The sequence below is a fragment of the Ochlerotatus camptorhynchus genome, unplaced genomic scaffold (assembly GCF_037179485.1).
Source record: "Ochlerotatus camptorhynchus isolate MF236.1 unplaced genomic scaffold, CSIRO-AGI_Acam_v1.1 ptg000443l, whole genome shotgun sequence".
NCBI lineage: Eukaryota > Metazoa > Arthropoda > Insecta > Diptera > Culicidae > Ochlerotatus > Ochlerotatus camptorhynchus.
In genome coordinates this window covers 6,330,812-6,619,169 of record NW_027040929.1, presented here as the reverse complement: position 1 = coordinate 6,619,169, position 288,358 = coordinate 6,330,812, and the positions used below count along the sequence as shown (strand labels likewise).

General features: G+C 39.2%; 4 protein-coding genes and 1 pseudogene across 6 annotated transcripts; all 5 read right to left on the bottom strand.

Moving 5' to 3' along the window:
- Positions 1 to 13,461: 13,461 nt before the first annotated feature.
- Positions 13,462 to 41,109, bottom strand: Noc3 (Nucleolar complex protein 3). The gene is made up of 7 exons (XM_065234859.1): positions 40,987 to 41,109; positions 40,072 to 40,924; positions 15,209 to 15,543; positions 14,612 to 14,982; positions 14,336 to 14,544; positions 13,792 to 14,203; positions 13,462 to 13,730 (listed from the first exon to the last, which is right to left on the bottom strand). The coding sequence occupies exons 1-7, from the start codon at positions 40,993 to 40,995 to the stop codon at positions 13,529 to 13,531; spliced, it is 2,391 nt and encodes a 796-aa protein (XP_065090931.1). The 5' UTR covers positions 40,996 to 41,109; the 3' UTR covers positions 13,462 to 13,528.
- A 3,188-nt stretch (positions 41,110 to 44,297) lies between these two features.
- LOC135711797 (uncharacterized) lies at positions 44,298 to 46,377 on the bottom strand. Its single transcript, XM_065234754.1, has 5 exons — positions 46,311 to 46,377; positions 44,972 to 45,012; positions 44,790 to 44,904; positions 44,598 to 44,722; positions 44,298 to 44,540 (listed from the first exon to the last, which is right to left on the bottom strand). Exons 1-5 carry the CDS (start codon positions 46,375 to 46,377, stop codon positions 44,298 to 44,300), a joined length of 591 nt encoding a protein of 196 aa, XP_065090826.1.
- Positions 46,378 to 61,447: 15,070 nt separating this feature from the next.
- On the bottom strand, positions 61,448 to 62,611 carry LOC135711923 (DNA topoisomerase 1-like; annotated as a pseudogene).
- Positions 62,612 to 76,140: 13,529 nt separating this feature from the next.
- RpL13A (ribosomal protein L13A) lies at positions 76,141 to 93,889 on the bottom strand. The gene is made up of 4 exons (XM_065234858.1): positions 93,801 to 93,889; positions 93,209 to 93,595; positions 93,014 to 93,136; positions 76,141 to 76,384 (listed from the first exon to the last, which is right to left on the bottom strand). Exons 1-4 carry the CDS (start codon positions 93,819 to 93,821, stop codon positions 76,202 to 76,204), a joined length of 714 nt encoding a protein of 237 aa, XP_065090930.1. The 5' UTR covers positions 93,822 to 93,889; the 3' UTR covers positions 76,141 to 76,201.
- Positions 93,890 to 126,391: 32,502 nt separating this feature from the next.
- Mhcl (Myosin heavy chain-like) lies at positions 126,392 to 264,841 on the bottom strand. Of its 3 annotated transcripts, XM_065234855.1 has the most exons (17): positions 264,684 to 264,841; positions 259,122 to 259,343; positions 254,983 to 255,471; positions 254,779 to 254,919; positions 215,909 to 216,283; positions 215,528 to 215,714; positions 213,805 to 215,468; positions 213,545 to 213,733; positions 189,258 to 189,392; positions 188,847 to 189,074; positions 160,517 to 160,879; positions 156,859 to 157,041; positions 156,699 to 156,794; positions 148,452 to 148,637; positions 126,979 to 128,132; positions 126,754 to 126,906; positions 126,395 to 126,587 (listed from the first exon to the last, which is right to left on the bottom strand). In XM_065234855.1, exons 1-17 carry the CDS (start codon positions 264,705 to 264,707, stop codon positions 126,479 to 126,481), a joined length of 5,898 nt encoding a protein of 1,965 aa, XP_065090927.1. In that variant the 5' UTR covers positions 264,708 to 264,841; the 3' UTR covers positions 126,395 to 126,478. The 3 variants fall into 3 exon arrangements, with proteins under 3 accessions (XP_065090929.1, XP_065090927.1, XP_065090928.1); XM_065234856.1 differs by lacking the exon at positions 259,122 to 259,343; XM_065234857.1 differs by lacking the exons at positions 188,847 to 189,074; positions 189,258 to 189,392; positions 213,545 to 213,733; ... (5 more) ...; positions 259,122 to 259,343; positions 264,684 to 264,841 and adding an exon at positions 167,794 to 170,461 and having other exon boundaries at positions 126,392 to 126,587.
- Between the last annotated feature and the right edge of the window lie 23,517 nt (positions 264,842 to 288,358).

Sequence of the window (288,358 nt, the reverse complement as noted above, 5' to 3'; positions counted from 1 at the left end):
TTATCCGTAAGGAATCAATGAAATCGACCAATTGTCTATCATTCATTGGGTTTAATATAACAAAGTCTGTACAAGTTCGGAATAAATTACCTCATTTTTTTATTTTCCACAGATTTTTAAACTTTTACCTAACCGCAATTCAAAAACCCAACAAGCTTACTGACTGGATTACTGTACTGGTGGTGAACTGAACTTTTTTTTATATGTATGTTCAAATTTCCTCTAATACCCCGTAATATATATGTAACATAGGCTGTCTTGCAATGAGCACTCATATATCTAGTTTTCACTGGAAATCCTATGTATGAGTGCTCATCGCAAGACAGCCTATATTACATTATATAAGCCATAGTCTGCACGGGGTATAAAGCGCCGTGAGCGTGACAAGTACATATATCTAATATGTATGGTATGTCTAATTTTGCTGAAATCGTCATCTAGCTCTATACTTACTTACTTACTTAAGGGTTGTGCACCACCAGCGGTGCAAAGGACCAACGTGAAAGACTTACATCCTGGGCGGCTGCTCGCTTTTGCCTTGAGCTGGGCCCAGGTCAGATTCCTATCGACTTGCTTAATTTCCTTTTTGAGGCTCCGCCGCCATGAGCCCCTGGTCTGCCTCTGCTGCGATGTCCTGCCGGATTCCAATCCAGCGCTTGCTTGCAGATTTTGTTTCCGCCCAGTCGAAGTGTGTGGCCGACCCACCTCCACTTTCGCTCTCGAATTTCTGTTGCTATCGGCTTCTGATGACATCGACGATGGAGCTCGGCATTCGAGATCCAGTTGTGAGGCCACCAGGCACGAATTATATACCGTAGGTATCGGTTGATGAAGAACTGCAGCTTTTGAGTGTTCTCCGCTGATACACACCACGTCTCGCTGGCGTATAACGACAGAGATTTCGCGTTCGAGTTGAAAATTCGGATTTTAGTGCGTTGACTTATCTGGTTGGGTCTCCATACGTTTCGTAAACTCGCAAAGGCAGCCCTAGCCATCTTGGTTCGTTTATTCAATCTCCACTTGGTGAATGGTGGTGTGATCCGGTACAAAACGTAAGGCTCCCTGAAAGCTGCTAGCGATCAAGGCTGACCTCAACCGCTGATCGGATTCAGTTCCAATTATCGTGTGTGGTGATTTCCGGTCGTCGGCATCAGCAGCAGCAGCAGTGCTTTCGGCACGTGCCGTTGAACATTGATCTCCAGTACACAACGAAAAGCTGCCTGCTAGCAGCGAGCTGCAGCCCACATGCTCATCCATAGACGGAAGAAAAAGACGCACCGCTATTGATCAGAATCAATAGCTCTTCATGAGTTTCTGTGGTCCACCTATGTCAAGCGCATCATACTAAAGAGTATAAACAGAGATAACCCCGCTCAAATTCCTATTCCTACACAAAACACAAGCTCCTACTGTTACAGTTAACAAATAAGATTTATTATATAAGACAACGTAGTCCTACCATAGAGGTAACTCTAAGACTAGTAGGTCCCAAAGAAACGTGCTCAACTTTTTGGCTCAGCTCTGGTACTATCTTCGGTCCCAAGCTAATCGATTAACCCCTCGAAACATCGGAAAATCTACTAACCCCTCATTTTATCTGTCAAACTTTCACAGCGAATCAAAACAAACATAGTGTAGTACTAGAATTTTGATTAGAATGGGGTACGTTAATCGATTTGCTTGGGACCAATAGGCTAGTCAAGTAGTGAGTCAATTTAAATCGTTAGTTTCGTATTGATTGTTGGTCCTACCATAGAGGTAACTTTAAGACCAGAAGGTCCCGAAGAAACAAGCTCAACTTTTTGGCTCAGCTCTGGTACTATCTTCGGTCCCAAGCTAATCGATGCACCCCTCGAAACATTGTAAAATCCACAAACCCCTCATATTATCTGTCAAACTTTCATAACGAATCAAAACAAACATAGTGTAGTACTGGAATTTATACTAGAACGGGATACTTTAATTGATTTGCTTGGAACCAATAGAGATTAGTGACGTTTAACGCACGCACACCAACAATCAATACGAAACTAACGATTTTAAATTGGCTCACCACTTTAGTAGCCTATTGGTCCCAAGCAAACGATTAACGTACCCTATTCTAGTCGAAATTCTAGTACTACGAAATGTTTGTTTTGATTCGCTATGAAAGTTTGACAGATAAAATGAGGGGTTATTGGTTTTTCCTATGTTTCGAGGGGTGAATCGATTAGCTTGGGACCGAAGAGAGTACCAGAGCTGAGCCAAAAAGTTGAGCACGTTATTTCGGGACCCTCTAGTCTTAGAGTTACCTCTATGCGCACACTACGGGTGGATCGCTGTGTAAAGTTGTTTATTTTTTTCCTCTTGCTAACCTAAAAAATGTATGAAATTAGATCTTTGTTGAAAATGAGTTTGACAGCGATTTGTTATGTATTTTCCTCGGATATTCACTAACACGCTCTCATATATCGTACCAATCCAACTGGACGTGAAAATATCTATAGCAAAGAAAGGAACAGCAGCTTCATGCAAACGCTGATCCAGAAAGTATTTATTCTGACGATTGAAAAATCAACATCGATTTTTTCTTCCTCTAATCATTTTATATTTAACGTGCTCGTTTATGCCAGTTCAATTTGGTATAAAATGGTACTACGTTTTGAAATGACCGTTAGCTTAACAGTTCATCCTGTTTAATACGAACTGTTGTTTTAAAGTGCACAAAAATTAGTACAAACAAGTTTTTTGTGTTTATGCATATACTGGACATATCTAGATTAACAGTTCAATAGGTCCTATCTGCATTTATCTATTACTTCCAGGATTCATTCGATATTCTAATCGAGTAATGTTTTTTTAATTTTTTTATTAAAGAGATTTTTAGCCTATGCACAGAAAAAAAAAAGTTGTTGAATATTACATCCAGGTCAATCCATCGGTTGTGTAATATAACCACAAACGAAGTGACAGACGGTGGTGTTGCCATGTGGTACACTGAAAAATTGCTATAGCAGGTGCGTCACCAAAGTTTTCGAGCCGCTCCGTCTGTATGTACCTCGATTTTGCGAACAAAATTACATCCATTGATATAATATTGTATCTGTTCTTTGCTATTACATCATTATTTCATATGTAACTCTACCATAGAGGTAACTCTAAGACTAGAAGGTCCCGAAATAACGTGCTCAACTTTTTGGCTCAGCTCTGGTACTCTCTTCGGTCCCAAGCTAATCGATGCACCCCTCGAAACATAGGAAAATCCACTAACCCCTCATTTTATCTGTCAAACTTTCATAGCGAATCAAAACAAACATTGCGTAGTACTAGAATTTCGACTAGAATGGGGTACGTTAATCGTTTGCTTGGGACCAATAGGCTAGTCAAGTAGTGAGCCAATTTAAAATCGTTACTTTGTATTGATTGTTGACTCTACTGTCTGTATCCCGGTAAAAACGCTCAGTAACAAGAAACCTCTCGAGATGTGAGCTGTGTCTCAAGGTCGGCTTACTACCAACAATCAATACGAAACTAACGATTTTAAATTGGCTCACCACTTTAGTAGCCTATTGGTCCCAAGCAAACGATTAACGTACCCTATTCTAGTTGAAATTCTATTACTACACTATGTTTGTTTTGATTCGCTATGAAAGTTTGACAGATAACATGAGGGGTGTGTGGATTCATGCAGAACATGCAGGGGTGAGTAAAATAGCTTGGGACTGCTTGGGACCGTTGTTCTGGTACTGAGTGAGCCAAAAATAATAATGATTTTCTTCGGGACCCAGTGGTCTTAGAGTTACCTCTATGTTACTACTGGGTAATCTGGAGGGGCTTCGCGATCCTAATGTGCAGTACTGTCACCTGACTAAAAGATATGGAAAGTGACACAGTAATCAAAGGGTGTATACTAATTATTTATTAATAAAAGCTATAGCAGATGTGGATTGGATTTCTAATAGTAGTTCTATTGAATTGTATGGGTGTACAGTGGGTTTTTACTATGGGGGATTGACGTACCGGTACTGAACTGTTGCCGTTGATTCTGCTCCGCCGAAGACTACTCTGCCGATGTGCGAGCGCTCGCCGATGATCCTACGTACGACGAGCTTGACGTCGGGCGAATCAAGCATGACAGGGTGGTGATGTTTGAACAACAGATCGACTTAACTTGATGGCGATCTGCGGTCTCCTGGCGTCTACCCTCGTTGACGAGAATCACCAGAGTCCAGGCAAGGCCGGAGTGATTCTGCTGAGAGGGGTCCTCTTTTGCTTTTAGAGCCGCCTTGGCCCGAGGAATGCTGCGATTTTGACCTTGCAATGCCAAATCGAAATGATGTCCTTTACTGTTAGGATTAATAGCCACTAAGGACCAATAATCCGACTCGTGTGCTTCCTGACCGACTTAGTCGGTTGGTTCACAAAATGGCGCTGTACCGAATGGTACCACAAAAAGGTCCTGATTGAACAGATAGGTATTCCCGCGATTCACCACTCACTTTTATTACTTTAAGGACACTTGGTTTTAACGATCCGAAGCACACGAACGCCAGATACTGATTGAGGAATGGCGGTTTTCCTTCGCGCTTTTCCCATCCCATCGCTCTTCTCGTGAGACATTATTTTCCACCCATTTTGAAATCATAATTTCGCCCGAATGTTGTTGTACCCACTGATAGAATACTCATACCCACTGTACTGTTGTACGGTTTTATACAATTTTCAAATTTAAAAACAATTAATCCTACTAACAAATTAACAATTTTATACAACGACTACTAACCCTACTAATCCAACACCAAATAACTTTAAGAGACGTGACGGTACATTTAACAACTATGCACAAATTAAAAATCTAATATGTTTTGTAACAAACGGTTACACATACATCAGCTTGAATTACATTGATCGATATTACATTTTTTTTTTTTTTGCTGTGTGGTTAGTTCATCTCTGGATAAAATTGAGCAATGGTATAAAGAAAAAAAAAAATCTTCTTCTTTTTCTTCTATGGCTATTATGCCCCAACTAGAACTTTATGCTTGTTCTTAACAGAGGGGATTAGAGGCAAAGGGGTGTAAGTGGTTGATTGATTCTCTTCGTAGACTTTGCCTTTCGTTAATAAGCCAGCGGCAAATCAGTCCGCATCGTGCCTCTTGCCGTGCGGATCTATTTGCTTTTGCTGAAGGAAGTGTTACTACTACCTAAAGCTACAACAAATTTAAACAGCACTTTTCAGTGCTCAACCTGTAAAAATTTTCTACCTTGTTCAACTCTTATTCCTCTTCGATCCTTGTTTGGACCCTACCCGAGGTAATCCTTCTTGGATATCGATTTGGAAAATTCCTCTTCGATCCTTCAGATTCTTATAGTAATCTGCTTGGAAGTCGATTTGGTTAAAAATTTACTGCCGCCATGGCACCTAAATGCAAAAGAAAGGGGCAAACTCTTGACCCCCTTCTGATGGAATTAATTTGATTTGCTCACGGATGATGAGAATGATCCATCATCCAAGAAAAATTATAGTAAACTTTCCCGGCTTAATGCCAAGAAGGAAAAGATTCCCCCTATTGTGATAACCACTACCGATTTCCATGCTCTTCGCATGGAACTTTTGAATTTCGTGAAAGTTAAGTTTTCACTACAAATTGGACGTCGGGGTGAATGCCGTGTATTGGCTGAAACCTTGGACGGATTTAAGTATCTTACTGAGAAGCATCACAAATGTTTTACTTACGACACCAAAACTGAACGTGTGTTCAAGGTTGTCATGAAAGGACTGCCCAGTGGTGAATCCCTGGATCAGATCAAAGATGAACTGGCAAAATTACTTGGAGTTGTGCCACTCCAAGTAATCAAAATGACAATGAAATTCCGTCCTGGTGATTCGCGCAACGGGATTTCTAATGATTTTTATTTAGTTCACTTCAAGTCTAGTGAACTAAACAACCTTAAGGCCTTAGAAAAAGCCAGCCTTATGCTCCATGTCCGAGTGAAGTGGGAACACCTCAGGAAGACTGGAGGAAATTTCCAAAACCTCACTCAGTGCCGCAAGTGCCAGGGATGGGGTCACGGAACTGTGGTGATTCCTCTCACGCAAAGGACGACTGTCCTGTGAAGGAAGATCCTAAGAAATTTAAATGTTCAAATTGTGGTGAAAACCACAAATCCAATTTTTGGGAATGTAAGACTCGCAAAGCGATCCTACAATCTCGTTCTAAGCGACAGGTAGGAAACGCTCCACGTTTCCGACTAGGTACAAATTCCTCTGCTGTTAACAACGGTCAGCGAGGAACAAATTCTACATTCATACCCGTAGGTACAAATATAAACCCTGCTTCAAATTTTTCATATCTACCTACTCCCCTCGCTGCAAACAATGTTCAGCGAGTTAATGGAGCTACCTATGCTGCTATTGCAACGGGTAGAAATCAAAATAGGGGAATTTACGTATTCTCGGCAACCTAAGCAGCGACCTTCTTTCTATAGCCTTTTTCTCTATGGAACGCACACATATGCAGTATTGGTTTGTTTACAATCTTTTGCTGCCAGCTTCTCTAACGATTCCAGTCGAAAGAATTGTCAAAAACTGTTTTGAAACGCTTTTACAAAGCTCCAATCTTCTCTAGTGAGAGCGAGTATTGTCGGCAACCAGTTTTTCTTCGGCAACCGTTCCATTTGAACTGCATGTAAATCTGCTGTTCTATTATCGGCAACTTGAAATCAGCTACAATTTGTAGTGCGTGTGTTTCATTTCAAGAAAACCCTGCTAGATTGCTTTTTCTCAGTGGTAAAAATATAGTCAAATTGAAGCTGAAAGCATAAAGAATCGTTTGCATGCATTCAGCGAAGTGTTTTCGTAAGAAAATCCAGTGAAAATAGTGTTTCAATTTGGGTTGCCGAAAATAGTCTGTCATGCCGAAGCCGTCATTTCCCCTACTAACCAACGTAATTCTAACGGAAGTTTTGAAAATTTTGAATTAGGAAGCTTTTTGAAAAGATAATTATGAATAGAATGATGCTTCACATCAATACGAACTCAATTTTTGCAGATGAGCAGTTTGGATTTCGCCATGGGCATTCAACTACTCATCAACTCTTAAAGGTCCACGCACATTAGATCCGGATCGGACGCGTTGCGGCAAAGTGACAGCTAAATCTATTGTCTAACTGTCAAATTTACGTCAACGCAACGCAAACGGATCTAATGTGGGTGGCCCTTAAGAGTTACCAATTTAATTCGTTCAAACAAATCTGAAGGCCACTCAACTGGAGTTGCTCTTCTAGACATAGAAACAGCAATCGACAGTGTTTGGCATGAAGGTTTGATTGCTAAATTGAAAAAGTTTAATTTTCCACTTTATATTATGAAATTAGTTCAAAATTATTTAACTGACAGAACTCTGCAGGTAAATTATCAAAATTCCAAATCTAATCGACTACCTGTTAGAGCAGGAGTTCCTCAGGGTAGCATTCTTGGGCCTATATTATATAACATTTTCACTTCAGACCTCCCTGATTTGCCTCAGGGTTGCCACAAATCTTTGTTCGCTGATGACACAGGCATTTCCGCTAAAGGAAGAAGTCTTCGTGTTATTTGCAGCAGACTGCAGAAAAGTTTAGACATTTTCTCTTCTTATTTACAAAAGTGGAAGATTTCTCCCAACGCTTCCAAAACTCAACCTATAATATTTCCACATAAGCCTAGAGCTTCGTTTTTGAAACCTAGTAGTAGTCACATAGTCACTATGAACGGAGTTTTAATTTCCTGGTCAAACCAAGTGAAATATCTTGGATTAATACTTGACCATAAATTAACTTTTAAATATCACATTGAGGGCATTCAAGCCAAATGTAACAAATATATAAAATGTTTGTATCCTCTTATAAACAGGAAATCCAAACTTTGCCTGACGAATAAACTTCTAATATTTAAACAAATTTTTAGACCGGCCATGCTTTACGCTGTGCCAATATGGTCTTGTTGTTGCACTACCAGGAAAAAAGCACTTCAAAGGATTCAGAACAAAGTTCTGAAAATGATTTTAAAGTTGCCTCCCTGGTACAGTACTACCGAATTACATAGAATTTCGAATGTTGAGACTTTGGAACAAATGTCCAACAAAATAATTAATAATTTCAGGTAAAAATCCCTTTATACTTAGATAAGATTTAGTTTTAGTTTTTAGTTTTAAGATATCAAGTGTTATACTGACATGCAGGTTTAAAAAAAAACCTGTTTAAAATACTGAATTGCCAACCCGCATAAATCACAACCATACGATTACCACATTAAAAATGGTTTATCTTCCTCTGAAAACCATAATGAGAAAGGTTCAGTCAACTTTAATCAAACCATACCTAGATAAAGTTTTGACCATATTGATTAAGGTTTTCGAAGACCCAACCATATGAACAATGGGTGGTTAAGAACGTTCACCATACGAAATCTCGCTTTTTCTCATACATTTTTAGCAAAACAACTATAGCCTTACCACATCAGAAAAGGTTCTAGTTGGATATGTGAAACTATTTCCATTAACTTTCGAATAAGGTAGTACGGTTTAGAACCAACCATTGTTGTTAACTTCATGATATACTATGAAATGGTATAAATTACTATACTTATTGACGTTATAATAAATACTGCCGTAGCTTATCCGGAATACAGCCATCATGGGTTGTTCTTTAATTTTAATGTGATTTACAAGATCTTCCATTTAATTCCACTTAATTAATTTTGGTATCCATGACAGATACGTATTTCGACTACAATGTGCAGTCTTCATCAGTGTCATTCCCACTGAAGAACTTATCAAAATCTAACCCCCTTAAGTACTCATCCCCTAGGTATAAAAGTCAAGATCGCAGGTATATAAATGAAACTACAATGTGTTGAATCGGAACCTACCTAACTAATTAAAACCAAAGATTTAAGTAAGCTAAAGGAGAAAAATCTATTCAACTCTCTAATAAGGAAAATCCCAAAGGCTTGGTGGCCATCATAATGAAGTAATGAAATTGGGTTGTTAGCGGAATGCTTTAATAAAACAGCAAAAAAAGGTTATCTTCCATTTAATTCCACTTAATTAATTTTGGTATCCATGACAGATACGTATTTCGACTACAATGTGCAGTCTTCATCAGTGTCATTCCCACTGAAGAACTTATCAAAATCTAACCCCCTTAAGTACTCATCCCCTAGGTATAAAAGTCAAGATCGCAGGTATATAAATGAAACTACAATGTGTTGAATCGGAACCTACCTAACTAATTAAAACCAAAGATTTAAGTATGTTCTGTGTTGATCTTGATAGTAACATAACAATGATAAAGAAATTGATAACTGACAACTCAAGCTGACGACTTCTCACTTGACGTTGTCCGGTGACGTTATCATTTAACCGTTAGTTCTACAGGGTATCGTCAGCGTTTGCTGTTGACGGGGGGTCAGCATGGCCTAAATTTTAGCTGTGCTCCTTTATCCACAAATCTAAGATACCATTAGATTTTTGGAACAAATCAGTGCCAACATTTCAAAGGGGCGTAATTGTATTTGTAATTCAAAGGGGCGTAATTGTATTTGTAATTCAAAGGGGCGTAATTGTATTTGTAAACAATGACTTTCGTCGTCGATTTCTCGCGAATGAAAGCTCACTCATGGAAATGAACGACACCAGCAGGTAGAGGAATGTTTCCTCCAGGAAACTAGTGGTCTTCTCCAGGATACTAGTGGCTTTGGAACATACGGCTTTTGCGAATATGTATCGAAAGGGGAGGATTCCAGCCTCGACACACGTGGATGCTGTGGGAGTGCAAGGAAGAAGACCGGACACACAACGGATGCATCGGTTGAAAGTTGGTGCGAGTTTATCGGTTACATTATCGAAATTTCTACACAGTAGCTCGGCACCGTAGAGCAGTTTGCTACAAATGAGTACCTTCGTGATACGCAGCCCAACGTCACGGTTGTTGTTGGTGTGCTTGCTGGCGATAATTCGTAACAGGTTCAATCGACTTTCGCATTGCTTTTTTATCCGGTCGCAGTGAAACTGAAAACTCATATGACGGTCTAGATATACTCCGAGAACGCGGATCGTGGCCTCGAAAGTTATTACTTCTCCGTCGATTTCGGGGGGATTCTTTTTCGCGCGGTGTTTTCCTAGGCATAGGTTGGAGAATTGACTTTTGAATGGCGATAGTTCGAATCCGACGGATGATGCCCAATCATGCACTGCTTCGATAGCGCTTTGGAGTTTCCTGCGGATCAGGATGGGTCTATGCCCTGTTGTGAGAATGACGATGTCATCCGCAAACACAAAAATGAAGACACCTTTTGGTAAGCATTCGAAGACTCCGTTCATGGCGATGAGTAAGAGGGTTACCGCCAGCCCGGAGCCTTGGGGAGCGCCAGTTTTCTCCGGAAAAGAGTTTGATTTTGTATTTCCGATGCACACGTGTTCGTGAGGAAGTTGCGAATGAAGATGCCCCAGCTGGCCAGTGTTGTTAAAACCCCCGGAGTCCAAGTGCGGTTGTACGCCTTCGAAAGGTCCAGCGTGGCCAAGTCCACGTGGAGGCCAATTTCGAGGGCGTCATCCAGAACTTGTCCGAGTGGCGAAATAAGTACTTGTGCCACATCCTTGGCGAAAAGCATGTTGAGGGTGTTCGAGGAGGTCGTTGTCCCGGATGAATTGCGTTAGTCTTCGATTGACCATCCGTTCCATGACCTTGCTGCAGCAGCTGTTCAGGGATATGGGACGATATCCACTCGGTTCCGTTCGCACGGAGTCTTTCTTAGGAATAGGGATAACAAGACTATGTCGCCACTGAGCAGGAAGGTTCGGTCTGTCCAAATTCGGTTGTAGTTTTTCAGCAGGATCCTTCTGCCGATAGGTGGAAGGTGGCGAAGGAATGGGTACCCGACTTCATCAGAACCAGCTGATTTTCCTTTTCCACTGGCTAGTGCGAAGGACAATTCGGCTTGAGAGAAAGGTCTGTCCGATTCGATTGTTACTGAAAATGCATCGAGCCGAGTGAAATCGTGGCTGTAATCACTCCGAGCGTTGAGTTTAGTGAAGAAACCGCCAAAGATGTTTGTAATTTCCTTCGGGTCCCAGTGATGCCAAATGTTGATGGCGATGCCGTTGGTCTTGCGTTTCCCTTGCAAGGCGTTTATGCTTTGTCACAGTTCGGAAGTTGTGCTGTCGCTGCTTATTCCGTTCAGGAAGTAGTCCCACGTTTTACGCTTGGCGGAACGGATTGTGTCCCGACAAACATTGCGTTTTAACCTGTACTCTGTAGCTACAGCCTCGGCGTCAGGTTGGTTTCTCGGGGTTCGTTTAAATTTTCTCAGGGCTTTTCTCCTCGATTTTATGGCGGCCTTGGTTTCAGGTGTCCACCACCGGAACGCCCGACGCCCAGCGTTTGGACTTGTTTTCGGAATAGCTTCTGAAGCTGCGGCAAGGATGGTGTTGATGAAATCGTCGAGCGGCGTATCGTCTTCTATGGAGCTGACTTCAATAATATGCTCGAAGGGTTTCCAGTCGGCTAGCTCATATTGCCATCGGGGTCGTCTGGTTGTTTTTGGAGCGGTGAAACTGCAGTGGATTGATATGGGGTGGTGATCGCTACCCAAAGGGTCGTCAGCAATCGACCACTGGAGGCGGCCGACAAGCTGCTCACTGGCAAAGGATACATCTATAGTGGAACTGATTTGCGGTCGCGAGAAGGTGGTAGGACCTGAGATCATCACGCCACGCCTCCTCTACGGAATTGGTCTAGTCAGCAGAGGAGGATACATGGTTAAAATATTATCCTCAACCTACAACCGGATGGTCAGACTCGCATCCGGAGTATTCGTCACCAGCCCCACGCTCGCTATCATGGCCGAGGCTTGCGTGTTACCTTTCGATTTGCTAGTCCTACAGTCGTTAGCACGACTATCTATTCGCCTTCTGGAGAAAACTAGCGTTGCTTCCGAGCTTCCAGTCGTACAAAGAACAGCAGAGCTTTTCACCGAAGAAACCAATGCAACTATCACCCAAATCTGCCAACGTCATAGGAACACAGACCGCGAATGGAATGTTCCAAAACCAACGATCATCTGGGATGTCAAAAAGTTTACTAGGGCTGGGGACCCCCCAGAAAAAGTCCGTCCTATAGTACAAGAGGTAACCGAGCGACTTTTTCAAGGACGTACCCTGCTATACACTGACGGATCCAAAGGCGACGATACAGTCGGCGCAGGCCTTTTCGGAATAGGCCTCACCAAATCCAACGCCCTGCCAAGATGCTGCAGCGTTTTCTCAGTATAAGCCTACGCCCTCAACCTAGCACTCAACACTTCACGCAAGACACAAATAACCATTCTAACGAAATCTGCGCTGGAGACGGGTAGATCCAAACACATGGATCCAAAGTATCGAGGCGGCAATCCAATCCAAAAACGTCCAATTCTGCTGGATCCCCGGCCATGCAGGCATCCAAGGAAATATTCTAGCTTGCTGGTGAAGCTAGAAACAACGTTCCACTTGATATCCAAATACCAGCCATGGACGCGATAAGGGAAGTCAAACGTGCTATACAACAACAATGGGACCATCTTTGGCATACATCACGGAATGTTAAGCTCCGTGAGATAAAATTTACCACTAATCCATGGAATGACACCAAAAATCCAGTAGACCAACGGATCCTAACCCGGTTAAGGATCGGACATACCAGACTTACCCACGAGTGCCTGATCAAAAGAACAGACCCACCCGTATGTGAATGCTGCGGCACCGTCGTCATCGTTCGTGATATTTTGCTGAACTGCAGGAAATATCATGATGCTCGTGCAAAATACAACATTGACCGTTCTTGTCTGCAAACAGTACTTCGTAACGAGGAGGAAGAAGAGAAAAAACTAATAGCCTTCCTTAAAGGTACGAATTTGTACAATACATTGTAGTTACTTGTTTCGAGACATGAATGCACCATTAGATGTAAAGTGTCTATAATAAAAAAAATACACCCACAAAGTTGTATTAGGATATGAGAGTTGACGTGAAATTCATACTTTGCAGCTCATGTTTTTGGTATTCCTTTTTGATCACTAGCATCCAGGCCAGTGACAAGGCCTATACCAACAGCAGCGTTTGACAGTAGGCAGCATGTCCCGGGCTTAAATCATTTATTTTGCTGTGCTGGGCCCGCTGTCATTGTATAACATTAAAGAGCCTGAATTTATAAAGAGACGATATGTCAAAATTGGAACAATCAATTATCTGTCAAAGTCATAGGAAAAGTTATTCCAATCGAGCAGAAGACCTGTCAAATGGATAAGGTGTCGCCTCTTTACCCAATTCAGTATCTTTATATAACATGTTTCCTACGCGCCTGCCACTGGGCTGCTAGCATCCCCTTGTTTCTAACTCCTTCAATTCACTGTTGAAGGGATGCTTTTTAGAATTTATAGAAGATATCAACTATGCCACTATGTTTACACTGTGTTTGAAATATTTCCAAATTTTTATTTTTATTTTAACTTATCTAAAAATAAAAGTAACTATAGAAAATTAAACTGAACCTCGCCGAGTTCGCTGCAGTGCATACTTTGCGCTCGATTACACATCTCTTCTAATTCATAGTCAACAAAAAGATGTCTTCCTGTTCCATCAAAGACTGTTCCTTTTTGTTTTTGAACAGGAATGGAGGGGTTGAATGCCAGTTTAGAACTATCGTATCGAGTATACAACTCGCTAGGGGTTCTGAAAATATAGAAACAGATAATGAAACCCTCTCGTGATCAATTCAATTGTAAATACATACAGCTTTCCTATATCCGGTGGTAGCATTCCGGGACCAGAGCTAGGTACACCATTTGCAATATTATTTGCAAATTTCCTCACTGTCGGATGGTAGTGTCTATACAATGCCGTTAGCTCATACAGGCTCGTACAGTTCGCATTACTGAATTCAGGTTCTTCCACTTTTGGGTCGTATACTCCTGATCCAACAACTGAATCTATGTCCAACAGAATATCCAACGATGTATTAAGAAGCATTCCGGTCCTCATAACGCCAAGACAGCCCAATGCTCCGTTGTGTAACAATTGCAACGACATCATGGATAGTCGTTTGACGAATGCTAAATACCGATGATAGGTAATATTGTTACGACGCTTTAGTAATACACTGTCCAACGTTGCAAGTATTGATTCCAAATCTTCATGATTTTTACCTTTAAAATTCAAAAGACAATAGTTAGGTAGGTACAATAAACAGTCGCTACATACAAGTAAGCAAAAGTGTCAGTTGATACCAATAGGCTTCCTAAGCATATAATATTATTAAGCATACATATATCACTCACCGGCGTGAACACTGAGTAAATTCTTGTAAAAGTGTGTGTAGAATCGTGCAGGATCGATGTTAAGAACTTCACCTTGGCCCTTGAGAATGGTGAAAACAGTTTGTATACAATGCAATTGCTCTCGATGACCGAGATTTGCATGAACCAATAGATTATTCAGCACTTCGATTAAATCGGAGAAAAACTCAATATTGATTGTGTGCGCGAACCTATCAATGATCAAATAATATGATTTAACAATAATTAATCTTAAACCTTCAAGCACATGAAACTTACTTAGAAAGACCTTCGAGTGTAACGCTTAGTAGCTTAGAGTTCGGAGCCGTTTTCAATATACGGAAAAATATTGTGAACACAAGCTTCGTTATGTCGGTTAGTTTTTTTAATTGGACCTGTTTACTTTCTTCAGCTTTGGTCTCAAATAGCTCTTTCTCTAGTTCAGCTAGCTTCTTTTTCCGTTTCCGTTCCTGTCTCGACATGTTGATAACCCGTGATTTGTGCGCTTCGAGCCTTTTCAATTTTAGCTCCTTCTCTTTCTCAGCGTTAATGTTGACATCTTTGATTTGCAAATATTTTAAACATGAAACCGTTTCCGGATGCACCCCGTGATCCTTTTTTTTAACAAGCTGGTTGATGTGCCGAACAATCTGAAAATAACAGCATCATACGACAAGTTTCACGTTACGATGATATCTAGATATTATCGATACAGCTGAAAACCGCAATAACCCACCAGCGACAATCGATTTTACTCTCTTTATACTTTACAGTGTCGGCCGACACTACAGAATGAGAGTAACATCGAATGTCGCTAGTGGGTTATTCCGCTTTTCAGCTGTACAAACAATATTTTATTTATTTTGCAATACTTACGTGTTTGCACATATCGAACCGGCTATCCGTCTTGAAAATTGTAACAAAACAAGAATGCACAAGCTTTCGAACATTCTCTTGATCGCTATTCAGCATCGTTACCAACATTTGACCAATGTTCATGCTGTAGTTGAAGTACGGATGCGCCATCAGTAGATCGCACATGCATTGGACAGCCACCACAGCGATGCTTTGCTTCTCTTCAATGTCTTGCTTGTTCAGTTTACGACTACGCCTCAATTGCTGCGTGAAGCCCTCGCAGTGGATGAGAAACTTTTTGTACTGCAATAGCAACTCGTTTTCATAGCTCACGCGAGCCAAAGTCGTTTTCTTCACTGTGGAGATTAAACACATAAATAGATTATTGTAGAACAAGAAATAACAATACAGTCAACTCAAAATAGCAACATACAATACAGTCAACCGTCTATATTGTAGGGACCATCGAGTTATAGAATTATCGATTTATAGAACACAAAAAAAAACTCCCGAATTATTTTATCTACACTGAACTTAAATCACATGTAATCTCCATTGGCAAAATCCGTTAAATTTCATTGGATGTCCAATGAACGGTTGTGCTACATTAGACCGAATGTAATTTCCCCGAATGTCCCATAACCACGAATCCAATTAAAACCTATGCCCCATTTGCCATTTCCCCGAACGTTGCCATATTTAACAAGAAAAAATCTTAAAAGTTCCGGTACATAAGTGATGGTAATCTGGGGGTAATAGAATCCCGATTAGATTAGATTTTGACAGATGGTTTTATATGTTGCCTATCAATAATTTTACCTTCTTTCAAATATGAGCTGTTTTTTCTGTTTGTGTTTTTTTACTCTTTATTCGTTCCAAATTCAAAATAAATTACATTTCAATTTAAACTAGGTGCTCTTACCAGCCTTAATTGTTATGATATATATCTAAGTGTTTTAACATTATTTTTGCCTTGGCAATTCAGTATTTTAAACAGGTTTTTTTTTTTAATGTATGTCAGTATAACAATTTACATCTTAAAACTAAAAACTAACACTAAATCTTATCTAAGTATAAAGGGAATTCATTGCAATTGCGGATTGCAACGATTTTTGCCTGAAATTATTAATTATTTTGTTGGGCATTTGTTCTAAAGTCTCAACATTCGAAATTATATGTAAAGGGTGATACGGTCAAAATTTGGTCAAGGGAAAACGCGTGTAAATTGGTGAAATCGTTTATTTAATAAATCAAATTAAGTTTCTTTTTCAAGTTCAATTAGTATAAAATTCAGGAAAAATATTAAGTTAGGCTTCCGCTTTTCCAAATCCGAATTGCCGGGCCTTACGCTTGACCCCTGCCATCAGATTTTGTACAGCCACCTTGTCCACCTTCTTCGCCGCAGAAAGCCAGTTTGCCTTGAACTGCTGCTCGCCCTTAGCAGTTTTTTTGGTCTTCTTTAGGTTCCGCTTGACAATAGCCCAGTATTTCTCAATTGGGCGGAGCTCTGGCGTGTTGGGAGGGTTCTTGTCCTTGGGAACCACCTGCACGTTGTTGGCGGCGTACCACTCCATGGCCTTTTTACCGTAATGGCAAGATACCAAATCCGGCCAAAACAGTACGGAACAACCGTGTTTCTTCAGGAAAGGCAGCAGACGTTTATTCAAACACTCTTTCACGTAAATTTCTTGGTTGACAGTCCCGGAAGCTATGAAAATGCTGCTTTTCAAGCCACAGGTACAGATGGCTTGCCAAACCAGATATTTCTTTGCGAACTTTGACAGTTTCATGTGCTTGAAAACATCTGCTACCTTTCCCCTTCCTTTTGCCGTATAAAACTCCTGTCCCGGAAACTGCTTGTAGTCGGCTTTGACGTAGGTTTCGTCGTCCATTACCACGCAGTCAAACTTCGTCAGCATCGTCGTGTACAGCCTCCGGGATCGCGCTTTGGCCGTCGTATTTTGTTTATCATCGCGATTTGGAGTCACTACCTTCTTGTAAGTCGATAGTCCGGCTCGTTTTTTGGCTCGATGCACGGTTGTAGACGATACACCCAGCTTATTTGCGGCATCTCGAAGAGAGAGGTTAGGGTTTCGCTTGAAACTACCGGCAACTCTCTTTGTCGTCTCAGCGGCTTCCGGTTTCCGATTTCCCCCCGATCCAGACTTCCTGGCTGTCGACAAACGTTCCCCAAACACTTTAATTACATTTGTAACGGTTGATTTGGCAACTTTTAGCGATTTTGCCAACTTTGCGTGCGAGTAGCTCGGATTTTCGCGATGCGCGAGCAAAATTTTGATATGCTGCTCTTCTTGCTTGGACGGCATTTTGACAACTGAAGAGTGAATTCCAAAATCAAAATAGGAGCAACATTCTACACACACACACCTTCAAAATGAGGGGTGTTCAGGTTTTTTAAATGCAAAATTGAAAGAAATACGTCAAGTTGATATTGACCAAATTTTGAACGTATCACCCTTTACCTCAGTAGTACCAGGGCGGCAACTTCAAAATCATCGTCAGAACTTTGTTCTGAATCCTATCCTTTGAAGTACTTTTTTCCTGGTCGTTCAAAAACTAGACTATATTGGCATAGCGTAAAGCATGCTTGGTCTAAAAATGTGTTTAAATATTAGAAGTTTATTCGTCGCGCAAAGTTTAGATTTCCTGTTTATAACAGGATACAAACATTTTATATATTTGTTACATTTGGCTTAAATGCCCTCAAAAGTTAATTTTTGGTCAAGTACTAATCCAAGATATTTCACTTGGTTTGACCAGGAAATTGGTACCCCGTTCTAAGTGACTATGTGACTACTACTAGGTTTCAAAAAGGAAGCTCTAGGCTTTTGTGGAAATATCATAAGTTGAGTTTTGGAAGCGTTGGGAAAAATCTTCCATTTTTGTAAATAAGAAGAGAAAATGTCTAAACTTTTCTGCAGTCTGCTGCAAATAACACGAAGACTTCTTCCTTTAGCGGAAATGCCTGTGTCATCAGCGAATAAAAATTTGTGGCAACCCTGAGGCAAATCAGGAAGAGTCGCGCACGGAACCCATTTGGATACGGTTGTGTTGGTTCTCTGTTTTGTGCGTGCGTTCGCTTTCATAGTTTCGGTTGCATTTGCGGGCTTAGCGCTAACACTCTGCCTCCCGGACGGCTATACGTGTGTGATTGGTGGTGTTCTCGCTTTCTGGGAAGTTTTAGAATCGAGAAAGAAAACGTGAATTATCATGTTTGCAAGCATCAGAAGATTTGGCACTTCCTGCGTTGTTTGATTTTTTTTCTCTCGGACCAGATATTTGTGGCATCGCGAGTGATAATGTTTCATTTCAGTTTATGTAGCGCGCAAGGTGTGTGAAAGAGCTTGGCACGATCGGTGTTGATGTTGGTTCACTTGCAACTATTTTTGCAAAAAAAAAAAAATTAAGTTTTTTCGAAAGAAATTGATATCGAAAGTGTACCAAAAGTGCTTCTGAACGTGTTTCGCAGTTAGATGGTGAAATTCGCGGTTGTTTTCAGTGAAAATTCCGTATCACAAATTTTCTCACCGAGTTCCCTTTTTTTGCCGTTTGACGACATCGGGAATGCGCTCCCGGATATATTGATTTGGTGAGTACGTTCCAGTTGAGGATTGTTCTTGTACATTTCTCGATTGCATTTTCGAGGGGACGTGTCTGCTTTTGTAGGCAGTGCGTTTGATGGTCGGTTTGGTAGTATCCTTTTAAATATAATGTCTCATGTCCAAAGAACCTCGATTTTCGGTCTATTGATTCAATACTTTAGTATTCTATTTTCAAAACATACAATGATGCATTATGTCATTTCATGGCACATAAAACAAAAAGTGTGTGTATAGGACCCAATAATCTAGGTTATTTGTATTTTGTAAAACATCTTTATTTTTTATTATATTTTTCATTTTACTACATATACATTATATATTACATGATTATGTATAAATTCATAATGTAAATTACAATAAATACTGGGACGGGAGGGAGCATCAGGGCATCATTGAAGTTGTAACTGGACAATGGAGTGGAGTGCCAACCGGAGTCTAGGAGGGAATGTGTACTGTCATTTTAGATAGTTACATTCCACTCCAACAGTTGCAATGAATTTGACGCGCTTTTCTTAAACAAACCATCCCGTGGAAAGCTTAACATCCTTTTTGGCCCTTCATACAGCAGTATGTTGAATTCAGAATGATGACGGAATTTGATCTTGCTGTTGAGTGGAGCCGCATGCAGGGCAAGACCCAAGCTAGGATGGTGGCTACATACATACATACATACATACATACCCTGAGGCAAATCAGGAAGGTCCGAAGTGAAAATTTTATACAATATAGGCCCAAGAATGCTACCCTGAGGAACTCCTGCTCTAACAGTTAGTTGTTCAGATTTGGAATTTTGATAATTTACCTGTAGAGTTCTGTCAGTTAAATAATATTGAACTAATTTCATAATATAGAGTGGAAAATTAAACTTTTTCAATTTAGCAATCAAACATTCATGCCAAACACTGTCGAATGCTTTTTCTATGTCTAGAAGAGTAACTCCAGTTGAGCAGCCTTCAAATTTGTTTGAACGAATTAAATTGGTAACTCTTAAGAGTTGATGAGTAGTTGATAGTGTTCTGGTATTGGTAATGGCGAACGTTATAGTTTATTTCGCAGTGCTGTGATATATATTCAATTAATTAAGTGTTAAATTGTGCTTATGCCGCGGTAGAATTGATCCTACGCGTGCCCCGTAGTGATAATTTATTGGATAAGTAGGAGAACAGTTGCTGCTGCCGCTGGTTCTCGTTCAATTTTTGTGTTTTCCTTCGCCCGGCAAGCTATTTGGTACCCTTTTAGTAAGCTACGGCATTGTAAATTTTTGCTTTCGTTCGTTTTTACTTGTGTCTCTGTAGTGTTGCACGTAAAGTTTATGTGTATTATAGGTGATATATATGGCTGAGTGTGCAATATGTAATTTGGGGATTTTGGTAAGTGATTTGCCGGTTATCTGTGTGGGTAAGTGTGCTCGTGTATTTCATTGCAAGTGCACTACACTCACGCGGACTCAGGCAAAGCTTATCACAGATAATGCAAATGTTCTATTCAAGTGTAGTAATTGTCTGTCAGATCAGATTTGTGACGAGCAGAATGTATCGGTTTCGGATACCAAAATGCTGGGGGAAGCAATGAAGCAATTGTCTTCTGTTGCTGACTCTATCACTGGTATACGAAACGACGTTGCTGCTCAGATAGACAACGCGTTGAGAATTGGCATGGAAAAAATGCAACAAAATTTGAACGATTCATTAAGTTGCTTTGAAAAATTAATTAGTGAAAAATGGAATACGATGACTAGTTCATGTTTTGAAATTAGTACGGAAAAAAATTTAGCTGCAACGAATGGCGCATCTAGGACGGTTCATTCTGAATCGGACCGAAATCCCAGACGCAAAAAACGTAAATTTCAAAATAGTGACAACGATTCGACTGATGATTTTTTTCAAGAAAATGCGAGTTTTGCGGATGTTGTAAAAAGATCTAGTCATGCAAGTAAAAGTAAAAATATAAGTAACAGTAACATTAACAGTAACAGTAACATTAACAGTAACAGTAACAAACAGAGTAATCGTAAGACTCGTCAAACCAAAAGAGTCCAAACAAGCTTGCGAAGATACTCGTAAGTTTTTGAAAACTCAGTTGGATCAAAAAACACACAAAATCAGTAATTTTAGGAATGGTAAAGATGGCTCTATTATTGTTGAGTGTGAAACAGGAGCTAATCTAAATGATGTAAAAACTGGTATTGAAAGCAATCTGGGTGAAAAATATAGTGCTGTTGTTCCCACTTCGGTGCCAAGATTGAAAATAGTGGGCATGAGCGATCAGTATTCCTCCGATGTCTTCATTGACTACTTAAAAAGTCAAAATGAAGACATCGCTATAAATGATGTTAAAGTAGTGAACATGTTTGAAAATCCACGCTTCACTTATAACAAGTTAAGTGTTGTAATTGAAGTCGATGTCGATACTTATAAATGTTTGTTATGTGCGAAAAAAGTAAATGTAGGGTTTGATCGGTGCTCGATAGTTCCCGCGATTAATGTGTTGAGATGCTTCAAATGTGGAGAATTTGGGCACAAGAGCATGGATTGCAAAAATTGTGATAGATGCTCTAGGTGCAGCCAACAACACAAAACGTCAGAGTGTACGTCAACTGTATTGAAATGTCTTAATTGTTTGAAAACGAATAAAGAACGAAAAATGAACTTGGACGTCAACCATACCGCATTTAGCTCGGAATATTTGCTCTATAAAAGACTTTTTGATCAGAAGAAAAGCAGCTTGCGTTTCAATAAATAGCAGCCAAGTTCCAGGAATGTGAATCAATTCGATTTTTTATACTTGAATATTGCGGGGTTGTCAACAAACTACGTAGCATTACGTCAGATTGTTGAGGAAAAACGTCCTCTTTTAGTTTTATTATCTGAAACTCATATTGTAGAAACTGAAGCTTTTGATCAGTATAGTATTCCGGGATATATTGTTGCTGCTTGTTTATCACATTCTAGACACACTGGCGGTGTTGCTATTTATGTCAAAGAATTAGTTCAATTCAACCTTCGTACCAACGAAGTTATTGATGGCAACTGGTTCTTGGGCATTACAGTTGTATGTGGCATGAAGATGGGTAATTATGGTGTTTTGTATCATTCTCCCAGTTCTAGTGACCAGCGTTTTGTTGAAGTTTTAGAGAACTGGCTCGAGACGTTCCTTGATTCTAGTAAATTAAATATATTGGCTGGTGATTTTAATATTAATTGGCGTGATAACCATAATGTTATTTATTATGTATATTAATGACTTGCGACGTGTTTTACGATTTTGCGACATTAATCTTTTTGCAGATGATAGGGAAGAGCGCTACTTCGTCGTAATCACCCATTTCCGTTCTATCAAGCAGAAATCATCAATAATATCAATGATTTCACCATGCACAAAACAATAATACGTTTGTTCCGATGCGTTAGTTCATTAGCTACGACATAAATCCTATTAGAGCGCATTATATTTACGCTCATTGTTCTCAAAACAAAAGAAGCGCTTCTAGCGCATCCCCTTTTTCTCCGTTTATCCGTAGGACGAAGAAAATCTAATGGCGTTTCAATGCGTTTGGGCGGAATTGAAACGCGTAGGACGAATTTAGAAGCAAGAAGCAGTGTTAGATTTTTAATAATATCTCAACATTGTTTGACTCTTTATCAAATCCAACGGTACGTATGGAAAGGTGGATAAATTTAGAAGTTATCTTTGATGAAAACATTCCATGTTTTGTTCAAACGCTTTCCAAAAAGCGTGGTAAAGTGCGGGATGTTCTTAGTAGGACGGAAATTAGATCAAAAACCCTACTGTGTTATTCATTGCAGCTAAGGATTTAGATGATGCCGTTTTACACTTGAATGAAGATTTGCGTTCTCTAAGTAGATGGTTGAAGTATAAGCAGTTATAATTGAATACAAGTAAAACTAAATTTATGGTAATTTCGCGGAATCGAGTAAATGAGAATGTCTCTGTTGTAATTGATGATTAGACGTTCGGGAGATTAAATATCTTGGCGTGATTATTGATGACACACTTAAGTTCAACTCTCACATTGACAATGTCATCAAGTATGGAATTCTATGTCGACTGAAAAACGATTTAACTATTGCCAGTAAAATATAGCTATACAAATCAATCATCTCTACTCATCTTGACTTTTGCCCTTCCATTTTATTTCTGGCCAATGCAACACAGATATCGAGATTACAGCGCTTGCAGAATAAAATAATGCGTTTGATTGTGAGATGTAATAGATTCACTTCCTCAACTTTGATGCTAGACGCCTTACAATGGTTGTCGGTGAAGCAAAGAATTGTATATTTGACTATGGTGTTCATTTTTAAAGTAGTTAACGGTTTGCTGCCTCGATATTTGTGTGATCGAATTGAAAGAGGAAGTGACTTTCATAGATATAATACTAGAAATGCGGTTGAAATAAGAACACCACATTTCTTGACTTGTGCTTCACAAAATTCATTATATTATAAAGGAATAAATGTTTTCAATTCGATGCCTAGACATATCAAACGTTTAGCAACACTTACAGAATTTAAAAGACACTGCATTTCACACGTTAAAACTGTCTTTTGAACAGTTATCCAGTGATTTTTTTTATGAATTGACAAATTATGTATCTTGACGAAGTTATCTCTAACGGATTATTTTATATGGATAGCTGTCATAACGACTTTTTAATAATTATTGTAGCACTGCAAAACCTATTTCTGTTCGCCACGAGGGTGATGATGGATTTTTAATATTTGATTTAATAGTAGATTAATTTAAAAAAAAAGTAGTCTACAAAGGTTTGAGCCTCGCGCGCGTATTACGGATATAGAGGACTGAATTTAACATTTGATAAAAAAAAATGCAATTTTAAAGCTTATTTGAAAGATACCTTGAGTTAGTAGTAAGTTTTCTGGTAAATGTTAGGGGTTCGTGAGCATTCCTGACATTGCTGAAAATTATGATAGCATCAGATTGCGGGGTTGCTAGTGTAATAGGATGCTTTGTTGATTGTTCATTAACTCTTGATTGCTTGTAATACTTATGAATATTTTAGGTGGACAAAAAGGTGAACTAGGTGGACGCCTGAGCTTTTCCACATTTATATCGCTGTGAAGCAACTGTAAACTCTAGAGGGAATTTATATCTGTAACTAAAACCAGTTCGATTTTGTTTGCCAACCTGGTAAAATGTTATATATAGTTATCTTAAAGATAATTCGTCCAGCTCAAACCTTTGTAGGGGTAAGAGGTGGGACCATCATCATCATCATCATGAATGCCCATGGCGAAATCTAAACTGTTCATCTGCAAAAATTGAGTTCGTATTGATTGTGAAGCATCATTCTATTTAAAATTATCTTTTCAAAAAGTGATACTTATTGGACGATAGCTAGAAGCTTCAGCTGAATTTTTATCCGGCTCCAAAATTGGAACAACTTTTGTATTTTTCCATTTATCAGGAAAGTATGCTAAATGGAAACATCTGTTAAATAATTTTACCAAGAAAGATAAGGTACTCCCTGGGAGTTTTTTGATGAGGATGTAGAAAATTCCATCACCACCTGGAGCTTTAATATTATGAAACTTTTTAGTTATAGACCTTACTTCGTCCAAATCAGTCCCCCAGGATTCAGTCCGCATCGTGCTCTCTTGCCGTGCGGATCTATTTGCTTTTTGCTGAAGGAAGTGTTACTACTACCTAAAGCTACAACAAATTTAAACAGCACTTTTCAGTGCTCAACCTGTAAAAATTTTCTACCTTGTTCAACTCCTCTTATTCCTCTTCGATCCTTGTTTGGACCCTACCCGAGGTAATCCTTCTTGGATATCGATTTGGAAAATTCCTCTTCGATCCTTCAGATTCTTATAGTAATCTGCTTCGAAGTCGATTTGGATAAAAATTTACTGCCGCCATGGCGCCTAAACGCAAAAGAAAGGGGCAAACTCTTGACCCCCCTTCTGATGAAATTAATTTGAGTAATCAATTTGATTTGCTCACGGATGATGAGAATGATCCATCATCCAAGAAAAATTCTAGTAAACTTTCCCGGCTTAATGCCAAGAAGGAAAAGATTCCCCCTATTGTGATAACCACTACCGATTTCCATGCTCTTCGCATGGAACTTTTGAATTTCGTGAAAGTTAAGTTTTCACTACAAATTGGACGTCGGGGTGAATGCCGTGTATTGGCTGAAACCTTGGACGGATTTAAATGTCTTCTCAAGTATCTTACTGAGAAGAAGCACAAATTTTTTACTTACGACACCAAAACTGAACGTGTGTTCAAGGTTGTCATGAAAGGACTGCCCAGTGGTGAATCTCTGGATCAGATCAAAGATGAACTGGCAAAATTACTTGGAGTTGTGCCACTCCAAGTAATCAAAATGAAAATGAAATCCCGTCCTGGCGATTCGCGCAACGGGATTTCTAATGATTTTTATTTAGTTCACTTCAAGTCTAGTGAACTAAACAACCTTAAGGCCTTAGAAAAAGCTAGCCTTATGCTCCATGTCCGAGTGAAGTGGGAACACTTCAGGAAGACTGGAGGAAATTTCCAAAACCTCACCCAGTGCCGTAAGTGCCAGGGATGGGGTCACGGAACTAAAAATTGCTACATGCCAGCTAAATGCATGAATTGTGGTGATTCCTCTCACGCAAAGGACGACTGTCCTGTGAAGGAAGATCCTAAGAAATTTAAATGTTCAAATTGTGGTGAAAACCACAAATCCAATTTTTGGGAATGTAAGACTCGCAAAGCGATCCTACAATCTCGTTCTAACCGTCAGGTAGGAAACGCTCCACGTTTCCGACCAGGTACAAATTCCTCTGCTGTTAACAACGGTCAGCGAGGAACAAATTCTACATTCGTACCCGTAGGTACAAATATCTCCCCTGCTTCAAATGTTTCATCTGTACCTACTCCCCTCGCTGCTAACAATGTTCAGCGAGTTAATGGAGCTACCTACGCTGCTATTGCAGCGGGTAGAAATCAAAATACTAACCAACGTTCTAACGGAAATTTTGACAATTTTGACTTAGGAAGCATTACTGCCCCCAAAATGGAATTTTTACAGAATTCATTAATTGACATGATTTCTGATATGCTTAAATCTAACTCCATGTTTGATGCTATTCAAACTGGAGTAAAATTTGCAAATAATATTGTCATGACTTTAAAATTCAGTAATGGATTTTAAAGCATTAAATATTGTAAATTGGAATGCTCGATCTCTTAAAGATAATGAAGACGAGCTATTTAATTTTTTGAGAGTTCATAACGTGCATATTGCCGTTATAACTGAAACGTTCCTTAAACCTGGCCATAAGGTTAAGAAGGACTCAAATTATTTAATTTATAGAAATGATCGTCTTGATGGACCCTGTGGTGGCGTTGCCATCATTATTCATAGACGAATCAAGCATAAAATTCTTTCTTCATTTGAAACCAAAGTTTTTGAAACTTTGGGAGTTTCTGTTGAAACAAAATTTGGACAACTTACGTTTATAGCTGCCTATTTGCCATTCCAATGCGTAGGCCAGAAAAAGAATTTTCTCAAGGGTGACCTCCAGAAACTTACCCGTCATAGGTCTAAATTCTTCATTATTGGTGATTTTAATGCAAAACACCGCTCATGGAATAATGCTCAAAGCAATTCCAATGGTAATATTCTGTTTGATGATTGTTCTGCAGGTTATTACACTATTCAATATCCAAACAGTTCAACATGCTTTTCTTCTGCAAGAAATCCCTCAACTATTGATTTGGTCTTAACTGATTCATGTCAACTTTGTAGCCAATTGGTTACCCATGCTGACTTCGGTTCTGATCACCTTCCAGTAACTTTTGAAATATCTCAAGAAATAATTTCTAATCCCAACAGCTCTACTTTCAATTACCATAGGGCTGATTGGGAGCAATATCGAACATTTATGGAATATAACTTCGATCCAAACATTCCTTTGCAAACCAAAGATGAAATTAATTATGCTCTTGAATCTCTGACTACTTCTATAGTTGAAGCAAGAGCTGCCTCAGTACCAAAATGCGAGGTTAAATTCGATTCAATTATAATAGACGATGATCTTCAGCTCTTGATCCGTCTTAAAAATGTCCGTAGGAGACAATATCAAAGAACACGCGATCCTGCCATGAAAGTTATCTGGCGGGATTTGCAAAAACAAATTAAAAAGCGATTCTCTGCCCTGAGGAACAAAACTTTTGAAAATAATATTTCTAAATTAGACCCGAGTTCCAAACCCTTTTGGAAACTCACAAAAATTTTGAAAAAACCTCAAAAGCCTATTCCAGCGCTTAAAGAAGGTGGTAAAATTTTGATCACAAATTTGGAAAAAGCTCAGAAACTTGCTAAGCAATTCGAGAGTTCCCATAATTTCAGTTTGGGTCTTACTAGTCCTATTGAGAATCAGGTTGCTCGGGATTTTCTGAATATTTTCTCTCGGGAAAATATTTTTGATGATTCCTGGGGGACTGATTTGGACGAAGTAAGGTCTATAACTAAAAAATTTCAAAATATGAAAGCTCCAGGTGATGATGGAATTTTCTATATCCTCATCAAAAAACTCCCAGAGAGTACCTTGTCTTTCTTGGTAAAATTATTTAACAGATGTTTCCATTTGGCATACTTTCCTGATAAATGGAAAAATGCAAAAGTTGTTCCAATTTTGAAGCCGGATAAAAATCCAGCTGAAGCTTCTAGCTACCGTCCAATAAGTTTGCTTTCTTCAATAAGTAAACTTTTTGAAAAGATAATTTTGAATAGAATGATGCTTCACATCAATACGAACTCAATTTTTGCAGATGAGCAGTTTGGATTTCGCCATGGGCATTCAACTACTCATCAACTCTTAAGAGTTAACAATTTAATTCGTTCAAACAAATCTGAAGGCCACTCAACTGGAGTTGCTCTTCTAGACATAGAAAAAGCATTCGACAGTGTTTGGCATGAAGGTTTGATTGCTAAATTGAAAAAGTTTAATTTTCCACTTTATATTATGAAATTAGTTCAAAATTATTTAACTGACAGAACTCTTCAAGTAAATTATCAAAATTCCAAATCTAATCGACTACCTGTTAGGGCAGGAGTTCCTCAGGGTAGCATTCTTGGGCCTATATTGTATAACATTTTCACTTCGGACCTCCCTGATTTGCCTCAGGGTTGCCACAAATCTTTGTTCGCTGATGACACAGGCATTTCCGCTAAAGGAAGAAGTCTTCGTGTTATTTGCAGCAGACTGCAAAAAAGTTTAGATATTTTCTCTTCTTATTTACAAAAATGGAAGATTTCTCCCAACGCTTCCAAAACTCAACTTATAATATTTCCACATAAGCCTAGAGCTTCATTTTTGAAACCTAGTAGTAGTCACATAGTCACTATGAACGGAGTTCCAATTTCCTGGTCAAACCAAGTGAAATATCTTGGATTAATACTTGACCAAAAATTAACTTTTAAAGATCACATTGAGGGCATTCAAGCCAAATGTAACAAATATATAAAATGTTTGTATCCTCTTATAAACAGGAAATCCAAACTTTGCCTGACGAATAAACTTCTAATATTTAAACAAGTTTTTAGACCGGCCATGCTTTACGCTGTGCCAATATGGTCTAGTTGCTGCACTACCAGGAAAAAAGCACTTCAAAGGATTCAGAACAAAATTCTGAAAATGATTTTGAAGTTGCCTCCCTGGTACAGTACAACCGAAGTACATAGAATTTCGAATGTTGAGACTTTAGCACAAATGTCCAACAAAATAATTAATAATTTCAGGCAAAAATCGTTGCAATCCTCAATTGCAACGATTAATTCCCTTTATACTTAGATAAGATTTAGTTTTAGTTTTTAGTTTTAAGATATCAATTGTTATACTGACATGCAGGTTAAAAAACCTGTTTAAAATACTGAATTGCCAAGACATGAACAATGTAAATAACTTAGATATATATCATAACAATTAAGGCTGGTACGTTACTGCAGTAACTGGAGCACCTAGGTTAAAATGAAATGTAATTTATTTTGAATTTGGAACAAATAAAGAGTTAAAAAAAAAAAAAAAAAAAAAGTCCCCCAGGATTAATCAAAAATATTTTCCCGAGAGAAAATATTCAGATAATCCCGAGCAACCTGATTCTCAATAGGACTAGTAAGACCCAAACTGAAATTATGGGAACTCTCGAATTGTGCTTGGCAAGTTTATGAGCTTTTTCCAAATTTGTGATCAAAATTTTACCACCTTCTTTAGCGCTGGAATAGGTTTTTGAGGTTTTGTCAACATTTTTGTGAGTTTCCAAAAAGGTTAGGAACTCGGGTCTAATTTAGCAACATTATTTCAAACGTTTTGTTCCTCATTGCAGAGAATTGCTTTTAAAATTGGTTTTTGCAAATCCCGCCAGATAACTTTCAGGATAACAGGATCGTGTGTTCTTTGATATTGCCTCCTACGGACATTTTTAAGACGGATCAAGAGCTGAAGATCGTCGTCTATTATAATTGAATCGAATTTAACCTCGTATTTTGGTACTGAGGCAGCTCTTGCTTCAACTATAGAAGTAGTCAGAGATTCAAGAGCATAATTAACATCATCTTTGGTTTGCAAACGAATGTTTGGATCGAAGCTATATTCCATAAATGTTCGATATTGCTCCCAATCAGCTCTATGGTAATTAAAAGTAGAGCTGTTGGGATTACAAATTATATCATGGGATATTTCAAAAGTTACTGAAAGGTGATTAGAACCGAAGTCAGCATGGGTAATCAATTGGCTACAAAGTTGACATGAATCAGTTAAGACCAAATCAAATCCTTTAGAATTATGTTGGCTAGTATTTTGATTTCTAGTCGCTGCAATAGCAGCATAGATTGCCCCATTAACTCGCTGAACATTGTTAGCAGCGAGGGGAGCAGGTATAGATGAAGAATTTGAAGCAGGGGTGATATTTGGAATGTTGAATTTGTTCCTCGCTGACCGTTGTTAACAGCAGAGAAATTGGTACCTGTTTGGACACGTGGAGCATTTCCTGTCACTTAGAACGAGATTGTAGGTTCACTTTGCGAGTCTTACATTCCCAAAAATTGGATTTGTGGTTTTCACCACAATTTGAACATTTGAATGTATTAGGCTCTTCCTTCACAGTCGTCCTTTGCGTGAGAGGAATCACCACAATTCATGCATTTAGCTGACATGTAGCAATTTTTTGTTCCGTGACCCATCCCTAGCACATACGGCACCGGGTCAGGTTCTGGAAATTTCCTCCAGTCTTCCTGAAGTTTTCCCACTTCACTCGGACATGGAGCATAAGGCTAGCTTTTTCTAAGGCCTTAAGGTTGTTTAGTTCACTATACTTGAAGTGATATAAATAAAAATCATTAGAAATCCCGTTGCGCGAATCGCCAGGGCGGGATTTCATTTTCATTATGATTACTTGGACTGGCACAACTCCAAGTAATTTTGCCAGTTCATCTATTGATCTGGGCAGTCCTTTCATGACAACCTTGAACACACGTTCAGTTTTGGTGTCGTAAGTAAAAAAATGCTGCTTCTCAGTAAGATACTCCGTCCAAGGTTTCAGGCAATACACGACATTCACCCCAACGGCCAATTTGCAGTGAAAACTTAAATTGCGCGAAGTTGCGGACAAGTATTGTGCCTTTCAAGAAAAAATATACACTGTAATTTTTTTTGTTACAAAAAAAATTAAAATTACTCAAATTTCATATTTTTTTAAAATTATTTTTTTTATATTTATTTTGTAGCTTAAGTAAAGCATTACCAACTGACACTTCTGCTGGGCAAATCATAAACAAAAAAGTTATGAATTATTGAAAAAATATTTTTTTTTCCAAAATACTACCGATAGTTATCGAATACCTCGGTTTTCTTTGTTCTGGATACCGCAAAAGCAACCGATGAAGTTATTGTGTTTGGTGACTTCAATCTCCCGGGGATTTCATGGAAAAAAAAACTCGCAACGGCTTCCTCTATCCTGACATGGATCACTCTGTCATCCATTCCTACGCTTCGCTCCTTCTGGACAATTACAGCTCAGCCACTCTTTCTCAAATCAACCATGTTATTAACCAGAACAACCGCAGTTTGGATCTTTGTTTTGTAAGCGCCCAGGACATGGCTCCGTTCTTATGCGAGGCGCCCACTCCTCTGGTGAGACTGGATCGTCACCACCCGCCGCTATTGGTGACGTTAAGTACTAAGCTGATGCATGATTTTAATATTTCACCTGCCACCGTTTCCTACGATTTTCGCAACGCCGACCATGGTAGTATCGCCGAGTTACTCTCCAATTTAGATTGGGACGACTTATTGGACACCGTTGACATTGAGTCCGCCGCTCAAACTATTTCCAGGGGTTGAAACTGTTGACGTTTTTTACTACACTCGCTTCGTTGTCATGCGCGACAGTCTGTTTTTATTCCTACACTCATGCTCTACCGACGTCTCTCTCACACAACACAACCGGTAGAATAACATTCGAGAGAAAAGAAAATGATCAAATAACTTTCATATGAAATGAGTAATTTCGTTCTAATTTCTCAATTTGGTGTAAATTAAACCATTTCTGATCAGAAATGTTATTCCTATGACATCATTGCTTGCTATTTGCAGAATTCACACAGGCACAACATCAGCAGCTCATATTATGAGAAAAACTAAAATACATACATTCGTGACGGTCTTCGGCGACAGTTTCATATGACAGAGCCTGTCGTATGACATTTGAGTTTGGTACTGTACTATGATAGCTTGTTTTCCAAGTGTCGGAGGCAAAAGCAGTCGATTATCACAGAAAATGTGTCGACTACCGTGACCGCTTACAAGACTTACTATTTCCAATGTCTTGGCATATATCATTGACAACGAAAAAGATTCATCATCATACGACCCATCCACCATGGCATACGAGCGAATTTCGTCGACTGAAATCCAGAAAGAGAGCCGCTCTTAGAAAGTTCACCAAGCACCGCACACTATCCCTTCAACGTCACTATGTCAGGATCAATCACGCATACAAACGAGTTGCGAAACGGTGCTTTCTTCAATATCGACGTGGATTGCAGAGAAAGCTTAAGTCACGTCCTAAGCAGTTTTGGAAGTTTGTCAACGAACAACGTCATGAAGCTGGTATGCCGTCGTCTATGACACATAATGGTAACGTGGCCTCATGTACGCAAGATATCTGTCAGCTGTTCTCTGAAAAATTTGCTAGTGTCTTCACGGACGAGAGACTGAAGGCCGGCGCACAATAGATACCTTTTCAGGTTTTTTGACAGTTAGCCCATGCATTATCTGTCAAAAAACCCGAAAACGTATCTATTGTGCGCCGGCCTTGAGTGACGACCATGCCCGACTGGCTACCAGTTACGTACCACTCTCTGGCCAAACCATGAGCAGAATTGACATCAATCCCGAGATGTTTTTCAGGGCTTCCTCGAAACTCAAGTCGTCGTACAATCCGGGTCTTGACGGAATTCCATCGGCGTTCCTCAAAACACACTTGGACAATTTGTTGTCTCCACTGCTGCACGTTTTTCAACGGTCTGTGGACGTCGGAGTTTTCCCATCCTGTTGGAAGCTAGCGAACATGTTTCCAGTACATAAAAAAAAAACAACAAACAGGACGTTGGCAACTACCGTGGCATTACTTCGCTTAGCGCTGTTGCTAAATTGTTCGAACTCGTTGTTATGGAACCGTTACTCGCTCACTGTAAGCCGTATATTAGCATGGTTTCATGGCTGGTCGCTCCACTGCCACTAACTTGCTGTGCCTTACTTCCTACATCTCTAACAGTATGTCGGATCGTGCTCAGACGGATGTCATTTATACTGACTTATCTGCTGTCTTCGATAAATTGAATCACCGCATATCAATCGCTAAACTGGACAGGCTTGGTATCCACAGCTGCCTTTTGCAATGGTTTCAGTCGTACCTCACCGATCGCTATCTTACTGTTGTCATTGGTGATCACCAGTCCCGTACGTTCGCTGCCACATCCGGCATACCCCAGGGTAGTCACCTGGGACCGCTGATTTTCCTGATTTATTTCAACGACTTGAATCTGGTAATTGAGAGACCACGATTATCTTACGCAGATGACCTTAAACTCTACCTCCGAATTCACTCAATTGAAGACTGTTGCTTCCTTCAACGTCAGCTGAATGCTTTTGCTGATTGGTGTATTCTGAATCGTATGGAGGTTAACCCGTCCAAATGCTCGGTTATCTCTTTTTCGCGCAAGAAGGAGACTATTAAAATAACTCTCTTTCAAGCAGCGCATCTCGCACGCCGTCGACAAAGCTTTCAGAATTCTAGGGTTTTTCTTCAGGATTGACAAAGACTTCACGGATATCTACTGCCTTAAATCGTTGTACTGCTCCTTGTCTCGCTCCATATTAGAATACTGCTCGGTTGTCTGGACTCCTCACTACAACAACGGTGTCGAAAGAGTTGAGTCTGTTCAGCGACGGTTCCTGAGATATGCGCTACGTAAACTGCCGTGGACGGATCCCTTCCGATTGCCTAGCTACGAAAGTCGTTTGCAACTGATCCATCTGGAGCGCCTGTCGGTCCGAAGAGATACAGCAAGGGCATTGCTAATTGCGGATATTTTGCAAGGACGCACCGATTGCCCTGTCCTCCTTGAGAAAATTGACATCAATGTTCAACCCCAAGCCCTACGGAATAATTCAATGCTGCGCCTGCCCAAACAGCGAACTAATTATAGCATGTTCGGTGCAATCGGTGGTTTACAGAGACTCTTCAATAGGGTCTCCGCACTGTTTGATTTTGACCTGACTCGCCAGTTGCTTCGCCGGAGGTTAAGTTCGTTTTTTTCTAGATCAGTTTAGTTTGCTTAGTAATGTTCTTTTTTTTACGAGATGACTATCTATGTACTTATTGATATTTTGTTTTGGTACTTTTCATGTTTAGTTTAAGTTACATCATTGGGGCAAATAACGCCTGTTGATGTTCAGTCATATAAATAAATAAATACCTTTGAAATGGTGTTAATATTAAAACACATTAAATTTACAACAAAAAAGCTCATAATGCATAAATTGCCCAAAGTCGTTATTTTCGAGATACTCGTAGGTTAAAATTCACTTATCGCATAATTTGAGTAATTTTCGCTCTTTTGAGATGTTATTCGTGAGTGTTCAATCTTGAAAGTATTTTTAACAAAAAGCCCAATTAATTTCCTTAAACTTTGCTGTTCACAGTTTTTTAATCATACGCATGAGTTAAGATATAATTAATTATGAGTAAGAGACCGTATGGGAAAAGTGTATTTTTCTGTTTGGCCCCATAGTCCTCTCCAGGTGGGTTCGTATTGGTGCTATTTGCGTGTGTTAGTGAGATGAAATTTTTTGTTAGCTGTAAGAACTGTCATTCTAAAGTAAAAATAAACAACAAAACGAAAACAAACCCTACGCTTGCACGGTAACAGTCAAATACCCTTTTATGAGTAAAATTTAAGCCATTTTTAATAAAAGTGGCTTTACTCATTAATGAGTAAATTATTTTAACAACAATGAGTTTCTGCTAACAGTAGCTAACAGCTACTACTTAATTGGCATAATAAATTACTCATTAATTAGTAGTGCCACTTTTATTGACAATGGGTTCACCTTTACTCATAAATGGAAGTTTGATTCTTACCGTGCACGTGACAGTATACGCTAGTGTGTGTAAAATTATATTGTTAGTGTAGTGTTAGTGAGATCCTGCTTGGAGAACTCAATATACGGGTAGCTAGTTTAGCTAATTAATTATATCTTAACTCATTTGCTGTGGTTAGCGCACGCTTAGTAGATAGAAAGAAGATTGATGACTATTCTGAAGATTTCCTGCAAAAAGATGATGCGCGAGGCAAGTGATGCGAAAAATGATAGAAGATTTTTCGAAGATTCGTTCGCTAATGTGATAATTTTCGAGCGTCTAGAATTGAGATTTAGGCTGTGAACCATTTGCCGAGTTAAATTTAACTCGTAGTTAAAAATGACATTTCGAAAGTTATTTCTTATGTTCGAAAATCCCCGTGCTGTCGATCGACCGGTTTTCGAGCCACGGTCGTCAAAATTTAACTTTTTGTCTGTCAGAAATAACCACGCTCGGATAGCAGGGTTAATCGATAACTTTCCATCTGTCAAATTTTAACCAAAAGTTAAAATAATCCACCAAATGGTTCAGAGCCTTAGATGTGTTGCCCCCTCGGCAAAATGAACAAAATGTTGATGTAAAAAGGTAAAGTTATTTGAAAAATTAAAAATGTGGCTTACATTAACTACATCCAACTATTGATAAAATGATTTGAGATAAGCTTGATCATTTTTAATATTGATGGACTGCAATACCCACACGGACAAAAGTTTTCATGTAGTTTCCATTGGGAATGCACATAATATTTTTCCATTAACAATGATATTTCACATAACATTCATGATTTCACATAACATTCATGTGATAACATGAGTTCTATATGATAATTTGACACATAAGGTTCATGTGATTTTGTGGTGCAATTCCCAATTATATTCTGAAAACAAAACAAACAATTCGACATACACAGCAAAAAAAGTTGTTGAATATTACATCGAAACTGCTGCAACCAGGTCAATCCATCGGTTGTGTAATATCACATTGTACGATGTACATCGATTTTGTGAACAAAATTACATCCATTGATGTAATATTGTATCTGCTTTTTGCTATTACATCATTATTTCATACATCAGCTTGAATTACGTTGATCGATATTACATTTTTTTTTGCTGTGTACCTACAGGATATGTTGCTTCATGCGACAAGGATATGTTGTGAATCTTTTCGACTATCTACAACAACGTCTCCAGACCCAGCCAAGAGCACGCGTGTTCATTCATTATTCCTCGACACACTACCTTAATGAGGATTAGTATACTCATCACAGGGACCATCAGCTGGAACCAATTTCTTTTGATGACTTAACTTAAGCAGCTCTAAGAAGACATTAATTTTTCTACATACTGTTCAATAATCGAAATGTGTAAGCTTACTTCATTTTCTATGTGTTAATTCTTAAAGAATGTTTTTTTCCCCTGTCGCGATAAAGTGTTCATTCACCAGGATTACGTTTGACTAAATAAATTACTATTACAATTACTATCAAATAGTGATGTAGTGGTAAGCGTTATTGCATCTCACCCCAAAGGGCCTGGGTTCAATCCCAATCGGCGCCGCCGAGATTTTCTGAGGCATAAAATCTCTGATCACACCTTCTTTTGGAAGGGAAGTAAAGCCGTTGGTCCTCGGTCCATAAGTTGATTGGTCGATAGGTAGGGTCCATGTGTAGGGGCTGCCTACCTGACGTCGATAGCATTGGTACTTAGGCTCTGAACCATTTGGTGGATTCTTTTAACTTTTGGTTAAAATTTGACAGATGGAAAGTTATCGATTAACCCTGCTATCCGAACATGGTTATTTCTGACAGACCATAAGTTAGATTTTGACAACCATGGCTGAGTTTTACTCAAAAATTGGTCGATCGAAAACACAGGGATTTTCGAACAAGGACAATCACTTTCGAAATGTTACTTTTAACCACGAGTTAAATTTAACTCGACAATTGATTCACAGCCTTAGTACGGAAAACAAGATCGACGGGAAACAAATGAAGAAAAAAAAATACAATCAAACTATTGGATTGTTTGTTTTATTTACTAAAGGATGCTCAATTTTTCGCATAAATTGCTCATTTGTTAATAGGTACCTAACTCTGCCATCACTTAATTATATCCTTCTCATGGTAGCACAGCCCACATAAAAATGTTATGGTTAATTTTCTTAACGACGTGTTCGGGGTATCATCCAAACTATTTGTAGAATAGTTCGATAATTATTGTTATCGTTTGTTTATGGTATTTTTTTATTAGGGAAGTGATCCACAACTTTTCGGTCCATCTCATGTTTGTCAATCTACCATTAAATAGTCAGTACTTATGTAAGCTTCTCAGTGTGCTCATATGTTCTCGTAGATATATGTTTAATTGACCACTTTGTCAAGCAGTTTTGGCTTGACTTTCTACCAGCGATTTCACAAAACTGGACCAACTAATTTCTATTTTTTTATGAAACACACAAATGTTGGTTACTTTTCTCGAGGTTCTAGAAGAAAAAATCTCAAAATAATGTTTTATTTAAAAGTTCGAGTGGTAGTTAATGTCATTTTAACTGCTCGAATGAAGTGGTTAATTTAGCAACTTTAAGGCCGTTCGCAATGCTGAGTTTCAAAATTGTTTTAAACTACTCGTCAATTCTATAATTTGAAACTGTCAAAAATAAAACTGCAACACGATCAGCGCAACGCACAGTTCTAAAACATGTTTGTAATCATCAAGTTCCATAAACTTTACTGTTCTCTATGAAGTTCTCCGTTTTTTATTTGTGGAGCTCTTCGAAACATCTTCAACACATCCAAAGAAATTTGAAACAGAGTTCCATTCGTGTTTCAAACTCGCTCAGAAATAAAACAGAATAGTCGAGCAGTTGCAAATCTGGTGCAAAATAGTGCTCGAATAATGAAACTGCAACTCAGCATTGCGAGAGGTGCGTTTCTGTTCTAGTTTCAAATTGAAACAGTCCTTATAAAATACAACAGCATTGCGAACGGCCTAATTTAACCGAGCAACTATTTAAAAGCAATTAAAATACTTTTGTTTTTTTTTAAAAGAAACCGTTTTTTATGGATTCGATGATTTTTAGGCTGTGGAGAAATATTTTTGTTCTGACACTTTTTTTCAAAAACTCATACAATTTGCATATCAAGGAACTGAGTTTCGAACCCTTTCGGATTATAGTCGCTATATTCGGAAACCAATTGAGCTGTCAAATAGCGGAACCAATCGAGCAAATCACGGCCAACAACAGAAAAGAGCACATCAGCTATTGCGAACAAAACTGCAACCCCTTTTCTCGAGACTCAAGGCTCGTTTACGTAAACTAACACCATCTTTGGGTTGGGGAAAGTTTCCTCTATCCGATGATGCTGGTAATTTGCGTTCGATTGGCGAGGAAAGAATAATCAATGTTTTGTTTATAAAATGTTACCTTTTCAATTGTTGGTCTACAATATTTTGAATTGGTTCCGCTTTTTGATAGATCGAAATTCTATCCGCCAGACTTTTTAAATATATACTTTCATTGTGAGCGATTTGAGCCCGGGACATACTGCCTACTGTCAAACGCTGCTGTTGGTATAGGCCTTGTCACTGGCCTGGTTTTTACTGAGAACATACACGGTAACCGCAAAATACCCAATAATGACTACAAAGTAAGCATTTTCGAGGGAAACTGGGACTACCCACTAAATGAGTAAAAATTTACACATTTATGAGTAATTACAACTACAAAAACAAGTAGTAAGTATTCATTTTTGAGTAACAAATACTCATAAATAGGTAATATATTTACTCATTGAATGGGTAGTCCCAGTCTCCCTCGAAAATGCTTACTTTGTAGTCATTATTGGGTATTTTGCGATTACCGTGTAAAGCAAAGTTGCGTTGTCATGACAGCAACGACAAAAGCTCTGATGCTTTTCTGCTCGATTATCAAATCTCGCGTAACATTTGAAAGGGGGCTATCCTCGTTGATCGATTCTCGACTTTCTCTTTGGTTTACCACGGAAACATAAACGAATTTCTCACTAAGCTCGCAGTACAGTTCGACAGAAGATGCTGTTAGCTTGCGCCTGAAACAACACACTCAATGGGAAATTCATTTGCAGTCGGGTAATTCGCGAAAGAGAAAATCGATGAAGAGAATCGATCAACATTTATAGGCCCTTTTCTCGTGCCATAACCATTACCATTAAAGTTCTAATATAGTTTTATTTCCGAAAATGTTTCTCCATGATAATTTTGAATGGTAATTGTTCTTAACCCATTGTTTGTAAGGTTCACTTCCAAAAAAACATAATATATAAGGTTAAAACTTTATCACACTTCATGTAAAGTTCCATAACCATTTCAGTTTAAGTTTAGCAAGGATAATAAACATTTTTAACCATTTTCGGTAAGGTCAAGTAATGGTTAGCGTTTATGCGGGAGGGCCTAGCTTTGGTTCGAAAATGTTCAATCAATCAATTTTTCTGCGTCACTAAGCTTATCAATGAATAAAAAAAATCTTTGATCGGCCGCTTTGAAAATCGAGCTATTTTTAATGATTTTTTATCGATTATGCGGAACTTTCCTACACGATTAGTAGCTATCAAGCGGTGCTATAGAATGGTATCAAAACCCGATTTGTTTACGTTTTGGACATAGGCCCATTTCAAATGTTACTCAAGAATTAAGAAATAGAGTTAGAATATTATTTTTGATTCCAAAAACTAGTTGAAATTAAGATGTACACGTAAAATAAAGGCGATTTAATTTCTATTCGATTGCAATTTTACTCTCAATTTGAATCTAGTATGAATAAGAATTCATCAGTTCATTTGGCTCAAAACATTCTCTCCGCTAATCTCTCCCTCTGAGTATTTCTAGTACAGACTATAGTTAAGAAAGCTTCTCAGTTGAAATTAACCACTTCATTCGAGCAGATAAAATGACGTTTACTACCACTCGAACTTTGAAATGAAACATTATTTTAAGGCCGTTCGCAATGCTGAGTTTCAAAATTGTTTTAAACGACTGGACAATTCTATAATTTGAAACTGTCAAAAATAAAACTGCAACACGATCAGCGCAACGGACACTTCTAAAAGATGTTTGTAATCATCAAGTTCCATAAACTTTACTGTTCTCTATGAAGTTTATAGAGTTTTTTTTTTGTGAAGCTCTTCGAAACATCTTTAAATACATACAGAAATTTGAAACAGAGTTCCATTCGTGTTTCAAACTCGCTCAGAAATAAAACAGAATAGTCGAGCAGTTGCAAATCTGGTGCAAAATAGTGCTCGAATAATGAAACTGCAACTCAGCATTGCGAGAGGTGCGTTTCTGTTCTAGTTTCAAATTGAAACAGTCCTTATAAAATACAACAGCATTGCGAACGGCCTAAGATTTTTTCTTCTAGAACCTCGAGAAAAGTAGCCAACATTTGTGCGTTTCACAAAAAAATAGAAATTAGTTGGTCCAGTTTTGTGAAATCGCTGGTAGAAAGTCACGCAAAAACTGCTTGACAAAGTGGTCAATTGTCTAAAGGTATTCCATAAACTTGAAGGAAGGAAAGGATTACCTCAGAATGTTCATTACTTACATTTCTGTGCTGCCGTGTCGATTATTCCAAGTCTGTACTCGGGAACGACGTCCTTGAAAACTTCCACAAGTGAAATCATTGCCAGCTTCCGGATAATGTACATGTTTGTTTTTCCACTTTGGGACGTCTCCGGTATAAGATCTACCAGCATAGCCAGGTTCTTAATTTTCGTCTCTGGATTTTCCAAAATTGAAGCACAAGTAACTCCGATCAAAAACTTTTGACGCTCAATTTCATCTTCCCGCTCCGACAACAAATCAGTGGTCCTGATTTCATTCTTCGGTGCAGCCTGAGTGATCTGCACTTCTGACTCTGGGACTTCGTCTTCTTCCACCGGTATTTTTATATCAACTTGGCCAGGTTTAATTTCTGCGCTGCGACTCACGATTCCACCTTTTTTTGTTTTGATAGGAAGTAGTTCCTTCGTTTCGCCATCGTAGTTGACCTGGCCGCTTATCTGTATCTGATATTCGTCTTCGAGTCTTTCCGTAGCATTTCTCACGTCTTCGTTTTCGTCATCTTCCAGTGCAGAATCATCGGAACCTTGTTCGGCAACAGGGTTTTCACTCATTTCGCTTGAATTGAAATCATTAGAGCCCTCCGAACATTCACTTACGCTATCCATCATGTCGGAAATATCTTCAACGGATGGCTCGAGTGATGTAGTATTCTGCTTGTTTCCGAACGGTTTCTTGACTGGACCATTTGAAGCTTTTTTAATTGCATTTTTCACTTTGAAAATATTGCTACTCAGTTGTTTTTCCTTATGAAGCGTCTTCTTCGTTTTAGCGAAATTTTTCTTGTGTTTCTCATGGTGACCACGTTTAGCAGAGCTAATTTTAATCTTTTTATGCTGTAAATATGATAGTGACAATAACATACAAAGTAACATTCAATCTTAATTAATCCACTTACTAGAGGCATTTTATTTAGATATTTTTCCTGATCCGAGATTTCTAGCCCCTAAACATTTTTTGTCCAACTTTGATCACGCTATTTTGGTTTAGGCCACGGAGAACTATAATCGAATCAGTACCAACACGAATAACAGCAAACATAACCTCACTTTTTCTCATGTCTTGTGTCATAATGACTACACACGGTAACCGCAAAAAACTCAATAAATACTATAAAGTACGCATTTTCGAGGGAAACTAGGACTACCCAATAAATGAGTAAATCGTATTTACTTATTAATGCGTATACTTCCCGACCAACCGTTCGTGAAACTTCTTCAAAGTTCTTAATATAGAAATAAAGGTTTATGTCGGCAATTCTTTACTTTAAATTTTTTATGATTTCGATGTACACATTTAAAAATCTTTATTGATCGATACTTACATTTAAGATTATTTCTTCATCGGTCATATGATAGTAATCTATAAAGGTGCCTTTAGTATGGCACTTTTAATTTCGATATGTCACATAGACTTTAGTATTCTTTACAAATATTCATCAATAAATATTTAAATACTGATGTCATCATAACTTTGAACTTTGACAAAGAACAGCAAAGATTGCCATCGATGCACATTTATAATCTCCTTGTTATCGATTTGCATCGCTGGTTAAAGAGAGTTCGAGACACACCAGGTGACAGATGGCAATGTTTATATTATTTATCGACATATCCGGAGAACTTCAAGATTAGGGCGTAATTGCTTTTGTAAACAAACACTTCATTTGACGATTTCTCGCGAATTTAATCTCAATCTCTAAAACTAACAACACAAACAGGTAGATGAATGGTTCCTCTATCATTTGGTATAGTTTGTTCACGAGATTATTCTTTTATTCGCGAGAAATCAGCGATTGACATGTTTGTTTACAAAAGCAATTACGCCCAAATCTCAAAGTTCTCCGGATATTCGGCATTTCATCGGAAGAAGCAATCTACCGGTAAATGAACGAGAAGACCGATAGCCACGATGCAGCAAATGTTTATCATTGTAGTTCTTCAAGTTTATGTCTATATATATATTTAATAACCCGTGATCCCGCATAAACGCGAACCATAAATTGACCTTACCTAAAATGGTTAAAAATTGTTTATAATCCCTGCTTAAATTTAACTGAAATGGTTATGGAACTTTACATGAACGTTTAATGATAAAGTTTCAACCTTATGTATTATGGTTTTTTGGAACTGGACCTTACAAATAATGGGTTGTTAAGAACCATTACCGTTCCAAATTCTTGTTTTCTCCATACATTTTCGGAAAGAGAACTATATTAGAACCTTTTAACTTATGGTTTGAGAACATTAATGGTAATGGTTATGGTAGTCAGTAAGGTCCACGAATGGTTTTGTAACATCGATCAACTTTATGTGGAATATATCGCGAATTGGTTGCCTGTAATTTACTGATTACCAATTCACGATATATTCCACGTAAAGTTGAGCGATAATACAAAACCATTTATGGACCTTACTGACTACCATAACCATTACCATTAATGTTCTCAAATCATAAGTAAAAACGTTCTTATATAGTTCTCTTTCTGAAAATGTATGGAGAAAACAAGAATTTGGAATGGTAATGGTTCTTAACAACCCATTATTTGTAAGGTCCAGTTCCAAAAAACCATAATACATAAGGTTGAAACTTTATCATTAAACGTTCATGTAAAGTTCCATAACCATTTCAGTTAAAGTTTAGCAGGGATTATAAATAATTTTTAACCATTTTAGGTAAGGTCAATTTATGGTTCGCGTTTATGCGGGATAGCATGCGTGGTGGGATTCTCGGCATTTGGAACCCAATGAGGAAAATTGATACCTTTTTGACCTCTATTACACCTGTATGGCTGACTGGTTGATGGTTATGACAAATAAATATTGAGTTCATGTATGAAAAGATTTACAGAAATTTCAATACATCACATACTAGAGTGTGTTTGCCTGTCGTTGATAAGCTCATCAGCAGCAGTCGTGGACCCAAGGATTAGCAACCAACAACGAAAGCAGTACACCCCATATGGCATTGGATCGAAACTAGAAATTATGCAGTTAAAAAAACCACAAATAAAATCAGCAGTTGTGTATCGATATTTTGATTTTACAACAGAAATCGATATTTTGATCTGGCAACACAATCGATATTTTAACATTGGTAACGATTGGTAGCAATATTTTGAGAAAGATCTTTATAAACGATTCACGATTAGACTTTTAGCATCTTTACAATTATTCATGAAATGGTGACGATCGCTATCGATTTTTATTATGAATGGCTTTGAAGATCGATGTATAGAAAATTAAAGAAAATTAACGAAATGGTTGGTCGGGTTGTTATACGTCAAAATATGCGTACTTTTTACTCCCCAAATAAACTCCCGAATGGAGTAAAATTTACGCATTTTTTGAAAAATATGTGGATGGGGTTCCTCTGTTTATTTGAATTATTTACACGGAACAATTTTAGAAATAAAACTTCGAATAAATCAAGTTTAAATTGCATACTTTACATAAAGATTCATATGTCATATTATAATCAATACATTTATTGATTTTTAATAAAATTATTCGTCAATCGCAGTTGGCATTCATCGATTCAATCATTTTTGCACACAACACATTAACGGACTGTCTAGAGCTGTTTTGTTTTACTTTATAACTAATTATTTCAATTATGTCGTTTTCGTTTTTGCGGTGTAGCTACACCGGTGCTACACTGCCGAACACCGAAAAAAATTAGGGTGTAGCTATCGGTTGCACCTTTGTTTACAAAGAAGTGATGATGAACTGTCAATGACTCGCACTTATTGCTGCTTACACTACACCTGTGTAGTGTAGTAAAAACGAAAACGACATTAGTTCCACGAGCTTAACCAAAGAACTTGCCCGTAAAAAAAAAGAACGATACAGGTACAATGAAATGTATTGTAACCATACAATAGAATTTATTGTACTTAAAATACATTGTATTGTCAGTAACGATAAAGAAACCATAGAATTTATAGTTTCCACAATAAAATCTATGGTAAATGTGGATATCTACAATAGAACAAGGGGGTTGTTATGTATCTTAACCGTACAGAAAATCACTTTTTCCCGAATAAACTTGAGTCATTTACCATTAATTTTATTGTTTTTCTATTGTTGAAAATTCATGCTCTATGAAACGTATTGTAGATCTATTGTAATAACAATATTTTAAATTTACTTGTATGATATACATACAATAGGATCGATTGTTGGCAATAGATTGTGTTGTGATTTTATATTATTTTATGGTTATTGTATGGTTATTTTTTTCCGGGGGCACCTTATAATTGAAAACATTAAAAAATTTAACAAATGTATCAATCGCTTGAACCAAACATGTACCAAGCAAAATAATCTGTCCCTCTGCATAAATCATAAACGATTCTCCTTGGTTAATCAAGTGGGGGGGTACCTTCTGGAAGTTTTCAATGTCGTAGGCAGCATATCTGGCTAGCTGTTCAGCCAAAGCCGAAGGTGAGTCCTAGATAGAATAAAAATATCCCAAGCTTAGATAACACAAACTTAAATTACTTCTTACAGGAATGAAACGAATCAATGGGGAAGCCAACTCTTCCTCTACTTCTAATGACATGACTACAGGTAGTTTCTTAACGCCTTTTCTGGAAAGTCGTCCCATTATTCGCAAACATCCACGAACGTGTTCTGCATAAAAAAGAATTATTCGATATAATAACTAATTTCAAAAATTCCAGGCTTGTTTCTTGCTCACCATCTTGAACCACAGTGAACGTCTGATTTTCAAGGATCAGCCCTAACGAAAACACCTTCTTCACATTAGCTTCCCTATAGTAACGCGGATTCATACGTTCGTACGCTTGGCGAATCTAAATAAGAAGATAGAAACATAAATATGTTGACGTATTTTACGCAAGTTTACACAAATATACGTACCATAGCACCATTATATGATCTGAAATTAGGCAGCACCTGAACTAAAGGGTGATACGGTCAAAATTTGGTCAATATCAACTTGACGTATTTCTTTCAATTTTGCATTTAAAAAACCTGAACACCCCTCATTTTGAAGGTGTGTGTGTATAGAATGTTGCTCCTATTTTGATTTTGGAATTCACTCTTCAGTTGTCAAAATGCCGTCGAAGCAAGAAGAGCAGCGTATCAAAATTTTGCTCGCGCATCGCGAAAATCCGAGCTACTCGCACGCAAAGTTGGCAAAATCGCTAAAAGTTGCCAAATCAACCGTTACAAATGTAATTAAAGTGTTTGGGGAACGTTTGTCGACAGCCAGGAAGTCTGGATCGGGGGGAAATCGAAAACCGGAAGCCGTTGAGACGACAAAGAGAGTTGCCGGTAGTTTCAAGCGAAACCCTAACCTCTCTCTCCGAGATGCCGCAAATAAGCTGGGTGTATCGTCTACAACCGTGCATCGAGCCAAAAAACGAGCCGGACTATCGAATTACAAGAAGGTAGTGACTCCAAATCGCAATGATAAACAAAATACAACGGCCAAAGCGCGATCCCGGAGGCTGTACACGACGATGCTGACGAAGTTTGACTGCGTGGTAATGGACGACGAAACCTACGTCAAAGCCGACTACAAGCAGCTTCCGGGACAGGAGTTTTATACGGCAAAAGGAAGGGGAAAGGTAGCAGATGTTTTCAAGCACATGAAACTGTCAAAGTTCGCAAAGAAATATCTGGTTTGGCAAGCCATCTGTACCTGTAGCTTGAAAAGCAGCATTTTCATAGCTTCCGGGACTGTCAACCAAGAAATTTACGTGAAAGAGTGTTTGAATAAACGTCTGCTGCCTTTCCTGAAGAAACACGGTTGTTCCGTACTGTTTTGGCCGGATTTGGCATCTTGCCATTACGGTAAAAAGACCATGGAGTGGTACGCCGCCAACAACGTGCAGGTGGTTCCCAAGGACAAGAACCCTCCCAACACGCCAGAGCTCCGCCCAATTGAGAAATACTTGGCTATTGTCAAGCGGAACCTAAAGAAGACCAAAAAACTGCTAAGGGCGAGCAGCAGTTCAAGGCAAACTGGCTTTCTGCGGCGAAGAAGGTGGACAAGGTGGCTGTACAAAATCTGATGGCAGGGGTCAACCGTAAGGCCCGGCAATTCGGATTTGGAAAAGCGGAAGCCTAACTGAATATTTTTCCTGAATTTTATACTAATTGAACTTGAAAAAGAAATTTAATTAGATTTTTTAAATAAACGATTTCACCGATTTACACGCGTTTTCCCTTGACCAAATTTTGACCGTATCACCCTTTATAGCAGGTACTCCTTTTTTGCTGTTGATTAGCATGTTGTGTAGTGGTTGTATTTCAATCATCATTTTCGCAAAATTGATGAAATTGGCCGATGTTGCCTCGTCTTGAGCACACTGTTCAGATAAAGCAACGATTTCTGACGAAATGCTAGCTATGTCGATCTTCTTTGCCCGATGCATGAATTTCCGTTTGGTTGGTGAAAGGTTCTTGCAGGCATTCCGTAGGTGTGAGTAAATCAATCCTGAGTGTGCATTTCCAGGCCCTTTTCCGGAATTCTTCCAAAAGAAAAATGACTAAAAGAGAAATTATGATTAAAATTGTAAATAAAAAATTAAATGCCATCACTCACACAGTCAGGCGCGTTCTCAGTAACTTTCGTCAACCGTAGCACAGGAAATGCAGATAGTATGTCACATGCAAGTTTTCTCTTGTCGTCGGTTGATGGGTATCTGAAATCATAAATTCATATGTAATTATTTCAATATTATTTGTCACCAATATGGAATCTTTTTGAAAGTACGACGGATGTAAACCCGCATAAACGCGAACCATAAATTGACCTTACCAAAAATGGTTAAAAATTGTTTATAATCCCTGCTAAACTTCAACTGAAATGGTTATGGAACTTTACAAGAACGTTTAATGATAAAGTTTTAACCTTATGTATTATGGTTTTTTGGAAGCGGACCTTACAAATAATGAGTTGTTAAGAACCATTACCATTCAAAATTCTTGTTTTCTCCATATATTTTCGGGAGGAGGACTATATTAGAACCTTTTAACTTATGGTTTGATATACTCCACGTAAAGTTGAGCGATAATACAAAACCATTAATGGACCTTACTGACTATCATAACCATAACCATTAATGTTCTCAAACCATAAGTAAAAACGTTCTAATATAGTTCTCTTTTCGAAAATGTATGGAGAAAACAAGAATTTTGAATGGTAATGGTTCTTAACAACGCATTATTTGTGAGGTCCGCTTTCAAAAAACAATAATACATAAGGTTAAAACTTTATCACACAAACGTTCATGTAAAGTTCCATAATCATTTCAATTAAAGTTTAGGAGGGATTATAAACAATTTATAATTATTATCGGTAAGGTCAAGTTATGGTTCGCGTTTATGCGGGAATAATAAGAAAAAAATATCCATATCTAAGTGGATTTTGGATGGTAAATTGCTGCACATATTGAGATGGACCACAAAGTAATATGTAATAATCCTTTTTTTTTTTGCTCGCCTAGAATTATTGGCTAAAATTAAACCTTTTGCATTACTCTCAATTTCAGTACGTTCCTTGGAAACTTTTAGAAACGTCAAAGAATGCAAAACAACGAAAATAACGAAACAGATCCGACGACGAGAAACCAGCAACTATTAAGGAAGTTGAATTAATCCTACTACAACCTACATTTTAAGAAACAAAAAAATATTATTTAGGTACTTACATTTTCTCATTCAACATCCTGGACACCATATCGTTGCAGAGAATGCGTACCATCAGTAGCAGTTCTGTGTGGATAGGAACCACATCCAAATCCGGAACTTGGCGTTATTTACTAACACTTCACGAATCTACAACGAAGAGTTTGACTAAATAACTAACAATTCAGTGCCAACATTTCAAAGGGGCGTAATTGCTTTTGTAAACAATGACTTTAGCCGTCAATTTCTCGCGAATGAAATCTTACCTCTCCAAAATTACAATGCTAGCTGGTAGAGGAAACATTCTTCTACCTTCTGGTGTCATTATTTTTCATGAGTGAGCTTTTATTCGCGAGAAATCTCTGGCTAAAGCCATTGTTTACAATTGCAATTACGCCCCTTTGAAATGTTGGCACTGAATTATTGTTCTTTAAAGTGTTTAATGGTATTATATTCTTTACCTGCTTTGTGATGGGTGCTGATTTTTGCTGATGATTTTCGGTTTCTTGTCTCTGGCTAGACGTCGAAGCTCCAGCACTCAAGCCAGCCATCTTGACTGAGTTCTCCCGGTTCCGGGTCTCTGAACGATGCTTCCTTCAATCTATTAACAATTGATAGGATTATGAACCGAGGTCCCATTTGAGTGATTCCAATGGATATCAGATCTTTCTCTTCAAGAAACATCAGAGATTGGTCTGTGAATTTTTGGGCTAGGAAGAAGATATTTTTAATTAGCAACGAATCTATAACGATACTCAAAGTAGAGGAGAAAGTTTAATTTTTTTTTTTGATTAATTGCAATGAGGTTCTTACTTTTCTAGTGTAAGAATCGTAAGAACTGTACTGTGATATTATATATCAAAGAAAACATATTTTGCGTTAGTTTGAAAAAAATAATTTATTGAGATCAACAATCTCCTTACTCTAATCTTCATATTTCAAGCTTATGAAAAGCGAATTATCCATGTTGTGGCATTTCCAAAAACTATACGTTTTTCTAGTACATACAATACTGACTGGAACTCTTACTACTTTTTCAGTCATCTTTACTTCTGTTATAAAATTCACAGAATCTTATTATCTCTAGAACATAAATTATGTATGTATAGTCATTGTTATTTTCGATAATTGCCTTCAAGACCCCATATGATTCAGAGCCACATGACTTGTATTTGACTACTAAGTCAGGTCGCAACGAAGTTCCATTAATTTTTGCATGCTTTATGCATCTGATGTATTCAGGAAGATCAAACAAAATTAAATGAAAATCAAAATAAGCTTTTTTAACGACCACTGAAGGCACAATTGTAATCTTGTCGATTTCATATCTGTGTTGAAGGATTGCATTGATTTGCTTAAGATTAGTTCTGTTTGTCAAGCTTAGTGTAATATTTTTGAAGTTACCACAAGTTTTTGTCTGTGATTTGCAGTTCTTGAAATTGGCTTCAAACTGAAGGCAGCTCATTTTCGCAATCGGTCCATTATCCTCAATGATTTTAGGATAGTGTGTGACGTGATGTACTTTGTTTGTAGGCTTGGTTAAAGGAAAGCAAATTTTAAAGTTTGTTTGAAAATTGTTGATGGTGTTTTTAAAATCTTCGATCATATCAGTTGTTAGTGTGTTCGAGAAGGAATAGAACGTTATTTTCAGAATATCACGTATGATGTTCATGAAATGTACATTTTTAGATAACAAATCAGTAAAAAGGAAAGGAGTCGCTCGAAGAAAGAACCACATCTGTGAGGCAGATTGACAGATTGACCAGTAGTTTTCAAGCTCTTGGCTGAAAAATTGGCACTTGGCTTATCTTTACTCTCCGCTGTACCGTAATCGAAATTGGAGATTCTCGAGTTTAACTCAATTTCAGTAAGAGATTTGGAAATGTTGACAAAATCATTAAGGATTTTCTTGATATCTAGAGGGATTATCCCCTCTAACACATCATGCATGGGATCGAATGACATATTTTGTGCAATGTGAAAATATTTCAAAGAATTGAAAACATTTTCTCGAATTACTCCACATTGAGCCGGAGACAAGGAACCATTGTTAACAGCTGCTAGATCTAGTTCATAACTTTCACTAGTTCTTAGTGTGTGTTCATTTCCGAATCTACCGTTGTGTAGGTCTTTTCGTGTTATGTAACATGCTCTACAGAAAATGTTTGATTGCGGAGGCATTAATTCCAAAAGCTCATGAATGGCAGCGGTGTCACCAAGAATGTGAACCAAAGTAGCTCGAACTGTAAAACTCTTACCATTCATTTGTATAGTGATCCCCTGATCAGACTGTAGCGTGATTAAATCTTTGATTAAAGGTTCAACGATTTGTTTGATTCCGTATTTTTTAACCGTTTTACATTTCACCACTAGGCAAACATAAACACTGTCGACTGTTGAATGGATTTTATCTTGCGATATTTTGCAACTTGAATGAAAAAATTGTCAATTTTTGTTTGGTTTTTCGTGAACCGAGAGGATTGCAAGTTTCTACGTCATCTACATGAAGTGAGATTCGTAGAGCGAATGGGTATTTTTGAAGAAACTCGTTAGTTCTGAATAGAGCACCGTCCTTAAAACTATTTAGCACTTTACAATGCCCTTGCTCGTCGCTCCTAATCTCTCTCGCAACCATTTCTCTTGCGCAAGAATTTTTCATTATCAAGGAAATAGTATCCTTAATAGGAATGTAGTGCATGGTATCCTTAACCGTGTTGTTTTTCTTAATAACTCGAATCACCTTCCTGGTCTTTCTACTGCTTTCTCGTTGATAGCGAATAGTTCGTAATACCTTTCGCGTGCCTAGCACAACTTCTACTGTTTCCGGTACACTACAAAGTGCTGTTCCAGAAAGATACGACATATTACTGTTCGGATTCCTAACGTCGGTGTACACATCAGATATCGACATTTCGTTGATCAGCTTGATCATATCGTTGTCAGTGGTATCCAGATTTTTTGAAGTTAGCAAGTTTTTCACAAGACCCAAAACGAACAGTTGATAGTTATCCAAGATGTTGTTAGAATGTTCCATGAACATTTTGATTTTGGTTTCTGTTAAAGAAACATCACAACGCAACGTTGTAATAAAAGACGAAGCGATCCCATGTAACTCTTCGCGTGAGACCGAACCCGTAAAATAATTAGGATTCGTGATTCCTTCGTCATTCATGAAACCAATTTCGTCCTCGACTTCCATTGGTTCCTGCGGATCAGAAGGATTTTCACACTCCGATCTTGGCTTTGTGTGGGGCTTGTAATGCCCTAATATGTGGTCCTTAATTCGCTTGAAGCACGTAAAAATGGTGCCGCAGTTAGCACATCGTACAGGCACTGAATTCCTCAAGCTCGTATTAAGTTTATGAATTTGCTTGATGTGTGTTTTCAACTATTCGACATAACCTGGTATGAACGAAGTGCATCCGGTCACGGGGCAATGGAGACCTTTTATGAGTTTTTAACAATGTTAAACAGCACAAACTGATATTAATTAAAAAAAAAACTTACCAGCAAGCTTCTCAAAAGTTTCTTTATCCAGAATTTTCGATAATTGGTCCATTTTCTACGAGTTTCACGAAACAAAAACGCAACGATGCTTAAAACAAACCGCCAGCAAAGAACTTTCAAGCAAATGCAAAATGGAGAAAGCAGAGAAACCTGAAAATGGTCCTTTCTGAATAGTTACTACTTTTAACGCATTTTTGATTTGTTGATGAATTTATGAAAATGCATATTTATTACTCCCTATTGTGAACTTAAAATTACTCATCTTTTGACGTATACGTTGTATACTGAAAAATACGTAAAATATACTCATAAAATGAGTATTCCAGATTGACCGTGCACGGTAATCGCAAAAAACTCTTTTATGACTATCCAGTTTTCCATGCTCGGTAATGGCGGCCTGTTTGATGAATAAATGTATCCTTCACTGTACTTTTTGACACTATCTGGATGTTCGGGTTTTGACCCCTCCCTTTCCCTCTCCCAGGAACAGAAGAAAATGGAACAACATACGCCCTCCAGTTAGTGTCAAAAAGCACAGTGAAGGATACATTTATTCATACAAACAGGCCGCCATTACCTAGGCCATTACCGAGCATGGAAAGTTGGATAGTCGCTATATTTATAGTCTAGCGGAAATAATCTCGGGAACCAATTGACCACATTGTCAAGCAATTTTGGCTTGACTTTCTACCAGCGATTTCACAAAACTGGACCAACTAATTTCTATTTTTTATGAAACGCACAAATATTGGCCACTTTTCTCGAGAAGAAAAAATCTCAAATTGATGTTTTATTTCAAAGTTCGAGTGGTAGTAAACGTCATTTTAACTGCTCGAATAAAGTAGTTAATTGAACTGTTATAGCGGAACCAATCGAGCAAATCACGACCAACAACAGAAAAGAGCACATCAGCTATTGCGAACAAATCTTAGGAAGCCCTTTTCTCGTGACTCAAGGCTCGTCTACGCAAACTAACACCATCTTTGGGTTGCGGAAGTTTCCCTTATCCGATGATACTGGTAATTTGCGTTTGATTGGCGAAGAAAGAATAATCACAGACAAACAGACATAACACTCGCAAGTTGTTCATCGAACAAGCATTTAACGGTCAATTTAAAAGTATCGTAGTTGGTAGTACCATAGAGGTAACTCTAAGACTAGTAGGTCCCGAAGAAAATCATTATTATTTTTGGCTCACTCAGTACCAGAACAACGGTCCCAAGCAGTCCCAAGCTATTTCACTCACCCCTGCATGTTCTGCATGAATCCACACACCCCTGATGTTATCTGTCAAACTTTCATAGCGAATCAAAACAAACATAGTGTAGTAATAGAATTTCAACTAGAATAGGGTACGTTAATCGTTTGCTTGGGACCAATAGGCTACTAAAGTGGTGAGCCAATTTAAAATCGTTAGTTTCGTATTGATTGTTGGTAGTACCGCCACCTGTGGCACGCATAGTCAATTCCCTTGCGTTTGGCGTTTACACACTACCGCCATCTGTTCAGTGTACTACCCACCACAGTGTACTCAATAGATGGCGGTAATGTTTTTGCGACGATGTTTTACAGTGAGAAATATTCAATGTGTTATGTCTGTTTGTCTGTGGAATAATCATCGTTTTATTTATAAAAGTTGATAGTACCTTTTCAATTGTTGGTCTAAAATATATTGAATAATTTACAACTTTGTGAAGCAGTTTTGGCGTGACTTTCTACCAGCGATTTCACAAAACTGGACCAACTAATTTCTATTTTTTTATGAAACGCACAAATTTTGGCTACTTTTCTTGTGGTTCTAGAAGAAAAATTCTCAAAATAATGTTTCATTTCAAAATTCGAGTGGTAGTAAACGTCATTTTAACTGCTCGAATGAAGTGGTTCATTGGTTCCGCTTTTTGGGCTTTTTGATAGATCGAAATTCTATCCGCCAGACGCCAGACTATGAATATAGCGACTATAATGACGTCCAACACTGTACCAAAACATCCGCAATACACTCAAAAGATTTTCAAATCTAAATAGATTAAAAGTTGCACTAAATCACAACTCATCTCCTGACCGACGCATACACAGCAAAAAAAAGTTGTTGAATATTACATCGAAACTGTTGCAACCACACAGCAAAAAAAAATGTAATATCGATCAACGTAATTCAAGCTGATGTATGAAATAATGATGTAATAGCAAAAAGAAGATACAATATTACATCAATTAATGTAATTTTGTTCGCAAAATCGATGTACATCGTACAACGTAATATTACACAACCGACGGAATGATCTCTGTGCAGCTGTTTGGATGTAATATTCAACAACTTTTTTTCTGTGCAGGTAAATCCATCGGTTGTGTAATATCACATTGTACGATATACATCGATTTTGCGAACAAAATTAAATCCATTGATGTAATATATTGTATCTGCTTTTTGCTATTACATCATTATTTCGTGCATCAGCTTGAATTACGTTGATCGATATTACATTTTTTTTGCTGTGTAGCTTGGAATAAAGACAGAGAATACACACTTACACGAAAGGAAAATCACTTATTTAATTCATGTGTTTCACTTATACATTTTTAGCCGGCGCCGGTGGTGTAGTGGTAAGCGTGACTGCTTTTTAACACCCCGATGGGTCTGGGTTCAATCCCAGCCGAGGTCGGTGGGATTTTTCTGAGGCATAAAAATCTCTGGTCACGTCTTCTTTCGGAAGGGAAGTAAAGCCGTTGGTCCCGGCCCATGTGTGTTTGAATGGGTACGATATCCTACGCAGGTGTAGAAGCTGCCTTCCTGCACATTCGATTGCCGTCAATGGATGGCAATCGATGTCCGTCGGTGATTGGCACTAGATTGCGGAACAGAGACCGACGTTAAATAAAGGAAAGAAGAACTTATACATTTTCGCCAAAGCATCAGCCTTATACATTCCATAAGACAAACCACATAGGTCCTATTAGAATGCTTAAAAGGTATGTGTGACCTCGTGTGTGACCGCTTATACATTTCATTTGATACATGATCTTTATCGAGATCTTTATTAACTTTTTGCAAGGCGTCTGCTTATTAGTTGACTTATACAATTTATGAATAATCAGCAATGGAAATTTGCCAAAAGGTACAAGCGAGGGGACGAAAGTCCCAGATTTATTAAAATTTTATCCAAAAATACATTTTAGTTTGATGAATTGTTTTGAATCCATGCAAATTTATTTTATCCGAAATAATCGGGTTCAAATCTTTAAAATGAATAATAGAAATGCTCAGAGATAGGCGGAGAAAACAAAATACAATTCGGCAGCAGGGATTTGTTCCTAAATTATCTTACAACCCTTGCTAGAAGCTAACATTTCACATGACTTGTATTTTTGATTCGATTTAGGTGCAAAATAATAATTGATTGCATCGCAATATTTTGCACATTTCTTGGTGCCATTCGTTAACCGGCGAAGATCAATTAATCAATAGAGTTAGAATATTGTTTTTGATTCCAAAAACTAGTTGAATTTGCGAAGCACACAAAACATAAAGGTGATTGAATTTCTGTTCGATTGCAATACTCTCAAATTTATTCTAGTAAGAATAAGAAAAAAATCTAATTGGAATGTTGGATTGGCTCAGATTATGACAGTTCATTTGGCTCAAAACATTCTCTCCGCCCATCTCTCCCTCTGAGTATTTCTAATGAATAATATCGGTTCTTTGGAGTTGGTTGGAAATGCTAACATGAAGCTTTAGTGTGATGATTTATTAGCTAGAGAATGATCTTTAGAAGAGGGGAGGTGGATAGTTCCGTTAGAGTACGGCAGTATGAAAATTGAATAGAAGTTGAAAATGAGCGAAGGGCCATAAATGCGTCAGTTTTTCAAGATAGACGCACATTTTTGCCTAACCCTCATAACCTTTGCTCATAAACTGACTGCGGCTGTGGAATAGTTCTAGCGACGTTTTCATCACTACCTAAAGCCCCACGTTTGCACGTAGAGGGACGCACATTTTTGCCTGTGGACTTGGAGACATACTTCAAGTCCCCGCGTACATCGTACGGGTTAGGCAAAAATGTGCGTCTATCTTGAAAAACTGACGCATTAATGGCCCTTCGCTCATTTTCAACTTCTATTCAATTTTCATACTGCCGTACTCTAACGGAACTATCCACCTCCCCTCTTCTAAAGATCATTCTCTAGCTAATAAATCATCACACTAAAGCTTCATGTTAGCATTTCCAACCAACTCTGAAAATCGTTAACTTCGCGTATGAAGTAAGGGGTCGTCCATTAATTATGTCACACTTTTAGGGGGGAGGGGGGGTTTTGGAAACTGTGACGAGTCATACAAAAAAAAATTAAGTTCCATACAAAATATGTGACAAAGGGGGGAGGGGGGGTTGAAAATGGACTAAATTTGCGTGACATAATTAATGGACCTTCCCTAACATAAAAAACACTTTGAATCGGTTCTTTATCGATCACATCTCTAATATATCGGGTCACATCTCTATCTATCACACATGACAAATTAGTTATCATTACAACCTAAGAGCAACCGTACCAGTCGTTGCCATTTGCGGCACTATTTTACTTACGCACAGCGTTTCCATTTTGGCTTGATCACTCCTCTCCACACCGGTCGTTGCTATCAGAGTCATAATTTAAGTTACCGTTTTCCACACCGGCAAAACAAACTTTTGACGTTTATTCAAAATAGCAACCGTCTGATGCGTTGCTACCGGGTTGCTAAATTTATGAACTCACTACTTCCCTAGGTGCGGATTGCTATTTCCCCCACCTGAATAGCAACCTCCGGTACGCAAGTAGCGTTATGGTAGAGGTTGGTAAATGTGCCTTATTTACTCATTGGTACGGTTGCTCTAAGAGAATAGGAAACAATAGAGCTTTTTGACGTTTAATCGGCGCACACTACTGCACCATTTAAATCGAACGAGTGCGATCAAGAGGGAAGCAGATTAGTGGGAAAACAAACCGTTCATTCATCCATGAGTGCTAGATAGAGAAAGACGATTAAACGCCAAAAAGGTCTATACGGGGGCGAAAAGAAACCACTTTTCTGTCAAACGCGAACCAGCTCGTTATTGGCTGATTTGTAGTGCGTAAGATAGAGATAGAGATAGATAGAGATAGATAGAGATAAAAGAGTAAGAAGCCAGTTGTCTCCTCTTTCTCTTAAACGCTGTACAGACTGGAGAGTTATAACATGTTAAAACGGTTGTCAAATAATTGCAACACAGAAACCACCATCAAGATAGGCTATCTTGATGGTGGTTTCTGTGTTGCAATTATTTGACAACCGTTATAACATGTTATAACTCTCCAGTCTGGACAGCGTTTTACAAATAACAACTCTCTGCTGCTTTTGCATAAGGGCCAATGTCGCAAACGTAAACAATGACTTCTTCCGCGAATTTCTCAAAGATAAAAACTCGCTCAAGTAAAGTATCACCGTATCACAATGATTGTGTAGAGGAAGAGCCCCCCTATCCGATACACTGAACCAATTTGACATATTCCTGTTATGTGGAAGTCTAATAATTTTGCGCTATAAGATAATCCATTGAAAATGATATGATTGAAAATGTGTCAGGTAAATTCTATATGAATATCTAATACATTGACAATGCTGATAATTTGATAACTTTTATATGATCGTCATATGATAAATGAAAATTGGTAAAATTATAATAATTAACTGAAATTGATTTAAAACCCATAAGCATAAGCTTTACTTTTCACCACAATATAATATATGTGCCATAAATCAATCGAAGTAAAGTTTATGTGAAAATCACATGAAATTTACTTCTTCTTTTGACACATATATTTAATCGATTTCTAAAAATAAATCGAAAAATAAACACCAGCTTTCACAGTTGTGTCTTTTTTTATTGTAGCTGATTTGGGATTCGATCCAGAACTGTTGAGCTGTGATGCTTTTCGTGTCTGAGCTCGATTCCATTGGGCCACGGCTGACTTCAATATTGAGCTCGTTCAATTAGCATGAAGTAATAACAGCTCTCCCGACATGGAACATAGAGCAACGTTATGCTCGTTTTGCTAGAGTGAAGAAAAATAGCACTGACAAATATATGCTCCGTTTCAGTGGTGTCGTGTATTCAAATCATTCTTAATGCTCCTGTGTGTAATAAAACAACGACTACATTATATGAGTTCATGGAACTGGTTTATGAAGTTCGAGTACTAGTGCTGGAATCTGAATTAGCCGTCTAGAAGGCTTACAATTAGAATCTTATCAAAGCTAGTATTGCAGTAGAATATTTTTTTTTCAATCTCAAAACATTCTTTTCCGGAACCCCTTATCTCATGGAACAATAACAAAGATTATTTATTACAGTATCATTGTTGTTAGCAATATTTAGTTCGACTAATCATTCTAATGAGTGTACGATAACATCGTTGAAAATTGTTTCAATAATTTATAAAGAACAATCATGCAAGATGTATTTTATTGGGAGTGATGTTCATCCCAGAAAAACATGCCAAAACAAATGTTTGCTGTTGGATTTCTTAAAAGGCAAATCTATATGGCTATTTAATGATTGGGATAGATCTTTTTACAATCTTCAAACCTCAAAAATTAAAGGAAGCTATTCCAATGAGATATACATGTTTTCCTATACTGCAAAGTTAAATGACAGTCCAAAAGTTTCTACATGTCTGTTTACACGCGACATATCAACAAACGTCAACAATCGTTAAAAGCAACTCCAATAAAATATACATGATTATCTTATATGATATATCTTTTAGTGAGCAATATTCATCATGAAAACAGGTATATTTTACTGGATTTGCTCATAGTGCAAACTTATATGATTTTCCATTAGTTTCTAGATGTCTGTTCCCACCCATGACATATCAACAGTTTTTCACCATGAAATATATCAGACAATATTCATATACATCTTACCTATCGCTAACCACGTTCGAAGCAAATTATTATCAAGTACTAAGTATGTGAAATTACGATGGAAATCATTCCATATCGCAGTCATAGTTTTTAAGTGAAAATCCATTGGAATCTATCAATCATCACATAGAATGAATAAATCTCCTGACATTGCTATGTTATAGGATGGATCCAATAAACGGTACATGTCGATTTGTTTCAGTGTAGAGTTAGTGGATTGCATGGATAGACTTTGAATTATGGAATTTTAACAGAGAAGCCATTGTTTAGGCCGTTCGCAATGCTGAGTTTCAAAATTGTTTTAAACTACTCGTCAATTCTATAATTTGAAACTGTCAAAAATAAAACTGCAACATGATCAGCGCAACGCACAGTTCTAAAAGATGTTTGTAATCATCAAGTTCCATAAACTTTACTGTTCTCTATGAAGTTCTCCGTTTTTTGTTTGTGGAGCTCTACGAAACATCTTCAACACATCCAAAGAAATTTGAAACAGAGTTCCATTCGTGTTTCAAACTCGCTCAGAAATAAAACAGAATAGTCGAGCAGTTGCAAATCTGGTGCAAAATAGTGCTCGAATAATGAAACTGCAACTCAGCATTGCGAGAGGTGCGTTTCTGTTCTAGTTTCAAATTGAAACAGTCCTTATAAAATACAACAGCATTGCGAACGGCCTTACGTTTACAATATTGGCTCTTATGAACGCTCAGTGTCGAGATGTTGAGGTGGATTTCGTCAGAGTTCGATGAGGAATGTGGGTGCTTCGAGTTCACGAATCGCAACCTGGATAACGGGTTCTGTCCAAATAGGCGTAACCGACGTCTGACCGAGCAGCACCAGGTTTGCTTGGATACTTGCATGGCTGATAAACATGAGGAGGGAGGCTGAGGTGGTTGTAAGACCCTTGGTAAGACCAAACGAGTTTTGGTTGACGGCTGGATTTTGGGAGTACTCGGTGAGGGGTTGTATCGACTTTGAGAGAGAGGTTATTGGTTGGGAGCGGTATAGGCGGAGTGCTGAAATTAAGCTTCTTCTTCTGGTGCTGATAGGTTGCAAACCGGGGAGTGTTTAGGGGATTTGCGAGGCGTTGTCACTGATATTTAGGTAGATTAGCGCAATCGGAATCTATGGGTCAGAGAATGGGACGGTAGTCATGGAGCAGAGACAGAGAACGGAGAGAATGAGTATTAAGCCGGATACTCTTTGAAGTGCAGATTGGCTAACTTGACCCCGGGGTGGACGCTAGTCCTGTCCTCGATGAGTTCTTTCAGATGTTGGAATTCAATTTAGAGAAGCGCATCTACTGGATCCTTTTCCGGCCATATTTCCAGTATCAGATCGTCTGCCACTGCTTGGGGTCCAAGACTGCATCAATTAAACGGAACTGTTTTGCTGAACGGAAGATTGGCAGGTAAGGGTGGTTTTTGTTGTTATTTCGGGGAAGATGCGATTTTTTCGAGATTGACCGAATGCGTGATAGTAAACATAAACACACTTAAACATATTACAGTAAACAGATAGATCCATGATTATCGAAGAATAGTGAATGAAATCGGATGATATCGGCAGGCGCGTGTTATTATTCATTATTAATCAAGTTTATCCAAAAAATCTGAATTATTTTGCAAATTTTAGTTAAATCTGTTAAATGAAATGTAGAATGGATTACTTTCGTCCCCCTCGGGTTAATCTGTATCTGCAGTGAGCTAATCAATGAGCATTGACTTGTAGTTTTCCCATTTCCCGCTGCGCCTTGTTAATCTTCAGCGCTGCACCGAAATCCTCCCGTTATCTTTTTCACTCCCACACTTTGTATCATCGAAAGGGTTGATGCATATATTATGTAACGCTCTAGGAGGGGGGGGGGTGTCTAAGACTTTGTGACAAGCAATGCATTAGGTATAGGAAAAACGTCACGATAGGGGGGGGTGGTATATTTCTCCTCGATTTAGCGTGACATAATTAATGCATGGACCCAAATCATCAGGAATTAACGACAGCATGGATGGGGCATCTTCCTTGTGCTGAAATTAATTAAAGAATATAAATACAATTTACATAATAATTGCACTTTAAATATTTACCTCGTAACAATGGATACCAGATCGTGTCCAGATCTGTGCTATTCCAGGTTTTTCGGTTTGACTCTGATAATATTTCTGTGTCTGATAGTAAAGAAAAAAATAAACACCCGGCCGTAGCACTATTTCCAATAAACTTTTCCAGCTCAATAAACATTGGCCGGAACAAACTACTACATCCATTGGACCTCCGTCACATAATCGCAGTACTCGTCTAAATATTTTAAATGTGATTTTTTACCGATTTTCACGCACTATAAAAATGATTAAACATTCTGTTCTGCGCTTCCAGTTCTTTAGAGATGTCTTGCAGTCAAAGGGGCGTAATTGCATTTGTAAACAATGGCTTTAGTCGTCGATTTTGATATTATTCAACGGAAGACCTTCGCGGATCGAAATAAAAGACTCGAAGTACTAAGAGAGAACGATTTCAAAAACGCGTGTTTATTCATGGAACTTTGTTCATACAGTAATAGCACAAACGAAGTTACAGACGACTTTCTCCGAAGAAATGAATTAAAATAATGTGGTTCTCTGTAATAGAATTTTAGTCCACCTTCCGCCCCTCACCGCCAGGTTCGCTAGTATTTTTGTTTTGAATTAATTCAAGTTGGTTTTGTGTGCAATGATCTGGCAACTCGTGTCCTTGCTTGTGTTGACGGGGTGCTGTTTTCTCACTCATCGAAGGAAATTTTGATTAGAGTGAGAAAGTAAGGAACAGTCAGCGCGGGAGCCGTGTGCGTTACTATAGGTGCGGCAGAAGGAATGTAGTCGACTCTGTCGTTCTCACGGTGTTCTTACGCATGATCCAACGTTTCGTCACACTAGATTATGCATAAGAACGTCGTGATAATGCAAGTGCTGGCTTGTTTCCTTCTGCCTCACCAATCACATTGATCACAGCACATACGATTCTCCGTCGGTTCGTGGTGCATTGTGCATTCTTTGTGCCATTGGCGTTGACGAGAGCTTTGTAACTCTTTACTCCTATGGAGAAATCTCATATGTATCTGTCAGTCTATGTGTGAAACATGGCGGACTTTTTTTTATTCTCTCACTCCAACGCAAAACCCCATAAGGAACTGTCAAAATGTGTGTGAAGAAACGTCACTTCGGGACTGGTGTCAAGGCGAATACCACCAGTCCAAACACTAGAAGTTTTGGAAGGTTCTCCCTCAGTACCTGTAAGCAGTGTGATACCAGCTGACATTCGCATGGGTAGAGAAATCCGGAACATTTTCTCGCTTTTGAGCATCAACGTCAACCCGGTCTCGAATCGCATTTCCGCTTGAAGTGGCACCGTTGGCAGTAATCTATTGCGCCGTGGGAAAGACCTGCTTAGTGCACTAGTGCTGGAAAATTCTGCAAGTTCGTCATTAAAATTAAATCAACTTTTCTTCGCTGTAACGTACTCCGGATCAGACTCGCTGGTGGAACGTTTTCGTGGGACGGTTTTCGACCCAAAAAGCTTCATTTTGGACTGCTTTCCAAAAGATTTCTGGGCAGGCGTCTTGGGACGCACGATCTCCACCGAGGCATCCGTTAGCGTGTTCGTGTCGGAGCGGATGACCTGTTTGATCGGCTGCAATTCTACCATCGATTTTCGGCCCTGCTTTTTGTTTAACTTCACACGATAGTTGAAATCGAACACGGTCGACGATCCGGCGGAGGATGCTTCGTCTTCATTCTCCGAAGAAGTCAACGATTTGATCTTTTCCGAGCTGAGCTTCTCGAGCCTTACGACCGGTTTGACTCGAAGTAATTTTTCGACGGAAGTTCCTCGTGGCAGTGGAATCTTCTTGACCAGTTCCTCCAGACTGATTTCTTCGCTTCGAAGAAACGAACGAGGAAGAACTAGATGAAGACGTGGACAGCCGTCATTTCGACGTTGGTTTCTTTCGTGTAGAAACCAGATCGGAATCGCTGTCGTCACTGTCTATTGCGGTTCGTCTTTTCTGAGATTTGCGTTTGGTCGTCAATGCAACTGACTCTTCAGAATCTGAATCATCCGATTCAATCTGACGTCTGCCACTAGATCGGCCCCTAGAACTCCCCTCTCTGCTATCGTTACCGGCTTCCCCCATCTTGCTGCTTCCACTCTTCGGGAAGCCTCGGCTAGCTTCAAAACCGCTTCCGGCGTCTTTCGGACAATCGGACGACAAAAGGTGAAAACATAGTTCTTCGAGGGAACCTCCATGCACTGATCTTGGCGACAAGTCGAACCGCACGTTGCACAAAGGATCAGATCCCAACGCTTGCAATCGTCGTAATCTCGCCCATACCGACAGCGACACTCTTCAGCGTCACACTCCGAAGGACGTTCCAACTGATCGTTGAATACATTCGGTTTCAGCTCCCACGAGGCATCCCTCGAACAATTAAAATAAAATATTCAGTATTCAAATACCGATTCACCCACCTCCGCCGCTTCGCTTAATTTTCCGGAATATAAATGCCACGCTGATGGATCTGCTGACTAAAGTCGTCCTTGTTGCACAAAGGGCAATTGAAAAAGTACCTCGCCGATTGGGCAAACTGTGCCACGTAGCTCCGATGGAACCAGCCATTCTGACAGCACGGGTCACGAATCGATTCTAGCTTCCTGTACGGTCCCATATAATCGTAGCAAATCCCACAGGCTTCGGTCTCGGAGTGTTTCACCTTATCCACCAGCGCTACGTGCTTATCGCACCACGACTGGAACGTTTCCACGTAATGCGACAGGCACTCATTCTGCATCCCACAAAGCGTATGGAATGAACGGAAGCACTTCTTCGCGCAACACCAAACGTTTGCATACCGTTCCTTGCAGATGTAACACTTTTGTCCTCGGATACGAGCTTCCTCATTTCTGATGTCCTCCTCCATGAATCCGAAGATTCCCTCCTCGTCTTCAGGTAACAAGGTACACGTAGCAGGTATAATGACTAGTTTTGCCACGTCTAGTAGCCCGGTCCAGAATAGAGCATCGCACCATCGTACCGCAATCATGCTCAAACGCGTGACATACAGCATCTTTAGCCGAAATAAATAATAAATTGAACAAAATTGGTTTCATCCGATCCTCCTTCATTCTCACCATCTCACCTTCAGCACGTCGATCGATTCGATGGATTTCGGCATGATTTTGGAGTAAATTTTCCTTCTTCAGATCGCCCTCGTCGAGAGCTTTCAGTTCCTCTACGGAGGAGCAAATGCATACCGAGTATGGCCACGAAATTACAATGATTTTTACGGTTGAATTTCGGGCACATTATAAATTTATTGTTAAATTATTGGACGGGTGAAAAAATAAATTTCGTTTTAAAAGATACAATTCTCAATGAAAATTAATTTGATGAGATCAAATTTGTTCGAGAAAAATCAGTTTTTTTTATTGTTAAGATGCTTAACAACCCCCCTTTTTTACTGTACTTTTCTCATATACCATGATTTTCGTTTTGATTTTATGATAATCAACAAAAATCTCCATTCAAAATCATTGTATTTTTATTGGATTTTTTTACGGGCGGGTCCTGTTTGGCGTCCAACAACGATATCTTCTCGGTCGCGAATGACCATGGCTTTGGTTAGGAGCACCGACTGATGAAATCTTTAGCAACAATTGCCGCCAAAAAGCGCGAGTCATTGACAGCTCAACATCGTTTATTTGTAAGCAAATGTTAACCCGATGTGTTTACTCCTAATCATTTTGGCCTAAGGTCTTTCATTATACAAAAGAAGTGCAGATAACAATGAACACAACATAGTGACATGCAGTTTGACAACAGGCTCTCCCTTTCAATTTTCGTTAGAGAAAAAGAGATAACAGGCGGTGCCCCAATAGCATCAACTACTTTAAGCTAGTACATATGAGTAGATAGTGTTGCCGTGAGGTACACTCGAAAATTTCAAATGTAAGTGCGTCAAACCAAATTTCGAGCCGCTCCGTCTGTCACTTCGTTTGTGGTAATAGGTAGGTAAAATGAAAAACGGAAATACTCCGACAGCAGTAGCGTCGACAAATGGGGCACACAGGGTTGTGCAATGGATTGAGCATAGGCGTAGGGTTTGCATACTTAACACGCCCGCTCAAACTCTGCTACTGGTCAATCCAAGGTACTCACGGAACTTCCTGAAAGCAGGGCCTTGCTGCTTGCTCTGGTTGCTCTCCAACAGTTCTCGGACGAAAAAATGCTTCACGTCCAAGTGCTTCAGCCGCCCAGAATCCTTCGGGTTAGCGGCTATCTTCATTGTGGACTGGTTGTCCTCATGGTAGGTGATTGGGGCCACGGGCTTAGACCCGAGATCTTCCAGAATCCTGACCAACCACTGACCATGGCAGGTGGCCGCGCATAGTGCGATTAGCTCGGCCTCCGTAGAAGAGAGAGATACGGTAGCTTGCTTTTTCGCACTCCAGCTCACGGTAGCACCATACACCTTAAACACTGCACCCGAAACGGACCGACGATCGGTGAGTCGGCATCGGAATATGCTTCGAGCAATGGGCCAGCATCGTCTCCTCGGTAGACTAGCCCAAAATCCAGCGTTCCTTTTATGTAACGTAATACACGGCGCAAGTGGGCCCAGTGGATCTCGTTGGGGCAAACCTGAAACTGGCTAAAATAATTTGCAGCAACAGCCAGATCCGGGCGGGACGTCAGTGACACGTACATGACGCATCCAACTAACTCACGATATGGCTTGCTCGTCCGCTGTGACTCCTCGCCTCTTGGTAGTTTAAGCTGGTTCTCTATCGGCGTAGCGATCGGCCGGCAGTCCTGCATCTGGAACCGATCCAAAAGATGTTCCAAATAGCGTCGCTGGCTGATCCGAAGGGTTTTCTGCTCCATATGCCGGTCGATTCGCATTCCTAGGAAATTCTTCACAACGCCGACGTCCGTCATTTCGAATTCGGTGGCGAGACATTTCTTGATCGTATCGACTAGCTTCGCAGAAACGCTGACGATGATAACGTCGTCCACATAGATGACCAGGATAACTTGGGTATCTCCTGATCCCCGACAGTACAGGCACATGTCGTTGCGGCTTCTCACAAATCCCAGGCGAACGACGAAGCTGTGGAACCGTTCGTTCCACGACCTAGCCGCCTGTTTTAGGCCGTATAGTGACCTATTCAAGCGACAAACGAGACCGTCGTGATGATCGACACATCTAAATCTCAATTCTAGATGCTCAAAAAATCTCACACTAGCGAATAAATCTTCGAAAAATCTTCTTTCATTTCTCGCATCTACTTGCATCGCGCATCATCTTTTTGCAGGAAATCTTCAAAATCGTGATAAATCTTCTTTCTATCTGCTCAGCGTACGCGCAGCTAGCCACAGCAAAACACAATATTTCCTGCATCGTAGATAGAGTCGTCCCCCTCGGTGATGATTGAAACCCTCCGGCTGGCGCATATATATTTCCTCGTTTAGCACTCCGTTGAGGAAAGCGCTTTTCACGTCCATTTGGTGAACGATCCAACCATTGCGATTTGCCAGTGCCAACACCGTGCGAAGTGTGTCCATCCGTGCAACAGGTGCGTACGTTTCGGAATAATCAAACCCCAGCTTCTGGGTAAAACCCCTTGCGACCAAGCGCGCCTTGTATCTCGGTGCTTGGCCATCTTCGGAATCCTTCAGTTTGAAGACCCATTTGCACGTTATGGCACTTCGTCCTTGTGGCAGCTTTACTAAGGTCCATGTCTCGTTCCTCGCCAACGAATCCATCTCCTCCTGTAATGCCTGCTCCCATGAAGGCCAATCTTCCCTTTTCCGACACTCTGACACTGTTTCAGGCAAATCTTCTACATACGACATCGCATTCAGCGCGAACCCGGCGTAGTCCACTTCAAAGTCTTTGTGCCACGACGGAGCACTTCGATTTCTGACCGGACGCACACTTCCGTTACTTTCATCGGCCGGGGCTTGTTCTTCATCAACGAAACTCGTGAACTGTTCATCGTCTTGATCACCATCGTCACTTATGTCTTCGTTCACCGAATCGTAGGCATCGGAACCTACCGACGCACCCCGGTTATCGTCACTTCTTTCATCTTCTGTGTCATTTTCAAGTCCACCGACACGAATCACTGGAACACCACCTTCTTTCTTCGCGTTCTCTTCTTCGAACGTCTGCTGCTCCAGAAAGTCCACGTCACGAGCGACCACGACCGAATTTTCTTTGGGATTCCACACCAAATATCCTTTCGCCGCGTATCCAACAAAAATTCCCTTCCACGCCTTTGGATCAAGTTTCCTGCGGCGCTCCTGAGGAACATGTACGTAGACTGCACATCCGAAGCTCCGAAGTCTGGAAACATCCGGCTGTTTGCCTTCCCAGAATTCAGAAGGTGTCTTGTTCGAATCGATTGCACACGTCGGCGATCTGTTTATGACATATGCAGCGGTGCGGACCGCCTGAACCCAAAACGATTTGTCGAGTTTTGCACCCTCGAGCATCGCACGAGCCCTTTCGATAACAGTGCGATTCATACGTTCACTCGTCCCGTTAAGCTCCGGGGTGTACGGCACCGTCCACTGAATCTCAATCCCCTTCTTCCGGCAAAACGATTCGAATGCCTTGTTTTTGTATTCCCCCCCGTTGTCACACACGAACCGAGAGATACGCGTACCGAATTTAGCCGTGACCAACGCCTCATAGTGCACAAACAACTCGTACACTTCATCCTTCCTCTTCATAGGAAAAACCATGAGGAAGTGGCTCCAATCGTCAATGAATGTGACGAAGAAGCGCTCACCGTTTCGCCCGATTGGCGTCACCGGTCCACACACGTCCGAGTGGACGACCTTGAGCACTCGCGATGATCGTTTGCCTACGCGCGGGGGAAATGGCTTTCGCGTTTGCTTACCGACAATGCATGGCTCGCAAATCACTACACTTTTGTCCGAACTTTTTGTCATCGGTCGCATGCCGTCGACCATGTCTCTACTGACCAACTGTTCGAGCTGCTTCAAGTTCAAGTGGCCGAACCGGCGGTGCCACAATTCAAGCTCCTTCGTGATACGAACACATATCAACACTGACGCACTTTTACAGTCTTCGACCTTAATCAAATCCAGTTCGTAGAGTTTTCCGCGACGCACACCAGTAGCAACAACTTTCGAACCATTGTGAATACTCACACGTCCATTATCGAACACAACTCGCATTCCTTTCTTCTCCACGTTCAACACAGAAAAAAGATTGAACCGCAGAGTGGGGACGTACAATACGTTCGTCACAATACAGGGGATGCACTTACCGTTGACGACGGATTGCAACCTTACCGTCCCGGAGTGGTGCGCTACGATTGACTGTCCGTTCTTTGCCACCGCGATTTCCACCGGGTTTTCCAGTAGAACGAGCTCATCAAACAGCTCCCTGTCCTTCGCCATATGGTCGGTGCAACCGGAATCCACAAACCATTGCACCGTATGACGATCCACACAATCGACGCAGTCCGTCGCACTCACAAACACCACCGCACCATCGCCTGCCAAATTCGCTTTGGATTGTTTACACACTTTCACATTCTTCTGCTGTTGGTGTTGGCTACGTGGGCAATCCGACACTTTGTGCCCTTCTTCGTGGCAGCCATAACATCGAAGTTGCTTCTTCTTCTTCTTCTGCTCGTTTTTCTTCTTCGCTCCGACAAACGCAGCAGATTCCATCTTCGGGGAATAGAATTCCGCACTTGCACCGCCTCGCTGCTTTATTTCCTCGTCCAAAAGGCGACACTTGACGAACTCTAGAGTTAAATTTTCCTCGGGCATAGTCTCTAGAGCCGTCACGACGGTCGAGTAGGCCGGGCCGAGGGTAAGCAGCAGGTGGCAAATGACGTCTATCTCCTCGATGACAGCGCCCGTTCCCTGGTACTCCCTTACCAGGCGATCGAACCGGAGGAAGTGGTCCTGCAAGTGTCCAGATTCCAGCCGCAGCGACAGCATCTGTCGCTTAAGGTGCATGCGGCTGGCGATGCTCTTCCGCTCGAAAACGCGAACCAGAGCGTCCCAAATCGCCTTTGGCGTCGTCTTCTCTTGCACGTATTCCAATTGGGAATCGTGGATGCGAGACACCAATATTGACTTGCATCTTTTGTCCTTTTTCGCGCGTTTCTGTCGCTTCACTGACTTCGCGTTCTTCACTTCGTTGCTGTCGCCCGCTGCATCCTGCAGGTCGGGCAAATTAGCAGCCTCCGCCTCCACACACTCAACGAGCTCGTGTTCCTCCAGCAATACGTGCATGCGAAATTTCCATGCCGTAAAGTTCGTTCCGTCGAACAACGGCAGGAGGAACCGCTCGTGCTTCTCTTCTTCCGACATAATTTCACTTCCGACACTCGCGGTCAACGTTACTGGGCACCGTAACCTGATATTATTCAACGGAAGACCTTCGCGGATCGAAATAAAAGACTCGAAGTACTAAGAGAGAACGATTTCAAAAACGCGTGTTTATTCATGGAACTTTGTTCGTACAGTAATAGGTAGGTAAAATGAAAAACGGAAATAGTCCGACAGCAGTAGCGTCGACAAATGGGGCACACAGGGTTGTGCAATGGATTGAGCATAGGCGTAGGGTTTGCATACTTAACAGATTTCTCACGAATAAAAGCTCACTCATGAAAAATAATGACACCAGCAGGTAGAGGAATGTTTCCTCTACCAGCTAGCATTGTAATTTTGGAGAGGTAAGATTTCATTCGTGAGAAATTGACGGCTAGTCATTGTTTACAAAAGCAATTACGCCCCTTTGAAATGTTGGTACTGAATTGAAGACAACCATTTTGACAGTAGAATATATTTTCAAAAATGGGGAAAAAGTACCCGCTTTTCGTTTTTGGATAATACCCATTTTTTGACAGTTTTGAATAACTTAAAAAAATGAATACAAGAATCTCATTTAATGGGTACATTCGAGCTTGCATATATCTTCTTAAATTTTGTTTTTCGTAAAATGGGTAAAAAATACCCATTTTTTTCAAATGCAGGATGCTGGGTTATTTGTCGTCGTTGATATAAAAAACTTTCTAATATTTACATTGAAAATAAATGCAGGTGTTGCGAAAAAAAAAATTTACACGACACGGATACGAATTTTGTTCATTTAAAACAAAAATATAAATGTTTATACTCTAAACATATGAATTATTCAAAGTAAATTGAAAGCATGTTTAAAACTAAAATATTTATGTTTGAATTAAATTCAAAAGCTTGTTTATTTCCTTTGGTTTGTTTTTTTTTTCCGTCGATGTTGTTTTCCGTGCTGAGCACCAATGCTACCGACGTGCCAGGAAGGCAACTCCCACTCCTGGACCCTACCTATCGACCCATCAACTCATGAGCCGGGGACCAACGGCTTTACTTCCCATCCGAAGGAAGGCGTGATCAGAGATGTTATGCCTCAGAACATCCCGGCGGCGCCGACTGGGATTGAACCCAGGCCTGCTGGGGTGAGAGGTAATCACGCTTACCACTACACCACCGGCACCGTTGCATGTTTATTTCAACAATATAGGATTTGGGAGAACGGTTTTTAGCGTGTCATGCCTTTTTATTTCCTTCTTGTTATTTACATTCGGAAAAACTTGCCCCCAGCCCGGTGGCAGGAGCGTAGGCAACATGTTATACGGTGACAGCGGGCCCAGCACAGCAAAATAAACGATTTGAGCCCGGGACATGCTGCCTACTGTCAAACGCTGCTGTTGGTATAGGCCTTCCCGCATTAACAATAACCATAAAAAGCGCCTAACCACCAATTCGGGTTATCATCCCATCTTTATGTGGTATGGTCGTGATATCGTTAGTGTAAGGTACATGTTTATTAAGGTTTTCATTGGCCTGGTTGCCCCAGCTTTGCTCAACCTCAACCAGCGTTGCCAGATATATCGATTTATCGGTATTTATTCCGATTTCCGAACTAGATACCGATATACAGAGAAGGTTCATCAGAATACCGATTTTTGAGGTTTTATACCGATTTATACCGATTTTTTTAACTAACCAAAATGATTATTGCCTGCCTGCGCTCGAATTTCGGAGAAAATTATTGTGAGAGACTTGTATCTTTTTGAATATCTCAAATTTTTTGAGCCATTAAAATTCTAAAAAAAAATATCCTCAAAAATGTCTAATGGATACTCTGTCGATTAATGTTTCAATTTCCTCGCCGTTTTTAACTACCCATGAATCGATAAACAGTCGATGGCTCTTCCTGGTAATTCCGGGGGAATCGACAAATACTTTTTAAACATTATTTAATTTCCTGAATTTTCTTCCAATTTTCCCCTGGAATTTTCTTCCACCTTACATCGTAAATTATTTTTCGATTCCTCTCGAAAACTTATTTCGTCTTCCCTTGGAAGATTCTTCAGTCTTCGTTCGAATGATTCTTCCATCTTCTCCCGCCAGATTTTTTCAACTTTCCCGGAACTTCAGGGATGCTTCCAGATTTTGATTGCGGATCCAAGAAGTTCTGAAATTTCAGAAAAGTCCAGACTTTTGAGTAGTTTTCAATAACTTCTGTTAAAATTCTGAAACCCAGTCCAGCGAACTCCAGTGCACTTAAGGAAACATCACAGACAAACAGACGTAACTCTTCATTGTGTATCTTCGTTCATGCATTTAACGGTTGATTTGAATATTATCAGTTCCGCGAACTAATCGCCGCAGCGCTGGCATCGGATCACTTTGACGTTTCTATACATTCTATGGAACTTTTATGCAATATTGTTTGCGAGCTAGCGAGCAAGCTTGTTTTCTGCGAGAAGCCCGAGAGATGTCGTTACTGAGGTCATATGTTTTGAGATACTATGTTTTCAAGAAAAACTTTTTCAAAGAGTTACGTCTGTTTGTCTGTGGAAACATCATAAATATTTTGGATACTTCCACAAGTCCAAGGAACTTCCGGAAAATGTAATGGTTTTTCAGGACAGTTTAGTTTCAGGAGAATTGAGAGAACTTTAGGAAGCTCCGAGAACATCAGGACAGATCAATAAACTTCAATGAAATCGCTGAAATTTTAAAGGAATTCCGAGAAACTCAGGCGATTTCCAAAAACTTCAGCAATGTTCAGAGGGGCTCATTTTAGGCAAATTTTAGAAACGTAAGGGAAGTTACATGAACATTAGCACATTGTGAGAACATTTTATGGGAAGTTCCGTGCTTATTAATGGCAGTGTTGAATACTTTTAAAAATTAGAAAAATCGGAAAGAGAAGAGAGAACTTCAATGCTGATGTTACAATAGAAAGAAAGAAAATGAGAGCGCTTAAGATATTTCGTAATCTTCAAGAAAGTCTAGAGACCTCATTATAATCAGGAAAGTTCCAAGTATTTCAAAAATGATCAGAGTACTCCAAAACAGCCCTATCAACTTAAGGAAAATTAGAAGAACTTTTAAGGAATTCCGAGGAAATATGGAATATTCCTAAGTACATTTCAGGAATGTTTCAAAAACTTCAGGAGCATTGCGGGGTCTTCAGGGATGTTTTATGACCATTTGGAAAATTTTCTGGATCATTATAACATCCCCCAGGAGCTCTTTCTTCCGGAATTATGTCCTTGTTTCTTTCAACTGTTCCGTAAACGCTCTGGCTTCTGACTTTCTCAAGATTTTTTTTTCTTATCTACCTTAGGAAGTTTCTGCCAGCGTCTCCAGGAAATTTATTTTATCTTCTCCAGCAAGTTCAATTAAACTTCTCTCAGAAATTTCTTTTGTCTAGTTCTGGAATTTTGCCCAGTTGTTTTTTTTTTTTTTTACTTCTATTGCAAGGTTTTTCCGAGCTTCTTCTGGCTTCCCCTGGAATGGCTACTTCTGGAATTTACTTCCGATTTCCGAAACTTTTCTGCCTTCCTCTTTGAATGTGAAATCCGATATTTTTCTGAAAGTTTCTTTAAATTTTCGCCAGAAGTTTCTCAATTTATGTTTTGGAAGTTCCGCGGATGTTTTTCCGACTTCTCTCAGAACTTTCCTCAACTTTTCTCCAGGAAACTGAACTTTCTTCTTTCTCTGGATGTTGTTCCCAACAAACATTGGGCGTTGAATAAGAGCTTATTCAGGCAAGAACATGCTTCTTCAGCTAAAAAATAGCTTATTCAGCTGTTGATCAACTTGAATTGTTTGTTGGGTTTTCAGCTTCCTTCAGAAGCTAATTCAAACATTCCCCGGAGTTTTCTTTCGGAATTTTCAGATCATATTTCAAAAGTTTAAATTTTTACTTTCAAAAACGGCAAAAATATAAAATTAATTAAAAAAGTAAATACCGACAAATACCGATTTTTTAAAACATTTGATACCGATAAGCTTTAAAACATTCTGGCAACGCTGGCCTCAACAGAAAACGGCCATCCATTCCGGATCCTCCTCCGATACCGAACATGGAAAAAAAAAAACCGGTATGAGGACCAGTGGCAGAAACGGCAAAACGATGCTAATAACACAAATTTGCACCGGTTCCACTGAACTGGAACCCCCGGACACCCACCCCGACGGGTCCTCGCATCCCGGGCCAGGACCCCAATACCCATAGCCATAGGTCACCCTTAATCGCACCCGAAAAAGAGCAGGAATTAAGATGCCCTGCCCGAAGATCTTTTTTTTTCATTTCTTTGCAAACCGTTATATTTTGCTTTACCCTGCACTCAACTACTAAAATAATTCCAAAATATGTATGTTTATTTTAAACATGAGAAGCATGTTTAAAATAAACATTTATTATTGTTCGCATAGCTGTCAAACCAAACAAAAATAAATACGTTTATTTTCAACACGAATAACAAAACAAAGGAAATGAATCCTGTTTCTGCGGAACCATTATTTTAGAATAAAAAAAACTAAGCTCTTTTACAGTTTCCTGTTGATCTTCAACCGTTTTTAGTTCCAATTTTAACATGGCATAGTATTTTTTTTTTTCCTTTGGTTTGTTTTTTTCCATCGATCTTGTTTTCCGTGCTTAGCACCAATGCTACCGACGTGCCAGGAAGGCAGCTCCCTGGACCCTACCTATCGACCCATCAACTCATGAACCGGGGACCAACGGCTTTACTTCCCATCCGAAGGAAGGCATATCAGAGATGTTATGCCTCAGAACATCCCGGCGGCGCCGACTGGGATTGAACCCAGGCCTGCTGGGGTGAGAGATAATCACGCTTACCACTACACCACCGGCGCCGTTAACATGGCATAGTAGTCAGGAGCGAAACTATTTTTTTCTTGATTCACTGGCGGCGTATCTTCAAATGATTCAGTGAGGGTGTGAACTCTAATTAGCCCTTGTTTAAATTCAGAAAAATGTGATAAGATTGAACTCTACATCCGTTCATCCAGGAACTCGAAAAGCCTCCGAGGGAAGTGTTGCACGTTGCAAGCGCTTGGACTCCACGTGAGAAGAGAATCTCCTGTAGTTCGGGCAATGCAGCATGCTTAGGAAAATTGAGAAAAGATTTTCGCTTGGTAACACCTTGTTTAATTGCGCACCAATAAAACTCACACTCACACCGGCCGCTCAGTCGGTAAAGGCGCAGCCACAAAGCAAGACCATGCTGGAGGTGACTGGTTTCGATTCCCGGTCCGGTCTAGTAATTTTTCGGGTTGGAAAATTTCTCGACTTCCCTGGGCATAGAAGTATGATTGGACCAACGGCTTTACTTCCCATCCGAAGGAAGGCATATCAGAGATGTTATGCCTCAGAACATCCCGGCGGCGCCGACTGGGATTGAACCCAGGCCTGCTGGGGTGAGAGATAATCACGCTTACCACTACACCACCGGCGCCGTTAACATGGCATAGTAGTCAGGAGCGAAACTATTTTTTTTCTTGATTCACTGGCGGCGTATCTTCAAATGATTCAGTGAGGGTGTGAACTCTAATTAGCCCTTGTTTAAATTCAGAAAAATGTGATAAGATTGAACTCTACATCCGTTCATCCAGGAACTCGAAAAGCCTCCGAGGGAAGTGTTGCACGTTGCAAGCGCTTGGACTCCACGTGAGAAGAGAATCTCCTGTAGTTCGGGCAATGCAGCATGCTTAGGAAAATTGAGAAAAGATTTTCGCTTGGTAACACCTTGTTTAATTGCGCACCAATGAAACTCACACTCACACCGGCCGCTCAGTCGGTAAAGGTGCAGCTACAAAGCAAGACCATGCTGGAGGTGGCTGGGTTCAATTCCCGGTCCGGTCTAGGAATTTTTCGGGTTGGAAAATTTCTTGACTCCCCTGGGCTTAGAAGTATGATTGGACTTGCCACAAAATTATAACAATGCAAAAATGGTAAAGGCATCGAAAGCTTCTCAATTAATAACTGTGGAAGTGCATCTAGAACACTAAGTTGAGAGCACGCAATAAGCTAATATCAGCTGGCTGGCATGCCGCCATGTTATTGAAACCAACATCTGGAACGTCACAATTCCAGTGTGAACTGCAAAAATGGCGTGACTGAATTGTCTTATTTTTATCAAATGAAATTATTTTCCCTTTTATGCCATATAAATGGTTGACTTCGTGGAAGAAAATCAGAAAATAATATTTTATGAGTCCTAAGTTTATTTTTCACAAAATGTAAGCAAAAATATTAAGAATATCCATAATATCAGTCACGCCTTTTTTGAAATTCTGGCTTGAATCTTCTATTTGTTTACAAATTATGAGCTGTCAGTGGGGCCCGCAATTCGCGGGTCCGCAGCGATGTTAGCTCTTTTCAAGGCAAGGCAAACAAGATAGGGATGCCAGCTAGCTGGCTAATATGCGATATGCAATAAGCTTGAAATGCGAAGAAGAAGATGTGTCGCCCCCCTCGCACCGGCCCGTGTTTTGATCGGTTTTAAACAAAATGTTTTGCCCATAACAATGTTGACATTTATGTTAAGATGACGTCTGCCGGTCAACGACGTCGATGGACAGCAACACTAGCGCCACCACGGTATTGCTAGTTTCAATGCCTATTCAAAATAGCAGTTAAATTTCTTACACACTTTAGGAATTTGACTTGGATGTCTGTTCTCTGTCCTTTTAGTTCTCTTCACAAATATGAAAAAAAACTGAAAAATCCCCCTTTTCAACTAAATTTCCCGGTTTTGCGTAGTTTTTATCCAACATTCACTCTTTCTGAAACAGTTAAAATCTACTCAAAACGAAGTCTTTGCAAAACACACAAATTTGGATTCTTCGCAAAGAACTCAATTTTGACTGGTGTCAAGATGAGTACAAAAGACTTAATTTTAAGATATTTCGTTTCTCCGTAAACATTATGCTCTGGATATCTGAAAAAAGGGCTACCAATCAACCGACATACAAGTGAAATGATGTGGGTGAAAATGTAGCTATATTAGGGGCCTTATTACGGGTGTCACTACACGGTGATAAGCAAGTGATACTCAGAATAAGAGCCGTGATTACCGTACAAATCAAATGGGAATCACTTTACCGTGACGACAAGTGACAACTTTTCACCGTGAAGTGACATCCGTAATAAACCCCTAGGTCAGTCAGATAACAGGGAGATTGGCAAAATTATTTAAGGGAAATGGCGGCTTTGTTAACACCTGTACCTATTTGCACCAAGAGATAAACAAAATCCCTGTTTCTGAGTGCACATTTTTTGCATGATGATACATCATGATTCAGAGCATCGATTGGCCAAAATTTAGCGCTCAAGGATTTAGCCCCTGCCGATATTAGGTTAAGGTATTACCGAATCGCTCAGTTACCCTACATGTTTGAATAGACTTTCTAGACTCGGCTTAATTAGGTGCAAGAAATAAATAAAGTACTAGCGGATAAACTTAGGGTTAAGGTATTACCGAATCGCTCAGTTACCCTACATGTTTGAATAGACTTTCTAGACTCGGCTTAATTAGGTGCAAGAAATAAATAAAGTACTAGCGGATAAACTTGTTTCAAATTTATTAGTTGTTTGTCTTCAACATCGCAGAGCAAGACATTATTTATCTGCACCAGCAGCGGCCTGACGCTTCTTCTTTCCTAGCTTAGCTGGCTGAGCGTTGAGAACAGGCCGACTACATTTCTTCTCGAACTCGGAGGTGAGGTATCCGTATTTCTTGAGAACGGCATCCTGATCCTTGACCTTGTCGGCAACGGTGGTGCGTGCCTTCCATGTCAGTTTCTGGAAGAAAATGAAAAATAAGTTTTTGTTATTGTTATTGCTGTCCATAAACCACTTTGTTAATGACCCGTTTTTGTCAGCCCCTAAATCTTCAATATGGATGTTTAAGGTATCCTTTGGTGTAAGACCATTGGAAGCATAGGGTTCGTAGAACATTGGAAAAGATTTTCAAAAAGGGTGCTGACAAAATCGGGTCATTAATGTTTTTATAGTATTTTAATTGTTTTGCAATAGTTAATGTAATCCAATCTATTATATAATTCTGGAAGGACAATCATGAGATTGGAGTTTTATTGCACCATAGAATCGTGGGATCTTAAAAATTTGATTATTTCTTGGTTTTTGATAAGTTGTCTATTATCCCGTTACGCAGGTTGAAAACTTCTAAGTGGGAGAGGTGTATTATTTATCGTTTATGGCACGAAGTATTAAAAAAAATTGTACGAGTTTTGATATGTACCAGTAAGGGGATGGGCTGTTCATAAACCTGTTTGAAAACATAATAGATTAGACAATCATCCATATGTAGGGCGGATAACGGTTTCAGCCCCTCCGAGACCCTATTTCAAGCACGGGGGTTTTCTAAAGAAAATTTATCAGACATCTATACAAAAAAGTCAAGTTCTGGCAATATCTGGGCACAAACATGTGGTTTCTTCCATTCATTTTGGCTAAAAAATGTTTTATGGAATCATAAGATATTATGATAATATGTTGTTTGTGTAAGCAACAAGAAAATATTGTGAAGTTTGTGTCAATGTTTCTACCAGTTCTGTAAATTCTCAAAATCAATTGAACATTTTTTTATGAAAATGAGAAAAGCAGCTATCAGCTATCAAAGGGGACCTCCTTCGAATGGGTGATATCAGTTGCTTAGTCATTTGACGAAGGCATGGATCATTCTCATTTGAGAAACGCTTGATATCATTCAATGGAGTGTAGCCTATAAATACACGGAGCTCTGGTTGACATTCTGGTGAAAAAGCTAAGCCAACCCGACACTAACCTGACTTCTACCAAACTCCAACCCGATGTTGACCCGACATAAACTCAAAATTGACCCGACAACACGACAATGAGTCGACATCAACATTAAATTTGCCTTACATCAAAGAAAGAAAGCTCATCTCTGATTCGAAAAGTGAAAAAAATCAAAGTATTTCAGAGTGCCACTTAGCGGTGGAAAGTACGCTTTTTACACGGAAAATATTGGTAGGATTATACCAGTTTTAATGACAACTTTAAGTACAGCTTGACTGCTTTAAAGCGGTTTTATGAAAAAATAAAATATTTTTCTACCAATACAATTCATTTTTATAGTAACGTATACGGTAAAGTAGAAAACCGAAAATTCCGACACGGGCCAATTGATTTACTCTCGATTTGTATATGTAAAACATAACATCGACAAAATGCGCTGTACACGCTAACACAAAAGTACCCTTTAAATGAGTTTTTTGTACTCATTTTTTTAATTTATTCTAAGTTGTCAAAAAATGGGTATTTTCAAAAAAATTTTAGTTTTTTTAAAGTATATTCTAAATATTTTTTACAGCACTGAATGTTTTACAAATTTTATATTTTTAAAACAAGTACTGATGATCCAAGAGTTGATTCGTTAGGAATATGTTGAACGAAAATTAAAGCATTTGCACTATTTTTTTAGTTTTGTGACCGAACTTGATTTGGGGTTACTTTGATAATGCTCGATGAATGTAGAAAAAAATGAGTGAAATTCAATCAATTTAGTTCTTTTAATATGAAACTTTGAATGAGTATATAATCAGAAGACTTCATAACCAATAAGAATACAACCCAAGATGAATGCTAAGATGAAACTGTCGGAAGAAAATCTTTCTATTTTAGTGTCTTCTTTCACGGTACCTTTCATCCAATGAATACCCCCCGTATTCAAGGTAATTTTGTGGTTTTGCTGTCCCCTCGGTAGAGATGAAATTTGGCGCTCATTTTGATCAAAACAATCACACCAAATCAGAGATGTCCCATCTTTTAATTACTCGATTAACAGCTAATCGATTTTTTTTTGTTCGCTGTGCTGCCATTTTTCCACCAATGAGAGTGCAGCACATGTTTGAAACGATCGGTGATGATCCTCTGGAGATGATAATGCTTAGATCGGCATGATATAACCGATTACAAATATTTTACTTTTCGGTTCGTTAATCGATTAATCGATTATTCAAATGAAAATCGGCCATCACTAGATGAATGTGAAACGTCATTTCAAATATAAGGACCGTACATAAATAATGATACAATTTGAAAGGGACCGGGGCTAATCACAAATTACGTCCCCACGGTAACTGAAATAAACACGAGTGTTCACCGGTTGATACAACATTGAAATTGTGATGGCTATATTGGAAATACATTGCATAAGTGATGGTTTGAGTGCTTTTTCAAACAGGTGAAAAACACGAAAATTGTTTTATAATATGTTTGTAAAATATGTAACACATACTATATAAAAAATATATACGATATCAACGGAAATACCCTAACCTACAATATGGAATCAATGTGTCTAATTTGGAAAAAGCGCTGCGAGTAAATTTAATCTTTATATTATACTATCAAAGTTACCCGCATTATCAAAGATACCCCGTTTTACGGTACTTTTCACTCATGAACAAAAAAGCACCAAGAATAGAAAAGACCCATTTTCTGAAGTATTCGTAGAATACTCATTAATGAGTAAAGTCGGTTATACTCATTTAATGAGCCACTATTGGTAAAATTTTACTCATTAATGGGTACTTTCAAGTTAGCGTGTATTCGCACAACGTTGTATTTTTACAATCTATCGAATTGAAACATGCTTATGGCGGTAACCCTCAACCGGTATTGTCGATCCACTTGGAAGCTGGACTCGTGAAGTAAATAAAAAAATATATGACCTGTTTTAAACGTTAAACCTAAGGTATAGTGCGCTAAATAGCGCATCATTGGGTGATTACAAACAAGAAAAAAAAAATCCAACTTCGCTAGTCTGATTTTCCAGCTTTCAAGTGAAACGACAATATTATACTCGGATTAAATCTCGATTAAAATAAGTCCGATTGATTTGGTAGCGACGTTGTTGTTAATTAATTCATTCATAAGCAAGTATTTAGCAGATTTTACAAACAGGGACTGTATTAAAAGTTAATCCGAGTTGGAGTTTACCGCCATTAATGTAGAATTAACCACTTCATTCGAGCAGTTAAAATGACGTTTACTACCACTCGAACTTTGAAATAAAACATTATTTTGAGATTTTTTTCTTCTAGAACCTCGAGAACAGTAGCCAACATGTGTGCGTTTAATAAAAAAATAGAAATTAATAGGTCCAGTTTTGTGAAATTGCTGGTAGAAAGTCACGCCAAAACTGCTTGACAAAGTGGTCAATTGGAATCTTCTCTCGCTTCCACTCCCACCAATTTGGAATCTGTTGGTTAGGTCTGAAGAAAACATATTTGTTCCAAAAATCTGATGGTATCTTAGATTTGTTGATAAAGGAGCACAGCTAAAATTAAGGCCATGCTGAAGGTGGCTGTTCTCATTCCGGTCCAGTAAAAAAAAATCGGGTTGGAAAACTTCTCAACTTGCTTGGGAATAGAGTATGATTGTGCTTGCAACACAATATACGAATGCAAAAATGGAGCAGGCTAAGAAAGCTCTCCATTAACAGTAGTGAAAGTGCTCGAAGAACACTAAGTTGAGGAGGTTGGAGGCAGGGTTGTAAATATAAATATTATTCTGAATTATGCAATCATTAGATGCAATAATGCTATGTTGTACTTGTAAGTAACAAGAAGAGGTAGTAAAGTATGTGTTTGACTAATAAAACTTGTCAATTTCGCTTTCAGAGCGTCACAACTATCGATTTTATGATTCGTGAGCGTTCACTCAGAGTGAGCGCTCACGAGTCGTAAAATCGCTGATTGTGACGCACTGAAAGCAATTTTGACAGATTCTATGTGTCAAACATATACTTCATGACCTCCTCTTGTAACTTACAAGTACTCATTAGCATTATACTATATCATGATTTCATAATTACGAAAAACATTTTTTTATAGCAAGTGAGTGGAAGTAACCCTGGTTGTGCACTTTAAAACAACAGTTCGTATTAAACAGGATGAACTGTTAAGCTAACGGTCATTTCAAAACGTAGTCAGAAATTATACCATTTTATACCAAATTGAACTGGCATAAACGAGCACGCTAAATATAAAATGATTAGAGGAAGAAAAAATCGATGTTGATTTTTTAATCGTCAGAGTAAATACTTCCTGGATCAGCGTTTGCATGAAGCTGCTGTTCCTTTCTTTGCTTACATTGATGCGACATCGGGTCGACTTGTCTGTTCAGTCTGTCGTATATCAAAAATGATAGTTAGTGACTCAATTGTCAATGAGCATCGAATGAGAAAGGGGCTCTTCAAATTATGGTCATGTGAGAATTCGTTTTCATAGAATTGATTGAATTGTTGTATTGGTTCATCTTCAACCGAATGATATGAAAATTAACAGCACTGGCTGCTGTATACATTCCAATCGACAAAATTAACCACTTCATTCGAGCAGTTAAAATGACGTTTACTACCACTCAAACTTTGAAATAAAACATAATTCAGTGTCAACATTTCAAAGGGGCGTAATTGCTTTTGTAAACTGGCTTTAACCGTCAATTTCTCGGGAATAAAAGCTCACACATGAAAATCAATGACTTCAACAGGTAGAGGAATGTATCCTCTACCAGCGGGAATTGTTAATTTGGGCGGGCGAGCTTTAATTTGCGAGAAATCGACGGCTAAAGCCATTGTTTACAAAAGCAATTACGCCCCTTTGAAATGTTGACACTGAATTTTTAGATTTTTTCTTCAAGAACCACGAAAAAAGTAGCCATCATTTGTGAGTTTAATAAAAAAAAAATTGAATTTAGTTGGTCCAGTTTTGTGGAATCGCTGATAGAAAGTCACGCCAAAACTGCTTAACAAAGTGGTCAATTGTCCAAAACTGTTTGAATACAATTTTACAACGCTTCAAACTTCTCAGGTGAGTGTGACTATTGTCGGCAATCATTACACTTGAATTACGTGTTAACCAGCTGTTCTATTATTGGCAACTTGAAATCAGACTACAAAAGTGTAGTGTAGTGTAAAGAAAAAATCTGACATAACAGGTTTACTCAATCGTAAAAATGTAATCAGATCGAAGCTGAAAGACAAGAATCGTTTAAATACATACAGCGAAGAGTTTGTGTAATGAAACAATTAATGTTTGAATTTTGGTTGCCGAAGCCGTCATTTACCCTAGTAAAAGTTGCTTCCATTTAATTTCGCTCCGGCTAATCATGACCAATATTTCAACAAGAGGTACAATCAAAGTTTGTCAAGTGAAGGATTGTAAACCGAAAAGCCTTCAACTGGAATTCCGCTAAATGAAACAGGTTTTAAGGGGCGTTTATTTGGGAATGGCTCGAAATCTTCTGCTCTTAATTTTTTTTGTAAAACGATGCGTCATCTGGATAATACAAATAGATATTTTTCGGTTGGTAGTAAAAGCAAGATTGCCAAAAAATGCCTCCTTCAAAATGTAATATTAGATACATTAACCCTATGCCAATGTTTTGCAATATTAAATTATTACAAAAAACTAGCCATTGATGCTCTTCAAATGTATTTAACAACAAATTAGTTTTATGGAAGAATGCATATCATTTAGCGAATGTCGCAAATGTTATATTTTTCATAAACCGAACGATGAATATTTTATGGTTTTTTTTTATTTATACATTTTCGGCTTGTCGTCTTTCGGCCTTTTGTGGTGGTTCATACATTTTCGGCCTTTTGTGATTCGGCCTTCTGATAATATTCCAATAAAAGTCTTAGTTTAGGATCTTGAACATGTTTCGTTGTTTAGAACCTCTGGGACAATGATATTTTTAGAAGCTCAGGATCATTAAACAAAATATTTAATGTGAGGTAATCCAAACGGTTAATCATACGGTTGTGCGATATACATAAAAATATTAATAAAGCCGAAAGCCGAAGGGATCACAAGGTTAAATGACTCATTACTACGACAGCAGCATCTTTTCTGGGTCGAATTTGGTTCTGCGTTCGAATTCTTCTATGTTTTATAACTTTTTTTTAAGAATTGTTCTAAAATTAGTTTGGAAATTCTCTCTGGGAGTCCCTAAACAATATATAAATTCTCTGCAGATCTATTAATTTAGATTTCAGATAATTCTATTTAAAATTTGCTTGAATTAACTGATGGTAGCCGCTTCTGCCGATAGTCACAAGAAAGCCACCCACCTTGACATGTATGGACTTGGGTAGTTTTGAATCTGAGAATGAATGACAATTTTTCGATTTTAATAGATTATACAAAATCTACGGTATTTATGCCTATAGAGATAAACTAGCCTTCGGCTAAAAATCTCTATAATAAAGATTAAAAAAAAATATGCCTATCTCTTAGTGAACTGGTGAACCGCGGTCGTAGAATTGCAACCAAGTGTAAAAATGTGAGGATTTTTTTTCCGGTTTCCGAAAAACACTGAACTTTGTCAAAAATGGCGGAGTTTTGCGGACTACCGTCAGATTTTTCCATAGTGGATTCTATGCGTTTGTGCAGTGTTTGTTACACTGGTAATTATTGGGTGGTATCTATTTAGTTAACATTTAATGCTTCTTCCAGTACCACTTGTATTTTGCTAAAGAATTGATATATATTGCTGAAAAAACAGAATTATTGCGCACTTCACATCACACCTAACTTGACAAATTAGTGTGTTTCACTTATTAAAAAGGATGATAAAAGTGCGAGTTTTCTTCTAATCGTCTTGTTGTTTTCGGTGCACTCATTTCTTATGATGCGAGCAATAAGTGCTACGAAGACACCAAAACGATTTGATGGAATCGTGCACCTTTAAAACTTTTTATTGCATTTTTGGCGCTGTCCAGTTGCAGATGCAATCATCAATATTAACCGAACTGAAAAATGTATAAAAATTATCCATTCACAATTTATTACATAATTGTTAATCAAGTTTAAAACTCTCTTATGTTAACATACGCGTTTTACAGCTATAATATATATATATTTTAAATTTATAAACGTTTTGATTGAATTTACTTCATCCCGATTACAATACTTTTCAACCCAATAAAAAATCTTCTAAATATTTTCTAATCAGAATGCTCGTTTGGCTCATATTTTGACAGTTCTTGCTGCTCGATTGGCTCAAGATGGCCGCTTCCGCGAATCTATATAGGATTACTAGGTTATGGGCGTATAAGAGGCTACCTCATGTTAGACACAAATCATTCATAAGTCACGCTTATGACATTCATATGTGTCGTTCAGTCGAGCCTGAAATTCTTAAGTTTATTTGCCTCAGTGTTTGGCAACAATCGTGATTTCTTTAATTTCTTAACAACTAAGCATTTAACTGCAAAACGGGTACTACTAAAAGATGCGCAACAAATATCCGCTTTTGCCAGTACATAATAAAAGGGATATGCCGTCATTTTCCAATAATCGAGCAAAATCTACAAATCTCAATAGTCAAATCCAACCAACCACCGGTCACTAGTTGCGCTGTTGTGGTAGCGGTGATAAAAATGTAAAACATCTGTCAAACGTGACTCATATCAGAATTTTCACTTTTTGGAATGGATATTTGCCTTGTTTTGTACGTTTTTGGTGATCAGAAAAATTGGTGGGGTTGTGTATAAGACACGAGTGACACGACCGCATGGTTGACGTAGACTAAGTTAAGCTGTGTAGTGAAATTCTCGTGCATTTTTCTAGATATTGATTTAAAATACAGTAGAAGTAACCTATGATTTTCGGTCCAATGTACATATTTTGGATTTCCTACTTACTAAAAGTTTGTTAAATTCAGGCTTTCTTCAGGTGATTCATTGAAGCATCCAATATTAACCATCATGATTGGCTGATATTCCCTATCACTTCAAGATTTCTAGGGCACACATCTTGGACGGTTATGACATCACTCATGACATTTAAACTCCTTGTGTACTGTACTGCAACAAACGTGAAGTTCCAGTTTCTTTGTTATAAGTTTTGTGAGAGCTGATATTTGTGCTCTTGAAATTTTTATGTGGTAATGAGATTGATCAGAAATAAGGTTTCCACAGCGATTCAACTACAAAACGCTAAAAAAAAATGCACACAAAAAAGCGGAGTTAAACAACATTTCGTAGTTGATCGGGAATATCTCGATTAGCCATAATCCCTCCAATAAGTTCTCAGTATATATTGTATCTACCGATTGAGCAAAATCAAAAAGTTACTAAATATTGCTGTTTTTTAAAGATTTCGTTCGCGTTTTGTAGACACACATGCATCATTTGGCATAAGAACACTGGGCGTTTCTGTGGTGGGAAAAAAGTGACTTCCATATCTATAACAGATAAAAATTCGTCGTTCATGGTAAACGCGATGATCGTCTTTTTTGTTAATAACTCGCAAGGATTAACATTACTGTTGCTTTTGGTAGCCAATACAACCTGTTACAGCAATACATAGACAAAATTCAGATATAATGAGAGAGAGAAGGATTAGTTTTTTTTTTCCATTTAATTCCACTACTTTATTTGCTTATCCTTGACAGATACGCGTATTTCATCTACAATGTGCAGACTTCTTCAGTGTCTCGTACTAATACTCGAGTATTAGTACAAGACACTGAAAAAGTCTGCACATTGTAGACGAAATACGCGTATCTGTCAAGGATAAGCAAATAAAGTAGTGGAATTAAATGGAAAATACTAATCCTTCTCTCTCTCATTATACAGGTATTCCACTAAGCCGCCCACATTCATCAGGAAAATTCAGATAATATTCAAACTGAACATTGTAGTATTAGGTCCTAAGTTACATTGATCGATTCTCTTTCGTTAATAACTTGAGCATATAACCGTTTCTTGTTGTGTTTGTCGTATTAGATGCTAGATAAAAGCTTCTTTTATCGATCTGTGTGCTGAAAATACCTGGGAATGTTTTTACATGGCCGAGGGGATACAAGGGGAAAGTCGACGAAGAGAATCTTGACAATGTTAATTAGGACCTAATGCAATGTTCAGCTTGAATTGTTTCACTTAGTTGTAGCAATATAAAAAGAAAATCGATGAACAGAATCGATCATTGCAGGGAGGCCGTTCACACTATCGAATTCCAGTACCTTCAGAAAAAAAACTCGACGGTAGGTACCTCTATTTATGTTTATGCTAAGAGATAAGCATTGATCATACTTGGAGAATTTTGCAATCGAACGGCTTGCTATGCGTCGCCCCCATCAGCAAAAAATCTGGGATTTTATAAACCGTTCCATAGCATAATTTTCTAAGTTTCACAGCTTATTTAAAAGCATAAATAGTGCTTGGTACAGAAATCTGTAATCTGTGTAAGGGAAATCCTTTTTTTTTCATCACAGAAACACCTCGTTATCTTATGCAAAATAATAATGGATGTGTGTTCACAAAACACACACAATCTTAAAAAAAAACAATAATTAGTTTTTTTTTATTCAATAAACCGATAAAAGGTGTACCGAGAATTAAATGTTCTGATCGCAAGATATTCACGATCAATACCGAAATTTCGCATAAATGTCCAACCCGTTTAATGTGGTGTGCTGCTGATTTTCAGTGTTGCCCAATGATTAGGGAACTTTCATAAATCACGTAGTAGTTGAGGGAAAAGAGGGGTTTCAGAAGTTGTGACCGGCCATGTATTCGGTACAGCAAAACACTCTACGAGGGGTTCAAAAAAATTCGACGTCATTTATGGATGGTCCCTAATTTTACTTTCAAGGCTGTGTCCCAATGGGCGAGTTAAATTTAACTCGTGGTTAAAAGCAACAGATGAGATATCAAAAAGTCTTCTATTCGAGCGTGGTTATTTCTGACCTACGAGAAGTTAAATTTTGGCAACCGTGGCTGAGTTCTGTTTAAAATCCGATCAATTTCCGGGATTTTCGAACATTAAAAATAACTTTCGAAGTGTCACGTGTAACCACGAGTTAAATTTAACTCGGCAATTGGGATACAGCCCAAGAAGTATTTCTCGATTACTTTTTCGAAGGGACGTATCAGCTTTTGTAAACAACGCATTTGATCGTCGATTTATCGTAACTGGTAGCTCACCCACGCATGCTAACAAGACCATCAGATAGGGGAAATTTTCCCCTACCTGATATAGTGGTGTTAGTATGCGTGGGCGAACTATCAGTTACGCCAAACCGACGATAAAATGCGTTGTTTACAAAAGCTGATATGTCCTTGGAAAAAGTAATCGAAATTTGTAGAACGCGGTACCGTAATCATTTAGGCAAGGAGGTGGATCCACTTCGGAGCGCTTGCACCTTCGAGGCGACGGCGCTGCCAGAAGGTGATCTCGACGAGAACGACGGTCAAACTCAAACGCTGCGTACTTGGCAGGAGCCGCTGCCTTCATACTGCTGCTGCTGGCGCTACCTGCTCACCCGCCGTCCGAAGCGAAAATGAGTTGAGGCAGTAGTAGTAAAATTTACGTTTATTTTCTGGGTTTTATGTACCAACATTTGATTTAACATTTCAATTGGTTAGCCTTTGGCTCTTCATCTTTGTTCTAGTTAATTGGTTATTCTAATGTGATGATTGCGTTTAGCGCTAATTTACAGGATACCCTTTGTGGGATTGTTTTGGTTTGAATTTAAAAATTTGATAACCTACCTACTTGAGCACCTAACTACTTAAACTAGGTTGCCAAATCACGAATGATCTGGTGGTTTGATCGCAGACAGGCGACTCTGAACCTTTCCAGCGTGGAAGTCTTTCGCTCCTCGAGTGTTTGAAGACCGGCCAAGTGGTGAATCTCAGAATTACGAGTTCGCGGTGGACTGTTAAGGATCATTCTGAGGATCTTGTTTTGGATCCTCTGAAGCTTTAAGTGGTGGCACTTAGCACAACTCTCCCAGATTGGCATACCATACTCAATAGCCGGCAGAATGATTTGCTTGTGGACAGCAAGCTTGTTTTTGAGGGACAGGGTGGACTTCCTGTTTATCAGAGGGTAGAGCGACCTGATCAAGATGTTACACTTGGTGGATGTCTTGTCCACATGGGATCGGAATAGCAATTTGCTATCGAGGGTGAGACCAAGGTAGACTACTTCACTCGACCATTCAATGGGAGTGCTATCAAGATGGATCTTGACGTTAGCAGGCGGGACAAGCCGAGGTGAATACGAATGTGGAAACAGAATGAGTTGAGGCACAAAAGCACCGCTGTTTTATAACATTTCAGATTCAAGCAGCACGATGTGCAACTAAATGGTACTCGATTATGACGACTGGGTTTGGGGAAACGTTACTTCAATTATATCACTGCTTGCAATCAGGACAATAGTTGATTTTTATAAAACGTTAAGCTCCACCGGTTAACATTTTCATTGCTGTTGCAATATCGTTGCATTATCCCGGGGTGCAACGAAAACAAATTTCAACTTTTTCGGGTTGCGAAATCGGGGAGCAACAAATTTGCGCAGTGGAGAAAGGTTGCCACTGTTTACAGGGATAGAGCGAATATGCTCCATCATTTGGTTGAAGCAGACTTTGTTGAATATAAGTTCCAAAGTTTGTTGTCGTGGGGTAATTTAGATTAATTTCAAGTGGCCGCTCCCCGGGATGGGAACTTTGCAGCACAAACCCATTCTACTGGTGTAGACCAGGCACACAATATGCTGGGGCTCTGAAACCGCTAGTCCTTCCCGTATAGGTCGCACGGAGCCCCAACATAATCCAGTATATCCAGCAGACGTGGACGTCAATTTCGGGATGGGAATCTGCAGTCATACAAAACATAACCTAAATAATATCGGTGCATAAAAAACGCATTTTCATTTCCTTCAATCACAGTGCAATGAAAATTCACATAACATTGTATTATTCGACAAATTTCCTACATGTATCATTCATAAGAATGATCGTATCTCACTATTTTGAACTTTTTTTTTTTATAATTTATCATTCAAACTCTGGAATTTGAACCGGCTGTCATAAATTTATCACCATCGACTAGTACTATTTCCCACCAAGGTGAATCCAATAGAAATTAAGCGGCCTCTGGTGGTGAATAGGGGAACCATCAAACCAACATGAAATTTTTGCCGTGAATCGTAGGAAGAAGAAAATATTTTCACCTGTTCTGATTAATTTATCCATCGCAGGTGCTTGAAATCATCATCCACGTGGAATATTTTGTTTTCTGTATCGATTTTGCAGTGATCTGGCTGGTGCTTCCACATATTTCTCGATGAACAAATAAATGGTCCTATCCGCTTTAATCGATTCTCTTCACCGACTTTCTCTTTTGATAACCACTGCTATGCAAACAGATTTCGCGCTAATTTTACAACATAGTTTGATAAAGAAGACTCTAGTATCCAAAACGTCAAATACAATAGGGAAAGGTTTTGCAGCTGAGTTATTAACGGAAGAGAAAGTCGATGAAGAGAATCGATCAATGCAGATAGGACCTTTTGAAATGTTTATCTAGGTTTTGTGTTAAAAACGTTAAGATTTATAAAACTGCCCCAGCGGTTATGATCTTCCGGATTTTTAATGTATGGTTATTTGAGCTGTAAATCCGTTCAAATATGTGAAACATAATAAAATAAGGCCCCTCCCGATGGAGATTTGCAAGATTTGCATAAAAATATGCGTTAATTGGAGATGTGAAAATTGTAATTTTGATTACAAACGGTTTGGTTGACGTTTCATCTGGTAATCGCCTAGCGCAATTAATCATGTTTTGTTGTTTTTGACATCATCCACATCCAGAGGGCCAGTCACTTTCGAATGTATGGGAATGGTAGGAAACCATTTGGAAATGCATGAAAATTTTCAGTTTTTATTCATTATCGTCTTTATGGGCAGTTTTAGATGCACAAAAATTGCACGAGTACATTACTATGGTGATAAGGTAAACACTCGTTTATTTGTTTCCTTCTGTGAAAGCATGTTTAGTCACAAATCGTGGATTTTCTGATATTTTCCGTACTGCAAAAATGATTTTCCTACCTCTGAAGGGGCGACATCTCTCGGATCTTCAGTATAGCTACTACTCAAATCATTTAATTAATTGGTGGTGCATCGAAACAGCCTATACATTTCAAGGTAGGTGTCCTGCTACATGTGATTACTGGCAGAAGCAGCTTCCATCGGTTAATTAATCATGTTTTGTTGTTTTTGACATCACCCACGTCCAGAGGGTCAGTCACTTTCGAATGTATGGGAATGGTAGGAAACCATTTGGATAAGGTAAAAACTCGTTAATTTGTTTCCTTCTGTGAAAGCATGTTTAGTCACAAATCGTGGATTTTCTGAGATTCTCCATACTGCCTAAGAGGAAAAGGTGACTATTGACTTCTTCCTCTTTTATTTCTATCTCTACCTCTATCTTACGCACATGAAATCAGGCCTATCAGGAGCTGGTTCACGTTTGACAGAAAAGTGGTTCATTTTCGCCCCCGTATGGTCACCTCTTCTCTTAGCTAAAGAGCCTGAATTTATAAAGAGACGACATGTCAAAATTGGAACAATCGATTATCTGTCAAAGTCATTCCAATCGAGCAGAAGACCTGTCAAATGGATAAGATGTCGCCTCTTTATAAATTCAAGCTCTTTACTCTTAGCATACCGCAAATTTTTTTTTTTTTTTGATTTGTCTTTTCAGACAAGCTAAGACCATGACTGGCCTATCTCGCGCATACTACAAAATGATTTTCATAGACTTCTCTGACGTTTATGAATTGCACAAGTATTAGTGCAGAATTTTGGGTGAATACAAAGGTTTTCTTGCACTAATACTTATAATTTACCCTAAATTCTGCACTAATACTTGTGCATTTCAGAAATGTCAGAGAAGTCTATACTAAAGAGACTGAATTTATAAAGAGACGACTTGTCAAAATTGAAACAATCGATTATCTCAGGCATAACATTTGATAACGGCACAAAAGCATTTGTAAACAAACTTTCTAAGGCTTTCAACATCATCGGATAAGGGCAACTTTCACCTTTCCGAAAGTGGTATTGGTTTGCGTGGACGTACTTTGGTTCGCGTGTAAAGGGCCTTAGAAAGTTTGTTTACAAATGCTTTTGTGCCGTTATCAAATGTTATGCCTGATCTGTCAAAGTCATAGGAAAAGTTATTCCAATCGAGCAGAAGACCTGTCAAATGGATAAGATGTCGTCTCTTTATAAATTTAGGCTCTTTAGTCTATACACTGAAACAACGACCATAGTTAGAAATACTATTTTGCAGAAAACACTTATTTTCAGTATAACTACGCTTAATGCCGTTAAATCTACCATGATTTCAGTATAGTTGACTATAAATATAAACAAAGTTAATACCATTCTGTCAAAACTACTATGCTTACTCAAGCGGCATAGTAGTTTTGATAGAAAAAATAGTAAAATTAAATGAATTTCGTTTCTGCACAAATCTATTGGTGGGAGTATTTAATTTAAACCATCAATATAGTAATTTTGCCAATGGATTTTGTTTCTATGTACCAATAAAGGGGCGACATCTCTCGGATCTTCAGTATAGTACACAGAAACAAAATCCATTGGCAGAAATACTATATTGATGGTTTAAATTAAATACTCCCACCAATAGATTTGTGCAGAAACGAAATTCATTTAATTTGACTAATTTTTCTATCAAAACTACTATACCGTTTGAGTCAGCATAGTAGTTTTGACAGAATGGTAGTAAATTTGATTATATTTATAGTTAACTATACTGAAATCATGGTAGATTTAACGGTATTAAGCGTAATTATACTGAAAATAAGTGTTTTCTGCAAAATAGTATTCCTAACTGTTATCTTTGTTTCAGTGTACTACTCAAATCATATAATTAATTGAGTAATAGTTTCCACCATCAAAGCCCACAGATGTCGCCCCACCAGTGGTCGATAAACCATTTTTTCTGTGGTGAATTTTTTCCTAAATTCACTTGACATTTCATATGAAAATTTCTTTAAAATTTTCTAGAAATTCATTTCGTGATGCCCTTGAAATTATTCTCAGAATTCCTTTGGAATTGTAATCTAAAAATTAGATTCCCTTGGTATTATTCACGAATCTTGGGACCCTCTTCACAATGCCTTGGCATTATCCCTGACATTCATTTTAAAATCTTATCAAAATTCCTTCAAAAAGTCTAGTCCAAGAATCTTATAAACGACAAAGAGTTGGTATTAATCTACCACCGTGAACCGTATTATAAAAGAAGTGTTCATAGTCATGGAGGACCATAAGGTTATCGCATTCAAAGGATTCAATCAGCATTTCCAAGTTTTGTCTAATTCATCGATGGAATGAGTCTTCGAGGACTGTATACCGAATCACAATTTTAGAACAAGTTAACGGAGGCTGAAGACTCCATTTAGGGAAGTTAAATCGAAGCGTTTTTCCTATACAGCCTATCTGCTTGTATACAAACATTCGTTTTGAGCTCCGTACTGTGGCCCCTATATACTTTCGGGATTTTTGTTTAGAAAAAAAAAATGCAGAGCAAGAGCACAGGTTGGGCACAAAAAAAAATTATGTTTTTGCGGGTTTTGTTTACGACGTATGCGAAGTACAAATGTATATAGTGAAATAAAGAAGGAACATTTAACGTTTCAAGTTCGATTGATTTTTGAACAGCAATCGCCCCTATTAATAAAACAATTCGACAGTGAGCATGCATAAGGGCGTATACGCGATGATCGATTCTCTTCATCGTCTTTCTCTTTGCATTGCTATAGCTAAGCGAAACAATTTTCTAGAATTTGTTCAATGCAGAGTTGTAACAGGTTGTATTGGCTATCAAAGCGACAGCAAACGCACCGAAAAACGTTAATTCTAGGGAGTTATTAACAAAAGAGAAAATCGACGAAGAGAATCGATCCACCATGCATGCTCACTGGTCTTATTATACTTTTAAATGTATTTTAATAATAACATTAAAAGTAAAAGGAAATAAAATAGTTTTGCTACTGGCTCTGCAATATACAACTGAGGTATCAGGAAAACCTCAATTAAATAAATTTGCTGTTGTTTCAGTAATATTTCGCTGTTTCTTACTGAAAAATCAGTAAAACCTTGTCATTTGTTCGTCTGCTGCAGCTTCAGCAAAAAAAATAAAAGATTTACTGAGATTCAGTCAAATAAGGTCATTTTGACTGAAGATCAAATTGCTGGATGTTGCAGCACCCTTATTTTGCTGGAAAGATTGCTGATCATTCTTCAAGTTCAAAATAAGCAAAATTTTGCTGATTTTCAGTGATTTAAATTTGGTGTGTAGGAATCAGTTGTTAGTTTATCAAGGAAGGGCATAATCGCTTAAGATAATCTAGCAAGCCCATACAGATTATCTACTACCTGAAAATAGTGCAAATAACGCTCAAGTCGGGAAATTACTGCTAAAAAACCTCTAAAAACTGTTGCCCAACCGCCAGATGATGCTTTGTGAGTGGCCATTTCCTTCAACTTATAGCGCAACACAAACAAACATCCGGATTGTAACATTATTCATTGTTTAGCACTTACCTTCAACTTCTTCTTATGCAAGTATGACATACGGGACTTGATCTTCCTTTTGGCTTCCAGGTTGTTGACAACGTCACGGTACTTCCAGCCAACTTCATGGGCAACACGGCCAACTTCACAGTACTGGAAAAAAAGAACCAAACAAAAAAAACGTTAAGGTATTTTGCTGCAACACTGCTTCTACATTCTACCCACCTTCCTGTCCGGCCGCAGGCAAAGCTGTCTCATGGCGACGGGGACACACAAGCGCTTTTGTCTATCGTACGGTGGCGGAATGCCTTCGTAGACCTTCAGACGCTTCAGGGCGTTGTGTCCTCGCTTAGTTTTGTGGGGCACCATACCGCGAACGGCCTTCCACAGCATACGGCTGGGAGCACGGAAATGGAATGGACCACGAGCAGGGTTGACATTACACCGTTTGCGAAGATATGCGAGGAACTTTATCTTGTTCCTGAAGAAATGTCCGGACAGTTGCAGATCCTCGCAGCGAACGACCACTACCTTGCGTCCGTTCAGAATCTGCTTGGCAATGACGGAGGCCAAGCGACCAAGCAAATGGCCACGACCGTCGATCAGAATTGGCTAAAACGAAGACGAAACTTTGTCAACATCCATCGCTCCCACATGTAATAAATACGGTGAACCGCTAGTTTTGGGCACTATTTTCTCGCTTCACAAATGTTGCACATTATTAATTACTGAACTCAGTCAACATGATTGCACAAAACTACCAGTTCACGTACGAAAAAACATAAAAACGAAAATAAATCTCAAATAAAATAGGAACCTTTTCCGACAAGCCCGTCATCTTTCACAGTCACAAATAAAAAGACATCAAAGTGATTTCGGCATACACACTTCCGTTTCAGACCGACAAGAAAATTATTATTTTGCAAGAAAGACAAATAGTGCGGCTGTCAAACCAAGGGGACATGTGAGCAGATATTTGCATTTTCCCGATAGGTAGCACTAATGTATAGTTAAAACTCATTTTAATATACGCTAAAATTAAACCCCTAATTGATGGGTTAAATAAACAGATTATCTTGATTTTTAAAACAGAACACGCTCTCTTTCGGTAAAAGTGGAACTACTCTAAAGTGAGTAAACCTATAGTTAGTCAGACTTTTGAGTAACCATTTGTCAAAATCAGAGTAGCTTGTACTCAGTTCTGATTTGCGGTAAAAAAGCATATCTGAGTAAATATAAAATTGAGCGTTTTTCGAAATGAGTAATTAATTAATTTTATATTGAATTGAAATTAAAAATTAATGAAAAATTAAAACGATAGAACAAACAATTTTATTAAAATATAAAAGAGGAGACGTACATTTATATTTAAAAAACAATGTTTTCGGTGTGACGAGGCTGGTGACCGACGCTCTTCAGCGATGTCTAAAAATGTTGCATGGCATTATCATGGCAATATGAGTGAGCACAGGGATCCCAATGTCCTTCAGAAAACGCTGATGTTCCATCTGCATTTCTATGCTGTCCACTACGTCCGATGTAACATCCCACATCAACATTTCCTAGATAGGCCTATTGTTTTTTGATAGGATTGAATAAGGTGCTTTTATGTTCAAATACTTCATTTTTCTTACCTTTCCAATTTACGAAACGAATCCTTATCTATACCTCTGCAGCCACTTGATTCATTTCTTTATTCTAAATTTTCAAAACTTCAAAGGGAAATCGGAAGTTTAATCTCACCAACAAAAATTTTCACTTTTGTTACAAGTATTTGACATAAGCATGGTGAGTAACATTTTTGTGCAGGATTACTCAGAAATGAGTAAACAATGTTTTTAGACAAACAGAGGAGAAGTTACTCACTTTGCTCAATCAATGTTACTCAGATTTTGACATTTTGTACAAAAATACCAAACTGAGTAGAAGTTACTCACTTTTGAGTAACATTGAGCGAGCGTGAAGGTCAAAAATCCAAACGCACCCGTATACACGATTTTAAATTTGCTCACGGCGAATGAGAACGACCCAAATTTGGGTTTAGTTCACTCATAATCGCCAAAAGTGCAGGAACTCAGCGATGAGTAAATTTGCCTCATGTTTTCCCAGGTTTTTCCAGGGAAAAAATCCCGAATTTGATAAAAGTAAAGATTGGATTCACTCAATCTATTGGTACCGAGATTGGTACTACTCCGAGACTAAATAAAATTTTCGTCAATTTCCTCATTTTCGTCAATTTCCTCATTTTCCGGCAGATTTTTTAGGTTTTCCACAGGAAACCATGAGACAAATTTAACTCATCGCTGCATTCCTGCACTTTTGGCGGTTATGAGTGAACTAAACTCAAATTTGGGTCGTTCTCATTCGCCGAGCTCACTGCTTTACTAGCCTATTGGTCCCAAGCAAATCGATTAACCTACAAGGCATTTTACGAGACGTTTCAAGTCAGCTGTTTTTTTTTCTGTTTCCCTATTTTGACGTTTACCAGTGGGCCGATTTGTTGACATACCACGACCAAAATCAAAACAAAAACATCTGACGTAAACAATAACAATTCCTCGAGCGCGTTCGAGTGGCCCGCCAGGAACTGTCATCAAGACGTCACGTAAAATAGAGTCGGTGTATAATGAGTCACGCCAAGAGTGAAGCCAAGTCTACCTATTGAACTGTCAAACCGGCTACCTATCGTGCAAAGTAAACAAACATTACGATGCTATGAAAGGTCCACGAAAGGTATTGCAATAAAATTTAAAACATAATTGAAGAAATGATCATAAACACGCAGTGAACATTAAATTGTCATGGGATATGTTTGGTAACGATCAGTAATGAGAATTTCTACTATTTTTTGTTAAGATGATTGGACAAAATCACTGATATAATGATTTACAACAGCTGCTATATTTTTTAGCTCGCTAGAAGTCATTTGAAGTTGATGTAGCAGTCCTCTGTTGCCAAGTGAAAAGAAAGGGAATCTTTCGAAAACCGTGATGCGAGTTCAACTGTTTTTCTCTTGGCGTGACTCATTATACACCGACTCTAACGTAAAATAGCTTACACTCAAAAAATATTGAAATCTAAATAGTATAAAAGTTACGCTAAATCGCAACTCTCCGTACCGACGCAAAGGTCGGTATAAAGGGAGAGAATGCAAACTTAGTATAAAAATAGTTTATGGGTGCCATCGTATAAAATCGAAATATACTTACAATGCAAAGATATGGTTTATTCGAGAGAATGTATTTTCCACTTCTTTATTTTATTTATGGTAAATATTATTCTTTTCAAACAAAATTAAAATTGTCCCAGAAGGTTTTTTATTTATTTTATTTTTTATGAATATTATTTAAAGCGAGATTTAAAGATACTTACGATTTTGATGTTCATTAGGATGAACTCGTGATCACGCTGCCCAGCAGATCACAGGCGCAGTAGAAACAACAATCAATACGAAACTAACGATTTTAAATTGGCTCACTACTTGACCTGTTGGTCTCAAGCAAACGATTAACGTACCCCATTATAGTCGAAATTCTAGTACTACACAATGTTTGTTTTGATTAGCTATGAAAGTTTGACAGATAAAATGAGGGGTTAGTGGATTTTCCTATGTTTCGAGGGGTGAATCGATTAGCTTGGGACCGAAGAGAGTACCAGAGCTGCGCCAAAAAGATGAGCACGTTTCTTCGGGACCTTCTACTCTTGGAGTTGCCTCTGTGTTGAAAATCCGCCGGGACGAAGCTCTTCACCAGCACGAAGCTCCGAATAGAATCCAGGTGTTCTTTTTCCTATCAGTTTAGTAAACACTGATCGAATTCCACTCCGTTATTCTGACTTAGTATAATTTTGACGAAAATTTTAATCGAACCAATGATAAATTTTGAAAAACCATAAAATGCAGGGATCAATGTAATTCAAGCTGATGTATGAAATAATGATGTAATAGCAGAAAGCAGATACAATATTACATCAATGGATGTAATTTCGTCCGCAAAATCGAAGTACATCGTACAACGTTATATCAACAATCAATACGAAACTAACGATTTTAAATTGGCTCACCACTTTAGTAGCCTATTGGTCCCAAGCAAACGATTAACGTACCCTATTCTAGTTGAAATTCTATTACTACACTATGTTTGTTTTGATTTGCTATGAAAGTTTGACAGATAACATCAGGGGTGTGTGGATTCATGCAGAACATGCAGGGGTGAGTGAAATAGCTTGGGACTGCTTGGGACCGTTGTTCTGGTACTGAGTGAGCCAAAAATAATAATGATTTTCTTCGGGAGCCAGTGGTCTTAGAGTTACCTCTATGGTTATATTACACAACCTATGGATTGACCTGGTTGCAGCAGTTTAGATGTAATATTCAACAATTTTTTTTTGTGTAGCTAAGTTTTAGAAAAAAATAAATCATAATCAATGTCCGGTGTCTCGCATGCTTGCTTCATATACTGATTTTTGTTTTTCTTCCCTTGATTTGTTTCCCGTGCAGAGCACCAATGCTACACCAGGGAGGTAGCTTCCACACCTGGACCCTACCTATCGACCCATCAACTCATGAACCGGGGACCAACGGCTTCACTTCCCTTCCGAAGGAAGGCGTGATCCTCGGCGCGATCAGAGATGTTATGCCTCAGAACATCCCGGCAGCGTCGACTGGGATTGAACCCAGGCCTGCTGGGGTGAGAGGTAATCACGCTTACCACTACACCACCGTTGCCGCTACTGATTTTTGTTGATGGCATTTCATTTTTTAATAAAATAGTCTCGTGTTTCATAGAGACTTTAAAGTTGTTGAAAAGGAGTTCCGTTGGAACTTTGTTGCGGCCATGTTTGCTCAACAAACAATTTGAGCTGAATAATAGCAGAATAAGCCATTTTTTAGCTGAAGAAGTATATGTTTACCTGAATAAGCTCTTATTTTGGTTGCAAAGTTTGTTGGGTAATAACGACTTGGGCGTGCTTAAAAAACTAACTCCAAGCTGATGACAGACCTTTTTAGAAACTTTCAAGTTGCTAAGAAGTTCCATAGGGAACTTTTAAGATACTTTAAAGTTGATAAGAAGTTCCGCTGGGAACTTTTTCGGAACTTTGTAGTGACCAAGTTCCTAAGAATCCACCTTAAGTTCAAATAAAGCTCCTACCGAACTTTCTTGATGTTTTAGAAGCTAGAGAAAGCACCCGGCTGCACAAAGTACCCATGCGTACTCATATCAACTTGAAGTCTGTCATCACACTGATAAAACAGCAAAGATTTTATTTATGTGATTTCACACATAGCTTTCATAAAAAACCCCACACGTTAATTTTATAAACATCATATACACGATATGTATTCTACATATACCAAGTATGTGTATCTCAAATAAACGTCATGTTTTGTGACACATGGCAAAAAAATATGTGTGGTACACATAAAAATATATGGAGACTGGAAAATTTTACGAAGAACTTTAACAAGTAGAGCGATGGGGTCAGGTGGAACGGGAAGCAAGTGGATTAATTTGCCAATGACGGCAAGGCTGAAAACATGGTCACAACAAAGTTCCGAACAAGTTCCCAGCGGAAGTTCTTACCAACTTTAAAGTATCTTAAAAGTTCCCTGCGGAACTTCTTAGCAACCTGAAAGTTTCTAAAAAGTTCTGTCATATGAAGCAATTCGCATCCATCTTTATTAGTAACAAAATTTAATGTACGTAAATGTGAAATGATCAGTGGCTCAAATAAGTCATTATTATATATTTATGCAGTGCATCAATATTGTATCAAAAAAAAACTTAAGAGCAATTTCCTGGATTCGAACCCGTGTATTCGGCATGCAATCTACGAACGCTAACCACTGCGCCACAAGTATATTGGAATACCATGCAGGCAAACACTAATTTAAAATTCATCAAGGTATCGTATTCAAGTCAGTCAGCTGTCACTGAAAAATACAACAACAGATAAACAGACATAACACATTGAATATTTCTCACTGTAAAACATCGCCGCTAAAACATTACCGCCATCTATTCAGTACACTGTAGTGGGCCATACGCTGAACAGATAGCGGTAGTGTGTAAACGGCAAACGCAAGAGAATTGAATATAAGCGCCACAGATGGCGGTACTACCAACAATCAATACGAAACTAACGATTTTAAATTGGTTCACTACTTGACTAGCCTATGGGTCCCAAGCAAATCGATTAACGTACCTCATTCTAGTATAAATTCCAGTACTACACTATGTTTGTTTTGATTCGCTATGAAAGTTTGACAGATAAAATGAGGGGTTAGTGGATTTTCCTATGTTTGAGGGGTGCATCGATTAGCTTGGGATCGAAGATAGTACCAGAGCTGAACCAAAAAGTTGAGCACGTTTATTTGGGACCTTCTGGTCTTAGAGTTAAGGCCCAAACGCAATGTGGACGGAAGCGGGACGGAAACGGAAAGTTTGACAGTTGTCACAAATGACATCAAGATGCCTAACCGAAGTCGATTTGGTTCTAACAAGTTTTCAATCCGACAAGTTGGCTTCCTCAGATCGGGGTTTTCCACTGCTGTTGCCGTACCGCTTCCGCTGTCATTGCGCTTGGGCCTGTACCTCTATGGTACTACCAACTACGATTCTTTTAAATTGTCCGCTAAATGCTTGATCGATGAACAACTTGCGATAGTTATGTCTGTTTGTCTGTGCTACAACAGTAGGCGGGACAACAGCCCACTTTAGACTCTGAACCATTTGGTGGATTTTTTTAACTTTTGGCTAAAATTTGACAGATGGAAAGTTATTGATTAACCCTGCTATCCGAGCGTGGTTATTTCTGACAGACAAGAAGTTAAATTTTGACAACCTTGGCTCGAAAACCGGTCGATCGACAGCACGGGGATTTTCGAACATAGAAAATAACTTTCAAAATGTCACTTCGACAGTGAGCATGCATAAGGGTGAATACGCGATGATCGATAGATTTTCTCTTTACATTGCTACAGCTACAGCTAAGCGAAACAATTTTCTAGAATTTGTTCAATGCAGAGTAGTAACAAGTTGTATAGGCTATCAAAAACAACAGCAAACGCACCGAGAAACGTTAAATCTAGCGGAGTTATTAACAAAAGAGAAAATCGACGAAGAGAATCGATCATTGCGTATAGGCCCTTATGCATGCTCACTGTCGACTTGAAAGGTTAAGACTGCTCGAATTTCTTATCAGTAGTCATCTCGCTTTTGCTCATAAAGGGTGTCCACGATGAAATTGCCACACACGCCACGAGCTGTCTTCGGGCGCGGACGCATTTGCATTTTGGTCCGCAAGTAATTTGTATATATATATATATTTTTTTTTTTTTTTACACTTCGACAACGACGCGTGTGGGTCTCGCTGGCCATTTGTACCTTATAGTATCGCGTCGAATATTTAAAACATAAGCAGTTATGCCGTGCGGTGTAATATCATGCAGCATCAACGACGACCGCTTTCTATGGAAGTGCGAATTTTGCAACAAAAAATACCATGCTGCCTGTGTCGGAGTACAGCGACAACGGGAGCATTTCATCACGGCATTCATGGTGCCTATGTGTGCTGACTGCCAGCACATTTTACGGAAGGAAGCCGACGTGAGGAAGCTGCTTCATCAACAGGAGCAACTTGTGGAAGCAATCCACTCTCAAACGGACGCGAACCACCGCATTGCTGCTGACCTAAAAAAATTCTGCTTAGTATCAGAATTATTCGACAGCATTGAGCACCTGCTAAATGACGTAAAAGAAACGTTGGCAGTAATAAATAAAAACAATAATAACATGTGCAGCGCGGTCGGCCAGCATATGAAAACGTGTGATTCACAAGCGCACGCGACAATAACCGGCATCAACGAATCAAATTCGTTGATGTCACAAAAAATTACAAAATTACTTGACGAACGGCTATCAAGCTTATCTAATGACATGGCACTTTCAATAAAAGGGGCCGAATCATCACCTCATCATCATCATCTAGAGCCGAAACTTCTGGAAATTCTTGAGGAAGTGAAATTTGTATCTGGGGCTGTTTCTAGTCTTCAGATAAATGCTGCAGAACCTCATCAGAAGACCTTGGAGGAAGAGTTAGCTGAAAGTCCTCCAGTACACAAAAATACAATATCTCCAAAAACTGACCATTCATCTCCTGGATGGCGGTTTTTAGGCAACAAATGGCACTGGAAGCAGGACTGGTCTAAATTTGACGCAAAACAACGGACTCGCAGGTTGCAGGAAAAAGCTGCTGAAAAATCCAAACGCAGCAGAAAACGACGAAAACAACAACAAATCCACACCAGCAGTACCAAAAACATCATCCAAGGAAATGAATACAGCCGCGCCAAGGGATCGGACAAGCAACTACTGGCCACAGCGAAAGTACAATTTGCTGGTCCGCCATTGACCACCGACCACCCAATTGCAGCCCTCTCGGTCCCAAAATTCATCAACTTCAGGAAGGGTGAAACCATCAACCAATACCGGACAGAAAAGCAGGTACAACACAACAACAAGACTGAAACGCCGTCATCATTGCAATCAAATACAAATACATCAAATCAAACATCTGGATGGTCACTCGACCCTATGCGCCCACCCATCGTAAGCTTGACGCAGCAATCAGCTGATGGGGACGGGCGTTTCCTGAAAGCACGACTACGGGACACAAAAATAATGTACATCGTTCGCCTTTATTTGGCATATATGCATGACAAGGAGCCATCGTTTTGCCATGAAGGAATGACCACTACTAGCATCAAAATTAATTTGGCATCCGAAGGACTACCGACTTCAGCGGAGGAACTTAGGAAAATCTTTTTCGAGGTGCATGAAGAACATGGTGTACCAAAACAGGCGGCATCTGACGATTTGGAATCCTATCGGCGTCATCTTAACAACCAGAGGATCCAACACCTGCAGCGTATAAGGGAAAGCGCCGACAAATTTCACAACCCGAATTTTCGGAAGCAATGACTCCTTTCGACGAGAAAGAGGTAAATAATAATACCAATGAAAATATTTTATCAACCGACTTACTTCCAAAAATCTCTTCACATAAACAGAATGCGACTGAAATTTTGATTTACTGTCAAAATTTCAATCGCATGAAAAGCCCAGCTAAAATGAAGGAAATCTACCAAAATTTATTATGCTCATCCTTCTCGGTCATTCTGGCAACTGAAACAAGCTGGGACGAAAGCGTGAAAAGTGAAGAAATCTTTGGAAATGCTTTTAATGTATTCAGAGACGACAGAAATTTTCATGCAACTCAGAAGAAGTCAGGCGGTGGAGTCCTTATAGCTCTTTCGGCCAATTTTAACTCAGAAATTATCTTTACACCAAAATTTACAGAATTTGAGCATATTTGGGTGAAATCACACATTGCCGGTGAAACGCACGTGTTCGCCTCAGTGTATTTTCCACCAGACCATGCTCATAAAAGCACTTATGAAGCCTTCTTCCAAAGTGCTGAACAAATTCTATCTGAGCTTCCTCCTGAGGTTAAAGTTCACATCTATGGAGACTTTAATCAACGCCATGCTGACTTCATTCTGGACTCTGAAAATGAATGTATCTTACTCCCAGTCGTTGGGGATAATGAAACATTGCAGTTCATTTTTGACAAAACTGCTAATTTAGGACTGAACCAAATTAACCACATCAAAAATCAACAAAATTGCTATTTGGACTTTTTACTAACGAATATTTATGAAGATTTCTGTGTGACCGAATCATTAAACCCATTGTGGAAAAACGAAGCGTTTCACACAGCAATTGAATATTCTTTATTTGTACACGAATACCAAAGACCCAACGACTGCGAATACGAGGAAGTCTTTGAATACAAATTAGCAGACTACGAAAAAATCAAACATAAATTAAACAGCGTCAATTGGCAAATAATTCTAAGGAATGAAGGAAATGTCGAAACTGCTGTAGACATCTTCTACCAAATTTTATCAGGAATAATTTTGGAAGAAATACCTTTGAAGAAAAAAAGACGCTACAGAAGCACAAAAAATCCAGTCTGGTATAACAGACAAATAAAAAACTTAAAAAATCGAAAACAGAAAGCACATAAACATTACAAAAAACACAATAATAGTGAAAATTTGGCTATCTATTTGGACTTATGCGATCAACTAGATTTAGCCATCAGTAATGCATTTGAAGAATTTAATTCAAAAACTGAACTTGAAATAAAGTCCTGCCCAAAGAACTTCTTTAATTACGTAAAAACCAAATTAAAATCTGACAATTTTCCATCAATAATGCATCTTGACGAACGTGTCGGGGATAGCTCGGAAAAAAATTGTAAGCTTTTTGCAATTTTTTTTCAAGAAATCTATACGACATTTTCCGATGTAGATCGCGACCGCGATTATTTTGCATTTCATCCAGAATTTTCAAGGGACATTGGCGTCAATCAACTTCAAGTGCAGGATATTTTGCAGGCTTTAAAGAATTTAGACGCCTCAAAAGGTCCTGGACCTGACGGAATTCCTCCAGTATTTTTAAAAAGTCTAGCAATGGAACTCACTGCTCCATTGTTTTGGCTTTTTAATATGTCACTGGAATCCGGAACCTTCCCAAAAATATGGAAAAGCTCATTTTTAGTACCTATTTTTAAATCTGGCCGAAAATCTGACGTACGTAATTATCGTGGAATAGCCATTATCTCTTGCATTCCAAAGCTTTTCGAGGCAATTGTAAATGAAAAATTATTTCTTCAAACCAAAAATAGAATTACTGACATGCAACACGGCTTCTTTAAAGGACGTTCGACCTCGACAAATTTACTTGAATTTATAGACTATTCATTAAATGCAATGGATAATGGAAACCACGTAGAAGCTCTCTATACAGACTTTAGCAAGGCATTTGACCGAATTGACATACCAATGCTTCTTTTCAAATTGAAAAAAATTGGAATTGAGCCAGGACTCCTGAAATGGCTTGAATCATATTTAACTAACCGCCAACAAATAATTAAATTCAACGGAAAGAAATCGACCCCAATTCAAGTCACCTCAGGAGTCCCGCAAGGCTCTCATCTGGGACCTCTTCTTTTTATTCTGTACGTAAACGACATTTCCTTCATTCTCAAAAAAATAAAATTGCTAATCTATGCCGACGACATGAAGCTCTTTTTGGAAATAAAAAATGATGAAGACATCAATATATTCCAGAGTGAAATACACATATTCTACACATGGTGTAAAAAAAGCCTATTAGAACTGAATGTAAAAAAATGCAACTTAATATCATTTAGCAGAAAAAGAACACCATCAAACATTTCAATTGCATTAGGAAATCAGAATGTAGAAAAATGTGAAAGAGTCAGGGATTTAGGGATTATCTTAGACTCCAAACTAACTTTCATAGACCATTACAATACAATTATTCACAGGGCAAATAACATGCTAGGCTTTATCAAGCGCTTTTGCTATAACTTTCAGGACCCATACACAATTAAAACACTATATATTGCCTATGTGAGGTCAATACTGGAATATTGCAGCATTGTATGGTCTCCATTTTCAATCACGCACGAAGAAAGATTAGAATCAGTACAAAAGCAATTTCTATTATATGCCCTTCGTAAATTAGGTTGGACATCATTTCCTCTTCCATCATATGAAGCACGCTGCATGCTTATAAACATACAAACATTAAAAGAGCGTCGTGAATATGCAATGGTTTCGTTTGTAAACGATATCGTTTCGCAGCGCATTAACTCAGCAGAACTTTTATCAAAATTAAATTTTTATGTACCTACTCGACAACTCAGAAATCGAAATTTATTTGCCGTAACCCATCATCGCACAAATTATGCAAAATTTGGGCCATTAAATCGCATGATGGCGTCTTACAATCAATACTGCGAAACCATTGACTTTTCAATGTCTCGGCATAAACTAAAACAATATTTTAACTCCATACGGAATCATAACTCGTAGGAAGTAAAAATATAATAGCTGACAATATATTTTTTAATATTCTTAAGAAAAACAAATTTGTATATGTATTTGTACTAGTCTACATCGGTTGATGAAATAAATAAATAAATAAATAAATTGATTCGCAAAATTCGAGTTTTCATCCGATTGCCATCAAATTTTCAGGGATTGAGAAATAACTATTAAACTTCATTTTACCATTTTACTCGTATTTTATTTACAGTCCATACGCAAATGCCCGCACCTTGGCCTTAACCCCGGCCATAAGATTCTGCACAACCTGTGAATCAACCGTTTTTTGCATGTAAACCCATACTTTCTTTAGTTCCTCGACTGTCTTCACTACCTTAGGTCGTTTAAGAAGGTGCTGCTTCATAATCGCCCAGTACTTCTCGATGGGGCGGAGCTCCGGAGTGTTGGGAGGGTTGAACATTTTCGGCACGAAATTGACCTTATTGTCCGCATACCACTTCAGCACGTCCTTGGAGTAGTGGCATGAGGCCAAATCCGGCCAGAAGATTGTTGGGACGTTGTGGGCCTTCAGGAGAGGAAGCAGCCGCTTCTGGAGGCACTCTTTTATGTACACCTGTCCGTTCATCGTGTCCTGGGTCACGAAAGGTGCAATCCGCTTCCCGCACGTGCAGATGGCTTGCCAAACCAGGAATTTCTTCGCAAATTTGGACATCTTCTGAGTGCGGACATGCTCCGGAACGCTGAACTTATCCTTGGCCGTGAAAAACAGGTTGCTGGGGATCTGTTTGAAGTCGGGCTTCACATATGTTTCGTCGTCCATGATGCAGCATTCAACTTTCGTCAGCATGTTGAGGTACAACTTCCTGGCACGGGTTTTGGCGGACTTGTTCTGCTTCTCGTCGCGATTAGGGGCCTTTTGTACCTTGAACGTTCGAAGCCCAGCCTTAGTTTTGGCCTTCTGGACAAAACTTCGGCTTAGGTGCTGCTTCTTAGCCACATCCCTAACGGAGGCGTTCGGATTTCGGTTGAAGGCCCCAACTACGCGGTTGTGATTTTTGGTGTTGTACGGAATACTTTTTCCTTCACTTCTGGGCTTCCGATCGGTGATCAACCGTTCCTCGAACCGCTTAATCACTCGCGACACCGTGGAATTCGCGATTCCCAACGTTTTAGCGATGGAACGATGCGAGAGATCCTTGTTCTCGTGATGAATGCGCAAGATTTTATCACGCACGAGCTGTTCTTTCGACTCCATTTCCGCGAGTTTTGATCACAGGACTTTAAAACTTGCAGGATGTAAATAATGCACTATGAACTAAATCCACCCAAATTTTCATTAAATTTTACCCAACGGTTAAAAAGTTAGAGCAATTTCATAGTGTGGCAATTTCATCGTGGACACCCTTTATGCATACCTTATCAGACCATCGCAGTTTCCGATCTATGAACCGATCGTTATCGCACTTTGACCATATTCCCGCAGATCAATAAAACCCGATAGCAGTAGAGTTTGAAGTTAAGTTGCCAATAAACATCCTATTGCATCACATCTGAATATCATCGAGTATACTCAGTGGAGCTCAGAAATAAAGTGTCGTTCTTTCGCCCAAAAATCGAAGCACATCTATCCAAATTCGAAAGATTCTAAGGACCTACACGCAGAAAAAAATATTTTAAACGTAATAATATTTGACGTAAAATCAATAAGAATTTCATTTTGTTTTGGCTGCAAAAAGAAATCATTATTATTTCAACAATCCAGTATTTTTGTTCCTCAAAACCCATGGATTGTTAAATCAAAAAGAAAATCTTTTCGAATTTACAAGAGCTTTCATGGTTTTGACGTAAGCTGTCAAATTTGGCAGCTGGGTTCTTGTTGATTCAATCATATTTATTTTATGAAGTCTGAAAATTCACGCAGTAGAAATAAAAATATGTTTATTGATTCAAAAATCCGGGGTGATTTGAGATTTGGGTGTAATTGCTTTTGAAAACAAACACGTCAATCACTGATTTCTTTTGAATAAAAGCTCAATCTCACAAACAAACTATACCAAATGATAGAGGAATCATTCCTCTACCGCATACACAGCAAAAAAAATGTAATATCGATCAACGTAATTCAAGCTGATGTATGAAATAATGATGTAATAGCAAATAGCAGATACAATATTACATCAATGGATGTAATTTTGTTCGCAAAATCGATGTACATCGTACAATGTGATATTACACAACCGATGGATTGACCTGGTTGCAGCAGTTTCGATGTAATATTCAACAACTTTTTTTGCTGTGTAGTGTTAATACTTTTCGAGATTGAGCTTTTATTCGCGAGAAATCGGTGATTGACGTATTTGTTTACAAATGCAATTACGCCCAAATCTCAAATCACTCCGGAAATAATATGGCATTTTTTATGTTTTGTTATCTTTTTCACTGATCATCCTTCGGAAGGGAAGTAAAGCCGTTGGTCCCCGGTTAATTAGTTGATGGGTCGATATGTACGGTCCAGGTGTGGGAGCTGCCTTCCTGGCGTCAGGAGCATTGGTACTCAGTACGGAAAACAAGATCGACGAAAAAAAAAATCAAGGAAAAAAACAGAAAATTGATTATATTTAGCAACTGCAGCTTGAACTGCTTACCTCAAGTCTCAAGTCTCAAGATTTTCGGAAATTTTGCACTTATTTCCCGAAATTCACAAGTTTTGTTATTGTTTACACTTTTGTCCGGGTGAAAACGAGGGAATGGTTGGTAGTTATTTTTGCATTCATGGCCCGGGGAATGGACACAGCAAATAAATGCTAAATTAAAATGGACTATTGGATTAATAATAGAATATAGTTATTTTTACAATAGTTGCAGTTGAAAAGTGGCTTATTAAAACAAAAAGAATCCTACTTTGAATTTATATGAATAAGTATTATTGAAACAACAAAATGCAATATAATTTCAACCGGAATTGTTTGTTTAAATACAACTAAAGTTTTGTTTGGTTCAATGCAAACAATTTTCTGTCCGTGTAGAAGGCAAGCCCAGCGAACACCTGATGTCGCATCACCCATCGAAGGAAGTTTCTTTATCCAACCCTCCGTCAATTCATAAGCCTGATGCCATTCAACAACTCGGATTCCATTCACGCACAAGTACGCTCAGTATTTCGATGCCAACGATCATCGTCCTGTTTCGGACCCGTGGAGGCCAAATAGACTTGTGGATTCGCTATGTGGAAAGTAAGGACCTAGAAGGCAAGCCCAGCGAACACCTGATGTCGCATCACCCATCGAAGGAAGTTTCTTTATGCAACCCTCCGTCAATTCATAAGCCTGGTGCCATTCAACAACTCGGATTCCATTCACGCACAAGTACGCTCAGTATTTCGATGCCAACGATCATCGTCCTGTTTCGGACCCGTGGAGGCCGTCCCAGTTAAGTAATTGTTTTTTTTTCTTTGATTGTTTGAAAAAAACCGCCTATGTTTATTCTCAGAATAAAGAGTCAGCCCGAGGGCAACCCAGCCCTTCGCACCACGAGAAGGATGAACGAATTCGAACTACCTAGACAAGTCAAGATAAGACAACTACTACAACAACGATCAGCTAATCGTCCGAACCTGGCAGCCGAGTAGTCACATGGTCACGATCCTGGTTAGCCCGACGATGGGGCAATAAGTAGCACGTGAAGGAGTGTATACATCAACAGAGCAGCGAAAGCAGCCGAGTCAACGGAGAAGAAGAAGTAAGAAGATAATCACATAGAAAAGGAAGACCCTCTACTGTGACGTCAGAAGTCGAAGAAACGGAAAATTAAAAAGTTAGAATTGGAAAAAAGCTGAATTGAATTAGTAGTTAATAGATTAGGGTAGATTGATAAAAGCTTAGCTTACTTAACAGGTCTGTAGTAAATTAGAAATAATTGAATTAGTTAAAATTGCATCTGCTAAGGTATACATATGAGCAAAAGCGAGATGACTACTGATAAGAAATTCGAGCAGTCTTAACCTTCCATAAATTACGCTACGCGGTAACAGTCACTTTTAACCACGAGTTAAATTTAACTCGGCAAATGGTTCACAGCCTTAATATATCTCAGATGACGTAGCGATTCGTGCTTGGGCTCCACGCAGAAGGACTGGGTTTAATTCTTCAAACAGCTCCAATACTACTACTAATGCTCATAAATCAATACACGTTCGTACCTGCCTTTAGAAATAACTTTCATAAGGTCTGAATTTAGAATTAACTTTCATAAAAGTGCGAACTAAATATAATACCCCGTTCACATTACAGCGTATATCACGTGATATACGGTGTCTTGCAATGAGCACTCATACATCTAGTTTTCACTGGAAATCCTATGTATGAGTGCTCATTGCAAGACAGCCTATATTACGTGATATAGGCTGTAATGTGAACGGGGTATAAAATTGGTGAAGAGGACAAAATCCGACAGTTCCGCCAGAAACTGTTTATAATGCTCTCAATTATGGTACTGGAACTTTCAGGTTCTTATAACGACTTAAAATGAGGCTGCTTATAATTCTAAAGACCACCTTCAACCACATAAAGCCTTTTATCAGAACTTTCGGTTGCTTGGGAAAGCTCCAAAGATAAAACTGTTGCGACCGATGAATCAACATGTTTTCGGCTCTTCTCTGAAGACAGTTTTTCCTTCAGTCACTGACAGTTAGTACCTCAGGAGCCAATTGGGTTCTTTAAGGGTATTGAGGTAAATGCATATTCGTAATCTGCATTAAAAATGGAACCCAAACCCAAAATTTCATCAATTTAGGTACACTGGAACTATTTTAAATACGAACGATTGCATTTACAAAAATCACCTTATTAGCACCCCTCGGTGTCACTTTGTATGGGAGCGAGCTGTCAGTTGGTTAGTTTAGTGTCAAACGGTGAAGTTATTGTTTTGCTTCAAATCTTGATTTAAAAATCGAGATGAAAGTGTGTAGGTTCGAAAAAAATATCGCTGTGCTCAGATATATTTTTCAAAATTAAAGAACCCAATTTGATGCCCCTGTGGCGGCTTCAACATACAGTACACGGTAACATGAGCATGATCCCGCTAATCCAACACATTTGTAGTCGTGGGGTTGATCCGATAATCCGATAATAAACGATCAAATCCATACAAATCAATGTAAAAAAAGCTCCATAAGATGGCGGATTAACGAGAGCTGTATAGAGTTCTCCAGATGCACAAAAGTGTGCGTGAGACCGCGCGCTACATTTTTAAGTAGTTGTGATATCGCGATACCTTTTTGTTTCTTCTTCTTCTTTATTTTTATGTATGGACGTTGGATTTTAGTGTTCGTGAGATTGCGCTTGGAGATCTCTATTAGTGGGCTAATCTAGTGGGCTATACACGGTAACCGCAAAATACCCAATAATGACTACAAAGTAAGCATTTTCGAGGGAAACTGGGACTACTCATTAAATGAGTAAAATTTTACCCATTGAAAAATTATGTTCTGTCAATCTAATTGACTTTTATTGGTTCTGTTGTCTTGCGAATTTTAGCTAAAACGGCCTCTTTTCTGATTTTTATCTCTCAATCTATGAAATATACATGAAAACCGATGAAAACTATGTTGGAACGAAACTTCTAGAACAATATGAGGAACATTATGCCGTACACTACACATTTTTATATCATATGGGTGGAAAATTCGTAGAACAAATACTTTAAAATTCTTCACATTTTAAGATATCTTCGAGCATGAAACTAAGTCAAACTTCAATAAAATCACTTCGAATAGTCAACCTTTGGTTACAAAGTTGATACATAACACATTAAACTTTGCTATGAAAGTTGTTACAGCAGCTTTCGTTGTTTCAGTCTCGAGATACAAATATTGTAAGCCGTAAATTACCTTAAAAACATAAAATTAACTTGAAGCACCTCTAAATCATCACCGATTTTGCTGAAAATTTGCACAGAAGTTCAAATTAACATGACGAACAGTAATCACGGTTGACCCGTTACATTCCGAACATTTCGTTTAAAATGAACAGGTCTAATATATATATTTCCTTTTTTATGTCGAAATCTGTTGCGGAGGTACTTAAGACCCCGCAATGGATGAAACCAATGATGGCGGGGGTATTTCGCTAGCAGATATCTCCGATGATGAGTCTGTTAAATCTCCATCATTCGAAAATCTGCTTCTCACTGAAGAGGAAATGGATACCTCAGGGGATTCTACTTCGGACCCCAAAACGAGCACTGGAGCTTACCCAAAGGTGATGTCTAAACAACAACCTCCTTCACCCCCTGCCCACCCCTTCTCCACCATCGCCCCCTCGTCCACCTGTTCCCCCTACTCCAACCGTTCCCTTAAAAATTTCTGCGACCCCCCGCCATAAAGCTTACCCAAGCGACTCAAAAGGTCCGTGGGTTGTTTTTTTCCGGCCCAAACAAAAACCTTTGAATATTTCTCGGATTTCGAAGGATCTGACAAAACATTTTTCGGCCGTAACCGATATCTTTAAGGTAACGTCAAACAAACTGCGCGTTACCGTTGATGACCTGAAACAGGCAAACCGGATTGTTGCCTGCGAGCTTTTTTCGATCGAATATCGAGTCTACGTCCCCAGTTGTGACGTAGAAATTGAAGGAGTGGTCACCGAATCGAGTCTGACTTGTGAGGATTTCCTACAAGTCGAATCTTTCGGCATTTTCAAAAACCGTGCCCTCCCGAAAGTCAAGATACTGGACTGCATTCAACTGCAGTCAGTGTCGCTCATAGGCACTAGCAAAAAGTATACCCTCTCAGATTCGTTTCGTGTGACCTTTTCAGGATCGGCATTACCTGACTACGTCACAATTGGGAAGGTTCGACTACCTGTACGCTTGTTTGTACCGAGGGTAATGAATTGCTTGAAATGCAAATAACTAGGTCACACCGCGGACTTTTGTTCCAACAAACCGCGGTGCGATCAATGTGGGGAGGAGCATACGGAGGGTCTTTGTCATGCTACCCCAAAATGCGTTTACTGTAAGGATGCTCCGCATGCTCTGAGTGATTGCCCGAAGTACAAACAGCAGGGAGAAAAACTAAAGCGGTCTTTGCAAGCTCGCTCAAAGCGCTCGTTAGCAGAAATTTTAAAAACGACCGCTTCATCTTCCCAAACCACCTCAAAAAGCAACAACACATTCCACCTCCTGCCAGATGATGATCAGGGCTCTGACTCAGAGGTGGGTGAGAGTAGTCCTTTTGTCTTTAATGGCGACACGAGGAAGCGGTCCAAAACAAACGTCACCCAAAAACCTCGTAAGGCCTCTCGTACGGACTCTCAACCTACCTTGTCAAATTTAAGAGGTAGCGGAAATGTAGCAAAACCCTCACCACCGGGATTTAAAGTTTGTAATTTTAACAAAGACTTTCCGCCACTTCCGGGATCATCTAAAACCCCAGATATCCCAGTTTTTCAGCCAGAAAAACAGCTGAATAACCAGCAAGAACATGATGCCATGTTCACTTTTCTGGAATTGTGGAGAGCATCTTCAATATATTCAACGTCTCTGACTCAACCCGGAACATTATTAATTTAGTGCTTCCATTTGTGAAAACTCTTTTGAAGCAACTAGCTTCTAGGTGGTCCTTCCTTGCGTCGATCATATCCTTTGATGGATAATTTTCCGAATGAGGTCGGGGATATGATCTCTGTTCTTCAGTGGAACTGTAGAAGTCTTATACCGAAACTTGACACATTCAAATTTTTACTTCACAACTTTGTGATGCATTTGCTCTTTGTGAAACATGGCTTTCTTCAGACACCGATCTCCGTTTCCACGATTTTAACATTATTCGCCTTGATCGAGCAGATTCGTATGGAGGAGTGCTTCTCGGGATTAATAAGCTCCATTCCTTTTATAGAATCGATCTGCCTTCCGTGACAGGCATTGAAGTTGTCGCATGTCAGGTAAATATTCGAGGTAAAAGCCTCAGTATTGCCTCAGTATATCTTCCTCCAAGAACTGCGATTTCTCGCCAAGGTTTCTCTGATATCTGCTCAGCTTTATCTGAGCCTCGGTTGATCTTAGGAGATTTTAACTCCCACGGTACAGGCTGGGGGGAACTGTACGACGACAACCGCTCAACCCTGATATACGACCAGGGCTGAAAATATTACTGAAATTCATCAAAGTTCACTATGGATGAAAAATTCATTTCATAGTGAATGCTGGTGATTTTTTCATGATTTTTTCAACTCTGTATATGACCTTTGCGATAACTTCAATATGACAATTCTAAACACTGGGGAAGTAACACGAGTGGCCAAACCTCCAGCAAGAGAAAGTAGATTAGACCTCTCCCTCAGTTCGAGTTCACTATCGTTGGATTGCTCGTGGAAAGTAATTCAAGATCCCTACGGTAGTGACCACTTGCCAATCAAAATTTCTATTACCAATGGTTCATCTTCCACTCGCTCGGTTGACATCGCGTACGACCTCACGAAAAACATCCACTGGCAAAAATTTGCGTCCGCGGTTCTCGGTGGTACTGATTCGGTTGAGATACTCCCCCCGCTGGATGAGTACTCCTTTTTATCGCGACTTATCGTTGACTGTGCTCTTCAAGCACAGACGAAACGCGTTCCGGGTGTTTTCGTTCGCAAACGACCTCTCACTCCGTGGTGGGATAAGGATTGCACCGACGCGAACAGCGAGAAGTCCGCCGCGTTTAAACGCTTCCGCAAACACGGTAAGGTCGAGGATTTCGAGCGGTACACCGACCTCGAGAACACTTTTAAGGGCTTGATTAAATCCAAAAAACGCGGTTACTGGCGTCGGTTCGTCGATGGTTTGTCGCGCGAGACTTCCATGAGAACGCTCTGGAATGTCGGCAGGAGAATGCGAAACGCGTCATCACCGGTCAACGAAGACAAGGAGTACTCAGACAGTTGGATATTCAGCTTCGCGCGGAAAGTATGCCCGGATTCGGTGTCGGTTCAAACCAACGTTCGTGATAGTCCGTCGGGTAGTAACGAAATAGATTCTCCGTTTTCGATGGTGGAATTCTCACTTGTTCTCCTCTCATGTAACAACTCAGCTCCAGGAATGGATAGAATCAAGTTCAACTTGCTAAAAAATCTCCCAGACGTCGCGAAGAGACGCTTGTTGAACTTATTCAATCAATTTCTGGAGCACAACATTGTTCCGGATGATTGGAGGCAAGTAAGAGTTATCGCCATTCGAAAACCCGGTAAACCCGCGTCGGATTATAACTCGTACCGTCCCATCGCGATGCTGTCCTGTATACGGAAATTGTTGGAGAAAATGATTCTTTTTCGTCTAGACAAATGGGTCGAGTCGAATGGTTTACTTTTAGATACGCAATTTGGATTTCGGAGAGGCAAAGGAACGAGCGACTGTCTTGCGTTGCTTTCAACTGAAATTCAACTGGCCTATGCGCAAAAACAGCAAATGGGTTCAGTTTTCTTGGACATTAAGGGGGCTTTTGATTCTGTTTGTATCGATGTCCTTTCGGATAAACTCCACGATAGTGGGCTTTCACCAATTATGAACAACTATTTGAGCAACTTGTTGTCTGAGAAATATATGAGCTTTTCTCATGGAAACTCGACAACTTCACGAATTAGTTACATGGGTCTCCCCCAGGGCTCATGTTTAAGCCCCCTTCTTTATAATTTTTATGTAAAAGACATTGATGGTTGTCTTAATGAAAATTGCTCGCTAAGGCAGCTTGCAGATGACGGCGTTGTGTCCGTTATAGGACCAAGTGCACCGGACCTGCAAGGACCATTGCAAGATACCTTAGACAATTTGTCTACTTGGGCTATGAAGCTGGGTATCGAATTCTCTCCGGAGAAAACTGAGTTGGTTGTTTTTTCTAGGAAGCATCATCCTGCACAGTTACAGCTTCAACTAAAGGGTAGAACAATCACTCAAAGTATATCTTTCAAGTATTTAGGTGTCTGGTTCGATTCCAAAAGCACGTGGGGAAAACATATTGCGTATGTGAAACAAAAATGCCAACAAAGAATCAATTTTCTTCGTACAATTACTGGAACTTGGTGGGGAGCACACCCGGAAGATCTGATCAGGTTGTATCGAACAACCATCTTGTCGGTCCTAGAGTACGGTAGCTTCTGCTTTCAATCCGCGGCAAAAACACACATCCTGAAGCTACAACGGGTTCAATACCGTTGCCTCCGAATCGCGCTTGGCTGTATGCACTCGACGCATACGATGAGCCTCGCGGGTGTTCTCCCACTGACACATCGTTTCGCGGAGCTGTCCTTCCGGTTTCTTATCCGTTGTGAAGTAATGAACCCATTGATAATAGAAAACTTTGAGAAGCTGCTCGACCGAAATCCTCAAACAAGATTCATGAGTTTGTACTATGAGTACATGACGCTGGAGGTTGGCCCTTCTTCATTAATCTCCAATCGTGATTGCTTTCAAGCCTTCTATAGTTCCTCTGTAAATTTTGATCTGACCATGTTGCAAGAAATCCATGGAATACCAGATCACCATCGGTCGATGGTTGTTCCCTCAATTTTTCCAATCAAGTACCACCATGTAAGTAACGATAAAAGATTTTTCACAGATGGGTCAACCATAAATGCTTCCACTGGATTTGGTGTATTTAATCAATTTCATAGCGCCTCTTTTAAACTGCAGAAACCATGCTCAGTATACGTTGCGGAACTCGCAGCTATATTTTACGCAGTAGAGCGAATTGCCTCACTACCTTCTGACTATTATTTCATTTTTACGGATAGTCTTAGCTCATTGGAAGCTATTCGTTCAATGAGGCCGATGAAGCACTCCTCGTATTTCCTGCCTGAAATACGATCTAAACTGAGTGCTTTATCTAACTGCTCCTATAGTATCACCTTAGCTTGGGTCCCATCTCATTGCTCAATTCCGAGTAATGAGAAAGCGGACTCGTTAGCTAAGGTGGGCGCTATGGAAGGCGATATTTTTGAGCGACAAATCGCCTTCAACGAATTTTTCTCCATTGCTCGTCAGCAAGTCCTCATCAGTTGGCAACACAAATGGAATGATGGTGAATTGGGAAGATGGTTACATTCTATTCTCCCACAGGTGTCGAACAAACCATGGTTCAAAGGGTTGGACATGAGCCGCGACTTTATACGCGTTATATCAAGGCTTATGTCCAATCACTGCTCGTTAGACTCGCACTTCTATCGAATTGGGCTCTCAGACAGCAATTTATGTGCATGTGGCAGTGGTTATCACGATATCGAGCATGTTGTTTGGTCGTGTACCCTACACCGTGTTGCCAGATCTGATTTATCCACATCCCTCAGGGTCCGAGGAAAAGAACCCGCGATACCCGTTAGAGATGTCTTGGCGAGCCGAGATCTCGACTATTTGAATTTAATTTATGTGTTTTTAAAACGGATAGATCTGAGGATTTAGTAGTTAGTGTCATCTTGTGTTCTCTCAAGTTGTTAGCTGCCCATCGGTGTACCCCCATGTTTGTCTTTTTCATCAGAGTGTCACTTAGTTCGAGATCAAGAGCACATTGCTCTCCAAACCTTGTGTTCACAATCCCTACCCTGCCATCCATTTGTTACAATTTGTCACCCCTAACCTCGAGATAGCCGCGAGTAATCGGCCCCCGCTTTACTAACGTTAGTTTTAAGTAATTTTGTAATCTAATCAATGAATATTGGCTCCGCAAAGCTATAGCAAATGAGCCTGGAAAAATAAACGCATTATAAAAAAAAAATAGCATTATACCACAGACAAACAGACGTAACTCTTTGAAAAAGTTTTTCTTGAAAACATAGTATCTCAAAACATAGGACCTCAGTAACGACATCTATCAGGCTTCTCGCGGAAAACAAGCTTGCTCCCTAACTCGAAAACAATATTGCTTGAAAGTTCTATAGAATGTATAGAAACGTCAAAGTGATCCGATGCCAGCGCTGCGACGAGTAGTTCGCGAAACTGATAATATTCAAATCAACCGTTAAATGCGTGAACGAAGATACACAATGAAGAATTACGTCTGTTTGTCTGTGATTATACTATTTCATGGTTTCATTATTCCGTAAAACATTTTTTTATAGCAAGTGAGTGGAGGTAACCCTGGTGGTAAACGTGACTCCTTTCTCACCCCAATGGGTATGGGTTCAATCCCAGCCAAGGTCGGTGAGATTTTTCTGAGGCTTAAAAATCTCTGATCACGTCTTCCTTTGGAAGGGAAGTAAAGCATTGGTCCCGGCCTATGCGTGTTGAATGGGTGCGATATCAGACGCAGTTGTAGAAGCTGCCTTCCTGCACATTTGATCAGAGCGTAAAATTATTGACTGCTTAGGTCAGGCCAGTGACAAGGCCTATACCAACAGCAGCGTTTGACAGTAGGCAGGATGTCCCTGGCTCAAAACGTACATTTTGCTGTGCAGGGCCGCTGTCATGGTATAACATGTTGCCTACGCGCCTGCCACTGGGCTGGCTTAGGCTGAGTGGGAAAACACTGCACTATTCAATCCATTGCTCTGTCCAGACAGTTTGTACCATACGGAAAGGACGAGGTAATGAAAGAGCCAACAAAAACATTCAGTCACTCACGAACAGGTGACTCACACCGCTTGCCTTCCTTAATAAAATTGTTATGGTTATTTTCCTTAACGACGTGTTCTCCAAACCATTAGTGGAATAGTTCAATAATACTATAATTCGTTTATAGTATTTTCTTTATTAGGGTTCGCTCACACAGCATGTAATTTAGGCATTTTTCCATAGAAAATGTACGCTCAGTCATTCTATACAAGGATTGGGTACCATCACGAAAGAATAAACGTGCTGCACTTAAAAAAATGTACACGTCGCTATTATGTGGTTCACACTTAATTTTGCGCAATACGTCAAACACATGCATTTCATGTGTGATCCTTATGATATAAATTGATTTCTGAGCACTACAAAGCTACTTGTGAAACATTTAGATGTTTTGTTTCTCACTTATTGATATTAACAGTCTCACTCACTACCGTAAAATGATTTATTCTTGAAATTATACTGTAAATCATAACTAATTTGAGTGCCTTACATTTAGGGATTAAATGTAATGTATTTTGAAACGAAGTTTTATTTTCCAATGTTTATTTTCTTATTATGACAGTAGATAAACATAGTAGATAGATCGGGTTTTAATGATATTGGGAGAAGTATGTTAGAAATATATTAATTTTCCTTCCGACATATAGTCGATTCCGAAAGAATCGATTAAACTCATATTAAGAAACGGCAAATAAATCCTGATGAATAAAGAAATGAGTGTAAACAAAATCAAACAAAAATTCCTTTAAGCATTTCCTGTAACATGTCACGAAAATCATAGCTCTCAGAATATCCTCCGAAACCGATTTCTCCGTACATCAATCGACTACTCCACCAACGCTGGAAACAAACTGAAAATAAATCAATGAACATACCTTTTCCACTAAAAACCCATACCTTGCAACACTCCTGGATATATTGGTTGCAAACGTCCGGCCACTGGTTCAAAATTTAACATTTACCAATAGTTGTAGACATTTGGCTTCATATCCAAACCAGGGTTTTTATCTTGCTCTCTTGAAGCTGATAGGTTGAAAACCAAAAATATTGTTGTTTCTTTTGCTAAGCAAGCATCCTCTTGAAATGCAAAACACTTCGAGTTTGTATGTTTTTCAATGTAGCGCAGATTCATGTATATTATAAATGAATGTAGCGTGCATGCACTTGAATTTATTATGCGGGATCTTTCATTATTCCATTGTTAGAAACATGAGAAATAAGTGTGTAAAACACATTGTATCAATGTGGAAAACACATACAATCATTGTGATTGATCAATTGAACAGGCAAAGGTTAAAACACATGAATCTGACGTGCACATTTTTTTGAGTGTGACTGAGCTACTGGCTGAGTGCTCGGCTGTCAGTGACTCGTTTACCTCTCAATCATTCAGACTCTCACAAGGCAGTGATTGATGAGGCAGATGGCAGTTCATATTCATATGAAAATCCAATTGAACCTCAGCACCGCATTCGATTGCCGTCAATGGATGACAATCGATGTCAGTCGGTGATTGGCACTAGATTGCGGAGCAGAGACCGATGTTAAATAAAGAAAAGACACGTCCCTAAAGCTTCAAACTTCTTTCTTTCAAGGAATAATCCTCAAAAATTACTTTTCCGTTTTCTTTTCAGCTGCGTACCAGGCTTTTGGTGTGAAATGCACAATATATTTGTCGAATCACTCTCAAAAGATTTTCAAATCTAAATAGATTAAAAGTTACGCTAAATTGCAACTCTCCTGACCGACGCAACATCATCGGGTGGGGGAAATTTTCCCCTTTCCGATAATTGTATTGGTTTGCGTGGGCGTACTTCGGTTCGCGTGTAAAGGGCCTTACAACTTTTGTTTACAAAAGTTTTTGTGCCGTTGTCAAATATTACGCCTAATATATGCATCAACCTCTATGCTATAATCCCAAATCAGTCCCATATGGAAAAAGTAGACATTGAGAAAATGGCATTTGAAGTTAAGAAATGCAATTTACATATAAATATTTAAAAAATCTTTGAAAATAAATTAATCAATTATTTTGTCATGTTAACATCAGTTGCAATGTAGCATAAACTATGGCGATTTAAAAAAGCAGAACTGCAACTTGACCTCTGGACGATCGAATTTCAGGATGAGACTGATTAAGTAGTAAAAAATGAAATACCCAACTCGCTGCATTCCCTCAATCGAATCCTTTGGGGAGGGGCATCGGATGAATTCCTGTCCAAGCGAAAGGATCTGAAGCAGTCAGTTCAACAACGAACGGATGAAGAAAATCAATAACGGAATAAGGTAGATACCCGTACCACAGACAAACAGACATAACACATTGAATATTTCTCACTGTAAAACATCGTCGCTAAAACATTACCGCCACTGTGGTGAGTAGTATGCTGAACAGATGGCGGTATTGTGCAAACGTCAAACGCAAGGGAATTGACTATGCGCGCCACAGGTGCCGGTACTACCAACTACGATACTTTTAAATTGACCGTTAAATGCTAGTTCGAGAGTTATGTCCGTTTGTCTGTGCCCGTACGTTTACTGGTGTACTGACTAAAGCCCTACAGTAAAAGTATGGACGGTTGACGTTTACACACTACCGCCATCTGTTCAGTGTACTACCCACCACAGTGTACTCAACAGATGGCGGTAATGTTTTAGCGACGATGTTTTACAATGAGGAATATTCAATGTGTTATGCCTGTTTGTCTGTGCTTTTACTGTAGGGCTTTAGTACTGACTGGAGGTCTAGATACATAGTGATTCTCTGCTTGATCGTCAAGCAGTATAGTTCGGCTCTTGCTCGCTCTGACGAGTTGTTCGAAAAAGTTCGTGGTGAAGTGTTCGCGCTCTCTCTCTCTTTCGCGGTGTTTTTTGTGTGTGTGCGTGCCCCGATATGGGGAAGCATCGCTCGCGAAGCCCGGTGAAGGACAAGAACCCCGGTGAAGGAAGTTCGGGTGTACCTACATCCAACAGGTTTGCTGTTCTCCCCATGGATGGGAATATCCAACCAGCTGTGACGGAAAAACGCAGCAAGAAGAGGAAGAAGAATCGGGGCTAGTCCGATGGCACAATTGGTCGCGAGGATGCCTCTGCGACAAACGAAGATTTCGGCGACGCTGCCGAAATAGAAAATGCTGCTGAAAGGTGCGCGGCAAGAGTGAAGCTACCTCCGCTGGTAGTGAAAAATGCCCATCTTAACGAGCTCATCGCGGATCTGGCGTCGCTGTGCGTCAAAGCCGAATTCAAGTTGGGCAGAGTCGGCACCAAGGTGGTGCTCCGTACGAAAACGGAGTATGACTTGGTCATCGCCCACCTGAGGACTTCCAAGGTGGAATTCTTCACCCATGACATTCCCGGTGAGAAACCATTCAAGGTCGTCATCAGGGGTCTACCGAACTTTGACCCGAAGTTGATCGAAGCGGAAATCAAGAACCGCTACAAGCTGGCCCAACTGCCGTCTTCCGGGTGACAAGGAGGGACGAGAACGTCAATAAATATCCGGATTGCCTTTTCCTGGTGCATTTCCAGAAGGGAACGGTGACGCTTAATGCGTTGAAGGCTATCCGCTCCATCAATTCCATCATTGTCCGATGGGAGCCATACCGTGGCGGCCGTCACGACGTCACCCAGTGTCAGCGTTGCCAGAATTTCGGGCACGGCACCCGAAACTGCTACATCAAGCCGCGCTGTGGCAAATGCGCCCAAAATCATGTCTCCTCCGAGTGCGTTGTCGACGAGTCGGACACGTGCAAATGCGCCAACTGTGGTGGAGCTCATCAAGGGTCCGACAAACAGTGCCCCAAACGCGAGGATTTCAAGCGGATCCGAAAGCAGGCGTCCACAAGAAGTCAACCAGGACGGAAGAAGGAAAACATTCCGGCATTCAGGGTGGAGGACTTCCCGCCTCTTCGTGATACGCAACACGGTCAAGCAAATCCACGGGTGCAATCCGGCCCCCGTCAAGAAACGTCTGTTGCCTCAGCTGGACAAAGCTCTCCATCCCCCCTGGATTCTGGAGACAACCACCAGCACAAAACGCCAATCCCGATCTCTTCTCTGCGGATGAGCTGATGAAGATTTTCGTCGACATGACCGGTGCTCTTCGTCAGTGCCGCAGCAAGCCCGAACAGATCCAAGTGCTCGGTAAGTTTATTATTCAGTATGGTGTCTAAACCGATAACTGTCGTCACATGGAACGCATGCTCTGTAAGAGCAAAAAGACTCGAGCTTGCTGACTTCCTCCGCAAGCAAAGTATCGACGTGGGCCTCCTAACAGAGACCCACCTTAAATCCGGTGACAGTTTTTGGCTACCTGATCACCACATTATCCGGCTTGATCGTATCGACTCCAGGGGTGGTGGTGTTACGATCATCATCAAGAAAGGAATAAAGTTCTACACGCTGCCGCATATCCGCACTTCTATCATTGAGGCCCTTAGTGTGGAGGTGGAATCATCAACCGGAAACGTCCGGTTCATCGCCGTATACTGCCCTCGTCAGTGTGCTGCCAGCAACGGACTAAGGATGAAATTCAAGAACGACCTTACCGCTATCACCCGCACGAGCTCACGATTCGTCATTGGGGGCGATCTAAATACCCGCCACGAAGCATGGCGGAACTATCAGCGGAATCAGAATGGACGTCTGCTCTTCGACCACTCGCAGCATGGGCTGTATACAGTGCAATTTCCGGATGAACCGACATTCATCTCTCCGGCGGGAAACCCTTCCACGCTGGACCTCTTCCTGACGAACTTCGGGCTATCCAAGCCGGTGGCAATCAACGACTTAAGCTCCGATCACCAACCGGTGGTGGCTGAGGTCAGCATCAACATAGCTCCTGCTCCAATCCTACGAAAAGACTACCACCACGTAAACTGGGTCCAGTTTGGACGTGTGGTAGACCTGAACATCAACGAAAATCCGCCGCTTGACACCGTAGAGGACATCGACCGGGCTCTGGAAGGACTCCACCAGGCCATATCCGTGGCTGACGAGACATGCGTTCGACAAGTTCCTGTGAGGGGTAAGTTTGTTGCTATTGATTCCCACACCCAGTTACTGATTCGCTTGAGAAATGTGCGTAGACGCCAGTTTCAGAGGACTGGAGATCTGAGCAAAAAACATGAAATGGCCGATCTGAACAGGCAGATTGCTTCCAGAATGGACTCACTCCGAAATGAAAGTTTCGGGCGTGTTGTCCAGAATCTGGATGACCGCTCCCGTCCATTCTGGAAGGTAGCCAAGGTGCTGAAAACTCATCCCAAACCCATTCCTCCTCTCAGAGTCGGAAATGATGACAATCGGCTCATTACCCCACAAGAGAAAGCAAATGCGATTGGTAATCATATTGCTACATCGCATTTGCTTGGCTCAACTATCCAAAGTCCGCTCGAAAATCAGGTGACGCAATGCGTACAAAACTTGGATGCCTCCGCTTGTGTCATCCCTCCGGTAGAAAATATTACAGTGGAGCAGATTTGCTCAGCGCTGAAAAACACCAAAAACATGAAGGCTCCCGGGTTTGACGGTATATTCAACTTGGTATTGAAGAAGCTGAGCACGAAAGTGTACTCGCTTTTGACTGCTATCTTCAACAGATGCATGGAACTGCACTACTTTCCAAGTATCTGGAAGATAGCAAAAATCATACCAATCCGCAAACCCGGTAAAGATCCATCACTACCTTCCAGCTATAGACCAATCAGCCTCCTTTCAGCGCTGAGCAAATTGTTCGAGAAACTAATTCTCAATCGTTTGCTCAAGTTTGTCGAGGAGAACAACATTCTCCTCCCTGAACAGTTTGGGTTTAGGAAAGGGCATTCCACAAATCACCAGCTAGTTCGGGTGATGAATAACATTCGAAGTAACAAAGCTGTATCCAAGTCCACAGCCATGGCATTGCTAGATGTTGAAAAGTGGTGGTTGACAATGTTTGGCATGACGGACTTGTGTACAAGCTTTGTAACTTCAACTTTCCACCACATCTTGTAAAAATCACCCGTAACTACCTCCAGCAAAGGTCGTTTAAGGTATCGTTGAATGGTTGCAATTCAAACACCTTTTCCATCCCAGCAGGTGTTCCGCAAGGTAGCCTGTTGGGCCCTTTGCTATACAGCATATACACTTCCGACATTCCTCCCTTGGGCAACGGTTGCGTGTTCTTCCTGTTCGCAGATGATACCGCTATAACCGTCAAGGGAAGGAGGCCTCGTGAAATAACAAACTTCAACGATGCCTTGACGCCTTTGCTGATTATGCCAACACGTGGAAAATCAAAATCAATGCCTCCAAAACCCAATCAATAATGTTCCTCCATCGACAATCTCCCAAACTAAAACCGGCTCCCTCTTGTACTGTAATAATGGATGGCACAAGGGTTGAGTGGTCCACCGAAGTAACATATCTTGGTATGTTATTTGACGAAAAGCTCCTTTTCCGCTCGCACATAGATAGGGCAGTAGTTAAGTGTTCCAATCTAGTTAGGTGCTTGTATCCACTTATTTGCCGCAGATCTCGTCTCTCTAGGGTGAACAAACTGGCTGTCTACAAACAAATCATTGCGCCTGCGATCTTCTACGCAGCTCCGGTGTGGGAATCATGTGCACAAACTCACAGGAACAAAATACAGGTAGCGCAGAACAGGGTATTGAGGATGATCCTAGATCGATACCCGCATTTCCGACCTCCATCAAGAGGCTAACATCCCGAAAGTAGATTTTCAAATTAACGAAACTAGGAACAAATTTGTACAGAAATGCAATACATCAGAACATGCTTTGATAAGCAATTTGTATATAGTAGGTTAGGTGTATATAGTAGTTGTAGATTAGTTGTAGCTGTAAATAGTAGTTTTAAGTAGTCTCCTTTTTCCAATTCAAAACAAACCAATCCCACTAAGGTGGTCATACTTTAACAGGCCTGATAGGACTAGGAACAGTAAATAATAATTAAAAATTTCAAAATAACTAAAGTTGAAAAGACGCATCTGTGTCACTTGAAAATTCATACATGTAAACCAAACAAATACAAGAAATATAGATCATTCAAAGTCAACTGACTGGAGGTGCATCGCCAAACGAGGAAGCGGTTGAGGTCGTGGAAAAAGAGGTGGTGGTGATGGATGTGACGTCCCGGACGCCGAGAAGAACAGCCGAGAGGAAGTAAGAGCTGTTGGAAAACAGCAGCCGCCAGTTTTCAAATACAAAAATGATACGTATAAGGGGAAAAATATAATTCGGCCTAATCGCCCATTCCCGGCCTATCGAGCACAAAACATTAAATCTATCTATGATTTCGGCGTAAACATGTCAAACAAATTTTTGGTACGATGCTTCTATTAATTAGCTTTCGTCTTGCAGTCTTGTGTTGAAGAACGCAAAATAAGATCTCGAAAACAAAAGGCACAATTGAAGTGTACAAAAGGCGCACGCAAATTCACTTAGCCAAAGAGAATTCCAATGGCGTTTCAATGGCTAATTGGCCTAAGAAAACCCGTAGGTCAAGTTGAGCTACATGAAGCAGTTTTGCATTTTCAACAATAAATGAATATTTCGCGACCCCTTTTAGAAATAACGGTACATATGGAAAGGTAAATAAATTTGGAAGCAATATGTTACAATAACATTCCGTTTGGTGCTAAACTACGCTAGATTAAGAAAGACTAAGTGCGGGTTGTGCTTAATAGGCCGGGAATGGGGTAGTTAACCCTTCTACTACAAATTCGTGATAGTTAACTATACCGAGAGGGAGCGGATAAAGGACGAGGAGGAGGCCAAGCGGTGGGCACTGCTGAAGGAAAAATAATTGGAATAAGCAAAGGAGTTTGAGGACACGGATGAAAGCGGAAGCTGTACTCAAGTCGCCAGTCGGAAGTGTAAGAAGAACTCATAAACAATGTCCCTCATTAATATTTTATTGTAATTATAAAATTATTAAATGGTTCTTGGCTCCATAGAGTCCATTTTGACGTTTGAGCCTAACAAATAAACTAATTGGAGTAAAGTAAAGCTAGGAACGGCTTTGGGTTTTTTTTCAAAAACAATTATCTCGAACATATCCTAAAGATGCTGCAGAAAATGAGCTTTGTAATTTTTAACCCCATGCCTGGTATAGATAGGCTCTAGCTTGACGACACCAGTTGCCTAATCCATTGCTGAATAGATTTCATTACTAGTGTACTTGCGCATTTTATATACATATATTTTGAAGGGAGAGCTTTCTGCTAGGTTTCTTAACTGCACTTGGAAAGGTGATATATAGCAATAAAAGCGAGGTTGGCATGTCATTTTTTTTTACACAAATTGCTTTTTTGTTAATAAGTGTTCACCCAGTGGATGAAACTTGATTTTACTTTAAGCAATTGATATTATATAAAATAGGGGAAATGGCTCTAATGTTGGCCTATGGATCTAAGATTGGGCCCATCGCTAAAAATCTACTATTTATCCATTTTATCTAGATGAACGCGTCATTTGGACGGTAGTAATGGATATTTTTGGTAGCTATTGAAAATTTAGTCGATTATTGAATTTATGTATGGGCCCAAATTAGGGGCATTTAGGCCGACATTACATCCATTTCCCCTAGTACTCTGAAATGAACAGTGATTATTTCTCTTTTCGTTTTTGTGACGCAAATTTGAAAACAGCTTTCTACCTTAATACAAATCTCCTGTGTTTTACGTACTCATAGGAACCTCGAACTCTTTTCTATCAGTTGTTTCAAGAAAATACATGTTTCCTCAAGTAAGTGTGGAGTTATTAACAAATGAACAATTTGTGCGAAAAAAAATGTGTATGCCAACCGTGAATAAAAGCTGTGAAATTCAATTAACACAGCTTGAAAAAAAAATAGTTGTGATAGTCAGCGTTTTTTAATGACATAGAATATTTTTAAGAAATTTGTATAACAACTTGTTTTAGTTCTTAAATTGTTGTTTAAATATTTCCTTTTGAATAGTACTAGACGTCATTTTAAGCATAAGAAGACTCTCCATTTTCATCACCATTGGTGACGCGATTGCTTTCACTGTATTCCTTCACCGATGGCATGGAAGTCATGGACGACGAAGTAAGGGTGACTCTAAAATAGAAAAAAAATATACGTTTTCACTCAAATAATTTCATTGATTTTGACGGGTTAAAGACAATCGATAATATAATGCCATTATACGCATTACTGTCTCATGTGCATGCATACCTTATGGCCTATTATATAGCGTAATAATAAAGTATATAATATACTATACCTTGGAATATTTTCATTTTCCCCTAGATTGCACAGGTTCGAACCGATTGCATTAGTGCTGATACCGTCATACCTTTCTCGATGAAACGAAATATTATTTGGATTTCGGTAGTTCAAATCACTCACTGAATCAATTGAACTGTCGCTATTTTCACTAAAATGTATAAATAAAATGTTATGTAGGTATTTGCATAATATTAGTGAATAATTATGTTGTGTTTATTACCTATCTGAATGATATGAGTCTCCTTCCTCCATCGCTTGCTGTAAGTCTGATATTCTTTGCAATGCTAACCGAAGATCAGCACGCGCCGATGCGCATTCGGCCTCTACAGTTTCCAGACGCTTCTCAAGATCCTTCCGCTTAGATAGATTTTCTTGCTCTTTATTTGCAAATGAGTGTATCTCTTCCCGTAATTCCCGTATAGTTCTCTGTGATTTCTTGAGTGCATCTTGTGCATGCATTTCTTTGCTACGAATTTGAACAACTTCGCTTTGTGCCTTTTCAAGTGAATCTTTGTGTCGGTTCAATTGAATTTCCATGCGTGCACGAGTTGCTTGTTCAAACTCAAGTCGTGATTCTAATTCTTTGGTACGTAATTCAAGACGCTTGATTTGAATGCTCGATGGGGAATCGCCTATGTTTTCCACGTTTTCCAGTCGAGCCGTTAAGTCTGATATTTGTTCTTTTAAGGATGTTCGCTCCGATTCTAGTTCTAAAATCCTTAGTTCGTAGTCCGCTATGATCGCTTGTTCGGAGCTCAACTGTTTAACGGTGACACTGAATTTTTTCATTAATTCAGCCATTTCTTCTTCGTTTTCATCTAGTTGCGCCTGTAGTTCACTACGGTCGCGCAGAGCTGAAGTGGCCTTCTCAACGGCGTCTATCCGTGTTCGTTGAGCTTCCTCCAGCATCAATTGGACATCCTGCAATTCGTTTTCCGCTACTTGACGAGCTTTCACGGCCGAGGTACGTGCCGATTCAGCATCTTCTAGCTGGTTTCGAAGCTGTCGTATCAGCGTCTTACCAGCAGAATCGGTTTTTGCTCGTTCTAGTTGAGTTTGTGCATCGCGGAGGAGCGCTTTGTACTTTCTAAGATCACGCTTTAATTTATGTGAAGCTGCTTCCTCTGCCACTCGCTCGACTCGTACATTTTCCTCGAGGTTATTCAGACGCCGTTCAAGTTCGTGCTTCTCCCGCAGTAATAGAGTTCGTTCTTCGTGTTCTTGTTCTAACTGACATTCCAGTGACTTGATTTTCTTGTAAGCTGATCCTCGAACCTCTTCAAACTCATCATCGCGCTGTTGAGCCTCTTTACGGGCTTCTTTTCGCATGGTTTCAAGGGACATTTCCAGGCGAAGCTTTGCTTGTTCCAGCAACTACAAATATAAAACAAAAGCGATGATTATTATGATTGATTGATTTTTAATGTTTAGCTTATAAAAAGAAAAATAATTCATCCTGTAAGTGAATCTTTGCAAGTTTTAATTTTCCAATGATATAGGGGAAATGTAGGTAATGTCGGCCTACCCGAGCAAAGTCTGAGATCAAATTGAAATCTAAATTTGATGTTGTGATTTCACTGATAATGATTACTCAGGAGGTTGTCGTTTTGGTCGTTTTAACGGTTAAAATATCAAAATTGAGAGCAAACATATCTTCCTGTGACATCACATTGAAAACTATTTCTGCTATCAGTGAGAGCAAACTGAAAACCAAATTTGTTATCCATTTTTCCTGTTGATAACAAAATAAGTATTCAATTTGATGTTATGCTAAGGCAATGAAAACAAACCCGTAACAACATATTTTTAAAGAGCAAATGTAGAGCAAAATGAAAACAAAATTTGGTATCAAATTTGTCAATGTCTAAACTGAAATCAAATTATGATTCAGTTTGATGTTGATATCAAAACTTGATATCAATTTGCTGTCATTTTGATGCTGGACTTTGCTCGGGTACATGTCCCTAATTTGGGCCCATACATAAATTCAGCCATCGGCTAAATTTTCAATAACGACCAAAAATATCAATTAGTACCGTCCTAATGACGCGTTCATCTAGATAAAATTGATAAATAGCAGACTTTTAGCGATGGGCCCAAATTAGGGACATGTAGGCCGACATTACCTACATTTCCCCACCTATTATATCTATAATAGATGTTGTTGCAAATCTATCTGAAATTAAGTATTTGCTACCTATATTCTAATTACATATCTGCCACATATGCGAAAGCTTGATACAATACCTTCCCGTTTTTGGAGATACGTGCTTCTTTTTATTCTGTTTAACTTTTTTTTTATAAAATCCATCTAATGTTAGATTTATTTTGTTACATTAGGGTTAGTGTGCCAGTTTTGCGTACATGTATTACAAAATTGTTCTAACCTAGCATCGACATTTTTTTTTTAAATATTGAAAAACTTGAAGGAAGGTTATTGAGGTTTGTGAAATTATTTAAAAAAGTCAGATGCGCCGAGGGGTCAACAAAATCGGGTCATTACTATATATACAGGGTGTTTGGTACCGGGTTGTGGGTTGTATATATTTTTAGGGTAGATAGGGCTCTTAAAGGTATGGAAGAATCCTCATGAAACATAGGGTCGGAAATAACTGCTAAGTGAGTTGTTCTATTTTTTATAGCCAAATTTAATTAGCTATATTCTTTCAATATTAATGTGTTTTTATTTAAAAATACCAAATGAAAGATTGAGATCTTATCTATTGAAGCTTCTTTGAGAAGAACTCGATTTAAGTTAATTATGATACATCAAAATTGAAAAGTATGTTGAAAGTACCAAAATAACTGTCAAATAACGTACATTTTAATGTTTTTAAGTTGAAATTTTCATTACTGTTAATCTATTTGTTCTACAAAACATTCTCCATCCAGTTCGCTAGATTTGTGCCGTTGGTAGTAACTTTGTAGGTTTTATGATTTCTTCGTAATTATTGATTTAAAACGCAGGCCGCATCGTGCTCTATTGCCGTGCGGAACTATTTGCTTTTTGCTGAAAAAAAGTGTTACTGCTACCTAAAGCTACAACAAATTTAAACAGCACTTCAGTGCTCAATATACCTGGAAACTGTCTACCTTTTTCGACTCTTATTCCTCTTCGATCCTTTTTTGGACCCTACTCGTGGTAATCCTTGGATATCGATTTGGAAAATTCCTCTTCAAACCATCATATTCTTATAGTAATCTGCTTGGATTCTATTTGGACTAAAGTTTTATTGCCGCCATGGAACCTAAGTGCAAAAAAGGGCAATCTTTTGATCCCCCTTCTGATGAAATTAATTTGAGCAATCAATTTGATTTGCTCACGGATGATGCGAATGATCAACGTCCAGGAAAAATTCAATCAACTTTCCCGGCTTAATGCTTAAGGAAAAGATTCCCCCTATTGTGACTATATGTGCCCGGCTTATGAAAAAGATTCCCCCTCTTGGGATAAACACTTCCGATCTTCATGCTTTTCGCACGGAACTTTTGACCTTCGTCAAATTCAAGTTTTCACTGCAAATTGGCACCCCGAATGTCGTGTATTGGCTGAAACATTGGACAGATTCAAACGTCTTCTCAAGTATCTTACTGAGAAGGAGCATCAATTTCATACTTACGACACCAAAACTGAACGTGTGTTCAAGGTCATGTGGTGAATCCCTGGATCAGATCAGGGTTCTGATGCATAGTCATTATCGGTGTCATTCCTTAATTTTGTTGCTAAGGAATCCAATTTTGGCTGACAAAGGGGCACGCCTTTAGAGGGTGTTTCAACACTCCGAAGGGTATAAATAGCGGGACCTTTCAATTAGAGTCGGATCCTTGCGATAAATGTGACAACAACTGTAAAAAATCGAATACTTCATCATTTCTCAATAGTGATGGAGTAATACGACATGCACTAAACTAAGGACACGGGATATACTACAATAGATCAAATTACTGGTCGTAGTGGTGTTAGGTCGCGAACAGAGGAAAAAAAAGCTCCGCAGACGTAGGTACGTTGATTCCAACAGCCACCAAACCACTTAAGGAACGACCTCGAGTCAGTAAAACCGTTTAGAGCTAAACATCTAAATTACGTAAGATACGAAAATCGCGCAAATTGCGAACGCCACGCGAGACAACCGTAGAGAAAAAAAAACAGCTTATTATCACTTAAAGAGTGCCACCAAAATAAATGTGATAGCCTTTGGCAAGTTGATTAATTTTGGTTTCCTCCCTAGATATTCTACTTATTTTACTATTGAGCTTTGATTCAATTTAGTTATTTTGCCGCACGTATCAATCATTTCAAAATTTCGCGACCGTATAGAACAAATTCTAAACAACATAAGCTCAAAAAACTTTTGGTAAGCTCTACCGAATTGCGGCGCGTTGATTCCGACAGCCACGAAAAAGTTAAACATGCATCAATACCACATACGGAAGGATCGATTTTACAGTCACGTAGGGTTTAGTTCATAGATTAACATTGACTGCTGTTTACAAATGCAAATGTTTCGTGTTCAATAAGAAATAAGCTAACTTAAATATTTTAACCGCATATATCAGAGATTTCGCGTATTGAGAGGATAATATAGTTATCGAGTACAATAAACTCAGGAGAAAACAATACCTACAAAAGATTAAAAGTTATCAATTGTCACATACCTCTACTTTTACTTATTTCCTAAACTATTCCTCTCCTTTTTAAGCTGAGTAATTCTAAATGGTCTGCTTGCGTTTTCTTATTGAAGATTTGAGAAGATTTATTCTACAACTTATTAGATGATTAGACTTTCTGAAGTTTCTTATTTAAGTTCATTTGATGATTACGATATCGCATTAGTCTAATTTAATAAATAATTGAAATCTCTAATTCGCCTAATCAATCATGCTTTATTAAGTACCTGCACTAGTGCTTGTAATCTAAACTTAAACGTGTTTCAATTACTTTTGATTTTATCAAAAGTATATCTTAGGTGACACTTTCAAAAAAGACTAAAATGCTTCATTTTGAAGTTAGTTTCCTAGCTGATTTTTAAATTATATAGGGTATATGCTCCAACTATGCTCACACGCTTCCACTATGTCGCACCACAAAAATACATGGGTATGGCAAAATACCCGAGCAAAGTCCAGCATCAAAATTACAGCAAATTGATATCAAGTTTTGATATCAACATCAAACTGAATCATAATTTGATTTCAGTTTAGACATTGACAAATTTGATACCAAATTTTGTTTTCATTTTGCTCTACATTTGCTCTTTAAAAATATGTTGTTACGGGTTTGTTTTCATTGCCTTAGCATAACATCAAATTGAATACTTATTTTGTTATCAACAGGAAAAATGGATAACAAATTTGGTTTTCAGTTTGCTCTCACTGATAGCAGAACTAGTTTCCAATGTGATGTCACAGGAAGATATGTTTGCTCTCAATTTTGATATTTTAACCGTTAAAACGACCAAAACGACAACAACCTGAGTAATCATTATCAGCGAAATCACAACATCAAATTTAGATTTCAATTTGATCTCAGACTTTGCTCGGGTAGAAGCACGCCACAGTGGAAATCCCGAGCCATAGTTCAAACACTTATCCCAAATCAAAATGAAGCACATATAAGATTAGTTGTGGTGGTGTTCCCGGAGTAATACTTCAATGAAAACAACAATGAAAGCTTGTCACACAAATAGAAGGAGCACTGTTGGAGAAATCAATTGATATTTTTCCGCTCTCATGCGCTCGCAATATCACGCGTGATATTGGAACAAAATATCATGCTTGATATTAATTTTACAAGCTCCTTTGATATTGCGAGACTATTCACAACGTGCAAAAATCAAGCTGAGAGTTGACTCTACAGAAAAATGATTCTATTGCACATCGTTTTCTTAGAAAGAGAAAGCATAGTCAGCTATATCTTTTTAATTTTCACCGATGGCAGGCGCGAAGGGACTGCTGCAAGCCGTTATGGAAGTTTCGGTTGCATTCGGGTGTAAAAAATCATTAAACTCAATCTCACCACAGTTTGGTGAGATTTGCAGTTGGTGAGTTTTGTTAGCTTGATATTCCGAACTGCGATATCACAGCTTGCAAAATCAACCGCAGTTGTTTGCTTGTTGATTTTTGTCTACGAAAATCAAGAGTGATCTTGGGCGTTGGTGAGATTTGATATTTTGATATTTTCCCAACACTGGTCAGTGCCTATAAATAAGCGTACTACGACGCGGTTCTCAATCAAAGGAGTAACAAGTGTGATACTATTACTGCTGGACTAGATCTTTGGTTTTCTCATGCAGTGGCTCATCCGAGAGGGGAAGCTTAGTAATCCCCATTGCCTGCCCATGACGCCATTCTACCGCGGCATGAGCCAGCAACGCTGATCATAAACCTACCGTCTCCAACACTTAACTATAACGCTTGAAATTAAGCCCGCCCACTAACAGCAAGGAGCAAAAACTAGCAAGGGGAGGGAGTTGTACCAGTCCAAGTAATCAAAATGAAAATGAAATTCCGTCCTGGCGATTTGCGTAACAGGATTTCTAATGATTTTTATTTAGTTCACTTCAAGTCTTGTGAACTAAACAATCTTAAGGCCTTAGAAAAAGCTAGCCTTATGCTCCATGTTCGAATAAAGTAGGAACACTTCAAAGACTGGAGGAAGTTTCCAAAACCTCACCCAGTGCCGTTAGTGCCAGGGATGGGTCACGGAACAAAAAATTGCTACATGCCACATAAATGCATGAATTGTGGTGATTCCTCTCACGCAAAGGACGACGGTCCTGTGAAGGAAAATGCTAAGAAATTTAAATGTTCAAATTGTGGTGAAAACCACAAATCCAATTTTTGGGAATGTAAGACTCGCAAAGCGATCCTACAATCTCGTTCTAAACGACAGGTAGGAAACGCTCCACGTTCTCGACCAGGAACAAATTCTACATTCGTACCCGTAGGTACAAATATCACCCCAGATTTCAAATTCTTCATCTTAACCTGCTCCTCTCGCTGCTAACAATGTTCTACTATTGCAGCGGGTAGAAATCAAAATACTTGCCAACATAATTCTAACGGAAATTTTCATAATTTTGATTTAGGTACCAGAGCAAATGAGCCTGGAAAATAAACGCATTATATATATAAAAAAAGGTACCATTACTGCTGCTAAAATTGAATTTTTACAGAAATAATTAATTGACATGATTACTGATAGCATAGCATAGCATATGCGATTGCACAAATCGTGGGGAGCTATAAACTGGTCAATCAATACATTTTGCAGAAAATATCGTGTGTTGTCGTGAAAAAACACTTTGGATTAGTGGTTTTTCCCACACATCAAAATTTGCAAAACAAGCATCGCATTATACACCTGGCCACATTCTTACAATTGCAGAGGATAGGAAGGAATATTAGTCCAACATATACTTAAGAAGGTGCTTGTAACCCATACTACCTTAGTACCTTCATAGATGCCTCGGAAGGGAACATTTGTGTTAATACCCGAGCAAAGTCCAGCATCAAAATGACAGCAAATTGAAATCAAGTTTTGATATCAACATCAAACTGAAATCATAATTTGATTTCAGTTTACACATTGACAAATTTGATACCAAATTTTGTTTTCATTTTGCTGTACATTTGCTCTTTAACAATATGTTGTTATGGGTTTGTTTTCATTGCCTTAGCATAACATCAAATTAAATACTTGTTTTGATATCAACAGGAAAAAATGATATCAAATTGATTTTTCAGTTTGCTCTCACTGATAGCAGAAATAGTTTTCAATGTGATGTCACAGGAAGATTGCTTTGCTTTCAATTTTGATATTTTAACCGTTAAAACGACCAAAACGACAGCAACCTGAGCAATCATTATCAGCGAAATCACAACATCAAATTTAGATTTCAATTTGATCTCAGACTTTGCTCGGGTAGGAAGTGGAATATATTTAGGAATCTCTATTCGGCAATATAAAGTAAAGATTATGTGAAATATAATTAAATAAATACAAAAGGAAAATCTCAACTGTCTTTTCATGTTTTCGAAGCTGTTCCATGCACTATTCTTGCCACTATTCTCCAGCACGCGTTTTCTTTTTACACTGAAGCATTGACCACTCTTTCGCCTGCGTTACTTAATTGGAAGCTAACTTCCAGGATTCGCAGCAGAATCTTAACTGACATGATTACTGATATGCTAAAAACTAACTCCATGTTTGATGCTATTCTAACTGGAGTAAAATTTGCGAACAATATCGACTTACCTTACCAATCAGGCTAAGGCCTTGTTGTCCTCTGCTGTCCGAAGAAGTCGTCTCCACTCTACTCGATCCATGGCCACAGTTCGCCAGCCTCGTAGTCTGCGAAGGGTCCGCAGGTCACCTTCTACTTGGTCGATCCACCTTGCCCGCTGCGCGCCTCTTCTTCTTGTTCCTGTTGGGTCGCTTTCTAGAACCATTTTCACTGGGTCGTCGTGCGGCATTCTTCAATTTTTGCAATGTGGACGATGGATGGTTCTTCCAGCAGCTGGTGCAATTCGTGGTTTATTCGCCTCCTCCACGTTCCGTCATCCATCTGCACTCCACCGTAGATGGTACGCAACACCTTCCGTTCGAAAACACCAAGGGCGCGTTGGTCCTCCACGAGCATAGTCCAGGTCTCGTGGCCGTAAAGGACCACCGGTCTAATCAGCGTCTTGTAGACAGTCAACTTCGTGCGGCGGCGAATTTTATTCGACCGGAGCGTCCTCCGGAGTCCAAAGTAGGCACGATTCCCTGCCATAATGCGTCTTTGAATTTCTCTGCTGGTATCATTTTCGGCGGTCACCAGTGAGCCCAAATACACGAACTCATCGACCACCTCGATTTCGTCACCGTCAATCTGAACTCGGGGTGGGAGGCTAACATTGTCTTCCCTAGAACCTCTTGCTTTCATATATTTTGTCTTTGATGCGTTGATAGCAAGTCCAATCCGTCTAGCTTCAGCCTTCAGTCTGATGTACGTTTCCGCCATCATCTCAAAGTTCCGTGCCATAATGTCAATGTCATCGGCGAAACCAAGGAGCTGGATGGACTTCCTGAATATCGTGCCACTCGTGTCTATCCCAGCTCTTCTGATCACACCTTCTAACGCGATGTTGAACAGCAGACACGAAAGTCCATCACCCTGCCGTAACCCCCTTCGAGATTCAAAGGGACTCGAGAGTGTCCCCGATACTCGAACAACGCACGTCACTCGATCCATCGTCGCCTTGACCAATCGCGTCAGTTTATCCGGAAATCCGTACTCGTGCATAATCTGCCATAGCTGATCTCGATCGATTGTGTCGTATGCGGATTTGAAATCGATGAACAAATGATGTGTGGGCACGTTGTATTCGCGGCATTTCTGCAGAACCTGCCGAATCGCGAAAATTTGGTCCGTGGTAGCGCGGGCACCCATGAATCCCGCCTGGTATTGCCCCACGAACTCTCTTGCATATGGTGACAGACGGCGGCATAGAATTTGGGAGAGTACCTTGTAGGCGGCGCTCAGCAGTGTGATCGCGCGGTAGTTGCAGCAATCCAACTTGTCGCCCTTTTTGTAGATTGGGCATACGACACCTTCCATCCACTCCTCCGGTAATATCTCTTCCTCCCAAATCTTGGCAATTACCCAGTGCAGCGCTCTAGCCAGTGCTTCACCACCGTATTTCAATAGCTCACTTGGTAGTTGATCTACACCAGTTGCTTTGTTGTTCTTCAGCCGACCGATCTCCTCCTCAACTTCTTGAAGATCAGGGGCCGGTAGCCTGTCGTCTTCTGCGCGTGCTCCAAGGTCTGTTGCCGTGCCACCTTCGTTTTCTGCTGCTTCACCGTTGAGGTGCTCGTCATAGTACTGCTTCCACCTCTCAATCACCTCACACTCGTTCGTGAGAAGGTTACCGTCCAAGTCCTTGCACATATCGGCTTGCGGCACGTAGCCTTTGCGCGAACTATTTAGCTTCTCGTAGAACTTCCGTGTGTCGTTTACGCGGTACAGATTTTCCATCGCCTCGCGATCTCGGTCTTCCTGCTGACGCTTCTTCCTTCGGAAAACCGAGTTTTGTTTGTTCCGCGCTTGTCTGTATCGCTCCACATTCAATCTCGTGCGGTGTTGCAGCATTCTCGCCCGTGCTGCATTCTTCTCCTCTACTAACAGTTTGCATTCGCCGTCAAACCAGTCATTTCTTCGGTCCGGGATTGCAGTACCTAGTGCCGCTACAGCAGTACTACCTATGGCTGAACGGATGTCCCTCCAGCCATCTTCAAGAGAAGCTGCGCCAAGCTGCTCTTCCGTGGGTAGTGCAACTTCCAGCTGCTGCGCGTAGTCCTGGGCAACTCCGGTGTCCCGTAGTTGCTCAATGTTGGGTCGTGGCGTTCGACTTCGACGTGTGTTATGCACCGTCGAGAGTTTTGAGCGCATGCATACTGCAACTAGGTAGTGGTCCGAATCTATGTTCGCACTGCGGTACGTGCGGACGTTGATAATGTCGGAGAAGAATTTCCCGTCGATTAGAACGTGATCGATTTGGTTTTCTGTGTGTTGGTCAGGTGATCTCCAGGTGGCTTTGTGGATATCCTTGCGGGGGAAAAAGGTACTTCGAACTACCATACCCCGGGAGGCTGCAAAGTTCACGCATCGTTGGCCGTTGTCGTTCGATACGGCATGCAGGCTGTTTGGCCCGATTGCCGGTCTATACATTGCCTCCCGTCCTACCTGAGCGTTCATGTCGCCGATGACGATTTTGACGTCCCGTTGCGAACAGCCGTCGTACACCTGCTCCAGCTGCGCATAGAACGCTTCTTTCTCGTCGTCGGGTCTCCCTTCGTGTGGGCAGTGCACGTTGATGATGCTGTAGTTGAAGAAACGGCCCTTAATCCTCAACTTGCACATCCTCGCGTTGATCGGCTGCCAACCAATCACGCGTTGGCGCATCTTACCCAGCACTATAAAGCCGGTTCCCAGCTCGTTGGTGGTGCCACAGCTCTGGTAGAAAGTAGCCGCTCGATGCCCGCTTTTCCATACCTTTTGTCCCGTCCAGCAAAGTTCCTGCAGTGCTACGACTTCGAAGTTGCGTGGTTGAAGTTCGTCATAGATTAACCTATCGCAACCCGGGAAGCCGAGCGATTTGCAGTTCCATGTTCCGAGTTTCCAATCGTAGTCCTTATTTCGTCACGTAGGTCTGTGCCGATTGTTCCGATCCGTATTTCTTTCTTCGGTATTTGCAACTTTGTTTTTTTCCAGGGCGGCTTGTTGGGCCTGCCCCAACCCCCTGTCTCGCCGGGGGACCATCGTGCACAGCTCTGTTTAGAGTCCCACGCTGGCACTAGGACGGTGATCAGCCGCTCCTAACATGGAGAACAGACGCCGTTTTGAGCCGCACCTCCATGGTGAGCAGACGCTCAGGTTTGGTGAAGCATTTCCTCTATCACCGTACTATGGTTACCGCGCCAGTGTTCGCGTCGCACCTCTTCACTTTGCTATTGCCGGACTGGCAACATTGCCCAGGCTACGCCAACCAGCTGTGTCCATGTTTCAGCTGGTAGTCTTTTGTTATCATATGACTCGAGGAGGCGTGAAGTAGGAACTTGTGAGGACCAGGGCTAGGTATTCCGCTCCTTCCAGGTTGTCAACTCACCATTTTGTAGCCCAATGTAGCGAACAATATCGAACACCCCTCGAAACATACAAAAATCCACGAACCCCTCTTTTTATCTGTCAAACTTTCATAGCGAATCAAAACAAACAGAGTGTAGTACTAGAATTTCGACTAGAATGGGGTACGTTAATCGATTTGCTTAGGACCAATAGGCAAGTAGGGAGCCAATTTAAAATCGTTAGTTTCCACTGGTTGGTAATATTATGTTTGATGATTGTTCTGCAGGTTATTACACCATTCAATATCCAAACAGCCCAGCATGCTTTTCTAAAGCAAGAAATCCCTTAACTATTGATTTGGTCTTAACTGATTCATGTCAAATTTGTAGCCAATTGGTTACCCATGCTGACTTCGGTTCTGATCACCTTCCAGTAACTTTTGAAATATCCCAAGAAATAATTTGTAATCCTAACAGCTCTACTTTCAATTAACATAGAGCTGATTGGGAGCAATATCGAACATTTATGGAATATAACTTCGATCCAAACATTCCTTTGCAATCCAAAGATGAAATTAATTATGCTCTTGAATCTCTGACTACTTCTATAGTTGAAGCAAGAGCTGCCTCAGTACCAAAATGCGAGGTTAAATTCGATTCAATTATAATAGACGACGATCTTCAGCTCTTAATCCGTCTCAAAAATGTTCTTAGGAGGCAATATCAAAGAACACGCGATCCTGCCATGAAATTTATCTGGCGGGATTTGCAAAAACAGTTTAAAAAGTGATTATATGCCCTAATGTTTCTAAATTAGACCCGAGTTTCCGAGATTTTTGAAGAAAAAAAACTTCAAAAGCCTATTTCAGCGCTTAAAGAAGGTCTAAAATTTTGATTACAAATCCGGAAAAAGCTCAAAAACTTGCTAAGCAATTCGAGAGTTCCCATAATTTCAGTTTTGTCTTACTAGTCCTATTGAGATTCAGGTTGCTCGGGATTATAAGAATATTTTCTCTGGGGAAAATATTTTTGATGATTCCTGGGGGACGAAGTAAGATCTATAACTAAAAAGTTTCAAAATATTAAAGCACCAGATAATGATGGAATTTTCTATATCCTCATCAAAAAACTCCTAGAGAGTACCTTTTCTTTCTTGGTAAAATTATTTAACAGATGTTTTCATTTGGCATACTTTCCTGATAAATGGAAAAATGCAAAACTTGTTTTAATTTTGAAGCCGAATAAAAATCCAGCTGAAGCTTCTAGCTTCCGCCCAAAAAGTTTGCTTTCTTCAATAAGTAATCTTTTTGAAAAGATAATTTTGAATAGAATGATGCTTCCCATCAATACGAACTCAATTTTTGCAGATGAGCAGTTTGGATTTCGCCATGGGCATTCAACTACTCATCAACTCTTAAGAGTTACCAATTTAATTCGTTCAAACAAATCTGAAGGCTACTCAACTGGAGTTGCTCTTCTAGACATAGAAAAAGCATTCGACAGTGTTTAGCATGAAGGTTTGATTGCTAAATTGAAAAAGTTTAATTTTCCACTTTATATTATGAAATTAGTTCAAAATTATAACTAAAAAACGATATCATTTACAAATGAAACCATTGCATATTCACGACGCTCTTTTAATGTTTGTATGTTTATAAGCATGCAGCGTGCTTCATATGATGGAAGAGGAAATGAAGTCCAACCTAATTTACGAAGAGCGTATAATAGAAATTGTTTTTGTACTGATTATAATCTTTCTTCGTGCGTGATTGAAAATGGAGACCATACAATGCTGCAATATTCCAGTATTGACCTCACATAGGCAATATATATTGTTTTAATTGTGTAAGGGTCCTGAAAGTTATAGCAAAAGCGCTTGATAAAGCCTAGCATGTTATTTGCCCTGTGAATAATTGTATTGTAATGGTCTATGAAAGTTAGCTTAGAGTCTAAGATAATTCCTAAATCCCTAACTCTTTCACATTTCGTCAGGTCCAGGACCTTTTGAGGCATCTAAATTTTTTAAAGCCTGCAAAATGTCCTGCACTTGAAGTTGATTGAAGCCAATGTCCCTTGAAAATTCTGGATAAAATGCAAAATAATCGCGGTCACGATCTTCTTCAGAAAATGTCGTATAAATTTCTTGAAAAAATTTTGCGAATAGATTACAGTTTTTTTTTCCGAACTATCACCGACATTTTCGTCTGCATTATTGAAGGAAAATTGTCAGATTTTAATTTCGTTTTTACGTAATTAAAGAAGTTCTTCGGACAGGACTTTATTTCACGTTCAGTTTTTGCATTATATTCTTCAAATGCAGTACTGATAGCTAAATTCAGTTGATTGCATAGATCCAAATAAATTAATAAATTATTACTACTATTGTGTTTTTTATAAATTTTATGTGCTTTTTGCTTCCGATTTTTCAAGTTTTTTATTTGTCTGTTAAACCAGACTGGATTTTCTGTGTTTCTGTTACGTCTTTTTTTCTTCAAAGGTATTTCTTCCGAAATTATTTCTGCTAAAATTTTGTAGAACACGTCTATACCAATTTCGACATTTCCTACATTCCTTAAAATTAATTGCCAATTGACACTGTTTAATTTAAATTTTATTTTTTCGTAGTCTGCTAATTTGTATTCAAAGACTTCTTCGTATTCGCAGTCGTTGGGTCTTTGGTTTTCATGCATAAATAAAGAATATTCGATTGCTGTGTGAAACGCTTCATTTTTCCACAGTGCATTTAATGATTCGGTCACACAGAAATCTTCATAAATATTCGTTAGTAAAAAGTCCAAATAGCAATTTTGTTGGTTTTTGATGTGGTTAATTTCGTTCAGTCCTAAATTAGCAGTTTTGTCAAAAATGAACTGCAATGTTTCATTATCCCCAACGACTGGGAGTAAGATACATTCATTTTCAGAGTCCAGAATGAAGTCAGCATGGCGTTGATTAAAGTCTCCATAGATGTGAACTTTAACCTCAGGAGGAAGGTCAGATAGAATTTGTTCAGCACTTTGGAAGAAGGCTTCATAAGTGCTTTTATGAGCATGGTCTGGTGGAAAATACACTGAGGCGAACACGTGCCTTTCACCGGCTATGTGTGATTTCACCCAAATATGCTCAAATTCTGTAAATTTTGGTGTAAAGATAATTTCTGAGTTAAAATTGGCCGAAAGAGCTATAAGAACTCCACCACCTGACTTCTTCTGTGTTGCATGAAAATTTCTGTCGTCTCTGAATACATTAAAGGCATTTCCAAAGATTTCTTCACTTTTTACGCTTTCGTCCCAGCTTGTTTCAGTTGCCAGAATGACCGAAAAGGATGAGCATAATAAATGTTGATAAAATGTTCCTTCATTTTAGCTGGGCTTTTCATGCGATTGAAATTTTGACAATAAATCAAAATTTCAGTCGCATTCTGTCTGTGTGAAGAAATTGTTGGAAATACGTCGGTTGATAAAGTATGGTCATTGTTATTATTAGTTACCTCAGTCTCATGCCGAGCATCGTTATATAGAAATAATGAGTCTTCCTCAAGGTGCGTCAGCGGCGTTGAAAATTTACAGGATTGTAAAATTTGAGGTCGGCCTCCCTAGTAGATTGTAGCCTTTGCGTGCGTTCACTGGACAGGAATGTACGGTAGGATTGCAGGTCTGCCAAGGCGTCGTTTCGAGTAATTCCAAGTTCTTCATGGACGTCCAGGAAAATTTCGTGCAGGAGATTTCTGTCTTTTGGTAGTCCTTCAGCTGCTAGCATTAGAATAGCACTGGTTTTGGTGATTCCGCGAATACATGTTGATGATGGCTGGTCATGCAGGAAGGAGAGGTAGATCCGAACAATGTCCATAATTTTCGGGTCCCTTAGACGCGCCTTCAGGAAGCGTTGGTCGCCAGTTACGGACTGTTCAGTAAGTCTCACTATTGGCGGACGCATGGGGTCCAGAAGAGGAGGGTGTTCTCGCTCAGTTGGTTTTTCAGTTCGATAAGGGTTAATAGTTTCCCCTTTTTCGAAATTAATGAAATTTAGTCCGCTTTCTTTGGGTGGCCGAGAAAATTGTATTCGTGCAGCAGCCAAAAGTTCTTTATCCAAAGGTAATGCAGTGCTGTTGTAGAGATGGCTGCTTCGGGTCCTGTTGTTGTTTATGTTGTTATTATTGCTGTTGTTGTTGTTATTGTTGTTGTTGTAGTTGTTGTTTTTGCTGTTGTTGTTGCTGTTGTTGTTGTTGTTGTTGTCGTTGGTGTTGTTGTTGTTGTTGTTGTTGTTGTTGTTTTTGTTGTTGTTGTTGTTGTTGTTGTTTTTGTTGTTGTTGTTATTGTTGCAATTGCCAATAGTGTAGTTGTTACTGCCGCTGTTTTTGTTGGTATTGTTGTGGGGGTTGTTACCTGGTTTCTTTTCTTGTTTTTTGCGCCTAAGTCTGGCTTTTTCCTCGTTTTTTTCCTGGAGACGGCGGGAATGTTGCTTGGCGTCATATTCTGTCCAGTCACGCTTACATACTTTTTTATTTCCCAAGATTCGCCAGCTGGGGGCTGGTTCGTCAATTGTGTAATTCTTGGAAATGATGACGACTGGTGTTGAAAGAGATTTTGCCATTTCTTCTATGTGAGATTTTATTTCACATGCTAGTGTACTTTGGGAGTCCGCTAACTCATTCTTGAGTGTGGAAATTATTGCAGGTAGCTGGTTAATTGAGTGCGTTGTTGTTGTTGTTATTGCCGCTACTGCTGCTGTTGCCGCTGATTTGGTTGCCGCTGATTTGGTTGCCGCTTTTACAGCTGTGCAGGTGTCCGCCGAAGGTGTGTCCAGAATTGATGAAATTGCATTTTTCATTTCAACAGCAATAAGTTTGTTGCTGCTGGTGACGGTCGACATGCTACGCTTAATATTGTCAAGCATTTCTTCAATGTGTTCAAGCACTGCGTCATGCGCCGCACTGAGGTTTTTGAAGTTAGTAAGCAATTTGTGATTTGCTTCCAAAGTATTGCCAATGTTTTCTTTGATGCCATTCAATGTTGTAGACAGTTCCTTCAGATTAAGTTCATTTATGAACTTATCCTGGCAGTCTTGGCACAAAGGCAGCATGAAGGTCCGAAGAATGTCTTCATGATTTCGCTGTGCACCAACACAACCTGCATGAAAGGTCCGGTTGCAGGTGCCATGGCAGCGCCATAGAAAGCGATTGTCTTTTTGCACTCGCGTCGGATGATAAAAAAAAAACACGGAGTTCACGCGGGTCAGTTTTTAAAATATGATAAAAAATTGTTTGGATATTTAAAAGTATATACAAGAGCGCTGCTAAAGCGCGTCCGAACGCAAAGGTGGATCGTTATGGATCTGATGTATCCTGATATAAACAGGAAATCCAAACTTTGCCTGACGTATAAACTTCTAATATTTAAACAAGTTTTTAGACCGGTCATGCTTTACGATGTGCCAATATGGTCTAGTTGTTGCACTACCAGGAATAAATACTGAATCCTTTGAATAAAGTTCTGAAGATGATTTGAAGTTGTCTCCCTGGTACAGTATTACCGAGGTACATAGAATTTTGGAATGTTGAGACTTTAGAACAAATGTCCAACAAAATAATTAATAATTTCAAGCAAAAAACGTTACAATCTTCAATTGCAACGATTAATTCCCTTTATACTAAGATAAGATTTAGTTTTACTTTTTAGATGTCTATTATTATACTGATATGCAGGTTTAAAAATTGCCAAGGTAGTGTAGGAGTTCAGTCCTATTCGGTAAAATTTGTCCGAACCCTCTGTACAGACGAACGAAAGTGTGCAACAAAGATGAAATTTAAATTAACCACTTCATTCGAGCAGATAAAACGACGTTTACTACCACTCGAACTTTGAAATGAAACATTATTTTGAGATTTTTTCTTCTAGAACCTCGAAAAAAGTAGCCAACATTTGTGCGTTTCACAAAAAAATAGAAATTAGTTGGTCCAGTTTTGTGAAATCGCTGGTAGAAAGTCACGCCAAAACTGCTTGACAAAGTGGTCAATTGCATGAAAAGCTACCTACACACTAATCGAGTCAGTACGGTTTTACCGAGTTTTTGAATTGCGGAACTGTTCGGTAAAAGTTTAAAAATCTGTGGAAAATTTATTAATGAGAATATTTGTTCTGAACTTGTACATACTTAGTTCTGTTAACCCCATTTAATGATAGAAAATAAAATTGGTCGATTTCATTGATTCCTTACGGATAACGGTCATTTGAATGTTTACCGACTTTTTCAGCAATTCAAAAACCCAGTAAAAAAATACTGACTCCTGTAAAAAAATCTTAGTGTGTATATATACCTCACCTCAGCTTGTTCCGCCTGCTAACGTCAAGCACTTGATAGCACTCCTATTGAATGGTCGAGTGAAGTAGTCTACCTTGGTCTCACCCTCGATAGCAAATTGCTATTCCGATCCCATGTGGACAAGACATCAACCAAGTGTAACATCTTGATCAGGTCGCTCTACCACCCTGTCCCTCAAAAACAAGCTTGCTGTCCACAAGCAGATCATTCTGCCGGCTATTCAGTATGGTATGCCAATCTGGGAGAGTTGTGCTAAAGCTTTAGAGGATCCAAAACAAGATCCTCAGAATGATCCTTAAGGGGGAAATACAAGTAAAATTTTTTTTTATCGATTATTTATACTTTACTTTATTTTTTTTAATGCTACGGGCACGAGGAAGGAGTGATCTATGGCCCCGGTATCGCCGATTAACCGTAAGTTTCAGATATCATGTTTTTACACAACCCAAAACTTTAAACGCGTTTTTCTCGAAACGGTGTTTTCCAAATTGGCGGGAAAGATAAAGGGCGAACACGAAATTATTGCGACACCGAAAATGTCATGCCAATTTTCTTATAATGTTTAGAATCAAACCAAAATTTTAGGGTAGTTTTATACATATATTTACTTCAAAAATCAAAAGAAAAGTTAATCGATGGAGCCTTGAGTGTAAAATTGAACGCATTTTCGCTTGATGCCCTCCATCAAAGTCTTTACAGTGTCATCCGGTACCAGTTTCTCAGTTTTTTTTTCCATTTTCTTAACATGTCCTTCTCGTCTTTGACTGTCTTCATGCTCTTCCGAAGATCCCGCTTCATTATTGCCCAGTACTGCTCCACCGGGCGCAGCTCCGGACAGTTTGGCGGATTCATGCCCTTTGGAACAAAATGGACAGAAGTGGCCTCATACCACTCCAGGACACTTTTAGAATAGTGGTATGATGCCAAATCTAACCAAAATTGCGGAGCTTCGTCGTGCTGCTGCAAGAACGGCAACAGGCGCTTCTCGAGGCACTCAGATTTGTAGATCTCGCCATTTACTGTGCCCTTTGTCACGAAAGGCTCACTCCTCAGTCCGCAAGAGCAGATGGCCTGCCAAATGAGATATTTGGAGGCGAACTTCGACATTTTCTTCTTCTTAAATTTGTCGTCCACGTCAAACTTGCTCTTGCCGGTGAAAAACTCCAACCCCGGAATTTGCTTAAAATCGGCTTTTATATACGTTTCGTCGTCCATCACACAGCAGCCATATTTTGTCAGCATCTTCTCGTAGAGCTTCCGTGCCCGAGTTTTAGCCGTCGATTGTTGCCGCTCATCGCGGTTTGGGAAGTTCTGTACCTTGTATGTATGTAGTCCAGCTCTCTTCTTTGCATTCTGGACGTAGCTCTGCGACATGCCGATCTTTTTAGCCAAATCACGGCTTGAGACGTTGGGATTTGCTATAATCATCCGCTTCACCTTTCCCTCCGTCTTTTTGTTCTCCGGTCCCGGTTTTCTTCCAGCTCCTTTGCCGTGGTCCAACGTCAACCGCTCCTGGAACCGCTTCAACACTCTGGAGACGGTTGAATGGTGAATGTTCAACATTTTTCCCAACTGCCGGTGCGACAGGTCAGGAAATTCCAGGTGTTTGGAAAGAATCTGCATGTACACAATACACATCAATGAGAAAGTGTGCAAAATTTGGTTGATTTTTACCCAATGGTAAAAAAGTTATGCCCTGTTGAATGTGTCGCAATAATTTCGTGTTCGCCCTTACTCAAAAAGTTCACATCCAAATGACTTGAAACCTGGCGCATCTTAAAGGAAATAGATTTTTACTCTATGTGAAACACTGATATCATGAAAAAATAAACTATAAATAATTTTCAGGTCTGCCTAAAGTGGAAAAATAAAACAGTGAAAAATCAACTTTTTTTTTAATTTTTAAATCGTTTTTTTTTTTCTGGGTTTTAGAGGTTCACATAGAACAAAAATCTTTTCTGAATAAGGTCCAATTGATAAAAGTAAGTTTTGTCCATTTTTCAGGTCTCTAGAACGCCCGCCAATTACCAATCCCCACCGGAGGCGACCTCCTTCCGATGTGACCCCAAGAAGCCACAGAGGTCACACATCAATGACAAAAATCTCAAATGTAGAGGAAGATTTAAGCAATTTAATGCAAAAAACCCCAAACGTTTGCGTTATTTCATTTGCTCACAAAAAAAATCCGAAAGTCGTCGAGTTTTTGACGTGTTACTTGTATTTTCCCCTTAACAGTCCACCGCGAACTCGTAATTCTGAGATTCACCACCTGGCCGGTCTTCAAACACTCGAGAAGCGAAAAACTTCCACGCTGGAAAGGTTCAGAGTCGCCTGTCTACGATCAAACCACCAGATCATTCGTGATTTGGCAACCTAGTTTAAGTAGTTAGGCTCCTGTCAGGTTCCTGTGCTCAAGTAGGTAGGTTATCAAAATTTTTAATTCAAACAAAAACAATCCCATAAAGGGTATTCTGTAAAATAGCGCTAAACGCAATCATCACATTAGAATAACCAATTAACTAGAACAAAGATGAAGCGCCAAAGACTAATCAATTGAAATGTTAAACCAAATGTTGAAACATAAAAAAAAAGAAAATAAACGTAAATTTTACTACTACTACTATCAGCGGCTTTTGTTGCAAAGTAGTTCTCAGATAAACTCTATTGTGAAGATAGTTACTTATACACTCCGAAAGAACAATCTCAGATAAAGTGACGTACGAGGATAGTGATTTTGAAAAGTATTATTGAAGTGCGAAAAGTGAAGTGGCAGCTGATTTTTACCGGTTTTGGAATGCGATACAAGTTAATTGTTGAAGCAAATTGGTAATAAGTGTGTAAAGCGAGCTACGCCTTTGTTTGAGTCGCTTTTGTAAACCATTTTTGGCTGCTATGGAAGTTTGCAGTTCGGCAGATTGTGTCGGAACAAACCGGAGTGATTTTTTAATAGCAAGAAAGTAATTAAAAGAAAGTAAAATTAGCTTTTGTTTCTATAATTTTGCCAATTAGTAGTCCTAGTCAACCGGCTATGGTTTATTTGCTTATATTTTTGTAATATTGTGAAAATTTAGATCCGGAAATTTTCTCAATACGAGATTTTGGAGTTTTGTGCCGATTTTCGGTGCTGTTATATGATTATCGGGCAATAAGAAAAGTAACGCAGAAATTTGGCAGTTTGCGGATACACGATAAACGGATTGCAGTAGGCTATAAAGGTGTTGTTGGTTGCTATTGTGGATTTGGTTGCTACTAGATTACGGTTTTGGTTATCGCGACCATTTTGAGTGGAACCGTGTTGCAGGTCCTTTTGTTTTGCTTGTTTTTTTTCTCTACCTCAGACGAGCCATGCCACTGATAGGTTCTATTGAATCTTTTGTCCTTGGTACTAGCTTCACACAATATGTGGAGCAGATTGAATGGATCTTCAAGATAAATAAGATTCCACAAGAAGAGAAGCTTGCATATTTTCTGGGGCTATGCGGTAGAGAAACTTACAGCAAATTGAAACTTTTGCACCCTGGTGTTGATCTAGCTACTAAGACTTATGAGTCGATAATCGACTCATTAAAACGTCGTTTTGACAAAGCTGACACGGATATGTTTCAGCGTTATAAATTTTACAACATAGTGCAGAGGGAGTCAAAAACTGCTGAGGATTTTCGTTCAAGTGTAAAACGGAATCATCCAAAATTGTGTACAATAATATAGAGGAAAATTTGTCGTATGAGTACCAATTGCAAGACGAAAACGATGAAAATTACCTGCATCTGTCCTGCCATTTCGTCCAGTTCCTCTTCCTGTTCTTTACAACGACGATCAAGTTCCATTTTCTGACGTTTCAGTTGAGCTATCTCCTCTTCGGTGCCGCCGCCAAAGGTCATTTCTTCTAGTTCACGTTGTAGCGTACTGTACTTTTCTTCTTTCAGCTCAAGTTCCAACCGCACATCCTGTTTTTCCAAATAAACAAAACAGAAGATATTTTTTTTAATTGAAACATGACTTAGTATTTGATTATTTGTATGTGTATACCTCAGAATAATTACAAGTCCTATAACAATACTCATAAATAGAACTGAAATAATCTCAGTTCTTTTTAACGCGATTTTATTTTTTTGAATTTAGCCTAATCCAGGATGGGAACAATATTTTAAATACAGTAATGAATCAAAAAAAAAAAAAAAAGATGTGGAAATACGGTTTTGTAAAATTATTGAAAGATAAAAATGTGATACGAGGAGGGGCTGACAAAATCGGTACATTAGTGTACCACCATATTTTTCATTGATTTTTTCAAACAAGTTGCAATACATTTGTTTGCAATTTGAGATCACATAATTCAAAATAGAAGCGAAAAAAAAACGCGTAAGAACAGAATTGTGTGTGTCTGTATTCTCAAAAATCCCCGCAAAAAAATTACTGTATAACTATAGTTGTTAACCCTCTACTGTATTTTTTTTAATAGGTTAATTTACCTTGTCTAGATCAGCCTGTGTAAAATAAAATTAGTTTTCAATTAAAACAATTAATGTACAGTAAATTTTACTCAAATGGTACCCAAGATAGCATTTTCCATTTAAAAATTGTAAATTTGTCATTTGTGATTTGTCCGGGGATGAGATTTGAACTCGTGACAGCTGCATGAATGTTAACCACTATCGGCCGTCCCCACAAAACATTGTGTTACTAGTCAAAAGTAATGTATACCTAATAATTGCATGATGTATCGCAGCAACTCAGTCAACGAGAGAAAAGTTTTGATTGAGTTATGTGTCACATATGTTTCACCGGTGTTCAAAACAATTTTGTTAACTTTTCTTATATTCTAGCGTAACAGTTGCATTCCTGGAATTTTGCATGACTTCAATGACTTTGGTCAGCCATTATTAAGGAACAAGTTGCTTCTACCATAGAATTATTCCAGACATCGCAGCTTGTCTCGTCAGTGGAAGTGAAAAATCATTGCCAATAACGCTTTGTAAATTGAAAGCATACTACGAATATTCTACCAAATACGTAATGAAAAATGTGCTGCCACGTTGCGCCGTGGAAGTGTCGCCACCTTCTCGCGTTCTGGCAAGTTTACTTGAACTTGCAAACACGAAACAAATGGTGCGTAAACGTGCCAATGAGACAGCAGCGGGCCATTCAAAGAAGGTGCTAATCAAGCCCAGAAAACGAGTACTGCAAGCCAATCATTATGCAGTACTCCCGGAAAAAATGGCGATGGTGACGCCGTTCCCATTGCAAGAAGAGAGCGGATTCCCCTGCTTTTCACGCCGGTGAAGGGCGTTGCCAAGCTGGGTGCCGAACTGGCAAAACACAAGCTGCTGCCTCGCTTCAAGCTTTGCAGCATCGGTACCAAAATCATGTGCTTGGAGGTGTACAAACATATTCGAATACAGTTTTGTTTCCTCAAATTTATTTATTTCGTCAACTTTGGAAAAGAGGTTAAAAGTATAATTTTGTCTTTAATAAAAATTAAGCAGTTCCTACTTTTTATGAGTTATAATGCCTTATGGAGCAAAAATATTGTTTTAGTTTATGCCGAGACATTGTAAAGTCAATGGTTTCGCAGTATTGATTGTAAAAGGAAACAAATAGGATGTTTTCTGAAGGACAACAACGTGGACTTCTTCACGCATGATCTGCCATCGAGCAAGCCACTGAAGGTGGTTTTGCGTGGATTACCGTCGTTTGAGGCGACTGCGGTGAAATCCGAGCTGGAGCGGCTTGGGCTCAAGCCTGAGGCAGTGTACCCGATGAACCGGCGATCCACACCAGCTTCCGCGTTGGATTTTTCTGAGGCATAAAAATCTCTGGTCACGTCTTCCTTCGGAAGGGAAGTAAAGCCGTTGGTCCCGGCCCATGTGTGTTGAATGGGTGCGATATCCTATGTAGGTGTGGAAGCTGCCTTCCTGCACATTCGATTGCCGTCAGTGGATGGCAATCGATGTCCGTCGGTGATTGGCACTAGATTGCGGAACAGAGACCGACGTTAAATAATGGAAATGAACCAGCTCACGAAGGGATCCACCAGTCTTGCGGCTCTGAGATCCAATATCCGGGACCTGTTTCACGTCATCATCAGTTGGGAGCATTACTGTTATGTACTCAATTTCTCTTGGGGTAGATTCATTGCCCTTACCACAACAGCACAGACGAAAACCTACCTTGTGATCGAGCCACCGACAGCTATGCACTTCACAGCCACCAGCGTATGGATCGAAGAGTCACAATTGGCTGTACACGCTACAGCCACCAGCGACGGGATGCTTCTCTCGAACGAAGGACCAAGACACAACTCTTGATCAAGCCACCGACAGCTGTGCACCTCACAGCCACCAGTAATGGGACGATGAGCCACTGACAGCTGTGCACACCACAGCTACCAGCGAAGGGACGATGCACCGTTGGCTGCGCACACCACAGCGGACAGAGTAGGAACGATGGGTCCCCGATAACGCTTCAGCCACCAGTCGTTGAGCTGCCAACAGCTGTAACCACTACAGCCACCAGCGAAGTAACCCTCTCTCTCTCTCTCTCTCTCTCGAAGGACCACGGCAAACTGCCGAACACAAGGCTACGATGAGCAGGGAAACAGGAAAGTTCAACTCTTTTAAAAGTGTCCACTAGGTGGAACTTATGGAAGATGAATCGATCACCACATGGATGAACGAACAGGAACTGGACGAAACACGAATGCTCGGGAAATCTCCGTTCTCGGACGAAAAGAATGAGATGAAAGATCTCAATTCTGCCTTTTTTTATTCGCTGCTTCCTCTTCAATGGTTAAATACAGGATACAGAATAATACATGAATTGCAATGTTGTTTGCTTTTAGACTATTTCTTCGGCTGCGTCAGCCAATCAGGATGCGCCATTCGATGACGTCGTTCATTTTCCTACTGGAAGCGTTCATCGCGTACATACTCCCGCCGGTTGGTCGTTGTGGGTAATAGGAAGAGGCGCCAACTTTCGAATGGAGCGCCGGAATACTCCCGTTACAGTCTTCACGTCGGCGACTCTGATCACGTCCCGGGTAAAGTGCAACAATTTTACCCAACCTCCATTACTGAACTGGTAGATTGTCTTCCATCAGTAGCACAATAGTACCCATTTTCACGTTTGGTTCACTTTTTGTCCACTTTGCCCTCGATTGAAGCGTTGATAGATAATCATGCGACCACTTTGCCCAAAACCGATTACGCAAATTGTTCATATACTGATAGCGAGGGTCAATACTGTTCCGAACTCCTCAAACGTCAAAATTGCGTTGCCCAAAGTCCGATATATGTGGGACTTGACAACCTTTACTCCTGCCTCCTACAAACCCCCGAAGTTGGGTGATCTAGGCGGAATGAATTCCCACTCAATTTTTCGTTTGAGCAGAAAATCGTTGATCTTCGTTCTTGCGGTCTCGTCACGGAACATCAAGTACAATTTGTGGAGGTCTTTCGAAGCACCAATAAAATTGGTCGCGTTATCAGACATAATTTTACGAACCATTCCACGACGGTTGGTAAAACGATCCAAAGCGGCGAGAAAAGCTTCGGATGTCAAATCCGAAACCAATTCGAGGTGAATCGATTTCGTCGTTAGCCAGACAAACAGTGCAATGTATGTCTTTACGTGTTTTGGCTTATACCTTCCTTCTTTCACAATCACTAGGCCGGCGTAATCCACACCAGTGAGTTCGAACGCTGCTGCTACATTCACACGCTCCTCGGGCAAATTTCCCATTAAGGGCTGAATTCCTCTCGGCTTAATCCTGAAACACTTTACGCAGCTTCGAGTCACTTTCCGGATGGCGGATCGAGCATTTACCAACCAGTACTTCTGCCTTATTGCTGCCAGCAAACCGGATGGCCCTTCATGCAGTCTCTCCTCGTGATATTGACGAATCAACATTTCCGTCACTCGGTGATTGCGTGGAAGAAGTAATTGGTGCTTGGCGTCATACGGTAATTTAAAGTTTTGTAGACGTCCGCCGACGCGTAGGAAGCCTTCTTCGTCCAGGAATGGTTGAAGATTCGCCAATCGCTTCTGCAACTCCTTACGCTGAACACACTGGATCTCCTCGTTTAATCCGGTCCTCTGCAAAATCCTTATAATGTACTCCATGCCTTTCGCATGTCTTGCACAGAAATGTATCTTGCATGTTTACGATTCTCCTTTTTCATTCGTGTCAGTTTAGTGAATCTCACCACCTGCACCAATACACGTTGCAGCTTGGAACACGATCCGCACCGCTCGAATACCGGAGCGTCTTCAACATCGACCGCTGGGTTACACACTTGAACTTGTCGCATTTCTGGTAACTCTTCATCTTGAATCAGCGGAGTCTCCTGGATATCGTAGTTAACATCTTGCAGAAACAGTGGACCATTCCACCACAGATCAGAACGATGCAACACTCCAGGGTAACACCCTCTGGACACCAAATCCGCAGGATTATTCTCGGACCTGACGTACTTCCACTCGTAGGCACTAGTCAGTTTGTTTATATCCAAAACTCGGTTTCTGACGGATTCTTCTTTATCTATGCCAGCACAATTTGGCTATCAGACCACAGCTTGATATCGTGGAATTCGGTTTTCAGAATAGGGATCACAAAACTAACCAGATTGGCCAATATCACAGCGGCACACAACTCTAATCTAGGTATTGTGAGACGACGCAGAGGGGCAATCCTTGACTTACTGCAAAGCAGCCTAACTGACACTGCCCCGTCCTCCTGAACACAACGCAAATAAACACAAGCACCATAAGCAGTACACGACGCATCAGAGAAGCCGTGAATCTCAATACGTTGAGCTCCAGGAGCCATAACACATCTCGGTATTCGTATCTCGTTCAGTTGTACCAACGACTGATGTAAGGTCACCCATCTACTCAACAACTCGCCCTCTAGGATCTCGTCCCATCCCAGACCATCAGCCCACAATTGCTGCATGATGGACTTAGCCAAAACGATCACAGGTGATATAAAGCCAAGGGGATCAAACAGTTTGGCGATTTGAGAGAGAACATTCTTTTTAGTCACCTTCACATCCGGTTGCTTCAGTTCCGGGCTTCTACAGGAACTGATCACATTTTTGGTCCTACAGAACACCTAAGGCTCTAATCGCTTCGTTGATACCGTATATACATACTGTTACCACAAGGCAATTAATTTAAAACCAAAACCATAAGATAACCCACATAGTTGCATCTCGTTTGCATAGCCCTAGCTGACGTTGATACCAAGGCCAAGAATATGGAATGAAAAGTAAGGCGAAAGGAGCGAGAGCTCGTTTTACATAATCTAACTGCAGTATTTACTTAGGAACGTTTCTGCGTTCAAGTGGGATAAACACGCCCACGCATGGCATGCTTGCGCATCTAGGTTACGTTTAGCTTTCCCTCTCTGTTTATCCTTAACGAAGGATACAATTATAATGTTTAAACGTTACAAATGTCACATTCTTATTTGTAGAGCCATATCAGATCTGAGTTACGAAAATAAATAAACATACAAGATATCTGAGAAATCCCAGATCTGAGAGGGCATAGTATATAAGGTCTAAACAACACAAATTTACCCTTTCAAGGGCGATCGGAATCCTAGCTAATTAGAATAGGCAAATTAGGTTAAAGTTCGGCATTGAAAGGGATATGTTAAACCCTGGACAAATCATGTAAAAGTTTTACATAATTATAAGTTGCTAATGCAACACGTAGCCGTAAGATCACTTTGTACAATTTTGTTGAATAAAATAAAGTTTCGTAGGTTACTCCAGATTCTTCTCTTTTTGAATCCGGAAGAACTTTCGGCCTAGAAGTGAAAACTTCTCTCCTTAACCGGAGAAAAAAGAAGCTCCTAGAAGAACTCTTGACTTGGAAGTGAAAACTTCTCTCCTTAACCGGAGAAAAAAGTAGCTTCTAGAATCGAGAAACAGTGTCTGACCTAGTAAGCGAAAGACTCTCCCTAACCGGAGAAGAAAGTAGCTTTTGGCGGCGACACGATATAGTGGTTCTCAGAATTTCGTAACAATTGATAGTTTTGTTCCTTATCGAAAAATATAAGACCCATATTTTTTTTTATTTTCTCATTAGAGTGACCATTTCCATGTTAGGGTGGTCAAAAAATCGATTTTTTTTCTATTTTTTTTTTCCAAAAATGGCATTTTTTAGAAATCATAACTTTTGAACCATTGAACCGATTTGAATGATTGAAATATCACATGAAAAGTTTTTAAAAATTATAAAAAATTTCGAAAATTTGAGTTTTGTATTTCGATTATATTTGTTTTTTATGGTTTTCATGGTTTTTAGATAATGAGCGTTACACGTTTATATATATATATATAAATATATATATATATATATATATATAAATATATATATATATATATATATATACATGTATATATGTATATATATATATATATATATTTATATATTTATTTTATTTAGGCTTTTCTACACAACATATCAAAAAATCAGCGATGTATTTTTCTTCGTTTTTGAGTTACGATTTTTTGAAATTATCATGTTTAGACATTTCGTTCATTACTCCAATACGACTAGATTACCCTGCGTCTCCAATAGTACATATCGAATGTAACATGGTTACATTACCTACTTATTTCAATTTCTGATCCTAGACTACCATGGCATTCATAAAAACTTGCATCAAATTTATTGACTGCTTTTGCGTTGTGTAAATAATAATTACTACAGTGATTCATAGCATAGGAACTCAAATAGAATATTTTTATATTAAATTTGGGTAGTACATCTTTCAAGGACTGTTTGGAACTCCATATCTAATTTGAACTAGAATCAATGCTTTGATAAGACAATCTTATGGTTTCCAACTATGCACATGGCTGGTTTGAAAAAAAAAAATTATAATTTTATATCCCTGTCCAAGGATGAGGGGCTTGTTGATGATTTGTCAAGTATTGCTATGATTTTTTTTGCAATTGTTAAAATTGCAGTTTTTATCCAGTTCATTGATTTGAAAGGTTCAAGCGAGTTAAATTCATGGAGCCGTAAATTGTAGTTTTATTATAATTTTAATATTAGCATAAAATACAATAGTAATTTTAAATTCGCTTTTGTAATGCTAAGATAAATAAGTTGCTTTGAGTTTAAAGTTAATTTATAAGAACAGTTTTTTTGTACTTCGAAACTTGACGGGTCATACCTCTAACATAGTAGCAGTGACAGTGTCTCATGTCCTAACAACAACTGCCTGCGACTAGTATTTTTTTGACTAAAAAAATGTTTTAAGAAATTATGAAAATATTTTGATTATGTAAACAACAAGAAAAGATTGTAAAGTGTGTGTTTGACACATAATACCTGCCAATTTTGCTACATGAGAGTCGCAATAAGCGATTTTGTAATTTATCTCATCCACTCTTCGCGAAGATGCGATCAACAAATCGCTCATTGTGACTCTGTCAAAGCTAAATTTGCAAGTTTGATGTGTGAAACACAAACTTTACAATCTTTTCTTATTACCTACACATACAAAATATCATCATAATATCTTATTATTCCATAATTTAATAAAATAATTTTTTAGTCAAAATGAATGGAAGGCACCTTGCCGACAGGGCTGAATACGGGTCAATACTAACAAAACTCTAACACTAACATGACCCCGAAACTAACGTTCATCCATTGCACTAATAGTTATAATGTAGTTGTACTTTCCTAATAACCCATCTATCACAGACAAACAGACATAACACTCGCAGGTTGTTCATCGAACACGCATTTGACGGTCAATTTGAGTGTTTTTGGTTGGTTGTGCCGCTACCTATGGCGCGCACGGTCGGTTCCCTAGCGTTTGACGTCTGCACACTAGCGCCATCTGTTCAGCGCACTATCCATCACATGATACTGAACAGATGGCGGTAGTGTTCTAGTGACTATGTTTTGTCTAGATAAATATTAAATGTGTTATTTCTGTTTGTCTGTGCATCTCGGTCGGTCCACTATGCTTATTTACTTACAGAAAGTGTCTGTTCTATCGTGAATTTTTCGGCGATAAGAACATCTTTTTCACGAGATAGACGTTCCCGAGATTGTTTTTCTTGTCGGGCAGAGTCCTGTAAACAAGTAATGCGTTATACGTGTACCTATATCTTCCGGAAAAAATAGTGAAATAAATACCTGCAGCGCTTGGCATTCAGAGTCAAACTTTCGCTGACGCTTTTCGAGGAGATTATTACGACTATTTTGCTCCTCCAATAACATGCGTAAATCGTTCATTTCGTTGGTCATCTTCTGCGCTTTACGTTTCCACTGTCCAACTACCTGTCGTTGCTCCTCCACTTCCTCATAAGCATCTGCTAGCTGAAATATATTAAATAGTGTTTAAAAACTTCGTATAAATTAATTAGATGATGTCAGCATAGCATCGTAACACCACAGCGATCATAAAAATTATTGTAGTCCTGCTTAATTGATAACAATTCACCCAAATATTGAGGTCTCTAATAAAAATAGGTACGATTCAATTACCGAGTAACATTTGCGTTTGAGTAAATGATTTCCCGAGCAAAGTCGGATATCAAAATGATATCAAATTATGTTTCTGAAATTATGTTGATAACATATTTTGATATGCTATTTTTCAATTTCGGATGAATTCATATTTTGATATTATTTTGATATTTCTAAAAAATATAATTATATACAAAATTTGATATTTTATAAAAAGAGCATCCACATTTATCACTGAAATCTATTTTTTTTGTTACGAGTCAATCAGGATGCTTGCTGTTTTCTTCACAAACATCACAAAGACAATTATGATTTTTACAGTCATATTTTACAACATTTATTGATATTAATCTACCTGCGAATTATTCAACGAATAGATTTCTAAACATTCAGATTACTAAATTTGATATCATGATATCAAAATAATAAGTATTTTTTTTTCCTGCCATAGTTATAATAACATATTGATTACTTATTTTGTTTATAATTAATCCTCTTCCTTTTAGTATAGAAGTACCATGCGGAAAGGTGCAGTATTTTGAGCTGACCTTGCATCTTCTATTGCGCAAAAAGTATGATAAATGAGGGGGTTAGAAGGAAAGCGATGTAAGTGACTTTGATCGATTCTTATAATCGACTTTCTCTTTCGTTAATAATTCAGCTGCAAACACATTCCTTGATTCGTGTGCCATTCTGGATGCTACATGAGAACCTCCTTTATCAAACTATGTGGCAGAAATAGCGCAAAATATGTTTTATAAAGCTGTGGCTATCAAAAGAGAAAGTCAATGAAGAGGATCGATCAAAGTCAATTATACTCCTTTCCTTCTAACCCCTTCAAATAAAATCGAGCGCTTATCGATACCTGTAATACCCTCCCTATGTTTCTCAAATGCGTCCAATTGAAAATTTCTGCTCTAATCCAATTACTTTGTGACAAAACAAAAAGTTGAAATTTTGATCAAAAAGACAAAGCAAATACTAAAAATGACATTGTAGTCCTAGTTGGATACAAAAGTTGATTAAATGGAATTAAATGGAAGATAACCTTTTTGCAATGCATTCCACTAACAACCCAATTTCATTACTTCCGTTTCTGCACGTTGTAGTTTCATTTTTATACCTGATGAATGAAACAGGTCACCGAGACAAAAACGTTGATTGATGAAATGCGCAACGAAATAAACATCGATTGCAGATTTCAACACAGACTTGAACACCCAAAACAACAAGCGTGCATCCTTCGAAGCAGTACTTCAGAGTTTTGCGTTGACGTCTGGTCTGTTTGTGATGAGCAGTCTTCACGGTGCAACATGTGTGTAAAGTGCACTAATGTTTTACACTCACTTCAAGCGGAACATTGCATTAGGTCCTAAGTAACATTGACAGATTCTCTTCGTCGACCTAATGTTCAGCTTGACTTGTACTCCGCTTGCTATGTTCGAATTAGTACAAGCTCATTTGTACTTTAGCTGAACATTCGTTTTGATTTTTGTACACAAGCTCAACATGCTACATGTTTTCGTGAAGATTTTGAGGACTGAGGAGCTAACCTTATCACTAGCTGCGCTGAAAAAGTTCTGCGCTTTAACCAGCTTAGCTTCCCTGCACTTTCGCAACATGATCTGATTTTTGGTTCTTTGGATTTAGCCTGTAAATTAATGATTACCAATTCGCGATATATTCCACGTAGAGTTGACCGACAGTACAAAACCATCCATGAACCTTACCGTCTACCATAACCATTAACATTAAAGTTCTCAAATCATAAATAAAAAGGTTTTAATATAATTCCTTTTCCGAAAATGTATGGAGAAAACAAGAATTTGGAATGGTAATGGTTTTTAACAATCCATTATTTGTAGGGTCACTTCCAAAAAACCATAATACATAAGGTTAAAACTTCATTACACAAACGTTCATGTGAAGTTCCATAACCATTTCAGTTAAAGTTTAGCAGGGATTATAAACAATTTTAACCATTTTCGGTAAGGTCTGGTTTACATTTAATATGGTATATTTACTCATGTTTCATGCATTTTTACATACATTTATCTGCAGTCACAGAAGCAGTACTACTGAAGGAAACAGGTACCAACAAACGTCAGAAAACATCGTTTGTTTATCAAAAAGTCTTATATTTGTTGCTTTCAAAATTAAATCATGAAAGCCACCGAACGAGAAGTTTGTATTTATTTATTGTTTTGAAGCCTCACAAGGTGTTTCAGAATCATAAAAACATGTTGTTAATCTTTTCTGTATTGAGTATTGGTAAGAATGTAGAGGATTTCATACTGTGGTCCCTCTTACCCCTCCGGGCGTGCTTACCCCGTCTTCCCCTACAAATTCGCAAAATTTACCTCCGTAACTCGATAGCCTCACTCACTTGATGGTCCCTTAAATATCGAGTTGGGGAGAATTGACAGTAATAAATTTTGAATTGTTTTGTAGTAAGGTTTTATTTTTTTAACCACCGCTTGACTAAAAAATAATCCGTTTTATGCTTTAAATAATGCAGAAGTTTTTTTTTAATTCAGGGAAATTACTTAAAAAATCCTAATGTCTATATGTCCTAAAAACCGCGTTCATTTGGAAAATAATAATATTTTTAAAATACCCATTAGTACCGTCCCAAATAGATAAAATTGGTAAATAGCAAATTAAGAACTTTGAAAGCAATACGTTTTAATCTGTACACACTAATCGAGTCAGTACGGTTTTACCGAGTTTTTGAATTGCGGAACTGTTCGGTAAAAGTTTAAAAATCTGTGGAAAATTTATTAATGAGAAAATTTGTTCTGAACTTGTACATACTTAGTTCTGTTAACCCCATTTAGAGATAGAAAATAAAATTGATTGATTTCATTGATTCCTTACGGATAACGGTCATTTGAATTTTTACTGACTTTTTCAGCAATTCAAAAACCCAGTAAAAAAATACTGACTCCTGTAAACAAATCTTAGTGTGTAGTATAAGGAGGTTTAGAAGATATGAACTAGCCTTCGACTAAAAATCTCTAAAATAAATATTAAAAACAATGAGGAGGTTTACTAGATCAAAGCCATCAGTATAGCTGGGCTTAGACGAGTTATGTTAGTTTTCATGATAAGCATTCAAATTCAATCGAATCGGTCATGGAGCCAAATCAAATTGCACGACCAAACCTTCTAGTTTCAAATTATTTCAAATTAACAGTCTGAGTCGGAGTCGGACTCGAATCTTTTTCTTCGACTCCTTATGCTCAAAAATCCATCCGACTGAAACTCCGACTCTACAGCCCTGTTTGACTGTAGTATGCCAAAAAAAGCCTGATGTTTTACAAACCTTCTTTTCCAATTGTTTTTTTAATCCAATTAGTTGCTCCAGGTCATGCTCATGCTGTGTCTGCAATCGTTTTTTGGTAAACTCCAGTTCACGGGCCACTCGCTCATATTTTAGTCGATAGACGTTGGATCCAGTTTCATCGCCATCAAGGTCATCATCCAAATCGCCGTTGAGATCAGATTTAGCACACAATAGTTCCATCTCCAGTTTCTCCGATGATTCCTGCAAATTTCGATAATTGGCCTCATGTTCTTTAACTTCCTTATCGAGCCTTAGTCTTTCGGTAGTTTCTGCTTCCAACCGTTCACTTATCAAGCTTGATGATGAGTGCTCTTCAGCCAGCTCTGCAGTCATCCCTGATAGCTAAATATAGAAACAAGAGAATTCGAAACATTAGAAGCTAGTTGGAACGAATTAACTTCATCAAAAAATTGACGTTCAGAAGAACAAATGGGTCGTACGTTTAACCTTTTACGCTTACGGCTATCATGAGCACCTATACTTAAAAGATGTACCATTGCACAGTGGTCTAGAATGCAGATTTAGGTGGAAGGATATGTTTTGAGCCTGAAATGAAACTTTAGACTAAAAGTCTCTTCTAAAAAATTGTTCCTTATAGTTAGGCCCTTATTTTTATGACAATGAATTCTAGGGTGGTTCATACAATCATTGAAATCAAAAATCTAACTTCTTAATTTGTAGAAATTAAGGTATAAATTCTTCGGCAAAGTTATAGCTGAGCTAATTTCAAGCAACCTTAACCGATTTAGAACTATTTTCTTGAATTGAGTTAGGGTGTCTCTAAAAAACCAGTTGTTTTGCAATAGTTTTCTTATTTAAAATTTCTCAGCAAAAGTGTTTTCAAATTACCTTTAGATCATTAGAAGGCGCAAATTTTTGCTGCACAGAGCTTGTCGATATCTTTCGCCGATCAAGAGTTATTGTCGTTTTTCTACTAAAAATATACCCTTTTCAAATGTTAATATCTCTGGTCGGGGCAAACAAAAAAAAAATTTTTTTTTACGGCATTTGAAAGGGAGTATGTTATTCTCAATAATATATATATATATACGTCAGGGTGGTCCTCAAATTAGAGGATGTTTAAAAAGTTACTTTTTTTGTTTTACAAATAAAGAAATGTGTTCTTTAAAAAAAGTTGTAGCTAAGTTAATTTAAGCAACTTTGTCGAGAATAGTTTTTTTTATTATTTCTTAACGTTCTCATTTTAGAGTAATTCCTGTGTTCCTGGAAAAAAATAGTTTTTAAGCACTAACTTTTTTTATATCAAATTTCTCATGAAAGTCATCAACTAGAGACTTTTAAAGCTCTTCAGGACAAATGTTTTATATCAAAAGTTGTTGTCTGTATTTCTTCTAACAAGAAAGATATACCAAATTATAGTAAAACTATGAATAAATTCAAATTGATTTTATACGAGTTTAAAAAAAATAACACCCCAATTTATTCATATTATTTTCTTACGCCCTTTCAAATACCGTACACAATTTTATTTTTGTTTGCTCCAACCAGAGATATTAACATTTGAAAAGGGCATATTTTTAGTAGAAAAACGTCAATAACTCTTGATCGGCGAAGATATCGACAAGCCTTGTGCAGCAAACATTTTGCGCCTTCTAAAGATCTACAAGTTATTTGAATATATCTTTGCTGAGAAATTTGAAATAAGAAAACTAGAACAAAACCACTGTTTTTTAGAGACACCCTAACTCAATTCAAGAAAATAGCTCTAAATTGGTCAATAGAGATCAGGGGGTAAGTCACTCTGCCACCTTGTGTTAACACCCACAAAAACACACTGTGACACACTCCAATCACCTTGTCATGCAGGCTGCAGACCACATAAAAGATAATTTTTCATAGTTGAAGATGCTAATTTCAAATAACAGACTAAAGTGGTAATTTTTATACGATAGATGGAGGAGATGAAAGTATAGAGTTGATAGTTCCGTTAAAGTACGGCAGTGTGAAAATTGCATATAGATAGTAGATAGCGAGCTTGGACAACTTTTAAGGAAGGCAGAGTAGAGCGCTACTTCGTCGTAATCGCCCATTTCCGTTCTATCGATCAGAAAAGATCAATAATATCAATGATTTCACCGTGCTCAAAGCAATATTGAGTTTGTTCCGATGCGTTAGTTCATTAGCTACAACATAAATCCTGTTAGAGCTCATTGTATGAATATTTACGCTCATTGTATGAATATTTACGCTCATTGTTCTCAAAACAAAAGAAGCGCTCCTAGCGAACACACTTTTTCTACGTTTATCCGTAAGACGAAGCAAATCTAATGGCGTTTCTATGCGTTAGGACGGAATTGAAACTCGTAGCACGAATTTAGAATCAAGAAGCAGTATTAGATTTTAAACAATATCTCAACAATTTGTGACTCTTTATCAAATCTAACGGTACGTATGAAAAGGTGAATAAATTTAGAAGTCATCTTTGATCACTTATTCCATTTTTTGTTTAAACTCGGTCGAAGGTTGCGCGGGTTGTGCTTAGTAGGACGGAAATTAGATCGAAAACCCTACAAATCGGTTTTTTCATCTTTCTTTACCAAACTCCCACTTTGGAGAGGGATGGTGAGGGGTTCACTGTAATCTCCGGGCCTAATTTAAACGCATTGGACCTGTCCCAAAGTCTCCAGACTTGTTTTTGAAATTTATTTAAGCTCACTATCGAAGTCCCACACAATTTGTCGTGTCCATTTATATTTAAAACGATATGGTCAATATAGGAACGTAAAAAAAAAGAAACACTACTGCATTAACATGACTGTTTTCTAATTAGAAAACGCTTCTGAATGTGGATATGAAAAATCTATTAACTCGATGCTGTGTGCAAGCTCGCTTCTCGACAACGAAACAGTCGTGCTGTGGCACAGCAAATGTCATGATATTCTGGTTCGAATGATTGATGCAGTAATAATTGAATTTAAAACTTGCATTTCTAATAGTACGTTCAGACTACAGAGTTTTTTTTTTTTTTTTCCTTTGGTTTGTTTTTTTCCGTCGATCTTGTTTTCCGTGCTGAGCACCAATGCTACCGACGTGCCAGGAAGGCAGCTCCCACACCTGGACCCTACCTATCGACCCATCAACTCATGAACCGGGGGGACCAACGGCTTTTTACTTCCCATCCGAAGGAATGCGTGATCAGAGATGTTATGCCTCAGAACATCCCGGCGGCGCCGACTGGTATTGAACCCAGGCCTGCTGGGGTGAGAGGTAATCACGCTTACCACTACACCACCGGCGCCGTTAGAGACTACAGAGTTATAACATGTTATAGCGCTATCTTGATGGTGGTTTCTGTGTTGCAATTATTTGACAACCGTTATAACATGTTATAACTGCACGCAAACCAAAAATCTATTACAATAAATGTTAGTTCCGTTTCCTATCATCCTCTGTTCATGAACATCGCAACGAATGTTAGGAATTGACCATGCAAGCGATGTAATGGTTTTTTGTCTTTTTTTATTTCGTGTTAGCGTGGATATTTCGACTATACCAGTAAGATTGTAGAACGACGCACGTTGTAGAACATTGTAGAACGATGCACACACTTGCCTCGAATGCCTCTATTACAATGAATGTTAGTTCCGTAATGGCTTTTTGTCTTTTTCATTTCGTGTTCTATCTACGCTTTCGACTATACCAGTAAGCTTGTAGAACGACGCACATTGTAGAACATTGTAGAACGACGCACACACTTGTCTCGAATCTCTCCAGCAGAAAAAGCATACGAAGTCGAGCATTTTTATTTCGTGTTCCATCTAGGTGCGCTTTCGACTATACCAGTAAGCTTGTAGAACGACGCACATTGTAGAACATTGTAGAACGACGCACACACTTGTCTCGAATGTCTCCAGCAGAAAAAGCATACGAAGTCGAGCATGCGAGAAAATGAGCGCTTTATATTTGCTTTTAGGCTAAACATATTCAGGAGCATTGAGAGAGCAGTGGAGAAAGCACAGGTCTGATAATCGCAACGTTCGTGGTTCGAGTCCAGTCGGCAACCAAATTCCTATTTTTTTTCGACACAATAAATTTACCTCACTAATACACTCTACATTTTTCGGTCTCCAATTTTCTTGCATTGGACCGCAGCTAGGTATATCGCATCCTCGGTTCATGCGGTCTCCACTTACATCCTCTGATGATGAATCCCACATAATTGTAAGCGAATCTTAAGCTGGGTTTAGATTAGGCAAGTCAAATGATCAACTCAGTTGAATTCAATTGGCTTGAAAAGTTGAGCCTGGTTCAACTTTTTTCAATTCAAGTGAGTTGATCAAGTCAGTTGAATGGCATGGTTTACACGTTCAATTCGCGTTCAAGTCAGTTGAATTCAACTGACTTGATCAATTGACTTGCCCTGTCTAAACCCAGCTTTACATCCACCGGTTGGGTGTGCTCAGTTTGGACAGCGCTTAACCGTAGTATCTAAATATTACAGTAGCTTCGTGAAAATATGTATTTCCAGTTAAAATAAATGGTAATACTGCAACAAACCTAAAATTTAATATAGATCAGTTAGTACATGGAACCTAACCAGAATTTTCCCGCACCCATGAACGTAACGTTTGCCACAAAGGAGATGATCGACCCGATTCGTGCCTTCCTCAAAATTGACCTTTGCTCGCTTTCTACTCTCTATATACAATTTTCACACTGCCGTACCAACCGGTGGAAACAAATGAAAAAAAAAAAAAATGACTCACTACTTAAGATGTTACGCCTACCTGCAAACTTTCAAAAAATGAAAGTTATGCGACATACAAAAATATTCACTTATAGTGGACTAAACCCAACTTGAAACTTTAAACGCGATTATCTCGGAATCATATTTTCAAAACCGGTGCCGAAAATTTCTCGAAATGTATACATTCGATTCGTCCGATTCGTTTTGATTTCTGTTCAGTACTATTTTGTGCAGTCCACGATCGTTCGGATTTCGTCTATCATTTAATTTCGATTTTTTACAGCCGATCAAAGACAAATTTTAAGGATCAAAAATCGGCACTTCAACTTTGCAAGGCCGTCATTTTGTCAAAACAAATTAAAAAAAACCGAACGATCAAGGACTATTTTAACACATGCTTAACGATTTGGCATGGTTTTTTTTATTTCAGATGATTACATCACAAACCGCAGTTGGCACCGCAAAAAGCGTTTTTTAGAACATCGTCCACGGGGAGCAGCCGTGCGGGGCACCAGGACCTCGTTTTTACAGCATCGACTGATAAATGTACCATTTAATGTGTGTTCAATAAACGGCAGAAAACCGATTTTCAATTTGTTGCGTCGTTTTCGAGAAAAAAAAAATCCAAACTTTCGCTTTTTTTTCGGTCTTGCAGGTAGGCGTAACCCCTTAACTACACTAAGAAAAATTCAATGATTTTATTTGTGTGTCCCACACATGAATTTTTACAATGTGGGAAACAAATGATATATATGTGTTCTTATGTGTACACATACAGTTCATGTGTAACCACACATACTATTCTTTGACTCATAAATTTCATGTGTACTTATGAGTGGATTCTGCCTATGTGTGGATACATGAAAATCATGTGAAATTTTACATGGAAATTCGTCAATAAAAATGTGTCGAATTTTATGAGTGTAGCCTATTGGTGCCAAGCAAATCGATAAGCGTACCCCATTCTAGCCGAAATTCTAGTACTTCACTATGTTTGTTTTGATTCGCTATGAAAGTTTGACAGATAAAATGAGGGGCTCGTGGATTTTTCTATATTTCGAGGGGCGCATCGATTAGCTTGGGACCGAAGAGAGTACCAGAGCTGAGCCTAAAAGTTGAGCACGTTTCTTCGGGACCTTATAGTCTTAGAGTTACCTCTATGGCCGTACTCTAATGGAACTATCAACTCTATTTGTTTATTTGTATATTGAAAAATTCAACAGACAATTATTGTCTAAATGAATAAAACTTAAACTAAATAGTTACGGTTAACGGTACGGAAAAGGCCAAGTAACCGATGACGAAACACGTCAGCTGATACATTGAAGTGCGAACATTGTTGAATTGCCGGCTGATTGCTCGAATGGATCAATGAAAATGCAGAGGTTTTGACAGAACTATGCTGGTGGCTACGACAGTATTTTACATTTGATCGTCCATATACAGTAGAGCCAAAAGCATGCTGTGGTGGGTTCAAAACTTGACCATATAAATTGATCAATTGGCTCGTGTGGTGTATAATTTCGGCGCCGTGGTTCCAAAAACAGAAAGTTGCGTTGACGAATAGGCCTCTCAGGGGCATACATATTTAGCTAAGACAGCAGTGTTGGACAGTCAATGTCACCCGTAAGCAGCTTTCCAGCGAACATAGCTTGAGCGACCGTCCGTCTCACCTCTAATGATTCGATTCCCAGGAGACGGCAACGCTCCTCGCACGGTGGCAAGTTCTCATAACTATTAAACAAATAATGCTCATACTCATAGTTTGTCGTCCAAGTGTATCCGCGGCATAAGTCTGATATTTGATGTTAAGCATCTTCGACTATGTAAACATAATACATTATTTTTTCCTATTAACTTGTCCCCTCTAGGAAAGTGCCACCATGCTGTCAGTAGCGGTGATATTTGAACTGACAGCATACAATGATTCATTAGAACAATTTTTGAAAAAAATATTTTTTAACCTTAATTGGATGGCAGTTCACTGTTTACGTGAACTTAGTCGATTTTTTCTTTTATAGATTTTCTCGATATTTTTTCCAGACTGCAGAGAAATGTAAACCACACTTCTGCAATGCGCGACGAAAAAACTTCTAAGTTCTTGTAAACAGCACCACTGAACTGTCAAAAAGTTCATCCGATGAACACTGAGTTCATTTCGTAACCCGTTACTTCGATACAATTTAAAAAACTGATTTTATTTTTCGGACCATTTGCCATTGCCATTGCAATGTCCTATATCAATCAAGTATTTAAACAAATGCCTCAAAACCGGAGTCAAAATCAACTGTTTTGTTGTACTTTTGGAAAATTGCACCTTAATTAGGAATAATACTTTTTGGAATCCAGTGCGAGTCGTGTGTCACGTCGTGTGAGGTTACTATCCGTGTAAATCAAATTGAGAATCAAGTCACACAAACGTTTTTCAGAACAACATCTAAACATTTGGTTTCATTTATTTCAACGCAGTATAATTAAAGTAAAAATGGGGATATCTGCGTGAGCATTGAAGCAAATGAAGCCAATTTACCTATTTTCAAACAATTACCTCTGTGTCATCCACCACCGTCTGGTTATCATCGTCATCGAAACAATCGTCGAATGTATCCCGGCTAACAGAGGACATACGAGAGCAAGATCTCGATAGCGATGGTTGATCCTTGAGAAGCTGAAGTCCACGTGACATAATTTTTGAAACACTCTTAGAACGGTACGTACCACAAAGATCATCCAAGATATCAAACTCTTTAATTTTTTTGCCGGTTTTTCTCCATTCTTGCATTGCATGGTCCGTACGTTTAAGAAAGTGTTCAATTTTGCTGCTGAGATAATCAGATTTTTCTGAAGAAACAGAAGATGCTCGATGTCTCACAGACACACTGCGACGATTCGGTAGACTATAATCGCTGTGCAGGGAAAAATTCATTTCATCGTTTGAATGCGGAAACATATGACGGGGTGTTACTGATCTAGAAGACTGCCGCGAGTCATAGCTCGAGGATGATGATCGTGTTGAAGACATATCACCCATTGTGCTATCTCTCGACAGAGGCAACTTGTCTAATTTTCCCCAACTATGCACACGCTCTTTTAGTGTTGTCGATTCCATCGCTCCTTCCGTTTCACAATTTTGAATGGCTGAACAAGTAGGTAATAATTTATCAAAGGCCTCTATAGCCTTACCCAAATCTATAGTTTTGGAACGCGCCGGAAGTATAGATCTAATGTAAGGTTTATTATTTCCATTTTCAGATAAGACACTAAAAACGTGCTTATCCGGTAGAGTTGGCAAATTTGATCGATGCGAATCATAATCGAATTGAATTTTCGATGATTCAGGAGTGCGAGAATATTTAATATTATCAGAAGTTGAATTTTCCAACTTCAAATCACCAGTTGAAATCATGCTTCCACGTGTTTTATTGACATCCAGTAAACTTTCTGATTTTTTTATTTCCTTTATCAATGATTTCGTGTTGGTACTGACATAATTTCCATTAATTTGTGTTATTGTTGTTGAGTTTGATTTATCTGTTGCTTTTTTATCTGTAGAACTACTGTTATCTGGTTCACTCTTAGTTATTTTTTTCTTCACAATTCTTTTTGCCTTTTCCTCACTTATTCCATCATGAATTGCCAAATTCGAAGACGATTTTTTCACTATCTTTTTCACCACTCTCCTCACAACCTTTTTTACCGTTACGGGTGGATTTGATGTTGTGACACAAGCATGTTCTTCGCTCAAAGGTGTTTTAATTTCCAATCTGATAGTGCAGTCCGGGGAAGCAGATCTATGGTTCTCGGTTAAATTGTGTTTGGCGCTCGGCAGTTCTAACTTGTGTTCAAATCCCTTTGGTGGTAAAGCAGAGGTAGATGCTAGATCAATCTCAGTTTTCATTTCGGTATTTAATTTTGTTGTTGATTTCGATAAAATATTTGCATTCGATTTTTCCTTCGTACTATTATTTATGCTTCCAATAAGATTGTTTATTGTAGGTTCAGGTTTCATGGATGATATTTGATTATTGTTAATCGATATTATTTCCTCAGTTATCTTGTGCGGAGGAACTTTAACACGAGTTTGTAATTTTATTTCGTTATTGTTGTCATCGGTATCTTTCGCACTGATTTTCTGAACATCGATGCTCTTTGTGCTACTTTTAGTGACTTTATCTTTACTGGATGATTGCTTGAGGAAGCTCTTCCAAGATACCTTTGGTTTAGTTTCGTCACTTTTTTGTTCGAATTTAGAAATGCTGTCACTTAGGAGTGATATCTTTTTGACCGCCAGAGGTGGTCTTTTGGTAATTTTTTTTTCAATTTGAGCTTCAGATGCTGAAACTACCTGTTTGGAAGTAATTGATGATGTCGATGAAGAAAGTGTTGGTGACGAAGCATGCTTGGTTAATTGTTTTTCAGTTGTTTCAGGAGTGCACCCTAATTTAGATACTGGTAGTGCATTTGAACTGCTTACTGCTACTGCATTTTTTGTTGGAGTTGGATCCGGTACTTGTCGCTGATGGTCTGCTGTACTTGAAGTCGGTGATGCCGGAATAATATTGGAGCGACGCATGTTTTCATCGAGCAATTATTTGTAGATTGCAACTTTTACGCAATATAACTAGTACCAGATGAGCTCACCACTGCTAATATAACGTCGATTGAACTAATTTATTAATGCACAATATAGCTCCAAAATCAACTCTATATTTTATTCTGCAGAGATCGTTCACTTACACCTTAAGCCGGAAACTCTAGCCTTCCCGTTAGAATACTATTGCCAGCTCCGTAGTGATGTATTTCGTCTAAAAGTACATAATTTATTTATGTACATCCGGCTATAAGAACACACCGACCGACACTTAAGCATATTTCGAAACAATCTGTATATTTTTTACTTTGGCAACAGCATAAACGAAAAGCGAACAAAACGAGCATAAAGTGTGGATGGACCATTTGAAAATTTATATAATACTAATAGGTGAACCACGACGGCAGCAGCGATCACTGCACAAGTTTAAAATTCGTTGACCGCAATATGTGAGATGGATACGCGTCAGTTTTCTTTTTTGATACTGGTCGGGCCGCGCTGCAGCAATGATGCGTATGCCTTTCTATATCTGTTCGCGAAAGCAACCAGCTGAGAACTGCGGATCGTGGATGCATGAAAAACAATCCGTTGCTCGGCTATACATTTTGCCAGCTTTCCTCACTTTTCTATTCGCCCTCTAGCGATGTGGTGTCTTTGTTGCCCTCTTGTCGTAATATACTTGCTAACGCGCTTTTTCGTATGAGGTATTTTTAAAATGTGGTTCAGCTCGCGCATACTAATTATCGTCTCATTCAACTATGCACGAAAGGGTCGTTCGTGGGATCCTCAGACTAAAAGAGCAAATTGAGTGGTTGTTGAGTTGATTCAGTAGATAGTATTGTAGGTGGGAGTATCAACCATGAGCCACGAGAGTAAATTTACAGCAAACTCTTTTTGGGTGAAACACATAATTTTGATCACATTTCAATCGTTCAGTTTTTTTTAGAGAAGAGAGCCGGTTGCTGCAAAAATATAATAACAGAATGTACCTCAAAATTTAAGCAATATTTTGCATAAAAAATGCTACATAGCTTTTAAGAATAGCTAGCTGATAGTGTAGTTGAACACAAGTTGGAAAAATTATATTGAGTGTGAGTGCGTGAAAATGCATGAGAATCTCAAGCGTTGGTTTTGGTTTGTAGATTCGCACGCCAGTTTATTCCCTCAGGAGGGCTCAAAGGATGAGAATTGGGAATGATTTTATGGACGCGAGTTTGAGTCTATCAATAGTAATGATATTCCGTAAAAGAATGAAAAATTAATTTACTATAATTTTGGAAGTCATATAGAGATATTTTAATGATTTTATCGGTTATTCCATAAAATTCCCGAATTTTTACCAGTTTTCCCGTTTACTTCTCCAATTCCCGGTTATTTCCCGGCTTTCCAGATTCTGAAAAATGTTGAATCACTTCAGAAAAGCATTCCGAGCAATGTTTGAGATCAAATTGAAACTAAATATGATGCTGAGATGTAGCTAATAATGATTACTCAGTTTGCTGTCGTTTTGGTAGTTTTAACGGTTAAAATGTCAAAATTAAGTTTAAAAAATCTTTCTGTGACATCAAATTGAAAACTAATTCTGCCAACAGTGAGAGCAATTCGATTCAATGTACATTATCCGTGTTGATAACAAAACGAGAAAAATTTAATGTTTTATCAAGGAAATAAAAACAAAACTGCAACAACATTGTCAGTTGACTTAAAAATATATTGCTGAAAGGTAATCTGTAGAAATTCTAGTTGTTGATCAAAAGTACATATTTGTCAATCGGTAAGCTGAAATTTAATTCCAATATCAATTATGTGTTGACAATAAAATTTGATTTCGATTTGCTATCATTTTAATGTTGAACTTTGCACGGAACATATAACCGATAGTCCATATACAGAAGGCTGTTTCTTCTCAGCACTGCCGATATTTATTGTATGTTTATGTCGCTTGCTGAAGCAACAGATTCATTTGTGCCTTGAACTCGACCTTGCGAAGGATAATATTATACAGAACTTCTAAAAATCAACAACGACTATCTAATTATCTAAAGGTCGAAGCAACAGCCGTGAGAATTTTTTTGAGGCATAAAAATATGCTTCTTAATCTGGAAAACTTTAGATCAGAAATGAATGTACCAATGAATGAATAACACCAAACCTATATAAATTGGTACAAGTGACAAGCACTATTCCGATCAGCTCAGCGGATAGATTTTCCAGTGTATCTAGGGGAATTTACGTATTCTCGGCAACCTAAGCAGTGACCTTCTTTCTACAGCCTTTTTCTCTAAGGAACGCACACATATGCAGTATTGGTTTGTTTACAATCTTTTGCTGCCAGCTGCTCTAACAATTTCAGTCGAAAGAATTGTCAAAAACTGTTTTGAAACGCTTTTACAAAGCTCCAATCTTCTCTAGTGAGAGCGAGTATTGTCGGCAACCAGTTTTTCTTCGGCAACCGTTCCATTTGAACTGCATGTAAATCTGCTGTTCTTTTATCGGCAACTCGAAATCAGCTACAATTTGTAGTGAGTGTGTTGCATTTCAAGAAAACCTTGCTAGATTGCTTTTTCTCAGTGGTAAAAATATAGTCAAATTGAAGCTGAAAGCATAAAGAATCATTTGCATGCATTCAGCGAAGTGTTTTCGTAAGAAAATCCAGTGGGTTGCCGAAAATAGTCTGTCATGCCGAAGCCGTCATTTCTCCTATTTTAAATATCGAAAATGCGCGGGGGAAAGATGCAGTGTCTACTGAATCTATCTTAGATAATTTTATGAAGCGCAACCGTAAAATTATTTTATATTAATGACACGAAAATATCGAATAAACTTTATACAAAAATAAACATCAATCAATTTGCTAATAACATAAACATTTCTCATAATAGCACATTATAATCAAGATACTTTACAATTATTCCTATCAGTACCGGAAATATTCATTTTCGTTGAATGAATATTTTGGGTTTTCACATGCACTTCACATTCGTTGTCAGTCGCGCCCGGAACCCCTTTGGATACGGTTGTGTTTGTTCTCTGTTTTGTGCGTGCGTTCGCTTTCATAGTTTTCGGCTGCATTTGCCGGATTAGCGCTGGCACTCTGCCTCCCGGACGGTTATACGTGTGTGAGTGGTGGTTTTCTCGCTTTCCGAGAAGTTTTAGAATCGAGAAAGAAACATGATTCATCATGTTTGCAAAATTGCAAGCATCAGAAGATTTGGCGCTGCGTGGTTTGATTGTTTCTCCCGGACCAGAAATTTGTGGCATCGCGAGTGAAAATTTTAATTTCAGTTTATGTACGCGCTGCAAGGTGCGTGAAAGAGTTGGCACGATCGGTGTTGATGTTGGTACACTTGCAACTATTTTTGCAAAAAAAAAAAAAAAATGAGTACTTTGACTATATGTTTTTAGTATTACTTCTACGTGAAGTCAACGATTTACAAAAAAAAAAAAAAGTTTTTTTCGAAAGTAATTGATATCGAAAGTGTAACAAAAGTGCTTCTGAACGTGTTTCGCAGTTGGGTGTGGTGAAATTCGTGGTTGTTTTCAGTGAAAATTCCTCATCGCAAATTTGCTCACCGAGTTCCCTTTTTTTGCCGTTCGACGACATCGGGAATGCGTTCCCGGATATATTGATTTGGTGAGTACGTTCCAGTTGAGGATTGTTCTTGTACATTTCTCGATTGCATTTTCGAGGGGACGTGTCTGCTTTTGTGGGCAGAGCGTTTGATGGTCGGTTTGGTAGTATCCTTTTAAATATAATGTCTCATGTCCAAATAACCTCGATTTTCGGTCTATTGATTCAATACTTTAGTATTATATTTTCAAAACATACAATGATGAATTATGTCATTTCATGGCACATAAAACAAAAAGTGTGTGTATAGGACCCAACCATCTAGGTTATTTGTATTTTGTAAAACATCTTTATTTTTTATTATATTTTTCATTTTACTACATATTTTATATACATTATATATCACATGATTATATATAAATTCATAATGTAAATTACAATAAATACTGGGACGGGAGGGAATGTGTACTGTCATTTTAGATAGTTACATTTCACTCCAACAGTTGCAATGAATTTGACGCGCTCTTCTTAAACAAACCATTCCGTGGAAAGCTTAACATGTATTGCGAATTTCGTTATTGATTTTGTTGGATCATATTGTTGGAAGGAGATTCTCTTATTCCCGCGGGTTTCGCGTAAGTGCCTCTGCTTACGGGCCCGTCCAACCCTTTTTGGCCTTTCATACAGCAGTATGTTGAATTCAGAATGATGATGGAATTTGATCTTGCTGTTGAGTGGAGCCGCATGCAGGGCAAGACCCAAGCTAGGATGGTGGCTACTTACTTACATACATACATACACATCACATTCGTTGTCGTTTCTCAATTCCAATGATCAATTTGATCAATTTTCAATCGACGTGCACGGAGCTTTCGGATTACTAATGTTAACTAAAGGAATGAAGAAGCTACAGGGTCACCGTCAACGCCAATTGAAACGTAGCTTATTAGACTCGTAGTTCTTAATCGCTTTCTAACAAACCCATGCTGATCAGCAGTGATAATATGATGTATCGCAGGCTGAATAAAAACTTACAACATGCTCTCAAAACCTTCAGAAAACGGCTAAGAAAAGGAACTCCTCTGTAATTCTTGACATCATGTACGTTACCGGATGTATGGGTTGGTGTTATTAGAGCCTCATTCCACTTCGCAGGAAACACACTTTCAGCAAGTGATCGATTGAAGAGCGAGAAGCCGGTTGAACCAATGAAGCTAAGCACTCCTTGATGAAAGACGGTTGAAGCGTACTAATTAATTAATTAATTCCAACTTGTAGGTCCGCCACTCCCTGCACGATAGTAACTTAGCCTCCTGCAGCTCCACAATTTCCTCCACCTCGCGCTCGAGGCAATCCAAAGAAATCGAAGTTATCGAGGATCGAAACCGCCAATTATGGAACCTGGAACCGTCAAACGGCTTGATTTTCGTATTTTCCTCCATGTCTGAGCCCATAATCTCAAAGCAAACACGGCAGCAGTGTTAGGAAAATTATTCTCAAATCTCATTCATTGAGCCTCCTCCTCACAACGCCGAAAAATCACTCTAGCTTTAAACTTATAAAATCCTCTCAAAAGTCAATTGATAGCATGCTTATGCATGTTGTGTTAGTTTTCCAACCCATGATGCACAAACAATAGTAATAACAATGAATAGCGGCAACATATACAGAAATTAATTTTTGAACCTGAAAACTCATCGGTGATTTTTGCGACGTTGAATTTTGGAAGGCAAAACTCATAGGCGCATAAACTCATGCATGAGATTTGAGTTTTTGAGTTTTTCCGAACACTGCACGGCAGACACACACAATACTCGCCGACCGAATGACCCGGAGAGAAAGATTAAGCAACGGTTTCTCGTTGAAGAACACACTTGGGGGATGGACCATAGCTAAAATAGCCACTTTCTTTATGCAAACAATCGTACACGGAAATGAATTGTGCAGTAGAAACAACTATATTGGGGGTTTAAAACACCCACACACTACATTGTGTTTTGACAAGAAGCACAAATCTATACATAGCTGGAAAAAGGGCCTATCAGCTTTGATCGATTATCTTAATCGACTTTCTCTTTTGATAACCACGGCTATGAAAACAGTTTTCGTGCTATTTTTTCCACATAGCATGATAAAGGAGGTTCTTATCTATCGTCCAAATCGTCAAATACAATGGGAATGTTGTTGCAGCTGAGTTATTAACGAAAGCGAAAGTCGATGAAGAGAAACGATCAAAGCAGATAGGCCCTTTTTCCAGCTCTGTATAGAAATGTAGTCAAAGGTACTATCATAGAGGTAACTCTAAGACCAGAATATCCAGAAGAAACGTGCTCAACTTTTTGGCTCAGCTCTGGTACTCTCTTCGGTCCCAAGCTAATCCTCGAAACATAGGAAAAACCACGAACCCCTCATTTTATGTGTCAAATTTTCATAGCAAATAAAAAAAAAAACATAGTGTAGTACAAGAATTTCGACTAATATGGGGTACGTTAATCCACAGACAAACAGACATAACACTGGCAATTTGTTTATCGAACACGCATTTAACGGTCAATTTAAATGTTTTTAGTTGGTAGTACCGCCACCTGTGGCGCACATAGTCAATAATCCTTGCGTTTGACGTTTACACACTACCGCCATCTGTTCAGCGTACTACCCATCACAGTATACTCAACAGATGGCGGTAGTGTTTTAGTGACGATGTTTTATATTGAAAAATATTCAATGCGTTATGTCTGTTTGTCTGTGGTTTATCGATTTACTTGGGACCAATAGGCTATTCAAGTAGTGAGCCAATTTAAAATCGTTAGTTTTCACCGGTTGGTACTATGCAGTAAAAATTTACATAGCATTGTATTTTCTCAGAGTTGGTTGGAAATGCTATCTAACATGAAGCTTTAGTGTGATAATTTATTAGTTAGAGAATGGTCTTTGGATAGGTGGATGGATAGTTCCGTTAGAGTACAGCAGTATGAAAATTGGATAGAAGTTGAAATGAGAGAAGGGCCATTAATGCGACAGTACAAAGTCAAACGCACACTTTTTGCCTAACCCGTGCGATGTACGCGGAGATTTGAAGTATGTTTTAAAATCATTTGTAACAACAAATTTTAGTTTTAAATACTTTGTATCAATTCATTCTTCCTTTTTTGGCACTTTCCCTAATACAATCAACTTCAATTATTTATGCACGTGCATTTCGATGGTGCCACTCACTCTCTATCGCAAAAGGACATCTCCGCGTCGCACCAACAGCTTCGTCGGCTAGTAGCTCCCCCGTTGCATCGAATCGTCATTATCTTCTCCGTTCTGGCTACAGATTTCCGAGTCGCACAATATCTACTCCAACCAGGAGCGTAGCGGTAAAGTGTCACGCGGTTGGACACTCAAATCTGGGGTACACTATACTCCGCTTGGACATGGACTATCCGTACGTGTGTAATGCCACTCCCCCATAAGCGCTAGCAGGGTGGCCAGCAAACCGGGAAAACCGGGAATACCGTTAAATATCCGGGAATTTGAAAAGTAACCGAGAAAACCGGGAAAAACCCGGGAATTCGGTGTGAGAACCGCGAAAATAAATTAACCATACCATAGGAACAATTTTTTACACCTGAACTTCAGAATGAACCATTAAAACAGAGTGATCCTTTACCAAATGAATGTCTTGCTGCATAATTTTCTTCAGTTTCCCATCTTTAGAATTTAATCACTCAGCAATATTGCAAATTGCATGGTCCTTAAAAGAAAATATTGAAGATGCTGGACTTTGGAAACAAATATTTGTAAAAACCGAAACTGAATTATTCTTTTCCGGGGGTTTAATTTTTCGTTGCTCAAAATTCTCATGACATGAATTCCAAAATTATCTTGGAATTCTGCTCTGAATTATCTTGAAATTGTTCTGAGATAAACCAGAAAACACTTCGCGTAATAATTACCGTTGAATTCTTTTTGGATTTCCTTGCAACCCCTTCTGAGAATTTAATTTTAATCCTTCTTAGAATTCCCTTGAGCCTATCCGGAGACTTTGATTCCTTGGAGTATTTTAAAAAATTTCTTTCTAATTATCAGCATTTTTTTGCAATCAATTTTGTTTGAGTTCTGTGATGAATCTTTCGCACTAGGGTTGAAATTATTGCCAGAACATACTAAGAACTCTGTTTCTTGTTGAATTCTGATCATAATTCTCTTGGTATTCTTCTTAAAATTCATCTGTCATTTTCCTCACGATACCCATACAAATCTCATCAGAATCACGTAGGAATTTTCCTCAAAGTTTTGTTTCTCACAACTCCTTTTTAAATCTTATAAAATTACCTAACAATTTAATTGAAAAGTTGCATTCTTCTCCACAGAAATCCCCCCAGATTCATCTAACAATTTCTAAGGATTTCATGTCAAAATAGTTCTGGAATTCTGCTCAGAACTTCTGCTTCAAAAACTGTGTGGGAATCCTTCTCAATGTTTGTTTGAAATCAACGCTTTGAATTCTTATAATACTAAAAATTCCAGGGTTCTTTAATCACATTTTTTATCCTTTCAGTAAATTCCTTTCAGAACGTTCTTTTAAAAATGCGTTTAATTTGGTTTTTTTGTTGAATATTAACAAGCGGGAATTTTTTAAGATTTAAACCGGGAAAACCGGGAAAATACCGGGAATTTCAAAATGAAAATTCACTGGGAACCCTGCGCTAGGGAAGACCGATTAGAAAATTGTAGCGCAATAACGCTCGCTACGATCGCGGGTGATCGACGATAGCACTCACGTAATCAACGGATTTTTCCGTGATTTAATTTTAACATGCATGTTACTTGCATTTCCCGCATCGTAGTGGGTCTCACGGATTTGTCTGATTTTATAAAACTGTTATTCTACTGTACACATTCCGTTAGTAAAAGTTTAATACAGATGCTCTGAATTAATAACTGTGAAAGTGCATCAAGCACACTAAGTTGAGAACCGGCTTGCACAATCATAAAGGCCTAGAAGAAGAAGAACTCCAATGGAATTCATTTTTCCATTCACACTTAGAAAAAATTACCGACTTCGGAATTCCTTTACCGAATTTTCAACAGCTGAACGATCGGTAATGTTTTCGGTAATCGAGAAAATTACCGAAAAATCTGTAAATTGAATCAATAAAATTAGCTGTCAAATTTACCGAACGATCGGTAACATTTACCGAAAAAAACAGGCTTTATTTGTAATCGACTTTACCGGAAAACTGGAATTTTGGAGCCGAAAGATCTGTAATTTTATTTAAAGGTTACCGACTCAACTGTAATTGCGATAATCTTGTTTTGATGAATTTTCTTGATTTTGAAAATAAAATAAAATTCATTTTTCCTTAGTCATTATTTTATTTTGTTATTACGGATATGTTTTATGTAAAACGAAAACTCAAAAACTTACATGTAGCGCTGGCGGTTACTGCAATACATGCAAGAATTTGGCACCAGTCGTGGTCAATATGTTAATGTTACAAATTGCTCCACCGATAAACAAAAAGAAGTTCTCGACTGAAGGATTTGGCGCAACACTGAACACAGGGAAGTATTGAATAAATATACCAAATACTGTTTCTAGATCGTCGCCAACGCGAATGGCAATGGTACCCAAACATACTGCCCATCTTATCAGGGAAATTTCCTCGCACTACCAATAGTGGGATGCTTCCACTATCCTGCGGAAAGTCATCTTCGGGCTAGAACAAACAAATATGAATAAAGCAACTTATTTTGATTACACCTTACGTCTCACCAGTATCCAAAATATCTACGATCCGCTCATCTTGGTGTTGCAGCTGGTCCAAAACAGCCTCCATCATTTCACTTTTGATTGTTCACAATCAGTTTCCACTTCGAACATTTTCAAAGCCGGTCGCTGGGCCGGTCGAAAATAACAATATGGCGGATTTGACGTTTCTCGCTGTGTCCGTTACCGAACTCGGTAATGGAACGCTTTGTTTACCGAAACTTCAGTAAAATATTTCACCGGAGTCAGTGATGAAGCTGATTTACAGATCTGCCGGTAAAAATGTTTACCGTTTTCGTTAAATTGAAATGAAATCACCGAAATTCGGTAATTTTATTTACAGTTTTCAGTTTCAATAAAGCGAGAAAATACCGGAACATCTGTAATTTTTAGGATTACCGATCTAAGACGGTAATTTTATTTACCGAACTGTGGGTCTCTGTTTCAGTGTGACCCTCTTCTAAAGACCATTCTCTAGCTAATAAATTATCACTAATATGTTGATACATTAGGAATATATGGGTGGAAATCCACTTATGAGCGTCACAAAAATAAGGAGGGAAACGTTATTCAACATTTGAACATAATTTTCAATTTTTATTTTGTAGTAAGCATTGAGAAAAAAAAACAACATACATCGAAGCAGAGCAGATGAATCTTCGCAAAAAGACAAGAAAAAGGAGAAAAAGACGTCGGATACAAGATGCGATGGGGAGCCGCCTTTTTAGTTGGACGTTGAACAGATCAGCTAAGTTTACTTACATTTTAATGTGTTATTCACACAAATTTCAAATTGTTACAACTAAATACGCGCCAGAATAAAAAAGTTGGAAGTGTGAATGCATGATACATCGATGTGTTCATGCGGGGCTTATTGTATATGAAGGAGACCTCAGAATGTACGTGTAGAAACAGGGCTAAAAATGTTTGCACCTATGAAACAGGATAGATGCAGACAGTTTTTTTTCCATAAAAACACTGCCGGTTCAGTGCGCGCTGGATTGTTTTTTTTTTTTCTTTTGGTTTGTTTTTTCCGTCGATCTTGTTTTCCGTGCTGAGCACCAATGCTACCGACGTGCCAAGAAGGCAGCTCCCACACCTGGACCCTACCTATCGACCCATCAACTCATGAACCGGGGACCAACGGCTTTACTTCCCTTCCGAAGGAAGGCGTGATCAGAGATGTTATGCCTCAGAACATCCCGGCGGCGCCGACTGGGATTGAACCCAGGCCTGCTGGGGTGAGAGGTAATCACGCTTACCACTACACCACCGGCGCCGTTGGGCGATGGATTGTATCCACACACATATTTCTATTCCTATGAAACATGACCGATGCTTTCGGGGCATATTGCAGCAATGATTTTTGAGGAGTTCCAGATGAACGCAGTAGGCTCTGCCCGCGAAGGTTGGTTTTGTTTTCGCTGGCGCAGATTTCATCTGTTTTTCGCATATTTTTTTAATTGTACCAAATCAAACAACTATTAGTTTTCGCGTGTGGATAAGTGTAAATTAAGATCCATCACGTCTTAAGAAGTTTTTTTAGTGATATTGTAATTAACGTGAAAAATCTGGGACAAGAATTTGTTTCGAGTAGTGTTGCTATGGTGTCGCGTCGGTTGGTTTTTCATTTCGTTTGTTTTTGGTGCTTTGCCTCCCTCCCAAGAAGAGTTTTACCGGGTATTTTTTTTTTCTTTTCTTGGTGCTAGCGTTCTGCCTTCCGGAGGATGCACGCGAATGAGGTGTCAAGCAAAAATTCGGTGCAAATGAAAAACTTCGAATGTGATTCAAAATGTCGTGTTGGGTTGTAAAAACAACGCGGAAGATTTTTTCGATTACCGCGAGTAAACAAACCGGTCCTTTTTTGGAGGCAGAATTTGGTGAGATCCATCTGATTTATAATCAATCATAAATGCATATTTCCATATATTACTAAATACGCGCCAGATTTCAAAACATTTTGAAATCTGGAAGTGTGTTTGCAGTACCATTATTCATATGATAACGGTAGTGTTTACATGCGGGGCTTATTGTATGTGAAAGTAACCTCGGAATGGACGTGAATTACCAGGCATTCTGAAATGGGTTGCTGAATCTGCAGTAGAGCTATCGCTTTCTAACTCCCGGATTAAACTTGCTTCAAATTATAACATCAAGGATTGTTGTAAGCAAATTTCTTCCATAATACCACTGCCGGCCAGTGGGGGTTAGATTGAATACACACACACACATATTGCAGCAATGATTTTTGACAACATTATTTATCATCGTGGTCCCTGCCTTTCGTTCAGTGAAGGTTAAGGCGCGTTCTGCCAGGATGGTCGAGGCAGATTTCATGTGCGCGTAAGTGATGAACATTGTTATGTGCAATTCGCTTTAAAAAGTACGTTTCACATTTCATCACATGTAATTCCAAATATCCTGAACGAAATGTGGCGCTTGCGAAGATACGATATGACGGAACATTGATACTAATTGTATAAAACACAAGTAAATTCTTCCAGAAATTAATTAAGATAACATATTGAAAAGTGTGTTAGTTGTTAGTGAACAAATTTAATGTTACATTGAAATATTTTAAATTGTGTAAAATTTAAACGTTCCCTCATTCAACATCCGTTGAACCATTCTGAACGGCCATCCCGTTATGGTTATATCACATCATTGCTAATAATGTATATATCTATATCTTTTCCGGTACTATCGAGTCAACAAAGTAAGAAGTGTTCCAAAATGGAGCACATGCGATACAAAAATGGAGTGATGCTCGTTAAGAAAATACTCGGAGGCACTGTCCATTTTCCGCATTGGTGTTACGGTTTTATAAGACGCAACCAGGAACTCAAGATCATCATACAAAGATAATGGACGTCGAAATATCGTAAAACACATCAGAAATAACATGTGAGACTTTCGGGAGACTAGTAGCGACTAGCAGTTATGCAGAGAAGGACAAAGAGTTCACAAATAGGCACGAAAATTGGACAGAAGGCTGAAGAAGAAACAGCAAATGTTGATGAGATCGTTTTGAATTTTTAATTTTTATTATTTACTGATGTATGTAAGGTAGCCACCATCCCTTCGAAGATCTTGTCTTGTATGCAGCTCCACTTAATAGCAAGATCAATTTGAGCTACCGATCTGAATTCACAATATCGCTGTATGAAGGGCCAAAAACGGTGGGGTGGACCCGTAAGCAGAGGCACTTACGCGAAATCCACGGGAATTTAAGAATCTCCTTCCAACGATACGATCCAACAGATCGAATAACGCAATTCGCAATACTTATTAAGCTTCCTACAGGATGGTTTGTTAAGAAGGGCTCGTCAATCTCCATGAAACTGTTGGAGTAGAATTCACACCATCACAATCGAATCGGTAGGATAAAGAAAATGATAGTGTTTATTCCCTCCTAGACTCCGGTTGTCATACCACTCCAATCGTCCAGTTCCAGGTCAAATGATACCCTGATGCTCCCTCCCAACCCAGTATTTATTTATATATATAGTAAACATATGTAATGGAGAAATGAAATATATCAGAACATTAAAATACGTAATAATGAAAATACATTTATATGGATTAAAAAACTGGTATTCCGCAATGAAAATAATAATTATTTTACATACAATATGATGCAGCTCTATGTCTCCTCAGCTCCCAATAAGGAAGATGTAACCCTGAAATTTCCAGGTTATATTATGCAAATAAATATTTTTAGCTAGAATGATACTTGATATGTTTGTGTTGTGTTATGTTGCGGGAGAGCTTGGGATTAAACCCATGATATTCTGCTCATTAAGCAAAACCGATCCCTCTAAGGTTATCGAGCATCTCAAAACCAAAACACTCCACGGCAAAACATGATTAAGCCCTCACCTGGTATGTAATGAACAACAGAAATACGCGATAATTCATATATTTTCAGCATATGATGCAATATCACAAGATTTTTACAAAACAGATAATGAACGATTCAGATTTCTTTTCAAGCTGGCACTATGCTTCCCTGGAGCCACTCATAATAGCTAACATTAAGAATAAAATATAATCAAATATAATTTACAATAATATTAAATGATTTAAAGTCAATAATGAAAGATATGTAGTACTATGTAGTATATGTAACACTATACATATACGTTAACCAATAGCTAGCTTAGCTTAGATTGACTGCACATATCAATGTTTGCTACTCCGTGATTGATCAGAATCAGTGAAATTGTACAATGAATCAACTGAATGGGGCTGGGAGTGACCGTCCATTCTCATTGTACAACTTTCAGTGACTCTATATGTTGTAGATCAATAACGGCGCCGGCCACGTCCTTGCAATCAGGTGGGAGTAGGGAAGGAATATTAGAGTGACCTTTGTTGTTTGTGGGCCGTGTTTACCTCTGCACTCCAACAAAAGACACAGAAAAGGAGATTTTGTTAGTAAGTTGGGTTCGTTGGATCAGGATTCACCTTGATAAGTGATGCGACCATGGTTTTAAATGAATCAGTGTTATCATGCATTAAAGGGTGATACGATCAAAATTTGGTCAAGGGAAAACGCGTGTAAATCGGTGAAATCGTTTATTTAAAAAATCAAATTAAATTTCTTTTTCAAGTTCAATTAGTATACAATTCAGGAAAAATATTCAGTTAGGCTTCCGCTTTTCCAAATCCGAATTACCGGGCCTTACGGTTGACCCCTGCCATCAGATTTTGTACAGCCACCTTGTCCACCTTCTTCGCCGCAGAAAGCCAGTTTGCCTTGAACTGCTGCTCGCCCTTAGCAGTTTTTTTGGTCTTCTTTAGGTTCCGCTTGACAATAGCCCAGTATTTCTCAATTGGGCGGAGCTCTGGCGTGTTGGGAGGGTTCTTGTCCTTGGGAACCACCTGCACGTTGTTGGCGGCGTACCACTCCATGGCCTTTTTACCGTAATGGCAAGATGCCAAATCCGGCCAAAACAGTACGGAACAACCGTGTTTCTTCAGGAAAGGCAGCAGACGTTTATTCAAACACTCTTTCACGTAAATTTCTTGGTTGACAGTCCCGGAAGCTATGAAAATGCTGCTTTTCAAGCCACAGGTACAGATGGCTTGCCAAACCAGATATTTCTTTGCGAACTTTGACAGTTTCATGTGCTTGAAAACATCTGCTACCTTTCCCCTTCCTTTTGCCGTATAAAACTCCTGTCCCGGAAGCTGCTTGTAGTCGGCTTTGACGTAGGTTTCGTCGTCCATTACCACGCAGTCAAACTTCGTCAGCATCGTCGTGTACAGCCTCCGGGATCGCGCTTTGGCCGTCGTATTTTGTTTATCATCGCGATTTGGAGTCACTACCTTCTTGTAAGTCGATAGTCCGGCTCGTTTTTTGGCTCGATGCACGGTTGTAGACGATACACCCAGCTTATTTGCGGCATCTCGGAGAGAGAGGTTAGGGTTTCGCTTGAAACTACCGGCAACTCTCTTTGTCGTCTCAGCGGCTTCCGGTTTTCGATTTCCCCCCGATCCAGACTTCCTGGCTGTCGACAAACGTTCCCCAAACACTTTAATTACATTTGTAACGGTTGATTTGGCAACTTTTAGCGATTTTGCCAACTTTGCGTGCGAGTAGCTCGGATTTTCGCGATGCGCGAGCAAAATTTTGATACGCTGCTCTTCTTGCTTGGACGGCATTTTGACAACTGAAGAGTGAATTCCAAAATCAAAATAGGAGCAACATTCTACACACACACACCTTCAAAATGAGGGGTGTTCAGGTTTTTTAAATGCAAAATTGAAAGAAATACGTCAAGTTGATATTGACCAAATTTTGACCGTATCACCCTTTATACTTGGATTTGCCCGAAGCCAAAACTAAATGGTGTATCCTTGGGGCTTATTTCGGGTGTCACTACACGGTGATAAGCAAGTTATACTCAGAATAAGAGCCGTGATTACCGTACAAATCAAATGGGAATCACTTCACCGTGACGACAAGTGACAACTTTTCACCGTGATGTGACACCCGTAATAAGCCCCATTATAATATAAATCTGAAGACGTTCCATCATCGAAATGCTGAAAATAAACTTAGAGCATGAGTCAAATCAACAGACAAAACTAGGGTGAAAGCTGTAAGAGTGAATCATTACAGTATAAATCTAATGATGTTCCGTCATCAAAGAGCTGGAAGAAAACTCAAATAATTTAAATCAATAGATCCAGTCTGAATAAAGGCTGCAAAAAGAGAATAATTATACAGCAATGGCCCCATTTTGTCAGCTAGCAAAGTATGTGTATCTTAAACATTCATCTTGAAGGAGGAAGGTATGAAATTACAATTATGTGGAATTATTGAAAAATAACAGTCTGATGCGCGGAGAGGTTGACAGGATCGGGTCATAACTGTAATGTGAATATTAGAAAGAATTATCATCATCAAACTATTCTTGAATTGACCTGGAAGAATGCTTGTCAATAATTGTTATACAGATAAGTTAAATTGATAAACTAAATGGTTCAAACAACAGGTCGTATGAATAAAAGCGTTTACTTTACTTTTCCCGTAAGAAAAGCACGGGAAAGTAAAGTAAACTCTTTTTATTCATACGGCCCAACAACTCCAGCCTGTAAAAAAGCTGAAAATAGGGAATCTTTACAATGTGGATCCCCCACGGTCTTCTACTCAGTAAGCAAAAGCCGCTTTTTGCAGCCTTCATTCAGACTGGATCTATTGATTTAAATTATTTGAGTTTTCTTCCAGCTGCCGCAGCCACCAGACTAGTCGAGCTGCTCAATTTAAATATTGAAACCTTATTTTGTGAAGTTCACCAAATCAGTCCAACTGAATCCCTTGCAAGCAGCTATCTCACGCTTGGTGTAGTAGCTCCGATCATAGACCCGCCCTACGGGGATCAATCCTCTGGTCGAATGTAGTCGATTGCTCCATGACGCGAACACGAAGCGACCGCTAACAAAATCATACAACGCGTAAACAAACTGAAATCAAAAACTATCACACGCCACAAATTTCTGTACCGGGAGCACAAGCGTAGAAAAAAACAAACAACACAGATAGCGACATCTCTTCTGATGTTTTAATTTTTATTATTTACTCACATATACAAAACAATGCTGGCATGCTGGGATTGGGATGGACCATCAGGGCACCCGATTGAAGCGATTTGGATGGGGAGAGTGAAACTGTCAACTCCCTGTTGTTAACATCTCGTGGAAAAAGGGCGAGCTCTTCTCCACACTTATTGGGGTATCCTTCTGTTGAACGGCTCGTTTCTTGACCAATTGTATTGTGGCTGGAAGGAGATTCTCTACCATCCCGTGGAGGCGTATAGGTGAATTTACCTATCGATCCACCAAACCCGTTTTTGGCCCTTCATACAGTGACATGTTGAAGACAATCAGAGGTTATTAAGCTTGATCAAATCAAACAATAAGGAGCACCCACTGCTATCGGAATTAGTGGTAGACAATTATCATAGGAACATCATCGTTCCATCAATTTATGCTGCGAAGTTTGGCCAAGTTGATTCCGCAAGATCGTTCTTCACAGATGGATCACTAATAGAGGCGTCCGCTGGTTTTGGTATTTATAACGAATTTCATAGCGTCTCCCGAATGCTTCATGCTCCTTGTTCCGTATATGTTGCTGAATTGGCGGCAATACACTATACGCTAGAAACGATCGCCTCACTTGCACCAGATCACTATTTTATTTTTACGGATAGTCTCAGTTCTGTCGAGGCTATTCGCTCCATGAGGCCGGTAAAGCACTCCTCGTATTTTCTCATGAAAATACGAGAGCTTCTGAGTGCTTTATCTTTAAGATCTTTTGTCATCACCTTTGCATGGGTCCCATCTCATTGCTCGATTCCGGGCAATGAGAAGGCGGACTCACTTGCTAAGGTGGGCGCTATGCAAGGCGATATTTACGATCGACAAATCGCCTACAATGAATTTTTCTTCATTTATCGTCAACAGTCGCTCGCCAGCTGGCAAAATAAATGGAGTGAAGGGAGTTTGGGACGATGGCTATTCTCGATCATCCCTAAGGTGTCGAAGAGTCCTTGGTTCAAGGGGTTGGATGTGGGTCGAGACTTCATTCGTCTGATGTCTCGGCTCATGTCCAATCACAATTCGTTAAACGCTCACTTGTTTCGTGTTGGGCTGGGAGACAGCAATCTCTGTGAATGTGGACAAGGTTACCAAGACGCCGATCACATCCTTTGGTCTTGTGCTGAGCATCGTGGAGTCAGATCTGAGCTGTGCGATTCCCTTCCCAAACCTTAGATTGTAAGTTTGATTAACTTTGTGTTTAGTTTCCCAACAAACAATTTGAGCTGATTAAAAGCTGGATAAGCAGTTTTTCAGCTGAAGAAGCAAATATTTGCCAGAATAAGCTCTTATTCAACATTTAATGTTTGTTGGGTTGTGTATTGTGCGTGTAGTTTTTTTTTATGTTTGTTTTCAAGATGAATAGAAATAAGTTCATGTTTTAGGATTAATTAAATATTTGTATAATAAATCATATTTCAAACCTCCTTCTCCCTTTCCCCATCCAAAAAATTGTAAATCTCCACTAACCTCGAGACGACCGCGAGTAATCGGTTCAATTCCTTTAACTCTAGATTTAAGACATTAATCATGTATAATGCAAATGATAACTCGGCTCTGTAAAGTTTATTCGATTGAGCCTGTACCAATAAATTAATATAAAAAAATAAACAATTATCATCCATCATACATACATTATTTATCATCGTGGTCGTTTCACATTTTTTTACCGTGTGTAAAAATTAGGGTTTGTAAATCACTTCTAGAAATAACAAATCAGGCGTAAAATTTGATAACGGCACAAAAGCTTTTGTAAACAAACTTTTTAATGCACTTTAAACGCGAACCGAAGTATACTCACGCAAACCAACAACTTCATCGGAAAGGGACAACTATCACCTTACCTTTCCGAAAGTGGTATTGGTTTGCGTGAGCGTACTTTGGTTTGCGTGTAAAAGACCTTAGAAAGTTTGTTTACAAATGCTTTTGTGCCGTTATCAAATGTTATGCCTGAAATATCATGCCTCGTAACGTGGGTAGATCACATTTTCGTGGTACATTACGGGATGTAAGATCTACCACCGATTCCTAGTCTTGACTACTTCAAACTAGGGGAACAGAATTTGATGATCTTGAAACAAGGCAAAAATGAGTTAGTTAGTCATCATCTATGTGATTCCTAATCTTATATTCGTTGTTCCCTAGTTTGAAGTGGTTAACACTAGGGTTCTGATGCATGGTCATTATCGGTGTCATTGTTTAATTTTGTTGCTAAGGAATCCAATTTTGACTGACAAGTTCCAACACTCCGAAGGGTATAAATAGCGGGAAATTTCAATTAGATATGCGATAAATGCAAGAATGACAACTGTAAAAAATTGAATACTTCATCATTTCTCACTAGTGATGGAGTAATACGACATGCACTAAACTAAGGACACGGGATATACTACAATAGATCAAATTACTGGTCCCGAACAGAGGAAAAAAACAAATATCATACTTGTATGAGCTGATTTGCTATGATTAGTTAGAAAATAACTTAATATCACATGTTTGTAATGATTGGCTCTTAAGTAACATTTGTTCAACCTCACCCTATTTATGTATTTTAGTGTTGATTATAAAAAAACTTACCCTTGATTCTAGTTTGGAGTTTTCTGTCTTCAAGTTGTTGCGCTCACTTTCTACCTTCTCTAGTTTTGCCTTTAAAACTTGCAGTTCATTGGTAGCGATCTTCAACTGCTCCTCGGTGCGATGCACATTCAACAGAGGCGTAACCCTCACTAACAGTCGCCACCAGGGCCATTCGCGAACATTTAGGAATGCTCGCACATTACGTTGAATACATCTGACTGCAAGTTCCTGCGTGAAGGAAGAGATAAAGGAAAAAATTGAATTCCGTTACATATATGTGAACCGCGAGACAGACACCTAACAACAACCTTTTTAGTGTGAAGTAATGAAATGAAACAGAGTATCTTTATCGTTCAAAATTACAAAAACAAAATTCAATTCAGAAACCGATTGTGAAAATGAATTGATTACCTGAATTCGCTTTTGAGCTAGCCGTTTCCTAGACAGATAACCACGGCAGTAAGCTTGAAGTTGTGTGATGCGGTCAGACAACAGCTCATCACGCTTTGCCTCCAATTGGTTTAAAACACCAGAACGAAAGAGAACCTGCAATGTGGAGAATTACAGTTGACATTAAAACAGTCTGAATAACACTCATAAATTCATAATTCATAATTAAATAATAACTGAGTGATATCACGTTTTGCATACAAATTTATAACGTTATTACCAGCTGTATTTAGAATATCTGTCTAATTAGATGGGGCTGCCATAGACATAAATAATTTGTTTTATCTTAAATCATACTATCGCCAACTAGAGCTCTTTTTCTCACTGGCTGGTGACTTAGTTGTGTAACATTTTATCGGTAGGACTGAACACAAGACATTGAGAGCTGCTCTGCAGCCATGACTTACAGAAATTTGTATACGATAAAACTTGATACATATAAATCTATATATTGAATGTTGAAACGTAAAAACTATGCCTAAATTAGTGTAAAATGGCGTCAAAAATAGATTTAAAAAATCACCAACGTAAAAGCCCCATAATATTTAATTATTTATGGTGGTATGCAAGAGCTGCAAGAAGTTTAAGTCAAAGGGTGCCAAGTATTTGGAATTGAAATTGCATCAAATTTGTCCGATAGGTATCTTCCAAATTATGGACCTTGGTAATAAAACATACACCTTACCTTGTAGCATACCACAATTAGAAAAACATCACCTTGTAAATCAGTCATGGTGGCGATTTTCAATATTGCTTTACCTGCAATATCTTACAGATTACGTAACTTTGCCTTTTATTTACAGCTGTGGCAAATAAAGCTGTCATTTTTCAAGATATTAATTAAAATTTCTTAAACTTTGGCTGCTGATTGATTGAATATCGATGGCTACACCACCAGCGACGGCTTATTGAACACATTGTATCTCTTTTCTACATCAATCGAAACAATTGAAATGTTTAGATCATTCAGACTTTTATGTTCGTCGAACATATTAAAAAATTAAAAAAAGAGTATCTAATTAATTCTAAATAAATGAAACATAGGTTAATTTTTGGTGTATTCATTTAAAATAAATAATTTAGTTAATTAATAATCGTTATTTTTTCAGATTATGTGCATGGTTATTTTTTGGTATAAATATATTGAGAAATAGCTAGTTAAGTGAAAGATTAACCATATTACATAATCAGCCAAATCTCAGAAGTTTGTCATTCAAATTGTGTGAAATTTAGTAGAACTTCGTATGGGACACTAGTTTGTCTAAAAGCTCTACAAATTGCATATAATTGGTAAACAAAAGATATACAACGGTTTTAGTGACAGTTTGGTTTTAGCTGGTTCTATTGTGCTGACACTCACTATATATTCACTACGAGGAAAAGTTAATGGAAAGTTGGGCAAGATGGCCATAACATAAAAACTGGGTCATTTGGCATAATTTCCGCTTTTTCATAATCTCCCCTTATGAAGTAGCGCGGGTATAATATTTTGTCTTTTCTTTTGTTTTTCGATTATTTTGCCTTTTCTTTTTATGAGCTGTTAATTCCAATGAACAAACGAAAAAAGAAAATAATTATTTATTGAGGCAGGGCCGGCGTAGGTAGTGGTAGCATCCATGTAACTCACGCTAAAGGCCATGAGTTCGAATCTCATCCCCACATTAGGACAAGTCATGAATAACCTGAAATGTGTTAAAGTGACTAGGGTTAAGATCTAATTTCCGTCAAGCACAACCTGCAGTTTATTTCTCTTTTTCGAACGGGATTAGCTTAGCTTTGAAAGACTGCACATAAATATCAATGATTGCTACTCCGTGATTGATCAGAATCAGTGAAATTGCACATTGAGAATCAACTGAATGGGCCAAGTTTCAGTGACTCCATATTTAAAGATCAATAACGACGCTGGCCACGTCCTTTCAATCAGGGGGAGGAAAGGGGGAATATTAAAATAGCCTTTGTTGGTTTGGGAACCGTGTTTACCTCTGCATCCCCACAAAGGTTACAGAAGGGAGATTTTGTTAATTGGTTAGGTTCGTTGGATCAGGATTAACTTTGATAAGTGATTTGACGTAGTTTTGATATAATGTATGGAATAATATCCCACATCATGCATACGTCATATATTACCGAGAAAACTCATTTTTACGCAGTTTCCAGTTCACCACCATACAGCAGGGTGGTTTATTTATGTTTATCAACCGATGTAGACTAGTACAAATACATATACAAATTTGTTTTTTTAAGAATATTAAAAAACAAATTGTCTGCTATTCTATTTTTACTTCTTACGACTACGAGTTATGATTCCGTATGGAGTTAAAATATTATTTTAGCTTATGACGAGACATTGAAAAGTCAAGCAGTACCGACTGTAAGACGCCATCATGCGATTTAATGGCCCAAATTTTGCATAATTTGTGCGATGATGGGTTATGGCAAATAAATTTCGATTTCTGAGTTGTCGAGTAGGTGCATAAAATTTTGATTTTGATAAAAGTTCTGCTGAGTTAAGGCGCTGCAAAACGATATCGTTTACAAACGAAACCATTGCATATTCACGTCGCTCTTTTAATGTTTGTATGTTTGAAATGATGTAATGAATGTAATATAAATAGCTTTTGTACTGATTCTAATCTTTCTTCGTGCGTGATTGAAAATTGAGACCATGCAATGCTGCAATATTCAAGTATTGATCTCACATAGGCAATATATAGTATAATGAGAGAGAGAAGGATTAGTATTTTCCATTTAATTCCACTACTTTATTTGCTTATCCTTGACACTTGTCAAGGATAAGCAAATAAAGTAGTGGAATTAAATGGAAAATACTAATCCTTCTCTCTCTCATTATACAGGTATTCCACTAAGACGCCCACATTCATCAGGATTCAATATATAGTGTTTTAATTGTGTATGGGTCCTGAAAGTTATAGCAAAAGCGTTTGATAAAGCCTAGCATGTTATTTGCCCTGTGAATTATTGTATTGTAATGGTCTAAGTAAGTTAGTTTGGAGTATAAGATAATCATTAAAAATTAAATTTCTACATTCTGATTTTCTAATGCAATTGAAATGTTTGATGGTTTTCTTTTTCTGCTAAATGATATTAAGTTGCATATTTTTACGTTCAGATCTAATAGGCTTTTTTATGTGTAATTCACTTTGGAATATATTGTTGTTTTCATCATTTCTTATCTCCAAAAAGAGCTTCATGTCGTCGGCATAGATTAGCAATTTTATTTTTTGAGAATGAAGGAAATGTCGTTTACATACAGAATAAAAAGAAGATGTCCCAATTGAGAGCCTTGGGGGACTTTCAACCGAATACTATCTCACTAGCGATTGTATACGACTATTATACAATTTTCGATCAGGATCGAGCATTTCGGAACTAATACTGCACAACTTTTAAGCAATCTGAACCGAACTTTTTTGCGTTTAAAAAATCACCTTTCAATTCACCGAACAACAGCGACCTTGCGCCACGACCTGGCTAATTTCCTAAAAAGATATATAAAAACAATAAAGGCACGGTATTACCAAGCCGGAGGCGGCGGGTTTGATTCCCGGTCCGGTCGAGGGAATCTTTCGGGTTGAAAATTTTCTCGACTTCCCTGGGCATAGAGTATCATTGTGCTTGCCCCACAATATACAAATTCATGCATTGGTATTGGCATCGAAAGCTCTCAATTAATAACTGTGGAAGTGCATTTAGGACACTAAGTTGAGAGCACGCAATAAGCTAATATGCTTGAAATGCGAATAAGAAGAAGAAGATATATAAAAAAAACACCATGTCGGCCACAAACCTAGGCACAAATGCTCTTGGGCTACGTATTTTACAAATAATATTCGCCTTAATATTTCACGAACGCTTAAGTGAGCTGCTGTTCATAAATAAACAAACACGACTTGCAATGACAACCGTCACTTTTCCACCATGGCCCTTATGATCGTGTTTGGGAGGATGTTAATGTCACATTAAAATATAATTGGTAAAAGCTAAGCCTACATTCTCGATTAGTGATGAACTAGCCTCAGGCTAAAAATCACTTTAATCTACAAGAAAATAGATTCGCGGTCGCGATCGCGACATTCATCGTCTCCCCCAAAACGAATCATGCTTAAACACTAACAAAATTTTAACGCTCGCACCACAGGAGTGGAACTTCAGATCAGAAAGTGGCTCCACTGGTCATTTGCGAACACTAGCGCACCTAGCGGTAGAAGGCATCTTCGGCCTGCAGTTAAGATAGGCAGCATGCTATGATAGTGTGAGTGCACATAGAAAGCCTATGTGGAACGCTACCACATCACATCGCTCGTTGAGCAGAAAAACGAGCACTTTTTGATTCACCGATTTGTTTGCACTTCCCCTTCTGTTCTGTGCTCGCACCCTACCGTAATCCGAGCAACACACCAAACGTAATAAACGTGAATCAACAGCAATGAAAACAACAATCATAAAAGAACCTCTAACTGGAACGCACTAAACAAATCAGCTCATGATCAGCGTCCGATGGCGATCTAGACAGAAGCTTCCACGCACACCCTCTGTACGACATGATCAACACTTCTTCCATATCACCTTCAATCCCGCCCGCTCAAAAACTGCAAGGACGAATGTATTTTCGATATCTTTTCTTCTTCGAACACACCACACTCGCTTAGACTGAAAACTAGCTCATCGAATCAAACAATAGACCAACCGTAAGCAAGGTTATACCGGATCACAAAAGAGAATGTGAGAGCAGCACACAAAGCACTATTGCAGTACCAGTTCCGGAACAAAACGTTTGCAAAAAAAACAAACAAATTATGAATTAATCCGATATAAATAAAATCCGATCACCGGGTAACAATATCGTAACAAATGTATGCGAAAACCTAATTTTTCAAATCATCACACGCCAAAACATGCCACCGCTCTGCTCGGCTGCCCTTACAGCAATCTTTACCTGTCTTTTGACGTAGAACTACGTCTTTGTCGACTATACTGGGGTGCAAATCAAAAAATATGTGTGGTGAAATAGTATTAGGTTGTGAACGCTTGTAACTTTGTCATTTATAGATGAAATTAAAATCCAAATACGCCAATCGATAGGATATTACTTAACGAATCTGCTAAAATAAATACTTTTCCAATTTTTAATCTTAAAACTTTTGAAAAATGCGCGACTTATTATTTTATCACTGTTTTCATGAAATACTCACTATTGAGAAATGATCAAGTATTATTCGATTTTTTTTACAGTTGCCACTTTTGCATTTATCGCAAGGATCCGACTCTAATTGAAATTTCCCACTATTTATACCCTTCGGAGTGTTGAAACACCCTCCAAAGGCGCGCCCCTTTGTCAGTCAAAATTGGATTCCTTAACAACAAAATTAAGGTATGACACCGATAATGACCATGCATCAGAACCCTAGTCTTGACCACTTCAAACTAGGGAACAACGAATAGAAAATTAGGAAACTCATAGATGAAGACAACTAACTAATTTTTTTCCTTGTTTCAAGATCATCCTCGGTAGACAAAGCCGAGTCTTGTCACTATCAACAAGGCATAAAAAGTAACAAGGACTAAGATGTGTTCCTTGGAAAAATTCTATTCCCCTAGTTTGAAGTAGTCAGGAACTAGAGAACAACGAATAGAAGATTAGGAATCACATAGATGAAGACAACTAACTCATTTTGACGTAGAACTACGTCTTTATCGACTATACTGGAGTGCAAATCAAAAAATATGTGTGGTGAAGGAGTGTTAGGTTTCGAACGCTTGTAACTTTGTCATTTATAGATGAAATTTAAATCCGAATACGCCAATCGATAGGATATTACATTACGAACCTGCTGAAATAAATATTTTTCCAATTTTTCTGTAATTAAACTTTTGCAAATGTACAAATGATAATTTTATCGCTGTTTTCATGAAATAAGCCTTTTTCCCAAACCCAGTCATCATAAACGAATACCACTTGGTTGCACATCATTCTGCTTGAACCTGAACAGATATAAATCAGCGCTGCTCTCCTGCCTCTGCTCATTACCGCTTCGGATAGCGTGGCACTAGGTCCTGCAGCAAGCAGGACCAAGTCAGCTGCCAAAGGTGGATCACGGCGTGTCCACCACAATGAGGAATGAGACTTGAAAAAACGTGCATGTAAAACCCCCTCCCCCTTAACAACCTCTCTCCCTACACCCTTAACATAACCCGAAAAAGACATGGACTTTGACGATCACTTTTTCCGGGAAATAAATTTTAAGCAAACTACAATCATTAGTAAAAACAGAAGTTTTTCCCTTAATTTATCCCCGCACCAAAACTTTCAAATTTGAGAAAAAAATTTGCTTGAAAGCAAAGATATCTAATTAACAAGATATCCCACTAATCAATTCCTCATACAAGGCATATAGTTACCACCCTTATGTGATCGCAATGCTATCTGTTGAGTGCACATTGAAATTGTTGGGAGTTCCCCACCAACTTTACCACCAGGGCTCAATAACTGACAGGTATCAGCATGACAGATGTCAACGCAGACGTTGATGGTCAACCGAGGGAAGAGGACGATATCATCCTCGTAGTCATCATCATTATATTGTGATAGCCTGATTCTTACTTATTTGCTTCGATCATTACCACTTTATACGCAACAGCAACACTTGAGAAGACAATCACACATCCAAGCGCGCATCATGATGTGCTTGTAATATGCTTTCGAACGAAAGAGTTTCCAATATACCACCGGTATCTGTAAGATGCAAATCTCTAATAGTAATTGATGATATGCGGAGCTCTTGTTCAACATAATCTTAATAAGCATAGAAGTAAACATGGGAAAAACCCCTTCCCTCTCTCTAAAGAATTATTCCACTACCACTGGAATGCAACGTATCTAAATCATTGCTAAACGTGATAAAATATCAGGCATAACATTTGATAACGGCACAAAAGCATTTGTAAACAAACTTTCTAAGGCCCTTTACACGCGAACCAAAGTACGCTCACGCAAACCAATACCACTTTTGGAAAGGTGATAGTTGCCCCTATCCGATGATGTTGTTGGTTTGCGTGGGCGATAGATGGAGTAGATGAAAGCATAGAGTTGATAGTTCCGTTAGAGTACGGCAGTGTGAAGATTGCATATAGATATTAGAATAGCGAGCTAGAACAACTTTTAAGGAAGGTACAAATCGGTTTTTTTTTCTTTTTTTTTTTCGAAAAAAAAAAAATAACAACTGAAGTGCGTAAAAATAGGTAGAACTGTTTCAAAACACACAGTTGGTACTTGAGCGGGTCAGTTTTCATCTCTTTTTGCCAGTGGTGGCGGGGGGGGGGGGACACACCCCTCACCATCCCTCTCCAAAGGGGGAGTTTGGTAAAGAGAGATGAAAAAAAAAACCGATTTGTACCTTCCTTAAAAGTTGTTCTAGCTCGCTATTCTAATATCACACTGCCGTACTCTAACGGAACTATCAACTCTATGCTTTCATCTACTCCATCTATCGTATAAAAATTACCACTACAGTCTGTTATTTGAAATTAACATCTTCAACTATTACTTTCCTATTTTTTAACGTAGGAAGTATTTGACAACGCCGGTAAAAACAATCGCAACCGGGAGTAGTCGAAGCTGAATGATGACGATGAGTGATGACACCGCTTCGTGTTTTGATTTGCGCTGTATCGTCCGTCGTAAAACATATCTGGTACTACTATATATGCAATTATATTAACATCCAAAGTCCATCCTTTTTTCCATATTCTGCACAAATGAAACGTTCTGCTCCGCCCCCATTCATAATAAAATGGCGGAAAATCCTGTCAGTTGCGGGGCTTAGAAAGTATGTTTTCTGCAAAATATGTAAAAAAGGAGGGACGTCAGATGTTAACCTAAATCAGTTAATCGTCGTAAATATACTTTGAGTTAATTTGAAGTTCAGAAATAGTTTGTTCATAGTTTAGAATCTTGCAGAATAACTTAAGTTTGCTTTCTAAAGAATTAATCTATTTAAAAGAATTCGAAATCCTGAATCTTGATTTTTTTTTAAATGATTTGTATCGTTTTTAAAAGTCTAAAAATACAAAAAAAAAAAACAAGTCCCAGTAATGAGCGACAAACCTTAAAAAACTTCATGAAGAAACAATCATATTTTCGTAAAACATGAATTTTTATATCCGAGATTACGAAAATCTTTGTCAGGTCATTTGTTTTTTGCTCAACAATTTTATAAAATGAAAAAATATGCATTGAAATTTTATGAATTATTAGTTGTCTCGATGTTTCATTTTCTCAAATTCTTCTAATTAAAACAAATTTCAACTTTATCTAATCATTCGGCAGATTAAAAGGATACTGAATTCGCTAGCTGTTGCTCGAACCTATATACCTAAGTGTACTCAGTATTTTTTTGTGATAAACTTTGGGATGGTTTCATCTGTATTTCTCTATTTGCAATCGTGTTCATATGTTTTACCAACTTTATAGTATTTTGCCACAAAACATAACTTTTATTTAGGTGTTTAGTAGAATTGAATAGAATATTCTTTATTTCTGATATTACGCTAGTCAATGTCAAAATATCCAGTTAACTCTTCGACTCACAAACTGTAACCAATCAGTTTGTGGGTTGTTAAAACGGCTTCAAAAAAATAAAATAAGCATAGTACCTGTCACCATGTGATATAGTTAGTTAAACAATAAGAATGAAACTTACATTCCTTCTAACGATCAATCAGAAATCAGAACATTTGAGTAAAATTAACGAAGATAATAAAATAAAAATTGAAAAATTGGCATTTGGTTTGGTGCTCGTACCTATTCAAAAGGAAGAAAGGATTATTTATGGATATTAATAAATAGAATCCAGAGCAGGGCTGGTAAATATCACGGCCGTCATGTGACAAGGAGAACATAGGTCCTCTCACTATCACGAGACGAAACTACCTATTATTAGCTTTCTTGTCATTTTCCAATGATCAAGCACTCATGAGAATATTTCTTACGCGGTTTTGATATCAAGATTTCTTACTGATTTAGATGATTTTAAACAAGCAACCGTATGTAATCGGTAAAGTTAATAAATTTTTAAGATTTTCTCGGTGCAAGTAATTTTAATAGCAATAAATGAGCTAGTAATCACGATTATCACAACACTGTCACGTTCTGTCATGACAAATAAAAAGATGAGATTTTGAAGAAAATCTCTGTCATCGTTTTCTCATCCGATGATAGTGACAGAAGTATCTCTGTAAATATCGCGTGAGATCTTTCATTGAAAATGACATTTGCCAGCCCTGATCCAGAGTTAAACATATATTCCACTTATTAAAAAAACTGAAAAATCCCTATATTAAAAAAAATCTGTAATCTGTATATAATCTGTATCATTTCAGATAAATCTGTATATGTGACATCACTGAGACGACAACGAAAGCATTCACATCGAAAGGAGGAAAGGCTTCCCGAAGTAGGCAGCATAACTAGGCCACCGTCATCCGGTCGGCATCGACTTGCACTGGTGTGGCCACCATTTGAAAAACAACCGGACTTTTCAGGACCACCAATTCAATGGGAAAGATTTTCAAGCTTCCGTTCGTGCCCCTAGGCACAGACCCTTCTACTTTTTAGTTTATATTTTGACGTAAGTTCAGCCATTAAATCAAAATATTCTAAAAACATTCAAAAGCTACGAATACCTAAATAAGTTGCCTCATGATCTTTATTATAGATATTTTTACCTGTAGGCATAAAACTGCTGTAGGAAAGTGGAGCAAGATGGCCACTCTACGTTTTTCTCTGGATTTTGACGCTCGTACGTACGCGCTTGTGAACGTACGTTTATATTTTTTGAGAGGAGTTTTCACTCCCGTTATTTTTTTAACTTTATTAAAGTGATTTTCAGCCATGGGCTGGTTCATCGAAGACTTTTTTTCAGCCAGCATGACAATTTTTAATAACTTTCTGGATATTATTATTATTATTATTATTTTATTATTCTGACATGCTGGAGGGGACATTGAGCCTGATCGCCAGTGTAATTTTGGTGACCAATTATACCCCTTCCATGCAGCAATCAAATAGATAAAAATGTGATGGCTCTTAGATAATGACTTATGCGAGTCGATTAAAATCACCCGAATATTACATAAGTCTTGCTACACGAAGAAGTACTTGCAACCAGTTCCTTTATCGCCATGATTAATCAATTCAATTTGACTTTGACATCAATGCCTCCAGATTTCGTCATGGTTTGCTGTTTGCAACACCGTTCAGCTTCAACATAAAAAAAACTACACAAAACAAAGCAGGGCGAAGATATGATAGAAGATGAGCCAAAATAAATGCCACTTCTTTTGCTTTTAAGATTTATGACGTCAGCAGTAATTCGATCATAAATATATTTTCACTTTTTTATTTATCTTCGAAACTAGAGAGGCTAAATTATATATAGAGAGACGATAGCGTAAACATATCTAGATAGAGCTGTAATTAGGGTGTTACAGCTTTTATAAACATTGACTTCTCTCGATTATTTCTAGAAAGTTGAGGCTCGCCCACGCAAGTCTTCCCCTAACCGATGTTTATGTTGGTTTGCGTGAGCATGCTTTGAATTCCTAGAAATTATCGAGAGCAGTAATTCTTTACAAAAGCTGTTGGACCCTAATTCCAGCTCTATCTAGATATGAACGACCCCGATTTGCCCATTGGGCCTTCTAACACTGTAGTAGGATAAATTACAGATATTTTTGTGATTGGTATGTTAAGCATCCCCGAAACATAAGCCAAAGCAAATTTCTGGTGCATTTTGATTTTTCTTAATATATTGAAAAAAGATATCCAAAATCTAAGAAAATCATTTTTTTCCTTGATTCTCGAGAAAATAAAAAATTAAAATATTTTTTTTCCATTTCACTCTAAACAACATCGAAGCTCGATTTTTACGGTTTTTATGAGCAACTTTTTGCCATGATGATTTCGAAAAAAAATGTTTTTACACATAACATAGTTTTTTTTCTTCACAGCGGCGCCGGTGGTGTAGTGGTAAGCGTGATTATCTCTCACCCCAGCAGGCCTGGGTTCAATCCCAGTCGGCGCCGCCGGGATGTTCTGAGGCATAACATCTCTGATCACGCCTTCCTTCAAAAGGGAAGTAAAGCCGTTGGTCTCCGGTTCATGAGTTGATGGGTCGATAGGTAGGGTCCAGGTGTGGGAGCTGCCTTCCTGGCACGTCGGTAGCATTGGTGCTCAGCACGGAAAACAAGATCGACTTAAAACAATTCAAGGAAAAAAAAAATCGGTCCGGAAAGTTTCCCGTTAAAGCAATGACGTAGCCAGGTTTCAAAATAGAGAAGAGGGGTCAATTTGTTTTTGGCCAATTTTATTTATTTTTTTTTTTGCATTTTCATATTCAGTGCATTAAACAGCACCTATTGGCGCCATATTGGCACAGCGTAAAGCATGGCCGGTCTAAAAACTTGTTTAAATATTAGAAGTTTATTCGTCAGGCAAAGTTTGGATTTTCTGTTTAGTTCCTGAGAGAAAACCATTTGATATATTTGTTACATTTGGCTTGAATACCCTCAATGTGATTTTTAAAAGTTAATTTTTGGTCAAGTACTAATCCAGAATTGATGTTCTATTAGTGATCAGGATCACAAGCGTGTCGTGAAAGCGTTTAAGCGGAATCCCAATGCTTCAGTCAGGGATGTGGCCCAAAAGTTGAATCTGTCCAAGTCTTTTGTTCAGCGAGCCAAGGACCGGGAGAGACTGCATACATACAAAGTGCAGAAGGCTCCAAATCGTGACGAACGACAAAATACGGTGGGAAAGTCATGGGCCCGGAAAGTTTATACCCAGATGCTGACGAAGCCTCATTGTCTCATCATGAATGATGAGACTTACATCAAGGTGGACTTCCGGCAGCTTCCGGGGCTACTGTTCTGCACCGCCCAGCACAAGTTTGATGTTACGGAGGAAGTAAGGAAGCAGAAACTTTCAAAGTTTGACAAGAAATACATGATTTGGCAAGCGATCTCCTCATGTGGCAAACGGAGTGCACCGTTCGTGACTACCGGGACTGTAAATGGGAAGATCTACTTCAAGGAGTGTCTGTACAAGCGTCTGCTTCCTCTGTTGAAGCAAAACCAGGGCCCTACGATCTTCTTGCCGGATCAAGCTTCGTGCCACTATTCAAATGTTGCCCTGGAGTGGTACGAAGCCAACGGGGTCACTTTCATACCCAAGGACATGAACCCCGTCACAACACACCGGAACTAAGGCCCATCAAAAAATACTGGGCTATTATGAAGCAGGCACTACGGAAGCATCCCAAGGAGGTTAAATCTGAGGAAGATATGAAGAAAAAATGGGTTTCCGTACAGAAGCTACAGCCAGATGTTATACAGAAACTAATGAGTGTAGTTAAGCGTACACACTAAGATTTTTTTACAGTATACTGTAATTTTTTACTGAATATGGAACAGCTGAACATTCGGTAATCCTTTCGGTAATTTTTTAATTTACAATCCGTTCTGTAAATTTTCTTCGCTTGTGGCCTGTCAAAATTTACTGACCTGGACTGTAAATTTTACTGAAAGATCGGTAAAGTTTACCACAGCGTTCAGTATAATTTTTACCGAATCGACTGTACTTTAATTTCAGAATAAATAATAAACATTGTAATTTTTATTGATTGATTAACTGTTTCTTTCTTTCACCAAACCAAAAGATTCATTCCTTATAACCATATATTTTTTTGGAAGATGCATTTTCATCTTGCGTTTGTACAGAAAATTATAAAAAAAAATCAGTAAAGAACTCGGACGAGGTTATCAACTAAGTAGCGAACCGTTCTAAAATGCAGTTTCTGCGGTAGAGGAGGACATTGAGTTGCATAACGTCCATGGCGTCTGAAAGAAATTGACCCAGAAATGAAAAACTAATTATATTTTCGGCATAAATTGCACAGAATCTAGCGAAAAGTAAAGTACTTACGCTTCACAACGTAGAACCGAAGGACACTCAACATCGAAATGGCAGAAATTCCTAAGAGTTTTCATTAAAAATTACTTTTAGTTCAATTCAGGGTTTCTCGAAATTCTACTCAGAACTTTAAGTGTAATTGGTGTTAATTCAAATGTTAAGATTTATATACTCTTTACATATATATAGCACAGACAAACAGACATAACACTCGCAAGTTGTTCATCGAACAAGCATTTAACGGTCAATTTAAAAGTATCGTAGTTGGTAGTACCGCCACCTGTAGCGCGCATAGTCATTTCCCTTGCGTTTGACGTTTACACACTACCGCCATCTGTTCAGTGTACTACCCACCACAGTGTACTCAATAGATGGCGGTAATGTTTTAGCGACGATGTTTTACAGTGAGAAATATTCAATGTGTTATGTCTGTTTGTCTGTGTATATAGTAAGCTATGATCCTAATCTATCAATTACTTAAAGAAAAATAAATGTCAGTAACTTAGTGAAAAGTTATTAACAAATGAGCAGTTTACATTTAGAGCCAAGCATGCTCAGAGCTATCAAGCTTCACATGAAATCTAAAATTCCTCGGAACTACCTTGCAAGCAGATTGCATTTGTTGTTTTTCTGAAAGATTTTTTTCCCAGAACTCCCTTGGAATGAGGTCTTTAGAAATTAAAATAAAATTCCACGAGCCTTTAAAACTGTGCATGAAATTTGACTCCAGATTCTTGAAAATTTCTTGGCGTGTTATAGCTTTTAAGCCCAGAACTAGTTCAAATTTAAAATTTCTAGGAAATATGGAAAAGAAAACATTTTAAGCCTGTTTTTTTTAATTTATTTGTTACTGAAGATTGATCCACTGTGGATCTATAAAGTTCAAAGTATAAATGAAAATATCGAGAAAAATTAAATGCTTGTATTTTAAAATTCATTCTTTTCTCTAAAATTTTCTTAGTAAGAAAATTATTAAATTCTCTGAGACTTCCAGGTATTTTAAGGCATAAACTTGCTATTGAATTTTTCGCTTTAAAGGATCATATCGTACGTAAGTGTTTATTATAAACTAATTGAATAAGTCAAACATTTATTTGATGTGCCATCATAACGACTACTTTTCTTCTCTTAGGTCTCTTTTTATTTACTATTTTTACAACTATAAGTCACTATTTGGTCACTTGTTTCTTCAATATGGTCACTAAAATCACTATTTTTGACAGCAGTGATCGCTACCAGCTCTGCATGCCTGGACCCTACCTATATACCCATCAACTCATGAAACGGGGACCAACGGCTTTACTTCCCTTGCGAAGGAAGGCGTGATCAGAGATGTTATGCCTCAGAACATCCTGACGGCGCCGACTGAGATTGAACCCAGGCCTGCTGGGGTGAGAGGTAATTACGCTTACCACTATACCACCGGCGCCGCTGACATGATTACTGATATGCTAAAAACTAACTCCATGTTTTAAGCTATTCAAATTGGAATAAAATTTGCGAACAATATCTTGCAGAATAAAATAATGCGTTTGATTTTGTGATGTAACAGATTCACTTCCTCAACTTTGATGCTGGACGCTTTACAATGGTTGTCGGTGAAGCAAAGAATTGTATTTTTGACTATGGTGCTCATTTTTAAAGTAGTTAATGGTTTGCTGCCTCGATATTGTATGACAGTACGAAAATCTGTTCAGTAACTTTTACAGAATTCGGTACTTTATAGCTGTTTGATTTTGTAAAAGATTATTTTTACAGTATACTCGTCACAATTTTTACAGAATTGCGAAATCGCAGCCTTTTACAGTTTCGATCCGCAAATTTTATTTACAATTTTCGGTAAATGTATGTAAATTACGGAAATTCAGCAGTTCAGATTGCGGAAAATTTGTAAAATAATATGTTTTACAAAGCATTCGGTAAAAATTACATTTTACCGAACAAATCCAGCAAAAAAGTACCGAACAAGATTTAAGAAATTTGGTGTGTAAGGTGCGAGCGTACGGTTATGGTAGGGTCGGTGGGGCAAGAGTGCCACCACCTATAATTTTGAAAATAAACATGTTTCCAATGCTAATTCACCCATGAAACTATGAACGGTGTTCCTATGCAGCATTATAGAAAGTTTTGTCAAAAATGAAGTATTTTTTTTTCCTTTCAGCCGTGAAATACCGATAACAAAGAATATATAAATATTCCCCAAAAATAATTTTCTTAAAACCTTACACCGGGCAAGAGTACCACCCCTATATTTATGAATAAAATGATAAAAAATGTAAAAGAAATTGCTTCATTGCTCATTTAAGTCTTCGGTAAGCTTGTTTTCACCATATTTGACAAAAACAGCTACATAAAATATCAACAACATTAGTTTTCATTTGATTTCATTGGTAAACATAGTTCATTTGTTATGTATTGAATAATTTGTTGTTGTTGTTGTTGTTCTTTATTAGTGACATTTAACATCCTGCGGATGCATTCATGTCAGTTGAATTGGTTTTTGTGTAAACAGTGTGTGGGTGTGTTCAGAGTGATGTGAGGGTGAGTGTTAGTGTTTACGGTACGATTTAAAATTCACTTAGCTTTCTTATCGTTTGCTCGTTTCCTTCCATTCTGGTTCATCGTCTGCATACTCATTTCATGTTTTACACTTCTTCTCCATAAATTTCTTCTTTACTTCTTCTATATATATTCACCATCTTCATTCTTTATGATCTTCCATATATCTTCTCCACATTATTTTTCGATTTCTCCGTTCCTTCCTTGCGCTTCATTTTTATCTTTATTCTTCTGCATCTTCAAACTCATTCACATCTTCTGTCGTACTTTCGTTTTCTGCTCCATCTCCATCCTTTTCCGATTTACATTCAGCATCTTCTTCATGAACTCACTTGCTTCCAGCATTCATCGGTAACTTTCTTCCGCTGCATCTTCTTCCATTCAGACTTCGTTTCTTCTTCTGCATCGCTTGCTTTTTCTTCATCCATTATTTCAGCGGTCTTCCTCCGCTCCAATTTCTTCCTACATCCTGCACTTTCCTTTCCATTCTATCTTCGCCCTTCATAGATTCCGATAAAGTTTGGTTTCATGCAGAAACTTCAGCAACCGCTTCTCATAATCCTCGTCGTTGCGTAACGCCGTAAAAAGGCTTGTGGAATTGATTCCGTATTTCGTCCTGACCGCTTCAAATTTCCTGCAGTGCAGAATAATGTGACGAACGTCAACAACGGTCCCACAGCATTCACATGCTGGCGGAGCTGTTTTCTTCAGCAGAAATTCATGAGTAACTCTAGTATGACCAATGCGCAGACGAGTGAGTACGCGTTGATCGGCAGTGCTGTACTGATCGATCCACTTCTTCGTTTCCCTTTTGACTTCCTTCAGCTTGACATATGTCAATTGTGCCCAACGTGCTTCCCATAGCTGACGAAAGACTTGATTCATGTTCTTGATGGAATCAATCCTTGGTACGGCGACGTTGATTGGTGGACTTTTTTTTTTTTTTTTTTTTTTTTTTTTTTTTTTTTTTTTTTTTTTTTTTTTTTTTTTTTAACTCTTTATTTGTTTCAAATTCAAAATAAATTACATTTCATTTTAACCTAGGTGCTCCAGTTACTGCAGTAACGTACCAGCCTTAATTGTTATGATATATATCTAAGTGTTTTTACATTGTTCATGTCTTGGCAATTCAGTATTTTAAACAGGTTTTTTAACCTGCATGTCAGTATAACAATTGATATCTTAAAACTAAAAACTAAAACTAAATCTTATCTAAGTATAAAGGGAATTAATCGTTGCAATTGAGGATTGCAACGATTTTTGCCTGAAATTATTAATTATTTTGTTGGACATTTGTGCTAAAGTCTCAACATTCGAAATTCTATGTACTTCGGTTGTACTGTACCAGGGAGGCAACTTCAAAATCATTTTCAGAATTTTGTTCTGAATCCTTTGAAGTGCTTTTTTCCTGGTAGTGCAGCAACTAGACCATATTGGCACAGCGTAAAGCATGGCCGGTCTAAAAACTTGTTTAAATATTAGAAGTTTATTCGTCAGGCAAAGTTTGGATTTCCTGTTTATAAGAGGATACAAACATTTTATATATTTGTTACATTTGGCTTGAATGCCCTCAATGTGATCTTTAAAAGTTAATTTTTGGTCAAGTATTAATCCAAGATATTTCACTTGGTTTGACCAGCAAATTGGAACTCCGTTCATAGTGACTATGTGACTACTACTAGGTTTCAAAAAGGAAGCTCTAGGCTTATGTGGAAATATGATAAGTTGAGTTTTGGAAGCGTTGGGAGAAATCTTCCATTTTTGTAAATAAGAAGAGAAAATATCTAAACTTTTCTGCAGTCTGCTGCAAATAACACGAAGACTTCTTCCTTTAGCGGAAATGCCTGTGTCATCAGCGAACAAAGATTTGTGGCAACCCTGAGGCAAATCAGGGAGGTCCGAAGTGAAAATGTTATACAATATAGGCCCAAGAATGCTACCCTGAGGAACTCCTGCTCTAACAGGTAGTCGATTAGATTTGGAATTTCGATAATTTACCTGCAGAGTTCTGTCAGTTAAATAATTTTGAACTAATTTCATAATATAAAGTGGAAAATTAAACTTTTTCAATTTAGCAATCAAACCTTCATGCCAAACACTGTCAAATGCTTTTTCTATGTCTAGAAGAGCAACTCCAGTTGAGTGGCCTTCCGATTTGTTTGAACGAATTAAATTGGTAACTCTTAAGAGTTGATGAGTAGTTGAATGCCCATGGCGAAATCCAAACTGCTCATCTGCAAAAATTGAGTTCGTATTGATGTGAAGCATCATTCTATTCAAAATTATTTTTTCAAAAAGTTTACTTATTGAAGAAAGCAAACTTATTGGACGGTAGCTAGAAGCTTCAGCTGGATTTTTATCCGGCTTCAAAATTGGAACAACTTTTGCATTTTTCCATTTATCAGGAAAGTATGCCAAATGGAAACATCTGTTAAATAATTTTACCAAGAAAGACAAGGTACTCTCTGGGAGTTTTTTGATGAGGATATAGAAAATTCCATCATCACCTGGAGCTTTCATATTTTGAAACTTTTTAGTTATAGACCTTACTTCGTCCAAATCAGTCCCCCAGGAATCATCAAAAATATTTTCCCGAGAGAAAATATTCAGAAAATCCCGAGCAACCTGATTCTCAATAGGACTAGTAAGACCCAAACTGAAATTATGGGAACTCTCGAATTGCTTAGCAAGTTTCTGAGCTTTTTCCAAATTTGTGATCAAAATTTTACCACCTTCTTTAAGCGCTGGAATAGGCTTTTGAGGTTTTTTCAAAATTTTTGTGAGTTTCCAAAAGGGTTTGGAACTCGGGTCTAATTTAGAAATATTATTTTCAAAAGTTTTGTTCCTCAGGGTAGAGAATCGCTTTTTAATTTGTTTTTGCAAATCCCGCCAGATAACCTTCATGGCAGGATCGCGTGTTCTTTGATATTGTCTCCTACGGACATTTTTCAGACGGATCAAGAGCTGAAGATCATCGTCTATTATAATTGAATCGAATTTAACCTCGCATTTTGGTACTGAGGCAGCTCTTGCTTCAACTATAGAAGTAGTCAGAGATTCAAGAGCATAATTAATTTCATCTTTGGTTTGCAAAGGAATGTTTGGATCGAAGTTATATTCCATAAATGTTCGATACTGCTCCCAATCAGCTCTTTGGTAATTGAAAGTAGAGCTGTTGGGATTACAAATTATTTCTTGGGATATTTCAAAAGTTACTGGAAGGTGATCAGAACCGAAGTCAGCATGGGTAACCAATTGGCTACAAAGTTGACATGAATCAGTTAAGACCAAATCAATAGTGGAGGGATTTCTTGCAGAAGAAAAGCATGTTGGGCTGTTTGGATATTGAATAGTGTAATAACCTGCAGAACAATCATCAAACAGAATATTACCATTGGAATTGCTTTGAGCATTATTCCATGAGCGGTGTTTTGCATTAAAATCACCAATAATGAAGAATTTAGACCTATGACGGGTAAGTTTCTGGAGGTCACCCTTGAGAAAATTCTTTTGCTGGCCTACGCATTGGAATGGCAAATAGGCAGCTATAAACGTAAGTTGTCCAAATTTTGTTTCAACAGAAACTCCCAAAGTTTCAAAAACTTTGGTTTCAAATGAAGAAAGAATTTTATGTTTGATTCGCCTATGAATAATGATGGCAACGCCACCACAGGGTCCATCAAGACGATCATTTCTATAAATCAAGTAATTTGCGTCCTTCTTAACCTTATGGTCAGGTTTAAGGAACGTTTCAGTTATAACGGCAATATGCACGTTATGAACTCGCAAAAAGTTAAATAGCTCGTCTTCATTATCTTTAAGAGATCGAGCATTCCAATTTACAATATTTAGTGCTTTAAAATCCATTACTGAATTTTAAAGTCATGACAATATTATTTGCAAATTTTACTCCAGTTTGAATAGCATCAAACATGGAGTTAGATTTAAGCATATCAGAAATCATGTCAATTAATGATTTCTGTAAAAATTCCATTTTGGGGGCAGTAATGCTTCCTAAGTCAAAATTGTCAAAATTTCCGTTAGAACGTTGGTTAGTATTTTGATTTCTACCCGCTGCAATAGCAGCATAGGTAGCTCCATTAACTCGCTGAACATTGTTAGCAGCAAGGGGAGTAGGTACAGATGAAACATTTGAAGCAGGGGTGATATTTGTACCTACGGGTACGAATGTAGAATTTGTTCCTCGCTGACCGTTGTTAACAGCAGAGGAATTTGTACCTGGTCGGAAACGTGGAGCGTTTCCTACCTGACGGTTAGAACGAGATTGTAGGATCGCTTTGCGAGTCTTACATTCCCAAAAATTGATTGGTGGACTGTTTCGTGCTTCACTGGCTAGACGGTCTGCTTCTTCGTTACCGCGAATTCCGGCATGACCAGGGATCCAACAATGGTGGATCGGCCGTCCACGTAATAAGCGCTCGATTTCCTGGCTCCACGGATGCTGCGATCTTCCACTCTCTATGGTCGAAAGACAGCTGGCCGAATCAGACAGAATGATAACACATTCGGTTGATGCTCTCGCAGCGATGACGGCCGACTTGATTGCAAAGGCCTCCGCCGAAAACACGCTACATTGTGACGGAAGACCTATTGCTTGCTAAATGCTGCTGCTAAATACACCTGCTCCAACTATGTTCTCGCATTTAGAACCATCCGTATAAATAGCCAAAGCACGGTTAAACCGGATAGCCAGCAACTCCTGCACGATGGGACGCACCGTATTTCAATCGCTCACTTTAGCAGGCCGCCAAATGCAGCGGATCATGTGGACGAGGGAGATGAACAAGTACGTGATGCTCGCACCGGCCGAGGTAGAGCGCATCAAGCTGGAAGTGCGGAGGGAGCTATGGAGGGAAGGGAATGGATCGAGCGATACGTCGAGAAGGAGTTCTGTTGGGCTGAATGCATCACTTGCGAGTGAGAGACGTGAGTGGATTGCAGCGGTAAACACTTCAACGGAGGAGCCAACCGCGTCTGGACAAGTAGTAGACCAGCAACGACAGCAACTACGGGATGAGCTAGCTTTTCGAATAGACGCAGCGGCTACACAGTTTCCGTCCCTTTTAACCTTATGGTCAGGTTTAAGGAACGTTTCAGTTATAACGGCAATATGCACGTTATGAACTCTCAAAAAGTTTAATAGCTCGTCTTCATTATCTTTAAGAGATCGAGCATTCCAATTCAAAATATTTAATGATTAAAATCCATTACTGAGTTTCAAAGTCATGACAATATTGTTCGCAAATTTTACTCCAGTTTGAATAGCATCAAACATTAAGTGAGTTTTTAGCATATCAGTAATCATGTTAATTAATTATTTCTGTAAAAAATCCATTTTAGGAGCAGTAATGGTACCTAAATCAAAATTATCAAAATTTCTGTTAGAATGATGTCCCGCATAAACAATAACTATAAGAAGTGCCTAACTACCAATTCGGGATATAATCCCAACTTTATGTGGTAGGGTCATACCATCTATGATATCGTTAGTATATGGTACCCGTTTATTAGGGGTTAGCTAGTATTTTGATATCTACCCGATGCAATAGGTAGCTCCAACTACTCGCTGAACATTGTTAGCAGAGTGGGGAGCAGGTATAGATGAAGAATTTGAAGCAGAGGAATTTGTACCTGGTCGGGAACGTGGAGCGTTTCCTACCTGTTGCTTAGAACGAGATTGTAGGATCGCTTTTCGAGTCTTACATTCCTAAAAATTGGATTTGTGGTTTTCACCACAATTTGAACATTTAAATTTCTTATGATCTTCCTTCACAGGACAGTCGTCTTTTGCGTGAGAGGAATCACCCAAATTCATGCATTTAGCTGGCATGTAGCTTTTTTTTTCCGTGACCCCATCCCTGGCACTTACGGCACTGGGTGAGGTTTTGGAAACTTCCTCCAGTCTTCCTGAAGTGTTCCCACTTCACTCGGACATGGATCATAAGGCTAACTTTTTCTAAGGCCTTAAGGTTGTTTAGTTCACTAGACTTTTTTTTTTTTTTTCCTTTGGTTTGTTTTTTCCGTCGATCTTGTTTTCCGTGCTGAGCACCAATGCTACCGACGTGCCAGGAAGGCAGCTCCCACACCTGGACCCTACCTATCGACCCATCAACTCATGAACCGGGGACCAACGGCTTTACTTCCCATCCGAAGGAAGGCGTGATCAGAGATGTTATGCCTCAGAACATCCCGGCGGCGCCGACTGGGATTGAACCCAGGCCTGCTGGGGTGAGAGGTAATCACGCTTACCACTACACCACCGGCGCCGTTGTTATTCAGTTCACTAGACTTGAAGTGAACTAAATAAAAATCATTAGAAATCCCGCGAAATGCGCGAATCGCCAGGACGGGATTTCATTTTCTTGTGTAGATGAGTCTTGAGTCACGAGAAAACGATTTCCGAAGTTTTGTTCGCAATAGCTGATGTGCTCTTTTCTATTGTTGGTCGTGATTTGCTCGGTTGTCGGTTGCCGCTAGTTGACAGCTCAACTGGTTCCCGAGATTCTATCCGCCAGTTTATGAATATAGCAACTATAGTCAAAAGTAGGTAAAAGTGGGTAATGTTTTACCGGTCTTAACAATATTTTTTAATCCACGTGACATCTGTGTAGAACAATGCAGATGCGGATGAAAATATTCATGTTTCGCTTTTACGGATGCAGATGCGAATACCCACAACAAACCTGGTCATGATAATTATTCACTCAGAAATCTTAACAGAGTGTCTTTAATGTTCTGGATTAAAATTCTTATGAATCATTCCTTTTACAGAACTTGTTGGGCGGTAAAAACGAATCTTTTGAATCCGTGAATTTTATTCCGGCAGATTGATCGAAATGGAAAAAAAATACAAATTCCTGAGAACATTGGACAATGTTATGTTTCGTGCACAAATATAAATATTGTATTACACTTACTTTTGGTGATTCGTTCCGCAGTAATTAGTTTGCATAGAGCAAGATATTATGGTTATAAGTTAAGGTTTTCTTCAGCTGTAGGTAGCTATTAGATGTATATATAGATATGTTTAGTTATAAGTTCACTAATTTTCCAGCTAGTTCTCACCTTAGATAAGTTCAAAGTAGTATAAGTTAATCAAGATACTGTAGTCTAGTTCAATCGACACGTTAGATACTGATAGTATTTAAGTTTAACAGTATAAATTAGGTAGATTAAGGTAACATCACTTGCGAGTAGAATTAATTTTACTTTTTACTTCCTCGATTCAGCTATTGTTCTGGCTTGTTTACATATTTTACCCGTCGACCGCTTGACTTTCATACGATCGACGATCCTCTGACCAACACACGGGTGTGGTCGCGTTGAGGTGTATGCGTCCGTCCCAGTGGTAGCGGTGGGGCTGCTGGGGCTCGTCGGGCCATTGGACGTGGCGGGATTAACAGAACTCTTTTCAGAATTTCCTCAAATACATATAAGATTCTCTCTGATCCCCCTGCAGTTTTCTTTATAACTGTCCCAATACAATGCAGAATACAAAATAAAATTCACCCTAGAATTCTTTTTAAATTTTAACTCTTTTGCGAATAACTTCGGAATACTCTTTAAAATCCAGAACAATCCTCGAATTTCCCATGGAATTTGTACCAGAATTATTCAGGCATTATCCTCAGATTTCAATAGCCTCAAACAGGGTGCCATCCATTCATTTTGACTAAAAAATGTTTTATAAACTTATGGAATAATAAGATATTATGGTGATATATTGTATGTGTAAGTAACAAGAAAAGATTGTAAAGTTTGTGTTTGATACATAAAACCTGCTTTGACAGAGTCACAATGAGCGATTTGTTGATCGCATCTTCGCGAATAGTGAAGAGCGAAGAGTGGGTGAAATTAATGGCAAAATCGCTTATTGCGACTCACATGTAGCAAAATTGGCATGTGCCAAACACAAACTTCACAATCTTTTCATGTTGCTAATATTTTCATAATATCTTATTATTCCATAATTTCATAAAACATTTTTTTTTTGCATTTGGAATATTCTTTAGAATTTCTCCTGAAATCATCCTTAATTGTCATGGAATCCTCTTCAGAGCTGCCTATAAATTCTTGTCAGAACTTTCCTTTATTTTCACCTGGAGCTCTTCTTCTCTCAGACATCTTGTAATTCTTTTCACAATTGCCTTAGAGTTCTAGTCAAAACCCCCTTTCGCTAATCCTGAAATACCCTGGCGTTATCCCCAGAATTATTTCTAAATGCTCCTTATTCTTCAAAGTGACAAAATCTTGAAAACCCAGTCCAGTTCAAGTACCAGAAGTTTATTTTACCAGAGAGAGGACGAAGCAAACAAAAAAATTTTTCCGATTAACGGTGTTTTCCCGTTTCTTCCCAGTGATTTCTAATTCCCGGCTTTTGTTTTTTTTTTGATTTTCTCGATTCCCCGGTTCCCCTCCCTGTAGAATCCGAGATACATTGTTTTAAAAAAAAAGTGGCGAGTTTCTTTTCAGTGTGGTGCAAAGGGTTAAAATCGCGAAACGATCGAAAATACATGAGTGCGCAATCATTTGGAACTGCACAATGGTGCTGGCACGGTAGGCCTTAGCCTTACTTAAAATCTTTCCATTGAATACTGTCGAAGTTTTGGTTAGAACGTAAATGTCAAGAAGAAAACTCAATATAAATGAAAAAAAAAAACAATCTATTGTTCCTCACCTGACTAGGGCCAATCCGATACACGGAAGGGTCTATTTCGTTGAGATTTAAAATGTTCTCCACGGTAACGTCGCCCAGTGCACCATCACCAAGTAATCCAAAGCGACGGCTAAATTCAGATAAAGGTACACTCATTGGAAAACCCAAACGATGCAGCCGAGAGAAATCCAGTATCTGTGATCCACGCAACTAAAGTATAAACAAATTCATATTGTGAAACGCGTGAATTAATCTATGTATACAAATGATTTATTTATTACCTGACTTCGTAAGAGTGGTATGTTAACAATGTCATCACTTTGCAATGCTTTGGTATTTGAATTCATATAGCCAGATATGCCGGCATTGTGCTGCAACAGATAACAGTGAACGAAGTGCGTGCCGGTTCGCCTTAGAGTTTCGATAATGCCATCCACGGTAAACTTAACTTGTAGCATAACTGAATTGCGCTTGATTCCAGCAGACGTGAACGATCTTCGTATGCTGGACACACGTCGCAGCGATTGTGTACCTTCTGTGCCCACGATAGAACCAAAATAAACTGTACCTCCACTGCGTGTAAAACAAACAGTAAAAAGGTTGCTGATTTCAGATTTGTTACTGTCCTGCAGTAAACTAACTGCACATTTAGTTGATGGATGCTCGTGACTGCCTTTCAACCAACCGGATGAATTATATAATACTGGATTAGTTCCTTGCATATGTTGTAGGATAAACTGCCGCATTCCAGCTCCCCTTCGGATAAGAATTTGGCTTTCCCGATCTGCATTTGAGGAGAATAATCTTTCCAGGAAAGTATCGTCACTAGCATTAGGATACATCACTTCCTCATCCAGCATCCACAAGAGGCCACGTTTGTCCTGATCCCGAAGATTGTTCTGTGATGTACGTACTACATGATTCTGTGGTGCCTTATCAAGTAAATTTACCAACGGGGTAGGATTCGTCTCATGCATGATTCCAGCATCTAATTCTACCAGCTCTTGTGCATAGCGATTGCGAGGTGCAACAAGGTTGACGTGATGAAACAATAATTGCAAACGTTCTTGCAGGTAATTGTGTCTTAAATCAGACAATGATGCTCCCATTTGTTGTCCGCAACTAGCTGGATTCTGGAAGCCCGGCGTATCGATCAAAAGGATGGATGAAACTGTATTGTTTGAAGTGCCGATTGCTGTGTTCACTAACGCTACAGCAGCTGACATTACTTCAGAATATAGACCAACAACTAGCCCTTCTAAACTATACAAGGCAGCTGCCGCCAAATCTGACTGCTCTGAGGATGAATTGGATTTGCTTGGAGAACCATGAACAGATTTGTGTGATGCATTCGAAAAAGCTGCAGTGGTCAAATCATCCATTGAAATTCCCAATAAGTTGGCTGCCTTTCTTGCGGAAGATGGATTGGAAAACTGAACTCGGGCAGATGATCCCATGCCGACAACGGAACAATTGGCACTTCCTAGATGGAATATCGCCGCCAGTACATACCAAAGAGCTTTTACAGATGACTGATCAACGTTAAGCACACTGAATGCTTGTTGCAATCTCGCAAAATCGATGGATGCATTTTGCTTTTCTTCAAGCTTAGTTGGTAGTGTGATAAAAAGGTTATTTTCTTCAATATTTATATTATCCAAAAACATTTCTTTTTGGAGGTGTTCTTCGGCACCAACTAGTAAACGCGTAAATACGTGGAATGTATGATGTTCGCTTCCGGTTCGTCTTCCTACCCGAGATTTTTCTAACAGTAAAATTTGCACCGAAGCTGATGCTATTTGTCCACAGTGATCGAAGTCCACGCTGAAAATTTGAGTGAATCGTGTTGCGTTGGTGTTGAGACATGTTTTGGCATTTCCAAAAGCCTCCAATATCGTATTAACTGCGCTCACTCGCTCAACTGATAATATTTTATTTACAGAACCTATAAATATGTTATATCGTTGAACAAGTTTCATTCTATTGTAAATCATTGTCACGTACCTGCTGCTAATGCCAAATAGTACAAGGCATGTTTAAAGTTAGTTGTTTTACCGGATCCGGAACGTCCCATGAAGATGAGGCTTTGATCGCGGCGGGTTTCCAACATCGCTCGATATGCTGTTTGCGTGAGCGAAAATACATGCGGTGGCATATCCTCGGTTTTACAACCGCGAAACATCGACACAACCTATAAAGTAGGTATACACCAAATTAATAACTAAACTTTGCACGTAATCCAACTGTTCGTCAATACAATTTATGAACTGTAATCCAGATATGAAGGAAAAATGAAAGTCATACACATGAGCTTGATTGACTGAAGTTGCGGAACATCCCTAATATCTGTGGAAACTTTATTCGGTGAATGATGGATTACCTTACCTTTTCCGAATAAAGCGACAACGGTGCCATCGCGTTAACAAACATCAACACTGGACCTGCTCGAGTGTGAATTAGATTGTTAGCATATCTCTGCCGCAGTACGTGTAGCACGGATGCCTCATTAAGATGTCGAAGCTGGCAAATATCTTCAACTAGGTCCAATGATTCTAAATTTGCTTTTTCAATGTCGTCCTCATCGACGCTCAGCTCTTCTCCGTTATGTTCGAGTTGCACCAGCGTTTTGCTCGGATCGGAAGAAATACTGTGTAGTAACTTTAATGCCGCCGTGAAACCTAATCGATGAATTAGCCATACTTTCTCTCCAGAGTGATAATCGCTTTCAAGACCATCGTTGTTCAACTGATCAGGTTTAATCTGAAATAAATAAATAAAGAAATAAATATATAAATAAATAAATAAATAAATATATAAATAAATAAATAAATATATATATATATAGGGGAAATGCTCATATGTTGGTGAATGGATCTAAGATTAGGCCCATCGGTAAAAATCTGCTATTCATCCATTTTTTTTTTGTTTTTTGCCATTATGGATATTTTTGGTCGCTATTAAAAATTTAGTCGATTGCTGAATTTATGTATGGGCTCAAATTAGGGGCATTTAGGCCGGCATTACAATAATTTCCCCTATGTATACAGCAATTCCATAGATTTTTTTTTCTTGTTTTGTTTTCCGTCGATCTTGTTTTCCGTGCTGAGCACCAATGCTACCGACGCCAGAGAGGCAGCTCCCACACCTGGACCCTACCTATCGACCCATCAACTCATGAACCGGGGACCAACGGCTTTACTTCCCTTCCGAAGGAAGGCGTGATCAGAGATGTTATGCCTCAGAACATCCCAGCGACTTGAACCCAGGCCTGCTGGGGTGAGAGGTAATCACGCATAGAAAAAAGTTATAGTGAGTCTCAGAGTTTCGTGAAAATTGATATATAGTTCTTCCTTGTCACAAATTATTACACTCGTACTTCTTTATTTCGCCATTAGGGTGACCATTTCCGTGCTAGGGTGGTCCGAAAAATCTATTTTTTTTCAAAAATGCTTGAACTTTTGAACCATTTGACCGATTTTAATGGTTGACCCTTCAAGTGAAAGATGTTTTAATTAAGTTTTAAGAAAACTTATGAAATTATATTTGATTTTGTATGAAAAAATACGTTAAAAATGCTTTTTCTTGATTTTCACTTCGATGGTCTTCAACAACTTTTTATTTAAGTATTTTTAATTGAATGATCATTTAATTTTACATAACATTACAAGAAAATAGCGATGTCGGAGAAGTCGTTTTGAGTATATATTTTTTTTAAAAATTATCATTGTTCCGCAATATATACACCACACATGAAAACGATGAAGACGCAAGGTAGTTCACAATGCAACTTCATCGAGTCACAGCAGCTGTTACTAACGAAATCTATGAGTAACTTACAAGCTGGTTGCAACATTCAGTTCAGCCTGGACGCTGTCCATAAACCACGTAGACCAAGTTTTAGACATTGCAGATCCTACCTTCCCCTCGTATAGTTTTCTAAAATTTTAAAATTTAGCGTTTCGTTTCAATACTCGTCCCAAAGCATAACAAGGGCCCTTTCCGTGACAGCTATGCCAACATATTTTTACACGTTGAATCAGTACCTACGAGTGAGAGATATACCTACGAGTCCAAGCTGTAACTCATAGGTATATCACTCATTCGTAGGCAATGACTTTTACATATGCTCCAGCCCAATAGGCTTCGTGGTGTTAGTGACATTTGGAAATGTTTGGTGGTGTTTGTATTTCTTCGCAATGTTCATCTATTTAACTGAAACAGCTTTTTGTAGTGACGTCATTGCCTACGAACGGGTGATATGAGACAGCTTAGACTAGTAGGTATATCACTTACTCTTAGGTACGATATTATGCTTCACATAAAACAATGAATGTTGTTACGAACGCAACATTGCAATTACTATAAAAAAAAATCGATAACCAGTTATAGTCTCACGGTCGGTCATTGATCTTGCGAGAATGAGTAGGAATAAAGTGAAATTATTCCGGCAAGTAAAGATCATTCACTCCGAAGGAAGCGCAAAGATAGAAAGTAATAAAAACCACAGTCAAGGCTGCACGGTAACAGCCGGAGTAGGTTTTGCGCCCAGGGCAATGAATAACATGAAACAATTAGGTGTCAAAGACAATCGAACCAAGGCCGCTTATGGAGCGCGCACTTGCCTAACAGATTAAAGCCAAGGTCATTCTTATATGTTCCTAGCTTGCGTCGTTAAGGCCGGCTCGAACCCAGCTCAGCTCAGATAACGCACCCTGCTGCGCAGGAAGATCATTTTTCCTACGGGGGCTACCTAAGAAGAGATGCATTGATAAGAAACGCATAGGAAAGAACTACTAGAACCGAGGCATAATAGTGCGTGGAAAGAAAAACAAATGATGATGTGCCGCGCTTGACGTATTTATTTACTTTATTACTAGAACGATGCAACTAGGAACAAGGATGATAAGAAACAAACATGACCACGTGGTGTAACCTTTAGGGTCCAAATCTAGAATATAAGGAAAAAATAGAAGAAAATAAATATAGTTTATAATCACACTCCATGGCTATCACTCGTTTTCCTCAAAGATCCAATTCCCTACTCCAAGAGCGTTTTTCCTCAAAGTTATAAGAAGGTTCATTCCAACGGATTGTAGTGCCCCCAATAAGTCGGGTACTAGACCTAGGACATTCTTCCAAGACTTCGGTGTGCAAAGTCACTGAAATAAGCTTTAACTCTTTGGAAAGGCACTGCAAAAGAAGAAAAAATTGTGCAATCAATTATGAAAATTATTTTCATATATTAAACTTCTAAAAACAGAGCAACAAGAATCTCAATAAAATAATTCCAAAAAGGGAATTACACACAAGTTCCATAGAGGAACAACAAAAATTTCGAAAGGAACTAATATTGCAAATTTTAACACTTACAACCACACACAAATTTTAATAATTACAAACACACACAAATTTTAATAATTACAAACACACACACACACACACACACACACACACACACACACACACACACACACACACACACACACACACACACACACACACACACACACACACACACACACACACACACACACACACACACACACACACACACACACACACACACACACACACACACACAGACACACACACACACACACACACACACACACACACACACACACACACACACACACACACACACACACACACATATACACACACACACACACACGCACACACACACACGTACACACACACACACACACACATACACACACACACACACACACACACACACACACACACGAGTCCCTTTGAATCTCGAAGGGGGTTACGGCACGGTGATGGACTTTCGTGTCTGCTGTTCAACATCGCGGTTCAGATTGACGGTGACGAAATCGAGGTGGTCGATGAGTTCGTGTATTTGGGCTCACTGTTGACCGCCGAAAATGATACCAGCAGAGAAATTCAAAGACGCATTATGGCAGGGAATCGTGCCTACTTTGGACTCCGGAGGACGCTCCGGTCGAAAAATTCCATGATTAGACCGGCGGTCCTCTACGGCCACGAGACCTGGACTATGCTCATTGAGGACCAACGCGCCCTTGGTGTTTTCGAACGGAAGGTGTTGCGTACCATCTACGGTGGAGTGCAGATGGATGACGGAACGTGGAGGAGGCGAATGAACCACGAATTGCACCAGCTGCTGGGAGAACCATCCATCGTCCACATTGCAAAAATTGGGCGACTGCGGTGGACTGGGCACGTCGTAAGAATGCCACACGACGACCCAATGAAAATGGTTCTTGAAAGCGACCCAACAGGAACAAGAAAAAAAGGGGCGCAGCGGGCAAGGTGGATCAACCAAGTAGAAGGTGACCTGCGGACCCTTCGCAGACTACGAGGCTGGCGAACTGTGGCCATGGATCGAGAAGAGTGGAGACGACTTCTTCGGACAGCAGAGGACAACAAGGCCTTAGCCTGATTGGTAAGGTAAGGCAAGGGAAGAAATATTAGAGTGACAGTGACAGGTTAAAATTCACTTATCGCATAATTTGTGCAATTTTCACCCTTTTGAGATGTTGTTCGTGAGTGTTTAACCTTGAAAATATTTTTAACGAAAAGCCCAATCCATTTCCTTAAACTTTGCAGTTGCACATGAAAGAATGAAACTTTTGAGTTCCTTGAATTATTTTTGCATTATTATGTTGCTCGTTGAGGTGTGAATGATAATTTTGTTAATTCTTCTTCTTTTCGATTATTTGCCCAATTATAAAGCTCTCTTGCATTTTTTATTGGATGTTCACGTTCTTTGGCCAAACTTGCTCTAGTAGCCATGCGTTTTATTGTACCTCTAATAGCGTCACAAGGACCTTTCCCATGTGATGTTGCAAAGAAATGCAATTCGGCTTCAATTCCATACTTTGATTTAAATTTACAAAGGCTAGCAAATTTTTACCGGTTCTTGTACTGTGACGCGGCTCCATCGGACATAAAATAAATCTTTTTGATATTTTTACTTTGGTTAATGCGTAAAAAACTTATCATTTTAAAAATAAATAAGTTAACAGTCACTTAGTCATGCCTTAACTCTTCAGAAATTATAATAAAACTTAAATGTTTAACTTTCATATTTTCTCTAAAATATATAACAAATGGATGAATGGTAGCTTGTTTGACATTCCAGTGATGAGACTGAACTTAATCCTGTAACACAAAGCTGTAGTTTTCGGAAAAATCGCAAGTAACTAAAAATTCACCTTCTTGCAAATTATTTCGTGTAGTTTTCAAAAAATTAAATTGCTGTGTTTTTATGAAATCATGTGGTATCAAACTTGTCAATTTCATGCAGAAAAATGAAACAAACTCGTCTGCAGGCTTTACAATAGTTTCTAAATCACATCTATCCGTAGTAACCCACTGTTCAATTAAAGCTGATGTTTTAATAAAATGTTTTCTAATGCGGAAGAGTCTGGACAATCTTCACAACACCGTAGATAGCAATATGTTGTCATGTTTTCACAAAGTAGGCTGTCAGTGAACGTTTTTACATTATTTAAATGGTTAAGTTTTTTCAAACTGTGTAAAATTAGATTGATGTCTTCATGCGTTGTGCACACGCAAACATTGTGGGTTCCAGTGCTGGTTAAAAGTTTACATTGCTTAGGGCGGATTTTTGCAAATGAAGAGAATCCAATTTTTACATTGCAGTGAATTTCATTGAATCGTTTATAAGCTTCTCTCATAGTCATCATTAGTAATCTGTTTTTGAATGGCTTGTCGTTTTCTTTCTTTCTGCACAGACACATAATCTTTTGGACGAGGCATTGCCCGGCTTATATCATCATCTTAAAAAAAAATTATCATTCCGTCTCGCACGCTGAGCCGGTCAAGTCGCATCGGTCTCGTTGTACGACACTAGTTTTTGAGTTTTTCCCCACGCGAGGGTTTTTTCTCGCCAAAGTTAGTTGGCATAGTGTTAAGACAACTAGTGCGCGAGTGAGGAAGCCGTTAATCATACGCCGAGCGCTTTGATTACGGTCCAGCTTTAACATCAACATCTGTAAAATAATCACCACTATCGGCCCATTGATAGCAACAACGAAAGCACGTTAAATTGCCTACCGAGGCGAAAGAGGCATACCAGCTGCAAGGCTATCGACCCAACAGCCGTTGGGGAATACAATAGCATCGCACCAGTCATCTGCCGCCTCAGTGCAATAGGTATACCGTGTCGCTTTGTTTTCACCAGTATCGCATCTCCCCGCATGGTCCAGTATTAGATTAGGCTGGGTCATAATTAGGGTGATCCAAAATCTTGTAAATAGTATATATCTATAATTTTTTTTTTCTTGATTTTTTTTTTTCTCGTACTATTTTTAAGTAGAGTATAGTTAGGGTGATCCAATTTTTTTTTTCAGTATATATATATATTTTTTTTCTATTTTTTTTCTTGGTTTTTTTTTTGTTTCTTTCATATTACTCTTTAGTAGAGTAAAACTATATCAATTTTTTTTTTTTTTTTGTTTATTTTTGCATTTTTGTTTTTCTATTTTTGATATTATTTGAAATTACTGTAATTATTTGTAAAATATTTACCAAAAACACCATTGCGGCGATATTTAACCGCAATGGATGAAAATGATAAAGGCGGGGGATGGTCGCTTTCCATCTCAGACGACGAAACTCTTGATTCCACCTCACACGAAAGTCTCGAGGAAGTTGTGGAAATGGAAACCCTTGACGTTCCAGTTGACTCGCTCTCCAGCAAAAATACTGGAGCATATCCCAAGAAAAGATATCACCCACAACCCTCTCCCCCACCATCTCCTCCTCGTCCACCTGCACCCCCCACACAATTGCCCCCGAAAACCTCTGCGCTCCCCCGCCTAAAGGCTTACCCAGAAGCCTCGAAAGGCCCATGGGTTGTTTTTTTCCGGCCCAAACAAAAACCTTTGAACATTCCGAGGATCTCTAAGGATCTAACAACACATTTTTCGGCCGTTACCGATATTTTCAAGGTAACACCAATAAAACTGCGCGTTACCGTTGATGACCGGAAGCAGGCTAACCAAATTGTTGCGTGCGAGCTTTTTTCATTGGAATACCGAGTCTACATACCCAGTAGTGAGGTAGAAATTGAAGGAGTGGTCACCGAAGCGAGTTTGACTAGTGATGATTTCTTGGATCCCGATTCCTTCGGAATCTTTAAAAACCGTGCCCTGCCGAAGGTGAAGATATTGGACTGCCTTCAAATGCAGTCAGTATCCGTAGTAGGCTCCAAAAAAACGTATTCCTTGTCAAACTCGTTTCGTGTGACCTTTTCGGGTTCAGCGTTACCTCACTACGTCGCTATTGGCAAGGTTCGGCTGCCTGTACGTCTGTTTGTACCTCGGGTAATGAACTGCTCGAAATGTAAACAACTTGGTCATACATCGGACTACTGCTCGAACAAACCACGCTGCGATCAGTGTGGCGAGCAACATCAAGAGGGCCCTTGCGGTGCTCCTCCAAAATGCGTGTACTGCAAGGAAAGCCTGCATACCCTGACTGACTGCCCGAGGTACAAACAGCAGGGAGAAAAACTTAAGCGGTCTCTGCAAGCTCACTCCAAGAGAACACTAGCAGAACTCTTGAAGAATACCGCTTCATCTTCCCAGACCACACCAAAAAACAGTAACACGTTTTCCATTTTGCCAGTTGATGATCTAGACTCTGACTCAGAGGGCGGTGAGGGTAGTCCGTTTGTCTTTAAAGGCAATACGAGAAAACGAGCAAAAAAACACACCACCGAAAAGCCTCGTAAGGCCACTCGTACGGACCACCCTCCCACCTTGGAAAAATCAAGAGGTAACGGAAATGCACCGAAACCCATTCCACCGCGTTTTCAACCTTGTAATTATGACAAGAACTTTCCGTCACTTCCAGGATCATCTAAAACCCCAGATGTCCCAGTTTTTCGGCCAGAAAAGCAGCTGAATAATCAGCAAGAACATGCCCCCATGTTCACGTTTTCTGGTATTGTGGATAGCTTCTTCAGTATATTCAATATCTCTGACTCAACGAGGAGCATTATTAATTTAGTGCTGCCAATGGTGAAAAATCTTTTGAAGCAACTAGCTTCTAGGTGGTCCTTCCTTGCATCGATCATATCCTTTGATGGATAATTCTCCGAATGAGGTCGGGGATATGATCTCTGTTCTTCAGTGGAACTGTAGAAGTCTTATGCCAAAACTTGACACATTTAAATTTTTAGTTAACAACTCACTTTCTGATGCATTTGCCCTTTGTGAAACATGGCTCTCTTCAGACAACGATCTTGCTTTCCACGATTTCAACATTATACGCCTTGACCGCGCAGATTCGTATGGAGGGGTGCTTCTGGGGATCAACAAGCTCCATTCCTTCTATAGAATCGATCTGCCTTCAGTGACAGGCATTGAAGTAGTTGCATGTCAGGTTAATATTCGAGGTAAATGCCTCAGTATTGCCTCAGTATATCTTCCACCGAAAACCGCGATCTCTCGTCAAAGTTTCGCGGATATCTGCACGGCTATGCCGGAGCCACGGTTGATCTTGGGAGATTTTAACTCTCACGGTACAGGCTGGGGGGAACTGTACGACGACAACCGCTCAACCTTGATATACGACATGTGCGACTTCTTCAAAATGACAATTCTGAACACCGGGGAAGCAACACGAGTAGCCAAACCTCCAGCAAAAATAAGCAGATTAGACCTCTCACTTTGTTCGAGTTCACTATCGTTGGATTGCTCGTGGAAAGTAATTCAAGATCCCTACGGTAGTGACCATTTGCCAATCAAAATTTCTATTACCAATGGTTCATCTTCTACTCGCTCGGTCGACATCGCGTACGATCTTACGAAAAACATTGACTGGCGAAAATTCGCGTCCGCGGTTCTTGATGCCAGTCAATCGGTTGACGTACTTCCTCCGCTGGACGAGTACTCCTTTCTCGCGCGTGTCATCATCGATTGTGCGCTGCGAGCACAGACGAAACGTGTTCCGGGTGTTTCCGTCCGCAAGCGACCTCCCACCCCGTGGTGGGATAAGGATTGCACCGACGCGAACAGCGAGAAGTCCGCCGCGTTTAAACGCTTCCGCAAACACGGTAAGGTCGGGGATTTCGAGCGGTACACCGACCTCGAGAAAACCTTTAAGGACTTAATTAAAGCAAAAAAACGCGGATACTGGCGTCGGTTCGTCGATGGTTTGTCGCGAGAGACTTCCATGAGAACACTCTGGAATGTCGGCAGGAGAATGCGAAACGCGTCATCACCGATTAATGAAGACAAGGAGTACTCGGACAGATGGATTTTCAGCTTCGCGCGGAAAGTTTGCCCGGATTCGGTACCGGTTCAAACCAACGTTCGTGATCGTCCGTCGGGTAATAACGAAGTAGATTCCCCGTTTTCGATGGTGGAATTCTCACTTGCTCTCCTTTCATGTAACAACTCAGCTCCAGGAATGGATAGAATCAAGTTCAACTTGCTCAAAAATCTCCCAGACGTCACGAAGAGACGCTTGTTGAACTTATTCAATCAATTTTTGGAGCACAACATTGTTCCGGATGATTGGAGGGAAGTAAGAGTTATCGCCATTCGAAAACCCGGTAAACCCGCGTCGGATTATAACTCGTACCGTCCCATCGCGATGCTGTCCTGTATACGGAAATTGTTGGAGAAAATGATTCTTTTTCGTCTAGACAAATGGGTCGAGTCGAATGGTTTACTTTCAGATACGCAATTTGGATTTCGGAGAGGCAAAGGAACGAGCGACTGTCTTGCGTTGCTTTCAACTGAAATTCAACTGGCCTATGCGCAAAAACAGCAAATGGGTTCAGTTTTCTTGGACATTAAGGGGGCTTTTGATTCTGTTTGTATCGATGTCCTTTCGGATAAACTCCACGATAGTGGGCTTTCACCAATTATGAACAACTATTTGAGCAACTTGTTGTCTGAGAAATATATGAGCTTTTCTCATGGAAACTCGACAACTTCACGAATTAGTTACATGGGTCTCCCCCAGGGCTCATGTTTAAGCCCCCTTCTTTATAATTTTTATGTAAAAGACATTGATGGTTGTCTTGATGAAAATTGCTCGCTTAGGCAGCTTGCAGATGACGGGGTTGTGTCCGTTATAGGGCCAAGTGCACCGGACCTGCAAGGACCATTGCAAGATACCTTAGACAATTTGTCTACTTGGGCAATGAAGCTGGGTATCGAATTCTCTCCGGAGAAAACTGAGTTGGTTGTTTTTTCTAGGAAGCATCATCCTGCACAGTTACAGCTTCAACTAAAGGGTAGAACAATCACTCAAAGTATATCTTTCAAGTATTTAGGTGTCTGGTTCGATTCCAAAAGCACGTGGGGAAAACATATTGCGTATGTGAAACAAAAATGCCAACAAAGAATCAATTTTCTTCGTACAATTACCGGAACTTGGTGGGGAGCACACCCGGAAGATCTGATCAGGTTGTATCGAACAACCATCTTGTCGGTTCTAGAGTACGGTAGCTTCTGTTTTCAATCCGCGGCGAAAACACATATCCTGAAGCTGCAACGGGTTCAATACCGTTGCCTCCGAATCGCGCTTGGCTGTATGCACTCGACGCATACGATGAGCCTCGAAGTACTCGCGGGTGTTCTCCCACTGACAGATCGTTTCGCGGAACTGTCCTTCCGGTTTCTTATCCGTTGTGAAGTAATGAACCCATTGGTAATAGAAAATTTTGAGAAGCTGCTCGACAGAAATCCTCAAACAAGATTCATGAGTCTCTATTACGAGTACATGACGCTGGAGATTGGCCCTTCTTCATTCAATTCCTCTCGTGTTTGCCTCCAAGACTTTTATAGTTCCTCTGTAAATTTTGATCTGACCATGTTGCAAGAAATCCGTGGAATACCAGATCACCATCGGTCGATGGTTGTTCCCTTAATTTTTGCAAACAAGTACCACCATGTTAGTAACAATAAGAGTTTTTTTCACAGATGGGTCAACTATAAACGCTTCCACTGGATTTGGAGTATTCAACGAATTTCATAGCGCCTCATATCAACTGCAAAAACCCTGTTCCGTATACGTTGCGGAACTAGCAGCCATATTTTACGCAGTAGAGCAAATTGCCTCACTACCATCTGATCACTATTTTATTTTTACTGATAGCCTTAGCTCGTTGGAGGCTATTCGATCAATGAGGCCGATGAAGCACTCCTCGTATTTCCTGACCGAAATCCGAGCTAAATTGAGTACTTTATCTAACTGCTCCTATACTATCACCTTAGTTTGGGTCCCATCTCATTGCTCAATTCCGGGTAATGAGAAAGCGGACTCGCTAGCTAAGGTGGGCGCTATGGAAGGCGATATTTTTGATCGACAAATCGCCTTTGCGGAATTTTTTTCAATTACCCGTCAGCACGTCCTCACCAACTGGCAACAAAAATGGAATGAGAGTGATCTGGGAAGATGGTTACATTCTATTCTCCCACAGGTGTCGAACAAGCCATGGTTCAAAGGATTGGACATGAGCCGTGACTTTATACGTGTCATGTCAAGGCTCATGTCCAATCACTACTCGTTAGACTCGCATTTCTTCCGAATCGGGCTCGCAGGCAGCAATTTGTGCGCATGTGGTAGTGGCTATCACGATATCGACCACGTACTTTGGTCATGCACCCTACATTGTGTTGCTAGATCCGAGTTATCCGCATCCCTCAGGGCCCGAGGAAAACAACCTATGCGGCCCGTTAGAGACATCTTGGCGAGCCGAGATCTCGATTATTTTAATTTAATTTATGTGTTTTTAAAACGGATCGATCTGAGGATTTAGTAGTTAGTGTCATCTTGTGTTCTCTCAAGTTGCTAGGTCTCCATCGGTGTACCCCCATGTTTGTCTTTTTCTCCAGTATGTCGCTTAGTTCTAGATCAAGAGCACATTGCTCTAAAAAACCTTGTGTTCTCAATCCCTACCCTGCCACCCGTTTGTTACAATTTGTTACCCCTAACCTCGAGAAAGCCGCGAGTAATCGGCCCCCGCTTTACTAACGTTAGTTTTAAGTAATTTTGTACCCAAACGATGAATATCGGCTCCGCAAAGCTACGGCAAATGAGCCTGGAAAAATAAACGCATTATAAAAAAAAAAAAAAAAAAAAAAATTATGACTGCCAATTTTGTTTCATCACTTAAGGCGGTGCCATATTTTGCGGTTTTTGACGAATGACCTTCCTTTATCAACTTAGCCTCTGTTGCAATATATCTACTAGCATTAAATTGATCTATAACTTTTTGTGTTGACCATGAATAAGGCAATAACGATAAAATTAATAATTTTTCACTTCTTGCAGTGGATGCATTGGAAAACTTTTCCTTCATGTTTTCTAAAACTTCTTTGAGTTCATTCACTTCGTCAGCCTCAGGCTCGAAGTTGAAAAGATTCTTTCTAATACCTTCGTTGATTTCACGGTGCTTCTTTTCGGGGTAGCGAACCCCGACTACTTTTCCAATAGGGCCTGTGTAGAAAAGCGCTTATAAAATAAACATTTTAATACATTGCAAAAACGGCTTGCTTGATTGTTATGGTGTCTTGAAGAAAGTTGTGCAAAATTAAAATGCGATTCTTGAAAAAATATACACGGTTAAAAAACATGTGTTTTTAATAAAAATGTAAATTTGCAAAAAATCCTAACTCTGAGTTTACCATCACCAAACTTTGCCAGTTTGTAGCAAACATTATGAGCTTCAATAAAGTTTAAAACAAAAATTTTCAAAAATGTACTTTTTGAGCAATTAACTTTTTTAATAACAAATATAATTGTTTTCATTGAAACAAACGAAATGTTTTAAAGTGTATATTTTTAACATTATTGCCACAATAATATATTAGTACCATTTTTACACAGGCCCTGTTAGAAAAGTAGTCGTGATTCAATTTGAAGAACTGATAACACAAATTGGCATCTTTACTAAAAAAAGAACAACTGTGCAAAATTTCATCAAAATCGGAGCCGACAAATAAAAAAAAAATAAAAAATTCGTCAATATGTAGAGAATTGCTCTGTATATAAAAAATAAGTAAATTTATATTTTAACGTTTTTTTTTTCAGCGTTCACCAGTACAAAGATATGGATAACCGATTTGTTATGACCCAATGTATAAAAAATGATGATGTAAGGTATCCCACCATCCTAGCTTGGGTCTTGCCCTGCATGCGGCTCCACTCAACAGCAAGATCAAATTCGATCATCATTCTGAATTCAACATACTCCTGTATGAAAGGCTAAAAAGGGTTGGACGGGCCCGTAAGCAGAGGCACCCGCGGGAATAAGAGAATCTCCTTCCAACAATATGATCCAACAAAATGAATAACGAAATTCGCAATAATTGTCAGCTTTCCACGGAATGGTTTGTTTAAGAAGAGCGCGTCAAATTCATTGCAACTGTTGGAGTGAAATGTAACTATCTAAAATGACAGTACACATTCCCCCCTAGACTCCGATTGGCACTCCACTCCATTGTCCAGTTACAACTTCAATGATGCCCTGATGCTCCCTCCCGTCCCAGTATTTATTGTAATTTACATTATGAATTTATATATAATCATGTGATATATAATGTATATAAAATATGTAGTAAAATGAAAAATATAATAAAAAATAAAGATGTTTTACAAAATACAAATAACCTAGATGGTTGGGTCCTATACACACACTTTTTTGTTTTATGTGCCATGAAATGGCATAATTCATCATTGTATGTTTTGAAAATATTATACTAAAGTATTGAATCAATAGACCGAAAATCGAGGTTATTTGGACATGAGACATTATATTTAAAAGGATACTACCAAACCGACCATCAAACGCTCTGCCCACAAAAGCAGACACGTCCCCTCGAAAATGCAATCGAGAAATGTACAAGAACAATCCCCAACTGGAACGTACTCACCAAATCAATATATCCGGGAACGCATTCCCGATGTCGTCGAACGGCAAAAAAAGGGAACTCGGTGAGCAAATTTGTGATACGGAATTTTCACTGAAAACAACCACGAATTTCAAACCGCACCCAACTGCGAAACACGTTCAGAAGCACTTTTGTTACACTTTCGATATCAATTACTTTCGAAAAAAACTTTTTTTTTTTTGTAAATCGTTGACTTCACGTAGAAGTAATACTAAAAACATATAGTCAAAGTACTTATATTTTTTTTATTTTTGCAAAAATAGTTGCAAGTGTACACGCAGGGAAATGAGCATAAGAAAACCAAAATTCAAACATTATGTAAACTCAAAAATGAAGCAAAACAAACTTTCATAAGTCACTTATGCGTTGCATATAAGACATATCAGTTTTCATTATTTGGACATAAACCATTCATGCACCACATGTTTGAATTTCATTATGCGCATTATGAAAGTTGGAAGAGTGTTTATTTGAAAAAAATCATAAGGAACGTTATAATATTTAGAGCCAAAACTCAAGATGGAAGTGGCTATTGAAGACGGTACTGGACGCATACAAGTCGAAGCTATGTAAATTTGTTTTTGTAGCGGGAATTATTCGAAAAGTCACCATTAATAAGGCAGGGGTCAACAGACTCATTAGTGAGGACGCCGTCTTTTCATGTAATTGAGAATTCTACTGTGGATCCAATGCATGATTTATTCAGCAATGGAATCTGTAAATACAGTTTTTCGGCTTCTCTCACTGATGTATAAATTTTGAAATGATGCATTTCAATTTTCATTCGCTTGGTGTCACAATTCATAATGTAGGTAATTGAAAGTGCATGCTTCAATTTTCAAAATTCTTAATACGTCATTATTAACTAAGCTATGCATTATGATGATTTCATTACCACATCCTTAAGAAATTCCTACGAATTGATTTGCCCAATAAATTTTATTTCATAATGTATCGTATTGAACATCATGAGAATTGCTTGTGGCTAAATTTTAAAAGGTATTTTAATGAATATCTTATGTGCATTTACCTGCGTGTACCAACATCAACACCGATCGTGCTCTTTCACGCACCTTGCAGCGCGTACATAAACTGAAATTAAAATTTTCACTCGCGATGCCACAAATTTCTGGTCCGGGAGAAACAATCAAACCACGCAGCGCCAAATCTTCTGATGCTTGCAATTTTGCAAACATGATGAATCATGTTTCTTTCTCGATTCTAAAACTTCTCGGAAAGCGAGAAAACCACCACTCACACACGTATAACCGTCCGGGAGGCAGAGTGCCAGCGCTAATCCGGCAAATGCAACCGAAAACTATGAAAGCGAACGCACGCACAAAACAGAGAACAAACACAACCGTATACAAAGGGGTTCCGGGCGCGACTGATAAAAAATGATGATGTAAGGTGTATAAAAAAGGATCTGCGAATTCTTTCAGAAAATACCAAACAGAACTTGAACACGAATGGATATTCCGTTGCTATCCTGAACATAACATTAAGGAAATCAACCAAGGAGTGAGGAAACATCTTTTCCAACTAGGACCGCAGGAGGACCAAACAAGTGCAACACAGGATTTTGAAGAAATAATTCTTCAATTGAAAAATTTGGCAGACGGAGTGAAAAACTACAGATTTTAACTGCGTTGCCCAAGTCATGTACAATACAAAAAATAATGGATGAATTTAACACCACAAGGTACTTCGCAACAGCAGCTAAAGAATTAGTCGAAACTGATGGAGCACATTCAGCAGTTCACAAAAGATCGAACCATGGCTTAAATGATGCAACGAAGGAACTTGTTGTTCAATTTTTTGAGGACGATGAAACAAGTCGGGTGATGCCTGGCCAGAGAGACTACGTGTCAGTGAAAAACGATGGAAAATGGAAAGCAATACAGAAAAGGTTATTGATGACGACACTTAGAGAAGTATACAAAAGATTTAAGGAAATTAATAGTGAGGTAATATATAGGAATTTCTTCATTCGCGAAACTTCGTCCTAAATACTGCAAACTTTTAACCAGTTCAGGATCGCACAATATTTGCGTTTGTACAAATCATGAAAAATTTTATCTTATAACACATAGTTTAAAAAAGTACAATATTTTGTATGACTTAAAGTCCTTGACTGAGAGTTTAATTTGTGAAAGAAAAACAGCATATTGTTTGATGTGTTTCCGTTTGGATAGAGATTCTTCTACAATAGAAATATAAGTGTTGACTCCAGTATGTAGCAAGTCCAACTGATCTATTCAGCACAGTGTTTATTTCATTTATACATTCTCCTGAACATCACTTATTGCCTCACTTATCGTTTTCTCTCTTTCCGTTATTACCGCAAAATCTCTCAAAGGGTTTAGACATTTGACCGATCATTACAATCCTTCCTCCTTTAGAACAAACATTAATTCATAAACAAAAAAAAACTATTTAATTTCGAACTCATGAATTTACATGAACTGATTTAACTAATCTAACTTGTATCAGAATTCAGAATAAAGCATTTCGTCACTACTTTACATAATCGAATTGAATCTAAACATATTCTCAATCATTTCCATGCATTTTCTTAAAGTTTTGAAACTGATATTTTTCTTCTTGTTTTTCTTGTAGCAAATCCCAGGACTCATTGATAATTTACTACTGAAAACAATGCTACTGATCTTGCTACTGGCCTTCCATAGTTGATTCAGCATTTTTCTTCGACCGCGTAAAGCTTCGCGTTGCAATGGGGCTACGTCTCGCTTGTTTTAATCCTCTGCTTCCAGAATCGGTATTTATTGGTACATCCGGAAATCCGAGAAACTCCTCGTCGGAATCATCGAGTTCTCTAAGCCGTTTTTTCCGCTGTATTGGCACTTGAAACGTCGTACTACTCGGCCGGGTGTCGACAATCCTTAGCTAATTCCGATGAGCGTTACAATTGTGCCTGAATTGGTGAAATCACATTTTGCTTCTCTAAAGAATCCAGATGTTCAATAACTTCTTCCCGTAATTTGAATGGCACATCATATGCTTTACGAAATATTGGCCTTTCCTCTCTAAGCACAAGGTCAGCTTCAAACCCCAATGCATGCTTTTGCTCCAAATTTCGTTCAGTTTTTTTTAATGTGTTGATACTAATCACATTTCCAAATGTACTCCTCCAACTAGGATAAAAAGCATCCAGCCAATTTCTGCCGAACAACGGAACAAAACTCCTCGAGCAATCAAGTATTATAACGGCGCCGGTGGTGTAGTGGTAAGCGTGATTACCTCTCACCCCAGCAGGCCTGGGTTCAATACCAGTCGGCGCCGCCGGGATGTTTTGAGGCATAACATCTCTGATCACGCCTTCCTTCGGATGGGCAGTAAAGCCGTTGGTCCCCAGTTCATGAGTTGATGGGTCGATAGGTAGGGTCCAGGTGTGGGAGCTGCCTTCCTGGCACGTCGGTAGCATTGGTGCTCAGCACGGAAAACAAGATCGACGGAAAAAACAAACCAAAGGAAAAAAAAAAAAATCAAGTATTATCAAAATTACTTGATGCTGAACATTGTTCGCAAAAACATTGACGAAAATCTCGCCAAAGATTTTCAGCTGTTGCCCATTAACGACAACTAAGCGGCTGCTGCAAATTGTAGCTTCGATGTTTTTAAAATACTTTCTGTAGGTCTCCAAGCTGATAACCGTGACTGCTGCACCACAGTCTATTTCCATATTCAGATTAATTCCTTCTACTTGTACCTCTACAAGACACGGTTTGCTGAAACGACTGCTCGCTATCATCATACATGGATAATCATCTTCTTCCTCCGAATCTTTTATCTGTAACCTTTTAAAATCATAGCTATCTATTTCTACCGGCGCTTCTTCTACAAAGTTGACCGATTTACGATTATTTAATCTGTAGCAATTACGCTTTACGTGACCTTTCTTTTTGCAAAAATTACAAATTACGTTTACGTGAGGGTTCTCATTTCTATAACTATAATGATTCGAATAACTGGTTCCCGGTTGGTCCTCATAATAATGTCGACGATCATATCGATTGCTACCGAAATGTACACGCTCACGATCCCTGCCTGTGCTCCTGCTTCTGCTGCGATATCGCCTATCGTAACCACGCGATACAGATCTACCTCTTCTGTGGTCACACGTTTTACGATTCTTATCCTACTTACGGTTTCCTGCACACACGACTTTTCCTAGATACAAGCTTCGTCCAGTATACATTGGCTGTCTCCAACCGGCATGATCCTTTCTGTCTGCTTCCTCTTGCCGGTGCAAGTTTAATTCTTCTTTTCTTGTTCGAATTTTCTTTTTCTCCTATTGATCTTCTGGTCGTGTTCTCATTTGTCCTCAGGCAGTTAATATTAGTAGTGAGCCGCATGCATTGGTTACTTATTTGGGTCATGGTGTTGTCTTCCCTATTTATTTGCCTCTATTCGCTCTCATATCGCAACGTTTAACTCTGGATCAACAATAGAAAAGGGCCCATCAGCATTTGTAAACAAACCGCTCCAAAGCCCCCCACTCACAAAGCGAAGGCCACCCACGCAAACCAACACCATCATCGGATAGGGGAAACTTCCACCTACACGAAGATGGTGTTGGTTTGCGTGAGCAGCCTCCGATCTGTGAGGAATGGGCTTTGGACGGTTTGCCCACAAATGCCAATGGGCCCCCCTCCATTGTTGATCCAGAACTCACCCCCTTCCCTCACACTATTATGGTCGGAAAAGAGAACCCATATTTAGGAATCTATCGCGAACTGCGATGCAGAAGATATTAATAGCAAACTAATCTGGAACTGGTCTAAGACATATGACCCAGTGAGTATTGACACCTCACACTGTTGTGAAATAGCACGGACGCGAGATTTACTAGAGTATTAAATGAAAAACGCAAATTCAAAATAAAACTTGACAAGTTATCATCAATCCCCTTATTCTTGGGCAGGGTCTGACGATGTGAATCTGATTTTGATCAGTGAACGGGCCCCATATGGTACATGGTACATTTTCTCACTATGAACCTGTCATTTCCAGCCTATCTGAACTATTTAATAAATGGAAACCATAACATGGGTTACGCTTCCCCTAAGCGGGCCCTCCGCATCCTATCTCTGTCTTATCTCAAATGCCAATGGTTTGAATGTATCAATATATACATTGGAAATGACGTTCAATCAAATAAACCCATACCCCACTCACTTGGCCAGGATTCAGAATCGTCCAGTGGGCAGTGCGCTCTACACTCCAAGTTCCCTTTCTTTCAAATTCACCCCAAATTTGATATTTTACCCCTTTGAGTGTTGATTAATCACAATGAAACATTGTGACAGAGCACGGACTTGAGGTTACTAGAGTATTAAATAATCTAGGTCCTATTTAGGATTATATCTGAAAAATCCAAATTTGGCCAACGCCCACCAATAGGCAGATTGCTTCCAGAATGGACTCACTCCGAAATGAAAGTTTCGGGCGTGATGTCCAGAATCTGGATGACCGCTCCAGACCATTCTGGAAGGTAGCCAAGGTCCTGAAAACTCATCCCAAACCCGTTCCACCTCTCAGAGTCGAAAATGATGACGATCGGCTTTTAAAGGGCGTCCACGATGAAATTGCCACACTATGAAATTGCTCTAACTTTGTAACCGTTGGGTAGAATTTAATGAAAATTTGGGTGGATTTAGTTCATAGTGCATTATTTACATCCAGCTGTTCTTTCGACTCCATTTCCATCCGGAAATGGAGTCGAAAGAACAGCTCGTGCGTGATAAAATCTTGCGCATTCATCACTAGAACAAGGATCTCTCGCATCGTTCCATCGCTAAAACGTTGGGAATCGCGAATTCCACGGTGTCGCGAGTGATTAAGCGGTTCGAGGAACGGTTGACCACCGATCGGAAGCCCAGAAGTGAAGGAAAAAGTATTCCGTACAACACCAAAAATCACAACCGCGTAGTTGGGGCCTTCAACCGAAATCCGAACGCCTCCGTTAGGGATGTGGCTAAGAAGCTGCACCTAAGCCGAAGTTTTGTCCAGAAGGCCAAAACTAAGGCTGGGCTTCGAACGTTCAAGGTACAAAAGGCCCCTAATCGCGACGAGAAGCAGAACAAGTCCGCCAAAACCCGTGCCAGGAAGTTGTACCTCAACATGCTGACGAAAGTTGAATGCTGCATCATGGACGACGAAACATATGTGAAGGCCGACTTCAAACAGATCCCCGGCAACCTGTTTTTCACGGCCAAGGATAAGTTCAGCGTTCCGGAGCATTTCCGCACTCAGAAGATGTCCAAATTTGCGAAGAAATTCCTGGTTTGGCAAGCCATCTGCACGTGCGGGAAGCGGAATGCACCTTCCGTGACCCAGGACACGATGAACGGACAAGTGTACATAAAAGAGTGCCTCCAGAAGCGGCTGCTTCCTCTCCTGAAGGCCCACAACGTCCCAACAATCTTCTGGCCGGATTTGGCCTCATGCCACTACTCCAAGGACGTGCTGAAGTGGTATGCGGACAATAAGGTCAATTTCGTGCCGAAAATGTTCAACCCTCCCAACACTCCGGAGCTCCGCCCCATCGAGAAGTACTGGGCGATTATGAAGCAGCACCTTCTTAAACGACCTAAGGTAGTGCCCAGACAACCAGAATGCACGTATATTCAAAGTTGTTTTCGTGATATACAAACATATATACAAACAAACAAGTCGTATATAATGCAAAGAAATGGCTTATACGTACAAAAGTGGAGGCCATATACGTGCATATTTTCGTTTAATTTTAAACGAGTTGATTTAACATCATATGCAATTTGATCTGTAATAACAAATCCATTTTGAAAAGTCTTACGATGTAATCCGATTAAATTTATGATACAGTACGACGGAAAAGTGAGTCATCGCATATAAGTCGGAAATTTGCATTCTATACGATTTAACTTAAACATAATGCGAGGTATGCCATTCTAATATGCGATTTTGACTTAAACTGTAGCAATTTACGATACTGTCTGTACATTGTTATACGACTTCTGGTTGTCTGGGTGAAGACAGTCGAGGAACTGAAGAAAGTATGGGTTTACATGCAAAAAACGGTTGTTTCACAGGTTGTGCAGAATCTTATGGCCGGGGTTAAGGCCAAGGTGCGGGCATTTGTGTATGGACTGTAAATAAAATACGAGTAAAATGGTAAAATGAAGTTTAATAGTTATTTCTCAATCCCTGAAAATTTGATGGCAATCGGATGAAAACTCGAATTTTGCGAATCAATTTTGTGTGTGGCAATTTCATCGTGGACACCCTTTAATCACCCCACAGGAGAAAGCAAATGCGATCGGCGAGCATGTCGCTTCACCGCATTTGCTTGGCTCGACTATCCAAAGTCCGCTCGAAGATCAGATTGCGCAATGCGTTCAAAACCTAGATGTCTCCCCTTGTGACGTGCCTCCGGCGGATATGATTACAGTACAACAGATTTGCTCAGCGCTGAAATGCACCAAGAACATGAAGGCTCCCGGGTTTGACGGTATATTCAACTTGATCTTGAAGAGACTCAGCATGAAAGTGCAGTCTCTTCTAACCACTATCTTCAACAGATGCTTGGAACTGCACTACTTTCCAAGCATCTGGAAAGTAGCAAAAATCATACCAATCCACAAGCCCGGTAAGGATCCAACATTGTCTTCAAGCTACAGACCAATCAGCCTCCTTTCAGCGCTGTGCAAATTGTTCGAGAAACTCATTCTCAATCGTTTGCTCAAGTTTGTCGAGGAAAACAACATTCTCCTTCCGGAACAGTTTGGATTCAGAAAGGGGCACTCCACCAATCATTAGCTAGTACGGGTGATAAATAACATCCGAAGTAACAAAGCTGTATCCAAGTCCACAGCCATGGCCTTGTTAGACGTTGAAAAGGCGTTTGACAATGTTTGGCATGACGGACTTGTGTACAAGCTTTGTAACTTCAACTTCCCATTACATCTGGTTAAAAATCACCCGTAACTACCTCCAGCAAAGGTCGTTTAAGGTATCGTTGAATGGTTGCCTTTCAAACACGTTTTCCATCCCAACAGGAGTCCCGCAAGGCAGTCTGCTGGGCCCCTTGCTTTACAACAAATCTATGTATGTGCTTGATATCAGTAATTTCGTTAATAATAAACAAAATAAGTAATGAATATGTTATGACCGCGCACGGTAGGACCCGATTTTCTACGTTGTGTGATTAATTGAAACAGACCGATTTATTGGCCGTCCTGCCATGGCGGAGGCATTTGAACTATATATTTATTGTTTGTTTTTACATACAAGTACAGCACATTACAGTAGATACATGATAAAAGTGACAATTAGAGGTGGACAAGTGGTGACATCTATGGACAGGTTCAATAACTGTGTTATGCTTAGGGTAAAGGCGGTAATCGTTGCTTGCACGAAAAAAACAAAAAATACAAAGGAAAACAAAATATAAAAAAATATTAAATTAGTTATTATTTTGATATCAAATTTAGTAATCTGAATGTTTTGAAATCTATTGGCTGATATCAAGATTTCAATCAGATAATGTTACCTCGATGAACATTTCAAATGGTCATATCTGCTTTGATCGATTCTCTTCATCGACATATCGTTTGATAAAGGAGGTTCTTATCTAGCGTCCAAAACATCAAATACAACAGGGAAAGGTTTTGCAGCTGAGTTATTGTCGAAAGAGAAAGTCGATGAAGAGAATCGATCAATGCAGATAGGACCTTTTGAAATGTTTATCTAGTTATTAATGAGTTTTCATTTATTCAAAATAAAAACAAAGCTATTATATTTCAATCAGTTCCATCGATATCTATTTAATATCGATTAGTAAATTAAATTCGCAGGAAGATTAATATCAAAACATGTTGTATAATATAACTGTAAAAATCATAATTCAACCTGAACATCCTAGGTAACATTGACAGATGCTCTTCGTCAACTTTCTCTTTGTATCTCCACGGCCATCTAAAGACATTTCCAGAAGTTTTCAGCACACAGATCTGTAAAATAAGCTTTTATTTAGCATCTAATACGACAAATACAACAAGAAACGGTTTTGTGGTCAAGTTATTAACAAAAGAGAATGTCGACGAAGAGAATCGATAAATGTTACTTAGAACCTAATGCAATGTTCAGCTTAAATTGTCTTTGTGATGTTCATAAAGAAAACAGTAAGCATGCTGATTGACTCGTAAGAAAAAATAAATTAAAATATAGATTTTAGTGAATCCACATTCTCTTTTCATAAAATAACAAATTTTCTGTTTAATATTTCAAAATATGAATTTAACTGAAATTAAAAAATTGTATATCAAAATATGTTATCAATATGATTTCAAAAACATAACTTAATATCGTTTTGATATTATTTTGATATCCGACTTTGCTCGGGTAGCATATCAAGATATAGCTTTATAGGTGCATGAAGTTCATACAACTATCGTCCAAACGTGCCTGTTCACCATCTGGAAGGCCTTGATCATCTGGATAACTTTACCGAAGACAGAAACTTCGTAGATGACCAGGATCGGTGCCAAAAAGAGCTATAATTGATTTGGACATGACGGTTGTACTGTACTAAATAAGTCGGTAAATATAATCAAGCAAGGCAGGAATCGACGAACCAGTTAAATCAAAGATTGACAAACAGAACAGCCAACATTAGGGAGTGTTTATTTTTTCCTATACTATCGAGACTTCAGCCTTGTAGTGTACCGGTTCGCTCTGTATAACACTAACACATTATAATGAACAGAACACTCTCTTGCTCTCTTCGGAGACCTTCCTGACAAACAAGTGAATAAAGATGAGTTTATCTTCAGTTACAAACTGCAACAGATGTGTTCTTCTTTTATATTGAAAGTGGTCTTAAACTAAATCAAGCAGTAGACAGAACAGTGTCGACGAAGATTTAGAACCAATAATTAAAAGCGTGTAGTGCTGTAAATCAATGTTGTATCACTGTGAGCAGAGTAATTTGTTAAAAAAGCAGCGTTTATCGAGCTGTGTTAGACCTGGAAATCCGTTTCTTAGGCTTCTGACGGCTGCCGCTGTAAGTTTCTGTGAAATTTTAAACTGCTTAGATTGTTTTAATCCAGTGAGACATATCGTACAAGTGTGTAGTAAATTCAGTTTAATTAATGCTATTCTGTTGTTCTACAGTTTAATCTTGAAGGCCACTAGAGATTTGTAAAATCCCAATAGAAAACCGACGCCAACAAGAAAACCATAACGGCGCCGGTGGTGTAGTGGTAAGCGTGATTACCTCTCACCCCAGCAGGCCTGGGTTCAATCCCAGTCGGCGTCGCCGGGATGTTCTGAGGCATAACATCTCTGATCACGCCTTCCTTCGGATGGGAAGTAAAGCCGTTGGTCCCCGGTTCATGAGTTGATGGGTCGATAGGTAGGGTCCAGGTGTGGGAGCTGCCTTCCTGGCACGTCGGTAGCATTGGTGCTCAGCACGGAAAACAAGATCGACGGAAAAAACAAACCAAAGGAAAAAAAAAAAAAACAAGAAAACCACGCTAACATCGGTCATCTCATTCCTCGCCGATAGCTTGAAGTAGCCGGACGTAGTTTGTTCGTGTCTCCGTTGCGGGTATTGGTTTCGTAGCCGGTGGAGTTTTTTTTTCCCACCATAGTGGTTTTTTTATATCGCGCGTTTTACCTACCGTGGACGAAGTTCAGTGCCCAAGGCAACCGCAGTCAGCAGAGGAAGTAGCCACCTTTAGCGACGCTATAGGTGGACTATCATCTCACCGTCATCGTCTCATCACCACTCCAAAGCAGCAAGCAACAACAACAAAGCAGCAAACGGAGTGGCTGCACCAGCCGGCCGGTGTTAAGTATACTATACAATAGTCTTCTCTAGCCCATTGCCGCGCTTTTGTTATAAAATTTTGCGCGTGGCTTTGCCCTCTCTCCTGATAGGGTTGTGAGGGCTATAGTGGTGCAACTTCTTGCAACTAGTGAAAAGTTTTTTTTTTTTTTGATAATTTTGTTTTTGTTTTGCTTGGTTGTTCATACACTGGGCAACAAAATATTAACATCTAGTAGTTAAGTATATTAATTGGTGATTTTTTAAATTTTTTTTTTCTTTTCTTTTTAACCGCTTTTGCGCAACACTCATGGCGTCTTCGGATACCTACGTTGCGCGAACTAGATACTACCAACCGTCTTCAAAAGGACCATGGGTTGTCTTTTTTCGGCCTAAAAATAAACCTTTGAAAACTCTCGACATTTCGAGAGACTTGCTTTAAACTGCTTTAAAAGAGATTCAATAAACTGCGTGTAGAAGCACCGACTTATGATGTGGCAAATAAAATTGCTGAACATGAGCTGTTTAGTGTTGAGTACAACATCTACATCCCTTCTCGAGATGTGGAGATAGAAGGTGTGGTCTCCGACGCGAGTCTGAGTGTCGAGGACTTAAAACGAGCATCGGGTTGCTTCAAAAACTCGAAAATCGGTCAGCAGGTACAGATACTGGATGTTAGGCAACTGCATTCAGTATCTTTGCAAGATGGCCAGAAAGTTTATCAGCATTCAGACTCGTTCCGGGTGACTTTCGCTGGTTCAGTTCTCCCAAACTTTGTCAAAGTTGATGGTGCTTTTTTTCCGGTGCGGTTGTTTGTACAGAGGGTATATAATTGTACCAACTGCAAAAGGCTGGGACACTCAGCCAGCCATTGCGGCAACAAAACTCGTTGTGGCAAATGTGGTGAAAACCACAAAGAGGATTCTTGCCACAAAGAATCCTCACCCCTTGCAGGAGTGCCCGATGTACAAGCAGCACTCCGATAAAGTGCAGCGTTCAATCTCTGGACGCTCCAAGCAGTCATATGCACAAATGGTGAAGGCTGCATCAGCCGTCCAAGATGAAAATCAATTTTCGATTTTGTCAGCTGAAGAATCGGACTCTGACTCATCCGATGAGGGTGACTCTACGGTGGTACACGCACCTTTGAAAACGAACGGATCCTCAAAACGAAAATGCTCCTCCCCAAAAGTGCGCCGCAAGAAAACTAAAGTCACTCCCAGAGGATTGCAAAATTCCCAGGGTAATGGGGATGAAAAAATTAAATCGAAGGCTCCTACTGCTCCACTTCCTGGTTGCAGTAAGGATTTTCCGCCATTACCCAACAAAGAAAAGAAAAACAAAAAAGCTGCTCCTCAAACTTCTCAAAAGAAATCCAAGTCCGAACGCGGTTTGCTAGCTTTTTCGGACATTGTGGAATTCATATTAAATATGTTCAACATACAAGACCCTCTTAGAAGCTTAGTTTCTGCTTTGTTGCTTCCAACATTAGAATCATATCTTAAGCAATTGACTGTTTCATGGCCCCTCCTTGCATCAATCATATCTTTCGATGGATAATTCGTCGAACGAGGTTGAAGATATGATCACTGTGCTACAGTGGAACTGCCGTAGTCTAGTGCCTAAACTAGACTCGTTCAAATTTTTACTTCACAATTCTGATTGTGATATATTTGCTCTCTGTGAAACATGGCTTTCTTCCGATAAAGAACTCAACTTCCACGATTTTAACATTATTCGCCTGGATAGAGACGATGCTTATGGAGGAGTACTTTTAGGGATCAAAAAGTGCTACCCTTTCTACAAAATTTCCCTTTCTGCTCTATCAGGCGTCGAAATCGTCGCTTGCCAAATAAATGTGAAGAACAAAAATCTTTGCATAGCTTCAGTATATGTTCCACCAAGAACCTCCATTAGCCGTAGTCAACTCTGGAATCTAGTTTCGATTCTTCCATCCCCAGTATTATTTCTAGGTGATATGAACTCCCATGGTACTGGGTGGGGCGATCTATACGATGACAATAGAGCGGCAATTTTTTACGATTTATGTGACGATTTCAACTTGACTATTTTGAACACTGGTGAAGTGACACGTATAGCTAAACCTCCGGCTCGAGAAAACCGACTCGACATATCTTTGTGTACAAGATCACTATCATTGGATTGTCTGTGGAAGGCTACCCCATGGTAGCGATCATTTGCCAATCATCATTTCAATTAAGTGTGGCCCTCACTCTGCACAACCATCTCGAGTTCCATTTGATCTTACAAGGAACATCGACTGGCAGAAATATGCAACGGCGGTGACTATCGGTATCGAATCAATAGATACGCTCCCACCATTGGAAGAATATCGATTCCTCACCGATTTGATATACAAAAGCTCTCTGGAAGCACAAAAAAGAAAAGTTCCAAGTGCATCCTTCAAAAGGAGACCAGCCACACCTGGATGGGACGAAGAATGCACAAAATTGTATGTAGAAAAATCTGATGCTTTCAAAGCTTTTCGTAGACACAAAACCTCCACATACTTCGAGGAATATTCAAAGCTTGAGGCAAAGCTGAAACAATTAATTAAAGCAAAAAACGCGGTTATTGGCGCAATTTCATCGAGGGACTCTCACGAGAAACCTCAATGAACACCTTGTGGAGGGTGGCTCGCAACATGCGTAACCGCTCATCTTCTAATGAGAGTGAAGAATACTCCAACCGATGGATATTCGATTTCGCTAAAAAGGTCTGTCCGGACTCAGTTCCAGCACAAAATATTCTTCGAGAAGCGTCTCCTAGCGGCAGCTCTCTGGATAGACCATTCTCAATGCTGGATTTCTCTATGGCTCTTCTTTCATCGAACAACTCCTCACCGGGAAGCGATATGATTAAATTCAATCTTCTGAAAAATCTCCCAGATATCGCTAAAAGACGCTTGCTAGACTTATTCAATTCCTTACTAGAAAACAACATTATACCGCCTGAATGGAGACAGGTCAAAGTAATAGCCATTCGAAAACCTGGCAAACCAGTGTCTGACCATAACTCATACCGTCCGATTGCGATGCTTTCGTGCAATTGTTGAAGAAAATGATCCTTCGGAGACTCGATCAGTGGGTCGAAACATATAACTTGCTATCAAATACACAGTTAGGGTTCCGCAAGAGCAAAAGAACAAACGATTGTCTAGCGCTGCTTTCCACAGATATTCAACTGGCCTTTGCACACAAGGAGCAATTGGCTTCAGTATTCTTGGACATTAAGGGGGCTTTTGATTCAGTATCCATTGAAATTCTGTCAGACAATCTGCACAGATGTGGACTTTCTGGAATTTTAAATAATTTCTTGTACAATTTGTTGTCAGAAAAGCAAATGAACTTTTCCCTGGGACAACTGACAACTTCCAGAATTAGCTACATGGGCCTGCCCCAAGGCTCATGTCTCAGCCCTCTTCTTTATAACTTTTATGTCAAAGATATCGACAACTGTTTGGCAGAACAATGCACGCTTAGACAACTTGCAGATGACGGTGTGGTTTCCGTAAGAGGTCCACATGCCGTGGACTTGCAAGGACCATTGCAAAGTTCCTTAGATAACTTGTCTTCTTGGGCTAGGAATCTAGGGATCGAATTCTCGCCGCAGAAAACTGAACTGGTAGTGTTTACTCGAAAGCGGTACCCAGCCCAAATGCAACTTAACACTCCGAATACGGTGGGTAAAAAACTTTACGCCGACTACGAAGCCTCCGAAAAACGTGTAACGGCAAGTTTGCAATGTCATAACTTAGCCATTTCTTAATGAATTTCAAAAGTGGTGGTATCTTTAGAATTTTTAGGGTTTGTAGATGATTTTGATTGCAAAAAGATTGAAAATAGAGTCGTCTACTTTTTTAAAAAGTGAAAAGAGTCGTTACACGTTTTTTGAAAAGTGTGTTTGTAGGGTTTTGCAAGTGGTGCAAGATCTGTAATATAGATTAATGGGCACAAATGTTCACAATTAGCCAGAAAACAGTCATGGTTCCTATATATGGATCCTGGAGACAATGGAACGGTCCTAAAAAAATCCGGAACATCCGTAGCTTTGCTGTTTTTTTTTTTTAAAACATTAGGAACTGTGATATAAAAAATATTTGGGTTCGTGACATAAACATGTACCTGGATGCCCATGGGACCGTTCTCTGGAAGATCCGGAACATCCGTAAAAGTGGTCAATCCATGAAACTGATCCTAGAGCTCCGCGTTTTTTTAACATTAGGATCTGTGATATAAGAATGAATTTGGGTCATGGACCCAGATGGCCATCGGACCGTCCAGCGGAAGATCTGGAACATCCGTAAAAGTAGTAAATCCACGATCCTGATCCTAAAACTCCGCGTTTTTTTATAAACATTAGGAACTGTGATGATAGAAGCAATTTGGGGTTGTGACATAAACATGAACCTGGATGTTTATAGGCCGTCCTCCGGAAGATCCGGAACATCCGTAAAAGTGGTCAATCCATGAAACTGATCCTAGAGCTCCGCAGTTTTTGAAAAACACTAAGAACTGAGATGATAGAATGAATTTGGGATCGTGACATAAACATGGACCTTGATGGCCATGAGACCGTCCTCCGGAAGATCCGAAACATCCGTGAAAGTGGAAAATTCACGAAACTGATCCTAGAGCTCCGTGGTTTTCTTGAAAACGTTAGGAACTGTGATATTAGAATGAATTTGGGATCGTGACATAATCAAGGACTCAGATGGCCATCGGACCGTCCTCCGGAAGATCCGAAAAACCGAAAAAGTGGGCAATGTAAGGAACTAATCCTAGAGCTCCTCGTTTTTATCGAAAACACTTGGAACTGTCATATATAAATTAATTTGCGATCGTGACATAAACATGTACCTAGAAAGCCATGGGACTTTCCTCCGCAAGATCTAGAACATCTTTTAAAATGGTCAATCCTCGAAACTGATCCTAGAGTTCTACGTTTGTTTTTCGAAAGCATGTGGAACTGCGATATAAGAAATAATTTGGAGTCATGACATAAACATGGACCCAAATGGCCATGGGGCCATCCTCTGGTAAGTCCAGAACATCCGTAAAAGAGTTTAATCAATGAAACTGATCCTATAGCTCCGCAGTTTTTTTTACAAAAACTTTAGGAACTGTGATATTTGTGGTCGTGACAAAAACATGGACCTGGATGACCATAGGAAGATACGGAAAATCCGTAAAAGTGATCCAGTGGTTTCTTATATCACAGTGTTTAAAAAAGAACTGCAGAGCTCTAGGATCGATTCGCGAATATGAACCCATGAATCCCGGCTGGTATTGCCCCACAAACTCTCTTGCAAATGGTGACAGACGGCGGCATATAATTTGACAAAGTACATTGTAGGCGGCGCTCAGCATTGTGATCGCGTGGTAGTTGCAGCAATCCAACTTGTCGCTCTTTTTGTAGATTGGGCATACAACACCTTCCATTCACTGCTCCGGTAATATCTCCTCCAAATCTTGGCAATTACCCAGTGCAGCGCTCTAGCCAGTACTTCACCACCGTGGCTCTAGGATCAGTTTCGTGAATTTTCCACTTTCACGGATGTTTTGGATCTTCCGGAGGACGGTTTCATGGCCATCAAGGTCCATGTTTATGTCACGATCCCAAATTGCTTCTATCATCACAGTTCCTAATGTTAAAAAAATGCGGAGCTCTAGGATCAGGATCGTGGATTTACTACTTTTACTGATGTTCCGGATCTTCCGCTGGACGGTCCGATGGCCATCTGGGTCCATGTCCCAAATTCATTCTAATATCACAGATCCTAATGTAAAAAAAAAGCGGAGCTCTAGGATCAGTTTCATGGATTTTCCACTTTCACGGATGTTTCGGATCTTCCGGAGGACGGCATCATGGCCATCAAAGTCCATGTTTATGTCACGATCCCAAATTCATTATATCATCTCAGTTCTTAGTGTTTTTCAAAAACTGCGGTGCTCTAGGATCAGTTTCATGGATTGACCACTTTTACGGATGTTCCGGATCTTCCGGAGGACGGTCTCATTACCATTCAGGTACATGTTTATGTCACGACCCAAATATTTTTTTTATCACAGTTCCTAATGTTTCCAAAAAAACCGCAGGGCTCTAGGATCAGGTTCATGGATTGACCACTTTACGGATGTTCCGGATTTTTTGAGGACCGTTCCGTTGTCTCCAGGATCCATATATAGGAACTATGACTGTATTCTGGCTAGTTGTGAACATTTGTGCCCATTAATCTAAATTACAGATCTTGCGCCACTTGCAAAACCCTACAAACACACTTTTCAAAAAACGTGTAACGACTCTTTTCGATTTTTAAAAAAGTAGACGGTTCTAATTGCAATGTTTTTACAATCAAAATAATCTGCAGACCCTAGGAATTCTAAAGGTACCACAATTTTTGAAATTCATTAAGAAATGGCTAAGTTATGCCATTGCAAACTTGCCGTTCACGTTTTTCGGAGGTATCGTATTCGGAGTGTTAATCTTTTGGGCAGAAACATTACTCAATCATTGTCTTTCAATTACCTTGGGGTCTGGTTTGATTCAAAGTGCACTTGGAATACCCATATTACGCCACATATTATACACATACCCGTAGCAAAAATGTCAGCAGAGGATCAACTTTCTCCGTTCAATTTGCGGCACATGGTGGGGTGCTCATCCGGGAGACCTCATAACGCTTTATAAAACAACAATTCTCTCTGTTCTAGAGTACGGCTCTTTCTGCTTTCTCTCGGCAAGAAAATTCCACCTAATAAAATTGGAACGAATTCAATATCGTTGTCTGCGTATTGCTCTTGGCTGTATGCACTCAACGCATAACATGAGTCTCGAGGTTCTGGCAGGAGTAAAACCCCTCCAGAACCGTTTCTGGGAGCTCTCTCTCAGAATACTAATCAAATGCGGAGTGACGAACACACTTATAATTGCAAATTTTGAAGAAATTCTTGGGCTGAACACACAATCTCGATTTATGAGAATCTACCACCACTACATATCGTCGGATATGTGTCTTCCTTGTTATACTCCAGACCGTGCTCACTTCACCAATCGCAGTTCCTCAATTGAATATGATCTGTACATGAAACAAGTGATTCATGGGATTCCAGATCAACTTCGAACTATTATTATCCCGCGTATTTTTACTGAAAAGTACCAACACGTCAATTGCGTAAACAGATATTTTACAGACGGGTCTCGTCTCAGTGGATCCACTGGCTTCGGTGTCTTCAATGAAAACTCTAGCGCCTTCCGCAAACTCCAGGAACCTTGTTCCGTTTTTGTTGCTGAGCTGGCAGCAATCAACTTCGCATTGGGGATGATTTCCAACATGCCCGCAGACCATTACTTCATCTTCTCGGATAGTCTCAGTTCGATTGAGGCTATTCGGTCGATGAAACCAAGTAGGCACTCATCTTATTTCCTTTCAAAGGTAAGGGAGCAGATGAGTGTACTGGTCGAAAGATCATATATGATTACCTTTGTATGGGTCCCCTCACATTGCTCAATCCCAGGCAATGAGAAGGCGGACTCTCTCGCAAAGGTGGGCGCGCAGGAAGGCGATTTTTATGACAGGCAAATTTCACACGATGAATTTTACCATTTAGTGCGTCAGAGTACCCTTTCGAGTTGGCAAACCGATTGGGACACTGGAAATCTTGGACGGTGGTTACATTCAATTATTCCTAATGTTTCATCGAGAGCGTGGTTTAAAGGCTTGGGCTTAAGTCGTGACTTCATTCGCGTGATGAGTAGACTTATGTCCAACCAATACTCGCTAGATGCTCATCTCAATAGAATAAACTTCGTGGAAAGCAACATCTGTCGGTGTGGAAACGGTTACGATGACATCGATCACGCAGTTTGGCAATGTACGGATAATGACGCCGCCAGAGAGCGACTTTTGAATACCCTCGAGGCCCAAGGAAGACAACCCTATATCCCTATCAGAGACGTGTTGGGTACCCGTGATCTCTGCTATATGCAGTCGATTTATGTGTTTCTGCAAATGTCTAGTATAAGAATTTAATTCGTTTGTCTTTTGTATCTCTTTATTAGTTTTTGTTTGTCTTGTCCCCCGTCTCGATGAGTCTCATCGTCGCCCACTGGTCACCATAGCCGGTCGAACTCCAGACGAATCTAGAACCACACTACCATTCATACTGGCGACATCGCTCTGATGAGACAACGAAACCCTACCCCAAGCTCCTCCCCTTTTCCTATCCTTCGACAATGTACCCCTCTAACCTCGAGTAAGCCGCGAGTATTCGGCCCAACTCCTACTAGACATAGAATTAAGTGAATTTTGTTACAAACAAAGAACAATGAATTATCGGCTCCGTAAAGCTAACGCGATTGAGCCTTACAAATAAAAGAGCTAGATAAAAAAAAAAACATCGGCCATCGCTCGAACTTTCTGGCGTCATTGTTAATAGTAGCCATCATTGAGGTCATCGATTCAAATTGTTTCATCCGTTAAGCCGCAATCGTCGTCCGCCACTCCGCATTGCCACCTCGCTCAGCCACAATATCGGGTAAGCCACCATCAACACCACAAACAGTAAGAAAAACAGCAGTAACTGTAATCAGCTATCTAGTGAGTTCCAGTGAGATCGCTGTAGGTACTCGTTATTTTCATATGCTGACCCGTCTCTGTGAGAAGTGAGAAGAAAGCTAGTGAGTAGTGTGAAACGATCGTGTTGAAGAATGTCAACCTTTATTGGATCCGTTGAACCTTTCATACCAGGCACGCCTTTTAGCGATTATGCCGAAAGGCTGCAGTACGTGTTTAATTACAATAATGTGCCTGAAGCTAACCGGAAGTCATTGTTCATAACTGTTAGTGGTACCGCGGTTTTCACGGAATTGAAAAAGTTGTATCCAGGTGTAAATTTAGATACGCTTCAATACGATGATATTATCATTAGTTTGAAGAACAGGTTTGATAAAAAAGACGGAAAGATGGTGCAAAAATCTATGTTCTACGACAGATGCCAAAGAAGAGATGAACCGGCAGAAGATTTCATCGTAGATGTGAAACTTCTCGCAGAGAACTGTGGTTTTGGTGTGATGAAAAACGATATCATTCGTGACCGCCTAGTGTTTGGTGCTTACGATAAGAAGGTTCGGGAGAGGCTAATCGAGGAAGAAGAACCAAGCCTTGAGGAGACCGAACGGATTTTGATTGCGAGGGAGCAATTAGCTAAAAGCACTCAAAGACTGGAGCAGCCTACTGAGCGGGTGAGCGCTATTGAAAGGCTCGGTCCCCGCAGTCGTCGAGATCAACCCAGGAACAATGGTCGGCGAGAAGTACACCCAACAGCATTCAGAAACGATCAGTATAGGAGCAATTATCGTAGCCGCAGTCGGTCCAATTCGCAGCAAAGGTGGAAGAATGTGCTGTGCAGTTATTGCAAGCAACGTGGACATGTAAGGAAAACGTGTTTCAAGCTGCAACGATCGCGCCAATCCATTCGTTTTGTGAACAGCGTTACCGAGGAGGAGAAAGGATACAACTTTAAGCGAGATGACCGTTCGGTAGCGAGTGACTCGGATGAAGATCTGGTCTGTATGTCTATTACATCAGGATTACAGGTAAATGAACCGGTGTTTGTAATGACTGTTATTAACGGAAAGGGTTTTCGAATGGAAATAGACAGCGGATCAGCTGTTTCGGTTTTGAGTGAGCAAAAATATTTAACAAATTTCAATGATCTATCACTGTTGCCATGTAAACGGAAACTTTCCGTTGTGAATGGAGCTAGACTCAACATATTAGGTTACATAAACGTGTGTGTTTCTTTGAATAATATGACGCGCAATGTAATGCTAGTAGTGTTAGAAGGATGTAACAGTTTTATACCATTAATTGGCCGAGATTGGCTCAATTCTTAGATTCTGCTTGTGTGAATAATGTGAAATCCAAAGACGAGAAGGAAGTGATACTTGATGATATCAAACAAAAGTTTGAGAAGGTTTTTAGTAAAGATTTTTCAAATCCAATTTCTGGTTTCGAGGCGGATCTTATTCTTAAAGAAGATCGCCCTGTTTTTAAAAAAGCTTACACTGTACCATTGCGCATGAAAGAGAAGGTCATCAATCATTTGAATTCACTTGAGAATAGTGGAATAATCACGCCAATTAAAGCAAGTGAATGGGCATCACCTGTTATAGCTATAGTAAAAAAAGATAACGACATACGTCTTGTAGTGGATTGTAAGGTATCAATAAATAAATTGATTGTTCCGAATACATATCCACTACCTATAGCACAGGACATTTTTGCGACATTAGCTGGAAGTAAGGTTTTCTGTTCGCTAGATCTGGCTGGGGCTTATACCCAATTGCAGCTTTCAGATAGCTCAAAACGATTCATGACAATTAATACCATAAAAGGTCTCTATACGTATAATCGTCTTCCTCAAGGAGCAGCTTCATCTGCTGCCATATTCCAACAGGTCATGGATCAGGTGCTTCAAGGTATTGAAGGAGTTTCGTGCTATCTGGATGATGTCTTGATTTCAGGCAAGAATTGGGTGGATTGTAAAAATAAGCTGTATCAGGTGTTAGAACGATTGAATGATGCAAACATTAAAGTAAAGCTTAGTAAGTGCAAGTTTTTTGTTGACAAACTTTCTTTTCTTGGTCATGATATTACCAGTGAGGGTTTGTTGCCAAATCCAGACAAAGTTGACACAATTGCAAACGCAAATCCACCTAAAAACCCAACGGAACTGAAAGCTTTCCTAGGACTCATAATTTTTTATGGGAAGTTTATACCTAACCTGTCAACAAAACTGAGCTGTTTTTACAGTCTTTTAAAAAAGGACACCAAGTATATTTGGACTGTCGAATGTAATGAAAGGTTTGACAAATGTAAGAAAGTTTTGCAGACACCTAGTGTTTTGGAATATTTTGATCCTAAAAAGCCACTAATAGTAGTTACAGACGCGTGTAATTATGGGTTAGCTGGCGTATTGGCACATGATGTTGAGGGTCAAGAGAAACTAATATACTTTACCTCTTTCACTTTAAATGATGCGCAAAGGAAATACCCAATACTTCATTTGGAGGCACTTGCGGTTGTAAGTTGTGTGAAGAAATTCCACAAATATTTATATGGTCAACATTTCGTAATTTATACTGATCATAAACCCTTGCTAGGAGTGTTTGGGAAAGAAGGTAAACATTCCACGCTTACAATTTCATAATGGAGTTATCCATATACAGTTTTGAAATTAGATATCGACCTTCTCGGAGAATGGGGAATGCAGATTTTTGCTCCCGTTTTCCTTTACCGTGTGCTGTACCTGGAAACCTGGACAGGGAATGCATAAATAGTTTAAATTTTACGACAGAACTTCCTTTGGATTTTCATCTCATAGCAGAAGAAACTGAAAAAGATGGCCTACTATTGCAGATTATAGATTATCTCCGTAAAGGTTGGCCAGATAGAGTTGATAGAACTCTAAAAGATGTTAAAGCCCAATCACATGACCTTGAAATATACTCTGGTTGCCTGCTATTCAAAAACAGAGTAGTTGTGCCGAAGTCACTACAACAAAAAACCCTAAAATTATTACACTCTAATCACGATGGTATTGTGAAAATCAAGCAACTCGCTCGCAGAACTGTGTTCTGGTTCGGCATAAATGCGGACATTGAACATTATGTCAAAAGCTATAATGCTTGTAGTCAGACACTAGTCACACCGAAAAAAAAGTGGAGTCTTCGTGGACGCCGACGTGTCGACCGTTCAGCAGAGTGCATGCTGACTTTTTCTATTTTGGGGAAAAGATTTTCTTGGTAGTCGTTGACAGCTTCTCAAAATGGGTAGAACTAGAGTATATGAGGTACGGTACGGATACAAACAAAGTTATTAAAAAGTTTTTAAATATCTTTGCAAGATTCGGTTTAAAGGGTGATACGGTCAAAATTTGGTCAATATCAACTTGACGTATTTCTTTCAATTTTGCATTTAAAAAACCTGAACACCCCTCATTTTGAAGGTGTGTGTGTGTAGAATGTTGCTCCTATTTTGATTTTGGAATTCACTCTTCAGTTGTCAAAATGCCGTCCAAGCAAGAAGAGCAGCGTATCAAAATTTTGCTCGCGCATCGCGAAAATCCGAGCTACTCGCACGCAAAGTTGGCAAAATCGCTAAAAGTTGCCAAATCAACCGTTACAAATGTAATTAAAGTGTTTGGGGAACGTTTGTCGACAGCCAGGAAGTCTGGATCGGGGGGAAATCGAAAACCGGAAGCCGCTGAGACGACAAAGAGAGTTGCCGGTAGTTTCAAGCGAAACCCTAACCTCTCTCTCCGAGATGCCGCAAATAAGCTGGGTGTATCGTCTACAACCGTGCATCGAGCCAAAAAACGAGCCGGACTATCGACTTACAAGAAGGTAGTGACTCCAAATCGCGATGATAAACAAAATACGACGGCCAAAGCGCGATCCCGGAGGCTGTACACGACGATGCTGACGAAGTTTGACTGACAGGAGTTTTATACGGCAAAAGGAAGGGGAAAGGTAGCAGATGTTTTCAAGCACATGAAACTGTCAAAGTTCGCAAAGAAATATCTGGTTTGGCAAGCCATCTGTACCTGTGGCTTGAAAAGCAGCATTTTCATAGCTTCCGGGACTGTCAACCAAGAAATTTACGTGAAAGAGTGTTTGAATAAACGTCTGCTGCCTTTCCTGAAGAAACACGGTTGTTCCGTACTGTTTTGGCCGGATTTGGCATCTTGCCATTACGGTAAAAAGGCCATGGAGTGGTACGCCGCCAACAACGTGCAGGTGGTTCCCAAGGACAAGAACCCTCCCAACACGCCAGAGCTCCGCCCAATTGAGAAATACTGGGCTATTGTCAAGCGGAACCTAAAGAAGACCAAAAAAACTGCTAAGGGCGAGCAGCAGTTCAAGGCAAACTGGCTTTCTGCGGCGAAGAAGGTGGACAAGGTGGCTGTACAAAATCTGATAGCAGGGGTCAAGCGTAAGGCCCGGCAATTCGGATTTGGAAAAGCGGAAGCCTAACTGAATATTTTTCCTGAATTTTATACTAATTGAACTTGAAAAAGAAATTTAATTTGATTTTTTAAATAAACGATTTCACCGATTTACACGCGTTTTCCCTTGACCAAATTTTGACCGTATCACCCTTTACCTGATGTTCTGGTGACCGATGGAGGACCACCTTTTAATGCGTCTGAATTTGTTAATTTTATGCAAAAACAAGGAATAGTTGTTCTCAAAAGTCCACCATATCACCCTGCAAGCAACGGGCAGGCGGAGAGAGCTGTACGAACAGTGAAGGAAGTTTTCAAAAAGTTTGTTAGACTCTCGAATGAAGTTTACAGATGTGGAAGAACAAATGTGTTATTTCCTTATAAATTACAGAAACAGTTGTCTCACCAAAACTAGTACGTTTCCTTCGGAACATGTGTTTTCTTATAAACCGAAGATTCTTTTGGATCTAATTAATCCTAAGAACAGTTATAAACAGAACTTAGTTCCCCGTCATCTGGATACAATTGAAAATTCGAATCCTGTACTAGATCGGGTGGTTCCCCAAATCGACAAGTTCAATAACTTGAAACCAGGAGACAAGTTATGGTATCGGAATCATCGCCCAAAAGATGCTGAACGCTGGTTGGATGCTAGCTACGTTTGTAAAAAGAATATCGATTAACGTTTTTCAAATTTAAATTAACGGAATTATCAAATCAGCACATCGAGATCAGTTGCGTTTGAATGAAATCAAAACGTCAACTAGAAACTCAATGGTAAAACTTAGCAATAAACGATGTAGGGAAGATGACGATGAACCTGATTTTTATGGATTTCCTGAAGAAACCCTTTCTAACCGTTCTGCAAATGGAACGTTTAACCATAATTCTGAATGTTCAATTACAGGCATTAGAAGGTCCGAGCGCATAAGGGAACGAAATCAACAAAACGGTTCTGGGCATGCTGTTTCGAAGAATTTAGTGAAAAGAAGAAAATGTATTTAGGCATTACGTGCTGTCGAATTAATCGATTGTTAATTGAACATTACGGTTGTAAGAATTTTTGTATGCATGAAATAGTAACAAATTAGATTCTGTAAAGAATCTTGTCGAAGGATGGAGGACTGTAGTGTACTGGTTCGCTCTGTATAACACTAACACATTATAATGAACAGAACACTCTCTTGCTCTCTTCGGAGACCTTCCTGACAAACAAGTGAATAAAGATGAGTTTATCTTCAGTTACAAACTGCAACAGATGTGTTCTTCTTTTATATTGAAAGTGGTCTTAAACTAAATCAAGCAGTAGACAGAACAAGCCTGAGGCTGGATCGTTTCTTTAAGACAATGTTATATAATATGATGATCCCGCTTTATATTACACTCAGCACTGTGAACATCGGAAATCTTGTCATGATTTCTAGAAGTTCATATAACGTTCTACGAAAGAAAATCAAAAGGACTTACCTCAGCTTTGAGGCGTTTGCTGGCACTGCGGCGTAATGTATTGCATTCTATAACATCCATGGATGAAAATCGATCACTATCGTCACTGGCGCTGGTCATACAACGACGGGAAAGTTCCGCCAGTTCCGCTACTGGTTGCACCTAAAAATTATTTATTTTAATTTATATCTTTTACAATATAGACTTAAGTTCCGCCTACTGTACCTGCACTATTACACTGTCCCCGCTGTTTCTTATCATTTCAATTATCGTTTCACGAGACATTTCCTCTACGGATAATCCATTCACTTTAAGAAGTCGGTCGCCGGGCAGTAAACCAGTAGAAGTGCTGGTATTGGCACTTGGTTCGGCAAAAATAACTGGTTGTAATATTGGTGATAGCAGGGGATTAGTTCGAACCAGAACCATAGCCTTCCTTAGACTAAATCCAAAATCATTTCTTGGTGTTTTTTGTCGCTTGATCACCAGCTCTCGAGCAGGTGGTAAAGTTACTAACTTAATTGGTGGCAGCGGAAGACTTGTTTCTTCGAAAGCTTGTACCCGAGACCAGCGGTATGATCCTTGAGATTCTCCAACTGGACTCAAGGAAAATGGTGGCGTTGCAAAGGATGAATTTGTTGTATCGGTAAGACTACCGGCACTTGGAGATGGAGACGTTGCCACATGTAGATGATTTAGGTTGACAGGATTCACCTGGAATATTTTGTGTGTCATTAAGGAACATTTTGCATACATACATACTGCGGTTATATGCAAAACTGTCCTTTATTATATGAAATTCTTATGTGCCGTAGGACGTTTATGCTTATATAACGGCAGCATGTGATTGCACAAAATTGCCAAAAACGTTTTATTTTCCTAGATTGGGCCATACAACAGAAAACACACATAACACCTCCGGAGACGAACCAGCGTTCGGCTGAAAGCCTCTTTAATAAATATAAAAATAACTAACATAGCACTAACTAATCTCACGCAGAGAAATAGATTTCAAATTCAATAAAAATAATGTAGAACTACGATTAACAATATTTTAGTATTGATTCGTTTGTCCGTTATTTGAACAATAAATAAAGATGATTTAACAAAACGGTAGTATAATCAACTAACGTTCTGTTGATTTAAAAATGTTTATTGTAGATATTTAATTGTGGTTTATATCAATAATGAAATATTTTTAGCCATGACTTCCATTGTTGTGAACCATGAATTTCGTTGTGGTTTTATGGTAATCGACAAAAATGACTAATGTTTTAACAATAAATATCATGGTTCCAATTACAATGAAACTCATTGTATTTTTAATGATTTTTTTAACGAGATGTCCTCGATACTTTTCAACGTTCCAATCAATTTGCCTGAATTCCATTATATTCAATCTAAGCTGATCAATTTATTAATTTCATATCGTTTGAAAAACTTGCAGAAAATGAAAATTAAGAAAAGACTATTCAATAACAAATCTAAGATGTCTGATTTTCCCAGTTGATAAATTTGTTTGTTTTGATTAGGTAGTTGATAAGAACTAAATAATAAAAAACAGGAATTACGTATTTTTCTCATACCTACGGGTAGGGAGGGGCATAGTGAACAGGTGGGGCATAGTGAGCATCCCGTGCACCAGCTTGGACTTCCGGCCGTTCGGAACAAATTTATTGGTGGTAGGATCAATATCATAATGATATTGAACCTCCTTCCAGTTGATTTGTTTCATACAGCTAGAGATCCAGGGCCAAACTGCGGGATGCTCACTATTCCCCTCCTCCCCCTACTTATAATTCGTCTTGAAATAATAGTAAAAACTGGTTCGATTTTGACAGTTTAAATTGATTTGAAAATCATTACGTCTTCGCCAGACCTAGCTTGTAAGCTGCTAGAAAAGTTGTAAAGTACGTATTCTTCTTCTTCTTCTTCGCATTTACAGCTTATTGATTATCGCATATTAGCTTATTGCGTACTCTCAACTTAGTGTTGAAGATGCACTTCCCCAATTATTAATTGAGAGCTTTCGATGCCTGTACCATTCTTACATTAGTATAATTGTGTGGAAAGTACAATCATACTGCCCAGGGAAGTCGAGAAATTTTCCAACCCGAAAAATTCCTTGACCGAACCGGGAATTGAACCCAGCCACCTCCAGCATGGGCTTACTTTGTAGCTGTCCCTTTACCAACTGAGTCAAATAAGTATGTGTAAAGCTTTTAATTTTACTTTCAGATAGTAATAATCAACGATTCTATGATCGCGAATAAGCGAGTAGTGCAAATGATAAAACCAATGAATGTGACTTTCTGAAAGTGAAATTGACCCGTTTTATGTGTCAATACTTTACAAACATTTAATGCAACTTACAAAAACAAAACACCATCATAACATTCAATGATTACATAATTCCGGATCCATTTTATATAGCAAAATACGAGGCAAAATGAGTTAACAATAAGCAAAAGTTTAACAAATGCAGTAATGACCCGATTTTGACAACCCTCTTTTTGTAATCCTTTTCTGAATTTCTACTAAACCCATGCGCTTTTCAGTGCCCTTATTGCATAAAAGTTTATATTAAGGGGAAGCTTACGGACCCGAAAATAAAAAAAATATTCTCGGTACGTTTTTATTTTTTTACAAGTATTGGGAAAAATTATCAAAAATCCAAGAAAATCAGTTTCTTCCTTAGATTTTTGTCAAAAATAACATGTAAAAATACTTTTTCTATCTCTTCATGAAAAAAAATTGGACTCTCAGCAAAGCAGAAAAGTCGATGTTTTGTGGTTTTTTGAGTCCAACTTTATGCCATAATGACTTATAAAAAAAAATGCACGTGAATTTTCTTTGAAAAATTAGAAAAAATTTGATTTTTTTAGATTTTTGATAGGGTAAATGTCGGCTTCGGCACCCATTGACTGTTTTCGGCAACCAAAATTTAAACGTTAATTTCACTATGTTTTACCATCAACACACTTCCCTGAATGTATCCAAACGATTCTTTAGTCTTTCAGCTTCAATCTGATTATATTTGTAGGACCGAGCAATCCTGTTATGCCAGATTTTTCTTCAAATGAAGCATACGTACTACAAAATGGGGCTGATTTCGAGTTGCCGATAATAGAACAGCTGGTTAACACGCAGTTCTAATGGGAAGGTTGCCGAAGAAAAAGAGGTTGACGACAATAGTCACACTCACCTGAGAAGTTTAGAGCGTTGTAAAATCGTTTTCAAACAGTTTTGAAGAATTCTGTCGATTGGAATGGATGGAGAAGCAAGCAGCAGATGAATTGAAACAAACATACACGTCATATATGTGCGTGACGCTGTGAAAATGCTAATAGAAGTGCGGACGCTGCTTAGATTGACGAGAATACGTAAATTCCCCTACCTTTTTCCAATATTTTTAGAAAAATCAAAACGTATTTTTTTTTTCGAACTTCCCCTTAAACATCCATGATTGAGAAAGATTTGGAATTATAGTCTGATGCACGGAGGAGCTGACAAAATCGGGACACTACTATAGGGTGTGTTTCAATTTTTGGCCCTAGTGGTTCTCTAATTGGTCTTATCTTAAATTTCACATTGTTTCATTCTTTACAAAAAATATTACAAGTTACAAGGTTAGAACATATATTTTAGTACATATATATTTATACAAATAAAACCATGAAACATTATTTTTTAATTTGATTAAGGCAGTAGGAGCACTAGTGTCAAAACTAGCACACTTACCCTATTAAAACGCCGTTCCGCTATTTGGAGTTTTATCAGTTTATTTTTTATTTTTTTACCGAAATTTTGATTTTTTTTCAATGTGTATATTTTTAAGGCCAGACGAAAAGTTTTTATCTTTTACGAGGAGGTATGGGAGGTAATTTTTAAAATACTTGTATTGTTTAAACTAAGCATTTTTTCTTAATTTGGTTTTACTACGGGGATAAATAAGTTAAAATCTATCTATCCATGCGAAAATCGAAAAAAAAATGAATGTGTCTATCGAGTAGCCTTGACGTTTTTTCTCCGTAGCAAAAACCAAATAAACAAAAAAAAAATGCTTTATTTAGACTACAGACTTATACATGTTGTAATAATTATCGACAAGAAAAATTTCATCAAGAAAGCCTTATAACATGTTATAATTCCGAAGTGCCAGTGTTTAAGTTAAAAAAAAATACATGCATTTTAAAGATTCTCACCCATATCTCACCGTGAAGGAATTTTAAAATCATCATTATATCGATATTTCATGCTCTCACCACGAGGATCATCAATTGAAGATTTGATTAACACCTTGCACAAAGTGTCATCATTTCATATGAAACCTGTTGAGTTATTGTTGATTCAAAGAATCTTACCTCTCCAACAATCCTAAGATTTTCCACGGAATGTCTTGATTGCTGTGAATAGTTCATTCGTTCGTTTTGTAACGTGTTTCGCATTAATTCTGTTTTAGAATCCGGAGACATCGAAGAGTACGAGCCTCCACCATCGGATCCAAATTCGTTCAGGTTCAAACGCGATCCTTTCAGAATGCCGCGCTTGGGTGGCCTTGGTGGCACAGGAGGTAGTACTTTCGTCTAAAAGAAACAATCATTAGCCAAAATATTTTTTTTTATTTGGATTATGACATAAATTGAAGATACCAAGCAAGGCATGGTCAGCCACACATTTGACAGATCATTAAAAGTTGGTCACAAATTTCAAGCACATATGTTAGGGTAAAGTATTCAAACATCATCAATAGCGTGATCGACGCCTAGATTCAAAATAAAGTGGAAAGAAAATCTTTGCAACAATGAATCGAGGTAATCACGTAATATTTCTTTCTTCCTTTTTCCGCGAAATAAATCAATAGTAATTGGTAGTCAATGGCTATTTTGAGATTGGTAAATAAAACTTTTTTCCCAATGAATTAAAACATAAATAAATGCAACTCAAGAGAATGAATAATGGAATGAAAATAAATAATAATTTTGCTCATAATATTACCATACTTCCCCCGCGAAAAATGACATGATGACGTCATGCTCGTTTGGCTACACTTACTAACAGTTTGTTTGGCTACATTCTACTTCGCCTCCGCTTATCTATGGAATCTATAGGCAATATCAACGCCGGCGCGCCCGAGTGGTTAGGAATGTGTTGACGTAATAATCGCTTTGTTGGAAGCCGAGAAATCCTCTGCCCTTCCATGAGAAATCACTGGGATGTTGGATAAAAGAGTTGAGTTTGCATCAAGATTCGTTTTGGTACACGGTATGCTGAATTAAAGTGATGTGTATATGAGTTACCAACGGCCCCATCATATCTTCCAACACACCAGCCATCATACCAGCCAGAGTACAGCCAACAATTACATCAGCCAACACACAACTCTGCACAGTTAGCACTCCGGCCAACCACTCGATCATCGTACAAGCCAGCAGATTCAACATTCTAGCCAACACCTCGATCAGTCCACCAGCCAGAGCAGTCAGCATTCCGGCCATTAACCCAGTCGATATCACCCGATCGATATCACACCCAATCAGCAAACTACCAGTGTAAGCAGCCACGGAACTAAAGGCCCCGGTAAACCGCCAGCGTAAGCAACCTCAGGAATAGTTACACAGCTCCGAGTAAACAGCTACAGGAAATGCAGCATAGGCTTCCTTACCTTGAAGACATGAAGTCCGGCCCGCTTCATTGTCTGCTGGATGAACCAGACTGAAGAATTGACCTTCTTGGTCACGTCCCGAATCGAAAGGTTCGGATTGCGCTTGAAGTAATCCCTAGCCTTCCTCGCGTTCACGGAGTCGGTCGTCTTCGCTTTTTTTCCGTTGCCAGTTCGCCGCTGGGTCATCTGGGTCTCCTTGAACGATTTTACCACACGGGACACGGTCGAATAGTCGATTCCAAACTGTTTGGCGATCCGCCTGTGGGACTGGCCTGGATATTCCACGACCGCTCCCATAATGTTTTGTCGAAGCACTTCTGGCTTGAAAACCATCTCGATAACCACTTGACAGATTGTGACGAGATTTATCACATGTAAACATTACACTCTAAACTAGTTTAATTTCATCAATTTTTACAGATGCAATAAAAAGTTATACATTAAAGAAAGTGTTGCAAATTTTTCTAGTACAATCTTTACTATCGTCAATTTGGTTCAAACGATTCTGAAGGACAATTTTAGCTTTGAGATGAAACTGGTTTTATTCAAATCGATTGACATTTCACTTAGTAATCGACTATAACACAATTTTAGTCACTAAAAAATAGGATAAAATTCCTTATTTTTACCACAAACTACCCAACAATGATTCGTGCCGTTCACAACATTGGCTCTTATGTGATGGGACAACTAATTTGGTTGTCTTTCCAAACTTTTCCAGAACAAAGTTGTTGAGTTTATCCAGTATTCTGAAAACATAGGTGATTAACTAGAGTTAACTACCCCATTTCCGGCATATTAAGCACAACCCATTTCCTAATCTAGCGCAGTTTAGCACCAAACGGAATGTTATTATTACTGATGGGCCCAGCGTTGGAAAAGATCGTAATTGGCGGAATCCGCGTAAAAAAAACCGCGTAAATTCCGAAATTCGCGTAAAAAAAGACCGTGTAAAAAAAACCGCGTAAAAAGCGACTCTAGTGTATAACGATATACCGCGTTAATTCTGAAATCCGCGTAAAAAAACCGCGTAAATTCCAAAATCCGCGTAAAAAAAACCGTGTAAGTTCCGAAATCCGCGTAAAAAAACCGCGTAAAAAAAACCGTGTAAAAAAAACCACGTAAAAAGCGACTCCAGTGTATTGTTTAAAGTCTAACACTGCTTATTGACGCCAAACTCGGCCTACGGATTCTAAACTCGGCCTAACGCATTGAAACGCCAATGAATTCACTTCGGCCTATCGGATAAAGATTGATTCGGTTGGAGCACTTCATTTGTAATTGAGAATATTGGGTGCAAACATTCATATCACGCGTTTTTATTGAAGAATCTACGCGAAACTGCACCAGTGCATGCGACACCTAGGTTTGAAATCCAAAACCACAAAAGTGATGATGTACTTAAAAATATTCCATACGAGTTGACAGGCAGCAAAACGTCATTATCATTTTAACATCATTTCCATCTACTGGACGACCGTAACGTAGATTCATCAATTGACTTCGTTCGGTAGCATTTGAACTGAAGTACCGTACCAAACGCATAATTTACCTGTTAACGCCGAAATCATGGATTTATTTGATGTTTTCTGCTTGATAGACCCAAAATGAGCGCTTAGGTCGAAGTACTTCTCTACCCTACAGTTTGCATTGAAAAACTCAGTTTTGACAAAAACAACTATGAGACCGACATGCGAAGAGCGACAGCAAAGACATGTGCTATTTTTCGGCACTGGCTGTGAACTATTTGCCGAGTTAAATTTAACTCGTGGTTAAAAAAATCAGTGCCAACATTTCAAAGGGGCGTAATTGCTTTTGTAAACAATGGCTTTAGACGTCGATTTCTCGCAATTTAAAACCCACTTCTCCAAATTACAAATGCTAGTTGATACAGGAAACATACCTCTCCATGCTGGTGCCATTCATTTTCATGAGTGAGCTTTCATTCACGAGAAATCGACGACTAAAGCCAATGTTTACAAATGCAATTACGCCCCTTTGAAATGTTGGCACTGAAATGTTCGAGAATCCCCGTGCTGTCAAATACGAACAATCGTCGCCTACCTCGCATAGCTGGTTCCAAACGTAAACAAGCCATAAGAAACCTACAGCGTTTGTTTACGTTTGGAACCAGTTTCATACCAGAATGATCAGTAGGCTGATTTTAAAGCACGTACCCCCCCCCCCCCCCCCCCCAGGAAACCTACAGCGTTTATTTACGTTTGGAACCAGTTTCATACAAGAATGATCAGTAGACTGATTTGACAGCACGTCCAGTGGTTTTCGAGCCACGGTCGTCAAAATTTAACTTCTTGTCTGTCAGAAGTAACCACGCTCGGATAGCAGGGTTAATCGATAACTTTTCATCTGTCAAATTTCAACCAAAAGTTAAAATAATCCACCAAATGGTTCAGAGCCTTAGGACAATTGAGAAGAGTACGTTTCCATGTTTGTTACAGGTAGCTCTAAAACTAGTGTCAAATATTACAACCTCGGCCCTTGGGAGCATTTGTTTTCGATAACACGGCGAATTTTGAGCGATGTAGCCTCGAAGAGTGGACAGAATATTTTTGTATATGTGAGGGCGATATTTTTGATTTTCCAAATGCATTATTAAGGCTCTGAACCATTTGGTGGATTATTTTAACTTTTGGTTAAAATTTGACAGATGGAAAGTTATCGATTAACCCTGCTATCCGAGCATGGTTATTTCTGACAGACAAGAAGTTAAATTTTGACGACCATGGCTCGAAAACCGGTCGATCGACAGCACGGGGATTTTCGAACATAGAAAATAACTTTCGAAATGTCACTTTTAACCACGAGTTAAATTTAACTCGGTAAATGGTTCACAGCCTTAGTTATTTCTTATGTTCGAAAATCTCTGTGTTACCGATCGATCGGTTTTCGAGCAGAAGTCAGCCACGGTTGTCAAAATTTAACCTCTTGTCTGTCAGAAACGAGGTCAGAAATAACCACGCTCGAATAGCAGGGTTAAGCGATAACTTTCCATCTGTCAAATTCTAACCAAAAGTTAAAATAATCCACCAAATGGTTCAGAGCCTAAGTTGAAAGGGAATGAAATAACATATTTTCCATTGAATATATTGTATATCGGACCCGATAACGATACTCAAAATCTGATATCGTTATGATATCGATATTACAGATAAATACGATCTCGTCACATCACTATCTTGGTGTTGATGCCTAGATACGTCAACTTAGCGGAAGCCACGGAATATGCACTGAACAATTACAATTAAAAATTACAATGAAGTGAACTGGGGAGTGGCTGATATGATTGCGAACATTTTTTTTCTTCAAAGTAAAGCATCCATTCCGACAAGCACGACACTACGTTTTAGGCTGTGAACCATTTGCCGAGTTAAACTTAACTCGTGGTTAAAAGTGACATTTCGAAAGTTATTTTCTATGTTCGAAAATCCCTGTGCTGTCGCTCGACCGGTTTTCGAGCCACGGTTGTCAAAATTTAACTTCTTGTCTGTCAGAAATAACCATGCTCGGATAGCAGGGTTAATCGATAACTTTCCATCTGTCAAATTTTAACCAAAAGTTAAAATAATCCACCAAATGGTTCAGAGCCTTAGTATCCGAGTCATTAAGGCGAACCGCTATAAAAACCATATTTCTGATTGAGGTACCACGACATTTCAAGAGCACAAATATCAGCTTTCACTAAGGCTGTGAACCATTTGCCGAGTTAAACTTAACTCGTGGTTAAAAGTGACATTTCGAAAGTTATTTTCTATGTTCGAAAATCCCTGTGCTGTCGCTCGACCGGTTTTCGAGCCACGGTTGTCAAAATTTAACTTCTTGTCTGTCAGAAATAACCATGCTCGGATAGCAGGGTTAATCGATAACTTTCCATCTGTCAAATTTTAACCAAAAGTTAAAATAATCCACCAAATGGTTCAGAGCCTAAACTAACAACAATACAACTGCAGTGCAGCAAACAGGGAGTTCAAAGTTCATGAGTGATGTCAAAACAGTGTCCGATTATTGTCCTCTAGAAAAGTTTGAGTGATAGGGCATATTAGCCATCATGACTGTCATTTTTGGACTCTTCAAGGAATCAAGGCATAGAAAATCAACGAAGAGAATCGATCATTGGTACATTGGATGTTTAACATTGTTCTTGTTCAGCATAAATATTTGCAGGCATCAAGATTGTCTATTTTAAGTAATATTGCTGTAGTAAGAACTATATGATATGTTTACCTGTGTTGCATTTTCTCACCTGATTAACAGTTACCGAATTCATAGACGTTTCGGAGCTATCCGACTGTGATACGTTAACGGTGGTAAAAGAAACCCGCTCCACCAGTTCTCCATTGCTGTCGATGTATGTGGTTGTATTGGCTAGGGCAACTACTTCTTCATTTCCTCGGTCCTGTTCGCGATCGACATCGAGTTGGGCAAAAAATGATGCACTATAATCAGCTGTGATGCCGCTGGGAAGCTTTTCCTTTTCTTTTCGGCGGCTCCGTATCTTTAACGATCTTCGTACCTTTAAAAATTAGAGAATAAAGAAAGATTAGCTTTTTGAGCAACTGTCTAGTTGATTGAAGAAAAAAAAAAACATGACATTTTTACTGGAACATGAACAAAAACCAAGTACAACAATTGAATAATTTTGAAATCTTAAAATGAATGGGATTCGTAAGTTCGAAACCCATCGGATACAGTCAATTGTTCGGCAAATTATCTAATACTCTCGTGTCCTGCTCATCACGTGTGCTATGCTTATCAGTATCCCCGAGCAAAGTTGATTAACACAATGAAAGCAAATCGGTATTAAAATTTGCTGTTTCTGTCGTAATGAAAACTCATTTTGTTTTCAACTGTCGCGACATACATAAGTCAGATATCATTATTATCAAACTTCTTTTATGCAGTCAAGATTTTTTTTTTAAATGAAAGCAACTTAACTTTAAGTTTAACTGTTAATGTCTTGTTGAGCATTTAATTTAATTTCTACTGTCGTTGAATTGACGAATATCATCTGTTTCTCTTGGTAAACCCATTTTAGGTCTTAGTAATTATGTGAGACTCCGAAGTGCCTTAAGATTTTTTTGTTTGATGATTTTCAATCCCGGACTAAGAAGAATTAATTTAGTTGGAGATGTTTAATGTCAAATATCAAACTTAAAGTGATCATTTTATACGATGGATGAGGAGATGAAAATATAGAGTTGATAGTTTCGTTAGAGTACTGCAAAGGTAAAGGAGATGATCAACCCGATTCGTGCCTTCCTCAAAATTGACCTTTGCTCACTTTCAACCCTCTATATACAATTTTCACACTGCCGTACTCTAACGGAACTATCAACTCTATACTTTCATCTTCTTCTCTATCGTATAAAATTATCACTTTAAGTCTGATATTTGACGTTAAGCATCTCCAACTATATACATCGTTCAATTGTCGTTTGACAGCAAGAAGTACGGTCGACTAGTTTCGCGCTCCGTTGTTTTGGAAGTTTTCTCGGTATTCGCTTGATATAAATTATCAGTTTTTTCTCACTAAGTGACTCCTGGCATAGTTCCCGGTAAATTGATCGAGAAGTGAGTTTTTTTGTAGTAGAAAGTGTCATTTTCGGAACGATTAATCCGTGCTATTGGTAATTCGCAAACCGATTTGGGCATCATCGTTGCGTGGTCACGCATACGCGCTCACGCATACCCGCTTACGTATCATCATCATCGAGTGTGAGCACCCGTTTCTACATCTACATCGTTCAGCAATCATCGTGCGCCTGTGTGCGCTGAGTACCGAGCCTCGATCAAGTGCACCACAACGAAGGTCTTCCACGCAGCGCGTCTCTTCCAGCCATCTGTGTAAACGCCTACACATATAGCTCGGTGGTAGTAGTATAGGATTATCAGATAAGTTTTTGTTTTTTTCTTGTTTCTTTTCCTCCCCCATTAGTTAAATTTTCATTTTGTATTTCTGTGTTTGTAGTGTTTTCTGTGTATTGTGTCTGTGCGTTCAGTGGGAGAGCGTTTTGCGCTCCCACTAGTTGAACAAAATGGATGTTTTGTCAGAAGACGACATGGATGACCATTCATCTCAGAAAAATGATGATGTCATCCATGGTTCGTCGTCTCAGTCTGACAATGGGCAGGCTGAGAAAAGCTCCAGATTGCGGGCCTACCCGAATGACTCGACTGGCCCATGGGTTGTCTATTTTCAGCCCAAAAACAAACCCTTGAATGTTGTTCAGATATCTGATGATCTGACAAAGCGATTCTCTGCCGTGACCGAAATAACGAAGGTTAGGCACAACAAACTTCGTGTGACCGTCGCTAACCTGAAACAGGCCAATGAAATTGCTGTTTCCCAATTTTTCACACTGGAATATAGGGTGTACATTCCAGCCTCTGATGTGGAGATCGAAGGCATGGTCACTGAGGCGAGTCTGAACCCCGAGATACTGGAGAAGCAAGCGGTTGGCCGATTCAAGAACCCCTTGCTTCCTCCGGTAAAGATACTGGCCGTTCATAGAATGAAGTCAGTATCGCTCAGCGAGGGTAAAAAGAGTTTTACCCCCACAGACTCGTTTCGGGTGACCTTTTCTGGATCTGCCCTTCCTCAATACATCGAGCTGGGAAAACTTCGTCTTCCTGTGCGGTTGTTTGTACCTCGGGTCATGAACTGCCAGAATTGTAAGCGGTTGGGACATACGGCCTCCCACTGCGGCAACAAGGCACGCTGCTCCACATGCGGGGAGAAGCATGAGGATGGCGCCTGCGCAGCTACTGCACCAAAATGCGTGTACTGCAATGGAACTCCTCCTCATGCTCTCTCGTCGTGCCCGGCGTACAAACAGCTCGGGGACAAAATGAAACGCTCCCTTAAGGAACGTTCCAGGCGGTCTTTTGCAGAAATGCTTAAGACAGCCAAGCCATCGACCAACGAAACAAATCCCTTCGCTCTTTTGTCAGATGACGAGTCTGGCTCTGACTTGGCTGAGGAGGGAGTTTCTTTCAGTTTTCCGGAAGGTTCTGCCCGGAAACGAAAACGCATCCGTTCGCGGAAAGTTGCAGATCAAGAACCCCAAATCAGCTTGCCCAAATCAAGGAGTGGTGGAAAAAAGGAGACTTCTACTCCTCCTGGATTCCGCAGAACTGATTATACCCAGGATTTTCCACCTCTTCCGGGGACATCCAAAACCCCTGATGCCCCAATTTTAAGAACAGAAACCCCTTCTTCATCTGGGCTGTTCTCATTTGATGACATCGTGGACGGTATTCTCACATACCTCAACATTTCTGATCCTCTGAAAAGCATTGTCCTCACATTGCTTCCCACTGTGAAATCCTTCTTGAAGCAATTGACTTCAAAATGGCCCCTTCTTGCAGCTATCATCTCCTTCGATGGATAATTTTCCAAACGAGGTCGGGGATTTGATCACTGTTCTACAGTGGAATTGTCGAAGTCTTATTCCGAAATTAGATTCGTTCAAGTATTTAGTCCATAACAATAATTGCGATGCATTTGCCCTCTGTGAAACATGGCTCTCTTCAGAAATTGATCTCCCTTTTTTTGATTTTAACATTATTCGATTGGATCGTGAGGATTCACGTGGAGGAGGGGTACTTTTGGGGATCAAAAAGTGCCATTCCTTCTATAGAGTGAATCTTCCCGAATTCCCCGGTATTGAAGTTGTCGCATGTCAGGCTACCATTAAAGGTAAGAGCCTTTGTATTGCTTCTGTATATATTGCTCCTAGAGTCTCTGTTAATCGCAAACAACTTTTCGACATATGTGCGGTACTTCCCGCTCCATGGTTGATCATGGGAGATTTTAACTCCCACGGTACAGGCTGGGGGGAGCTGTACGATGATAACCGTTCTACTTTGATTTATGATCTCTGCGACAACTTCAACATGACAATACTTAACAATGGAGAAGTAACACGTTTGGCTGGTCCATCCTCGAATGGTAGCAGATTAGACCTCACCTTTTGCTCCAATTCACTATCGTTGGATTGCACTTGGCATGTAATCCAGGATCCGCACGGTAGTGATCATCTGCCGATCAAAATTTCGATTGCCAGTGGGTTCAACTCGTCAGAATCCGTTAACGTCGCATATGATCTAACCCGTAACATTGATTGGACTAAGTTCCAATCCGCGATAGACGATACAGTATCGTCAGTGGAAGAGCTTCCGCCGTTGGAGGAATATAATTTCCTCTCTAATCTCATCGTCGACAGCGCACTTCAAGCTTAAACACGACCGGTGCCGCGATCGTCTATTCGTAAGAAAACACCATCGCTCTGGTGGGATCAACAATGCACGGAGGTTTACCGTAAAAAGTCCGACGCGTTTAAACTTTTTCGGAAACGTGGAACACGCGAGCATTTCAACGCATACACATCTCTTGAACGCGAACACAAGAGCCTCATCAAGGCCAAAAAACGGGGTTACTGGCGGCAGTTTGTAGACGGATTGTCGCGCGAAACGTCTATGAATACGCTTTGGAGTACGGCGCGAAGAATGCGTAACCGGTCTACTAACAACGAAAGCGAGGAATGCTCGGATTCGCGCGAAAAGTGTGTCCGGATTCCGTGCCGTCGCAGTTGATTCCTCGCGAAACCGCGAATTCGGTAGACGAAATCAGTCAGCCTTTTTCAATGGTGGAACTTTCACTCGCTCTCCTTTTGTGTGGCAATTCTGCCCCGGGATCTGATAGAATCAAGTTCAACTTGCTGAAAAACCTCCCAGACGTCGCTAAGAGGCGCATGTTGAACTTGTACAATCAGTTCTTGGAGCTCAATATTGTTCCCGACGATTGGAGACGAGTAAGGGTGATAGCCATTAAAAAGCCTGATAAACCCGCGTCGGATCACAATTCGTATCGGCCCATCGCGATGCTGTCGTGTATTCGGAAATTGATGGAGAAAATGATCCTTTTTCGCCTCGACAAATGGGTTGAGACGAACCACCTTCTTTCAGATACTCAATTTGGTTTCCGTAGGGGTAAGGGAACGAACGACTGTCTCGCGTTGCTTTCCTCGGAAATTCAGTTAGCATTTGCTAAGAAAGAGCAAATGGCTTCTGTGTTCTTGGATATCAAGGGGGCTTTTGATTCAGTATCCGTTGAAGTTCTTTCAGAGAAACTCCACGCTTGTGGATTGTCTCCATTAATGAATAATTTTTTGTACAATTTGCTGTCAGAAAAACATATGAGCTTTTCTCATGGAAACTCTACAGCTTTTCGATTTAGCTACATGGGTCTCCCCCAAGGCTCATGTTTAAGCCCCCTTTTGTACAATTTCTACGTTAGAGAAATTGACAATTGTCTTAGTGACAATTGCACGTTGAGACAACTTGCAGATGATGGCGTAGTGTCTATCACAGGGCCAAAAGAGGTTGACCTGCAAGGACCCTTACAGGATACCTTGGACAATTTGTCTACTTGGGCTATTCAGCTAGGTATCGAATTCTCCACGGAGAAAACTGAGTTGGTCGTTTTTTCTAGGAAGCATAGCCCAGCACAACCGAAGCTTCAACTTTTGGGTAAACCGATCACTCATTCCATGTCTTTTAAATATCTCGGGGTCTGGTTCGATTCCAAATGCACCTGGAGATCCCACATTGAGTATCTGAGACGAAAATGCCAACTAAGGATCAATTTCCTTCGATCAATTACCGGAACGTGGTGGGGAGCCCATCCACAAGATCTTCTGACGTTGTACCGGACAACGATTTTATCGGTTTTAGAGTACGGTAGTTTTTGCTTCCAGTCGGCAGCTAAAACGCACATCATCAAGCTGGAACGGATCCAGTATCGTTGTCTTCGTATCTCGTTAGGATGCATGCACTCGACTCATACTATGAGTCTCGAAGTGCTGGCGGGCATGTTGCCACTATCCGTCCGATTTTCAGAGTTATCTCTGAGGCTCCTCACCCGTTGCGAAGTAATGAATCCACTGGTGATCGAAAACTTTGAGAAGCTTCTGGAGCTAAATCCTCAAACATGTTTTATGACTTTGTACTACCTTTATTTAACACAGGATGTCAGCCCTTCAAGAAATATTCCCAATCGTGTAGTCTTCTCCGATTTCGGCAATTCAGTGAATTTTGATTTATCTATGACGCAGGAAATCCGCGGAATTCCAGAGCATCATCGTCCTATGATTGCTCCGTCATTATACGCTGCAAAGTTTGGCCATGTTGATTCTGCAAGAACGTTTTTCACAGATGGATCTCTAATAGAGGAGTCCGCTGGTTTTGGTGTATTTAATGAATTTCATAGCGCCTCTCGAAAACTTGAAGCTCCTTGTTCTGTGTATGTGGCTGAACTGGCAGCAATTCACTACACTTTGGAAACTATTGCTTCACTTCTTCCAGCCCACTACTTTATTTTTACGGATAGTCTCAGTTCTGTCGAGGCTATCCGTTCCATTAGGCCGGTAAAGCACTTCTCGTATTTTCTCTTGAAAATACGAGAACTGCTTAGTACTTTATCCGTGCGCTCTTTCATCATCACCTTCGCGTGGGTCCCTTCGCATTGCTCAATTTTGGGCAATGAGAAGGCGGATTCACTTGCGAAGGTGGGCGCTATGGAAGGCGACATTTATGATCGACAGATCGCCTATAGTGAATTTTTCTCTATTTATCGTCAGCAGTCGCTCGTTAGCTGGCAACATCAATGGAGTGAAGGGAGCTTGGGACGATGGCTACATTCAATTATCCCTAAGGTGTCGAAGTTTGCATGGTTCAAAGGGTTGGACTTGAGTCGAGACTTCATACGCGTGATGTCTCGTCTCATGTCCAATCACTATTGTCTAAACGCTCACTTGTTCCGTGTGGGGTTGGGAGACAGCAATCTCTGTGAATGTGGACAAGGTTACCAGGACGCTGATCACATCCTTTGGTCTTGTGCGGAGTATCGTGGAGTCAGATCACATTTTTATGATTCCCTTCGGGCTCGAGGTAGACAACCTAATGTTCCAGTTCGGGATATTTTGGCTAGACGCGATCTGGAGTTTATGAAACTCATATATGTTTACTTTAAGGATATTAACCTTAGATTGTAAGTTTGATTAACCTTGTGTTTAGTTTGTATTTTGTACGTGTGGGTTTTTTTTTCAATGTTTGTTTTCAAGATGAATAGAAATAATTTCATGCTTTAGGATTAATTAAATAGTTGTATCGTAAACCACATTTCAAACCTCCTTCTTCCCTTTTCCCATCCAAAAAATTGTAAATCTCCACTAACCTCGAGACAACCGCGAGTACTCGGTCCAGTTCCTTTAACTTTAAATTTAAGACAGTAATAATGTATAACGCAAAGGATAACTCGGCTCTGTAAAGTTTATTCGATTGAGCCTGTACAAATAAAGTAATTATAAAAAAAAAATATATATATACATCGTTAACTTCACGCATGAAGTAATAAAAACATGACTAGTTAAAGAATTAATTTGTTAAGTGTTTCATCTCTGGAAAGTACAAATCAGTTTGCATACACATGTTGAGCAAAGTAGCCCGAACCCCATTCACCGCTAATATTTAAAAATTTGCTTATGCAACAAGGAAACAATTTTTCCGAAACTTTAAAGCGTTTATTGTAACCGTGGAAACGGTTAAAATTTTCCTGAAGAACATTATAGGTATAATTAGTAACAATACGCTACCCGGGTCGTAGTGGTATGCGCACTTGGTAAACTCTGTGGGTTCTAACATCTAATCTGTAAGCTATCCTAAAACCAAGTTTCATTTTTAGTTTTAATTATTTTCGTATTTTTTGCGCGGAGTAATCCGATTGAATAAGTAAATGAGTAGTTCCACACAAATTCGCAAATCGTTTCGAATCGATTTTCTTTCCTTTATTTAACGTCGGTCTCTGTTCCGCAATCTAGTGCCAATCACCGACGGACATCGAATGCCAACCATTGACGACAATCGAATGTGCAGGAAGGCAGCTTCCACACCTGCGTAGGATATCGCACCCATTCACAACACACATGGGCCGGGACCAACGGCTTTACTTCCCTTCCGAAGGAAGACGTGACCAGAGATTTTTAAGCCTCAGAATAATCCCACCGACCTCGGCTGGGATTGAACCCAGACCCATTGGGGTGTTAGAAAGCAGTCACGCTTACCACTACACCACCGGCGCCGGCCGTTTCGAATCGATGTTTATAGAATTACTTGTTATTTTACACAGTTGTTTATTACTTTCCAAAAGGTCATTTTACATATTTGGTTCCCTAGTTTTGTACACGACTAACACTTGAAGAGGGCTTATGCAAAAATGATACGCATCAATATAAAAAAAAATATATCTCGCGAACGATTTGTTTGATCGAGATGGTGTCTTCCGCGAAGTTGCGGACAAGTATTGTGCTTTTCAAGAAAGAATATAAGCGGCGCCGGTGGTGTAGAGGTAAGCGTGATTATCTCTCACCCCAGCAGGCCTGGGTTCAATCCCAGTCGGCGCCGCCGGGATGTTCTGAGGCATAACATCTCTGATCACGCCTTCCTTCGGAATGGAAGTAAAGCCGTTGGTCCCCGGTTCATGAGTTGATGGGTCGATAGGTAGGGTCCAGGTGTGGGAGCTGCCTCCCTGGCGTCGGTAGCATTGGTGCTCAGCACGGAAAACAAGATCGACGGAAAACAAACCAAAGGAAAAAAAAAAAAGAAAGAATATACACTGTAAAAAAATATTTTGTAATTTACAAAAAAAAATCAAAATTATAAAAAAAAATTAAATTACTCAAATTGCATTTTTTTTATATTTATATTGTAGTTTAGATAAAGTGCTACTTAGTGACAATGTGCGTTTGCTGGGCAACTAATAAACAAAAAAGTTATGAATTATTGAAAAAAGTACTATTTTCCAAAATACTACCTACAGTTATAGAATATCTTTGAAATGGAGTTATTATTAAAACACATTAATTTACAACAAAAAAGCTCATAATGCTTAAATTGCCCAAAGTTGTTATTTTCGAGATACTCGTAGGTTAAAATTCACTTATCGCATAATTTGAGCATTTATCACCTTTTAGCGATGTTGTTCGTGAGAGTTTAATCTTGAAAATATTTTTAACGAAAAGCTCAATCAATTTCCTTAAACTTTGCAGTACACAGTTGTTCAATCAGACGCATGAGTTAAGATATAATTAATTATGAGTAAGATACCGCATGGGAAAAGTGTATTTCCATAAGAAGTGTTTGACAGCCTTTTCGGGTCATTGTTAGTGCCGTAGATACACAATAGGAACGGGCAAAGCGGACAGGCCCCCTCCAGAATTGTCCAAGACCACCGACCTCAGATTTTTTTTGGTTTTTGCTCATATTGCGGTTCGTAGCATAACTAGTTTTGACAATAAACCTTATTTTTCAATACGTCGCAACAACCCCACCTGGGTTACTTTTTCAAAAGACTTATCTGCTTTTGTAAACAATGCGTTCGATCGTCGATTTGACGTAACTGGGAGCTCGTCCACGCATACTAACACCACTTTACGGCATGATCGCACAGACAACCGAATCGAGAAAAAAAGGCTTATTATCATTTAAAGAGTGCCACCAAAATAAATGTGATAGCCTATGTTGGCAAGTTGATTAATTTTGGTTTCCTCCCTAGATATTCTACTTATTTACTACTGAGCGTTGTATCAAATTAGTTAATTTAAAGAACGTATCAATCATTTCAAGATTTCGAGACCGTACCGAACAAGTTCTATACTAAATAAGCTCAAAAGCGTTTGGCAAGCTCTACCGAATTGCGAATCACGTAAGATCCGTAGACGTAGGCGCGTTAAATCCAACAGCCGCGAAAAGTTAAACATGCATCGATGCGTCAATACCACATAAGAAAAGATCGATTTTACAGTCACGTAGGGTTTAGTTCATAGATTAACGTTGACTGCTGTTTACAAATGTAAGTACTTGATCAAAAAGAAATAAGTTAACTCAAATGCCTAATTTACTAAATAATTGAAATCTCTAATTCACTTAATCAATAATAACCCATGCTTTATTAAGTACCTGCACTTGTGTGTGTTAGGGGTCTCATAGCCTAGTCAGTGAAGGCACGGTATTACCAAGCCGGAGGCGGCGGGTTCGATTCCCGGTCCGGTCGAGGGAATCTTTCGGGTTGGAAATTTTCTCAACTTCCCTGGACATAGAGTATCATTGTGCTTGCCACACAATATAAAAATTCATGCATTGGTAATTTGCATCGAAAGCTCTCAATTAATAACTGTGGAAGTGCATTTAGAACACTAAGTTGAGAGCACACAATAAGCTAATATGCACTAAGCTATAAGCTTGAAATGCGAATAAGAAGAATAAGACTTGTGTTTGTAATCTAAACTTAAACGTGTTTCAAGTACTTTTGATTTTGACCTATACCTATTTATTATATTTAAGTTCGACCCAAGTGACACCTGCCAGTCGGGATGTGGAGTACTTTGCGCAGTTGGACGCCCATTAGGAATTCAAAAAACAAAGACAAACGGAAATAACAGTGATGTCACCGACTCCGGTTGGAGGGTTTTGGGCGACAGAAAGGTGTGGAAAGCTGATTGGACGGAGTACGATGCTTGAAAATCACGACATCTGAGCCAGCATAAAATAGCTGCAAAGACTAGTAAGCGGAGGAAGCAGAATAGGGCCTACCAAAAAAAAGTTCAACAAAAACAACAACTCACACAATCGTAGCAGAAACAACAACAACAACAACTGCAACACCAATCACGCCAACTACAATAGAGACATCTCCAATAACTATAACAACTACAACAATAACTGCATCAACAACAACATCAGCGGTCAGGGTAATCACATAGTAAGCAGAAAAAATGGCAACCACTTGATTCCGCCTGACAGAAAACTTCTTGCGGCAGCGAAAGATCGGTTTTCGCGACCGCCGGTTAACTATCGACCTACAATTCAGTTTCGAAGGGGAGGGATTGAACCCGTACCCTGCAAGTTCTGAATTTCCACCTTCTGTAGCAGCACATTCAACCAACCGGACAACTTCAGCTTCATCGTGTGAGACGCACGCTATGTTTAAAAGCGACTTTTATTCAAAGTAAATGTACCTACAATTCTATTTCACTAGATGATAGTTTGGGACCTCTAGTTTCTTACAGATTTTAAAATATTTCATTGGTGAATATTGAAACAATTCTAAGAAAAAATTAAGTGTAGAAACATTTTTTCTGTATTTTCATGGCAAAAAAATTGTCCAAAAAACTGCAAAATTAACCATTTTTTGTATTATATTATCTCTTAAGTTCAGACGCAAGGTCGATGAGCTTACTGCTATTTATATCATTGTTGTAGTCATGAAATGAGGTACAGAAAAATGCATATCGTCAAATGCATTGGTATAAGCAACCCAAAAATATTGTAAACACAAATAGTGACGTCACTATTTGCATGAGCAGCATACGGAGCCCTGCGTATGTAGTTAAGATATCGCTTATATCGTACAGTGGCGTCATTTGCACACAGGGGTTGAAACGGTTGACGTTTTTTACTACACTTGCTTCGTTGTCGTTCGCGACAGTCCGTTTGTACACTCATGCTCTAACGTCGTTTCCCTCATACAAACGGTAGAATAACATTCGAGCAAAAAGAAAATCTTCAAATAACTATCATATGACATGTGTGATTTCGTTCTAATTCCTCAATTTGGTGTAAATTAAACCATCTTATTACCATTACTAAGACATCATTGCTTGCTATTTTCAGAATTCAAACAAGCACAACATCAGCAGCTCTTATTATTAGAAAATCTAAAATACGTACATTCGTGACGGTCTTCGGCGACAGTGTCGTGTGACAGAGCCTGTCATGTGACATTTTAATTTGGTACTGTACTATGATAGCTTGTTTTTCGAGTGTCGGAGGCAAAGGCAGTTGATTATCACATAAAATGTGTCGACTACCGTGACCGCTTACAAGACTGCTCACCAGTGCTGAGATTTGTCATTGTCATTGACAGACTTTTGCGCGATATTGACAAAATTGTTCGTCACATAGTCACTGACAGACTTGATCCTCAAAAAAACCTTTGTCAAAATCTCATTCATTTTTTCGTCAATGACAAAGATTCACCTGGTAACAAAAAGTGTAATTTAGTACATTCTGTGTCACATTATTTTTATCCAAGTAGCTCAGGACGTAGATACTTGTTCACTGAAATGGATCCATGTAATTGTATTGCTCAAGTCATTTAATTTCGTTACAAATTTAGCTAATAAACAAATCTGCACATGTTCGTCACTGACACCATTGTCATTGACAATTGACATGGTTTGCCTTGACTATGACTGTTAGCTCAAATGAGTGACCAAAGCAGAATTGTCAATATCACCGTGTACTGTCGAGATTTTGCAGCACTGCTGCTCACACAACATAGCCAATTGCTTCACCATTGAAGATATGTCAGATTTTGTATCATCAATTTAAGCGTATGCTTCAATTGACATTTTAAAAACCATAATGTGTGGTCACGAGGAGAACCATGGAAAAGTGTGCATTTTGTGCTTTAAAAAGGCAAAACAGCCGAAATTCATTCATCAAACCCTGAAGTCAGTGATCGTTGCCATTTTTTTTACCAGATTACAGTGAAAATAATGAGATTTATCCTAAAGGTCACCAAACTTCAAAACCTTTTGAATATTTCCGGAGATGTCAAAGAGCAATTTGTTGCTAAAAAATACGAACTCTGTTTCAAAAAATGCTGTACAGCTGTCAAATTGTCACGGAAGAAAAACACGTGTATCTGTGGGATATAAGTTTTCGTCTACAGGGATATTCCAGTGAGGAACGATGAACAAACTTCCAACACATCAGTTTTCTTTTTCCATTCAGGTTCTTTACTGCTCAGAGGTTTCAGTGAGTTTATTGTCCCTCTGGCTACCTGACAAAGATGGCAGGAATCGTGGTTCGTATCTTTACGGGTTCTTACTATGAGGTCCTTTGAAAAATCATGGAAAACAACTTGTTTGAAGCAGATAGTTACTAGATTACAATTATTGACAGACAATTATCATGTTACCTTTTGAACACCTGTACACAGCAAGATAACTTCCGCAAAGAACTTAAGGATAAATCTATAAACCAATAAACCATGGATGATACAAAATCTGACATATTATCAATGATAAAGCAATTGACTATGTTGTGTGAGTGACACCACTGTACGATATAAGCGATATCTCAACTACTTACGCAGGGCTCCGTATGCTGTCCATGCAAATAGTGACGTCACTTTTTGTGTTTACAATATTTTCGCGTTACTTATACAAATGCATTTGACGATCTGTATCTTCTGTATCTCATTGCATGACAACAACAATGATATAAATAACAGTAGGCACATAATACAAAAAAATGTTGATTCTTGCGGTTTTTTTAGTCCAACTTTTCACCATGACAGCACAAAAAAATGTGTTTACATTTAAATTTTTCGCACATTTAGAGGACAAAATTGTTGATTTTAGATTTACGATATCTTGTTTCAATAGTTTTTTTTTAATCAAAATGTATTTTTAGGTTAAAAAAAAACATAAAAAATTAAAAATATCAAATTTTTACCGATGAAATATTTTAAATCTTACAGATTATGAAACTAGAGGTCCCGAACTATCATCTAGTGAAATAAAATTTTAAGTACATTCACTTTGAATAAAAGTTGCCTTTAAACATAGCGTGAGGCGTGCTCATGCAGGCACTTATGTTTTCAACGGAATTGACGCACCCTTTGGAGGAATAAAATGTGTTTCTGCTTAACCTGATGCTCTCTTCAGAGGTAGGCTGTGACGTACCGGATGCGGCTGAGAATGAAATTGACGAGGATCACGACGTTTAGCAGAAGATGAACCTGGCGCACTTTTCTGACGAACCGGATGTGACTGGTAATGAATCTGATATTTTTAATAATATTCTAAGCTCTGACGAAACAGAAATTTCATCTGAAACACATTCTACGAAAATTGTGGTATATTGTCAGAATTTTAATCGAATGAAAAGTGCAACAAAAATGTACGAAATTTATAACAATATACTGAGCTCCTCTTTTTCAGTTATTTTGGGCACTGAAACTAGTTGGAACGAGACCATTAAAAGCGAGGAAACTTTTGGAAATGTTTTAAAAACACATAAATTAAATTCAAATAGTCGAGATCTCGGCTCGCCAAGACATCTCTAACAGGTGTCGCGGGTTGTTTTCTGGCAACACGGTGTAAGGTACATGACCAAACAACATGCTCGATATCGTGATAACCACTGCCACACGCACATAAATTGCTGCCTGAGAGCCCAATTCGATATAAGTGTGAGTCTAACGAGTAGTGATTGGACATAAGCCTTGATATAACGCGTATAAAGTCGCGACTCATGTCCACCCCTTAGAACCATGGTTTGTTCGAAACCTGTGGGAGAATAGAATGTAACCATCTTCCCAATTCATCATCATTCCATTTTTGTTGCCAACTGATGAGGACTTGCTGACGAGCAATGGAGAAAATTTCGTTGAAGGCGATTTGTCGCTCAAAAATATCGCTTTCCATAGCGCCGCCCACCTTAGCCAACGAGTCCGCTTTCTCATTACCCGGAATTGAGCAATGAGACGAGACCCAAACTAAGGTGATAGTATAGGAGCAGTTAGATAAAGTACTCAATTTAGATCGTATTTCCGGCAGGAAATACGAGGAGTGCTTCATCGGCCTCATTGAACGAATAGCCTCCAATGAGCTAAGACTATCCGTAAAAATGAAATAATGGTCAGAAGGTAGTGAGGCAATTCGCTCTACTGCGTAAAATACGGCTGCGAGTTCCGCAACGTATACGGAGCATGGTTTTTGCAGTTTATAGGAGGCGCTATGAAATTGATTTAATACACCAAATCCAGTGGAAGCATTTATGGTTGACCCATCTGTGAAAAATCTTTTATCGTTATTTACATGGTGGTACTTGATTGCAAAAATTGAGGGAACAACCATCGACCGATGGTGATCTGGTATTCCATAGATTTCTTGCATCATGGTCATATCAAAATTTACAGAGGAACTATAGAAGGCTTAAAAGCAATCACGATTGGAGATTAATGAAGAAGGACCAACCTCCAGCGTCATGTGCTCGTAATAGAGACTCATGAATCTTGTTTGAGGATTTCTGTCGAGTAGCTTCTTAAAGTTTTCTATTACCAATCGGTTCATTACTTCACAACGGATAAGAAACCGGAAGGACAGTTTCGCGCAACGATCTGTCAGTGGGAGAACACCCGCGAGTCGGGTGTAACAGCCAAGCGCGATTCGGAGGCAATGGTATTGAACCCGTTGCAGCTTCAGGATATGTGTTTTTGCAGCGGATTCAGTGGCGTCCCGTAACCCCACTTTTTACCTGTGCACCAGCTTTCAAAACAAGATTAAATGCCATATTCATACTCGAATTGGTTGAAAAATTTACTTAATCTTCTAGTTTACTCGATATCTATCCATTGCATGCAATATTTTGATGATTGTTTTTGTTTTAAGTGTTGGTGCACAGGTAGATTGAGGTTAAGGAAACGCCACTGCGCGGATTGAAAGCAGAAACTATCGTACTCTAAAACCGAAAGGATGGTTGTTCGGTACAACCTGATCAGATCTTCCGGGTAGGCTCCCCACCAAGTTCCAGTTATTGTACGAAGAAAATTAATTCTTTGCTGGAATTTTTGTTTCAGATACGCAATATGTTTTCCTCATGTACATTTGGAATCGAACCAGACACCTAAATACTTAAAAGAAATACTTTGAGTGATTGTTTTACCCATTAGCTGAAGCTGTAACTGTGATGCCTTATTCTTATAAAAAACTAGCTTTTCAATGCATCAACACAAAATGATGTTTTGCATTTTTTTTTACGACTTCTATTCGAACAGAACTTTTTAGAATGCTTCATAGGAATACCGTGCATAGGTTCATCGTGAGATAGGATTGAAATGATAATATATTGAGGGTGGCACTCTTGCCGCGGGTGACCTTCTTGCCCCTAGTTCCCCTACTGGAGAAAAATGTACAACGCCATCCGCAAGCACTGCCGGACACCACTACTCACCATGCGGTGATTGAATAAACAACGTTCGGTGAAACCGGATGGAACTCGATTTTGAAATCTGCGTTAAGGAAAGCGCTTTTTGCAGGCAACCGGTGATCATTTTGATCACCATTGCAACAGTTAGACATTTATGTAATTTTCAATAGTAACGTAAGTGTTCATTTTAGCAGAATTCCAGACCAACAATTGAAAAGGCCTCAACTCAATTTTGTAAATAAACCTTGTAAGGCCATTTTGTCACGAACCGAAGTCCGCCAACGCAAACCAACAAAATGAACAGACATGGGAACTTCTCCTCTACTCGATTGTGTTTTAGGTTTGCGAATGTAGGTTTTGGTTCTCGAGAAAATGGCCTTACAAGGTTTGTTTACAAAATGGAGTTAAGGCCTTTTCAATTACTGGTCTTGAATTGTTGAAAAATTTCCAATAGATTGGCTTGTTTAGAATTAAAATCAATCAGCTGTTGACAGACTTATAAAGGGTGTCCACGATGAAATTGCCACACTATGAAATTGCTCTAACTTTTTAACCGTTGGGTAGAATTTAATGAAAATTTGGGTGGATTTAGTTCATAGTGCATTATTTACATCCTGCAAGTTTTAAAGTCCTGTGATCAAAACTCGCGGAAATGGAGTCGAAAGAACAGCTCGTGCGTGATAAAATCTTGCGCATTCATCACGAGAACAAGGATCTCTCGCATCGTTCCATCGCTAAAACGTTGGGAATCGCGAATTTCACGGTGTCGCGAGTGATTAAGCGGTTCGAGGAACGGTTTACCACCGATCGGAAGCCCAGAAGTGAAGGAAAAAGTATTCCGTACAACACCAAAAATCACAACAGCGTAGTTGGGGCCTTCAACCGAAATCCGAACGCCTCCGTTAGGGATGTGGCTAAGAAGCTGCACCTAAGCCGAAATTTTGTCCAGAAGGCCAAAACTAAGGCTGGGCTTCGAACGTTCAAGGTACAAAAGGCCCCTAATCGCGACGAGAAGCAGAACAAGTCCGCCAAAACCCGTGCCAGGAAGTTGTACCTCAACATGCTGACGAAATTTGAATGCTGCATCATGGACGACGAAACATATGTGAAGGCCGAGTTCAAACAGATCCCCGGCAACCTGTTTTTCACGGCCAAGGATAAGTTCAGCGTTCCGGAGCATGTCCGCACTCAGAAGATGTCCAAATTTGCGAAGAAATTCCTGGTTTGGCAAGCCATCTGCACGTGCGGGAAGCGGAGTGCACCTTTCGTGACCCAGGACACGATGAACGGACAGGTGTACATAAAAGAGTGCCTCCAGAAGCGGCTGCTTCCTCTCCTGAAGGCCCACAACGTCCCAACAATCTTCTGGCCGGATTTGGCCTCATGCCACTACTCCAAGGACGTGCTGAAGTGGTATGCGGACAATAAGGTCAATTTCGTGCCGAAAATGTTCAACCCTCCCAACACTCCGGAGCTCCGCCCCATCGAGAAGTACTGGGCGATTATGAAGCAGCACCTTCTTAAACGACCTAAGGTAGTGAAGACAGTCGAGGAACTGAAGAAAGTATGGGTTTACATGCAAAAAACGGTTGATTCACAGGTTGTGCAGAATCTTATGGCCGGGGTTAAGGCCAAGGTGCGGGCATTTGCGTATGGACTGTAAATAAAATACGAGTAAAATGGTAAAATGAAGTTTAATAGTTATTTCTCAATCTCTGAAAATTTGATGGCAATCGGATGAAAACTCGAATTTTGCGAATCAATTTTGTGTGTGGCAATTTCATCGTGGACACCCTTTAAGTAGTCAAAACCTGACCACTTTTAGTAACGCGGTCGATTTTGGTTTATTGAAATTGCCGAAAGACTATTCCTACGTCAAAACTTTTTACCAAAAGAGTCAGGATGCGTTTTTTGGGAAAACGAATATGCAAATAGTTGAAGATCATAATTTCAAATAACAGACTAAAGTGATCATGATTATCACATACGATAGATGGAGGAGATGAAAGTATAGAGTAGATAGTTCCGTTAGAGTACGGCAGTGTGAAAATTGCATATAGATAGTAGGATTCTGTGACACTACCCCGAATGTCACTACCCCGAACGCCATAACCCCGAACGCCATTACCCCGAATGCCACTACCCCGAATGTCCTACTACCCGGAATGGCCATTACCCCGAATGCCCTACTACCCCGAATGACCATTACCCCGAAATTAGGACAAATGAAAGAACAGCAAGGGGTCAAAAGAAGGGTACATTTTTAGAAGGAAATTTCGTTTTGGAATTTATACTGAATACAAATGATAATTTTTTATTGGAATTTTGAAGCTTGCAAGCGAGCAAGCTTGTTTTACGCGAGAAGCCCGAGAGATGTCGTTACTGAGGTCCTATGTTTTCAAGAAAAACTTTTTCAAAGTGTTATGTCTGTTGTCTGTGATTAAACTCTCTGATTAGTTTCACTTTACTAAATTGATGATACACTACGTTTACTTTTATGGAACTATGTATTTATTAATTCCAAACCATTTTAAAGCTCTTTAGAAAATGACAACCTTCAAGTTTTCGAGCACTTCGTTCACCATTTAAAAAGTCAAAGGGTCTAATATGCAATCCAATTCAACCAGTCGGAAACTGTTAAACCTTATCAAAGAATTGTTCGACCTGAGTCTAGACCTGAGTTGAAGAATTTCTCGTTATGGATTGAAAAATCGGTGCATGGAACGTTGAACTATCGATTACAAATTTATAACATTATTCCACACGTTATTATCCCAAATGGTCATTACCCCGAATCCCTTGCCAAAAGCTATTGATTACATAGTTTCGTTATACAGGGTGTTTGGTTCCGGGTTTTACATATTTTCAGGGTAGATAGGGCTCCTAAAGTTATGAAAAAATCCCCATGAAACATAGGGTCGGAAATGACTGCTAAGTGAGTTATTCAACATTTTATGTTTTTTTGTTTTGCCAACTTTGGTTAGCTATATTTTTTTAATCTTAATGTGGTTTTCTGATTTCAACATACCAAATGAAAGATTAAAGTCTTAGCTATCAATGCTGTCTAGAAAAGAACTCGATTAAAGTTAATTATCATACATTAAAATTGAAAAGTATGTTGAAAGTACCGAAAAAACTGGTGAAATTTCATACATTTTAGTGTTTTTAAGTTGAAAATTTTCATTTCTGTTTATTTAGTTGTTCTACAAAACATTCTCCATGCAGTTCCCTAGATTTGTGTCTTTGGTAGTAACCATGTAGACTTTATGGTTTCTTCGTAATTATTGATTTAAAACAGCCATAAAAACTTGTGACGTTTTCTTAAAATGCGCTATAGTCACCCTATTCATTCGTACGTTCGGCTGTTGCAGGGGACTACGCACATGGAAATTTGGTAGAATGTTATTGTAGATGTTTAGCTACATTCTTAACTTTTGATTACCGCACATCTCCTGCGCCGAAAGAAAACATAACTGCGGAGATGTTTCGCAGTATCGAATATTGCTCAGTCTCAGCAGAAAGCACAACGAGAGACACCGAATTGGCGAATTCTGAGAGCGGAAGGGAGAGAAGTAGGTAGTGGTAATAAGTCGATGTCCTTTTTATTTCATAGCACTCGCAGCTCAGCTGCGGTGCTGTTTCGATGGAGGAGTGTGGAGCTCCGCTGCTTCTGTATACACACTTAGATTTTTTACAGGAGTTAGTATTTTTACTGGATTTTTAGATTAGTGACTCGGTTAAAAAAAAAAATTCAAATGAATCGAATTTTTTTTATTTTTCATCATTACACGGGGTTAACAGATGTTAGTCTGTAAAATTTGGTAACACATTTCTCAACTTTGAATTTTTCACAGATTTTTAAAATTTTACCGAAGAGTTCCGCAATTCAAAAACTCGGTAAAAATTACTGACTCGATAAGTGTGTACTGATGTATGGTTGGTGAAGAGGCTAGCATGTGGAGGGTATTCTCGGGCTAGTGAATGCCACCCTTCGACTTATAATTCAGTAATACACTATTTATTCATTTCTGTTTGATATGTTTACAAAGTTTGACAAACAGAAATGAGCATTGCAGTGTAGTTACCAATATTCCAAGTCATAGACTTCAGATAACTGTTCAAAGTCCCAGATTTTTTATAACGGAATCATGAACAAAAAACCAAAGACCACTATGACAAACGTGATCGGTCTGAAGGGATCTTTACATAGAAATTGTTTTAAGGTGAAACGATTCAGAACCTCTGGCTCTGGTTCCACTTCGCTTTTTCCAGGAGTCCATTATCTGCTACCGGAAAACATACAATAACAAAACTGTGATGAGAATTTAGTGCCTCAAATCACAATAGTGCCCGAGATCAACTCCCTAGAAAACTCGAAGTTCACGATCACGTTTGTCATAGTGGTCTTTGGATTTTTGTTCATGATTCCGTTATAAAATATCTGGGACTTTGAACAGTTATCTGAAATCAATGAATTGGAAAATTGGTAACCACACTACAATGCTTATTTCTGTTTGCAAACTTTGTAAACATATCAAGCAGAAATGAATAAATAGAGTATTACTGAATTATAAGTGAGGATGGGTGGCATTCATTAGCCTGAGAATACCCTCCAGATGCTAGCCTCTTCACCAACCATACATCAGTACACACTTATCGTGTAAGTAATTTTTACCGAGTTTTTGAATTGCAGAACTCTTCGGTAAAATTAAAAAAATCTGTAAGAAACTGAAATGTGTTACCAAATTTTACAGACTAATTTCTGTTAACCCCGTGTAATGATGAAAAATAAAAAAAATCGATTCATTTGAATTTTAACCGAGTCACTAATCTAAAAATCCAGTAAAAATACTAACTCCTGTAAAAAATCTAAGTGTGTATGCAGAAGCAGCGGAGCTCCACACTCCTCCATCGAAACAGCACCGCAGCTGAGCTGCGAGTGCTATGAAATAAAAAGGACATCGACTTATTACAACTACCTACTTCTCTCCCTTCCGCTCTCAGAATTCGCCAATTCGGTGTCGCTCGTTGTGCTTTCTGCTGAGACTGAGCAATATTCGATACCGCGAAACATCTCCGCAGTTATGTTTTCTTTCGGCGCAGGAGATGTGCGGTAATCAAAAGTTAAGAATGTAGCTAAACATCTACAATAACATTCTACCAAATTTCCATGTGCGTAGTCCACTGCAACAGCCGAACGTACGAATGAATAGGGTGACTATAGCGCATTTTAAGAAAACGTCACAAGTTTTTATGGCTGTTTTAAATCAATAATTACGAAGAAACCATAAAGCCTACAAGGTTACTACCAAAGGCACAAATCTAGGGAACTGCATGGAAAATGTTTTGTAGAACAACTAAATAAACAGAAATGAAAATTTTCAACTTAAAAACACTAAAATGTATGAAATTTCACCAGTTTTTTCGGTACTTTCAACATACTTTTCAATTTTAATGTATGATAATTAACTTTAATCGAGTTCTTTTCTAGACAGCATTGATAGCTAAGACTTTAGTCTTTCATTTGGTATGTTGAAATCAGAAAACCACATTAAGATTAAAAAAATATAGCTAACCAAAGTTGGCAAAACAAAAAAAACATAAAATGTTGAATAACTCACTTAGCAGTCATTTCCGACCCTATGTTTATGGGGATTTTTTCATAACTTTAGGAGCCCTATCTACCCTGAAAATATGTAAAACCCGGAACCAAACACCCTGTATTTCCAAAGAGACGAACCATCCAAGTGTTGAAAGTCTCTATAATAAAGCAAAACTAATTAAACTACCTGGATATCTTCAGGATTTTTTTGGGATTCTCCTCAGAACTACCGGAGTGAAATTGATGATCTCATCGTTCTTAGAAGTATCCATAGGTTTCACCACGAATCAGAAGGTTCCCAGAGCTACGTTGGAAGCAATCCATAGTTTTTTTTTTCTAGAAGCTTTTCTCACTATTAACTCTTCAAATTCCTTGAGATTTATCCCTTAAAATTAACATCGGAGATGAACTAGCCCATGGATAAAAATCTCTCAAACAAAGTTTAAAAAAAAACTCGAAATAACTATATGTATGTGCGTAGAAATTCTTAACGAAATTAGTTTTAAAAATCCAAATCTGAATTTTTTTTCAGCAGATTCAAGTTTTAGAATAAAAATTCCTATAATCTTACAGATTGTTTTAAAATCAATGATCGTGTAAAATTACCAAAATCTGGCAGCTGAATCTTTGTTTCACAATCTTTACATTTATACAAGATAGGAATCATTTTTATTCATGGTCCAGGATCTCGAAATTTTTCTGGGCCCCCATCCCTCACCCACCTAGATAAAAAGTAACTGTGAAGTCAGTTAATGATATTTTTTCAAGCTCATTGCTCGTCTTCATATATACAACATATCAATTGTCTTTGCTAAAATGTTGATTTTATAACTGAGTTTCATTGCAAAAAAATCTCTTCTACCTTACCCTAGCTACATCCATCAATTTCCACACGAAGGAAAAAGGCGCATTTAAACAATTTTCCGTTCGTTACCGACAGCGGATGCCGTCGACTGCGGAGAACTTTGCTCGTCTCCGGCTAAATCATGCATGACGAAACGACGAAGCTTATCGGAGGAAAGTCTTGCCATCACTAACCCAGATATTCGAATCACCTTCCCTGTCTCCTGCCCCCGGCGGCTGTTATTGTGAGTCATCATTCTTTTCTCCTCGATTCTCTCTTTTGGTCGGCTTTTCTCTCGCGTACCGGCACTCGCTGCTGATGTATGCAGGAAAAATAGCAACCGATAGGGTCCTGTCCTTATCAGTTTCCCCGATCTCAAGGGATTTTGATGGATTTCTTGCTGCTTGCGATGTGATGGGTTCAAGATTGGGATGCCAGTGGCATGGGGAGGAAGTACATACAACAATAATCATAAATATTCAACGGGAGGCTAGACGTGGCAGGCTGCCGGATGTGATGAAGGAACTCAAGACGAGGAAAGGCCTTTTAGCACCAGATAATTTATCTCCTTTTAATGCTCAATGTCAGATTTGATAAATTGAAAAATAATCAAGCGAAAATTTGTACAAGTGATTGGCTCCATTGGCACTTGCCAGCTTGGGCGAGAGATTGGCACAAGATTGCTTGATTGAGTGTGAAAGGCGCTCTTGAAAATTCATAGGCTAAAGACGTTCGGTCTTCCATGTTCGAGCAGATTTGCACGACATTTCATTACAAGCGATCCATATCCCAAAATAACCAAAAATGTGTTTCATAATCGACCTCCCACGTTGTCTGCATTCTGGTAGGTCTGGAATTTTATCATGCTACCAGTTCCTAGCACGCATCGACGACGAAGCAGGATATCCTGTCTCGACAACCGCCCACATCATCGACCACACTAACGACGTTCTTTCAAGACAAAATATGCGCGTTCTGTCAACCGCCCGCATGAATACCAAAAACGCAATAAAGAGGTTTTAAAACTATTCCCTCTCACCTTCCCCCAAAACACACCCGGCAATAACCACCAACGCCACATCATATCGTATCTCCTGATTGGTTCCCGATGTAAAAGCTTCTGATCCTTGTCACAATCTCTCGCTCCCGAAAAGCGCCATACTGTAGGCGGTGATGAGTCGAAGCCACCGGCATGGGATCGAAACAGGATTAAAAGCTTCTTCATGTGGAAACGATGGAAGCGAGAAAAACCACGCCGCCCGCAAGCGTTCCGACCGCAACGAGATAAAGGGCCAAGCATATGTGATGGAGGGAAAAACCGTGAAATGGCTGTCTCTTTTTTCGATCATTTAGTTTGTCGCCCATGTCGCTTGTAGAAGAGAACACAAACGGTCGCCAAGATTTTCCTATTGAA

Coding starts and splice junctions, on each gene's coding strand:
- LOC135711797 (XM_065234754.1), bottom strand. CDS start 46,377: ATGATTGAAATACAACCACTACACAACATGCTAATCAACAGCAAAAAA. Junction 45,013..46,310: donor AGGAGTACCTGCTATAAAGG/GTGATACGGTCA, acceptor ATCACCCTTTAG/TTCAGGTGCTGCCTAATTTC. Junction 44,723..44,789: donor GTTCACTGTGGTTCAAGATG/GTGAGCAAGAAA, acceptor TTTTTTATGCAG/AACACGTTCGTGGATGTTTG.
- RpL13A (XM_065234858.1), bottom strand. CDS start 93,821: ATGACGGGCTTGTCGGAAAAG. Junction 93,596..93,800: donor TGACGGGCTTGTCGGAAAAG/GTTCCTATTTTA, acceptor TCTTCGTTTTAG/CCAATTCTGATCGACGGTCG. Junction 93,137..93,208: donor GCCTGCGGCCGGACAGGAAG/GTGGGTAGAATG, acceptor CTTTTTTTCCAG/TACTGTGAAGTTGGCCGTGT.
- Mhcl (XM_065234855.1), bottom strand. CDS start 264,707: ATGAATTCGGTAACTGTTAATCAG. Junction 255,472..259,121: donor ATCTTAGGATTGTTGGAGAG/GTAAGATTCTTT, acceptor AAAATATTCCAG/GTGAATCCTGTCAACCTAAA. Junction 189,075..189,257: donor TAGCTCAAAAGCGAATTCAG/GTAATCAATTCA, acceptor TCCTTCACGCAG/GAACTTGCAGTCAGATGTAT.
- Noc3 (XM_065234859.1), bottom strand. Junction 14,983..15,208: donor GGTTCGATATGTGCAAACAC/GTAAGTATTGCA, acceptor TGTTATTTTCAG/ATTGTTCGGCACATCAACCA. Junction 14,545..14,611: donor ACACTCGAAGGTCTTTCTAA/GTAAGTTTCATG, acceptor GATCATTGATAG/GTTCGCGCACACAATCAATA.